General features: G+C 40.3%; 16 protein-coding genes across 21 annotated transcripts; 8 read left to right on the top strand and 8 right to left on the bottom strand.

Annotated features, from left to right (window-relative positions):
* Window positions 1–715: 715 nt before the first annotated feature.
* On the top strand, window positions 716–15,643 carry fbxo9 (F-box protein 9). 2 transcript variants are annotated; one of them, XM_083774627.1, is made up of 13 exons: window positions 716–865; window positions 4,197–4,268; window positions 4,755–4,871; window positions 5,989–6,046; window positions 8,976–9,075; window positions 10,605–10,729; window positions 10,839–10,953; window positions 11,395–11,513; window positions 11,629–11,719; window positions 11,797–11,892; window positions 12,106–12,199; window positions 14,566–14,720; window positions 14,857–15,643. In XM_083774627.1, the coding sequence occupies exons 1-13, from the start codon at window positions 863–865 to the stop codon at window positions 14,963–14,965; spliced, it is 1,254 nt and encodes a 417-aa protein (XP_083630753.1). In that variant the 5' UTR covers window positions 716–862; the 3' UTR covers window positions 14,966–15,643. The 2 variants fall into 2 exon arrangements, with proteins under 2 accessions (XP_083630753.1, XP_083630752.1); XM_083774626.1 differs by having other exon boundaries at window positions 4,755–4,886.
* A 15,697-nt stretch (window positions 15,644–31,340) lies between these two features.
* elovl5 (ELOVL fatty acid elongase 5) lies at window positions 31,341–44,089 on the bottom strand. 2 transcript variants are annotated; one of them, XM_083774463.1, is made up of 8 exons: window positions 43,969–44,089; window positions 41,677–41,741; window positions 40,940–41,127; window positions 37,651–37,728; window positions 35,888–36,059; window positions 34,097–34,221; window positions 32,866–33,003; window positions 31,341–32,737 (listed from the first exon to the last, which is right to left on the bottom strand). In XM_083774463.1, the coding sequence occupies exons 2-8, from the start codon at window positions 41,732–41,734 to the stop codon at window positions 32,612–32,614; spliced, it is 885 nt and encodes a 294-aa protein (XP_083630589.1). In that variant the 5' UTR covers window positions 41,735–41,741; window positions 43,969–44,089; the 3' UTR covers window positions 31,341–32,611. The 2 variants fall into 2 exon arrangements, with proteins under 2 accessions (XP_083630589.1, XP_083630590.1); XM_083774464.1 differs by having other exon boundaries at window positions 40,979–41,127.
* Window positions 44,090–48,554: 4,465 nt separating this feature from the next.
* Window positions 48,555–59,556, bottom strand: gclc (glutamate-cysteine ligase, catalytic subunit). The gene is made up of 16 exons (XM_083774180.1): window positions 58,825–59,556; window positions 57,839–57,951; window positions 55,440–55,622; window positions 55,110–55,223; window positions 54,220–54,278; window positions 53,600–53,736; window positions 53,339–53,413; window positions 52,690–52,806; window positions 51,532–51,670; window positions 51,260–51,372; window positions 51,073–51,165; window positions 50,750–50,854; window positions 50,523–50,604; window positions 50,295–50,407; window positions 49,862–49,982; window positions 48,555–49,753 (listed from the first exon to the last, which is right to left on the bottom strand). The coding sequence occupies exons 1-16, from the start codon at window positions 58,972–58,974 to the stop codon at window positions 49,572–49,574; spliced, it is 1,896 nt and encodes a 631-aa protein (XP_083630306.1). The 5' UTR covers window positions 58,975–59,556; the 3' UTR covers window positions 48,555–49,571.
* A 4,606-nt stretch (window positions 59,557–64,162) lies between these two features.
* klhl31 (kelch-like family member 31) lies at window positions 64,163–68,933 on the bottom strand. The gene is made up of 3 exons (XM_083774161.1): window positions 68,849–68,933; window positions 66,655–67,872; window positions 64,163–66,546 (listed from the first exon to the last, which is right to left on the bottom strand). The coding sequence occupies exons 2-3, from the start codon at window positions 67,839–67,841 to the stop codon at window positions 65,811–65,813; spliced, it is 1,923 nt and encodes a 640-aa protein (XP_083630287.1). The 5' UTR covers window positions 67,842–67,872; window positions 68,849–68,933; the 3' UTR covers window positions 64,163–65,810.
* A 738-nt stretch (window positions 68,934–69,671) lies between these two features.
* On the top strand, window positions 69,672–77,986 carry eloal (elongin A, like). Its single transcript, XM_083774887.1, has 11 exons — window positions 69,672–69,778; window positions 71,595–71,651; window positions 71,794–71,906; window positions 72,020–72,551; window positions 72,981–73,092; window positions 73,196–73,363; window positions 73,450–73,547; window positions 73,659–73,839; window positions 76,651–76,768; window positions 77,408–77,559; window positions 77,903–77,986. The coding sequence occupies exons 1-11, from the start codon at window positions 69,695–69,697 to the stop codon at window positions 77,962–77,964; spliced, it is 1,677 nt and encodes a 558-aa protein (XP_083631013.1). The 5' UTR covers window positions 69,672–69,694; the 3' UTR covers window positions 77,965–77,986.
* A 1,517-nt stretch (window positions 77,987–79,503) lies between these two features.
* On the top strand, window positions 79,504–112,093 carry lrrc1 (leucine rich repeat containing 1). Its single transcript, XM_083775260.1, is given in 15 exon segments — window positions 79,504–80,202; window positions 85,894–86,011; window positions 88,359–88,437; window positions 89,757–89,846; window positions 94,305–94,361; window positions 94,860–94,923; window positions 95,354–95,428; window positions 95,952–96,096; window positions 97,865–97,983; window positions 100,024–100,107; window positions 103,754–103,869; window positions 105,734–105,834; window positions 105,837–105,905; window positions 107,683–107,822; window positions 110,056–112,093. Coding segments are annotated over 15 exon segments (1,575 nt in total). The 5' UTR covers window positions 79,504–80,043; the 3' UTR covers window positions 110,215–112,093.
* A 10,399-nt stretch (window positions 112,094–122,492) lies between these two features.
* mlip (muscular LMNA-interacting protein) lies at window positions 122,493–137,327 on the top strand. 3 transcript variants are annotated; one of them, XM_083774870.1, is made up of 12 exons: window positions 122,493–122,726; window positions 128,212–128,352; window positions 128,962–130,563; window positions 131,805–131,876; window positions 132,044–132,121; window positions 132,212–132,295; window positions 132,523–132,582; window positions 132,687–132,728; window positions 133,040–133,102; window positions 133,262–133,384; window positions 135,163–135,216; window positions 136,413–137,327. In XM_083774870.1, the coding sequence occupies exons 1-12, from the start codon at window positions 122,697–122,699 to the stop codon at window positions 136,563–136,565; spliced, it is 2,502 nt and encodes an 833-aa protein (XP_083630996.1). In that variant the 5' UTR covers window positions 122,493–122,696; the 3' UTR covers window positions 136,566–137,327. The 3 variants fall into 3 exon arrangements, with proteins under 3 accessions (XP_083630996.1, XP_083630995.1, XP_083630997.1); XM_083774869.1 differs by having other exon boundaries at window positions 133,262–133,444; XM_083774871.1 differs by having other exon boundaries at window positions 122,494–122,726; window positions 128,962–129,375; window positions 133,262–133,444.
* A 7,570-nt stretch (window positions 137,328–144,897) lies between these two features.
* On the top strand, window positions 144,898–154,676 carry fam83b (family with sequence similarity 83 member B). Its single transcript, XM_083774722.1, has 5 exons — window positions 144,898–144,987; window positions 146,745–147,204; window positions 149,946–150,110; window positions 152,080–152,204; window positions 152,623–154,676. The coding sequence occupies exons 2-5, from the start codon at window positions 146,752–146,754 to the stop codon at window positions 154,649–154,651; spliced, it is 2,772 nt and encodes a 923-aa protein (XP_083630848.1). The 5' UTR covers window positions 144,898–144,987; window positions 146,745–146,751; the 3' UTR covers window positions 154,652–154,676.
* Window positions 154,677–157,514: 2,838 nt separating this feature from the next.
* ddb2 (damage-specific DNA binding protein 2) lies at window positions 157,515–162,884 on the bottom strand. Its single transcript, XM_083774506.1, has 12 exons — window positions 162,803–162,884; window positions 162,588–162,720; window positions 162,282–162,358; window positions 161,701–161,895; window positions 160,447–160,613; window positions 159,884–159,983; window positions 159,597–159,774; window positions 158,768–158,913; window positions 158,514–158,669; window positions 158,343–158,388; window positions 157,734–158,247; window positions 157,515–157,617 (listed from the first exon to the last, which is right to left on the bottom strand). The coding sequence occupies exons 2-11, from the start codon at window positions 162,712–162,714 to the stop codon at window positions 157,997–157,999; spliced, it is 1,443 nt and encodes a 480-aa protein (XP_083630632.1). The 5' UTR covers window positions 162,715–162,720; window positions 162,803–162,884; the 3' UTR covers window positions 157,515–157,617; window positions 157,734–157,996.
* A 7,653-nt stretch (window positions 162,885–170,537) lies between these two features.
* On the top strand, window positions 170,538–172,172 carry LOC310865129 (phosphatidylserine lipase ABHD16A-like; the record flags this gene model as incomplete). Its single annotated transcript, XM_083774135.1, has 1 exon — window positions 170,538–172,172. The coding sequence occupies one exon, from the start codon at window positions 170,538–170,540 to the stop codon at window positions 172,170–172,172; it is 1,635 nt and encodes a 544-aa protein (XP_083630261.1).
* A 6,461-nt stretch (window positions 172,173–178,633) lies between these two features.
* LOC310865677 (sodium- and chloride-dependent creatine transporter 1-like) lies at window positions 178,634–180,568 on the bottom strand (the record flags this gene model as incomplete). Its single annotated transcript, XM_083774886.1, has 1 exon — window positions 178,634–180,568. One exon carries the CDS (start codon window positions 180,566–180,568, stop codon window positions 178,634–178,636), a length of 1,935 nt encoding a protein of 644 aa, XP_083631012.1.
* Window positions 180,569–186,618: 6,050 nt separating this feature from the next.
* Window positions 186,619–191,400, top strand: pdrg1 (p53 and DNA-damage regulated 1). The gene is made up of 5 exons (XM_083774467.1): window positions 186,619–186,731; window positions 188,578–188,650; window positions 188,736–188,810; window positions 189,762–189,842; window positions 190,454–191,400. Exons 1-5 carry the CDS (start codon window positions 186,648–186,650, stop codon window positions 190,534–190,536), a joined length of 396 nt encoding a protein of 131 aa, XP_083630593.1. The 5' UTR covers window positions 186,619–186,647; the 3' UTR covers window positions 190,537–191,400.
* Window positions 191,401–192,073: 673 nt separating this feature from the next.
* LOC310865143 (uncharacterized protein) lies at window positions 192,074–194,154 on the bottom strand. Its single transcript, XM_083774155.1, has 3 exons — window positions 193,571–194,154; window positions 193,031–193,197; window positions 192,074–192,516 (listed from the first exon to the last, which is right to left on the bottom strand). The coding sequence occupies exons 1-2, from the start codon at window positions 194,057–194,059 to the stop codon at window positions 193,117–193,119; spliced, it is 570 nt and encodes a 189-aa protein (XP_083630281.1). The 5' UTR covers window positions 194,060–194,154; the 3' UTR covers window positions 192,074–192,516; window positions 193,031–193,116.
* Window positions 194,155–196,923: 2,769 nt separating this feature from the next.
* On the top strand, window positions 196,924–203,292 carry gfral (GDNF family receptor alpha like). The gene is made up of 9 exons (XM_083774885.1): window positions 196,924–197,031; window positions 197,591–197,722; window positions 198,141–198,296; window positions 200,940–201,002; window positions 201,110–201,425; window positions 202,136–202,383; window positions 202,566–202,646; window positions 202,765–202,846; window positions 202,944–203,292. Exons 1-9 carry the CDS (start codon window positions 196,995–196,997, stop codon window positions 203,092–203,094), a joined length of 1,266 nt encoding a protein of 421 aa, XP_083631011.1. The 5' UTR covers window positions 196,924–196,994; the 3' UTR covers window positions 203,095–203,292.
* A 3,093-nt stretch (window positions 203,293–206,385) lies between these two features.
* hmgcll1 (3-hydroxymethyl-3-methylglutaryl-CoA lyase like 1) lies at window positions 206,386–221,750 on the bottom strand (the record flags this gene model as incomplete). 2 transcript variants are annotated; one of them, XM_083775182.1, is made up of 9 exons in its annotated part: window positions 206,386–206,490; window positions 208,827–208,952; window positions 217,106–217,294; window positions 218,167–218,230; window positions 219,315–219,463; window positions 219,640–219,735; window positions 220,257–220,364; window positions 220,861–220,941; window positions 221,655–221,750. In XM_083775182.1, the coding sequence occupies 9 exons, from the start codon at window positions 221,748–221,750 to the stop codon at window positions 206,386–206,388; spliced, it is 1,014 nt and encodes a 337-aa protein (XP_083631308.1). The 2 variants fall into 2 exon arrangements, with proteins under 2 accessions (XP_083631308.1, XP_083631309.1); XM_083775183.1 differs by having other exon boundaries at window positions 220,861–220,938.
* Window positions 221,751–237,562: 15,812 nt separating this feature from the next.
* On the bottom strand, window positions 237,563–251,214 carry bmp5 (bone morphogenetic protein 5). Its single transcript, XM_083775181.1, has 7 exons — window positions 250,226–251,214; window positions 246,868–247,060; window positions 242,548–242,696; window positions 241,897–242,088; window positions 241,676–241,752; window positions 240,806–240,916; window positions 237,563–239,691 (listed from the first exon to the last, which is right to left on the bottom strand). Exons 1-7 carry the CDS (start codon window positions 250,719–250,721, stop codon window positions 239,542–239,544), a joined length of 1,368 nt encoding a protein of 455 aa, XP_083631307.1. The 5' UTR covers window positions 250,722–251,214; the 3' UTR covers window positions 237,563–239,541.
* Window positions 251,215–266,900: the final 15,686 nt, after the last annotated feature.

Genomic DNA, 266,900 nt, shown 5'->3' with positions numbered 1-266,900 from the left:
GTGACACGTGAGCTTGTAGATCGGCTATTTTCAAAGAATTTGTATACATTTGAAAACTTGTTAAATGAGAAATGGGATGAGTATAGTATGGGCCTGCTTACTTTTGTACTTTAATTTGTGTGTGTGTGTGTGTGTGTGAGAGAGAGAGAGAGTGAAGTGGTTTTGTAATAATCAAAATATACAAAGTAACTAGTAACTAAATTTATAATAATAATTCTAGTGGAGTAAATAATTCTAGTGGAGTAAAAGTAGGCTACAATATTTGCCTCTGAGATGTAGTGGAGTATTGAAAATTGGAAATACTTGAGTAAAGTAAAGTTCCTCAGAATAGTACTTCAGTACAGTAATTGAGTACTTCCTCATACGAGGTATGAGGAAGAGGCCTCAATGGTACCGGTACTTCACTTTCTATAGCTCCCAACCACCTGACCTTCTGTGGAAAAATGTTTTTGTTTTTTCACAATATCAAAGGTTGTATTTTCATGATTCACCAGGATCCTGGATGGGTGGATTCTAGACTTAAATTTTTTTACATAAATATTTTTTGGAAATATGAATGGCAGATTTTTCAGTGGTGCCAGAAAACCACGCCCACTGCTATGCACACTGCTGAGGCAGGTTGAGGAACAACACTTCAACTGTAGAGGGCGTGTTGTTCACCACTTACTAGTTCTTCTGAATCTACATGACACCGTCTGAACTATACAGTTAGTAGAAGCTCCAGGGCAGTCATCGAAATGGCTGCGTTTATTAGAGCTCGTAAATATGTTCGCTGTGTTATCCGTTTCTCCGACCGTGAACTGTAAGGTCTTTGTTGAACGCGTTTGTAAAGAAAAAGAAGACTTGACACACTCAAGCCGCAATGGTCAGTCGCTGTTTGTTTTATCAGTTGTTGTGAGACAGACTGCTGTCCACAGTACACTTGCTAGCTGGCTCTGCTAGCTTGCTAGGAAGTGCTGTAGCATGCCAAGTGCACGTCTTGTTTATTTATCATCATGACGCGTGTTCTCTGCAGCCTGCATGGTGTTTAATAGTCTTAATTTTGCTCTATGCCGTTGTTGACGCTAACGTGTTGACGACGGGAACGACACCATTTTTACAATTACATTACCTGAGGGGGGGGGGGGGGGGGGGACTCGTCAATGTGACTAATTTCAGTTGAAAATTGAATTTTTAAATGACACAGGTATTCGTAAAAGGGTCCAGTCAAGTGAGGAAACATTAAGGACGTTTAACCTACCTGATATTATCAGTCACTACTGTCAAAGTCATTCCCATTAAAGGAAAATAGACATGCGACAGACGACACGCTGGCACTGTGCACAGAGCCACAGTCTACTAGTCTAGACTCAGTCATTTATAAATTATAATCAATCCATCCAAAAAATAGCCGATCTACAAGCTCTCTCTGCGCGACGCGTTGTGAACTTGTGAGCTTTATTGATCGGCTATTTTTGGCGCGCGACACCGTCGCACGACGACTTGTATCAAGCTTAAGTTAAGCTTTGCCCAATCAGTAACAGCCTTTAGTGGGATGGGTTGATGTATGTAGAGAGAGAGAGACACACAAACACATTTAGTACTGACTGTAACCTAATCAGTCTGGACAGGTCATCTTACTGGCCAGTCCAGGGATTATGCACTGACTACGTTATAAATAACCATGAAAATATTGCACAATGTTTGAGTAGGACAGGTTCTAGCAGAGCTGGAGACTGCACTGCTAGAATCAAATTTCTAGCTATAACCCTGTTAACCTATGCTGCCCTCTCATCATGCTAATCCTAAAGCTGGAAGCTGTGCTGTGGGCTTTTTGTCTCCACCAGGCCGAAGGCATGTGGGGAGAGTATGTTTTGCACTCCGTCCGTCCGCGTGTCCGTCCGTCCGTCCGTCCGTGTGTCCGTGTGTCCGTGTGTCCGTGAACAGCTAATCTCGGCCACCGTTAACCCGGTCGATGCCATATTTTGCACACACACTCCCTGGATGCCAACCATGAACCTCTGCCCCAAACTTTCCAGAACGGCCTGTTATAGCGCCACCAGGAGGCCGCTTTGTGCAAAACAAGTTTTTGCACAGTACACCTACAGATTTTGTCCAAACATCACGCAAATTGGTACACAGTCTCTCTAGAGCCATTCAACGAAACGGGTCTTTCAGATTTATCACACTCCATCCTGATTGGTTAAGATTGGCTTCCAAAGTTCACAGGAGTGCTCAGTTTCAAACAAAATGCTGCAAATCATGAACACATCGCGTGATTTCCGTGAAATTGTGCACCCACATTCCCACTAGGCCGAGGACGAAATGCCACATGAACAATTTCAACTCAGCCTCAAGGTGGCGCTATAACTGGCCAAAAAGTGTTTTTACCTCTAACTGCACGGATCTGTGGATAACCTGGTGGAGACCTGTGCCCGGAAGGGCACTTTTTCTAGTTCAGACTGAAATTCTGGTGTAAAGTGTTACAAATGATTTCTTTAGTGGAAGTAAAGAAGGATTTCCTTATCATTTTAATTGTTTTGAACCATAATGAACCATCTATGCCTGAATATCATCCACTGTGCTTTGTTTATTTTTTACCTGACATTCACATTTATTTAAGATCCTGTTCAGGCTGCGCTGCTGTGGTGGTCAGACTTACCTGCACCTGTCAGACTTATGAAATGTCAGGGCTGAGTTATGGTGTTGGAAAATATTGCCTTGTTTGTACTATGTAGCTCTTGCTTTCTCCTGGAAATATCTCTCTGGCATGATGAGCATTTCCTAGCATTATATATTTAGATGACAGATTGAGATTTATGTCTGTCTGTACGGCTGTAATGCACGTAACTCGACAACTGTTCGCCCCACGACTTCAAATTAGACATTAAATGGAGCTGGCCTGTTCTGACATCACAACACTCCATATTTGGGCATGCCTGACACAGAACTCCATATATAGGAATAAAGGACACAGGGAGACGATACAGAAATGTCCATATATGGGGTTCTCGAGTTACGTTGATTACAGATTACATACATATGCACATATGTGCGGTGCCTGTTGGGCACTGGCCTACTTGGAACGATGCAAGTTGGAAATGCATGTCCCACCCAGTTATTATGTATGTGTCCCTTTTATGCCATATATGGAGTTCTTTGTCAGGCATGCCCAAATATGGAGTCTATGCAGATGTCAAAACATATTTGTGATGTCAGAACTGGCCAGCTCCATATACAGTATGGTGCCTGGGCAGGGGCCCTGTCCAGCTCCATATACAGTATGGTGCCTGGGCAGGGGCCCTGTCCAGATCCATATACAGTATGGAGCCTGGGCAGGGGCCCTGTCCAGATCCATATACAGTATGGAGCCTGGGCAGGGGCCCTGTCCAGATCCATATACAGTATGGAGCCTGGGCAGGGGCCCTGTCCAGATCCATATACAGTATGGAGCCTGGGCAGGGGCCCTGTCCAGATCCATATACAGTATGGAGCCTGGGCAGGGGCCCTGTCCAGATCCCGGGCAGAGACCGACTCCACACTGGGCTTCTCGAGTTACGTGTATTACAGACATATGTAGATGTACAGAGACATGGTGCATTTATAGATAGATAGTTTCTAGCTATTACTTCTGAACTTTATCTATAGTGCTTATGACCTATCGCATAGCACTTTAAACGCCTGCACTTTAATGGTTGTGTGCACTTTTTACTCTGGTATCCGCTATGTGAACTGTTTGTTGTCTGTACTGTTTCATTCATTGTTTAATGTACTGTCTATGCTGCAACCCAATTTGCCCTTCGTGGACACTAAATAAACTTGAACCTTGAACCTATCTATAATCTTATGTTTTGAGTAACTGTAAATTATTGAAATTCTTCTGTGTTGTTGCTTCAGTATAGTGCAATACGTATAACAACCTCACTGAGACAAAATCCTTGTATGAAAAACATTAGCCTGAAATCCAGACTGACTTGGTAGAACATAGCAAGTCAGGGGGTGCCGCAAATGCGAAAAATGTATTAGTGGGAGGGGCAGGGGCCACACTGCAATTTTTCAAAATTGCGACTTTTCTAGTTCTACATACTGTGGGCCTCCATGAGTGATCATCACTCTGACTCTTCACTGTCTTGTGAAGCCCTGATAAAAGACAGCTGCTTGTCTGTTTAGAGCAATCTGTTAATTTCAAACTTGTTAAATATTTATTCTTCTCATAGGATGAAGAAAATACAAATTTGGGTGGTATGGTGGAGGATGAAGACGAAAGTTCAGATGACCCAAACCTACAAGTAAGTCTTATGTTCAGCAGACACATAACTTAATTCATTAATTCAGCTGCTTTTATTGAATTAATTGAATATACTCACAGTAAAGCTGTCTCCAACCTAAATACCTGGTTAGGGTATAAAGGTGAGATTTAGACTTGTAGGAATGGAACCTTTCACAAAGTTTTGTAAGCACCATGATTTGGGAGTTTGGAGAGCCATTTTATATATGCCAGATCTGGTGTATTTGGTTGAACAAACACTAACATTTCAACATTAAAATCGACACATATTATTAACATTGACATGTATCGTTTAGGGGTGAATTCATTTCAAACCTAAACTTAATGATGAAAATCATGTCACTGATGCACTCTGCAGACTGCTCTGCACATCTGAGAGAGAGAGAGAGAGAGAGAGAGAGAGAGAAAGAAAAAACAATTTATTTCAAAGAATTGATGAAGACCATGCATCAATTATAACATGTGCAACTTTCTACTTCAATGACAGTTGGAGCTCAATGTGTTCAGAGCTCAATGGATGTCTGAACTGAAGCCCTACCCTGGGGCCAGTGGGATGCATAAAGGATCAACACATGCCACAGATCTCCGAAGGACACAAGAACTGGTATGGGAAGAAAAGGTGAAGCAGTCAGGTTCATTTCTGTTCAGGGCACTTGGGCAGAAGAAAAACCTGACATAGGAAGAAACTAGATCATGTAAAATATATTATGTGCAGGCAGACTTGTTTTCAATCCCACAATTAATTCGAGCCAGACAGCATGCAGGAAGACGTGTGGCATAGTCGTGACCTAATACATTTTCTCTTTGCTCCAGTATTTTCCTAATTCAAAATGTTATGACATGTCTCTGGCCGTCTATAAGAGGGTCTGTTTGTCTCATAAGCTGTCTTGTGCACACTATCACAACGGCTAATGTAGAATCCTACTCATACATTTTTATGTACTACTTCTACTTTTATCCTATTTTTAATACAGTTTTTATTAGGCATTTTGTATTGTGAAAATTACTTAAGAATATAATTGACAAATAAGCAGTATAAAACAATAACAGTGACAGATAAATTATGTAAATGTTCCAGATGAATACAAATAAGGTATATAAATGTGATAAACAAAAAACAAAACAAATAAATCTGTTAAACTAACAGTGACAAACAACCAAACAAAACAAAGACAACAGGACAGACACTGTTGCTAGCCTCTCAAACTATCCCAGCACAAATTGTGCCCTCTTCTCTTAATTCTTCTGTTTCATTAGACAACCACATTATGGTACAAAAGTAACCGTTTATTTTCTTCTTATTTTGTATCGTATTTAAAATAAATAAAAATGTATATAATACTTTTAATTATTTAACTTCTTTTCATTCATAATGGAAGTCAAAGGGACTTGAACATGGAGGATGTCATCGGCTAGACTCTTTCATAGCCAAGTCGTGGATAAGGGACTAAAGGGAGTGAATGGCGGTGGAATCGAGTTGAAACAATTTGATGTAGTCATAAGTTGTAGATATGTCATAGACGACTGGCCGCATGAAGTCCTAATCCAGTGTATAGCCTGCATGCAATTATTGGACCCAGTCTTATTCTATCAGAACAACTTTTATAACAATCGTCCTTCTGTGTGATACTAAATGTAAACCTTTTTGAAAGTCACTAATCACTAGAGCTGTTCCTGAAGTTCACTTTGGAATGCTGGTGATATTTGCCATTTTCTTTCAGGCCAGAGAGCTATTCCTGAAAGCTGTAGAAGAAGAGCAGAATGGAGCCGTCTATGAAGGTTTGTTTATGGAAGACATGGTGAAATCAAATTATTATTATAAGAAAGGATATTAGTAGTGAGATAAATGATTGGCATCAGTAGTTTGTGATATACCGTACTTCATCATGACAACAATTAGGTCACTGCTGCTGAACAGGAAAAGGTCACTAAAAAGTATACCCATTATATGAAATTATAATATAATAATATATGACTAATATACGAATATATGATTAATATATGACTAATTATACCCCTTTGCTTTGGTAGGTTAACCCCAATGCCAAACTAACAAAATATCCGTCATATATATACAACTGATCTACAAGCTCTTAACAAATTACTACACCCTCCAGAAAAACACGATTACGCGATCGCATAATTCATTGCATAATCAGCCAAATGGCGCAGATTACATGGGGATCCATTTATTTCTAAAAGGGCACATATTTCCCGTGCTAATCGCATATGTCCGCGCTAATATGTTGTCACACCCCTGTCTGAGGCTAGGGTTGTATGAACAAACGGATGGAAAGGCACGCAGTTTGGCAGAAGTTTAACACGATTTATTAACCCAAGTGACGATACACGTGACAACAACAAAAGATACCAAACGTCTCCTCAGAGACAGCTCCTTCCCCGACCAACACCAGCAGAGTGAGCAGACAGACTGACTGCCAGTGACTGGGATATTCAGTCTCTGAGCTTTATACCCCCCATGGCCCCTCCCACTAGACTGGACCAACTAAATAGGGGTCAACATGATCCACAACATGTCAACTCTGCTTGGTTTGGCACAAAACACATTCCTATATATATATATATATATATTCACATTCACAGTTCAGTTGAGCTTGTAGCTCTTCTATTTGAAAGTCTTTAGTTTTCCCAAAAGTCCTTTTCTCCTCCGATGTCCCTCTGTGACAGGCAATCCTCCCCCTCCCTAGAAGGGGAGTTGTTTTGGCCCAAATTGTGTTCAGCTCCTTAAAGTGACAGGAATCTAATGAGCAGTGTGTGTGTGTGTGTGTGATCAGTTTGCTGCTTCTTAGTAGTCTTTGCATAACCTAACAGTGCGCGCTTACTGAAAGTCATGTACACTAGCAGCAAACAGACAGGGTGGGGTCACACTGTCACATATGTGAATGATGCAGGGCTCGCTTGATTTCACAATCCCCGCATATTTTCGCATAAAGTTTGGAGGGAAAAAAAGTTAAATTTGACTGAAGTGGTGATGTGATTCACGTGCGACAGATTCAGATGCAACAGATGCAAAACTACCTAGTCACAAACAGTGTCGTCGTTAAGCAGCAGACAAGGTCCAACTGGCAGCAGCTGTCCGTTTATCATTAGCACAACCACAAAAATTGTGCTAACGTGGTTTAGCGACTAGCACTTTAACAGCTCATCCATCGTAGCTTGTTTGCAAGTGAGACAGACTTCCTGTGCAGAAACTGCCTCATCAAAATAAGAGCTACTTGTAATGATTAGTCAACACTAGTTTTATTTCTAAGTCTACTTACAGGACGTTAACATCTCATTTGAGTTCCTTTTGAATGCCTGTCGGCATTCTCTAAATCTAAATCTCTAAATGTTTAAAATGTTCATGTTTTTCCCCCCCATACATTATGCCTCTATATGTCACACAAGAGTGTCATACACTAGTAGTGAAAATGTACTTATCTACAAGCTCACAAAATGTGACATGCTTGTCTATTTTCACTACTACTTCTGTATGACACTCTTGTGTGACATAGTACTGCCTTAAGTATGGGGGAAAAACACTAAACCCCTTATCCCTAAACTTTTTTTTACTATTTTGCAAAACATTTTCGAATAATTAAAATGGCCAGTCTACAAGTTCACAACGTGTCAATGTAGATTGGCTAGTTCTAGTAACTATTCAAAAATGTTTTTCAAAATAGTAAAAAGAAAATGCAAAGAAGTTTAGGGATAAGGCATAAGTGGTTTAGTGGTGACGGAAATGGAGCCCGGAAGGTTTAAACATGGATATGAGGTTTCTTCCCAAAAGCAATTAAAAGTATGTTTGCCTCATTGAGAGATCTGTTTTTTCAAGAGCTGTTATCCTGTGATTTTTGATGTTTGGATTCTGTGAAGTTGATTTTCAACAGTTACTCAGTTTCAACGGTGTGTCTTTGAAAATATTGTTCTGCCTCACTTTTATTAAGAAGGTTTATTTTAACAATTGACAATTTTTGTGACTCAGGAAAATGACTGCATAGTGTTCGAAAGAATACAACTTGAGCACTTTACTACAACCGAGTTGTAAGAGATTGTACTTTTTTTGTTACAGTATATTGTGACCTAAGATTTAAGTTGAGAAAAAAAAAAGAACTGTGAATCTGATGTAGCTTGCTTTTACTATGCTTTAATATGTCTGCCCGCATATTCTGCAACTTCCCACATATTCCGCAACATTCCGCAACTTTCCGCATAATCGCAACTGTCCGCATATTCCGCAACGCTTTGCAATTTGCATATTCCGCAACTTTCCACAAATGTTGCCAACTTCCCGCAATTTCACCGCATAAAAGCGCAGAAAACCCCCACATATTTAATCACATAATCAAGTGTTGCAGCCCTAGTGTAAAGTGCAAGATCGTTGTTTTCAATGGATGTTTGTGCTCACTGTGGACAGTGGTGCACGTCGCCTTAACTTTACGGTTTAAGTTTTGCAACCTAATTTCAAGTAAACTTACCGTACCACCACTACGCTGACCTCTGCAAGGCATGTCCTTTGAAGACAGGTGGAAATTAAGTAGGCCAAAATCCCCAAACAGGAGAATTTGTGTCATGTCCCCAGAGTAACTGTATAGAGTATATCACTACTTCTGTATACTTTATTCTATGTCGTGTAATGTGCTATACCTCATGCAACCTATGCGCATCTGTTGGGCAAGCCCGGTTTAATGTGTCATTGTTCTTGCAGCAATCAAGTACTATCGCAGGGCAATGCAGCTTGTTCCTGACATTGAGTTTAAAATCACTTACAGCCGCCCTCCTGACTCTGAACGAGTTGGTGGAAACTAGTAAGTTCTTTGATTACTTCATCTCACATAAATGCAGGTTTGGTCTGAATCTTTGCCAATGATTCGGTCATAGAAATGCATATTTTATATTCTTTAGTTAACTCAAATGTCCTCTTTGAGGTCCCCTCTTTCAAAAACACTATAATGGAAAGCTACCAGTGGATTTGCAAATTATGCACAACTGAACGAGATTTACTGTTCATTTCAAAGACCAGTCCACGCCATGATTGGTAACTCCACTTGTTTTAACTTGCAAACACTTCCAAAACCGCGGTGACCTGGCTGCAATGGGTCAATTCATACAGCTGAAACTGGTTGCAAGTTGCAACAAGTTGTGTTGCGAGCAGGGGGGCAGTCAGACAGATATTTTGTGAAGCCACTGAGGAAATCGGGATTTCCTGAAAGTTCATATAATGGCCTGTTGTGGCGCTGTCATTGGACCCAGAAAAACCCATATCCCCATAGAAGTCCATGTATTTGGGCCCAACTTCCTCTAGACTGTATTACCTTAATGAACATGGTCATGAATACGTTCTGCTTCCAGTCACTAGTTTAAAGTCTCATTTCTAATGTCATAATATTCTTTTTGGAAAATTATGGTCCCATTTATAAAAAAAAATGATAAAGTCGCGTATGTTCTGAGGGGCGTGGCTACCGTTACAGTCTATGATCGGGATTCCCCTCCCACTCGAGTCAAAATAAAAACCAACGGAGAAGAAGGGGGGAAGTCCTGCCTCGTTGTCTGGGCCAGCCATTGGCCAGCTGGGCCCAAACGGATCTAGAAAGATGGCGACTTAAAGTGCAAGGACTGACAGGCTTCATTTTACGTTCATGTTAGACCTGGAGAACGCTTTGTCCATATTTTTTACAGTCTATGGTTGCGAGTCCTTGGTGTGGACTGGGCTTTATGTTTTAGAAGCAAGATAGTGTACAGTAGTTTAACAATATTCAGAAATAATGTTGTGCTGTAGGTCCACTCTGCCTGCTTCGGTTCTTCCTTTTACAAGTCAGTCTAGCCGCCTCATATATCCTGTTACTTAAATAGGCCTTCCAGTTTTTAAACTTTTTTGGTATTGAAAGACATGAGCATTGTCGACTGACCAGTCACTTCTCAAGATCCCTAAATCAAAGCTGAAATCTCGGGGGTATAGGTCATTTTCTGTTGTAGCACCCACATTGTGGAATGAACTTCCACCTCATGTCAGAGCTTCTCAATCCTTGTCTGTGTTTAAATCACGTCTGAAAACTCACTTGTACTCCTTGGCATTTGAACATACTGTTTAAGAGTTGCTGCTTCCACTGCATTGTGTCCTTATGTTGCCCTGTTTATGTACTGTTGTTGCTTTTTTAGTATTTCTTTGTGTACAGCACTTTGTTTCAACCTTGTTGTATAAAAATGTGCTTTATAAATAAAGTGGATTGGATTGGATTGTTTGGCAAACTATTAAAATTGAATAGCTCTATACAATAACATACAGGGACAATCTATACTCTTACTCTCTAACTGAATATCATATACTTTGTTGTAGCATTGGAGAGAACAATATCGAAATAGAAGATCTACTTGACTACTTCCACCAACAACTCTCCCTGAAAGACTCTTCTCCAAAGATATGTAGTCCTGAGACTGAGATGACTCAGTTGCATATTTCAGGTAGATTTGTCTTTCTCATTAACTTTACTTTATCTTTTGTTTGAATCTTCACTTTATTGAGTCTGATGTTTTCCTCACTCTATTTGAACTCCTGTGTTTTTAACTGCAGCCTTGCCCCCAGAGGTTCTGATGTACATATTTCGTTGGGTCGTGTCCAGTGATCTGGACATGCGTGCCCTGGAGCAGATCTCCCTAGTCTGCCGTGGTTTTTACATTTGCGCAAGGTTAGTCCTCTGTTCTGGCAAATAAGGTGACTTGTTTGCCAAATGCATTGCATCCCACATGTCTGTCTTTGTATGTCAGATTACGAGCTGAAAACAATTTATGACTAAAATCCTTTTTTGTTAATAAATAATTGTCTGGCGATATGTCGGCCATTATTATTTGACTTATTTAATGCCCCTATTTTGGTAGCCTGAGCCAGCCAGTGTGGCTTCTGCTCTAGAGGGGCGGATTCAAAGATCCTATTGGTTCACCGATCTGATTATTGTGGGTAATACTGGTTCCGGTTTGGTGGTTCTGGCCTGATGACTACAAACCAGTGACTACAACATGACTTAGGTTCTTTCCGCTCCCGACCAGGTCAGAAAATACTGGTTTAAAGTTTAAACGGTGGTCTAGAATTCCAAAATCTACATTTGATTTATTTTCTTTGTGTTCTGAAGGGACCCAGAGCTTTGGCGTTCTGCCTGTATGAGAGTGTGGGGACGGAAATGTACCAAACTGGCAAACTTCAACTCCTGGAGGCACATGTTTCTGGAGAGACCACGTGTACGTTTTGATGGTAATACCGGCGCTTATAATAAATTACATGAGGGATGATTTGAGCTACATTACTTGTTATTCAGGTGTAATGGCGCTGGTGCAATCTTTGATGTCCAGATATGTTTCTTTTGTAGGCATCTATATCAGCACGGTGTCCTACATTCGCCAAGGAGAGGAATCCCTTGATGGATTCTACAGGGCTTGGCACAGTGTTGAATACTACAGGTAGATATTTCACTGCTGACATTATAGTGTTGTGTCAAATGTATACGGATAATCAATTGCTCTCATGTTTGTCACAGGTATCTCCGATTCTTCCCTGATGGCAAAGCCATGATGCTGACAACTCCTGAAGACCCATTGATCATCGTCCCTCGCCTGCGTAGTAAGAATACCAGGTGTGTATTTTCTCCACAAACGATCAATTCGAAAGCCAATAATAAAAAATAAGTACATGATTCGTGATCAGTTGCGACTCTCGATATGTACTTGAACATTGTGGACAGACATGCAGCTCGACAGAGTGACTTATGTATTAGCTTCATAGAATTAGCTAAGAAATGGAGGGGAACATTAGCACATAATGGTTGAATGATAATTTCTACTTACAGATTGGAGTCTGTACTGCTTGGTCATTACCGTCTGTCACAAGAGACAGACAATCAAACCAAAGTCTTTGTCGTCGTCGGCAAGAAAAAGGAGGAGGTGAGTGTTGTTTGTGGCAAAATATTTAATCTTTACTGCTAAGCTCCATTTTGTTCTGAATGTATACTGAATGAGAAGGAGGCCTACTGAGGGGAAGCCACACTGTGGCTACGTTTACATGGACAGTTAAATCCCCTTTTCATTCCGAATAGAAGTTAAATCCTATTAAACGTTGTCATGTAAACACCTACAAAAACTTAAATCCGAATGAAAACGCTCGATGCGATTTAAAAACCATTCCGATGTCACTGGCCGGATTATTCCGATGTTCAATGCGATTGAAAGAAAATTGGACTCATGTGTACACTGCTTCGGATGTAAGTTCATTCTGGTCTTTCTGAGCATGCTCATTTCCAAGGCGCCGCTCATATCCAAGGCGCGCCGAGGAGTTTGCACATAGAGCGCGTTATTTCGTGCATTTTGCAGATCCGAAATCCACACAAAAAAACGTGGAGCAGCAGCAGATGATGGTGATCCCCCTGATCTGTGTGTGCGTGTGTGTGTGTGTGTGTGTGTTCAACAGTCTCTCTCTCTCTCTCTCTCTCAAAAATAACAAGCGACCCGTGATACAATGGTAATCAGTGTGTTGCGTGCCCTGGCCGTGCTGTAGATTAAAGTACAAATAAAAACGAGATGATCGGTGGGTGGGGAAAAAAAGACTGTAAACATATATGCCCGCCCCTATCCAACCAGCAGCCTCAAAGCTACTGTGGAATGAAATGATGGGATTTCAAAGTAGGCTATCGTCTTTCGTCTGTAATGTTTGTATTGTTGAGACAGTCACAATGCATGAACTGCCTATATTGTAACGATCCCAGGAACCGGAGGCAGAGACGTAGTTCACAGGATAGGAATCTCTCTTTATTACTTAAGGATCAGACGGTACAACAACACCATTTGTGTTCCCCGTAAGTCAGTCTTGAACACACAACAACCTTACACACACAGCGCATACACATAGCCCCCGGCCGTCACTCACTCTCCAGTCCCGGAAGTCCCACCTCCAAGTCACTCCTATTGGCTATAGCCATAGCCGGCCGCTGTCAAACAGATGGCGTAGTTTCACGTGAATTAACATCTACCATGTCTTATATCACATCTCCATATAAACACTCTTTCGGAATGACCATTTCCCATGGAAACTCGCTGCAAAAAACATTACTTCCGAAGTATTTATTCAGAATGATCAGCCTGCATATAAACGCGGCCATGTCATATATCTCAATATGTCAGTTTTACACATTCAGTAGATCTTGTGATCCTTTGTGGCCAGATGTAATTTCTTGGGGTCTAGTAGGACTAGTAAATAAATCGCTATAACATTTTGTAAAACAAATACATATATGCTCGAATGGCCCCACCTCCCTGTCAAAAACTGCTAAAATCCCTAAAACGAAAGAAGGCAGCAAATGAAAAAAAAAAGAACACTCATCTTTTACTCTCTCTAATGACAACCTTAGACATGAACCTTGGTTGAAAAAAACTAAAGTTGTCCTTTAACCATTCACTACACATTGTGTGGAAAGTAAATTTATTTTGTTTACATTTAAGTTACATTTGATTAATTACATGTTTTGTTTGTTTTTGTAAGATTATTGTTGTGAACACTTTTGATTGACACAGATTTAAGTGTCAATCAAGGACAACTTTTTTCAACCAAGGTTCATGTTTTAGGTTATTATTAGAGAAAGTAAAAGATGAGTGTTCTTTTTTTTTCATTTGCTGCTTTCTTTCGTTTTAGGGATTTTAGCTGTTTTTGACAGGGGGGCGGGGGCATTCGAGCATGGGGCTAAATATGTATTTTTTTACAAAATATTATGGCGATTTATTTTTTTATTATTTACTATAGTACTACTAGACCCGAAGAAATTACATCTGGCCACAAAAGATCACGGGATCTACTGAACGTGTCAAACTGCATATTGAGTCTATGACACAGTGTGGCTTCCCCCCAGTATAGGCCTCCTTTACATTCAGTAGATCCTGTGATCTTCTGTGGCCAGATGTAATTTCCTGGGGTTTATTAGGACTATAGTAAATAATAAATAAATAAATCGCCATAATATTTTGTAAAAAAATACATATTTAGCCCCATGCTTGAATGCCCCCGCCCCCCTGTCAAAAACAGCTAAAATCCCTAAAACGAAAGAAAGCAGCAAATGAAAAAGAATTAACGCTCATCTTTTACTTTCTCTAATAATAACCTAAAACATGAACCTTGGTTGAAAAAAACTAAAGTTGTCCTTTAAGCCTAATTAGTAATTAATAATAATTTAATAGATGTACTGCAATTATTTCATACACCTTCAGTGCACTTCAGTTTGAGGGTTTTTGATAAAAACAAGAACTTCATTTCATTTGAACAGAAGGGGGCAGAGTTTCAAAAGAACCGGTTCTGCAGGCGGAACCCAGCACCTGAGGTGGAGCACAGTTTTCATGTTGGGCTGCAGTTGTCCCCTGGGGGGCGCCAACGTTTCAATAAGCTGGTTTGGATCCATCACTCCTGCCACATCACCTACAGGTACAGAGCTTTACTCATGACCTTGAGTTGATTACCTTGACTCCATCTATTATATTGACACAGATGTGAAATTATGTCCTTGCATGACACAGAGTTGTACAAGAATGTCAAAACATACACTCATATTTGTTTATAGACCTGCTGGAGAAACTGTTGTCACAGCCTTTGACCTGGACAAGATGTACACACCCTTTGTCTTTGCACGTGTGAAGAGCTACACTGCTTTCTCTGAGCGTCCACTGTAGTCAGCCCAAAGGCATGCATAATGATACTGCAACTCTTGATGTCTGAAGACCATACAGATGGCTACGCAACACCTCTACAAGATGCATATATCGCTCGCCTGTTAGATTTGTGCTGCAGATGTATTCTGGTTTTATTGAATGACTTATAGTGTTTGTAGTGTTTATCACACAAGCATGTTGTGTTTAAGGTTCACTACAGGAAATACTTATTCCATAAGCTGTATACAATATTGTGCAGTTAAGCTAATTAGGGATTGCGCTTGCCTATTCCTAGCAATGAATGTTCAAAAACAATTTTCTGTTCGTGCTAATTCCCTCTTTGACTCCTTCAATAAACAATGGTGGACTCAAATTGTTGAATTTAATTACACCAGCAGTTCTGACTTGACTAACTGAATCACATAATCTCTTCCTCAATGTGATTCAGTGAGAGAAACAGAATTGTGGGGTTTTATGAGTAACGGTATATTTTATCCTCTTAACATGTAGGAAGGGAGATCAACTGGAGATATCCTCCAAGGGTAGCATTTAAATCGTCTGGACCAAGGGAATAACTATTGTATGTTAGCAGTTTAATGCAAATCATTCGTTGGAAGATTTTATTTTTGTCATTCTGCCCGATCATTGCATTTGTATCATAACCTTGGAGCAAAAGTAATAAATCATACTCATGCAAAATGCTTGTTGTGTTCCTGTTACGCAACCAGGGTCAAAATACATCCCAGATATGAAAATCATTTCTGTTTGAAAGGGCATGGCAGTATAATCCATGACATGTATTTAATTTTCCAGGAATTAGGTTCTGAGCAGATCAAACAGGATTTAGATGTGGGAAAGTTGCATGTTACATGTTTTCCTGCAATGTAAATATTCATTATTACATTTTTGATACATTAGATTACAAATATGTAGTGAAAGTGGAAGGTGTGTGGAGTTTGCATGTTCTCCCCGTGTCCCCTAGGGTAGATACCCTCACAAAAACATGCCGTAATCCTGGTCTCTAAAACTACCTCCCCCTGGCCAGCCGAAAAGATGTGCACATGTGGCCACTAGCCAATGAAAACTCAACCAACTCAACCAAGCCACACCCATCACTAGCTCTCAGCCCCCCCCCCCCCCCTCCCTCTTTGGCTGCTGTAATGTGATCTCCCCTATGGATCTCCCTCTCCGCACTCCGCAGAGAAACCTTACCTATAGTCGCCTCACCATTTCTCTTATTCCTTCTAAATCTCTGTATTTAAAATATAGGTCGCTCAGCGAATGTCTTAGTTACATTAACATTGTTCTTAGAAACTACTTGGTTTGTGCCTAACTACTACGATTAGACAGATCACGTTGGTTATTTCGCTACTGCCAGTACTTCTGATTGCACGCACACACACACACACACAACACTGCCGCGCGGATTTAAGCTGTCAAACCTATTTTGTTAAAGTTACATATGCCACAGACGTGTGTGGTTATGATTAATTATGAGTGTTATGATTTATGAATGTTATTTTGGATTATAAATATATATATATGTTTATTGCTAATATTATATATATATTTATATGGTGGTATTGTTATAGTATATATATATATATGTGTATATGGAATTATCTTAGGCCTAGATGTCTTCTAAAATATATATATATATATATCTATACCTGCGCAGCAGTTGTTATGAACCTGTATTAGACTAGCCTCGGTCCCAGGCTTACTTATCTGTGAAAAGAAAAGCCTGGTCACAACCTAAGGCAGAGAAGCTATCGGCGGTTGTATCCTCCGGAACAGCCGTCAAATGTATTTCCCCCGGATACGATATTTTCCCGAACAATCACAACACTTGTTTCATTCGCGGAGAATGTAAACTGATTTGTAAAGCATCAACGATTTCACTTCCGCTAAAATCCCGCAACTTCCGTTGATAGTCTTTTCAGCTTAGGTCTTGCCCAGGGTGGTATTAGACTAACTCTCCTCCCATGCAGAGTATACTAATGGGTCTTCAGACAGACTGATTGTCATCAGCTGTGTGTCTGGGGTACTCCCTTTGGCCATGACCATGGAGGCCTGATCATCCTCCCTGATTGGCTGACGGTCACGTGAGGGAGCTAACGGCCATGGCTCTCACACTACTTTAACTTAGCCCATTCATTTCATCCCCAGACAGGCACTGGGGAAACACTGACTTTCAAGGTCTTTCCCCCATCCGTCGTATCGCTGTCGTTTCCAACTGTTTTGCCCTTATTTTGTGAAGTTGAACCTTTTGCTTAGTTAAGTTACCTCCCTTCGGAAAGGAGTAACTTTAGTTTTGTTTTGAGCTTCCGTTTTGATTGTATTTATTTGAGTTAAGAGCCATTATTTTGTAAACTATTGTTGATTCTTATAATTTATTCATAATACTTTTGAATAAATTCTGGTATTAAGACCTTGGTTTCATTTCTCCTCCATATATATATATATTACCTTTACCCCTAGACATATGGTTTTGTAACAACTTGCCTGAACTGTGCAGCTGATATATATACAGCATTGTCATATTTAAAAGGCGCTTTATAGCTTCTCTCAGCTCAAAGCGTGTATGAATAAGGAGATAAATGAACAGCTGACGTCTGTGGGAGAGGACGTCAGCTGTGTGTGTGTGTGTGTGTGTGTGTGCGCGTGTGAGAGGGAGGTAAACAGTCAGCAACACGTTAGATTTCTACTTCTACTAAAGAAAGAGGAGCCATAAGTCCATCTTAAATTCGGGGACATAAATTGCGCAAAATACTGTTAAACATGACGGCATCAGCCTGCTGCATCCTCCTAGCTGTTGTGTGCTAAGCTAAATCATCATACAGAACAGTCAACACGGCATTGACCAGGGTTGCCACATTGACTGAGAGGGAAACAAGCAACCAGGTCTATGAAAATGTTAAAGGTATATTCAGTGATTTCACTCAAAAAACCTTAGGTTTCGTTTTTGGCTGTGGGACCCAGCCTTTCAAACATTTTCATGTCATGGACCACTAATATTCTATATGTATATATATTTATATATATATATATTATATATATAATATATATATTTTCTATATACACACCGGTATATATACAGTGTACACAAACCGTATATCTAGGTGTGCCCCGAGATTTTTAGGCTATGAAAAGTGTGCCCTGGGACAAAAAAGGTCACGATCTACCAGTAACGTCAGATCAGGGGTTTTGTCGGCCAGCGCCAAAAATGCTCCCCGACAGCATAATCGGAGAAAATACCGGGCAGTGTGTATGAGCCATAACGTGTTGACTACACTACACTACACTAATAAGGACACATAATAATAACTAATAACCCATCCGTTACTACATGTGGAGTCAACTCCCGCAATTTCCTTCTTCCCATAGTGCGCGGCAAAGTAACTCTGGGATGAGCGGCCGCGAAATTCTAGTATATATATATATATATATAATATATATATTTTGGTTTTTTTTACTGTGTGCATGCGTGTGTTGTTTTTTGTGTGTGATACAGCTGCGCCCTCTGGTGGCAGGTGGTGTTACAGCGTGTGACAGACAGACAGACAGACATGTTCTGCTGGGTTACATAGTAAATGGGTCACTGGTGTTCGCAATTAAGAAATAAAAAAAAGCCAGCCTTTTTGCTATTTCTGTTAATTAAACAGCATTATCTTTATAATCAATGGAATAATGCTTATATGCTTGGGGAGACAGTGAGACGGGTCTTAATATTGTGATATGGGTGAGTTTGTGCCCTTTAACTTTTAAGTAATGTTTAAATCTGCTTTCAAAAGAGTGGTGGGTGGTGCTTTAGAGACATCTGTTTCCTAATTGGAAATTAAAGTGGTGCTATCTCTTTAGTCACTCCTACTCTGTTGTGGTCATTGTGTGTAAAAAAACAAAACCTTTTTGTTTGTGTGATAAGGGATCAAGGCTGGAATGGAAGTAGAATCAGCAGTGTTGTCTCCCCAGGTCGAAGGACAATCATTATCCATGGTAACTAATGCAAAGCTGGTGAGTTATTGGAAAATATGGCACATTGTGTATTATTGAGGGCCCCTCCTATATACAGCTTTTGTCCCCACACGTCTCAATATTTGCCATTGACAATGAAAGGAGAAATTAGGTGAAATGTCTGCCAAATATGACGTAAATCTTGTCTCCACACATCTCATATTTGCCATTGACAAAGGAGAAATTAGGTCAAATGTCCGCCAAATATGACGGAAATTTGTGGCAACACAAAGCGCCCCTCACTTCACACGGGTGTGATTTTGTTTTTGTAAATAATACAGCAATTCTATTCTAAAGCTGTAGCTTATAAGGTTCATTATGAATACATTTTAAAGCATTATGAATACATACTTCATTCTGTATTTATTATACAATATTTTAATGTTAAACAGTTTCCAGAAGCTCTGAATCTAGTTGAGGTCATGCGATATCAGTTGCCGCCACCCCCACAAATCCTTAGTTGCATCTGTTGTCATATTTGATCTTGTTTTGTAAAGCACTTTGTGACCTTATTTTGGAAAGCTACGCAAATCAAGTTTATTGTTATTACAAATAATCATTACCAATCTGACCTTAGCCACACTAAGCTTGTACCTACTTCCTAAGCACAACCATTTTTAACCGTATAGTAGCATATACCGTATACTGTATCATAACCTGTTATGGTACCAAAACGTATCCGTAAATATATGTACCGGTATGTATTTTCATGATAGCCTAATGTACATTCTATCCTTTGTGGGAGAAGTGTGTGTGAAGTGTAGCGCAGCCGCAGGTAAAGAGCACAAACAGAACTAAGGCATGTGTTGAGAAGGTGCTATTTGCTAACAAGGCAAATTAGGGCAGGCAGAACTGGTAAAGAAGTAAAGCAGATTTTCATAAATAACTCACTTCACTTGTGATTAAGTGAGGGCCGCTCTTAACATTGCTATGACGATAAATACTGTATTGCTCAGACCTACTAAACAGACATAATTGGGGTACACAGTCACCATAAGTAACCTCCAACCTAAACGTTTGCTCTCCTACAGTCAAAGTTACGAGCCCTTGCATCAAACTAGTCGTGGCACTGCATTCCTTTCAATCCTATCATGCCCTTCAGTATCTAATCTCTCATCATGTACAGTAGTACGTATATGTTTTGTCTCTCGTCTTCATTTGTCCATTGTTCGTTTGGCATATCAGACCTTCTCATCAAGATAGAATACCTGTTAAAATATTTTAGCAGGTAGAACTTGATCTCCTCAACTTACACTGTCCTATAACCATATGACCTATACCTATAGTATGCACTATGCACTGATAAGTGTCCCTTTTGCACATGTAACATGTAATGTGATGGTAGCACAGACTGTACTGATGAGCAGTGGCGTGCCGTGCACGTGCACAGATAGATAGACACCTGCCCTTGCCCTCTGGACAGCAACGTGACCTTTTGAACTTTTGCGGGATATAGGGTATCCCAACTTTTGAGGGGATACCATTAGGATACATTCTAGTTAGTACCTTGCTTGGGCAGTTTGCTCGCCAATGCAAATAGGTCTATAATGTTCTGTGCTAGTTAATTTACCAGTTTTGTTTTTGACCACTGGCACTAATGCCATGCGCATGCATTCATGACAAAGTAGCACCTGAAATTCTATGACTAGCATGTGTAACAGACGTGATCTTGCGTTGTGTTATATGAAGCACCATAGACCAGGATCTCAGCAGTGAGTAGATTTATTCTGTACATCAGATAATGAGGCAATCACTGCTCTGCTCTGACGTATGTTTTACACGTTACAATTGCTGGAAATAAAGCAGATGCAGTACAATGAAACAACAACTTTGGGTACATATATGTAAATAATCTGCAGAACAAAATAAACACAACCTACCGCTTTCAAAGGCAATATGAAATAGGAAGTGCGGTAGGTTACGTCATTTCCTTAAAGGCAACCGCCTGAACTCTTAAAGTCACAGAACACTGGATCACAATACAATATAATGCCTGGGCAAGTGGAAGCACTATTAACCACGTTACACATGCTTCCTATGTTCTGCTGATGTTCACGGACCACCAGTTGAAAACCCCTGGCCTAGAGGGTGGGTGGACGTCGTCCAAACGTAGCATGTGGACCTGCAAGGTGCACCATTGCTCCAATCCACTTCAAACTTGGCACAAACACTGTTCAGTGGCCTTATATGACAATAGTCACACAAGTGGCCACGTTAGAGGCCCCGGGGGGCCCTGGTTGCAATAGGTACATCGTTGCTTCAATTCGCACCAAACTGGGCACAAACACTGTGGTCTGCTATGACAATAGTCACACGCCAGGGGTCCCCTGCACACTGTTGCTCCAATAATATGCACCAGACCTGGCACAAACACTGTTCATGCCTCTGCCGTCACGGCAGAACCTCGGGACCAAGCATGTACCGAACCGAACATGCTTGGGTATCGGTTCCCACAGACGCAGTCACACGCTATGTGGTACTGTATGTATAGACATGGGATAAATTGCATAGAAAGCACTAATCTTAGCTCATATCCCATACCAACACAACAGTGGTCCCCAGGTAGATTCTTAGTGGTGGTCTCTCGTTCACAATCAATGGAAAACTCCTGAAATGAAGTATAAAGCTTTTTGTTAAATAAACGTTTGACCTCTTATTTAAGTTATACCATTTTGGAACCGAAATAGGGAACCGGAATCGATATGAAGAACCGGAATCGGTACCAGACTCACACAAATCCTAACAATACCCATCCCTAGTCACACCGGGAAAAACAAAATTGTGTACTAAATTGCACACATACTATAGCGGCATTACAGCAGTGTCTAACATTTCATATGGCCATAACTCGTTGACCATTAATGCAATATAATATGGAAATCTAACCAAATTTGCACAGGTTGTCAACATAATTCTCCTGACACATATCAGGAATGCCAGTGCCCACACCCGTGGGACAGTTCACAATATGTGGGAATATTGGCACTGAATCCACTGATGGTGATGGGATATTTTGTGTGAAAGCAGGAGCTGTTGCTAGTCTCCTCATAGCAACAGTCTCATATTTTTAGCACTGTCTTCTAATCTAAGCCAACCAAAATGCAGAATTACTATATGAACAATATTTGTACTGATGTGAAGGTGTGGTGTAGTAAAATGTCCCAGAAATGTCCTGTAATATTTCGAAAATAATGGGATCCATATAAAGTAGTAAAAGTACCTTTAGTAACATTTAAATGAACGTAGGATCATCATTACACCACAATACCCAACAAACATATCCGTTTCTAGGTGGGACATAGTGTAACTCTTTCTAGGTCAGCTCTGCATGGATCCAGCTGTCTGTGCAATGCATCATGGGTATGGTCCTGCTGATTCAGAAGCCACTACATATAATTCATTTTATGAAAATCCTGTCAAATCATAAAGTACTTTTCCCAAGGGCAACAGAAATGAAATTGATAGATTATTCTCTCCTACAGTAAGTAAAATAAGTAGAATGGGCCTGATGAATAGCGCTCGTGCAACAGAGGGAATCTTGACAGATTGCAGTGACTACAAGGGTGTGACCACCTGGGGATGACTGCTTGGCATAAACACTCTACAATGTCCTTAGTGACTTACATTTCCTGCAAGTTGAATGAGCTCATCAAGGCATAAGGAGAGAGTAAAACAAAAATCATCTCATAACCGTGTAATGCAATGCACTAAAGCAAATTACTTCGAAGTTCGAACAGTGATTTTCAGCCTTTTTCATTTTAAGGATGCCTTGTTTAATATGCATTATTAGGCCACTGACTCCTTTTTGATACATTTTGATCTCTGTGATGCCAATTTCCACTGTAAAGTCCTCAGTGTTGAGAGTGTACAAAATGTATGAGTTACAGGCCCATAAGGTTCAATTTAGTGCCCATCAATAATTCAGCTGGGAAGTGGGAACCCCCTGAAGGACCTCTGGGGGATCCCCGGATCCAACATTGATAGCCATTGCCATAGCATACGTGCAGCAGTCTAATACAGGGGGTTTCAACTGATTGTGAACGAGGGACCACCACCCTTAGAATCAACCTGTGGACCACTGTTGTGTTGGGTGGGGATATGGGCTAATGACATATAAAGTACAGCAGCCTTGTCTTCGTCTCAACCATTACTCTATAGCCAAATACCCAAAATCTCGGCCACTCGCTCACGGCTCACTCACACTCGCTCACTCCAGCATGGCAAATTATGGTGAAATTGGTGACCTGCCAAAATATGTGACAATCTTGTGAACTTCACACAACTTACATGGAAGTCTTTAAGTTTAAATACATGGCCTAAATACAGTTCTCTGCTAATGAACAAACTGCAACAATTTTTATTAGGACACTAACATTGTGATTGTCTACACGATTGTCACATATTTCAGCAGGTCACCAATTCCACCGTAACACCACCATGCTGGAGTGTGAGTGAGTGAGTGGCCGAGATTTGGGGTATTGGAATTTGGCTTATGGCTCTGGTCTCAGCCACCGCAGTGTATTTTTTGACACTGAAAATGACTACATGGACAGTCATCATAGGTCACCAGGTCATTCAGTTCACTGCTTCTCAACTAGTGGAAATTCCTACATCCTACATTACTAAATGAATGGTCAGGGACCACATGCAATACTTTTTATAGTCACTTTAGAAAGATACCCTGTATACAGTACACTTATATTAAGTATGTTTGTTTGTGTGGAGAAAACAAATTTGCACATTAAGCAAATCATCTGGGGACCCCCCTCCAAAGTCCCTTAATTGTCCCCCTGACCCACAGGTTGAGAATCTCTGGTCTAATAGCAAAAGAAAAAGCGATGATATCAATTCCAATGTTCATTTACTCCATGCCTCTCAAGCCTGATGTATGCTTCCGTGTGCAACATGCCACACAGCCTTCAGTCTACCATTGTTGATGCCCCCGGAAATGCTTTGGTCGTGTCCTGCGACAATCCCCCCCCCCCCCGCTGCAATAACCTTAATAGTAGCAAAAATACATCATAAATAAATACTGAAACCAGATATAATCATTAAGGAACGTTTATGAATGCATGCACATGACCCACAGGTTAAGAACCCCTGCCCTATGGCCCCAGAAAGCCAGTGAGTAACGCCGTGTTTGGATAGCGGCTGGCCAGTAGACACGCCTTTAAAACACAAACAGTTGCTCTGTCCTCCAAAAGCATGCTTTGTGTGACACATTGCATTCCAGTGCATGCAGCACAAGATACTGCAGGCAGAGACACTGCATGCACAGCTTCTATAGTCCATGCTATACTAGGTGGAAAGGCACGTTTATTTGTGTAGCACATTTCAGCAAGGCAATTTAAAGTGCTTTACATTTAGAGCTATATCTTGCGCCACCCCTTAACCCTTATCCCAAAATTATTGCAATTTTTTACTATTTTAAAAAACCTTTAAAAATGTTTCAAATAGCCGATCTACAAGCTCACAACGTCTCGATGTAGATCGGTTAGTTGAACTATTTACTTGCGCAAGCAGAGCGTGCAAGTAATGTTATTAGTCAGGTGCTACGATGCATATGTCCCTTAGCAGCATATGATATGACGTCATATGCTCGCACGGTGCAGATGGTGCAGGTATGTTTTCCGTCATGCTATGAAGCATATGTCCCATGACGTGATGAAGATATGTACCAATGTCCCTTGGCAGCATTTGATATGACGTCATATGCTGGCACGGGGCATACAGAAGCAGACCGGGCAGGTATGTTTTCCGTCATGCTACGAAGCGTATGTCCCATGACATATGCCAGGGTATAATTGGTTTACGATGGTGACGTAATGATGATATGTTTCAGTGTCGGGTGGATTAAAGGGACATATGCATCAAACCACCGAGTAACCACAGTATACCACTAATCAACTCAGAAATTACATATACATATGACGTGATGAAGATATGTACCAATGCCAGGGTATAATTGGTTATCGATGGTGACGTAACGATGACACGTTTCAGTGTCGGGTGGACTAAAGGTAATGCCCTTATGTATACATGTATGTAATCCGACACCACTGCCATAACAGGCATAAGTAATCATTATGTCATATGCTGGCACGGGACATACGGAAGCAGACCGTGCAGGTATGTTTTCCGTCATGCTACGAAGCGTATGTTCCATGACGTGATGAAGATATGTACCAATGCCAGGGTATAATTGGTTTAAGATGGTGACGTAATGATGATATGTGTCGGGTGAATTAAAGGGACATACGCATCAAACCTGAGTAACCACAGTATACCACTAATCAACTCACAAATTACATATACATCACATAGACATATGAGCATATGCGAATAAAAAAACTAGAGAATAGAAAGAAAAAGTAAAACCGTAATAAAAACCGAATAAATGAAACCGATAACGAAAGGAACAGCTTTCAAAAAGACGGAATTCATACGTTGAGTAAAATACCACTTGAAATTTAAGAGAAACAGACGTCTTCTAAATATCCGAACAAAAGAAATGGATGAAAGACGAAAGGAACGGTTGGTTATGCGTAACAAAAATCTCAAGAATATGGGAATACAAAAACTAGAGGAGATCAATGGAAATGAAACTCGAAACTAGAACTGTGTGATCGAAAAATGGATACAAAGAAAAACCAAAACCTTAAGGACAACCAAATAAATGAAACCGATAGACAAGGAAAGCAATGTTATTGAGAGTTTGAAATAAATAATATTATACTGTATATGTAACAACATATTTTTTTTCAATTAATATATATTTTTTTTCATCTGATATCCATGACTTATTTTTCTTTGAGAAACTAGTGGATCCTGGACATTTCTAAAACGATGGGACTGTATTTCCTTTATAGATAGAAGATTTTCCTCCAAAAGCAAGGTACGTAGCAAATAGCTAAACCTAATAATTAAATATTGCAAACGTTCTTTCACAGAGAGGCTGAGATTTGAAAGTTTGTAGCGGTCTACAGTACTTGCATGCTCTGCTTGCGCACTATAGGCCATTATGGCCTACTTGTGTGCAACAAGCAAGTAGGCACTCGACAGAGTGCAGTTCTAGTTTAAACTGTTTTTCAAAATAGTAAAAAAATGGCATATAAGTTTAGGGATAAGGGATAAGGGTGGCACAAGATGGAGCCCAAAACTTGAAGCATTGAGACATTAAGACAGCATTAACATACATATTGTGGTGCATAAAAACTGAATGCAGCTTCTCTTCATTTATAGTTCTGACTCTGTGTTCAATAAACAGACCTGAACCAGTCAACCTGAGAAGTCTGGATGGTTAATTGTCAGACATGTACAGAATACAAATGTACAGACAAGGAACCAGTGTAAAGGTCTATGAACTGGAGTAGGGCATCAAGCATGAGACAAGAACTTTGTCTTTTTAGGAGCAAAGGTGAGGTTCTGTGACAACATCTGTGATGCTTGCTTATCATAATATGATAAAAAAATGCTTTGCCAGATATTATATGGCAAAGCATTTTAGCCAGAGTACACATCATAAAACCAAGCATTTTATTGGGAACCTGCTGTACACTGTACCCAAAGGACAAAATGCACAACACCTACAGTATGTCAGTATCTAACTCAGACTCAGACTCTGTCTGCACTACAGTGAGACTGTAGTGTACAGCACTGCAGGTCTGTGTGACGGGATAGTAGAATACATAATCAACATCGTATAACTGAATATGGATCTATCACAAAATAGATCCACAAATGGTGGTCCGTGGCCTTAAAGCATATCAAACTTGGGTTCCTGAAACTTGAATAGATTGGGATTCACTGACATACAATTTCCTCTACCAGACTCTATAGCTGTGAGTTAAATGATTTTACAGGATTTTACTGTTTATGGCCTTGTTGACGAGTAAGCTCAACAAGAAAGAAGACCAATAACTCCCCCCGCCCGGTGGCATACTTAGGATGACGTAAACTAAAGAATGTACGATCATGATGTCTGCATGGGGAGTCAACCTTTTAAAAATATCCTTGACATTCAACACTGAGTGGATCAGATGATCGTATTATCTGAGTTGAGAGCTGAATTCAGAAGAAAGAAGGAACGAGAAATACTGCATCGCTGTATGCCTCTGCCTACCAGGTGCTGTTGACATCTGCAGCCAGACCGCTTACAGTCTGTCCAGACTGATATCACATAGGAAGATTTTGACTACTTACTGTAAACCCTGTAGACTTGGTCAACTGGACCTGACATGTCTCTGTACTTGGATTGCTTTCTTCTGTCTCAAGCTAATGTTCTGTGAGGTCATAGTGACCGTGACCTTTGAAAAATGACTTTGTATGGGTTCATCCACACGTTATGAAATTCCCTAATTCCCTTAATCACGTTCACACAAGGTTGAAAATGGACTGACAGACAATTAAAAAACATAATGCCTCCGGGCCGGCCATGGCTGTCCCTCGGGGAGGCATAAACAAATCAGTGTATGATTGGCATGGTCAATAGTGAATGGCTGTTTTTGTCAGTGTCATGCAGTCTCTCATGAGACCATGAGACACATTTGGTATAAACACAAAGATGAGCACCAGTAAGGTTTGATAGAGGAGGAAGCCCTGGGTTCCTCTGGCAGGATGTACAGAGGAAAGCCTTGACCTACTGTACATATTGTACAGTATTGACCTGTGCTTTTGTTTTAAATGTAAGAAGTTTAAAACAAGAGGGTTGCGCACATCCAGTCCCTTGCTGGTGCTGGACAAAAGCTTGATACAGTGAAGAAGAAAGGGAAGTCCCCACAGTGTTTTTATTCTTTTAAAACTCAGACAAACAACACAACGTTCCGGCCATGAGTGGCCTTCGATCGGACTCACCTGATGAAGGGTGTTGCCACCCCCCCCCCCCCATTTCCCCTCACTGTATAATGTATCTTTTCCCTTTTTTGCTTTATGATGAATTCCTGTTCTGTTCTTTAGCTACATAGAAATGTCTATTTGTATGTCTCTAAATGTTTTGATGAATTGAACAATGTGGACCCTGTTGTAAACAAGTGTAATGCTTAATTGGGTCGTCCACTCACAGTTAACAGTCTTTGTATTGAGTTTGTGCTTAAAATGTACTGTAAATTCTACAAACTGTTAATAAATATTTCAATCAATCAATCAATCAATTGTCGGTGTTTGTCTGTGTTTTAAAAGATTAAAATCACTGTGGAGCAGAAGCTGTTGTGCAGACTTCCCTTTCTTCTTCGTTTGAAATGTACCCATTCTGAATCGGCATACTGTTAATACAATTTCAATCAATCAATCAAAGCCTGCTGTTTCTATTAGCTTGTATTCCCCTTCGAGGATATGTCACTGGTGGACGGGGTTTCTGAACTGGCACTGCCCACAGCCCGCCCATGAGACACAGGCTGAGTAGATTTTCTTTTAGGCATTTTATCATGAACATTAGTGAGGACCAATTATATGAAGGTAGGTTGAAAAGTTAAATGGTTTTTATGTAGCCATTTTTTTAGCCCCTTCTAAGTTCTCTCCCCAATTTAGTAGTTTTGCAATTTTGGAAATAACTTCCTACTTCCGGGCCTCTTCCAACTTCCTTCACAGGTGTTACTGATGATACTAATTAAGGCTCTGTTCTGGTCAAACAGAGTCAGGCCAGGGTGATGCTTTTGTTGGTGTAACAGAGAAAATGTGATTCCACTTGCAATACCTGTATTATGGATTTATGGTATTCGCAACCTTGAGACCGCCTACCCTTGTGCCCCTGACTTGGGCATCAAACCCCCTTCCTCCTGCATGCCCAGTTTACCTTTGAGAATACACATGGTATGTGGAGAATTTTGAGCACCTGTTAGTTATTTAACGAACGTGATAAAAGTTATTCAATGTGTCTAAATGGCATGCCTTGTAATGTAATTGTACAGTGTTTAACTGTGTGCATGTGAAGGTGTATTTTCTTGTTGGTGTTTAGTTGTTGTTCTGACGTTGTGAAGCTGTGCTGGTAGGCTATGGCTGGTCCTAACAGTGTCCATATTCCTTCATCGCCAGGTACATGTTCATTTTGTTCTTTTTGAGTGGTGCACAGTTGCACACCACTCCAATAACTGGCCGTGCGTGTCTCTATTTAGTTTAGAGTAAAAACAGCTGCAGTACCGCTGGGTGACCTAAAGTATCACTGTTGTGTTGTCATGTTCACATGGGTGTTATTTTTATTTAATTATAATCTCCAGTCTACCTTTGAGAATACATGTTGTTCTGATGTTGTGAAGCTGCGCCAGACCTAACAGTGTCTATATTCCTTTATCGCCAGTGAATAAATGGCTGCTGAACTTGTTGAAGACGTGGGTGAATTCTGTCATACACACAACACAGGCAAAGTTCACACCGGTATATTGGCTCACTGGAAACACTCTTCTACACCAGCTGTGGGTCGCAAAGTGTCCTTGATGAGTGGGTTTCAAATGGCCCCGTACAGGTGAGTAACTCTTACGGGTCCCTTTGGTTCCATTTGTACACTCAGAGTTAAGTTTGAGAACCACATACACTAAATGGAACAGAGCCTTGATTAGTATCACATCATCAGTGAAGGAAGTTGGAAAAGAGTCAAGACCCGGAAGTAGGAAGAGTCTCCGTTATTTCCAAAATGGTGTATATGCATAGAGCCTCACAGCTGTCATATCCTACTACGTATCCTAGCCTTCATTCGTCCTACTCCTCCCACCAACAGTCCCTGCTGACAGGTGCCGCCCAGGGACAAATTAGCCATTGGGGCCGTGGCCCAGGAGCCCTTGTGGGGGTTAATCCGTCCCTGGTGCCGCCCCAGCCCGTATACATACCAATTATCACCTATCAAAGATAGCTGTACGTTATGTGCTGTGAGTGTGAGCTTGTATCTGCCATTTTTGAATAACCAATTTAAGTAAAACGTTTATTGCATAAATAGCTGCTATATGCTTGCTATTTGTTAAGTGGTTAATGCTTTTAACCATGCTCCCGTTGTTAAAAAGGTGAAGATTATTGTAGTCCCTTCAACCAGCTCAATATGTCCACAACATTCCACAAAATCTCATCTGTGCATTGACGAAACTAGACCTGTGCGTGTCGGCCACCGGCTTACTTGGGAACGATGAAGGTTGGGAACCTAGTATGCAATACCCGTTGTCATAGCACCCGATTTAACCGGGTGCTATGACTTTAAACATGATTTATGGAGATCTCTGTATCTGTCTGTGTGCCTGTGTCTGAACTCTGAAGAGTGCCAACTGACTGAAAAGTGGATTGGTTAAGTAATCAAATGGCCATGGCAATCAATTGGCTGAGGCAGAGGCTGGGAATTCTACAGGTGAGCACTGCACTCTGTGTGGTGGTGTGGAACGTGTGTGTCAAATTTGAGCAAAGCATGTCCACAACACACTGATCTGACCAGTAGCCACATGTCTTATTACTTGGCCCTTGCATTTTATTAAGGCATATGGGTTCTAGAGAATGGATAAAATAGCTGCGCTATAGCTGGTGAAAAATAATGTTTATATTTGAAATGAATGAATGAATTTCAATTAATTTTATGGTTACAGTATAACTTTTTAAAAATCGTATCGTAATGTATACAGTCCGACGGCAGCAGGCCTAGCTATTCTCGTTTTCAATCACTTATTGCAGTGGTTTTCAACCAGTGGTCCTTGAGAGGGTTCCAGGTGGTCACCAGCTACATGATGGAGAGTTAGTTGGTAACCTAATGGACTCTTAGATCTTTAACTCTTACGGGTCCATTTGGTTTCATTTTACGCTCTCAAAGAGTTAAAATATCGTTAAACATCGGCATTATTAAATTTACAAGAAGTCTGCATATTTAGAGAATATTAGAAGAATTGTTATTTTGATCAACGTTTTGTTATCTCCTACTTAATCAATGGAATTGTGGAAAAAAAATCATATCCAACGATATCAAAATATTGAAAATATATGAGAGGCTAATTGTCATCAAATGGTGGTATGTGACTCAAATTCAGAATAAATAATGGGCCTTGATATGTAAAAGGTTGAAAACCACTGCCTTATTGGCATGGTCACTGAGATAGTGCTGTATTCATGTAATAATAAATAGGCTGCACAAAAATACATGCAAAACTATAATGGTTGAAGAGTACATTTTCTTTTAGTTTCTATATTATGCACATTTATGCTATATTCCAAATATAATTTCTCAGTTAATTTGAAAAGCTACAGTATACTGTAAATTCTTCATGATGAAGCACAACAGGGGAATGTTTCCTTGACAATGACACCTCTTACACCATGGTGTAAAAGAAATTATGAAGGAAAAGCAACACTTTAGCACAAATGCTTTTATTGTAAAAAATACATTGTATTAAATAGTTTTCCAAATTAATATAATTAATATAGTGAAATAGGGCATAATGCGATTGTGGGGAAAGGTGCATTTCTCAATTAACATGACTCGAACCACTTTATTAATATATATAAATATTGTACAGTATGTGTTGGTAACAACAGGTCTGACATACGTGTCAATAATAATGATAATGTGTCATAAATTCAGTATTCAAGTGCCTGAGTTCGACCATTGCGCTTTTCTGGAAACAAACATATTTCTGATGGAGGGTTAAAACATGAGAACTGGACACCAAGCTATACTAATGTATGTCCAAAAGGCACCCTATTTGCATAATGACTCTAGTATATAAAGAACGAATTGATACCTCGCATTAATATCAGATTCTTGCATCATGCATTTTACTGCACTACATTAATTAGCATTTCTCTAAACTGTATGATATGAATTACTGGATAAAGATGATGTTATCAGTAAATAGTATTGCTGCAGAGCTATGGGCTTAGTCTTATTTCATATATTTTAAATGTAATTATTTTAAATTAGTTTTATGCAATAAATACACTGTCACATGATGAGAAATTGGCTCTTTAACATAGATAATTGATTAATTCATTGAACAGTCCTCACAAAACTCCCATCTTAGTTCTAAACCAGCATTTATTGAGCTAGTGTAGAGACTCACCTCAAGTCTGTGGTCCCTAGCTCTACACGTCACAAGACTGACTGCATGGACCCCAAAACAAAACTAAACATTGCTAGTGTTGAGGATGAGGATTTCACTGTGTAACTACATAGATGTGAGCATAAATAATATTATGAACCAGGTCAGGCAAGATGGACACATCTTGATACAATATGCAGACTAAGTTTGCATATTAAAAAAACATGATTAAGCACTTACCGGTATATGTTATTCTCATCAATTTTTTTGTAGCTCAAAACTTGGTCCCATAGCATGATGGGACCTGTAGTTTTACCAGTTCACTGAAGCTTAGATCTTTGGACTTTCTGTGCAGATTTTGAGTGAATCTTCTACTAGGGCCAAAGGTCATGTAGCATGTGATTAACCATACAACATTATTCCTGCCCCTATATCAAAGCACATTTTGATTAAAATACCATGACTGGTAATGTGTGCAAAATAACGCAGTCTGTAGATATACTGAATGAAGCTATGGCTCTCTTTTTTGGCCCAAGTGAAATATTCTAGAGGCTATTCTAAGTCATGTCTTGTATAAGAAGATACATTTCACTCCTAGCAGCATTACAGTATAGCTATTCTACAATAAGAAGAATTTGGCAAGGTTTTTCATCTGTCAATCCACCCTCAGTTTCCTTTGTTCATTGTTTTCCACTGCTGATTTACCATTTGCATGTCCATTTACTGATGCAAAAGAGCCATTCTGATGCTTCTTAAGAGACGTGCTGTGTTTCTTGTAGGTCTGTGGTGGGAGAGAGGAGAGGGACGTTGATGCTTTTTATGTGGTTTCTTTTCGATACTCGATTATCGAAACGAAAGGAGAAAAGAAGAAACACAAATTGAAATGTTAACAAATGTTTGCCAACTCACCTGAATGTAGAAGTTAGAGAAAAGGATAATGAGTGTGACCATGTAACCTATTTGGAAATACAGCCAGCCCCTGGGGAAACGACACACTGGCCATATCACTGCACACAGTGTCTGTGACATAGTTAGGAAGAACTGAATCTGTGGGAGAGAGAGAGAGCGAGAGAGAGAAAAAATGCATGGTTAAGTACGATTGATCAGTGCCTAAAATATGGAAGGTATAAATATTGCTTTGCTGTGGCTAAAAGGTACTGTATAAAAGGATGGTGCAGGAAAATAGCTAGTCCAAGAGCACTTGAATATTAAAACAGCAAAACCAACACACAGGACAAAGACGTCTTTCATCCGTTACAATACTTTGTTTATCATGTATGGAATCATCCACACTGCACTTGCTCAACAAAGATACAATTTAATAATAGGTAATAATAGGTAATGTTTTGGTCAAGGACCATTACCTTAAGACATACACCTTGACCGAAATGTTGCATATTAAATTGAGCAAATGCAAATTATTGAGCAAATGCAGAGTATGTCATTGGTTCCTTGGATTATACACATTTGTATACTCCCAGAGACAGGTGGATAAATGAACACTCAAGATTGTACGAATTTGTCACAAAGGTGAACAAGAGACTTTTGATGACCCATTTTCATAAGTGTAAGATAATGAACCTAAACAGTCACAAGAGAAGCCACCCATAGTATATAGTGTTTAATAGATAACTATAGAATAGGATCTGGACAGAGACAGCACAAAGAAATTAAGGCACAATATCTAAACTTGGAAAGTTGGTTCATGCTGAACAAAGACAGCACAGAGAAATACAGCAATCTACAGTTAGGAATGCTAGTTTATGTTATCTGTATGAAGAATACCCATAGTGATGCAAAATACCTCAGCTAGAAATAAAATGGCTCAAGCCAACATTACAACTGTGCATAGCTCAGTCAGCCAATGCTATTTGTTGCTGTTAGGTTGAGGGGGAGCTTTGTCACACTGGAGGGAGTTATCCTGTATTTAAGTTGATGTTTGATCGAGGCTCTCGCCTTACTTAGCAACTAGCTATCTCTAGGTATTGCCTTGAGAAGTGTGTCCTGGAGTCTCGTCTCCAAGTAGGGTATCTGAGTTATTCTCTACCGGTCTTATTTGAATTGTGTGGAAGTCATGACACTCTTAACCACCAAATTCTCTAGTTCACACAGGTTGTGCAATGTTGAAGGAGTAACTCACCAGCTGTAGCTGTGTGATGTACCTCTTCCACCAGAGGTAAGGCCTTATGGCTGGGATGGCTGACAGGCCATAGTAGGAATACATGACCACATGTATGAAGCTGTTCAGGCAGGCACCAAAGTATGCTGTTGAAGTGAATAATACCAGTCAATGAAAATTAGCATTTTTTTGTTGAGCAATGGAGAAGATAAAACAAAGTGTGTGTGTGTGTGTGTGTGTGTGTGTGTGTGTGTGTGTGTGTGTGTGTGTGTGTGTGTGTGTGTGTGTGTGTGTGTGTGTGTGTGTGTGTGTGTGTGTGTGTGTGTGCCCCTGATTGGCTAACCGATCACTCGGCTTAAATGATTGGCCGAGCTTTGCATAACATTTGTGCCGCATAGCAGTATAAATTTAATTACCGGTAATTAATTAAATTTGGCGATAATAGTCCACAAGCTCACAATGCATCACAATGTGGAGCTTGTAGATCAGCTATTTTAAGATATATAGTGTAGAGGGAAAAACATTAGGGGGGCATATCCGTGGGGAATCTGGTCAAATTATAGCGTTTAATAGAATTTTATATCAGCTTTCAATGTACGACAGGTCAGAGTAGGCTTGTTAACTAACATTGCCATAGATAGTTAACTAACATTGCCATTGTCTAGATTACCAAACATTGTCGTGAATTCTGCGATGACTTCCTGCATGTCACCAATGTTTAGACAGTACTGACTTTTCAGTCAGAGCGGTCAGGCCATACACCTTGAGCTCAGACAAAGGTTTCTGTTTCTGTCCGACATCAGTGCATGTTGTCCACCGATCGACCATCAGTACTCTGATATCATCAATATGATGTCATAGTCTGGCCTGGGCTCCATATTTGGGCATGGCTAGCAGGGAACTCCATATATGGGCATAAAAGAGACAACGGGCTGTGTTGTTGGCATAGAGTTATAAAGGATCGAGGGCGGACATCCTGATTCCCCGTCCCCTACTATTCATTTCGTTTGGAAGTTGCTCTGTAGTGTTCTGAAGCACCCAGAAGAACGGTCTACTTCCGCATTTTTTCAATCAATATTTGGTGTCCAAAATGCTGAAGTGCTCAATGTTAAACCCCAGCTGCACGGTTTCCTCATGCTAAATCCGCGGGCCCGCCTGCAGCTCCAGCTCTGACCAGTAGGGCAGAGCACTTCAATGTTGGCCAGCCCTTCTGGGGCTTGGTTAAACCCGAGCTGCAAGTCTGCCTGCATTCTTAGCTCTGACCAGTAGGGCTCAGCGCTGCAACGCTGGCCAGCCTTTCTGGGGCCTTGGTTGTTGGACAACGGTTTCTGTTTGTGCCTTACATCAGTGGCTGTTGTCCGCCGACCACCTGTGACATCAGTGCACGTTACGTTTGTGACGTCCACACGGTCCACCAACCGACGCAATGCACTCTCTAGGCATGTGCAAGCCCCATCACATGCGCAAATCTGCGTTGTTGGGCAACAGCTTATGTTTCTATCTGACATCAGTGCATTCGCCCGCCAACCCAGTAGGCAATTTAACAATGACAATTGCATGTATCTACATCCTTAGGTCCTATAAAACCACTTTCAGCACTTTTTTGGGGATGACATTACAGATTGTAAGATGCGTTATTATTTTGGCTTTGTTGTATGACAAATTATATAGGGCTAAAGTGGTTAAGGCCCAATGACTTGTACTGTTAGTGAATCTAAATTATTTAGCTTACCGTGAGGCTAAATGGCACATGTGGATGCGTGGTTGAGTGATTTTAGTTACTGGAGGGTAAAGTAATGTTAAAGCACTCACAATGGCCACAGGGTACCCAGTTCATAACAAACCACCAGATGTTCAGCATGGTAGCATGGTGGTAGATGTGTAGAAACGTGATCTGGTGATTATTCTTTCGTAGTATGAAGAAAAATGTGTCCATGAACTCAATGAGTTTGGAGAAGTAATACCACCATAGAACATTGACAATCTAAAAGGGAAAAGCAGAAAATTACAAATCAACATTTTGGAAAATGAGTCAATGATAAACACTAAAGAACAAAAAGTGTATTGCTTGACACAATACAAAAAATTTGGGGAGAAAATCAGATGTCATAGCAGCAACAGCAGTGAGAATGAAACATGGGAGAGGTACAGTAAGTGTAACAGTCAAGAACCGTGTGAGTGTGTGAGTGTGTATACTGTGGTATACTGTGGTTACTTTGCGCCAAAAACCGTGACAGCTGTTCCGCCATTTGATGTTTATGCAAGAAAACAGCAAATCTGTGCCTGGTTTGCTGGGACCAAATGACCACAAATGACCATATTTCTTACGTCATCATTAAGAGCTAATCATACATATACACACCACGTACTCTGGTCCCAGCAGATCAGGCACAATTTGCTATTTTATTTTTTACTGATTATGTATATAGTATACGTATGACTAGCTCTAAATGATGACGTAAGAAATATATATAGTATATATATAGTATATAGGCATATACTATATACGTATACATATATACTCTATACTCTATACTGTATAAAGTGTGTAGTTGTAAGTTGATTAGCGGTATACTGTGGTTACTTTGCGCCAAAAACTGTGACAGCTGTTCCGCCATTTGATGTTTATGCAAGAAAACAGCAAATCTGTGCCTGGTTTGCTGGGACCAAATGACCACAAATGACCATATTGACAAATGACCATATTTCATCATTAAGAGCTAGTCATACATATACACACCATGTACTCTGGTCCCAGCAGATCAGGCACAATTTGCTATTTTATTTTTACTGATTATGTATATAGTATACGTATGACTAGCTCTAAATGATGACGTAAGAGATATGGTCATTTGTGGTCATTTGGTCCCAGCAAAACAGGCACAGATTTGATGTTTTTCTGCATAAACATCGAATGGCGGAACAGCTGTCACGACGGAGGAGACCGGGCGAAAACATTACTTGCGCGCTCTGCTTGCGCAAGTAATCACTATGAATTCACCGCCAATTAATATATTAATTAAATTAATATAAGTAGAGTCTATCAGCAATGCGAGTCTGCGACTAAGTGGTTAATGAGCCCTTCTGGGAAGCCAGAGGCCCTGGGTATCCCAGGTAGAGGCCCTGGGTATCCCAGGTAGGACTCCAGACCATGACAGCAATGTGACGATGTGTGTCCCTGAGTGTTTCCCTGAGCAACTCTTAACCCTTAATTGCTCCCCGGGCGCCATAGAATGGCTGATCACTGCTCCTAGTAGTTATAGGATGGGTACATGCAGAGGACACACACTGATCCAACTTGTTTTGTTTATCACTGCAAAGCTGTGCACAATTCTACTAGATTTTCATTGTGATGACAATGCAGCACTTCTACAAGGATTTCAAGGTGCAGCAGACTCGCATAAATGAGACACAGATTTGAAAAAGGCTGATGAGAAAGAAGCTGTAGGCCTACTAGTACAAAAAATAACAACCACGCAGGTCATTTACAGAAGGAAATGTTGTAATATGACATTAAGAAAGTAAAAGGAATATAAAAATGTTTTTTTTTAAAGATAAAACATGTCTTGTCTTGCCCTGTTATCTGCTTCTGGGTCACTGTGTGTATCCTGACAGTAGAAGTTGTAATCACCGTACCAAACTGCAGCTACAAGCTGGAGAAAGGATCACAAAGATAAATGGCTATCATAATAAATAACCTCACATGACACATCCACAACTATGCACACATCAATTCAATTGCATGACAATGTGGCTATTTACATGAATTCAATAAAGTAAACGAATATGCAGACAAATAATAACCATGAGGAACTAGAAAGGGGCAAACTTTTTCAATTGTGGTCTCTATGGGCAGATGTGAAAGCGTTTTTGGAGGTGCACTCTATAGAGGCTCGTCAACGTAATCACATCAATGTAATTTTCATCAATGTAAATTCCAATTTGGCATTGTTTGGATGTTGTGTTAATAAATTTGGTATCAATCAGATAGTTCATGTGTTTTGGACATTCTTTGTGAAATAGGCACAGAACAGAAAATATTGGATGCCAATTATAGCCATTCAAAATTGAATATAAACAATTGCTATGATACATGTTTATCACATAACACCAAAGACATCACATAACTCTTTGTAGAGATATGTGTACATCTTTCCAGCCTGGTAGAGATCAAATAAAAGATACAAATAAAATATAGTAGATGGTTAGATTGATTTGACACTATAGACATCTGCACTCTATCAATACTATCAATAAATAGTATAATGTATAGTATATTAACAGTGAATATACATGATTATATCTATCTATCATCATCATCATCATCATACTATAATTCTAACAATGTCTGAGTGTGTGTCTGTGTGTGTGTCTGTCAGAAACACTGCCGTAGCTCCTTACTGCCTGCACCAATCGCTCCCACTTTTCACACAGGCATTGACCATATGAATATGGAGGGCGTAAAGAAAGCCCTTTTTTCGATTTGACACATTAATGATTATTAATTTATTTATTAGTCAATTACAAATGCACCCGGGCGCAGTACCCCCCACGGCCACAAGGGGGGAAATATCTCACAACGGGTAAGGACTAGTCCAAATAATATATCAATGGATATGTCAACACGCTATTAACAGGGAGTATCTGGATCATTGGATGAATACACAGTACTCGTACACTGTGTAGAGAGTATGTACAGCCTATCAACGATTAATATAGGACAGTTATCCTTAACAGGCATCTGTCAAAGTTCTGTAGTGTACATCCTAGTGGTCCATGTGCAAGTGTGCCAGAGTCAAAGCAGTAATCAAAGTAATCCGAAAAGACAGTGCCGGTCTAAGCTCTCATATGGGGATCATTATTATTTAGTGCTGGGGAGTGATGACCAGTCACATTCATTATAACTGGTATGGCTTGTTTCTGTAAACGGAAATCAAATTGTAAGTGAAAAGCCTATAACCTTGATACCTGGACACCTGGATACCTTGACAATCCAAGGTTTTAAAATACTTTTTTTTATTATTACAAAAACAGATGTTCTACAAGCTTACAATGCGTTGCTGCGACGTGTTGTTTTTCTTGATATTCATATGATGAAGTATAAATATCGCCTAGGGCTTAAGTGGTTAAAGAGCCAGAATACTTTCATCATCAATATTAACATAGAATACACTGACTTTGTGACCATGCATTATACATTGGCAAGTCTGCACACACTGCAGCAAAAGAACAGCATGCGTTATCCTGTCGTAATGTAATTATTATCACAGCATTAGAAGATTAAAAAAGCACTGTGATCTGGAAAGTTGACAAGAAAATAATTCTTTGATTGAACTCAGATGGCATTGGTTATAGAGTGCCAAAAGTTCAGCCGTCGATGGCTGAGTACAAGGTTTAATGAATCACGCTGCATGAGCCAAGCTAGGCGTTTGAGGGCTTACGCAATGCAGAAAGAAAGACAGGGAGCTGGATGGAGAGGATTGCACAGAGGAGATCGTTTATATTTACAGGTGCATGAAAAACCTGCAACCTCATCTAACCTTATAACCACTTTCAGTCTGGCATCCCTATTTTGGGTCATGTCATTATGTCATTATGTCACTTGAGCATGTTGATCAGTTATTTTAGCTACTCATCGCACAATGAAGTATACACTATAGGGCTTTAAGGGGTTAATTGGCAAATAGAACATACGGTATATTGTTCTAAAGGGTCACTACGGGTGGAGCCAATGGACTACAATAAATAAACATCATTCCATTCAAACAATTTCACTGAAACAATGATCAATTACTCTAAGAGTAGAGTTTCATCACTGGATAGAGAACAATAAACAAGGTATTTTCATTTTTTTTACTTCCTAAAGCGGCGTTTTTTGAGAAAACAAAAGAGGGCTGTGCTGATGTCTGTGAGAAAGTATGAGGGATCTGATTGTTGAAACAATGATCCCATCACAGTCCAGCTGTGTCCCTCTCTAGCTCCCAAATAGCATTGTGTCTTATGCGTCTTTCAGTGCATGACGCCAGTAGCCACTGATAAGAATTAAATGTGTCACTCAATACAGAACAAAACCACATGCAGCAATAACTGCAACTTCCCTTGTATATTTCCAGTGAATATGCAGCCATACAGGGACCTTTCTAATTATGTACTTCTGCAGTGTAGCATTGCAGTGCTTCCTTTGGACTGCCTCAGTATACCAGTGCAAAAGTGGCCAACCTACCCAAGGTGGCCATCATTTCAAACCCCTAAACCAGAAGGACCCTTCACATGAACTGTAGCGTCCCTGGTCCCTGCTCTGGACACATCATAATAGGTGAATATACAGCCAAAACAGCAGAGCTTGTAGATCTTCTATTTTTGTTGAAGAGAGTTGGTGTAGACTAGAGTGAAAGTTAAGGGAGTCAAGTACAGACCCAATCAACAACGCTTGGTGTTTTCATTAGGATGGCAGACAATTTTAAAGCAGCACACATAGTGACCGCACGGTCCGCACCTTTGTACACCACGAATGATGGTACATCTATTAGGACAATTTGGTAGTGAATGTTGAAAACAAGGACATTTTAAGGCCTATTCATAGTCTGGATTTTCGGTTGTGAGCTGACCACCTGAACAGCTGAAATAACGTTGCGCGGTGGTGAGTAAAAACTGGAGGGTTGGAGCGGTGGCGGTGGTTTGCTCTTCACCGCGGCTCGTGACGTCATGTTGTAGTTCGGTGGTCACCCCACCACCGAAAATCCAGACTATGTATGAGCCTTTAGTGTTTTATTGATATTTGTCAGTTGTCAGGAGATAACGCTTTAAACATGGACAATCCCAGACAAGCCGGGACATAATATGGTCACCATATACTGTGCCTACCTCATAGAACATGTAGAAGGACAAGAGTGTGAGGCCCACGTTGTAGACCACCATGAGACCTCTGCAGGAGACTGGTTGTCTGTTTCTCATATACTTGGGCCCCATCCATACGATCAGAAGGTACATTACTGTCAGTGCAAAGGTTGGGGGATAGTTGTCTAGAAGCAGCCATCCCTTCACCCGTGTATCTGAAACAAGTGGAAACGAAAAGTACATTGGCCCACTTGTGATTCTGAGACCTCGCTATATATTTACTGCTCTCTTGTGAAATAGCACAAAGTACAACATACTGATGAATGCAGACATAATTGGAAGTGAATAGTGAAACATATCAGTAAGTACCAGACCATGTTTGTTTAACATCTAGAAAGGTTACGTTAGCAATGGAAAAAAATGAATCATAGCAGCTTTCCTGTGCCAGACCATTCTCCATGTGAAGATGGACATCGCACACAATAATTGATATAACGCAACATAATTTATGCTTTGTGAGGCTGAATATCCAAAGAGGGGCTGAATCAAAGATCGGAAGGCTAACAATCTTTCTAAACCACCTCCAAAGTTCTATCTTTTTTTCGTTAAACTAGTAAATCGTTGCAAATAACTGAAATGTTTCTATACTGTTGTTATTAAGTATAATGCACCTGAGATAAATTCCTCATAGGCCTATGTGCACACAGACATGGCAATAGTTATAATTCTTATTCTGAATTATATGAGACTTGCAAAGGCCTTACCTCTTGGACCCATCCATGATTCAATATAGGTGTTTAATTTGTAGTTAAAAGTCTCCATTTATCACCTAAAAGACAACAAATAAGGAATGGTGATGTGTGTCTATTCCAAAATGTGGATTATGTGACATAGATCATAAATAGTGAGTATAATAATAATAAGATTATGATTTCTTAAAGCGTATTGATCCCTAATCAAGCCCCTCCATAGGGCAGTCAAAAGGAAAAGGACAAATAAGTCATAGCAGAGTTTCAAATTGCTTGAACTACCATCGCAAACAACACAACAACCTTACGTCAACACAATCCTGAGTCACTGGCACTATTCCACTGTACAGCCTCAGGTATTACAAGTATTTATTTGCATGTCAGATCTTTATTTCTCACAACGTACTTCAGGCTGAATTAATTATATTCTATAAAATTACCCAAAGGCACAGTGGACCAATACACCACTTGGGGCCATATACTCAAATCCATTATGAAATGTAAACACATTATTTGACTTGTATATGCCGATATCTATGGTCGGCTATTCATCATGTTTATTGCATCACCTCCTTCGGTGTGTATGCACGCTGCACAGTCAAATTTCTGATCTCTCTTTTAAAACTGCTTTTATTAACTACTTTTGCCTTTTGCTCTACTTTATATCTCTCTCTGCTCTTATTTCAGTTTTTCTTTCTTCTTGTTTTTACCCTGTGCTAATATCCACACATATTAAGACACATTTTGAACATTAGCAGACAGTCAATGATCTTGATTCTGACTTTGATACTGTATCTTGTTTAGACTGTAGACTAGAGAGTACTTTGTTTTTGTCCAAGACAGGTTCAATGCATGTTTCTCTTAATGCATATCTTGATACAGGTCTATGACACTGAGGTTATGACCCTGGAAGTCAGAAATGTGATAGATAATGTTTCACATTTTGCTTAAACAGCAAGAAAACATAAAAATATGATTGACACAATAATTGGATTGGCACATCAGAGACTATGTATATGGAATATATATATGTACCTAATTCGTCTTATTCTGATCAATAAAATAGATTATAGATAACTAATCTAAATACTATGCTAAGAGTAACATCTTCAGAGTAGCACTTGAACATACAGTGCTGACAAATTTGTGACAGTAAGGTTGATGTGATTAATGCTTTATACGCTATGGTGGAAACAATCGTGTAGGCCTAAGCATGGATTTAACCATTATGGTTTATGCTTCAAATTGCCTTTTTACTAATAGCTGTGTCAGCCATTGGCCATTAGTCTACACAGGAGGAAGTGAAGTGAGGCTTATTCTGATCATGTCACACGAACATCAATGGCTCGGTTATAACTGAAGCATGATGCTCAAACATCATAATCTGGGAAGCTGGGAGCCCTCATTAGTAGCAAGCCTATACAATGAGCCACAATCCAATAGCATGATAACAGTGTCATTTCTGTTTAGCTGCACAGTGCATGTCCTGGAGCCAAAATGTGCTTAGCGAGAAATAGAAGCCTGCATCTCTCCAAAAGTGCAATGCATCAACTGTAGTTTGCGCTCTGCACAGAATGCAAGGGAAATAACAGGACTGCAATCTGCAATGGAGATAGATAAGTCATGTGACTTTATATCCTGATAAATTAGGTACAATATATATCTGTGCTGCCTGTGCATTGTATTTAATAAAATAAAATAAATAAATCACTGGCTAGGTACTCTGTAGTTTCTCATGAGTATCACTATCACATAAAATAGACTAACAATAACTTTATTGGCATTTGAATATGTTTTAATGTGTAATCAGTAAACCTGGTAGCAATAGGTAGGTCCCTATCCATATACCTATACTGTAGCCTGCAAGATTCATCAGCCAGAAGACATTCAATAATTAATTCTGGAGAAACTTCGACCACAATCTCGAACTGCACCCAGTGAGAATACCATTAATAAAGTTATGGGGTAAGAAGAAAAAACTAGTTTGGGTGCAAAAGAGTCAAGACCGATCAGTAGAATATTATAAAGCAAATAAATAATAGGTTACTGCAATGGTACTGAAGATGGACGAGAGAAGATAACGTTGTATTGTCGCTTGACGTTCGCATCTACTATGGTACCTATGTTACGGTAGAGGTCAACGATTCAGACAGCATCACTCCAACTATTTGCTTTGACGACGCTGCACAAAAAGCATAAACCCTTACGTCTATTTAGTATAAAGGCGATCATTCATCCACAAAAAAAATTCAATTCAATTCAATTAAAATCTTGGAAATCCAACGCAGACTGAAAACGGTAACCTACCTTTGTGAGAATGACTGTGTAACCTTGGCTGGCCGGTCTCTCTCTGCACAATGTGCAGCCTTGTCGCTCAGTGGAAAATGTAGTACAGTAGTGGGAGGAACACGTCCACTGGCCAGTTGCCTCTGGAAGAGCGTTAAACTCCGAAGTGACACACTGTGTTGCAACTGCAGATGAGACCAGCCCAGAATAGATGAGGACGATGCTTCCACCCAGCAAATATAAACCTAGTTGTGAAATTTGAAGTATCTGTGATTGTGAGGACTGTCTGACATAGCCTACATTGTGTGTGTGTGTGTGTGTGTGTGTGTGTGTGTGTGTGTGTGTGTGTGTGTGTGTGTGTGTGTGTGTGTGTGTGTGTGTGCGCGCGTGCGTGCGTGTGCGTGCGCGTGTGCCACTGTGTGAAACGACTTTATGATCATGTCAAGTAGGATACTTAAGCTTTTATGACATCAACACGTTTAGCCCCTGGCATGAGATAATTGATCCCCATGCATGCGATTTCTCCGTGCAAAATATTTGGCGGCCGCCCAACGCAAAATATAACTAGCGGCGGCCGCCCGTAACCGCAACAACGTAGGCCTATGTGTCAGAGTTTTTAAATAATTAATTTCAAACTTTTTTCCCTTACAAATGACAACTACCCCTTAATCTGATCCGTTTAATTATCCTGTATTTCTGGACATTATGCAAATCGGGGATCATATACATTTTATTTTATTATTATGAGGTAAGGGCATTGCAACTGATAATGACTCTCTTCACGAGTGACAAACTGACAAGTGAGGTGGTAGGCCTAAACCGCCTAATGCTTTGAACGATTGAACTAGAGTAGGCTACTAGACAGTAGACAGTCAGCATGCAGTTCAGTAAAAATGTAGTTGTACTACCATCTAGTGGTGGCTTACGAAATAGCTATTTCAGATAAGCAGTGCTCCAAATCCAAGTAAAAGTAGTCTACTTCAAAATGTATATACAATTTACAATTTAGGCATTTAGCAGACGCTCTTAATCCAGAGCGATTTACATTAAGCAAGAACAAAAAGCATGGGAATACATCACAAAAAAGCATTTATCATGAAACATGCGTAAGCTAAGAAAGTAACAGTGGAATATCTATATTATGAGACTATACATATAAACTATATATATATACTACTATGCTATACATATGTACTATGGCGTGCTAAGACTATATACAATGCAATCATAGTGCTGTCTACATAACATGCTATAAGTCTGTATCAAATGCTATCTAAGTCTACAGAAATGCTATCTAAGGGGGTAGCGTAAGTGCTATGGGCCATGATGGAGTCTGAAAAGGTGGGTTTTCAGACTACGGCGGAAGATTGGGAGTGATTCTGCAGTTCTGACTGCAATGGGAAGTGCATTCCACAGTTTTGGAGCCAGAAGGGAGAAGAGTTTGGGACGTGTGGAGCGTTGTCCTGGCGTTTTTAGTGAGGGTACTTCCAGCTTCCCTGCGTTGGCTGATCTGAGTGCGCGGGAGGGTTTGTAGGGTTCAATCATACTTGCAAGATATGGGGGAGCCATACCTTTGGTTGCTTTGAATGCCAGCATCAGAGTTTTGTATTCTGTGCGGGCAGCGACCGGGAGCCAGTGGAGGGAGCGGAGCAGCTAGGGGGAGACATGTGAGAATTTTGGCTGGTTGAAGACCAAGCGAGCTGCGGCATTTTGGATCAGCTGGAGAGGCTTAAGTGCACATGCTGGTAGGCCAGTAAGGAGGGAGTTACAATAGTCGAGTTTTGACAAGACTGTTGTCTGGATTAGGAGCTGGGCTGATTCCTGGGTGAGGAACGGTCTAATTCGTCGTATGTTATAGAGTGTGAACCTACAGGATCGAGTGACAGCTGTGATGTGAGCTTTGAACGAGAGCTGACTGTCCAGGACAACACCGAGACTCCTGGCTGTTGGGACAGACGTTACCAGGGCGTTTTCTACGGAGATAGTTAGCTCCCGCATAGGGCAGGACTTAGCTGGGAAGAAGAGAAGCTCAGTCTTGTCTGGGTTCAGCTTGAGGTGATTGGAGGACATCCACTGTGAGATGTCAGCCAGGCATGCAGTGATGCGCTCTTCCACCTGAGTGGCAGAGGGGGGGAAGGATAGAAACAGTTGTGTGTCATCGGCGTAGCAGTGATAGGATATATTGTGAGCAGAGATGATAGTGCCAAGGGATTTAGTGTACAGTGAGAAAAGGAGGGGACCAAGTACAGATCCCTGTGGGACCCCAGTTTGGAGGGTTCGGGGGGATGATAACAGACCTTTCCAGGAAACCTGGTAGGTCCGGTCGGTGAGGTAGGAGGAGAACCACTTTAGTGCCGTTCCACCGATGCCTAGATCCGCTAGGGTATCTAGGAGCAGCTGGTGGTTCACTGTGTCAAATGCTGCCGATAGGTCTAGGAGAATCAGTACTGCAGAGTGGGAAGCAGCTTGGGCAGCATGTAGTGCTTCTGTGACTGCCAGCAGCGCAGTTTCTGTGGAGTGGGCCTTCTTGAATCCGGACTGGTTGGGATCCAGCAGATTGTTCTGCGAGAGATGGAGAGAGAGCTGGTTGGAGACAACACGTTCAATGGTTTTAGAAATAAATGAAAGAAGTGATACCGGTCTGTAGTTCTTGACATCTGAGGGGTCAAGGGTTGGTTTCTTGAGGAGTGGTGTTACTCTGGCTGACTTGAGACAATTACAATTTACAATTTAGGCATTTAGCAGACGCTCTTAATCCAGAGCGACTTACAATAATCAAGAACAAAAGCATGGGAATACATCACAAAAGCATTTATCATAAAACATGCGTAAGCTAAGAAAGTAACAGTGGAATATCTATATTATGAGACTATACATATAAACTATATATATACTACTATGCTATACATACGTACTATGGCGTGCTATGACCTGCGTTGGCTGATCTGAGTGCGCGGGAGGGTTTGTAGACACAGCAGTTGATCTTGAATGCATTTTAACCACTTAAACCCCATATTGTTTGAGTCCATTGGGCTCTATGCTAGTGTATTTATTTTGTTAAATTAAATATTGGATCATGCTGGGAAGTGGGTAAATTCTCACAGTAGTGTGAAAGTGAAGTCACTATACTATACGGCTGACAGTATTGGATCACTTCTCTCATTCCACACCCATTCAAATAATGAAAGTCTGACTATGTGTAATATGTATTGTATGTATAATTAATTGTTTAGTGTATATTATAGACAATTCATTGGTGTTGCAATTAGGCATATGTCAATATAATTTGGAAATTCCTCCCAATTCAACCAAAAATGTGTCTTGGAATAATAAGAATATATCTATTTTACTGATAAGATGATGGGTTAGTTCACCCATTCTGGAATTTAAACCCTTTCAATTTGGGGTCCCATTTTGGTCATGTCATAAAACTAAATGTATACCACTTGAACCAGGTTGTTTTTGCTACTTGATTTACAAGAAGTAATCTTGTAAATCAAGTAGCAAAAACAACCGATGTGAGATTGTAATCTACCTATATAGATAAGATAGATAAGATCTTTATTGTCACTGTATCAGACATACAACGAAATTCTGTTTAGTGCAGCACAACATATAACAGTATCAAGAGAGGACGCAAAGACAACGAAAAAAAACACTGAGGGGGCTAAAACTTCATGGCATAAAACTGTTAGTCCGTCATCATAGTCCAGTCCAGTCAAGTCATCTCAATCCATTAATAAATATTAAATATTCTAATGCACTGTTAAAATGATAAGATAAAATAAGGGGACCACACAATCATAAAATTCATATGCAAATTCATCAACAGTAGGAGGGGACCATGGGGGAATATATTATATACTATTGCACTTGCCCATATGCTATTGCATATATACTATATCATATTGCGTTTGCCCAGTCTATATTGCACTTGCCAGATAGGACAGTCATATGCAAGTGTGTGTGCGTGTATGCGAACCAAGCAGTGTTTTCACTGTGCACGTGTGTGCGTGCGTATATGTGAACTGAGCAGTGTTTTCACAGCCTTTGGGAAAAAGCTGTTGGACAGCCGGTTGGTTCTGGCCTTAATGACCTTCAGCCTTCCGGATGGAAGGGTCTCGAACAGGTGATGTCCGGGGTGTGAGGGGTCCTTGGATATCTTTAGGGCTCGCTTGTGGAGCCGGCTTGAGTAGATGTCACTCAGGTGTGGTAATGGGGAGCCAATGATCCACTGCGCTGTCTTGACCACTCGCTGTAAGTCCTTCCTCTCTACGTCGGTGCAGCTGGAGTACCAGGCTGTGCAGGCGTAGGTCAGGATACTCTCAATGGTAGAGCGATAGAAGTTGATGAGCAGGTTCTGCGGGAGTCCATTCCGTTTCAGCTTCCTCAGGAAGAAGAGCCGTTGCTGGGCCTTCTTGACCAGACATGAGGTGTTAAGGCTCCAGCTCAGGTCTTCTGAGATGTTCACTCCAAGAAATTTAAAACTAGAAACCCTCTCGACCTCCTCCCCTCTATGCCCAGAGTTGTCTAGCCAGGAGGATTCATGTGGTTCTAACCATTATAATTTCATGACAATATTGTTACAGAAAATAGAGCTAGCCTGATTCAATGCTGTACATATTTATTTGAAGTAGTAGAACAGTTCAAAACAAGTGATCACCACCATCTCCACTTCAATGAGATACTACTTTAATCTTCCTATTAGTGTCAGCACAGCAAAGCAAACAATTATTTTTAACCACTAGAACCCTAGTGTCCCTATTCTGAGGCAATGTCCAGTAGCCAATAGTAGATCTACAAGCTTGCAGATCAGCTATTTTCTGCAAAGATATTTAATGTAGAGGATAAACAGGTGGGGCCTGGCATAGCCCCATGGGCCTTTCCAGTCAACTATCCTGCATATAGGGTTTAAGTGGTTAATTTGCAAAGGAATTTCTACCAAGTGCTGGGAAAGCACATAACCAGCAACAGAAATTCTCGTTAATGTTTAATGAGTGGAAGCACATTATTTACAGAACACAAGATTAAAAGCAAACTATTGTACAACCCTGCTACATCAAAGCCCAATGTATACTTCATCATGCGTTGCGTTTTTCTTTCTTTTTACTTTAAAATTAAGATATTTATGGTGATTTATTCATACGACGCAGTCGTATGAATGATACAGTTCAGGGGCGGCTGTGACTCAGGAGGTAGAGTGGCCATTTGGAAACCGGAAGATTTCTGGTTCATCCCCGGCCTTGAGCAAGACACTGAATCCCTAACTGCTCCCAATGCTGGTGGCACCTTGCATGGTTGCCACTGATGTGTGAATGTACTGCACGTTGAAATGCAGAGCATTTACGTATAAATTAGGCTGCATTCTCACACAGATAAGGCTTAAGTTTACCATAAACAGAAGAGAAATATGTACACATCTGAACGCTATGACACATCTTTCACCCTATTAAAATATTTTTGTTACCATAAAAATCTGATACAATATATACAACTTTGATTCAAGATGCACACCTAGCGTCCTGTAATATCTTAAACTGACACCTGTTTGGACCACTTTTACATCCCGCCACATCATTTGGTCATTCTTAGCATGCTTGTGTTTATGTGCGACGACACAATTCTCATTTGAATCGGTTGACAGGGTCTCCAATCAGTTCAGGGCATCTCTCTTCTCCCTTTGCAATCCTGTCACACCTCCTCAGAAAGTCATAGTTGATCTTGTCAGTTATAACACTGTCCTGCTTATACTGGGGATGCTCTGCAACAAATGCTCTCATCCACTTAGCCATGGTCATCAGTTGCCCTATTTGAAACGAGGAGAGAAAGAAGGTAAATGTAATGGACAATGGTACAGAAATATTAAAATGGAACACAGAGTTTTGTTCATGGCTTCTTGTGTCGGTCAACATACCGGAGGCACGTTTCTTGATGAGTTTCAGGTAATTCAGAATGGTGCACCTGGTATCAACATCCACTTCCATGTTTTCCAGGTAGCAGTTGAGGATTGGGATAAGCCCTTGAAATACTCCCTCCTAGTGGTAGAAAGTATGATTTGTTTGTTTATTAACCACTTAAACTGTCTATACTTAGTTTACTGGGGTCCCCCAGTGGGCCATACTTGGTCCCCTCTAAACCATAATTCTTCTTAGAAATAGCCGATCTACAAGCTCACAATGAGTTGCCTTGTGAACTTGTAAATTGTCTGTTTTCACAGAATGTTTGCATATTTTGGCTGAACAGTTGCCTCGAAATGCCCAAAATAGGGACGCTCGATTGCATGTGGTAAAGAAATACCAAAAATATTATAAATTATAACAAAAAGAACAATTAAGAGCCATAATCACCTTTCCGTTGATGATTGTATCTATACTCATCAGTGTGTACTCCTCATTATCACCATCATTCTCCAGGCCGTTCTGAGCCGATGACGCGCCATCAAGGCCTGGGTTGCAGCAGCCTGTACGTTATCAAGGAAAATTAATCAGCTGATCACACCATGATATGGTATTTGAAGTTGTATTTAGGCCTATATATATATATACGTCACACACACACACACACACATCACCCACCTTTGAAGATGTCTTTCCTGAAGTAGAACATGCCCTCCTGCACAGCGTTTCTTTTCTGGGCAACCTTCATGTTTTCGTCAACCTAATGTAACAATGTATCTGCATATCAGACTATTGTTGGAAAAGTTGCTACAAAGACAATACTGCATAATCAATGCAATGCTTGTTTACAACTTAATATAGGATAACTGTATAGATATGTGCTAGAAAGGTGGGGATGCTTTCACCTTTGACAAGGGGATCAGGAAGTCCAGTTTGTAGGACAAGATCACTCTGGTTAGCAGGACGACAAACACCACATATGCAGCATTTTCAAAATCAGTTAGTTGAACCTGGGGGAAAAAAAAAAAAGAATGAAAAATGGCCCGGACAGGCATATATATATATATATATATATATATCCCACACACGATGGCTGATTCTTCGCTTGCGAAGATCATATACGGTATACAGTATATATACACATTGCTTGACAATAAGGGATTACATCTAAATATACACCCAAAGCCAATTTAAAGTTGTTGAGTAATCTTTTGCAGTTTTTGATTACCTCCATAGGGCGGAACTCAACTCTCCAGCCAATATCTGAATTTGGAGGTGGCGGTTTGAACCTCATCGTCTGCCAGTTGGTCGACTGTAGATTCTACAAGAAATTATAAGAGGCTGAGTCAATGTACACAAGGACAAAAGCCAGGCAAAAGCCTTCATAACTAGTGTAAGGAATTATTGAGTCTTACCTCAAAGTGATCAGACTCTTTTTCATCATCCAGGTCGATTTTCTCCTCAAAGAGCGAGAGGGGATCTCGGATGAAGAGGTGAGCTATGTGTTGGGCCAGTAGCTTGTCAATCCCTGTTAATGAACAGCTGAGTTGAGTATTTTATGGTTGATAATAAAGTTTAGATGAAACCTTTCACATACTTTGGTGATCATGCATGCCCATTCATGGTGTACTGTTTGTCCTTTTCGGCAGTCCATTTTGACTTTGAAATGTCGATCCAAATGTCGTACCTGCTCCTAGAAGTTGTTTGTTGATCTCCTCGTCTATTGTGAGATCAATGTCGTTGTACTTTTCACCACAGCTGGACAGGTAGCTGTCGATTGAATCATATCTTGACTTGAAGATTCGGTACTTGTTGTTTTGTAAAGGCTGCAAAATGAGAAGGGCATTATTATTAAACCGTAGCAATCCCATTCTGGGCATATCACAATAGGCGAACATTTAATGATAGCAGATCTGCTATTTTTGGTGAAAAAAACCACACCAGGTTTGTTTTGTGGCAAGGAGTTGCGAGTAGTTGCAAGGAGTTACAGCTGGTGTGGTTTGGGCCTTAGGGACACCGTTGAACAAAGTATTATTAACCCATTAAAACCTGGAAAGTATCCATATGTTTTTCAGAAAACTCTTAGGATTTAGAACAGTGGTTCTCAAAAATATCTGAGTACACTTCAATTGGTCCCGAGACTACCTCCATGTGGTCCTGGGAACGGTTTGGTGATCCGCTCCTGGGAACGGTACGCAGCATTCACACTATCACATCTGCCAAGTGGTGCGCACCCAGGACCATAGTGTGAATCTGCCCTGAGAATTACTGATTTGGAAGGCACTTGTAGAAGCGACCTCAGGTCTTAATGGGATAAGCGGTTATGATAGCAGGGGGAAGTGTAGGTGCACTGTTTGTCTATAGTTAGAGGCCAGATCCATAGATATATATAAGAAAGCATAGATGGCTCATCCACGCTGCTGGCCAATGGAGAACGACGTCGCTATGTGGTGGCCATCTTACTTCGGGGCAGCATAACATTGTGTCTATGGGGCATGTACTTTTTAAATAACCATAACATACTACATTTTCAACCGATTTTCAAATGGTTTGGTTTGTTATAAACGTCTGCATACTTATATGCTTTTATATGACGTTCATATAAAAGAATAACATTAAGCAGATAAGCATCCTGAATCATAGCCACATTGATAACGTTTGTAACAAACCAACCCGTTTGTAAATCAGTTAAGATTTGAGCGAGTAGTATTTTTGTTTGAGCTGCCATAGAACATACTGTACTGTACTGTAGCCCCGAGGCAAGATGGCCGCTGGGTGAACTACGTCGGAAACTTTGACTTGAGCCATCTAGCCTTTATGTACGTATATGGCCAGTTAACCTCACCTTCAGCCCCCTCTCTTCCTGTGTCCTGTCATCCACTGAGGCAGAAATAACTCCCCAGCGACAATCAATGTCTGACACATAACCTCTGTAGAAGGGAGAGGCAGCACTCAAAGCCATCTGTTAAAAACAGAATAGAGTATATTGTTTCAAAAGGAAAAGTCAAAGTTTCAAAACCAAGTTATTCTGAGCACATTTCATTTCAAGTGCGATGTGTCAATTTCATTACTGGTACCACAGCATGGTACTGCGTTCTACGAGCATGACACCACTGGTAGTGATATTTGAATTACCGGTAAGTGAAATCACTGAATATACCTTTAAACACTTGGCTTAAAAACAACATTTTTGGTGAACTATACCTTTAAGATCATTATTTCACAATACATTGTTGCATTTTTACACAGCAGGTTCCAGTGAAGTCCACCTTTCACCCAAATTCTTGTCGTGTTTTACTGCTTTTAAAGGTGTGTGTTTAGGTTGTCTATTGTTTCTATAATTCTTATGTTTTTTATGAAGTGGAGCATACCAGCATAACATTTTCCACATGCATGTACCTGAACAGTGCAAGTGACAAATATATATATCTGATTCAAAAAGTGTTAAACATAACATAAAATTCATAAAGATGACACATTTAACTACTACTTACCACTATGGGGCAGAATGTTGCTAGTTGGTCATAAAGGTACCTTGCTTCTTCAATGCTGCAAGCTTGGAATGTCACCTGAAAACGGATGAAATTCAGGATGTTTGCAAATAGGACTAGCATTCTTGCCTATAGAACTGGTTCTCAAAGTGGAGTCTATGTAATACATTTGCGGGTCCTTGACATGAAACTGTTGGAGAACCGATGATCCTAACCCGTCAGGCCGTCACAAAATGTATAGTGATGGTGTTTGGCTTTTAATACCTGAAGGCAGCAGTTGCCCATTCCAAAGCCCATAGCATCCATGTAGATGTGGTCTGGGAGCGCTGCCCTGGCTGCCTCCCCGTCATCTTCAGGAAACTTCTCAACAAATGGTGATGGGGTGTTCCTGTCCTTAAATACTGAAACATTGCAAAAATAATATCAATATAGAATTACGTTCATTCATCAAACCTAATGCATTTAGCTGTTAACACTGTCTACATCAACAGTGATGAGAGCTAACAGGGCATTATGTAAAATCATGCAACTAATGTTACAATACCATGTGCATGACACTGGCCATTTTGGGACAATAATATTGAATCAAGAGGCGTAGAGGCCACACTCTAGCTACATGGAAAATAACCACCTTATTTGCAAAAACTTGACAACATTTCAACCTTCTAGGGATCTTCAGGTCAATTTTGACCTCAATGTTAAGGTCCCTGCACACTGGACACGTTTTCGGATTTCTAGCTGCGTTTTTCCGTCGGTTTTCCGAAAAACCTGCCCAGTGTGCAACCACCTTTAGCCTTATTGGCCCAGCACCCATTTGATGTGCGTATATTCATTTATTTAAAGTGAAAATGGTTTGGAATTGTCTTGGTTCTCATGTAACTTACTTGGCACGTTGATCACCACTTTCTCACCTCTTCTGTGACGTATATTTCTGGTAAGGTTACTGGAGAAAACAAATCATGTCAGTGCACGATACACATACGACATACATACCTACACCTATTAATATAAAAATCAGAAGTGTTAGCTAAGAAATGTACAGGTGTATAATGTCACTCAAAACTAGTGAAATCCTCCAGATTCAAATTATTTCATCAGTCACTGTATAATAACATTTACTATGTCGCAAACAGTATAACTTTTGTCTCAAATGGAATTGTTAGTTTTTAATTTGGTGCAATTATTGAACAACCAAGTAGGTTAACAAAGTAGGTTAACTAGACACTAGGCATTCTATAAGCTCTGTAAATGAGGGCAAAGTTCTCTGAAAAGGCCTGCATGACGGACTACTGTAGACATGCAAAAACAACAGATTGTTCATGAATGGCTCATGATGATGACACAGACGTTTAAATTAACACATTTTTCACACAGTTCTTGCAACATTCTTGCAGCGTTCTTGTAGCAACTTAACCCATTAAGACCTGAGGCAGATTCTTACAGTCTATGGGCAGATTCTACAAATGTAGTAGTTCTCACACTTTCAAGATTTTTCAAAAATGTAAAAAATATATATATATATATTTTTTTAATAGCCAACGGAAAAATCTAAAATGATACTGATGCTTTACCGATTTTAATGGCTTAATAAAGCTTTATTCATTCAACTTTATTAAGACAAGATTACATTTTCCAGTTTAGCCCGATGAGTTTAAGCTTTCCATGGCTGCATCCTGTTATGAACTCTTTTTCCATTGAGTTGTACTGTTGCTAGGGCCAATGGGATTTTGACAGATGACAATGAGGTTACCTAGAACAGCAAGTAAAAGCCTACCTGAATCTTGGGTGGTTGTTTATGGCTTCATCCGGGAAAAACAACGATTTGGACACACCCCTTTCAACTGGAGTTGGCCGGCATTCTGGCTTTGTGAAACCTGGGCAGCCCAGCCTGTTTTGAAAGAAATAATGTGCCATTTTGAATTTTCACTTTTGATATATGTGGGATATCAGGAAGCTCACGCTGTGATACAAGAGTCACAATGTGATACACCAAATTCTAATATACAGTATGTTCGTGATACGGTGCTCGTGACGCCACAAGATCAAGTAAAATAAATCTTCCAAATATGGGCTATGAGAGTGGTAGGGAGTGCTGTGCATCTACCTTGGAAATGAGGTGATGGTGCAAAGTGTTTCATTGTCACTCAGTTCCGACGAAGCCTCTTGTCGTCTCTTTCCCATGTTATCTTCTACAGTGTTGAACTCCGACATGGTCCCTCCATACGGCTGTCCAGGGGTCCCTTCGATCATGTAGCTGCCATATTCCGGCCTCCAGAGGGTAGGATGGCTGCACACACACACACACACACACACACACACACACACACACACACACACACACACACACACACACACACACACAGTTTAGAGGTTGATAAAAGATCAGGCTATGAAGAAAAGGCCCAAGTACAAATCCTCAGTGTTCATTTATCCGTTTGAAACTCTGAGAGTGTAAACACTTGTACATTTGTACACCCTCACAGTTAAATTAAGACTCTGGATTTACAGTGTATCAGGGCGTGGTATCACTTTGACCATTCAGATTAAGTAAACACACAGCCTCAATGTTTTGTATGCCTTTATCTTATGCCATTATAGCCACAGGCCAAAAATGAGTGGAAGGCATTTGTGCACTGGGGCATGCTCTTCAGTATGTGCGACAGAGAGGCAGTAATGTGGAATGCATGGGCTCTTCTATTCCCACTGACACTGGTATTTCCCCCGGGTTAAGTTGGCTCCACAGATTTGGTCCAACGTCATTTGCAGCTAGTAAGCATAACACTCATGGGTTTGTACAAACACATTCAGACAGTGGAAGAAAATCCTGTTAGATTAGAATTAGACACTTTTGTGCAAAAAAGAGTCTTTATAGCTTCTGCACAGGTTATATATTTGGTATTTATTTTCTCTAACTTCTTATTTATTATTTGTATATCACCATCTCCACAAGTATTCTATGTAATTCTGATCCATACATTTACTAACAAATTGTCCTCAAGTATTCTAAAACAAAACAAGTATTTTCTCCTCTCATATTAGTACTACTCACAAACAAATGTTCTGTATTACAATGTATTTTATTATATGCATTATACTACTATTGATTTACTAAAACAATGTTGTTTTTTGTTTTGGTTGGGTTTTTTAAAGTTGTATTCAGCATTTCCCAGAGGGAGCTGGATGCACAGGGAACAGAGCTACACTGCTGGGATGTTTGCGTTCAGGCAGGTAGACATGTGACAATGTGTTTACCGCTTTTGCGTTTATGCACTGAGTGGGTTGTGCTTTACTCCACTTATAGCATACATATTATTTTTCCAGCATCTAGCATCTCACATATGTGGCGTACTTAAATTCATATTTAATATTACATTTAATTATTTACTGATCATTTGCACTGTCAATATCTACTTTAGTGATAATTCACAGTCGATCTTTATGCAATCCACCTGAAAGGTCACCGAGTGTACAAACTTAAAAACGGATAGCTAAAATCTATTTTTGACAGGGGTTGCTAGACAACGCCTTGTGCAGCGCTCAGCATCATGCTTCGCACATGCACACAGCCGTTCACTTCCTTGTTTACGGCAAGGAAGCTTTGAGAAAGAAAGGAAATGGTCACGTGACTGAGCATGACATTTTCATGGACACTTTCATAGGAGCCAAACTCACACCGGAAGTTAAATGAATACATGGCAGTGAATGGAGCCGGCTGGACCAGCTCCAGCTCATAACAAATATTATATCTAAACAATTGAGACTTTTGTCATATAATCGGTTCAGGAATATAAATGAAGACATATCACAGGTTGTTTTCTAATCACTTGCTTTTCGATGTGCATAGTATATAATTTTATCTGAGGCTATAAACAGCAGCAGGTATAGTTTCTGGCTCCGAGGTATTGCGTGATTTGGCTGCCAGACAGGAAACGGTGGGAAGTCTCGCGATACTCTCTTTAGATACCATACCTCTATAAAAGATGACAGTGTACACATCGAAAAGCAACACAGCAGACAATAATGTCTTCTGTTGTTTTCCAGAAGCGATTACTTTACAAAAGGTCTCAGTCATTCAGAAATAGTGTTTGTTCATGAGCTGGTCACTGAGCTCTCATCACTCCAGTGCATCCTGCCGACTTCCGGGTGTCCTTTCCTTCTCAAAACTTCCTTGGTTTACGGCAAAACTGTCTTTTCTCTCTAAATCTACGTCGCTGTCCATTGTTTTGATCAGAACGGCAATGTTCTGTCCTCATTTCTGACTTAACCATCTCGTTTGGAATATAAACGCTTCTAGAGAGAGAGAGATCAGATGTGACAGCGCAAGATAGTAATGGAAAATTATACCTCCCGGTTTTGGGGGGGGAGGGAAGGCGGGGCTTTTCAGAGTAAAATCTGCCTCATCTGCTGGGCGCTCTAGTGACTTTATTTTGAAAAATTCTGGCACACTAGAAGTGTTAATATATGAATCAGTGAACTTAGATTTGTTGTATGAAAGTATCTTACTTGGGGTTTGCATTTTCCCCTTTATCTTGAAGCGTGTCCAAAACCTCTCCTCCATTCAGAACGAGATGAACTTTTTCATTCTTTTCGTCCATTTCAATCAGCATGTACTCCACCTTGAATAAAATACACCATAAAGCGTTACCATATCATTCACCAAAACTACTGTACAGACCTATTCCTATTAACACGCTGTAACATTTTAAGTATGACAATATTCCACAAAGAGAAACGACATAATTTGTAGAACCAATATGCTGCCAATAAATATTATATGACCATATTGTCAAGATGAAAATGTGATGCCAGCACATCAATTCCAATTCAATTAGTTTTCCTTGACTTTGACTCTTGGTAGCCTGTAATCCCCGGTCTGAAAGGGGGATTAATTCTATAACAACAACATTCCACGTTGTTTGAAATCAAAGCACTGTGTTGAGGCTGAAGCACACAAAGGCCTATATTTTACTCTAGCCTCTGTGGAAATGTACCGCCAAATATTTATAAAGACACCAGCATTATTATTATTATCATCATATGTGTTTACTATTAACTATTCAAACATTTAAAATACAAACTTCAATCTACCTATTTAAAAGTTTAACTGTCCAAATACTCCAGAAAGAAATATCTATAAGACCTACCTGTTTTTAATAATTTTGAAAAGGGTTATTAACTTATTATTGCAACTTGGTGACTGGTGTACGCTCAGAATAACCAGAGGCTGTGTTTATTAATATTATACAGAGCGAACAGGACCTTTATTTATACAGACTAGAACACAGACAAGCTATGCAAATGGACGTTTTTTTAAATGTAATGTAAATACATTCACCAACACATCCCCACACGATGGGTGAGTGTGAGCGACAGATCGTGTTGCATGATGAGTTACAAAAGGCAGCAACACGTACAGTAAGCACTAAGCAAGCAGCTGCAGGCAGCATTCACAAAACTTCAACTATCATACAGTTTAAGCTTCTCCTTACCTCATCGCCCCATTTTAAAACGTCTTTCTGGCGTTCCTTGACTTTGTTGTAGATGTTGAGAAACTGAATGATGCCATGCTTCCTCACATGGTCAGCATACTTCTTGGTTTCTTCCCAGTTCAGCGGTGAGCCTTGAGACAGCAAGCCCATTGCACAAACGTGCCGTCAACTGACGCGTGGTGGTGGTGTGTCTGTCTGTTACTGGCAGGCTACAGCAGCACCTGGTTGTGTGTACTGTAGCTAGGTAGCAAGGTATAGTTTATCGTCCTCAAAACACAGCTAGCGTTCAATCTCGACCCAATAAGGGAAGAACGGATCCGATGTGATTGTGTTGAGCGCCTGTTTGCTGTCTTTAGATGACCGTCCAGGTTCCGAGCGAAGGCCCCTTGCTCATCACTTGCTAATATCTAGTTAGCTAACGTGATATAATACAACTAAATGAGTCCAGGGGAGGTGTTTGCAGTCCCCCAACAACTAAGGCTTTCTCGTTTAAAAAACTAAAACTAAAAATTAAACAAACGCGGCAACCATGAACTGATATTCCAGATAATGGAATGGCGGAGAGAGAATGAAGAAGTGAGTTGATGTTTAGGTTCTGGTCCAGTTCAGTTCAGTCCCGTGTTGTAGTTGACCTGTGTGTGAAACCAGCAGCGAGTGAGTGACTGAACTCTCCACAGCTCCTACCTACCTAGTACTGCCAATAAACAGGCAGGCTTTCCGCAGTACCCGTGGAAAGCCTGGTTCCTATTCCTAATCAAACGGCGTAATCCGCTCTAGAGCCAGCCCTACTATATCCGGCCGTTTTCCCGCACACATAACCGGACCGGATCAGCAAAGCCACTGATCCGAATGGATCTCTGGGTTGACTGCTGCCGAACGCACGCGACGTCACGTCGTCAGGCGGAGTCACGTCATTGCTATGACTCAGCATTCTTTGTGACCCGTGCTCCTCCTTGAAAGCTGTCAAGTGTGGAAGACTGGAAGTTATACACACAAGCAAAATCCTGTCTATCTGAGATAGTGCACACAATGGAGCCAAATGGATCATTTGTGCACTCGGAGAGTTAAAACACGTTGAATTTGTACTGTGTACAGACTAGAGATACAGATTGTCGTCATGACTCATGTGATCGTGATGTCAATCAATATGATTTTGACAAAAGGAATTTCAGAGTAAGGATGACACTGCAAAACTCTACCGGCGGGTGGCTGGGCACTGGGTGGCTGGGTACTGGGCACAGTTGGCTACCAACTGTTCTCAAAGTGGGGTCCGGCGTCCGGGAACTCCCAGGGGTCCTTGGGGGGCTTCCAGGGGTCCCCAGAAAAAATAGGCTATATATTTAGGCTATAGGCCTATAGAGATGATCAATAGATTATCAAGATTTCACCTGGCTGATATACATTTTGGGGTCCTTGACATCAACGGAGTCAACTCCGGGAGTGCTTGAGGGCTTAAGCACCCACTGACACAATAGTAAGCCAAATAGCAGTGCACCCACTGACTGAAGGCTGAAGCTCCCCTCCCCCTGGTCATTTTGCACACACTTTTACGGTGTTTACAGAACAGGTAGGCTATAGTTTTTTTAGTCGGATCTATGTGGGTGCGGTGGCTGCGTCTGAGTACAAAAACAGCATGGTTGTTTGTTTTTCACCACCATGTGCGCTGTAAAATACTTATGTGTGTAATCACAGAGATCAACGAGCATATGAGACTTCACAATACATTACATGCGCAACCTAACTAACACACACAAACACACACGCACATATTATTAACTATGGTGATTTCGGGTGTGCCAGTACAGTACAGTACAGTACAGTACAGTACAGTACAGTACAGTACAGTACAGTACAGTACAGTACAGTACAGTACAGTACAGTACAGTACAGTAGAGGGACCCCCACACGGTAAACTGTCATTTCTCAACCGTTTCGGGGGGGGGGGGGGGGGCGGAATCCGGCCGGCACCCTGGATGCGTTCCTGTGGGTCTGGTCCTTCCGAACTTGGAATAATGACAATAATAATAATAAGAACATGATGTTTATTATAATAATAATAATAATTATTATTATTATTATTATTACTTGCGCAAGCAGAGTGTGCAAGTAATGTTTTTTGTCCGGTGTGTATGTCCCGTGGCAGCATATGATGTAATGAATTTGTGCTTGATATGGCATTGGTGTCAGATTACATACATATAGGGGCATTACCTTTAATCCACCCGACACTGAAACATATCATTATTACGTCACCATTGAGAGCCAGTTATACCCTGGCATTGGTAGGCCTACATACTTTTCATCACGTCATATGCTGCTACGGGACTATACGCATCAAACGACCCAAGTAACCACAGTAGCCTATACCGCTAATCAACTTAGAAATTACATATAAGGCATTTCCTTTAATCCACCCGTCACTGAAACATATCTTGATTACGTCATCATGTAGCATTAATATTTAATATTGAGGTTAAAAGCAAGGAGCAGAGGCTGAAGGAAGCCTTTGAGCATCCAAGGCCAGAGCCCGGAGCGAAGATGGCCACCAGCCTACTCCATCAAGCACGAACTACCATCCTGCCGCCATGGCCAGTCCCACGGACGCGATGGGGGGAGAGGACCACAGTCCTTGTCTAGCATCTAGCATCAACCACCTTGCCCCGAAGAAGGCCAAGCCCCCCAAGCAGTCCCAGACCGCGGCAAATAGCACAAGGCCAGCGCCTGATAAGAAAGATAAATTCTATTCTATTTATTTCACAGAGAGGCTGAGATTTAAAAGTTTGTAGCAGTCGACAGTGCTTGCTCGCTCTGCTTGCGCACTAGTAGGCCATTTATGGCCTACTTGTGTGCAACACGCAAGTAGGCACTCGACAGAATGGAGTTCTAGTTACTTGCGCAAGCAGAGCGCAAGTAATAGTTTTCGTAAGGCAAGCAAGGCACTCGACAGAGTGCAGTTCTAGTTATTATTATTTTGACAGTCAGTCAGTGAACCCAATGGTTGAAAATGTCTTAATGTATTTAAATGCAATTGACATTGAAGGGAAAACTTACGTGATTATGTAAAACGAGCAAATCGGCTAACCAATCACATGTTGGTGGGAGCTCTTGGCCAATAGGACCACCATATGTACCTTATAGGCAGCAATGTCAAATGTCCGCTAAGATAAATTGATGTACGACGACAAGGTGTGATTTGAAGAAGATAAGAATAGGACAACTTTATTAGAAAAACAAGTAAAATAAGAATATAACCAATAAAAACATTATAAAGTTAAGTTAAAAACACATCAGCTATAGGGAATGCTATTCTGAACAGGTGGGTTTTCTGTGTGCGGTTTTGAGGTGGGGAGTGAGGGGGCATCTCGGATGTGATAGCATTTTAAGACATAGCACTATAGTGTTTTTCTACTGTTAGACAGATTGTGAAGCCTGTACAACTAGGCTAAACAGCAGGGCAACTGGGTTTTACTGAGTTTGACGCGTGCAGTGATTACCGTAATTTCCGGACTATAAGCCGCGGCTTTTTACCCATGATTTGAACCCTGCGGCTTATACAACGGTGCGGCTAATCTATGGATTTTTACAGCTAACGCAGAGCCATCTCAGGTTCTGAGCTAACGTAGCTGCGGCTTATAGTCCGGTGCGGCTTGTATATGGGATTTTCCCTAAATTTGGCTGGTGCGGTTTATATTCAGGTGCGGCTTATAGTCCGGAAATTACGGTAATTCAATGTCCAGAGAGTTGTGTTACTTTCGGATATGTCAATCCATTTATTGATATCCACTTTCTTTCAGCAGTAGTATTCAAACGTAAATAAACTGTAATAAACAAACAAACAAACTGAACCTATCGACCACGCACGGTCAAACTGTGTCGTCTCCCCCTGTCGCACCTGATCGTGCCATCACACTGACAGGTAATGATCGTTTCTATGACAACCACCCACCATTCTGACTGACTATTCCCATGACGTCATCGTAAAGAAGGACATCATTAATTAGGTTAAAATAAACAAAACAAAATAAACAAAAAGCATTTTGGCTCCAACACAGATGCTAGATTCTTAGCTTCCTTATGATACTTGATGACTATTTGATGTATTGCCATGCATGTGTTGTTCTTGCTTACTGTAAATCGCTCTGGATTAAGAGTGTCTGCTAAATTGTAAACTGTATTCCTTTCTTTAACTGGAGAATTGTTTTCCTTTTTCACTAACAATCGGCTTACTGACGTTTTCTTTGTTAGGGGAGAGGTTAGGGTTATGAATGATGTCACAAAAATTGTGTATTTTTCAATGGGCCCTTTCACTCAAAGGCTTTCAGATTTCATATGCTTGCTAGAGGAAAGGCCATGGAAATCAGTAGGGTTCATGATTCATTCTACAGTACATCATGTATATCGTTACTTAGCCTGAGGGTGGCGCTACAGGCAAGGACAAAGTCTTCTTACCTAAGTGTTCCTCATCATTTGTTGGACCATTTGGCTTCCTACTGGTACAGCCAGATCAACCTGGAGCTCAATGCTCTAACGATGTTAGTGTAGGCCTACTTTAGGCCGTAGATCCATCCAGCCTTGCAGTGGCCAGAACAGTGAACAGTGTGATTTGTGTGTATGTTTACAAAAATGCTGTAGGTCTACTCCCCTCCAACTGTATATATCCTATTTTCAACAGTTTTTATTGTATTTTGACACTTGCTCTGGCAATGTAAACGTATGTTTTCTCATGCCAATAAAGCTCAATTGAATTGAATTGAATTGAATTGAATTGAGTCTGGCCAATAAACCAGGCTAAGCCCCCATACCACAGACCCATCCAATAAAAGATTAGATACCACAATGACCAAAACCAAGTGCCACTTCAATGTTTTGTTCAGTGTGTTGCAGTGGGGCTCACACTGCTCCTCACTGACTATACCACTACACTACCATTATTTACAGAAGGAAAAATAACAATTTGGATGAAATTGAAAGTAACAAATTGATTGGTAGCTGATTGGTTGCACACAGGTTGAAGGAAGCTCTTAGCGCCTCTGGGCACCTTCGGCTTCATCATCATCCATACAGAACATATAAATACACACATCTGCTACTATAGGCCCATAGCACTTGCCCTAGCCCCTTAGATAGCACTTTATGTAGACTTAGATAGCATTTTAAACAGACTTATAGCATGTTACGTAGGCAGCACTAGAATTGCATTTTATGTAGTCATATCACTTTATAGTACACACATAATATAGTATAGTATGTATAATTTACATAATAGTTTCATAATATAGATACTCCACTGTTATGTTCTTTCTTAGCTTACGCATGTTTCAGTATAACTACTTTTTGATGTATATATGCCATGCTTTTTGTTATTGCTTAATGTAAATCGCTCTGGATTAAGAGTCTGCTAAATGCCTAAATTGTAAATTGTATAGTCCTACTGGTACCTGTTTTTGCCACCAACAAGTGCAATATGGAATGTATATACCTTCTGTTGGCATAATATACCACAAGTGCAATCATTCATATTTATTTGCCCATGTCCATATATATTTATTTACCCTTCTGTACGCCTATTGTCGGCCTATAGGTTTATAGGTTTATATCTTTACAGTTCCAATGCACCAACCCCACCAAGACAAATTACTTGTGCCTGCAAACATACCCAGTGAACTGAAATCGGATTAATTCATGCAAAACGATTCCGCTTTACGTAGCCTACATTAGAACCAAAAACAGCTGACTACTCATTCAAGGCCAGTGAGTAGGCAGAGTAACTCATATCTGAAACTGTTGTCCAAAGAAACCACTAGAGGTGGCGATGAAGCTATTGTTTTTCTACAACATGGTTTGACAGAATGGGCACTGACTTTAAGCTGATAAAGGGAACTTGAGTGTGTGAGTTAGGATATGTATTCCAAGGTGCTTTTTAAAATGGGTTTGGATAAATAATTATAGATTTATGGCATACACAAGTTTTTATTTTAAAAACAGACAAATACATTTAAAACACATGAGCTATCTACCCAATCTGGGGAAAGCTCAGGCTGATTGCTTTTATCCCAAATTCACATTCTCTTTTCTTTCTTAATTTATTTATTTTTTATTTTTTACAAAACAATGCCTGCCTTAACAGAAAACAAAGTCACATTTAAATGAATCCAGTCCTCAATGTTACAACATTTCCCCCAATTTTTTTTTAAACTGATGTTATGACAATCACGCAACACCTTCTGAATTCAAGCTTATTATACATGAGATGGCTGTAGGAATTGTAGCTCTACTATGTGTGTTAAAAAGAAGAACCTGCTCCTGGTAGGTGAGGTAATTTCAGTCTGACATTCTTTATTCCACCTCCATTGCCATTCCTTTTTTATTGTATTGTTAATGTTTCTATCTGAAACATGTGAATACTGTAGTCCTTTCAAGTACTTGGAAAAACCATACCTACTGCATCCACTATGACAACCACTTTAACAAATTATTCTGTAGTTGTCACCACCTTCACAGACCTGGATAATCAACATCTTAAGTCTTCATTTGCATGGATTTTGAATGTTTATCTTACAATAGTGGAGTATCTTACAAATATTGTGTATACTAAACATGGAGCTTGTAAAAATATCAAAACTGAATTGGCCCCAAAGGAGATGACAAAGGGTTGACACTATGCAGGGCCTATGGTCTCAGCAATAGACTGACATTCAAGACATATTCAACACAATACCGCTGTTCCCTTCATTATACTGTATCCACTGATATGAAACATCAAAGTGTCTGCATTTATGCCACTATTACAAATATTTACTTGTGTTAAGAAATGCATATCAATTTGATTAAACAATTTGACAGTTTTGGTGCATTTAATAAATAAATTGGTGCACTTTTCTGTTCATCTGAGAACATGGGCCTAAATGGTGAACAAGACATTCAGCCCTCAAAAGGAGACTAATGTAGTTTTTATAACCCATATTTACTGCAGCAGTACACAATGCTTATATGCTAACTGGTGCAGAGGAAACTGAACTGGCTCTAGACTCTCTAGCTATTTTCCGTGTCGGCATTGTAACAATACAGCATGAAATGCCGACAGTAGCTTCAGGCAATTCGTCATCCTCAGTCCATTCATTGAGATCGGGGTTGTAAACCTGAATGCATTTTTTGTACTTCTTCTCAATCTCATTCCAGCCTCCAAGGAGATAGATCTTGCTGTCCAAAAGGGCGACACCTGCAGTGCTTACTCCAGTGAGAAGTGGAGCACTGTAGCTCCACTGGCCGTTGTGAGGATTGAAACATTCAACTGCTAAGACGTCTACCCTCTCCCCACGACCTCCCAGCTGGCTCCCACCAAACACATAGGCACGGTCTCCCACAGTGGCAGCGCAGTGCCAGCCTCTTGGGGTGCTCAAGCTATTCTTATCCTGCCAGGTATCAGTGGAGGGATCATAGCTGCACACAGCCCTGGTGTAAGCGTTGTTGATGTAGCCACCTGTTACAAGAATCTTGCCATCGATGACAGTGCTGCCGTGACAGCAGCGTGCCACCTCCATGGGAGCCTTCATCTGCCACTGGTTGGAAGAGGGTACGTAGCACTCCACTGAGGCTTGACATCCATCACCGTTACGACCTCCCACAGCAAACAAGAGGCCATTGAAGATGTTGAGACTGAAGTGGGTGCGTTTTTGGATCATGTTGTTCAGATGAATCCAAGCGTTGAACCGGGGATCATACCTAAATAACAAAGCATGTCATGTTATTTACAGTAATTATTTAATAATAATAATAATAATAATAATAAACTATCTTGTGTGGAATTGAATGTAAATAATTGATCCTTACCTGCAGAAGTTGCTAACAGCATGTTTAGCCTGATTCCTTGCGTCATTCTGGTCTTCGCCTCCTGCCACATACAGGAATCCATCCAACACTGCTACACACTGGTTGAAAGTCTTCGCTGGCATTTCAGTTAGCTTATTCCATACATTATCAGCATCTCTGTATAGAACTTCTTTGCTAAGAGACTTCTCTGTCAAGGCAGGACGTCCACCTACGGTGAGCATGACACGTTGCCCTCCACGTACCTTTGTTCTGCGTGACTGCAGGATATTCTGCTGGTATGGCAACAGATGGTAATTCATCGCATCAACTAAGAGGCGGTGGCACTCGGGGTCTTGCATCATTCTAGGCACATTCTGGACATGATTCACCAGGTCTTGAGCAGAGATGGTGCCGAAGCGGATGTGGGTCAGGAGATCTGCTGCATACTTCAACCGCTTCTCTTCAAAGTCCAACCACCTCATGGCGATCTGGAAGGCTGTGACCTCAGAGGGCAGGTGCAAGGAATCATCTGAAAGGAAATCACTGATCTGCTCATAGGTGAGCTTCAGGAACTGCTCCATCTCAGAAAACTCAATGAAGTTCTCTCGCATGAACTTCTGAGCAGCCCGCTTGGTTTCTTTGAGGTCATAGGTGTCAGCAATGTTGCCCACATACATGCAGTTTTCCACACTGAGTTCCTGCATGAGGAAGTCGCTGCACATCTTCACCAGGGTGTTTATCTGCAGCAACATGGCCGCTGCAATCGTGCTGCCGATGCTATACAGTGACAGGGTTAGCTTCCCAGAATATGCATATGTAATTGCTGTGGCAAGGCCTACAGGTGAGAGGTCATTAAGCTCAATCTTCTGAAGGGTAGACTCCTTCTTCAGGATATTCTGAATGTACTCACTGCAGGAGGCCATCACAACTTTGTGGACATCAAAAGACTTTGACTTGGTAGAAACTATTAGATCACACAAGAAGCTGTCATGCCTCATGTTGCTCAAACCCTCTAGGAGATTAGGTGCATATGCAGCATCTGTAACTTCTGTTGAGATGCAACTGAAGCCATTTCCTCCTTCCAGCAGGGTGTTCAGCCCATTGATCTTATTGACTGGGCTGTCCTCAACCATGATGGTCATTTCATTTATATCTCCCTTATTCTTTTTGGTCGTTTTGTTCTTTTTGGGAGCCATTTTGGGAGCCATGGCGGATGCGGTAGAACACGGCCCAGACCTTCTGAAAATGAAAAGAAGTTGGAAAACACAATTATAAATGATATTAATGAATCTGTAAAAAGAAAAGCACATTTAATTTAAAGACAACCATGTACCTTACTATATATACAGAAGAGTGTATAGCATAAATTACATCATGATTCATTCATTCATTCATTAGGACAACCCAGAATTGTGCAACCTATATTGTAGGTGGGGAGATAGCAGTGGAGAGAGTGAAACAATTATTTCTCAAACATTCTCCCACTCCCATTAGATTGACATTTAGCCGGCAAAATAATAGTGAAATGAAACTGTTCCTCATTTTGCTGGGGACCCCCTGGAACCCTCGATTACCCTTAGGATCCCTGAACCCTACTAAATCTTGTGGTATTCGTTTTTTGATAAATAGTCTGACTACAATTGGCAGACATTTCAAATTGTGTCTATGCCATGTTAAAACCAGGGACTGTGTCAACATTCCTCTCTCCTTGCATCTGTCACTATTTATCAGTAGCATGTCCAGGAATAGCAGCACTGGATGGCTCTCCTATGACGTTCCTTTTATAGACTTTCAGAAATGAACTGAGGCCATCATGTCCTATGATTGTTTATAGTTTAGCAGGGTGGTTGTTCTATTCAAGTGAAACATCAGCATAATTAAAGTTAAAAACGTTTTCAATCAATAAATCAATTAAACAAACAAACATTAAACACACAATTAACAACTGAGGTAATGAGTGTGATAGGCTATTCTATACCCAAAACTTTTGCACTATAGAGACTCTAACCTAGGCCTAGCCCTAGGTCCTTATAGCTTATATAAAAAAGACAAAAGAAAAGGATAAGCTACACATGTATGTCGTCTGATATTAAAGCAATGAACAGGTTTGACCTATTGCTCAAATAAAGTCGAAATTTCTATACTATAAAACTGAGCACCAACAAGAAAATTATGAAAAACCTTGGCATATCCATGGGGTTATAGGGCAACTTACCTAAAATGTCAAGTTAAGGCCGGTAGAGAAAGCACTTGTGCCTCCAGGTAGTGAGCAGGAGAGAAAGACCAGCAGACACAGTGGGCAAAAGAGACGCGCTTTTAACTCCTCCTCTCAACGAGTGCGTGTTAAAGTTCTTGCGCAATACGTGCAACAAAGGACGGACCCCATGTGCCCCCCTCACCCCTAGCTACAATAATAAGGTGTTGCCAAGTCGTATTGATGCCAACATATGTTATGTCAGTAATGTCACCTGAGGCTATGAGGCCTTAGATGCATGACGTGTGTCATTACAAAATGCCATGTAGGCATACCGGTAGCTACATTTCATGTCAGCAATGGCATTAAGCTGTTTTGCTTTGCAGTAGTAGCCTAGCTAAAATGAGAAGAGATAATAATAATAATAATAATAATAAACATAAACAATGACTACTCTGGTCCAGTCTGGATCTCTTTTTTTTTGTCAATGAATGAACTAAGTAGGGCCTACAACCCGCACGGTGCGCTCCCACTACCCCCGCTCGCGCGCGCGCGCGCACACACACACACACACACACACACACACACACACACACACACACACACACACACACACACACACATACACACACACACACACACACACACACACACACACACACACACACGACACCCATAGGGTTCGCACTTCGCAGCTACGCTGCAGCCTGGGGTCTGACGTAGCTCTATAGCCTACTACATGACATGACAGCTGTCTATCATGTTGTTTCAGGCCATGGCCGGCTGTTGCTGTTGGTTCCTCCTCCCATTATTATAATGATCATCATCAATGTCTGTGGGTTTCCGGGTGTGGGTGGTTGCACGTGAATGATCGTGATGGCCACTTCTGATGTGGTGAAGAGAGTGATGCGGTTGAAATTTCAACTCAGAGACTCGGCAGAATCAAAGACGGTACCCACTTTTAATTTTCACGTTTTGCACGCTGTGCACAACACACGTGGAAGTTGCACCGGCTAATTAAACATTCTCTTCGCTGTTAATCCAACCGCAAAATGACCAAATCTCACAGATCTCTCTCCTTTGCAGAGAATCGTACTGTTACCCATTGTAGCATAGCCTACATTGCATTTACTAACTCACCTGCACTGCATTTCATTTATTATGACAACTCTTTGTATTTCTTCAAAGCAGTACACCCCTATGTCTTAGACCTACATATTATTTATGCGTATTAAAAATGTTATCAAATTGTGGAATTATGCCTAATTTGCTTTCACATTGCCTTTGAATTAATTAATTAAAGGTGCTATAGGTGCTGCCTGTGATGTTACATAACATAACATTATCAGACCTAAATGTAGGCCTACCCTTCAAACCTTATCCCAAAAATGAATGGCTATCACAGGCTTTGTAGCAATTTGTAGAAATATGGGGCCTTAAATCGTGTGTGTGTGTGTGTGTGTGTGTGTGTGTGTGAATGCCCTTTACCCGCTTTAGAAAATGGAAAATTCATTTAAAAATGTGTTGTATTTTTTTCTTCTTTACATTTCATCAGTTTAAATTTCAGTTGTTTATCCTGAAGAGTACTAGGGAGACCCCAGTTACTGGACAAACATTATAGCAATGATTACACTCGGAATTTCACATTTATTTGAACAAAATACATCACTTGGAGCATCTTTTAACAGGAACATTAGTTTAGTGAAATATATTATAGAGATGAAAATATATAAATTAGTTAATTTCCCACAAATATAAGGAATTTTAGTTTTTCTTTGCTGAGTTGAGTTATGCCTTCATAGTTGCCTCACACCTATAATAATTAGAAAATGACTGTAGGCTGGTAAGAGTGTGATTTGACACAACACTTGGTTGTCATGGGGGGGCAGGGTTTATGGGTGGGTGGTGCTTTCTGCTAAAATTGGCAACACTTCCAGTTGTTCATCTGATGGCTGCTGTCCATCAACAGGATGTGCCATGCTGCAAGCTTACTACAGGGTATTTTGTGGGGGAAATTGATGCATTGACAAATAGTGCCTGCATGGGGTTTTGGATTATATTTCTTTAAGGCCAGTGGACATAACCTGCTCATCCAGTTAACATTGATAATAACGGGCCAACATTAGTATGTATAACCGTGGCTATTTATAGTTCATAGTAAAAGAGGAGCCTCAGTGGGTGCGGTTATGTTTCCATACATAGCACGTACTCTGAATGCACAGTCAGCAACTGTGACTCTAGTTTAGTGATCCAAAACAAGGACTGCCATATTTGGCATTTAACTACTTAAACCTCATATTTCGTTGACTGGGATCCCCAGGGTTATATGCTGGGTTTCCTACATCAGATCTCTTATAAAAATAGCACATCTACAAGCTCACAATGCGCTGCATTTGGACGTGTTGTGTGCTTGTAGATCGTCTATTTTCAACGAATGTTTGTCCCAGAATAGGCACACATGGGTTCATGTGGTTAAGGAGTAGCCAGTTCCAGTTATTTTGTAGCATGTTTCCTCTCTCTTTCTCTCTGTGTGTGCTCGCCCTTGAAGGTTCCCCTCTGATAACCTTGCTCGGGGACTGTTACTATTACACGTTCAAGCAATGTCATGATTCACATACAGTAGCTGTGTGCTTGTAGGTTTTAAAATAGCAAGTGTGAAATGCGTAGAAGGAAGGCACTGGAGCAAACTTGGTCAATTAAAGCCTTTTTTTATTTACAGGGTGCAGTACAAATAAAGCGATTAAAACATTTACTTCTGTCCTCCCAGATTCAAAAAACTTTGCAAAAACTGAAGGACCTGGATATGACATTAGAAGTCCTCATTGTAAGACTTTTAGACTTTTTAAAGAACACATTTACCAAATACCAATGTATACATATGGATTTGTTCTTTAATGCCCACAGTCCAAAGTGTTATTTGATTGTGTTGATGGTAGACTAATCATGTGTCAACACATTTTCTTTAGGAAACTGGAATTGGAAAAACTGTTAACTCTTTTCGCAAACATAAGCAAGCTGGTGAACTGGCCAAGTCACTAGTTGCTTATTGGAAGAAATTGGTCCCGAAGGATTCCACAAGGTGCAGTACTTTACATGTTTTATTTTGTTTTCAATATTTAATATTAACGTTTTATGAGTTTTTTGGGGAAGGTCGTAATTTATTTTTCATCTTTTAATCTTACATTGGTGTAGCCATACAGCAGAAGGGGAAAGCACACCGAGTTCAGATTTGAAAGCCAAAACACGTGATCAAAATTGTCAGGAGAATGGAAAACTCCCAAACGATGGCGTCTCCAACTGCAATGTAAACAGCCGAGATGGATCAAACAAGGTCATGATGATAACAGATGGTATTACAGACAGAGATACACCCTTAGAAAGAGAAGAGGAAGATGTGCTGGATGAAGATTTGAACAAGAAAACACAAGACGAGAAACGGAACGATGCAGTTAAATCACAGAAAATAAATCACTGGAATAAGAATGTTGGCAATGGTCAAATTGTGCCCAGAAACAAAAATGATGACAGGATTAAATCACGGGAAAATTCTAAAGGAAATTCTGATGCTGGAAAAATTGGAGCCAAAAGAGATTCAAAGCATAATTTGCAACATAGTAAATGTTCTACGTTAAAAGTGGAGGCTGAAGAATCCTCATCGAAGACTTGGTCTAAATGTATCAGTTCTGAAGATGATGGAGCTTCAGAAATGCCAAATGGTTCACAAGTATGTCATGGAAAAAACAGACATCCAGCGGAGGAAAATCAGGTCTTTCTTAAAAACAAATGCAAGTCTAAAAATGAAGAGAATCCAAACACCAAAGCCAAAAAGCCTAAAATAAGGCATAAAGCCAAAATGAATGAAAATGACTTGGATGTGCCATCCAAGGAACTATCCGTGTCTTTTGAGTCTTTCTTGAGTTATGACTTGAATCCACGTAAAAAGGATCAGCATAGAAGTAGAAATCCACAAAAAAAATTCAAGCCTGTGAAAAAAGATGAATCGTCAAAAGAACTTGACGATTCATCAGTCAAGTTACCCACAATGTCTGAAAATGACTTCACCTCTAAAAAGGTATTTTGACTACTGTATGAAAAATTAAGAAGTCTTGTACAAAATTGTATTTGATATAATTATAATGTGGTATGTCTTCAGCTCCATTTCAATAAGACCAAGGGATTTGAAATGGACTTGCTTCCATTGCCTGCACATCTGCCTGAATTATTTGATAAGCCCTCTACTGTTGTTGACTACGTTCAGAGGAAACGTGAGTATTTCAAAATGCACCTGTATAATGTATACTAATGCAAGTATCATACTTGACATTGGATGACTTTGTTCTTGATATACAGTAGTTTGTCTATCTACAGAGAAGATCCAAGAGGAGGCAGAGGAGACCACTGAGGACGCCTCAACCTCAATTGGTCAAAGGCTGAACAAGAGGATGCAGGTCTATTCTGGTGCTAAATCTAACTTTCTCCCAACCATGATGAGCTTGTACAAACAGTGTGTCCGCTCACTGCAGAACAACATCGAGAGTGAGTTAAAACCAAGGTACCATCTAAAATTCCTTGATATGCATTTTGTTGTCAAGTCTACTTTAAGACCAGTGTTTTTTTCACAGTGCTTTATGAAACTGGTGGGGTTCCATTTGAAATCATGGAGCCTGTGTTGGAGAGATGTACACCAAATCAGCTGCTACGTATTGAAGAATGCAACCCAGTAAGAATCAGATTTTTATTTGGAAGCTACAGTACACTGTAGTGTACGGGCCAACAGTCTTCCAAGAAACCTTTGGACATTGCCTTTGTGTTCAACATTGTTTGTTTTAAGGTCTACATTGGAGAGACTGATCATTTATGGGAGAAACACTGTCAAAGAGAATTCCGTGACTCAAACCTTCTGGAGTATGAGTCATGGAAGGAGATGTACATCAGGCTATCGGATGAGAGGGAGAGGAAATTCAAGAGGTTGACAAAAAGCATCGCCTCATCACATTCTACCAAACCAAAAGGTGTGTATTAATGGAATGGTTCCTCCTGCTGCCTTTTACTTGTTGTATCAACAATGCTCTCAACCAAGTATTGATTGAATATACTTTATTAGTCAAATGTAAATAGCATGGAACTACTGTAAAGCACTTGGGCTGAAAGGACAACAAAAAAGGTCCTGGGGATTTATTTCCATTGTGGTCCTATGTATTCAATTAATCAACAAATCGCATCGATTAGTATCAATGGCATCTATAATGACTTTGCCAAAGTTGTTACATAGACGGCGAGCGACGCATACATTTAATTGGCTGTCGCCAAGTCGCCCAAAAGATAAATTATTTTCGGGCGACGTTCCTCCGCCCACTTTTCGACCATCCGCCTGCTATCGCCAGTAGTTACCGGGTCCCATTGACAAATAATGCAAATTCGTCTGGCTGTCGCCAGCTGTTAAAGCGTTAGGGAAGCCTCGTCTGGTGGGGAACTCTGGATTGCCCTGTGAAACTTAACAGATTGGTGACAATCGCTTGCCACTTAGCTGTATCGTGTTAATGGAATAGTTTGACACACAGTTGTTGGAGTGAAACTAGCATTAGGACCCGGGTGTGCTTGTTTGAATAAACTCATGAAGTTGTGATAGATGTGACCTACCATATGGCCTTTGAAAATGGTGAAGATGGTTTGTTCTATTAATGCTGTCTAGCATTAAGTGAAGGTCAGTTAAAAAGTAAATACACATTTATTTGAGGGAGTTAAAGGTTAAGACCACTTTTGTAGAGGTTTGGGTTGTGTAGTTACCTTGCCATGATGTACAGTAACTCAAAATGTGGACAAGAAATCCCAAATAATTGCTCCAGTTATTAGAAATTGATAATTCAAAATATGCTCCTCATTGACTTGCATTGTACGATGAAACAGCTCTCAAAGTCACTCTTTTAGTACGTAAACAAACAAAGTCGATTCAGACAATAACTAGAAAAAGTGCCCTTCTGGGCACAGGTCTCCACCAGGATAGGAATGTAGGACATCTGTTTGAAACTGAGCACTCCTGTGAACTTTGGAAGCCAATCTTAACCAATCAGGATGGAGTCTGAGAAATCTGAAAGACCGGTTTCGTTGAATGGCTCTAGAGAGACTGTGTACCAATTTGCGTGATGTTTGGACAAAATCTGTAGGTGTACTGTACAAAAACTTGTTTTGCACAAAGCGGCCTCCTGGTGGCGCTATAACAGGCCGTTCTGGAAAGTCTGGGGCAGAGGTTCATCGTTGGCATCCAGGGAGTGTGTGTGCAAAATTTGGCATTGACCGGGTTAACGGTGGCCGAGATTAGCTGCTCACGGACACACACACACACACACACACACACACACACACATGGATGGATGGACGGACGGACACACACGGACGGACGGAGTGCAAAACATACTCTCCCCCCATGCCTTCGGCCTGGTGGAGACAAATATAGACTAGATGATAATGTTCCTGTGGGGCTGGAACTTCCGGGGACGTCACCCCATACGGAGTTGCACCACTTACTTCACACGGGTGTGATTTTTGATTTCTTGTCCACATCATGGCAAGGTAACTACACAACCCAAACATATACAAAGGTGGTCTTACCCTTTAAGCTTAAGCTTTTTTCCAAAAGCCTAAAATTACAGAAAACCCATTATGAAAGACTTGAGTGGTTCATGGTGGGGGAAAAAATGAATAGTTCAACCATTCAGTGTTTTTAGAATTTTCACATTTTAATGGGATGAATGGCATGAATATCCATTGTTGCCTACCTTTGACCTAAAGATCCAGAAACTAAAGGAACTAAAACGGAACTACAGTAGCAGTATTGGTTTTTGTTTACTTTAGACCATTTGGCTCCCCGCCCACCTCCAGGAATGTCTTGAGATGCTATGAATTGATGCCAACTGTTGAATATGATAAGATAATTGTATCAGTGATCGGTTCTGACCAAAATCTATGCATCAATTCAGCAAGCTGATAATCTGTATTGCATTCTAGGGGTGTCCGAGTTGGGTGGCACAGGCTGGGGGTAAAGTTCCTGCACACACTGCAGACACTGGGGAAAAAGCTAAAATATTCATGAATTTGAAACTAATGCAATGATTTTTTTCCCAGTAATTTATTGAAGAAATCAAACAAATTAAATTCCATAAATTAGAAAGCAAATGCTTAAGAAGTAGTGAAAATAGCCGATTTACAAGCTCGCAACGTGGCGTGAAGCAACGCGTTGTGAGCTTGCAGATCGGCTATTTTCACTAGTTTGGGTCCCTGGCAAATGTCTAACTTGGGAACCACTGATCTATATGGTAGCCTGGTATGGGTCTTGAGAAAGGTGCTTGTGACCAAAATGAACCTTGTGTTTTTAGTGTGGATGAAGCCCTTTTATTGGTCTTAACGGTTTCAGTAGTTTGTATTAGATTAAATGAGATGAGACATAAATACTGGTCATCCCTCGGCTGACATTAGATCTGACCATCTGGTACAAGGCCACTTTAACTTTATTCATAGACACAACTGGCCAGGAAACAAAGTATGAATATGAGACTTTAGGTGTTTTAGCAATGAAAATAACACAAACATAATATGCCGCCCAACCAATCCCTGTTATGTTTTAAACAAGTTTCGGGTCATGATGGTAGAAAAATAAACGTGAGAAACCCAGATTGACTTAAGTGACTGCGATCGTGTGAGCTAAATCTTTGTATGGCCGGAAGTATGGTTGCAGATCTAGAACAGTTAGTTCTTGTTTGATATTCTATTCTTTAGTCCTTGTGAAAGTCCACATACATTGACAATTTCCTGGATTTTGTTTCTAGGACGACAGGTGAAGATGGCATTTATTCACACTGTTGCCAAGCCACCAAGAGATGTGCGACTTCAGCAGGAGATTCATAGATCTAAGAGTGAATCTCTAAATCCTAAAGTCAAGTCCAGGTGGCATTTTCTGTCTGTGTTGATGATACATAATTTTGTTAATTTTAAATGCAATAATGTATATGATACTTTTATAATACAAATTAATAATAATAATTTGTTTACATTATTTGGTGATCTCTTGATAAAGAACTAATGCTAAAGTTATAGCAGCCATGGTGTAACATTGTTAATGTACATCTCCTGAGCTGTTGTTTTTCTTCTAAAGGGAGTTGTTTGAGAGTAGCTTAGCAAGACATAACCTGTCAGAGATTGATGTGATAGTGCTGGGTGAAATGCCTAGTGTGAGAGCTTAGCTGAGCACTGGGACCAGAGCAAAGTGCTAGATAAACTAGTTTCATTCCAGTTATCTACTCTGTCCTATGTTGATTGTTGTCCCGTGAAGTACTATTTGTAGCCATGCATAGATGGATTACACACACATCACCGGCGTATAGTGTCAAACTGTCAATACAACAAACCTTTTGAAAAGAGCAATCTGTATTTTCTCACAGGGTTAGACTTTGGAAAAATAATACTCAAGTAGACGTATTACCCTTAACCTTTTTATAGTATGGCATGATTAATGCTAGTATGTGCTTTAATGTGTGGTCATTTTGATTTGTTTATGCTTATGCCTCACTGTTTTGTTTTTTCAAGAATTTCTAGTGACGGTGTTCCAAAGAATGTTATGAACACTACAAAAGCGACAATTGAAAGAAGTTATGATGAACAATACAAGAATGAACAATACAAGAGTGGCACCTCCAGTTCAGGAACCAGCAATGCACAAGACCCTCGCAAAAAAACAAGTGAGTTGAAAAATGTTATTTTACTCTTTCTAAATACATTTTTACTTGTATGGCCTTATGATTCACATGGGCTAATGGCAAACAGTTAGTTGCACAACAACTTCAACTCTACTTGCTAAACTCTTTGAATTCAACATATAGGCCTACATTATTCCAAATTGGACTGTTTTCATCAAGCTTATTATTTTTGTTCATTACAAATAGAATTTGAGGCTTAAAGCACAATGCTGAAAGTTAAAAGCAAATTGTTTTTAAGAAATAAAAGCTATAATTCTCAATATTGCAATTTAACTCTGTTGGGTCACTCGGATTGCTTAATGTTGTATTTTTCTTCTTCATAAAGGAGTTGCACCAATGATGGCAAAGTCCTTAAAGGCCTTCAAGAAGCACCTGGGACGTAGATAAATCCACCCTTCCAATGACGACAAACCATTTAATAGAGCATTTGTGTTTATCTTTTGTTTTCTTTCAATTGATTACAATAGTTATTAAATGAGCAGCAGCCTATAAAAGTAATTTTGTGTTTGGTTCTTCATGTTTCAGCTTATCAACATGAGTGAGTGTTGTTGGCCATTCAATAGGGTTTGGCTCTCTCTAGTGGACAAAGAAACAAAAGATAACATGAGTACATTATATATAGTACAAATTATTACATTTTAGTTTTATGTAAATGTCTTGTCAATTATAGTATTTGAAGAATGACTGATATAATTTCAATTAATATTTTTAGAAGTGATTTAACTTCTTCCACTGTGACATCCTATATTTTGACTTTTTACTGTGTGTGTGGGTGTGTGAACAGCCTTCATAATGTAATTATCTGTGTGCTTTCGAAACTCACTGCATGGCATTCCTGTCATATCTGTTGACACTCTTGTCCCAAAATATGCTTGTGGCATATCTTCTCATCTATAATTATCTTGTATAATTATATGACAAATAGGAAGTGACTTAAGGCCCCAGGTTTGTAGTTGCCTACAGGTTCACCTGTGTGGTAAAACCATAGTTTTTGCCCCACTGCTGGCTTTGTTTAATTCAATTGTTTTAATTCAATTGTTTGGAGTGTTTCAGTTGCAAACTTACTGAGCTTGTGGCAGGAGAGCTGAAATTCCTAGTGATGCTTTGACTGTTGGCTACTGCAGTACTGCTATTTGAAAGCTGCAGAAGCAGCCTTCACATTCACAAAAGCTGCTCAAGAGATTTATTTATCATGTATTTATAGCCAAATTGTACACAATATATCAACTTAAGCTGATAATGCATTTTAACATTTCACATTGCAACCAAACCATAGTAAATCGAATGTGGGAACATATTAAGACCCGGGTTTAACGATTATTTGATTTTAGTGCAGATATTATAGCATACATAAGGAGTTATCAGACAACCAAACTTAACAAAACATAAACAAAAAATTGATGCACAGAAACAAAAGGTCCGGAACAAATTAAAGTTGCAGACTTACTGTTTTTTGTGAATAACACAACCCACCTGAAAATTTATTTTGTGTTCATTCAAGAACTGGAGGGACAAACAGCTCCCAGAATATTTACATTGTAAAAATAACTGATTTATGTTGTTTTTGGCAATGGTGGAAACTAGCAAGTAACTACATTGTATTTTAGTGTTACCTTTACCTGAGTATTTATATTTTGGGATATTTTATATTTTTCTGGTAAAATTGTTTTAATTTTAATTCAACAAAGGGGTGAAAGTGTTGTGGTACCAGCAAAAGAAAAAGAAATAAACTTCCACCACTAATAGATAGATGAATGTAATAGAGATGTAAAAGGCTTTATAATGTATGAACGACACCGACGTACGCCAGAGTGTACATTCGTTGGTTTTTCCATCATGGGCGGGGCCAAGGAAAGGAGGGAGGAGCCACGTGGAATGATGACGTACGATTGGAATGAGGGAGTGAATGTTCCGGGTCACAAACTGGAGTGGAGAGGAAATTAACTCTGGAGGAGGAAAAAAACACACCGAAATGCTACCCTCTTCCAAAGCGACATGTAGCTGAGCGTTTTCGACCAAGAAAAGGACTCAACAGGTGTTTCCACAAGAAAGGAAGAAAAGCGGTCCAGTTTTGACGACGTGGCAAACAAAACAGGTGCCTGTTTGTTAGGGGAGAAAAAGAAAAAAAACGAACCAAAGTGAAGAGAAGAACACGGCGAGGTTATTATCCCATGTTCGACCTGCTCCTGGCTGCTTTACGGAGCTTTATTTACGCTCAGTGGAGGAGAGGAAGGGAGACGAGGCTGTGTTTTCAATGCTAACTTGTTTTTGAGTTTATGATCGAGTCCTGCTTGACACGGTTTTTTATTGTAGTTTAGTAGTTATCCCCTCAGGTACTGTCTGATAGCAATCTGTTGCATGATCTCTCCCACCCACACACGGACATTAAGGTTGCGTCCCAGACACTGACAGTCAGACGGAGCTGGGTGTTTTTTTTCTGCACATCACCACCATCACCATCCCGGGATGTTTCAGTGTATCCCCCTGTGGCGCTGCAGCCGTCACGTTGAGGTGATCGATAAACGCCACTGCTCTCTGCTCTATGTCCCCGATGAGATCTATCGATACTACCGCAGTTTGGAGGAGCTGCTACTGGACGCGAACCAGCTCCGCGACCTGCCCAAGGTAAGAGGAGAGAACTGAACAGCAGTAGCACCCAAGGGCTTTCACTTCCTATTGACATATCAACAAGTCTTGTTGTTGTTGACGTTTGTGAAACGTTTTGTTGTGTGCCACAGTTAAGTACTTCAGCAGTACAGCAGTGCTGATCTGCATCCCGTGAGAAGTGAGAACCTGGTGGTGGGAACTGTGGTGGGGACAATAATTACGCAAGATCAGCAAACCACTCACCCCTGTCAGTGTGTGGCACAAACAGTTATGGCTGGGAATTGTTCCTTTTTTGACACCTGCCATTCCTGATTATTTGGGCTAATTCAATTACATTAAAGTTTCACAATTTGTGTTTTAATACAAAAAGAAAAGGAAAGTAAGCACTTCAGGTTAGGTTAGTTGGCATTCATTGTCATTCATTTCAAAGCCTTTGTTTTGAAATGTTGAAAGTCCACTCTACAAACCCCCAGCAGCCCAACCTGTTTTACCAGGTGACTCTGTTTACCTCTGAAAATTCCACGGATCTCATAGCCCTGATATTTAGCCTACTATTGGTGAAGTTACATTCCTCGGGACACAAGTCAAATTGAACAAGAAAATAACCTCTGATTTACCACTAAGATTTGACCTAATTTCCATAATTTCCATGATGTCAAGTAAAGTTTGTAGGAGGATTAAGATGATATTGGGGTAAACAGCCATCTTAATTTGACCCAAGCCCCCCATATACAGTTAAATAGAATATTGCTTACAGACTTGGCATGCTGTTCATTAAAGGTATATTCAGTGATTTCACTTAATTCAAATATCACTTATTTTTTTGTTTTGTTGTGATAATCCTCCCTACGATAGAGTGTGCTGGCCATATAAGGAGTTCCTCCCTGTCCCCAGTTAACCCCTGGGGGTCAAAAAACCTTAGGTTTCGTTTTTGACTCTCTATCCTGATTGGACGAAAGGCTGGGTCCCACAGCCAAAAACGAAACCTAAGGTTTTTTGAGTGAAATCACTGAATATACCTTTAAGACAAGGAGAGCCCAATCAATAATACTATGGAGATGCAAAACTGAGTCATACTGGTGTGGAATGTGAAACCGCTCCACTGACAGTGAATTACTCACTTTTTGTCCTCTGCAATATATTTTGCAACCATTATTTATTAGTGCAGCGGCTATAGCTGCAGTCACTTATTAATGAAATCATCTCCTTGGGCGGAGAATCATCAAGGGTCCCTTAACCACAGTCAATGGCAAAAAATAATAAAAATAGCAGGTGTACAAGCTCACAATGCACCGTAGAAGATTGTCAATTTCGTAATACAACGTATCAACTGTGCTGGGTTTAAGTGGTTCACTGTTAACGCCACCAATTCAGAAGTCAACATGGCATCAGGCGTTAGAAGTTAGTATTATTTTTGGATTCTGTCAATGGGATACAGTAGTGACTTTCCCAATTCCCTGATAATGACAGGATCACATGACATGAATAACTTTTTGTAGAGTGGTGGCTTGTCATATGTTCTGAGCAAATGGAATCAGTCAGAGAACATGAGAAACTATCAACGTCATGATCCAAGTCATCGGTTCAAAGAAGCACGAACCAATTGGATTAGGGTTGGAACTTGGCAGGATAGCCTATTTTGTACATTTGCTAGGCTTTTAGTCTACTTGCCCATAGAGCCCAATGTGAACCCGGGTATTTTGAGTACCCTAAGGTTTTATGTTAGAAATAAAGTATGGGTCCAGACTCCCCAGCATGTCAAAACTGTCAGACTCTTGGATAAAAACGGCCATAGCCACATAAAGCTCAAATGTGCTGACCTCATCACATTTGTGATGACGGCTATGGCCGTTTTTACTAGACCAACAAATGTTTTTTGATCAAAACTAATGCTTGGAATGGATTCATAATCAAGAATACCCCCTAGTTTGACATGTCACATGCTACTTTTTTTTGCCTTATATAGGTTGTTAATGAGTAGTTAATTGAAAATTGCTCAACAAGTCAACATATGCAAGTTAGCATCCGGCAGTTTATAAATGCTGGGGACCCATACTTAACATTTTAACATAAAACCTTATGGTACTCAAAATGGCAAGTAGCCTTATACCTGTGTAATACCTTTCTTTTCTTGTCATTCTTATTGAAATGAATGAACCCTTAGTATTTAAGAACTTGTCCTACAGCTTTTACAGAAATTACACATGTCACAAAACAATCCAATCACAAAACAATGTACCCTTGGAGATATGAGAATATTTGATTGCTAGATATGACTAGAAACTTCATTTTTATTGGAATTATCACACAAATTGCACTGCAATATAGCAAATTCCTACACCCATTACAGAAATATTCTTAGTATGAAGACTAGAGAGCGGGGACTCTTGCATTGCCAACAACAGACATCACTGTCTATTGTGTGCCTTGGCATGTGACTAATGCCATCTCTGCGTACTGAGTGAACCCAAGAAACGTTCAGTTGGATAAACCTTCGGAGCACGCCAGCCCAGCGCTCATTGTGTAGGCCTCATCACATTTGCCTCCAAGGTGGCTAGATGTGCAAACATGTTTGTCCCTGCCTGAAGTCATTATTATATTGACAGTGAGTGTAACGGGGTTGACGCCCAGCAACATCACACAAATTCGTCCGCTTAATTGCTTCATGTACTTCATGTACTTCATATCTTTTTAAGTCAGAAGAATACAACTACCGGTATTTGAGAGTTGAACAATTAGGTTAGCAGAGTAAATACCTTTAAAAGTGTATTTGAGGAAACTTGTACCACAAGTTTGGCTCTGTGGGAATGTGTACTGGCCAGTGCTAGTTTCTCTTGACACAGTTATTTTTTGTATGGGGAGGCTCATCAAATTAGCAAACAATAACCCATTTGTCTATCAAAAGATTCTCTTTATCAATCTGTCCTTGGTTTACAAGCGCTGCCATGCATATAACGTTGTTTTCAAAGAATAGGTGCTTGCTAGTTTTCTTTGTTATGTTGATATATGGACATATATCTGAAGAGGCATAAAAGACTAAGGCCCTCATTTATCAACTCGGCGTACGCCAAAATATGGGTGCACGCCGGAATTACCGCAATTTCCGGCATTTACCATTTCCGCAAAACCTTGAAATTGAACGTGTGCCAGGACAAAAATCACGTCTGGTCGGGAGCTGTCGTAGGCTTTGTCCTCAGCTGTTTTTCTGTCGTACACAAGCGGAGCAGCATTGTCTGAACTGCTGACATGCTGTCACAGGCATCTAAACATATGTATTCACTCCTAAAATACTAAAATAAACTAATAATACATATGAAAAATATATATTTTGTAATGGCATGTCATATGAAATTGGTTGGATATTTCCAAGTGTGCAAGCAATTAAAATTGCAATGTTGCAAGTTAAGATGCTTAAGCCATTTAAACAGTGTTTTGCATGAGCGCATACATGCGAGGATTTGGGCTGCCCGAGGCGGGCAGCCAGGCAAGCGGGGAAACTGTTTTATTCGCTTTTTTTCGTCATGTAACTATGGTTTCCAAGGTCGTACTGCAGTTGTTCATGCCGCAAAAACGAGGGCGAGGCTTGATTTCATAGGGCGTGCCAGATAGATTTCAGCCGTCACATTAACGTCGGAACAAAATTAAGGAAGGATCAGCTGTTTGCGATCACTTTATAAATGCCGTGGCGACGTGGGTGTACTACAAAACTTACACTCGAATTTGGGGCAGATTTTACACTCGATTGATAAATGAGGGCCTATCTTTATATTGCAATGTGTACCGTCTTAAACCATTAAGCTTCCATCCAATCAAGAGTAAACAGTAAAGACCTAAGTTTGTAGACAGACTTAGTAGTAGTATTTGAGAGGGTTTTCCTTAAGTCAGCCACTTTCAATGTGTGCCAGTCAGACGTGGACGATAGCTTGGGGTGTGGCAGTGAATGACAGAAACAGGAAGAACAGGTTTGCTGCAACATTGGGATGGGAAATAGACAGACACACAGTGTAGGAAGGAACCCTTAGTTAGATTGCTTCACCTCTGTGATTTTATTGTCTCCACCAGGCCGAAGGCATGGGGAGAGAGTATGTTTTGCACTCCGTCCATCCGTGTGTGTGTGTGTGTCCCCGTCCGTCTGTGGACAGCTAATCTCTGGCACCGTTGGCTTGATAGCAGCCATACCTTACTCTGCACACACACTCCTTGAATGCCACAGTTGAACCTCTGCCCCACGGTTTTCACATTGGCCTCTTATAGAACCACCAGGAGGCCGCTTTGTGCAAAAAAAAAATTTGGACAGTACACCTACAGATTTTGTTCAAACATCACACAAATTGGTACACAGTCTCTCTAGAGCCATTCAACGAAACAGGTCTTTCAGATTTTTCAGACTCCATCCTGATTGGCTAAGATTGGCTTCCAAAGTTAGCAGGAGTTCTCAGTTTCAAACAAAATGCCGCAAATCATGAACACATCGTGTGATTTCCATGAAATTGTGTACGCACATTTCCACTAGGCCGAGGAAGAAATGCCATTTTTCAAATCAGCCTCATGGTGGTGCTATAACTGGTCGATTAGTGTTTTTACCTCTAACTGCACGGATCTGTGTACAACTTTGTATGCACACTCTCTAGAGACCATGGACAAATCTTTGCCTTGAATTTTTCACATCTGCTCTTTATAGCGCCACCAGGAGGCTGACATATATAAAACACATTTTCTAATATTACTCCTTCAGATTTGATCCAATTTCTTGTATCAGTGGACCCACAACACGACTTGTCATTGAAAGCAATGTTCCCTTGGCTGTTTTTTGCAAAATAGTAAATGTAATTAGATTCAGATTCAGAATGCCTTTATCTGCATCCTGTCACTGGGCTCTCTGTGTACCAAAGAAGTGGCAAACTAGTATCTGAGCGACAACCATTCTGAGACATTTAAACTGAAGTGGACAGAATTTTCAGACGACTCACATTTGATCCTTTCTATTATTATCTTTCATGCTTCTGTTTTGACTCTTGAAATTAACATATTTCACAGCTGGAATGAATTTAAATCCTGCATCTGTTTATGATGTAATCCAGAAAGAAATGAATCCTGGAGCTGTTCCCTTACTATGGATGAGATTCGTGCTTACATTGGCTGTCACTTGGGTGAATTAGCAGGAATATAGTACTGGGTTTGGTTCCATAATTGTTAGTGCCACAGCGAAATTGAGCTCATTGGATGTAAAGTTTAAAAGAAACAAGAATGTCCTATTTATTGTTAGTGGGATAGGTTTTCTCTCTGGTTGATGATTAGAGCTTTAGTAATTTAACCGCACCTAAGCCCTAGTTTGTAAATCTGTTGGCTATTTGCAATTTGTGAAACCTTTTTATTCTAAATACTGACTGGACTAAAGTTCACATAAATAATGTGGGGATACATTCTACAGGTGTTCAATGGTACATTATATAATATTGAACTAAGGTCCCCATATTTGTGTATAGTGCCTTAATTTAGATTAAAGTGGTCATTTAAAGAAAGAAAATACGTAATTTCTGGTCAAATACAAATTCCTTGACATGCTATTTTACCAAAAAGTTGGCTAAGACAGCAGCTTTAGCAGTTAATTTGCACTGGTAATAAACATTTACAGTCTCACTGCAGTAGCAATAGTGCTTCCATTTTGAATGTTTTACTCAATACTATTCACACCATTTTATCTTTCAGCCATTCTTCCAGCTGATAAAACTAAGAAAACTGGGCCTGAGTGACAATGAGATCCAGAGGCTCCCACCAGAAATAGCCAACTTCATGCAGCTGGTAGAACTGGATTGCTCTCGAAATGGTAAGAAGAACCATAGCACAAAACATTAATTATCTTATTTAGTATCAGTTATAAAGTTTTTTTATGTTGCAAAATTGTAGACCACATTTTTGTTATGAAGTAATTATATTTGTTATACACTATGTGTATTTATACCATATATTAATTAATGTTAGAGTAAACATCCCAGTGGGGGTGGAAATCTATACTTTCCTGGCTTATGTATATTTACCACCAGCGCAGTAAATTGTAGGTAAATGGTCAATTCTAGATCTCCCGGTAAATGTGGATAGAAACATCAATGTCTTCTAAATAAATGTTGGTTAAGCTTTGCTATTAAGTATGTTTGGGTTCATGTGAAGGTAGTTATAAAGATATAGTTCACCCGCAAAATGGCTTTTTTTCTATCGATCGTTATTCTTCCTGGCATTCCTAAGCCAATAATTTGATGACCAGCAGGTGGTCATCAAAGTGTTGGTTTAGGAATGCGACAAAAACAAAAAAATATTGAAAATATTGAATTCAAGTCTCCATGGGGTGAGTAATCGATAGGGGAAAAAAAGTATTTTTGGGTTAGGCACTATTAAAGTTCACCGTAGAACTGTGCAGACCGATTTCAACATTTAAAATAAATGATAATTCAGTCAATTCTGTTTGGCTTGGCCATATTAACAATTTATTAGCCTTTGACAAAGTATTCCATCAATTAAAATACAACCATTTTCTGCCTTTGTCGGAATTCTCCGTCATGTAATGTACTTTATTGATATTAAACTGTTTTGCTGAAACAACTTTTAACACTGGCCCGGTTGCTAGGCAACACCTTGCACACCCCAGCACCAGGAAACGTGCACGCGCATCCCATAGGGTCCCATTAAAAGTATGATCTTCTTCGGCTCGTTTCTCTGAAACTACGAGCGCCGATGTTCAGATCTGATTTGTGATTTTTTTCCATCGCCGCACGCACGACATAGAGCGTGAGAAACCGGATGTCTGCGAGCAAGGAAACCGGATGTGAAAACGTTGTAATCTGCCCAATTCTGGCTGGCGCAGCTAACTACCCTCTATGGCCACACGGTGGCAGTTAACTTCTTAATTATGCAGTTCATTTATTTTTTGTAGAAATTATGTTCAATTATATCTAATTCAATTACAAACATCCGTTGAATGTTATAATCCAAGTAGAACAACTAGACAGTCTATGGTCACATTCTCACCAGAGAGCTTTGCTGCGATTAAAACGAATCCTGCTGCGCATTTTCAGAAAGTGCACTTCGTTTGGCAGGTGTGAAGGCTCATTCGAATCCTAATGCGCAGCAAAGAACCGCATTTTACTCCGCCCAAAAACGGGGGTTTCGCTTCGCTTCCAATCGCACTTGACTACGATTCGGTGCAGGTGTGAATGCAATCCGCAGTAAATAAAGTAAATGAAGCAAACAATGTGGTGGGTGAGGAGCTGAACACAGTTGGAGACGGAGAAGGCATATTTTACGCAGCGCAAAGATGTCCCGTTACTGTGGATAGACGTGGTCGAATGAGGAGACTGAAGCCCTGATCGAAATGAGGACGTGTACATAATCAATTGCTTAAGAAAACACATAAAAACACTGCAGTGTAGCCTATTATAGCCTACAGAAAATTCTGTCTGTCTGTCTGTGCCGTAAACATGGAGTGCTGTCACTGTGTGGGGACTGGGGAGTTATATCAGTGCGCTCATGCAGCGCTGTGCCTCCATGCCCAAACAGTGTGTGGCGGCTGCGTGCGTAGAGAGAGAGAGAAAGAGAGAGAGAGAGAGAGGGGGGGGGGGGGGGGGGGGTGTCCCAGACGGCACGACACATGCACGTTATGAGTGTAATTTTATCACCATAGATTTCACTGTGTAGGCTAGTTTATGAATGGAACATATTGATAAAGGTCCCCCCTGCTGCGTTTCCAATTGCTGCGAATGACAGTGTGAAGGCAAACCGCAGCCAATTAAATATGCAAGAATCCCAATTTCCCCGCCCATACGCATTCGAGTCTACCGAAGTATTAGGTGAGAATGTGACCTAAAACGCCTCCTTGAATTATAGCCCACAGGCCCAAATGCAATATATCGTTGCTTTCCGGTGGATGTCCAAAACCGTCCAAAAACATTTTAAAATATTGAAAATGTAGCATGGCTATACTTTATGAGAAAAACATACATATGCTTCTGTGTTTTATTATTATGTATCTTCCTTCAAATATTTGGTAAAACTATTGTAAGAAGTAATCAAAAGGTATTGGACCAATTAAGGCTCTGTCTTAAAATGCATATACCGTAATTATGCATTTTAAGACGGAGCCTGAAATATTAGAATATAATCTATTTCATTTATCCTTTCAGATATAATGGAAATTCCAGAGAGTATCTCATACTGCAAAGCCCTCCAAGTAGCAGACTTCAGTGGTAACCCATTAACAAGGTACCGTAGTTGATATAATCGTTTAAATAAGTTTACATGTTTATCTTGTTTGTCCTCTTGAGTATCAGTCCAGTCATCTTCCTTGTCCTCTTCAGTAAAGTAGAACACACTACAGTACTACACAGTGGTGTGTTCTTCCGTAATATGCTATATAGTGTGTGTGTTTTGTTAAACTAGTTCCTACTATGCAGTATGCAGTATGCAAAGAGTTCAACTAAGTATTAATTCCCTCTACTGTACTATTTTGTGGCAAAACAAGTTTGGACTAAACCTGCTGTAGCTTCCCCCAAAAGCATGAGTGATTGGGCGGACAGGAACAAACTTTACAAGTGTGCTGATGAAACTGACTCTTGTAACTTCATTCACAGACAGCATAGTAGCAGCTTCCTTTCATAGAACTGGATGCTACTGCCCAAACATCAGAGAATAATTTCACAATAAGCAGAAAAATAGAAAGCTTTACTTTAATGCTTCTAAAAAGTCTATGGCCGCATCTTCTAAAAATACTGTGTGTGTGTGTGTGTGTGTGGGTGGGGGGGGGGGGGGTAAATCAATCATGGATGGCGAAAAACTAGAATTACCTTTGTCTCAGTTTGGGTCTCTACAGCACGCTCTTGATACTATACACTATTGTGTGATACAATACACACATACTGTTCTATTTTCTTACTGTGATGGGGTAATTTTCAACTGTAGAGGGGTAATCTTCCACTGTTTTATTGGGCCTTTAAACCACTGTAGTACCTTTTCCTTATTGTTGAGTAAAGGGAAATGCCAGTAGGCATTGTTTCTTAGTCATGAATGAATTTGACAACCTCAGTTTGATTGTCATTTAACTTAAGGAAAAGTTGACAATTAAGTATAGTAGGTCAAAGTAGCTTATTGTCGGTATTGGCTGAGAACGAGGGTGCACTAGACGGTAGACCTTCTGGGATTGCTGAGGTGGTGGCTCCTGGTACTTAGCGCATGATTTATCGTCACGTCAAGCCATGCGTTGAGTAAGTGATGCCTGAACCGTGCAGTCCAAAGGACTGAGCTACCCAGACATCTATCTGACAAATATGATTCAAAATATATTTTTTATAACTGATGAAAATCTTATTACCAGTTTCAGTTAACTGTCATACACCCCAGATATAGCATCATTATTTACAGCTGCTATCTTATCCACTGAGGGAGGCCACTAGGATTCAAATATCTATCCTTCTAGAAAACAAACACAAAAACGGTTATATAATACAATATATTAGATTTTACATAAATGCTACTATATACATTATACCATTCTGATGTAATTTGTTGGTCTGTATCTTCTCTAGGTTACCTGAGAGCTTTCCAGAGCTGCGGAACTTAACATGCCTTTCCATCAATGATATTTCATTGCAAGTCCTTCCAGAGAACATTGGAAAGTAAGTCTGTTCAGTCGCTGTTTCATCATATCATGTGATTGGGCGGTCAGGAACTACTTTCTTATTGGTTCAAGTTTTGAATTGACTACGGTACTTTACAGATATAAAAAGATACAGAGCCTGAAAATCCTGAATACAAGATATTTCAACTGTATCTGTTATCTTGTAAATCATGGCGTGGGGACGGTTGCACATTAATAATCTTATGCTACAAATGCCTTATGCTACAGAAACACCCAGACGTTTTTTATTTTCAGGGAGAGAAAAAAAAGTCTGGGACCGAGTCCACTTCAATTCGGCATAGAGTAGCGCAAACGTCGATCACTCTCTGCTGATTTCTTATTGTCTGCACCTTTGTTAATTGACTCACACACGCACCACCCTGGGCAAGACGCAAGACGCTGTAAAGACTATCATTTGTTTGGGCGGAAGTTGCGGGATTTTAGCGGAAGTATTGCCCAAGAAAATGACGTTGATGCTTTACAAATCAGTTTACATTCTCCGCGAATAAAGTGTCGTAATAAAATATCGTTCCGGAGGATACATCCGCCGATAGCTTCTCTGCCTTACGTTGTGACCAGGCTTTTCTTTTCGCAGATAAGTAAGCCTGGAACCGAGGCTACACACTCCCGTACACACACTCTCTCTCTCTCTCTGTTGCTCTAATTAATTAGTCTGATGTCGCGCAGCTGCGTCTAGATTCTCCCAGCGGACCCCAGGCTACAGAAACATTAGCTAGGGTCCTTCCTGACCTAATGGGCCACATGGCTTGGGAAGGCTACCTACTTACATGTTGCATAACCCTAATTCCATAATAGGTGGTGATTTTGTATCATTGTTGTGATTTTCTTTGTTGCATAGGCCTGTCATGTTCAATAGCAACTACAATGGGTGGCAACAATTTTAGAATATGATTTAATTTGAAAATGGCAGACTGTAGGAAGATTGATACAAGTCTGCCGTTGTTGCCGTAACATTAGTATGCCTTTCTTTGAGTGTTTAGGCTTATTTTGTAATAATCCTACTATTGTTTTGTATCATGTTATGTATTGAAAATGGGAAACAGGAATGGACATCATAGGTCAAACCTGGTGTACCATCAGTCTGCTTGCGTCTTTATTGTCTTTATATTAATTTCCTCTGTAATTTCCTCCAGCTTATCATATGGGTACACTTCATGTGTAGAAGACTGTCCCTCTTCCCCTTCCCTTGAACAGAAAACATACCTACTATATTATTCTATATAATGTATTGTCTTCATTCATCCAGGAATATGCAATACATTTGTCATAAATTTACGGCAGTGATCCACTGTAGTGCTCTGTTTATATTTATCTCCATTAGTTTTATGTTTTTGATACTTTCTGTAGGTTTTGCGTAGATTGGTCCAAGTGGAAAATAGCATATTAGCCAGTCTAGACAGCACAAATATGCTGCAATAAAGTTATGTACGCATATAGCAACACATTTAGTGGCAAAGCTCTGAATGCTTGTAGTTGAAACTTGAAAGTCGGATTTTAAGGGGAATTTTCCATTTCAAGGGAAACACATAATGCCATTGGAAAGGGCTAATATTTGATTTACTCACAACTCCTGAGTACGCACGCAAGCTCAACAGGTTGAATTGTTCATGAGCCATTTTGGCTCAACTCACTAATAGATAAGCCTTTTTAAGTGTCTGGCTTGTTAGAAATTCCACCAGTGCATTTTAATAGATCATTGAAGTAGCCTGGATGGCATGTTTTGACCAGTGGATCACATGCAACAGCTTCAACCAGAGTGAAGCTGAGCAGAGCTTGGTCTGGACTTGCCATGTTGCCATAAATTAGGGATTATTGCTTAACATCACATGTGTTAATGCACAGATGCTTAGTGGGTATCTGTCTGGTGGAATGAGTCAAGATGGAATGTTTCTTGTCTTTTTTTCTCTCCCTCGGCCATAATTAAGTCAGGATAATAGACTTTTTTTTTGAGTTCCTTAACAGTTTCCGTGCCGCGAATGGATTACTCCAGGTTAATGTCGCTGCCGTATCGGACATACCCGCCTTTTGTTTTATGTGTTTAATCCGCCGTAATGTAATGAATCAAAAGAAAATCCGTCTTCGTCGCGTAGTATGAGACTGGATGGCTTCGCTGTGATGACGAAACCGGAAATCGTCACATGCTGTGGGCTGCTAGGGCTTCTGGGAAATTGAGGCCAATGGAAATGCATTGGTTGCAACGCCTCATTGAAACCAATCTTGTGTGCGTCTTCCGGGTGCACCAAGATGGTGGATGCTACACACAGATCATAACAAACCACGGGAGCTTTTTTTGATGGATTTTCGCGGATTAAAAGCCCAAATAATTCAGCGTATGCTCTAAAGGTAATACAACAATCTCGGCAGTGAAGGGGGGTTGATTAAAATGCGGGTTAATCGTAAAAAACAGTCAAACTGTTAATGTCATGAATTCACATTGTTACTCTGGAATACATAGTTTATTTATGCCTTATATACAGTAGACTTGTGTTTTCTTTAATTTTGTCAAAAAGAACACGACTAACAAACCCTAGGTTCCTTGTTCTAGGGACAACAACTTTGGGTGTAAATAGCAGCTCAACAAGCTTGCAACTTGTAGACTACACAAAACCCTGTAGATCATCTATTTTTGGCTAAGAGATTTGGTGTTGTGGGGAAAAGGGACAGGACCTACTATAGAGCCCTAAGTGGTTAGCAAACCCTGTGCTCCTTATGGCATTTGAACCATGTGCTCCCTATGGCATTTGAGTAATTTACCTCCCTTTTACATTACGTCTTCACTCTTCATGGGGTTTCCTCTGAAATGCCCTGTATTCTCTGCCGCATAGTACATAGTACACACTCCTTCTTTGTCTTGGTACTGTGTGTTATCTGTTACGTAACGCAATGAGTTAAGACCTGCTGTCTGCCAAGGAGCGACCGTAATGAAAACCATAACACAGTAGATGGTGTGAGATTTCAACTGTGAATAGGACTCATGCTTATTACCTCCATGAAGGTTGAAAAAGCATGGGTTTTTGTATGGTAGACCTGAAACATTTGGTTTCTGTTAAATTCAACTAGTGTGTGACAGAACCAGGGAGATTCTGTCTGTCTTTTTAATCTCTGGCACAGTGACCCAGGATTGTGCTAAAAACGACAACAAAGGGGGAAAAAAATAATATGAACTAAAAATATTCCAGTGTTGTTGTGATGTAACCATTAAGGGTTAGTCTGTCATTCAGTACAAACTGTATTTACTGTAGGTTGCGTTAAAGAATAGTTGAGTTATTTTAGGTTTTTGACAAATAGCTGTAGTGTGTAAGTGTAGTGCTAATTTAAAATCATTGACTGCCAAGGACCTATTTATTGTCTCCACCAGGCCAAAGGCATGGGGAGAGAGTATGTTTTGCACTCCGTCCGTGTGTCCGTCCGTCCGTCTGTGAACAGCTAATCTCCGGCACCGTTAACATTAAATTCTCTTTATTGTCAATGGCATTTAATGTTTGCGTTGGGTACAAGATGACGTACATTTACCCTTCATTGTCAATGGCTTTTTTAAAACAAACATTGAACTAAAAACAAACATTAAACCTGTATATAGGAGGGTCCCTCAAAAAAAAAAAAAAAAGAATTGAGCCCCTAGGCTCATGGCAAAGGAATAAAGGAAAAGGAAAGTGTGAGGGCTACATGTGAATCCCACAGTCATTAAACCACTCCCTTAAGACACTCCCTTAATGACTTATTGAATGCTGATAGACTTAATGAATTTCAATAAAGAACACAGAGTTCTTTATGAAGTCAATAAACCTTTTCCCATGTGAGCACAGTGGGCCATTTCATTGTAAAATCCCCCATTAATCGACTAGGTGTTGTTGACACACATACATGACCCTGCACTTTGAACTAAACAGCCTGTGCAGCTGATTGCTGTGAAGACATGGTTGTTCTGAGTGGGCAGGAGCTGTGCAGCCAGATTGTGTGAGAGAAATAAGCAGCCAGGTCTATGAAACCATACCCAAAAGAAGGGACTAGGCTACATGAGCACGTTAAACCACATCGGCCATTTGAAAATAGCCAATCTACAAGCTCATGTGTTGTGACTCTGAGCAACCCAAAACTACCAATATCTACAAGCAACTTCACAGAAAAACAAGCTTTAAGCAAAGCGATATGGCAACACTGGTTCTGTTCTGGATAGCTCCTTAGTTGTTTATGCTACATTGGATTTTACTACCATGATAAGACTGACACACCTCAAAACCACTTCCTGTTCCCTGATGTCTGGTCCTTGGGGAACAAAAGATGTTTATTTTTCTTCTTTATAGCCTTGTTCGACTGTCATGTACAATGAAATAAGTGATATGTATCTGTGTCTAGACGGAATGAAATTCTTTGGTGTTTCAGATAGACATTGAAATAAACATGTAATCATCTTTTTTCTTGCCTTTCATTACAGCCTCTCCAATTTGGTATCACTAGAACTCAGAGAGAATTTGCTGACGTACTTACCAGAGTGAGTATTCTACCCAGTATGCTTAAAGCCTATTCATACTTTTTTACAGTTTTAGGTGATACGGTGACCACCGAAAACTACAACATGACGTCACGCCGCGATAAGCGACTCACCGCTCATACCTGAACACATCTCTGTTTTTACTAACCACTGTTTCGGTGGTCACTTTATCACCTAAAACTGGTGTATGAATAGGCCTTCACTGTACAGTACAGTAGTACTGGATCGCCTACTGTACCTAGAGATCCATTATGGCCACCCTCCAGAGCAGTGTGAGAGCGATCTCAGCTTCTAAAGCTGAGATATTTTCCTGTGCTTTTACATGGCATTTTGACTTGTAAGCATATCGTTGTCACGTTATATCTTAAATCTGTATTTATTATGTTGTCTTGCTTGTTTAAAATAGTTAACAAGTTATTATGCTGTCAAATGTGTATATAACAATTATCTATCATTTTAAACTGTTTGTTTAATTTGTTCACCCTCTGCTATCCACAGGTCACTATCGCAACTACAAAGACTTGAAGAACTTGATCTAGGCAATAATGAACTGTATAATTTGGTAAGATAGTTTTGGATTTTCTTCGTGATACATAAATATAAAGAGCACCACTCAGGTTTTTCTTGATCTTGTGCAATTAAACTGGCATTCCATTTGCTTGTAATCATTCTAATGGCACAGTGCAGCAGTAGTTGTATCAGGCTGGTCGTCGTAACTCTCTGACACGGGAGGGTTGAGTAACTTGATGACAGAAATTCAAGTCAGACTGCTAAGGAATGCCCAAATGTGTTAAATTCTTATGCACACGCACACATAAACAGAGATAAACTAGCTCTGACGAAATCGGTGCAATACAAATGGATAGTATTGCTGAATACTGTACGTAGCACTAGTTGGTTATCTGTCATTTGTTTTTGTTTTTTGTGACACTTTCTCTGGCTTGTTTTTGTGTTTTCTTTTTTACAATTCCTGTGTTTTTCCACCCACACAGCCAGAAACAATAGGCCATCTTGTCAGCTTAAAGGACTTGTGGTTGGATGGAAACCAGTTGGCTGAAATACCTGCAGTAAGATAACAATGGAATTTATTCTTTTATTGCTTACATGCTTTGTATTCAAGATAATCACTGTTACATTTAGCGCCTCTTAAGTGCACCAGTGCATATAGGTAGCTAAATATTTTCTTTTATAAAAATGTGTCATATTTTAACTAAGGTTATTCAGTTTTTTTTGTAAACGGCTTATTGAGTAGTAAAGACTAGTCACAATATGAGTGATTACTGTTCTCTTAGAAACAGATTTTTATGTTTTAAAAAAGAAGAAAGTGAAGATAAAATTTACAAATAAAACAAGTAAATTGCATGTTTATAATATAGATTTGATAGTGAACTGATTGATTTGACTATATACCATAGTAGTGGTTCCCAAATGACTGCATGAGGCCAGATATCTCATTGTGATCAATTAGTTGGATCATCAGGATGAACTTTGCTTAATCATTATCATCTTTTGGTTGTTGATCAATAAAGATACTAGGTTAGTAAAGATAAAAGGTTATTGCTTACTACAATCTTCTCTCCCTCCCCCCAGGCGATGGGCACTATGAAAAGCCTTTTGTGTCTAGATGTTTCTGAAAACAAACTGGAGCATCTACCTGAGGATTTAGGAGGCCTTATTTCACTCACGGACCTGCTGGTATCCCAGAACCTCATTGAAGTTCTACCAGAAAGCATTGGTCAGCATGTTTTCCTGTGTTACTGACGTAGTGTGCCATTTTAAGAAGTCATGTGTTTGATATTTAATTTAAAGCCAAATACTTGTCTTCAACCTGACCCAAAAATGAACATTTTTGTTATAATCTACTCTCCATCATGCCAGTTGAAACACAGATTAATTTCCTTTGTCCACATAACATAAGTGACATTTCCTGTACTACATAACCTACGCTCTAAATGTAAATAATGTAACAGTGTTTAAGTTCCAAAAAGGGCAAAAATGAAACTAATATTACTCAATACTTTGAGTTGAAACTAGCCCTACAAGCAGAACCCAATGGTACTGAAGTTTCTGACATTTTTGAGACCCAGTAGCCATGGGGTCCTATTCCACCTCCACCCTGCCACCGGGTACGCGAACATAAATAAACATAAATACCGTCGGTTACGTCATTTCTGCACCGTTTGAGGGCTTCTATTCGTTTGAGTTATTCTGAATGTGTGAACTATAAGTACCTATAAATACTGCTGCGAATTCTCCTGTGCCGCGGAAGCCGTTAAGTATTTTTAATCTTTGTTTGACCGATTTGGTCGCTTTGATTCTTCTCTTCCTACCTTGTTTATTGACACCTCATTGTACCGCCTATCTGGCTAGCTAGTGGCTATAGCTATGACAGAGCAGATCAGAGGCAGGAACGTAGGGACGCATAAGCCAACCCCGCAACGGGAGGCGGTACAATAAACGGTAAATAAACAAGGAAGGAAGAGAGGAATCAAAGCTTCCAAATCGGTCAAACACAGATTAAAAATACTTAACGGCTTCCACAGCACAGGAAAATTCTCAGCGGTGTCCGGTGTAAACTAGAGTTCACATAAACAGAATAACTCAAACGAACAGAAGCCCTCAAACGGCGCAGACACGACGTATCCGACGGCATTTATGTCTGCGTTCTGACATTTACATACGAAAACACAGTTACGCACAGGGACCCCACGGGTAGCCCGGTTCGGCACGAATCGATTGGGCTGACCCACGGGGTTCCGAGAGGGGCTACTGGAAAGGGCCTGGTCACCTTTGACTTGAGTTGTTTAGACTTAGTCTGTTTTGAAGTTGTGCTGACAAACTATGCTGTAAAAAGTGATAATTTAACCATTAACATTCTAGTTGTACAGTCTTATTTGACTGCCCCTAACCCTACGTTTTATATGAACAAACCAAAAAAAAACTTTCAGCTGCCATGAGGATGAGTAGATAATGACAGAACATTAATTATTGGGTGAATTATTCCTTTAGGGTGCGGTCACACCAAACTTAAATTCTGCCTATATGGCGAATTCTGCCATTGGTTTTCAATGGGAACAGAGCATTTTTGTGCGGAAATCCTCATAGCAACAAACCGCTCCGTTCCCAACATCCCATTTAACCCATTCTGGGCGGGAACCCATATTGGTATCTTACCCCCTCAGGCCGGGAACCCATATTTGGGTTCTGTACAGTATGTACAGTATTCAAAAATGTAATTTTTTTGATGCTGCTATATAAATATTTGAAGTTTTTCAGAAATCTTAGGTCAGGATTTAGAGGCGTTTTTAGAATCGGCCTTAAAGCATAGGCAGAATTAAAGTTAACATCCTTAATGTTTGTTTTATATTTTTAATATGGAGAAACCTACTTGCTGAATTGGAGCAACAGATTGTTAGATTTATACAGATGTGTGAATGTTTTGGTGTCGTGTCATGCCATTACCTAATTCTAAATTAAGTTTGGATGTTGTTAATTCTGTGCAGGAAAACTTGTCCAACTTTCAATATTGAAAGCAGATCAGAATAGACTCACCCAGCTCCCAGAGAGCATTGGTAACTGCCAGAGTCTCACTGAACTGGTGCTCACAGAGAATCAGCTCCAGGTATGTTGGTTTCAATGCTGCTATTTGTCTTTTTAAAATGTGAAAGTAATGCTTCTCTCTGTGCAAGGCTGACTTTGTTTGTTACAATACCAAGGGAACACTCCCCTGTGTCCATTATATTAAACCCATTCCAAAAAAAATCTACACATCCCAGCAGCAAGTTGACAATTAGTAACATAATAGGCTGCTTTTCCATGGGTGTTTCAGTCACTCGCTAAAGTCTAATAAAAGAAAACCCTCCTGGGTTCTACTAACAATCAGCAACTCAAACAGAGCAGATTGAACATCTTACTATAAATGTGCCACGTCTCTGTCTGCGTGTGTGTGTGTGTGTGTGTGTGTGTGTGTGTGTGTGGACAGTTGTAATGCACATAACTCTAGAACCGTTTGCCCCACCGACTTCAAATTCAATTCAAATGGACTTCGCGGTCCACACCCCCGTAGGGAGTGCAGGGCCCGGTATCGGTACCGGTAACTCAGAGACTCTAGACGTCTATACTGCACTTCCTTGGTTCCTCTGATGGGCACTCGGTTGGTGTAGGCCGGGTTAAGGTACCTGCCCACCACCGTGTAGTCTAGGGTTTCGAATCCAATTGTCTATAAACACAATTGGCCAGTCTCGAGATAGGCAAAGCACAGATACACACACACACACACACAGATACTCAGAGATTTGTATAATTCCTAGATGGATTACTATATAACCAATCTGAGAACCCATCGTCAAAAAATAAAGGAAAAACAGTGTCATCTTTTCCTTTGAATTTGACTCAGTCAACAGTCTGTCTCGAGAGACTACTGTATAACTGACCTAGAGCATGCTATAGACACTAAAACACAGTCGGTTCTACCTGTGCAGTGAATGTCAATAGAAACTGATTAGGTGTCCGTTTCGCGAACAGGCATTTCCTCCCCCGATCTCAGTAACAGACCCCCCCCCCCCCCCCTTTCTTCTGTGACGCATGCGGAACTTCCATAACCCCGGGTAAACGAAATGGCACAGTGGCATCCCGGTGAATCTGTATGCTGGAATATTGAGGGTGAGCGACAAAATAGCAGCCAGGAGAATGAGACTTGCAGGACACTGCCAAAGACACCAGGCGCTGCCAGTCAGCAAACTGGTGCTGTGGGAACCAACACTGGGCACCGGTCACGAGGACGTCCCATACTAACATAATGTGGATGTACTCAAGAAAGATGCAGGAGCGCAAAGCACCATCGAGCTGGCCGGATATATGGAGAACCGGGATGATTGGAAGTGACGATGAAAGGCTCGTCTGAGGACGACCTAGAGAGAGATCCCCGTTAAGCATTTGCCTTTCAATCTCAGTGCCTCGGGATCCTATCCTTCTCATCGCAGTATTCATTTATCTTCTAATACGCGCAGCATATTATTTTAATTGGATTAAGATTAGGTTTAGGCATAATTTTAAGACTTAAAAAAAAAAAGAATTATCCCAATCAGCCCAAATGGTGAGAAAATACTACAGCAGTAGTTAGGAAAATGCTACAATGATGGAGGTGTGTGTGGGAGTCTCTGGTGGGATTGAGCAGCTAGAGGACCTGCTGACTGAGCCGTGCCGAACGTTGCGAAGGCCGCTAGAGCCGAAACGGTGCCATTCAATTTATGTACTGATGGGGACAGAATCGTAAATTACCCTCCAGGCAATGCCAGTGCCGAGCAATATTTCCCACCATGGAGGAAAGCCAGGCAATGCAGTGTCCTCCTGGAATGTGACGCATGACTAGGGGCGAAGCAGTTCCGCGTGCGTCACAGAAGGGGGTGTAACACATTGGTTATTGAGATCAGGGAGGAAAAGCCTGGTCGCGTCAGTTTCAGTCCCAAACCTTCCACCCCCACCTTCCAATTTAAAATGTTTGCTCTGTAAACATTGTGAGTGCCTGTGCTGTATTACAATAACAATGTACTTTAATTGTCTACACAGACTGTTGACAGTGTTTTAGTTGTACTGTTTAGTGAATTTTTTACCTTGTGATGTTTATTGAATTATTTTTGATTTACTTGTTTGTTTGTTACAGAGTTTGCCTAGAAGTGTTGGAAAATTGAAGCGGCTCTCCAACTTTAACTGTGATAGAAATCAACTATCATCGTTACCTAAAGAGGTAGGATTTGCATATCATAACTTATAATTGCATATATCACTAAAGAGCTAGTGACAATGGGTACAAGTATTCGCACAGACACTTCTTTCGGGTGCAGGTGCTTTGGACGTTGAATACTGAAGCAAATATGAACAAAATATTTTCATGAACAAAGATCCTGTACATTGCTCTTGCTCAGCAGCCTCTGCTTTTTATTTAAATTGACAGACGTTTTGGTCCCAGTGGACCTTCATCAAGAGTGTCTTGATGCTTTTAGCATAACCTTTGACTGTACTACCTGTACTGTTAACAATCTTGTTAATAAAGTATCCAATCAATTTATCAAGCACAAGACACAAAAATAAGTGCTTTATCTCTTCATATGTCCCAACACTGCTGTGCCAATAACCTCCATAAAGCAAGCAACCTCAAGTGTTTTATTGCATTTATGCAACAGCATTGAACTTGAACTTCAATCTTTATTTTTGATATAGGTTAGTAGTGTTCCATTGTACTAAATATTGTTGCTTTCAGCCCTCTGCAATCTAGGAGAAAGGAGGGACACCCGCACACCGCTACTTGCCAGGTTCAAGAGCATTTATTTTAAAGAGCAGAGAGAGCAACGTTTTGGTCTTGCGACCTTCCTCAGGCTTCGCAAGACCAAAACGTTGCTCTCTCTGCTCTTTAAAAGAAATGCTCTTGAACCTGGAAATTGGCGGTGTGCGGATGTCCCTCCTTTCTCCTACGTTGTATGCCTCGTCACCATCGCACCTGCTCCAAATTCTCTACCGCGTCTGCAATCTGAAATAGTTCCCCTTTGTGCAACCTTGCTATAGGCAAATTAACCCCAACTAGACTGTTACACATGGTATCACGAAGTGACACTTTTACCGGGTGTGTGGAAGTCTTCTCTCCATAAGCCCTCTGCAATCTGAAATAGTTCCCCTTTGTGCATCGTTGCTATAGGCAACTTAACCCCAGCTGGAATGTTACACATGGTATCACGAAGTGACACTTTTACCAGTGATTTACCCGTTGGTGTACGGTATTATCGTTATTTGCATGGCTCCGAGTGCCTCTTGGCCAATCACAATGTGCCATTTGAAGTCGCTGTTTTATAAATATCAGTGAATGTTCTGAAGCCTTCAAACATGGTCATCTAGTACAAGTTAAATGGATATTTCACTTTCAAACATGATTGGGGTCATTCTAACGTCTATTCCGGCTTTTGTGAACACCCCAGACAGTTTTTAAGTTGATTGATTCAGTATTTAGATATTTAATAATCCGTGTTTTTGGGGGGGGGGAAATAATGATAATGAAAAAAAGAAAAAATAATGAAAATAGTCAAAATCACATTAGAAGGACAATATCAGTCACCACTCACCAGAACCAATTAATATAACATCTTTAAAATGGAGTTGAAATTACAATGGGTTTGTATAAGAAGGGTTGTGTCTGTTAAAATTAATATCAAATATCTAAATTCTGAATCAAACAACTTAAAAACTGTCTGAGGTGTTCACAAAAGCCCAAGTAGACGTTAAAATGACCCCAAACATGTTTGAAAGTGAAATATCCCTTTAAGTTAGAAATTATTTACACAATTCTCCTCTACTTGATGAAACTATGAGACTATGAAACTTTCTTTTGCCTTGTTGAACAAACTTGCCATGCCTTAACTGTAGATTAATCATATATAGTTTTAACTTTCACCCTGATGGGATGCTTTCATGCTTTATTAAGCTGTTTGCTAAATGAATATTGAAATGGAGTGAATTTCATGTACCGGTACATGTTTGAGGCATAATAGAAAGTCTTGTTTGTTTTTCTCTCTCGTTCTATTTGCATTATCGTCTCGAGTTCTCTGGCCTGTTCAGCTCTGGCTGATTGTTCCTATTTAATTTGTATGGGACATTCTTCTATGACCTCTTGTCTGTTAAAGTGAAGGCGAGCCTGGGTTAAAGCTTAATCTGAAAGGCCTTTTTAGAGGTTATACAATGCCCCTGTGTCTCAATGATGCAAAGACTGCAGTGTAATAACAGTCCAACGCACTTGGCCTAGATAATGAATTGGTGGTGGTGTCACTGTCTCTCCAACCATGAAAATCGCATGACATTTCTAACAGTGATAGCCTGACCCAAGTATTGAACATGTTTGCTGTGTACTGTTTAGCAACTTGACCCACTGGCTTTATTTTTATGGATTCTATTGATTAGCTACTACTAACAATGAAGTCCTGCTCTTGTCCTAGGCTGTGTAATATCTGTGCAGATATCACATAATAACATGCAATCAGATACAAGAGAGATAATCCTGGATTATGTATAAAGTGATTTTTATTTTATTTTGAGGTGGCAGTCAAGCTCTTTGTCTACTAGTGTCTACTGTACATGATTCATTCTGTTGTTTTGGTTGCTGTTTGGCTACAGTACCCCTCACAGGGTCGGGTAACTCAGGTTGAACGTACTGTAGCTTAATTATTTCTGTAAATACACAAGCTTAGCCAGCTCTGTTTAGCATGATGAAACCACAACGGTATGGATACTCTGCTCAGGTCAGACGTCAGAGCCCAGCAGATGAATAGATTGGTCTGCTGCACGTCATTCTGTCTATGCTAACTACTGGGCCTAATTGTACCTAATTTTAGTTTGATGTCCCGTTTCCTATTGACATTCAGTTGGTCAGCCATTAAGGTCAGTAATGGTAGGGTAAAGTGCCTACATGCTCAGAATAGACTGTGATGCTGCGTTCACACTAGCCGCGACAAAATCTACAAAACGACAAAGCCTGCTCAGCTAGACTGTTGAGCAAAACTTCACAGTGACTCTGAGACAATCGCTGATATCATTAAGCCTGGGTCTCGTGTGTGGGAGCTATGAGTGAGAAAAATATAATGGAAACGGGATCGCAAGCGTATAGCCTAGACGTCCACATTCTGTGCAGGGAATTATTATGGTATACCCTCTGAAAAATCCTAGGCTACAGCACTGATTTACACTTCACTGCATCCTGGGAGCACTGTAGGAAGTTTAAACCAACTCAAATTATTTTGTAGCTCATCAAGCAGGTGTTGGGCTTTAGTTTGTATCTTCCAAGATAAATGGCTTGTCTCCTGTCACTTTGTAGGCTGCTGCTAGTGTGATAAGAATTATTTTGGGCTTCTTATGTCCCAGTATTTTTGAAGCCTCTTTAGTTTAGAAAAAAGCTTTTGTGATGTTTTCTGTCTAACTTTTGTTAGGTTACGGGCACACATAACTTTGTGTCTGCCTATGTGGCTGTCTTTTTGCAAAAGACAGCTGTGCAATGGCAACAAAGCTTTTCGTTCTCGTTGAAAACCATTGCAAAAAGACGGCCACATAGGCAAAGTTAGGGGTGTGTCCGTACCCTCAAACTGAATGACCCAAAATATATTGATGGATCTGTTGCACAGCCAAAGCCTCTCTACAACAAGCTGTATTAATCAACCAAAATGGGACATTGTATTCCCCAGTTGTGATAAAGAATAAATAATTTGTTATATTATTTTATCCAAAACACCACACAAAACTAGCAAACCTTTTGAGTCATGACAAAAATACACTTTAACGGATACACTTGTGTTCTCATTGACTTTATGAAATAATTATGAATGTGTTCCTCCTTGTTTACTGTGTATGTTCCCTAGATTGGAGGTTGCAGTAGTCTTAATGTCTTCTGTGTACGAGAAAATAGGCTGACAAAGATTCCTTCAGAGCTGTCAGGAGCCACAGAGCTGCATGTCTTTGATGTTTCTGGAAACAGGTAAATTGATCTCTGTTGTTTGATAGGTAAATTTGCAATAGCATGTAGAATTCTACTGCACTGGTGTAGAAAAACAATGTGCAAAATGAATGTAGAATGATGGTATTGTTTGAATGAACTCCACAAGCAGAGTATTACAATTACTGTTGATAACGATTACTGGAGAAATATATGATACATATTGGGGATGGCTGCAATTCAGCATTTGTTTGTAAATGTGTACACATGCAATGCTCCATGGTTAAATGGTGAAACATAGTGTGAATTCATATTTATTTAGAGGTGCTGCCACCGATCGGTGATCAGCCGATATTCACTCCAAAGGACTTGATCGTTGATCTGCAAATGACCCGATCTGTAGAAACCAATCTTTTATACTATCGGTAATCGCCTAATCGGTATCGGCCAATCGTGAGGAAGAACTATCTGTGATCTCGCAAAAAACCTGATCGGAGCGCCTCTAATATTCATACAAATTAATTGCTTAATTGACAGAAGAGCATTACAAGACTGCAGTACTATTGACAAAGATTACAGGATAAATGCTGTCTGTTTTTTTATTGATTGATTGAAATATTTATTAACAGTTTGTAGAATTACAGTACATTTCAAGCACAAACTCAATACAAAGACTGTTAACTGTGAGTGGACGACCCAATTAAGCATTACACTTGTTTACAACAGGGTCCACATTGTTCAATTCATCAAAACATTTAGAGACATACAAATAGACATTTCTATGTAGTTAAAGAACAGAACAGGAATTCATCATATAGGAAGCAAAAAGGATACATATACTATACAGTGAGGGGAAAGGGGGGGGGGGGGGCGGTGGGGGGGGGGGGTATATGATGCATTTGGGCATTTTTTTAATAGAATGGTCCACGGTTAAATGCGGTGAAACGTAGTGTGATATTTATATGAATTTATGAAATATTTACCACCCAACATGAGCAGAGGCTTTCACTTTTCACATTATATTACACTTTTCAAAGTTATATTTGGTGTCTGAAGCAAACTGTGAGAAAATAGTATTTGATCAGCACATAAATACTTTTTAAAGTTTTTTTTTTGTGGCTTTTGCCTTTTATTTTATATTTTTTGATGGAGGGACAGATAGTAGGCTGACAGGAAATGGGGAGAGAGATGGGGGGAAGACATGCAGTAAAAGCCATCGGGATCGGGAGTCGAACACTGCCAGACTGGATCACCAGCCAAGGTGCCTGGACCACTGAGCCATGGCCCAGGCACATAAATACTTTATATATATATATATATATATATATATATATATATATATATATATATATATATATATATGGGCCTTTATTTGATGGTGTACAGTAAGCTGACAGGAAATGGGGGGTTAGAGATGGGAGTGACACGCAGCAAAGGTCGTGCTGCGTGCCTGGACCGCTAGGCCGGCCGGGGCCTTAATACAAACTTTTAATATTATTCTCAGTGAGGTAGTCCTGTAATTTCCTGACAGTGTAGGGAGGCTTGCTTTGTCGTTACGTAGTCACCCTGTCCTGTTTTCTTCCCCGTGTTTTGGTTCATTGCACATTTGTCATTGCCCTTGGTTGGATAATGTCTGGCTACAACAAATGCCAGAGTGTTAATCATGTTGATGATGCTGAGAATGTATTCATAATTCAAATTATATCATGCAACATCAGATCTTAATTAATGGATATGTTAACACTAGTATTTTCTGCCTGCCTGTCGCTAAATAAAGTTTGGATCATCTTAAAATGAGTTGCGAGCCCCTGCTTCATTTTATGTTAACACTATAAACATAACACAAATGTCACATCATTTCTTTAAGAAAAACTTGGTTCATACAATATTTGCTCTTTGTATCCAGGCTTGTCAACTTACCGATGTCCCTGACCACATTACGTCTTAAGGCCCTGTGGTTGTCAGAGAATCAGTCGCAGCCTCTCCTCACCTTCCAGACAGATGTGGATCTGAGTCCGGAGAGAAGGTGCTCACTTGTGTACTGCTGCCCCAGCAGCCCTGCGAATCTGACCACAAAGGTATGGATATTATCATATATACAGTATGTATAAATATATACCTGTCCTACCTAAATTGCACAGCTGTCATGGTTAAATATCATACTATGAGGTTATTTATAGCCATAAATGAGAGCTGTTGTGGACCAAGCTGTCCACAACAGGGTTCAAGATTCAAGATTTGATCTGTTACATCTCATAATATAAAGAGATTCTTTGGTTTTGATTCCACAATATTGTAGCAACAATATTATTTTTAAATATATAATAACAAGAAAAGTAGATAGGGTAAATCTGTCCAGTAATTATGGCACACTCTGATGTGCTTTTGAAGGTGCTGTGTGCCTACTTCTAAATATTACAGATATAATACATATAGCTGTCTTCTATACGGCTCGCCTTTTTAGTGTGGCAATGTACAACACTATTGGCTTCACTGCCTCCCTGATATTCCCACTAGGCTGAGGAAGCAATGCCACTTGACCTTTTTCAAATCAGCCTCATGGTGGCGCTATAACATGCCAAGTCACATCTTTACATGCACCGATCTGCATAAAACTTTGTGTGCAAAACATCTGGCCTGCATTTTTCAATTCTGCCTTTTTGAGCGCCACCAGGAGGCCCATTTATGTGCAACTTTATTTTATTTTATATTAATCCTTCAGATTTTATCCAAATATCAATCCTGGTGGAGACCTGGGCACTTCTTCTAGTTACTTATGAATACGTGATCATTGTATTGCTTTTACTACATAATGTTCATTCCGGAGTGAAAATACTTAATCCCAAAGCTTTTGACATTCATTCATCGTAATATTGTGCATGGGCCCTGGCACGTTCCATGAGCATTACATTCAAAGTGCCCTGTGGTTCTGATCACATTATCACATGATGTGCTCGGAGAAGCACAGCTTGTGCTGTGCCCTCTGATCCTTCCCTCAATTCCATGTCGATTACAAGATCCTGCACGGTGCCTTTAACAGGCTAGTACCTCCCCTGTGCCTTGAGACCCTGGTCCTTGCCTATGTTTTTTTTCCAGAAACACAATTATTTGACAACAAAAGGGGATTAGCAGGCTGCTGCCATTAAAAGCTCGCCCAGTGGGTGAAGAGATGCTGGCTGAGCTGAGTGCAATCTCTGCCAGTGCCTCATTTGCTTGTTCTATTGTCTTTTTTGTCATTATCCTCAACCTGAACTCTGTTGATGGGTTTGATTCGTTGCTAAACGATTACACATCTCCCTCTTATGATGCTCGACGATGCAATTGAGTTTCCCTCAAAAAGAAATACCATAATACAGTTGGATTATTTATATATACAGTAATGTGATTATTTCTTTTTAAGATATGAATTTTTATGACCTGTACTTAAATTAAATGAGGATCTAAGACGAAGCTGGGGAGCGTGTGTGTGTGTGTGTGTGTGTGTGTGTGTGTGTGTGTGTGTGGGGGGGGGGGGGGGGGGGGGGGGGGCGGCAGCTTATGTGAGTAAGAGAGAGTGGGGCTGGGGGGTTGTCTTGCTGTAAGCCAGTGACTAAGCTGGGATTTGAAACTGTGATCTGGCAGTTTCAAGCTCCTTTATGAGCACTGTCATGGGACCGCCTTCATATCTGGATTTGGCAGATTGCAGAGAACCACTCATAACTAAATATGTTGAATTTACCCACGACAAAATATGCGCTATCGTGCCCCTAAAACATTCTACATTATGGAGTGTATTTATGTATGCATTATTCAAATAAGAACTGACCTCATAGCCTCAGACATTTATTCACATGACATATTTAAATGCTGTTCCAGGTTCTGCTAATCTTGCCCGCTCTGGAGCCCTGGAGAGCCTGGTTAACGACATGATGGACGACACATGGGACAATCACGCCGTGAACAGGATCAGTGCCATTCACTTCCTGGAGGAAGACGATGAGGATGATGACGAAAAGGTTAGACCAGGGGTAGTGTCACGAGGCCAGACTGCCTCACATAATTTTCAAATTCTTCCACCCATACAGTCTGGAGCACGGAAGCTCTTGAGTCTGATCATGAGTAAAATATAAAGCAGATGTGAAGCCTGCTCCCCACTTCCGTTTCGTCTTTTCAGTCACGTAGATCTATCTTAATATAAATTAAAATCATCGAAGCATACAAATGTTCGGAAACTTAACTTTGGTCCATTATTTCTCTCTAATGAAGCAAGGGTCAATACCAACCGCTTACCATTTTGGCAAATTTCTTGGAGGCGCTACCCACACGTTTAGCTTTATTGCTCATTCCACGCCCAATCCTTACAAGCTATACCTTGTTGTAAAGGTGACTAATCAACCATTAAAATAATAAATTATATAAAATACAATACCAATTGGAATTATTAAAGTGGAGAAATAATGGACCAAAGTTACGTTTCCGTACTTGTGTTGCTGAGTTTAGCTTGCTGCTTAGTAGAAATTAAGATTAAATATAAGGATATTTATAAAAATAATAAATATATATATTTTCGTGAACGGAAGGTGTAGGTCCACATTATATAGCTTTCAGAGATTGTGGAATAGTTGTCTGGCTCCGCAAGACTAGACCAGGGGTGTTTGATGGGTTAATGTGTCCTTTGAAACTACAAGCCAATATTCACATGGAAGGCTGCAGGCTGTCAGCAGCACCTTGTGAAAAACAAGGTGTGGAGAGAAGAGACTGTTTTGCATTTTGCAGTCCTAAAACCCGGAAGTGACTTAGCATTCAATGAGCCCTGTGTTCCACATTTTGTTATGACATAAATTACAAGTGTTAACATTTTAAATGTTTATGAAGTGCTTCTTCAGAAACGGAAGTCTCCCTATCTCCACAGTGAACAGAAAATAAATTTTCAAATGGATGCCAATTATTTTCAGTCAGGAGAGAGAACCCCACAAAGCTCAGCTTACATTTTATAGTGTTCCTGTTCCAGTTCCAATTGTGTCTGCTAATTTGGTTTTCATTACCTCCAATGTCACTTACCTACATATCCTATACTATCTTGTATGAGTTCTCTCTCCTGATTGTATAAAATTTGTAAAACAAATCCCGACCTGAATTTTTTTATTTTATGAGTTGGGGTGACCCCTCTCCTCCTGAACAAACGTGTCTGGACTGATTATTATCAGAATGTAGTGTTATTTAACACATATTTTGATGTATAAATATCACTTACAGCGCCTTTAATATCATAAGCCTTTGTTTGCTACAGAGATTATTTTCTTCCTTTATCCAACCCATATGTTGTGGGAACTCATGGCAGGGGAAAAAACAGAAGAAAGAATCCAATGCAATAGTGCCGCTGAGTATGTGTGACAGTAGTGCTGTGATCTGGACATGTGTAATAGGAGATGTAGTCATTAGGTCATTTTTAAGCCTGGGAATTGTAGTCAATGTATAGGCGGCCCTTTATTATTTTCTAACTTTTTTTTTATAAATTAGTAACTTTTCACCATCAGTTGATGCTTCATATCCAGATGAGTAAAATTGCCTACCTCATGTTTTTATGTTAAAAATGGGATTTAGAATGTGGAAAATAACTCTTGACACAAGGGGGTAACGGAAGTGACGTCAGACTTTGGTGGGAGCTTAAGTGGTTAATCAATTTATTTATTTAATTTAACGTTTTCACATTGATATATAAACATAAAAAAAGAAATGATCGCCATAAAAAGATGGTTGCAGCCCTACTGTATAATCTACTACTAAAATTAAAATCACATCAGTATTGATTTTGACAGCAATTTAGGTTTAGTCATAGTCTTTTGAATACAATTTCATTTAGTTTTAGTCATATACTAGTCATCTGGAATGTTTAAGTCTAGTTTTCATTGACTAAATTAAAGTTTTTAGTCAACTAAATCTACAGTTGATTTGGTTGACAAATGTATTTTGGCGGGCCTTGATGTAGTAATGCCTGATTGTACATGTTGCATGATGAAAATAGCCGATCTACAAGTTGTGAGCTTGTAGATCTGCTATTTTCAGAGTGCAACACCCTAGCGCAACCTAACATAAAATGCTTTGTCTTGGTTCTACTGGATCTCTTCTACACACTCTCACGAAAATTTAGTCTAGTTTTTATTTGTTACATTTAGTCTTAGTTTTTATTAATCATAGATTTGTTTTAATTTAGTTTTCGTTAAACCACATTTATAAATGTCACCACAGGGAACGCTGATGCGACGGGCCACACCTCACCACGCCGAGCTGAAGAACATGAAGAAGGCGGTGGAGAACCTCCGCAATGACCTGAACGCCGCCAAAGCCCTGGACTCCAACAAAAACGAGGTCAATAATGCTACAAACCCAGTGACCACGTCTGTGTGAACCGTGTGACGTCGTCTGACCTTCGAAATGTTCTTACCTCCTGTCTCTCACCATGTTCCTCCTGCACAGCCCCTTCAGTCCTTTATTTGACCTCCATCCCCCCCCCCCCCCCCCCAGTGTGGCCTTCCCTCCTCTGCACCCATGGGACACCAGCACCTTTTCTCCAGGCCTTCATCGTCAGTCATCATCAGTCCCATGATCGCTCTACCAGGGCCATGTGTGCCTTCCTCTTTTTTAATCGGTGGTTCGCAAACTTTGACTATTAAAGCACTCCAGTTGGGTATGTATAGGGCCACGGACCCCCATAACTCTGAGTGTGTACAAATGGAACCAAATGGATCCGTCAATGTGGTTCCATTTGTACACGCCTACAGAGTTACAGACCTGTAATGGTCCAATTGGTTACTATCAATAATTTTAGTGGGGGAATCCCCCTGGAACCTCCTCAAGGACTCCTGGGGATCCCCAGACCCCACTTTAACAACCACGGTTTTAAATGATTTTTCAAAAGCAATAATCTGCACAGATTCTTTCCGTTTTTAATATGATATTTTAAAGATTTTAAGAGGCCTCTTTCTTAAAAACATAAATTAGGTAGTTGCACTATAAGTCTTTATAATGTTAAAAAGTGTATTATATATATTTGTTCTATATCTATTTTTTAAAACACTGGGCAACTGTTTCTTTTTACATTTTGGGGATACACAAAACCAGGACTTCTTGGACCTACTGATTAAGCATTATTGTAAAGTCATGTGTGAATATTGATACTTTTATACTTTTTGGCAGCTGAGATGTAAATAAAATGTATAGCAAATTTCTTAATCGGTTGCAGATTTTTAAAAGTGTTCTTTGAACTTGGTACGTTATGTTTTTCCCTTTTACAGTTTTAAGAGTAAATCAATGAACAAAGTGGAGTTTCTAACGTCTTATTATGACCACATAATTGTCATTGGGCAAGTACTAGTAGACAGTCTAAATCTTCATTCAGTCCATATTCAACACCTCTGGTTTAACATTAGTGTTAACATGTGTGATATGCACTGGGTTTATCAACAAATTATGGATTCAGTGACTAATGCATAACACCTGCTGTACCTTTTATGGCATTGAGTGGAAGTGACGAGGCTGCCTTACTTTTATCTGCTGTGCTTTACTGCTTTTCAATGTTTATGCAATAGATGCCAAAACAGCCCAAAAAAAGGTTTATTTTTAACCACTTAAAACCCACATACTTCGTTGGCCGCGGTCCCCCATGGGACTCCTTTTTTCCCCTCCACCAAATCTCTTCAGTGAAAATTGGCGATCCACAAGCTCACAACGTGCCATGTTGCGACGCTTTGTGAGCTTGTAGATTGTACCTATTTAAGACATGCCCAGAATAGGGACGTCATGTTCCACTTTCAACCGGGCGTTGCTATTTTGGTCACGTCATATTTTACAATTTTTTTTTGTTCTGAAATTGTCTCATTTAAAAAAATTGATCTACAAGCTTGTCTTGGGAGCTTGTCTGTTTTTGCTATTCATACAATACAGTATATATTTAGGGCTTATTAAAACACTACTGTAAAGAATCACCAATGGATTAATTGGCTCGTTTCTAGTGAGCTCCATATCTAGTAGGGGGGGATGCATTTAGAATATTAAAAAGTGAAGTGTCTTAATTAAAAGCTTATCCTTTAATTGGTACGTCAACTAAATTGTTATTTGGTTAATGGTTTTTAATTTGATTGCAATAAGTTAACCAGAAAGTGGTTCTTTTTTTATTTCTTATTTACTTTTCATGATTAAGCTGCACAAAATACAGATCTCATATAGGCATGGACAATGAGCCTAGAGATTTGGTTGACTTAACCACTGATCCAATAAAATGGGTGAAAAACTAAATGATGTTTGATTATTCGTTCAACTTTGTTAGTCAGACTTTTCCAATTCTTAACCACCTAAACCAAATTCATTTACAGGAGTTCCTTAGGCTATACTAGGCTCACTTCTTTTCTATCTCTCTATCTCTTATCTGAACCTAGCAAATCTACAAGCACACAATCGGACACATGTGACTTGTTCATTGTTGATCTTGTAGATCTGCTATTTTCCCTGAAGGTTCTCCTTCAGAATAGGAACACTAGGTGTTGAGTGAGCTTTCATTATGAATGCTGAGGTTAAAGATGTCCTAGTTCCTTACTTTGAGTAGCATGTCAGTGTTTAGTTGAATTTCATTGAGAGAAGTCTTAGAATGTATTAATTTAAATGTGTAATATCTAGTATCTAACTTTATTTTATCTGTTCTACATTTTATTTATGATCTACATTCCAAATATAATTATAATTAATCAAAGCAACTTTAGCCTGAACCTGGCTTTCCATGAATACATTTATGAGAATCATGCCAATCCATTTCCTCACCCCATCATCTCTTGTTTTGTCTGTCCAACTATGCTGATGTGTATACAGTATTATGTACTATATGTCCAACTGAACCATGGTACCATGAAAACACAGTGTTTTTTGGTTTTGCAAACATTTCAATTAGATTTTATCTCTTTGAATGGTCGCTAAAGGAGCCATGCAGTTCAGTTTATAGCTACATAATATATTTATGAATACATATTTGTCAAGTGAGAATAATTTATATGAATAGAATACTCTTGCCGTAAATCAATACAATATAGTCTATTGAAACACAGGTTCAATTATTGTATTTTGTGCATATGTGTATAGGTTTTTAGTGTTCAAGGCTGTTTAATACATTTCAGGTAATGAATTTACTTATCTGCAGACTGATGTTTCCGGAGCAGTATAGGACTTTATCCACCTCTACCTATTTGAACAGGAAGCTATCCGACACTTAAGATGCCTTCCCTCTCCCTGCTGTTTCCTTCCAATATATTGGAAGGTAAACTGATAAGATTAGCGATCCAGAGATGTTACTAGACCCCTAAACTGTTGTGATTAGCCTTATGTCTTGTTTCCCTTATCTCTATCCAAATCCTGAAAAGGCAGAATTGCTAACCCACTTCCTGCCATCAGTGTTTAAACAGGGATTTTGTCCAAGGTTACCAGCTCATTGGCCTTCTGGTTAAAGTATCCACCCTGAGACTGGAGGGTCAGGGTTCGATCCCCAGCTGAGTCATGCCAAAGGCTACAGTATAAATAAAGGTAACCGTTGCCTCCCTGCTTAGAGTGATCAGCATCCAAGGTTGGATTGGGGTAAGTCCCTGTGACATAGCATCATGTCCAGAGGATGTATTTGTTCATCAAGCTGCCTCACACAATAGAAACAGGAGATCGGCTCCTGATCTATAGGCCACATGGTTCAGGAACCATTCGTTACCAAGGCAACTATAGATATTTTTTTCTTAGCACTTATTTTATCGATCTCCTTGATAAATTGCATTGTTTTGAGAGGCCTCCAATGTCTGTCTTTTGGAATTACTAGACCAGTGCCTGGCTGTAGAGCACCGAGTCGATGGAAGTTGAAGATCCATTTTGTGGCGGTTCTGGACAACTGTGGGTCCGACGGACTCGACACCAGGCACTGCACTCCCTGTGGGGGTGTGGAACGCGTGAAGTCGGTGGGGCGAACGGTTCTCGAGTTACGTGCATCCAAGTCTATGGACTTTGTTTGTTTGTTTATGTTTACACCAGTAAACTTCACATGACGTCATGTGAATCAATAAATATATAAATACATCTTGCGCCTCACTTCACCCAAGTGTGATTTTTATTTTATTTATAATTTATTATTATTATTATTATTATTATTATTATTATTATTATTTGTTATATACTTAATAATACTTAATAATTTACTATTTTATACTTAACAATACGATATTCAAATTAACTTATAAGGAACATAATATTATGAAGGCATAGACCTACAGTAGCACTGAAATGTGATGCTACTGGATGTCATTGGAACAAGTTTTATATCCGAGTATTGATTATTGCTAAACCTTCAGCAATGAGTGATCTGTTCTGACTGTCTCCAGGAGTGTAGGAAAGCTATTGCAGCGTCCCGCAGCTGGCCCACCTCTGGACCACGCTGGGTGGCCAACAAACTGCACTTGCATGCAGGGGGGAGACCTCAGGAACGGTCCAGGGACAGCGGAGGAACACACAGTCACTGCTCCACTCCAGAGAAGGACGCAAAACAAATTGAGCAACCTGAGGAGGTGAGTGTCTGATTCAGTCTATGCATGCTTTAGTTTATACAGTACTATAGGGCTGCAACAGTTTATTGAACTAATCAATTATACATTTTATATAAAATAATCAATTCAGGGGGAAAGATTACATTATTATTGGTATAGTAGTAGCAGATCTTATAGCTGTTGTGATCTTGTAGATTATTTTAGCTTTTTTGCATGACACTGTATATTAAGGTTTAAGACTTAGATGATTTAGTTGATTTTTCAAATAAATGTGTAAACAGTGTTTTCTACTTACTTTTTGTCAATATAGAGATAGACTTTTTTAGTATTTTTTTTGTTAGGTGCTCTTTCCCCAGATACAGTACTGTACATTAGGGGAAGTCCTTAAGGCTATGGACCAAAGCTAACTGTACATTAACTATTCGAACCCCATAGCATTCATATTTTGGGAGAAAAATAACAGATCAACAAGCTCAAAATGTGACCTGTTGTGAGCTTGTAGATCGGCTATTTTTGGCGAAGAGATTTGGTACAGAGCTAAATCAGGTCCAGTTTACTAAGTCTAGAAGGTTTAAGTGGTTAATTTACATCAGATTGCTTTGTGTTCAGCCTCTTCTAAAAAAAATACCTGGTCTCAGATCTACTGTCAGAGCTACTGACAGCTGTGAAATGAAATAAAAGCTAGGTATTTAACTAAAACTAGAAGAAGAGAACACTATTACACTCCCATTTTAACCTTCCTTCACTAGTTCACTCGCTGTTTTAGGGTTGATTTTAAGATTTTGCTGATTACTTTTAAGGCATGTCATCGTGGCCTGGCCCTTAATTAAAGTGTTTGAATGATTGGTCCCTTATGAGCCTGTGCACAAACAGGAACCTGCTGCTTGTCCCTGAGTGGAGGATGAAGACAAAGGGTGACTGTGTGTCCTTGTTGCTGTCGGGCTCCTCCACTCTGGAACTCCTTTATAAATCAATGTCTCCTTTTAACCCTAGCCTGTAGTCCCCAAGCGGTATGGAGGACCCCTCTTTTTTCTCTTTTTGTGTTTTAGACTAGACCCGCTCTGACAAGCATTGGAATTTCAGGCATTAGTTAGACTCGATTCCACAGATAAACTTTTATGAGCGTAATATTTCACAATGTCTCTTTCTTATGTAATATTTGACAATTTGGCCACACACACACACACACACACACACACACACACACACACACACACTAGGCATTATATCAATTGTGAAATAAATGTGTCTGATCTTCTTCTCTCCAGGACAGCGTGGGACAGTTTTCAGAGACTGATGTGATGCATTGCCGATTTCGATTTCGTCCTCAGAGGGACATCCGACGAGACAAAACGCTGCTGCAACACAATGCCCTCAATGCAGGCTCCAGTAGTACTAGTCACCATGGAGACTCTGTTCAAAACAGCAAGATCTCCTCCGCCATGGGGGAACTGAGCGCGTCTGGGGCAGCAGCAGGGAAGTTCCCTCCTAAAGAATCATTGAGCTGCTCCCAACTGCCATTAAGAGTAACTTTATGTTATTATTGTATTATATTGATTGTGGGCATTTCAAATTGCTGACCTTTTTTAAAGGTGCTATTTGTTAAACATTTTCTTTTCAGTTACAGATCAAAGTGTCTGGCCAAAGGGGGGGCTTGGGAATCAGCATTGCAGGGGGGAAAGGTTCTTTACCTTACAAAGAACATGATGAGGTAAGTGCTAATTATATTTGCTAGGGTTTTATTTTCTGTGTTTTACATAGGCTACAGAAAAAAGGGTGTTAAACACATTTGTGTCACACATATTGATGTGTCCATGTCCTTCCAGGGTGTCTTCATCTCCCGAGTGACAAAAGGAGGCCCCTCAGAAAAGGCAGGGGTCCATGTTGGAGACAGAGTGCTGGAGGTTGGTCAGGAATCATTTTAATCTCCCTTACTGCGACAATTAAATTATATTTATGAATAATATGAATCACATTCACAATCACATACTGATAACCTTGAACAGATGGAATGTGTGAATGAATGTATCTGGGCTTTACTGGGCACTGCAGTTCCTCTTCTGACCATAGGAGGGCACTGTAAGACAAGGATAATGCAGTACTTGTCTTCAGTCTGAACCAAATTATTTTAATGAGAGTCAGAAAAAGAATAGAAGGCAATAAAATCTATCTTTGGTTGGTGGTGGCTAGGAATGAAACATAATTTAAGCAAAGATATCTCTGGCACCTTGATAAATCTATTCGAGTGAGTGAGTGACCAGACTGTAAATAGACATGGCTATACTCAGAGAATCCGTGGTGGTGTGTGTGTCACTTGCTTCGGTTACCCACCCCTTGACCTCTGCTACTTCCTCAGTCCTAAAAGTGTCGTTTAACCATGAAACCATCCGTCCAGGTCGATGGCCTCAACATGCAGGGGGCGACGCACCAGGAGGCAGTCGGTGCCCTCAGGAATGCTCGGAGTTGCATTAAGATGAAAGTGCTTCGAGAGAGGAGGCTGCTCCGCGACAGTCCTGTTGCAGAGGTGGACAAAGTAGGTCTACTCAACCCTAGCAGAACTTGAGTTCAAGTATAGATAGGCTACAATACTGAGTAATATTACTCCATCTCCACTGCAAGTGAAAGTTGCTCAGTCAAATTGGGACCTCACCTAAGTTAAAGGAGAATTCCATGCTAGAATGCTTTCTTATCTTTCTTACTTTTCTTTGTAGTCGTTACGTCCCCACCAAAGAGGTCCAGGTGTTTTTTTGCGCAAAAGCTCCTTATTGGCTATTTCCCCTACCATAAGCCCTCAATGAATTGCATTGCATTGAATTGGGAATTGAATGGGGCTATGGGGTGTTGTGCTAATTCACTTATTTCCATCGAAAGAAGTAGTAAAGTGTGCCGCTTGGGATATTATTTACATTATGAAGAGAGGATATATACAAAGAAATTATAATTTTGAGCGATGGAAATAAGCGAATTAGCATAACACCCCATTCAATTCCCATTCAATTCAATGCAATTCATGTAGGGCTTATGGTAGGGGAAATAGCCAATAAGGAGCTTTTGCACAAAATAACACCTTGACCTCTTTGGTGGGGACGTAACAACTACAAAGAAAGGTAAGAAAGCCTTTTAGTATGGAATTCTCCTTTAATGCACGTTTTCAAAAGTATGTGCTTTTAAAAGGACTTAGGCTAAGTGCATTAGCCTACTGCATTGACATTTTCCCCCAAAAAGCCAAAAGATTGTGGAAATAGCCAAATCTACAATCTACATTTTTAATAGGGCTTAAAGGTCAAAAGTACAATATTTGAACTGTAGAAGTGGAGCGAAAGTCATAGATTAACATAACAAATACTCAAGTAAAATTCAGATACTCAAAAATGTGTATGTAAGTATACACAATAGTACTCAAGTAAAATGTACTTACTGTATTATGTTACTGCCCTGTTGTACAGGAGATGGAGGTCCCACAGCAGGGTAGACAGCCATGCAACCAGGAGGCTGGAAGCCTGAGATCCAAGCTGTCTGCAGCGGAGAGCGCTGTGGACTATTTGCACAAGAAGATAGAGGCCGTTGTCTGCAACAAGAAGATAGAGGCCGTTGTCTGCAACAAGAAGATAGAGGCAGTCGTCTGCAATGGCAACGGAATTGTGAGTGGCACAGAGAAATATGACAGGCCTAACATGGGTTTTAGTGATGCACTGATGTCATACAATTTCTTGTGTGAAATTAAATTAACCCGAGGCCGTCATCTAAATCAGTTTTTTGGGGGAAAAACATTTTTAAAATAAACGTATGTTTCTATTTCTATGTCAGTCTTTTTCCATGTCATGGACCCCCAGAATTTTATGTGTTTACCACCCCATCTCAATTTCTTTTTCTCCAGGGACCCCCAGAAGCAAAGATTTTAGTTAAATATGTTATATAAAATATAATATAATACTGTATAATATATATACAGTACTGTAGCCCCGCTATGAGCTTGTAGATCTGCTATTTTTGAATAGCCAAAGTGACTAAAATGACTTTGACACAGATGCTTTCCCCCCTGTCTTAGGCTATTCAGTGTGTTTGTGTGTGCAATCACTGTTTATAGTCTACCCACTTGTTTATGTCTTTCAGTCTGATTTGGAGGGTGGCCCTAATTGGACCTTACTTGAACGAGGGCCACGAGACTCAATGAAAATCCGTTCACATCAAGTGGGGAAACACACCATGGCGGTGAGCAGGGCTCTCAACTGGCACGACTTATTTTCGTCAAATTATAGGCCGCTATACTTGAAGCAATTAATTTATTCGCTATTTTGAAGTATTTTATCTCTGGCATGAATCTCACTCCTTAAAACCATAATCCACAATCACACATGCTTATCAAAGCAATCAATCTGCAGAGATTGCTTGTTTTCACAAGCATGTGTGATGTGGATTAAATGAGAAATACACTTATGTGTGTGTGTGTCCCTGAACTTCTTTGAGGCCATTGAGGCGATGGCTATAATCATTTTCTTATTGTGAACCTCGGTGAGCCGTGCACCCGGCAAACTGCATTGTTTGGTTTTTGTTTTCTGCAAATCATGTCGCAACCTGCCTGACTTTTTGATTTCCTTCCAAATGTTGCTCCATTCCCTGGCAATCACATGACAGATTCCACGGATCATCCTCACTCATCCGTCAATCTCAGATGACGAGGCGGAGACCGAAGCTCAGTGTCCTGTGGCCGAGGGAGACGCACTGGAGGGCTTTGACATACAAGACAACCGTATGGTGTCTGATTGTTTCAATACTGCTTTCTACCCACTTTGACCTCAGGACTGACTGACAGACAGGTTCAAGGTTAAACCTTGAATAACTGAAACAATTCAACCAGTGAACCTTGAACCTCTGACCAGCTCTCCATTATTCCTACACATTCAAATCTTCAGTGTTAAAGGACAACTTTGTTACAACAAGGGTTCATTTATTAGTTTGTAATAATAATAATTAAAAGATGAAGTCGTGAAAAATGTCATGTATTGATTTCTATCGTTATAGCGATTTTTAACTGAGGGCCGCGGACATTTGACACAATAATGGAATTTGGGGCATGGAGATCAGGGAAGAACTTCTGCCCCAAATGTTTCACATCGGCCTGTTATAGTGTTGTAGAGGCAGATTTTTGCTAAACACATTTTTTATATATTACTCCTACAGATTTTGTCCAAACATCACACAAACCAAAGTTGTCCTTCAATTTTACTCTGAGTGGTACAAATGGCCATAAGGGTCCATTTGGTTCCATTTGTACATAAATTGATACGTTAACACTGAGAATTTTTATTGTGTACTGAAACATTTTGAATTGAAATAGCTATTAATGATTAATAAGATTTTGCACAAATTTCTGGAATATATGTTTTTTATTTTATTATTACTGTCGCCATGACAGCTATTCCTTTTAAGAGCTCATTTGTTGTTTTATCTATTTATTTACTTGTTTATTTAGCCAGGCTAATTGAATTGCTGCTAACTGTACACGCACAGTGAAGTCCTGAGTGTTATTTTAACCCTTCAGGTTGAATACTGGACTACTCGCCCCGGTGCTTGCCCGTTTTTCCTCCCGGAATTTTCCCCAGTGAGGGGGATAACTTTGTAATATGCTATTGGCTGTTTGTATTCTTTTTGGAAAAATATAAAAAGATACTCCTGTGGAAAGGCTATATTATTTGACTTATATTGAACCTATAAACAATTTAGTATTATTTAGTATATGTAAGGTTTTGCCCCCTCAAATGGTACCTCGTCAGATAATCCCCACATATCCTACAACAACTTCTGTGAACAGACTTCACTGTAGTAGCTTTTCATAAATTATATTTGTACTTAGGCTGTTCTGCTGTCATGAAAGTTTATAGTTAGAGAAATTCAAAGTCCAGCCGTCTGCTGTCCAGCCTCTCCCACCCCTCACTGGGGAAAATTCTGGGAGGAAAACAGAAACGGGGCGAGTAGTCTTGTTACCTTCAGGTTTAATTAACATTCAGGATTTTTGGCTGTGTTCTATAATAATGTGTTAGATGATGGATGAAAGAATGAACCACGTGCTTACCAGAAGCTTTATTTATTTTTTTAGCTTTATTTTTTTAGACAAAGACAAACAAGCAAACATCGAAAAACATGGACACACAGCAAAGTCCAATAAAACCAAAAGACCATTCGACCACATCTCCACGTTTTATATGTTTATAATATAAATGCTGTATGACTGATGCTAGCTACCTCTCCTATGAACCACTGTGCCACTGTAAGTACTGTAAGTAATGGTTGTGGAACGTGTGGTTGATAATGTCTCTGCCCATGACGTTAAGCCCTCATACTTGTTTTATAGCGTGTGCTAAGATAAAATGCCACATGCCTGAAGTTACTGCATGTCAGCAGTGAGAGTGCTTCAGAGCGGTATGACAGAGTGAGAGTGCTTCAGAGTGGGATGACAGAATGAGAGTGCTATGAAGTGTGGTGACAGAGTGAACTCTGCTTCCCATCCAACAGCACATGCAAAATGGATGCAATATCTTATACTAATCCTGCTGCAGAGCAAAACAATGTCCTTTCAGCTTTAACTACCTGCCTTGTATAATTTTGTGGCACTATTACACATTCTGACAGTATTCGTTTCTTACATTAATAGAGATTTCTCAATAAATTTGAGTAAATACACCTTTTTATATTCTCTCTTTTGTACTTGAGATATAAGCAATGTTCTGCATAGGAGGGGTCCCCGGAAGTTCCAGACCCACAGTGTGCCGGCCCGGTTCCGGCGAGCCGTCACGTGTCCTATAAACGGTCGAGAAATGACAGAGTTATCGTGTGAGGGTCCCCAGGGGGTCCCTCTACTGTACTGTACTGTCACTGTACTGTCACACCTGTGTACTGTGTGTGTGTGTGTGTGTGTGTGTGTGTGTGTGTGTGTGTGTGTGTGTGTGTGTGTGTGTGTGTGTGTTAGACTGTGCAACAGAGACACTAGGTGGTGAAAACCAACCAAACGCTATTTTCGTGCTCGAACACAGCCAGGGACACACATAGCTGTCTATAGGGGTGGTTGCACCACTCAAAAACCATCCAGCTCGGGCTTCGGCTGAGGTTTCGGCTGAAGCACTTTTTAATACTTGTTTCAGTATTTTTTTAACCAACAAACTGATGTAAAGAGTGTTCAATAGCACTAATGTAGGAAAAAAAAGAAAAAGAAGAATGGAGTTAGCTGGTGGGGCGCTAGACCCTCCTATATACTGTACAGGTTTAATGTATGCTGTATGCTTTACTTCATTATTTTAATATGTATATCTGTACAGTGGTGGTCTGTGTACATCGTATTCGTATGTGTATACCATACATATATGCTGATAAGTGACGACTCTTTATCAAGGTTTATTACGTTTTAGTATAGTATCTTGCATTTTTTTTGCATGAGATGACTGCTGCTGTCATGGATTGACAGGGGGAGGGCAAAAGCTTGATGAAAATAGACAAGAACAGCTGTGACAGGAATGAAGAATGTGGTATACTTAAAGGATTACCACCAACTCCAGAGGTCTGCTTTCTCTTGTCGATAGGAATGGAGGTTATATACCGGGCTAACAGCAAATTAACTTTGGAACCCTCTGATGATATTTCAATGTATGCTGAAGCCTGATGAATACTTTGGCTGTATGATACAGCACATTATGTACTGTACAGTAGATGTAGAGACCTACCTTTAGTGAAATGTTGGTTATTTCATGGCTACGCAGTAGTTCTCTTATTATATTGTTCAGAGATTGGCAAGTTTAAAACTTGATATGGTCCAAACTGCATTATAGTCAACCATCATAAGATTTATCTTCTACCTGCTCCTTTTCTTTTCTGATGTGGAATATGTAAAAAAAGAAGTAAAATTAATATAATCATGTAAAACCATGACTGAAATGAAATAAATAAATATGAAATGAAATGAAATCATACAATGTCATGATGCCTGACTGTTCATGCATATGACACTAGTTGGACACTGACATCCATCAGACAAAATGTTCAAATGAGGGGGGAAAAAAGAAAAGGAAACTATGCACTGAATCCTTTCCCAGGGGAATGAAGCCCTGTTGTTATCAGTGCCCAGAAGCCTGGCTGCTGTGTGTAAGCTATTTGTGGCCATTATGCGTCTATAAAAGGAAGTCGGCTACGGCTATAGCTATGCACACAACAACAGCAATGCATGTTGAACTTCACTGGAGGGATTGAAAAGCAGAGTGTTTTCAGCACCTGGCCTGATTGATAACATCAAAGGATTTTGGATATAGGGCTACACAGTACTTGAACAAAACGGTCATGGAGGGCTTCAATGCAGGGCTGGGCAAGGTAAGAGCCTTTTAAAACACAAATGCTTTTTGCTCTTGTAAATAAGAAAAACATGAAGGTGTTGGTAGGTGCTGGGACAAGGGTGACATGAAATCCCTGAATGTATGTCCCATATTTGTGTCTAAAATGCACCTTCTGCTTTAAGTTCTGCATGAAACAGCTATTTAATCTCAAACCCGTTGTTTATTTACATTTCATAGGTCTTAAATGTTAATGGTAATCTTCACACTAGCATTGCACATCTTCATCAATCATTTACCCGTCCCCACCACCCCTTCCATGATAAATAATGGATAGCTCAGAGGTTTGAGATTAGAAGAAACATTATCATACACTTTCATGCTACAATGAATGTCTTAAGTTTCTACCAAGAACTGTCTATAACCAATAACCATGCAAACACCCAACTCACCCACTAACCAAATACCTAACCATATTCCACCCTGTCATAAACAACACTTTTGTTTTATTTAAATATTTGAAATTCACTCTAAAACATAATAAGTAACCACATGATGCAAATCGTATGTATCATCATGATGTATTTGAAATCTAGCCTATACACATGCACGCACACTCACATGTGCAATTTGTGCATGCACACACATACATACACATGCACAACTGCACATACAGTACATATATACATATTCACACATACACATACACAACACATACACGTACACGTACACTTTTTAATCGCTCACTACAAATGTTGTGATCAAGACTATAACTGGACTGACATGACACCACATGAGAATGCCTTCTCCAAAACGTTTCACGAGATACAGTGAAATACGACTATACTTCCAACTCAGTTTTGTGGTCCTTTTATTCCCCCAGCTTTATGAGACTCGTGACTGCATTTCACCCACTACTCAACTAGAAGAAACACAGTAGGCCTACACTCAATAACCACGCTCCTATAAGGGCAGCTGGCAATAGGCTCTATTTATGCATCCACTGAGGGGAAATGATTGTCTGTAATTAAACTCTTTCCTTGGCGACACACCCAACTGTTTATGTTCTATCCTCAGCAGCACACTCTGATCTGAGATCTTCTGAAACACAGCATTTCTGATATCTGATTTACTGCAACACATTCAATTGTGGTCTGTTTTCATAGAAATGTATATGGTAGGCCTATACTGTGATATGGAAAGGAATAAATATGTAAAAACCGAATAACCTGTCCTTGAAATTTGGTTATAGGCCCACATCACAAGTTGGTGACAGTATAGTACAGGCATAAGAAGTTGTGGTTGATGACATGAAATCTAGAGCTGCTGGAGAGATATATTATTATTTATTTTGTAATATAAGATTATGTCATTAAAACCTCTGTGCAAAACATGAGAAAACTAACCTTACATTTCTTAAAGTTCATACAGTTTCCTCAAATAAGTCATGCCTAATATACCATACCATCTCTTTAAAAATCATCAGGGAGGGTGGTCTGCTTCAGGAAATGGATACTGGTGTTTGTACACTGGTGACTGGCATGCCACAATAAATAACTGAGTAAGATCACGCACTGTGATATACAACATGCGGGAAAACACAGAAGCTCTCAGCAGTTTGAAATCTGATCTGAGTACGGCATGACCTCCACAACTCTCACAGCAATTAAACAGTCACAGGAGCTGTCATGCAAGCGGGAAGTATCTGCTTCGACCTTTCGCATTATTTACTTTCTCTGTTGTGACTACAGAGGAAATGCATACAGAGATTATATAAGAACACATAGGAAAGGTGACATGACATGACACCTGATTTGTGTGCTCTCAGATATTTCTTTATTTTGTACTTTGAGTGTCAGGTAGGCTATTTCTTTTATATAGGGTCTGTATGTCAAGTCTTCTTCAATACAAGACGATGCCATCATATACCTGCTAAACAGAGCCTATAGGGGTGGATGCATTGTGTGCAACACCATAAGTCAAGTTTATTTTACTTCTCCTCACCAGCATACTGCAGTACATCAAACTGCAGGTGTGCTGGTTAGCAGCACAGGTTCCCCCTCTGTGGACCCCACTTTGAGAACTGTGGCCCTAAGGTACCACTCTGTCACCCTTCCTGTTCATCATCTGTACCTCCGTGGCTCCGCCTTCCATTTCAACTTGGAAACATGTCGCCTTCAGAAGTTATCAGATGACACTGCCATTGTCAAATGCATCACGAATGACAGCATGGATAAACACAATGCCCTTCGTGAAGTAGAGTGACAAACAACAATCACTATTGGCTCAACATATAGGCAAGAATCGCAAGACGAAGGAGCTAGTACTGCCCCAAGAAACAAGAAACCTTCAGCTCCCATCACCATCCACGGGGAGTCAGGAAAGATTGTGGATACCTACAGCTTCCTAGGTGTACGCATAAAGAACAATGTGAACATAGGGCCGACAACACAGAAGCCCTCTACAGGAAGGGAAGGGAAAGCATTTTTCTTTTTCTGAGGAGGCTTGCAGGTCCTCCAACGTCTGAAGTGGCCATTGCCCTCTTCTCGGGGGACAATGAGAGTGTGGCTCATGCAGTGGCATAGGCCTAAGAAAGTTTGTCTAGATTTTTCCAACTCTACTACCTCAGTACAAACTACAATCTGGCGATGAGTGGATGGGAAGCAGGATTTAATGGCGATGATGAGTTGATGAACCGCAGGTGTGTATAGTAGACAGATGTAAGCCAGGAGGCACCAAACATGTCAATCATGTGATCAGTATAAATGCCACTTTCTAGACTTCCACTCTATCCTGTGCTTGATGCTGTGTTTGGTGAAACTCCTACTCCTGTGTTCTACTCCTACGCAGCAGTGAGATAAAGAGTCATATATGGTTATAGGTTTATTGTCAATGGTTTGGTTGGTTATGTGTAAATGTTTTGAAATGCATCTGCTAACATATGCTCTGCTGTATGCTATAGTGGAGCTAACCGAAAAGGGCAGACCTACAACAAGCTTTGAGTTAGTACAGATTTTCCTGTGATTCGGATCCTCTGTTTACGGTTCTGGATTGATGGCGAGCTGACCTGGATTCTGACCCCCTCCTCATATAGTGTGGTATGAAATCCTCATTGTCTTCCAGAAAGACACAAACAAACTCAACCTGTGGTTGACAGTTGTCCTGTGGAACTCACTTTAAAGTGGCCCCCATTTTGTATTTTCTTTAAATGTCATATAGTCCTATTCACTTACACATTGAGACGCACACACAGTCACACACACACACACACACACACACACACACACACACACACACACACACACACACACACACACACACACACACACACACACACACACACACACACACACACACACACACACACACACACACACACACACACTTTTTCAAGGTGTGGCCTTGACACACACATATACTGACACACACACGGTAATGAACTAATGCATGTACGTACCTTGTATAATTAATAGTGTGCATTGCAATTAACACAATAGCTGAATTGCTTCCATGTCGTACTGAATGTTATTTCCTGTTTTGCCAGTACTTTGTGTATGATAGATCGTCATGTTAATTCCAGTTGTGTTGGTTGGCTACTATAGTGGTTCTCAACCTTTTCAGGCCATGATCCCCCAACATAATCATATTTGAACTGGGGACTCCCCACCCTGATAAGGAGTTGAGGCATTCAATTTTGTTGCCTCGATTCCACAGATAAAATAAAAGGTAACAAGACTACTCGCCCGTTTCTGTTTTCCTCCCAGAATTTTCCCCAGTGAGGGGTGGGAGAGGCTGGACAGCAGACGGCTGGACTTTGAATTTCTCCAACTATAAACTTTCATGACAGCAGAACAGCCTAAGTACAAATATAATTTATGAAAAGCTACTACAGTGAAGTCTGTTCACAGAAGTTGTTGTAGGATATGTGGGGATTATCTTACGAGGTACCATTTGAGGGAGCAAAACCTTACATATACTAAATAATACTAAATTGTTTATAGGTTCAATATAAGTCAAATAATATAGCCTTTCCACAGGAGTATCTTTTTATATTTTTCCAAAAAGAATACAAACAGCCTGTAGAGACCTTTTGTTCTTTGTGGTGGTTGACTGAGAGTACCTTTTTCCAACTGACTGGCTTTGTGCAGCAAACTTGACCAAAAAAGGGAAATGAGGAATGTCCAGGCGAAGAATTAAAGTTGAACTCAAAAGGTTTATTTGATCCAAGTTGAAAACAAAAATAAAGATACTTTTAGCATATAACTGTAACTGAGAATAGAAGGAGGTGTAGAACAAAAACCAGACGTAAAAAACTGTGAACCTCCAATCAACAACACCTGGCCCTCTGATGGCCAGGTCATTTATGTCCTCTCTGCCCTGTCTGTAGGGGGTGACAAAGCACACTAACAGGAATGTTAGACATGGCATGATGGCACGTACATGATGTGATGGCCTATAGTAGATCGGCTCCTACACAGCCAATAGCATATTACAAAGTTATCCCCCTCACTGGGGAAAATTCCGGGAGGAAAAACGGGCAAGCACCAGGGCGAGTAGTCCAGTATTCAAATAAAATGGACGATCTACAAGTTCTTTACCTCTTATATTATTTGACAATATGGCCAATGTTTGACCAGTTGTTATAGAATGGTTTGATCCAGTAGGCTCTTTCTTTCTTTCTTTCTTTCTTATTAGGTATTTCAAAAGGTCTTAAAAATGCTTACATTGTCACTTATCTGGGGGTCCCCCCAAAATTATATGGGGACCCCCTGGGGGTCCTGACCCACAAGTTGAGAACCACTGCAATAAGTGAGCTGTGAGTCACTGATATTTCACAGATATTTAAACCAGGTATTTCTGGTGAATGAAAAAAAATATTCAGTCCTGTAAATTAATTATAGAATTTTAAATTTAAGATGATTTATTTGCATGTGTAAAGTAATAAATATAGATATACTGTCATCCACAGCTATAATTAGCCATAGTTGTATACTCTTGTTATAAGAGCAGTGGGAGGGAACATAACATGCTCACTCACAGGAACATAGCTCAGATAACTTACTGAAAATCCTAGGTTGATTACCTTTAGCACACTACCGCTTTCTTCAGAATTAAATCAGAACATTGGCAAGCAGGGAGTAGGTTTCCTCACAAGTATGTAGGCCTACATTATAATTGATTACAGTTTTGAGTTATTGGCCACAAGGAACATCATCTCTTCTATGTATCTCTGTTATAGTGGACCTTTCCTGGCTTGCATGCCAACTAGAATGCTTGATGGGGCTGCTGATAAAATGTCAGCGGGGCATGTGTTTGTACATGTGAACCATATGTGTACTGCTGCTGCTGCTGCTGCATGTGCTCTGGTGACACGAAGCACACCCCCAAGAGAGTCATCATGATCCATGCCTGCTGCTGCTGCTTGGCATTACGTTCAGAGGGTGGCTGAGGGTTACCTCGGGTTTTCTCTGGTTACTCAGTTCAGTTGTTACTTAACATTTTGCTTTGCGTTCTCCTTGCGTCAGAACGTACCAGCTCCCAAGGAGACAGCAGCTAAGGACACCATGTCAGACGGTGGGATTTTCAAGGCAAAGATGGTCTATATCAATTCAGAACAAGACGGACCAAGGAATGGTGTAAACGTGCTCCAAGGGAAGACTTTTCACGTGAGTGAAAGAGCATGAGCTGTTATTGGCATGCCTTGTATAATGTTGTTCATAAAACATGGACAAGAGCTCAGACCTAAATCTAAAACACAACTGTGGCACAGCTGTCAAGGATGAAACCCTGACTGCCTTTCAAGAGGTGTTAATTTAATTACCGTAGATGGGTAGTATAATAATTCAATCAGTTAATCAAATTACGTGATGATGAATATCTACAGAGTGTGTAGGCTATGGATGATGAAGATTAATTTTTGTCATTACAAATGAAAAAGAATAGACAATAGATTTTTAATGACAAAGTTTCAGGTTTTAGACCTGATGAAGAGCCTAGGCTCGAAACATTGTCATCCAAATGTATCTTAACACTGGACCTGTGATTCTTTTCGCCCCATGGGGAAAATAAATAATCTATTTCCATTCTGGATTTCAGTGATTTAAATTTCTTATCGATATATCTACTTTAAAGAACCCTATTGAACTATCCATTTTTATTAGCATATGAATTTCTTTTTAAGGTTTGTTGAACGTTGACTCTCCGGAGTGTCATCATCTTTTATCATGTGCTGAAAAGATTTTTTTTATGTAACTTTCATCTTTGTTTTCTCATAGCTGAAGCATCCCATGGATCACGTGCGTCTCCCTCAAATCACTCCCTCATTCAGTGTTCAGGCTGAAAATACACGCAACCGTTTAGCTGATGGGACGGCTTCCATGGAAACAGCTGTTGATAAACACAGGGGCATTTCCCCACAGCCGTGTCACCACATATCTCTGGGTACTGAGGTTAGCTCCGATTGCTTTGTAAATAGAGCATCGGCATCAGAGGACAGGGCGAGCCCCACAGACTCCACAGACCTGTTTCCCACCCCGGCCTCTTCCAGAGAGTCCATCCTGTCTGAGGGCTGGGACAAGGAGAAAAGCTGGTCCGCCATGCAGCTGTCCAACGGGGACGACTCCTTCAGCCGCACCGTGTCGCCCTGCTCCTCCATCCGCTCGGGTATATTCTCCCCCGCCGTCGTCAGGGTGAGGAGACACGCTTTGGCTCCAGGCTCTAGTCTGCTTCACATGGCCCAGTCTGAGTTCTCATCCTGTGAAAGCCTATCCATGTGCCCGCAGTCGCCACCCTCCCGGCACCGGCTTCCACTCACCCGCCTCTCCCTTCTCACAGCCATTCTGAGGAAAGGTCGCCTGCCTGTCCTGTCGTCTGCTCTGCAGAGGCCTTACTTTCCCTGCTGGCCTATTAACCCTGTGACCCTGTCCTCCTGCAACGCCTGCTCGGCAGCCTCCAGCGTGTCCTCCATTCCCTTTGAAGTGTCTTCCACACCCCAGTCATCAGCCTCTATAGGTAGACCTGTTCACAACCATTACCACGGGGAACCCTATAGATGTCAGACAGCCCCACCCTCTGTCCAGCCAAAGGACCACTACAGTGGCAATCCTCCTTCTCCACCGATAAGGTGCTCAGAAAGAGTGAATTTAAATAATAGAGCCAAATGGGACTTAGCTTCATCTCCTCCCATGATTACACAAAACCTGACTCAATCATTGAACAAGAATGATGCACGGCCCCAAGTTCTTCCCTTCGCACCCCAACGATCTCCGACTACAGAACTCAAATCTCGTTCTCCTGGTCCTGTAAAACATAAAGAAATCTCTGAATCTAAAGCTTACAAGCAACTTCCACAATCATCGGCCCTAACGTCTAAATCAGATTCTCCTGAGCTTGAGTTCAGCAATAATGTCATTAATCTCCGGGGCCATGCAGCCTACAATAACCAACACTTCTCCCGTTCAAAACCCAACTCGCCGGCACCTAAACATTACAAGCAAGAAAGTAGTGAGCAGAGTTCCCAGCCATACGCATCTCTCCCTGAACTTGGTTACCTTTCTCTACAGCAAAGCCCTCTGCCCTCTGGTACATCTGAAAGCAAGGCTTCTACGTTGTACAGCTCAAGTGACAGGCTATCACAATTTCCTAAAGCTCACTGCCTCTCACCTTCCCGCTACACGCCCATTGTTTTTCACGGATGGCCATCACCTGTCAACTCTCGTTGTTCTACCCCAGACTGCTTCACCCTGTCCCCCTCGCCTGCTCCCTCAGCACGTGACCTCCTCACTCCATCTCCCTCTCTCTCCGTTCGCTCCACACCTTCTCCAAGGCCATGGGGTGGAATATCAGACTGCACTGACAGGGAGGGTAAAAAAAGAAAGGTAGACACTCTGCTTGAGATCTGCATGACATCTGCTTATTTAAAGTGAGGCATGAGTTATTGTGCAATATTCTGTATGGTGTGCTTTGGCCAACACTAAAAGTATGATTCCTCTAAACTTTAACCACTAAAGATTAATAAAGAAATTGCAGATCTACAAGATCACGTGTCATACTGTCATACTGTTGAGCCTGCTATCACTGAAACAGCTTTATTTTTTGTATCTGCTCTTATTAGACTTGTATGCTGATGAATCTTATACATTTAACCAATGGCAATGAAAAACATCTTGATGAGATGAGATGAGTTTCTCAGATGAGAAACCCATCACACTACTACTATAGTGCTATGTCCTGTATAGTGCGTGTCCGTCTGTTGCATAACATACAACCCCTCCGTTTAAAATCTAGAAAACGTCCATAATAACGGCTGCATGTGTGAAAGACGCTACCGATGCCACACATTGCATGAGTACCACAGACGAAAAACAGTCTAAGTCCAAATTTCATTCTGACCCCTCCACGAAAAGGCCTCGTTGTCCTGAACCCGTATCTATCATTTATACATTATGGATCAATAGTGTGGACTTAGACTGTTTTTCGTCTGTGGCATTAAGCAATCAGCTTGCTGAAATCTGCTATATTAGATAGCATGATTATGTGGTTGCCATCAGCTTAAAGGGAGACAGTAGATAGGAGCAGACAGGGTCTGTCTGTCTGTCTGTCTGTCTCGCCTGTCTGTTGATAATCTCCCAAACCGCTGCAATGTGGATTTATACGTTATAGCTATGTCATACATAGACAGATGTCGTAGACGTAGATGACAGGCTGGCGGGGCTGGCCACATGAAGTCTGAGATCCACATTGGAGAAATGCAGATTTTTGAGGGGCGCTAGTACCTCCTATCTTCCGGTTTTGTGTAAACACAAACATTGTCTTGTGATTGGCTGATCACCCCATAGCGATGATTTGATTGGCTGAGCAAAGTACATATTGAAGATAAAAGTGAGGGCAGAAAAGTGAAGACAGAAAAGTGAGGACGCAAATTGTGATTGGTCAGAATGAGATGATGTATGATGATAAGATCGCCCCTCACTTCACACGGGTGTGATTTGTTTTTATTTTAAGTTTCATTCTGAGATAGTTCTAATGGTAGAAGAGTATGCCTATGTGCAAGCAACTAAGCACACTTTGAAAAAAAGCTGTTCAATTATTGTATCTTCTTATTTATTTTTTACTCTAGCCACACAAGATTAAGTCAAGCTACAAATCTCTTGCTGCAATTCCCACAAATACAATTCTGTTGGACCAGCAGGTGAGTGAAGCTTTTTTCCCCCTTTTCCCTCCACCCTCCCACATTATAATCCCACACTTAAATTATTGCTATTGCTTATAGATCAATATGTGAGCCCTTCTTACCTTCTTACTCCTGAGCAAAGACTTCTATCTGTCATCTAAAAATCATCATCTCACCTCTCTCAGGCAATTGACGACCAGGTGGATAGAAATGAACATCCAACAGAGACGCTAAACAGTTGTGTCACAGACACCCATTTTGAGGTAACTGTTGACACAGAACAAGACTTCACAGAACACTTCTCACCTGTTACCAATAAAGTGGCCATATATAACTGTTATCTCTTTCTATAGATGTGCTCACCTGCCCAGCTCCGACAGCAGTCAGAGGAGCTTTATGCGGCCATCGATGAGATATTAGAAGATTCCATTCCAATAGTGAGTTCAGTCATCCATAGCAACGTTGTAACATTAGGCTACAACATAGTTGCACTCTATATTATGAAACCGTTTTAGATTAGATTAGATTAGATTCAATTTATTGTCACTGCACATAGTATACAAATACTTTTGACAATGAAATGAAGAGTGGCGTCTAGCCAGTAATGTATACAGAGTAATTTTAAAATTTAAAATATTGTTTTAATTTTTAACAATCACTTAAGTGCCATACTTCCCGAGAGCCTCAACGCCTCAAGGAATCGGTTCACAAAGGGTCTCTACAGGTATGTAGGTAGTAAGTAGGTTTACAGCCTGAAGCAGGCAGCTTGCAGTTTAATAAGCATGATGCAAGGGGTATTATAATAATACCCCTTTTCTTTTTTTGCAGCAAAATACGTCGATGCCAAGATTGGGACGTGAAACTAAATATGTGAGTGAAAATTCTAATGTTATTTATTTAATTTGAGGGCTCCTTGACATGAAAAGGTGCAAAAGTGTATACAGTATAAACAGCACTAAATATTCTTTCATAGAGTAAGTGTTTTGAATGTGTTTTTAAAAATCACATTATAAGGAGTCTGCATGTTTTTCCAGTCTTGAGATATTTGCCATTGTTCATTGATTTTAGCGTCTTAATATATATTTGATAATACAAATGGCATTTCCATGTAACATCTAGTGGGTGTGTGATACTCAAATACAATAGCAAATAAATTGTTCATATTGTGTCCGACCCCTTAGGCATCATTATGCAGCTTTAACTCATCGACTTCAGCTGAGGGAAAATTGCTGGATACTAATAAGGTAAACATCTAATTTAATTAATAGTTTTATGAACAGCATGCTTTACTAAAGCCATACTTTGTACGGCATTGTTTTCACTTTGACGCTTTCTCCAGAAATAACTGTTAGTAAGACAATAAAAACCTCAATGAATACTGTAATCATTGCATTTCTCTCCAGACAAAACCTGGGGTTATTCGTCCCTTGAACGCGATTCCCAAACTAACAGTAGAAGATGAAGAATGTCATCCCAACCCCTTCAGACAATATGTTGCAGAGTCAACTGTAACTGACCAGAAAATGGTAGGTCTGCCACAGAGTTGGATATTGGATGGATCCCAAAGAAACACATCTGTGTTTAGGGTCAGTATGCTTTTGCATGTTAGTGGTAATACACCATATAGTGTCATAATTGCCACATATGTTGTTGATGTTTTATGCTTACAAATAATCAGTGGATGTTGTCTGCATATCAGTTACCTAATCAAACCACATTAGCCATAGCATCCCTATTGTGGGCATGTCATAATATGTGAACATTCCACAAGAACATTAAAAATAGCAGATCTATAAGCTCACAATGCCACTGGCACACATTGTGAGCTTGTAGAGCAGGCCCTGAAATTGTATTAGTGCTTCCGATTCCATTTCAGAGTAAGCAGATCGAGGCAGACCAGTCTGTCAAGGAAAAATAACAGATTGCAGAATTTTGTGATTGAGTGGAGTATTCAACAAAGCTGTATAATAATATTAGGGTAGGATTCGCTCTTTCTGAAATGCTTTCTAAAATCCTGAAATGGAATGTCAAATGTTTATAAAATAAGGGGCATAATTAGAGACCCATTTAATTAAAATCCATTTGGTATTGTTGACATGTAATGCCGTTAAATAATCTTGTAAGCAGATGTCTGTGTCTGTGTACTTCATTCACAAGTTCACAACCACAATTTGGTTGCCAGGTTGTCGGTTGATGTGATTGTAGGGTGGGTGTGGGTAATATTATACGCTTGTACGTGATATTATCACCCTACAACACCCACCCTACAATCCATTCCATTCACTACCGTTCAATGGGAGAGAAGTAGATTAGCTTTCCATCGCACACATACTGTAGCATATCCATCCAAACATATGTACATGGTATTTCAAATAAGGTGCATGAGTGTAGCAGCTGGTATCGGTTCCTAGACATTAGTACAAGAAGAGTATCAGTGCAATATGGTTGACCCCACTTGGCAAGCTTTTGGCATTTGGTAGTTTTCTTTCAGTGAGCCAAGTCACGGACTTACTCTTTCAGTGAGTAATTCAAATGACAATCTGCCAAGACAACATAGTGATGCTTTGGATGCCGCTGCATCCGTTGGCCCTTAAGCAGTCACACCTGGCATGAGTCCAATTAATTAGACCAATGTAGGTGTGACTACACACACCCAAGATAAATCTTATCAACCATCCTTGTGCACGCACGCACGCACACACACACCTGCACCAGAGAGAAAGCGCCTCTGTCATGACTCATGAGTCATGACAGGTAGGTTACCTTATCTTAGTTCTAACATCTTATTCCCAGTGCTTCCAAGTGGCATACATTACAGTGCTTGCCACGGCTTTAACCGTAATGCATAAAGCCACATGGAAACAAGATGAACTAGAAAAAGTGCCCTTCTGGGCACACACACGGACACACGGACGGACACACGGACGGACGGAGTGCAAAACATACTCTCCCCCCATGCCTTCGGCCTGGTGGAGACAAAAAACAACCTGTCGTGACAAAGGCTCTCCCTGAGTGTGTGCTCGCACGTGTGTAGGGCGGGGAGCCGATCTATCCTGTGTGCCTCGGTGCACAACAGGTGTGTCGTCACACCCAGCTTATTTTGACTATACATGACTGCTTAAATCAGCCACCATGACTTAATCCTCTCAAAGAAGAATGTGCGTGATACGATCCCACTGTATGGTGATGGTATCCAATTTGGTGAAATGTCTGAGCTATCTACAGTAGGCCTACTAAAATAACCTGATGTTCATTTGTCCTCCATGCCTTTTTGTCTTCTGTTCTGTTCTTGGACTTCATGCAGCCATCCCACCCTATTGTGACAATCCATGAGAATGAAGCACTGATTTCCAATAAGGTAATATAATGCATATTATGCATGTACATTATATCTACATATTCTTCTGTGCTGTTTATAGTATTTTATGTTCATTCTGAAAAGAAAGTGTAGCTCACTTAAAAGGCATACATTTCCCACAAGCTGCAGAGAACTGAAAACTCAGGTAGGCTACCTGAGAAGGCTATTGTTTCCCAGTCATTTACAGTTGAGTTATGATATTGTCAGTGCAGAGTTCTTATTTTTTTCACTTAATTTGTATTGATGAAAAGACAGACAACAACAAAAAAAGACAATACGAAAAAAGAAAAGGGAGAAAAACTAAAAACAAGGCTGCATTATTCATATTACAAGATGCATTCATTGAAATCCTCATTATCGCTATAGGCTGAAAGAAGAGATCCCACTTTTCCCACTTTTTATAGAACTTATCCTCTTGTAGTCCAAGTATGAATATTAGTTTTTCCATAACGTACAGTTCCTCAGTAATGTCCATCCAATGTTCTTTCGTTGGTGGGTCCTGTTGGTACCAGCGTCGTGTGATCGCTTTCGATTCTGAAGGTTTGTTTAACATACATACAGGATGTACTGTACATTATCACCTGTATGTTTGCACACTGATGACAGGATTGTGACTTAATACTGACCTACATTCTCATGAGACATTAAGGATCAGGATTATACTTAATGTCTGAATTATAGGCTTTGAGTTTTGCATCTAATTTGAAAACCAACTACAGTTTATGAGTGATGTAGCCTAACATACTGTAGGCAGTTATAGCAGCTTTAGGCATTCACTGCTGATTGCTGAACGAAAACAGGTTAATTCAAGGCCAGGGTGGATACAACAGATATAGGGATCTGTGGCTGGTAGCTACTAAAGATGGTGGATGTTAATGCTATGCAGGGATGTGCAGAGAATGTTAGAGAGGCAGGGGCTGAAATTCCCTGAAAGGGCCCTTTTGGCAAAGAATCGCAAAAATAGCAGATCTACATGCTCACTCTTGTAGATCAGCTATTTTCAGGGTGAAACTTGGGGTTAAACTCACCTTAAGAAGAATAACAAAGCTGCTGTCCAATTCAACCAACACACTGTTGTGTGAGAAACAATGAGGCAATTCCATATAAGTATTCAAAATAAATCAATTTCTCTCATCACAAGTTGAGATTCTCTGTTAGTGTTAGTTGGGTATTCCATTTATAACTTGTTCTTTCAGCTGGAAAGCGTGCTTCCTGATGAGACAGATGAAGATTCAAATGAAAATCATGAAGGCCACACTTCAAGCATAGAGAAGAAGCAGGAAAAAGAAAACACTTTCTCAATGTCTGCCTTGCTCATTACCGAGTCTGAAGACCATGGCACACTATGAAACATGTATCCATCCTGGCAAGGTACTTGCAACCTGTTTGAACCACTAGATGTAAGTTGTTGAGGGACTCTTTTGACATGTAGAATTGTGAAAATGAAAATTGTCATTGTGTAAACACTGAGGACTTTTTTTTTTCCTTTTGTGTATTTAAGTATCTTATATTACAGGACATTTCATTTCATAGTTATAATCTTAAGGTTATGACAAGTAACTCGTGATTGGACTCGGAGTCAAACTAATGTATAGTATAGAGACATTCTTGAATGTGGCCATGCAATGTGCATGATTTCTATCAGCAATAATGGAGTGTCATGTAATGATAAAGATGGATGATGTATGTATAAACATGCTGTCATACATTATAACATTTCTCTGGTGTCTTAGAATGGCTTGAAAAGTCGGTGCTCTAGTTAAATAATAGCCAAATCAAGTATTTTATGGATATACTGCCATATTCGATCATACTAAATTAACAGCAGTCAGTGTTTAATTACTGAAAGGGACAAATGATACTTTGACCATGTTGCTTCATTGTAATTTCCTCTAAATATGACAATTATTTTTTTAATTGATGCAAAAGAAAGCGAAAAACATTTTAGCCAAAAGTATTATTTACTTACTGCTAAACTCGCATAATGAGCATACCTTTATTGGTTGGTAATTTTACATTATTTTTATACAAAAAGAATACACTGTATCTATAGGGTGTTTTTTTATGGTTCATAACTATTTGATTAAATGCTGTGGCATATAACATTACAATACTGACTTATTGACTATAAGTTCATATGTCTCAACTCCTGTTTGGAAATCTTGTAACAATTTATAAGAAACTCATGTGTATTGCATAAATATGTATTTATTATTATTCTGTTTCCAATGTATTACCTTCATTTAAAGTCATGTTGCTGAGGGTCATGTTGCTGGGATCCCCCAGGGGTCTATTATTGGTTTGATCCTTTTTTCCCTCTACCCAAATCTCTTTACCAAAAGAGCTCATTTTCAAGCTCACAACGTATTGCGTTGTGACACATTGTAAGCTTGTAGATCGGCTTTTTTTTGTGACAAATAATCATCCCATGCAGAATAGTACTGAGATGCTACAGTTCATGTGGTTAAATAACACTACTGTATGCCAAACAGTTTTTACATAGTGGAGATACTGTTACATCCTGGTGAGTCCACATGAACTGGGGTATAGTTAGTGCACCAGTTCCTTTCCTACCAATAAATGTCCAAAATAAAACATTCTGTTTCTCTTTTCTTCTCTTTGTTCCTCTTGGTCTATATGATGTTAATAATAGATACCTGGAAACGGGTTGCATATTCTGATTGGTTGCCATGCCACTGTCAAGGACCCCCAAATGAATATGTGCAGGCATATGTGAGGCATTCTGAGCTTGTAGATCAGCTATTTTCAAATAGCTGATGTACAGTATAGTACTAGTAGTGCTGCACAATTAATCGAAAAAAGATCAAGATCGAGATTCTCATTTCTAAATTTGAGCCGGAATCGTGCAGCACTAGTTGGCTGTCAATTCTGTTTAGTTACTCTTATGTTTTTGCCAGGTTTAAGTCAAGCACTTTGTCTATTTAAACTTTAAATGGCTTTAAAATTTAAAGCCACAGTAGTTGGCTCCAGGTGCCACATTTTGAATGTAGAAATGTTCAGCAACTATACGTACAGACTAAAGACAATGCATATTTTCATGGAAGAAATGAGAATCATGTCAATTCTTGTGGAGGAAAATCAAATCACATTTGAGCAACAATCGTGCAGCACTAATATATGGTTAAAGTGGTAAATTTGATTTTGATGCCATATCAACTAAGTTTGCTGGGGACCCCCTGGGTACCCCTGAGGGCTGGGTGACGTATTGTTTTCCGCTCTGTTAATAAATTGTTTTATGGGGGACTGCATGTAATTCAGACATTAGTCCGACATGCTGCTCCCGTGCTTGCGGTTATGGTTAGGTTAGAAGATGAGGTGGGTTGTTGCACCTCTTGACCATTGCAGGTGCACAGATATGCCCACATTATGGACTGGACATGCCCAACGTCAATGCAAATTGCTGGTGTTAAGCAACAATTTGCTGTCCAAAGATTTGTCTCACTCTCCATACAGCCTGTTAGTCTGCACTTCAATGTGTAAATACAATCCTTTATTATGTTATATCCCTTCCACCCATTGCCCTGTTCCTTTAATATTTGCTCACAACATACATACATAAATACATACATATACAGGTAATACCAATATATTTGGTCTATGTTTTGTGTGAGTATAGATTTCTACTGTCATAACAGATCCCTCCCCTTTGCATAACCACGCCTGTATTCATTCAATGATTAATCCTTATGCATCACATAATTTCCCCCATCTATGACAGATCTGGAATGATGGAATATCACTTAATTTCCTTTTGTGACACTGCCACGTGTGAATAAATGTATTTCCGGTCCTTGTATGAGTATTGAAAGAAATTAAAACATGGGTGATAACAAGGGAATATATATATATATATTATATTGATTAAAATATGGTTGAATATTTAACCCTGAAATGTAGTGTACGTATGTTTTGTTTTGTGTAGTTAAACCATAAACCATGGTCATTCATTTTCTGTTGACAAGGTTCATCATAGGGGGAGCTGTGGGGGAAAGCATGTTAGCAATAGTTCCAGGAAGTGAGGTAACAGGAACATAAAAAGTGAGGCAGTCAGTGGTAAGGGGTTACATTTTAGGTATCAAAATGTGTGTTTGGTGGTGGTTGTTTGTCAAAGATACTCTTTTAAGGCCAATACTAAACCAGAACCAGAACTTGTTAAACCACTGAGAAGTTTGACTAAAGAACTTTGTGAAGGGGAAGAAAGGACATTTGGTCAAACATTTCTGATAGTTTAAGCTCTGAACCAATTCAGAGCTTTTGGGACAATGGAACCTGCTGTATGCCTCCTGACTTGAAGGTTAGGTGAGGAATATATATTATCATCCTTTTTGAGCAATCCGTTGTCTTTTTATTTGTTGACCCGTTGACCGTGGATTATTAGATTTTTGAAGAATAATAGATCTAAAACATTTGGTTCGATTACTTTTGGGATTACTTTTTTTTACTTGACTCATTGGAGACATTTAAATAACTTTGCATTACGGGACTAAAATCAGAGTTCGTAGGTCGTAAAATCAAAAAGATATTTTCCCCTGGATTCCTTGGGTCATAGCGCGAATCGCTCGGCCGTAATTTGCTTCCGAAGTTAGTGGGAGGGGACTATTTTACAAAAAATGCCACAAATCCATTTTCATCCATAGGGGGCATCGCAAATGTGAAAAATGTAAGCATTTGTTGCAAAAACATGATTTTGGGGGGATAAATCCGAATAACTTATGACTTAATTGACAATGTAATTGGCAAGCTAAATTAGTGGGAGGGCCCTACGCGATTGCGGCAACCACACTTTTCTATTTTTGTTGGTTCCAGTTTAAGTCAGATAAAGATATTGCAATATAATTTCAAAAGCAACAGCTTATGCAGGTATAGGACCTTTATTTCTTTCTTTAATATAATTCTAGAATGATGAATCCTGTACTCTTTACATGCTCTCAATTAAATAGCAGAGAAGATCTACAGAAGTAATGAGACGCAGAGCAAGTTCAGTCAGGAAACTAAGTGCAGGTCTGAGCTCCACACTATTCTCAATGTCAACCAATCTCACTTCATTGATGGAGCACACTATTTAAAGGGGGACTGGGGAACATGCTATACCTGCTACCTTCAACTAACCTGTATTGTCTTGTCAACCAATGTCTGTCAGCGTCTTTGACAAGAGGTCCCGCCTTCATAAATGAAGAATGTGTGTTACGATGTTTGCACGTTTGTGTGATTGTCTGCCCCAGACAGAGAGAAATATGGAGAGAAGTAGGGCATGCCTCTTGGTGATTTACGCCCTACAAAGCACCCTGTTGTAGTTTGAACTTATTTTGCAGGGAATTTGTAATGTATTATTGTGTGCAGAGAAAGCTGAAGCTGAAATCTTGCCATGTACTTGGCACAGTCGTCCACTCACATTGGTCAGCCATGATTCAAGCCTGTGTAACTAATCATGATGACATCATAGCACGGGGCTTGGATTTCACTCAATGTGACTTGTCACTGCAGCTCCAGGGTAAGAAACTCCCCGTGATTGTCAGAGTACATACCTAGTTGGCCTACATGGTCACATTCATAGTACGACTGAACAATGCTGCAGATATCTGGTCCCCTTTTGCTCTATTGAATTAGAACATTATGGAATGACCTGAGGCTAATTGTCTCAGAGGAACTGGATGCCTATGTATACATGTTACATGCAACCAAGCTGTAGGGTGGTTGGTTTATGACTTAAGCAGTCACCCCTGGCCTGAGCTAGGTGTGACTGCACACACGTTGAGCATTGAGCAGATCGAGGCACACAATCTGCCATCGCCAGTCAACAGAGAGGGAGAGAGAGCCTCTGTCTGGACAGCTTTTCTCTGCTCTTGTTTTGTTCTTTCTTTAACTCCTTTTGGCCGAGTGGTGATAACTACTTTGACATTATAGCCTACCTATAGTTGGTAGTACCTACGCGGCCTACCAAGCAGCTCAATTTATCCTGTTGATGTTGTGCTGGAAATGGACTGGAACTTTGAATGGAATCCCTGTTCGTCAGCTGTCGCCAAGCTACTACTGAACCAGACACGCGATAGTCAAGATCAAGAATAACGTTTGTCATAATGCTAGGATGAAAATGTCTTCCTATGAAGTTGTTGACATGACATGTTGTCAACTCGTAGATCTGCTATTTTTGCTATTTCTAATGCTATTTCTAATTTTATTTTGAAAGCTTTTGCAAATCTTAGTTTATACAATTTGGTTATATCAGCCTATCAGTTCCCTGTTCTCCAACATATCAGAATTGGTAATGACCTTGAGGATATTGGACCACCTCTACTGTAATGCTCCTATGTATTCTTTCGTTTTTCTTTCAGTATCACTCCCACATGTTCATTGTAACAACCAAAATGTTAACCAAGTTACCTACAGTAGATGCAATTGTAGGCTACTTGGTTTCATGTCTTTTTGTATACTTTTAGTCCATTGAGATTGAAGTTACTTATGATGTTACTGTATGGACTATAATCAGCTGAGCCACACGAGGAAGTGAAGGCAAAGATTAGGGGGTGATACATTATGCAACAGTTCTCTGAGCCAAAATGAAACTGCTGTCTTGTATTACGATCCAGTGTCCTATTGGCTACCGAGTTGTCACGACACTGGCATTGACCAACAATTTACAGAATCTCATAGGTCACAAAATAACATGTAACACTGCACTGAGATATTTACGTATCTAAACGGAAAATAATGAAGTGCTATTTGTGCTGTACAATGAGCAAGGGGACACTGAATAACTCCAGCGAGACAAGGAAGATGGATGCATGGAGGCAAAGATGAATCCACAAGGTAAAGAAGAGTGCCAAGTTACTCTCTGTTTAAAAGTGTTTTTGTAAGAGAGACAGAGCATGCATGTTGGGGAGGGCACATTCACAGAGCCTTTTCAGGGGACCAGACATTTCTTTGGGCAGCTGAAAATATTCTATCCTTTGAAGCCGCTAAATTTGGGGTTGCTTTCTATGCACTTTATTTGTTATGAAAGTTGTGGCAACAATCTTGGACTTTATTAGTTGTGTGTGAAAGAGGCTGTGTGCACAATTGCGCATTACAGAGAGAGGATTTGTTTTCAGAGGCGGAAATGGGCTTCCAGAGGTATATTACTTCTTTGCTGCAATAACATTCACTACTAGTCCATCACTCATGCTGTGCATAACCCGTCCCTACCAATTAGTATTGATTAGTGTGCAATGACTCATATAGGCCTATGCATCACATAATTAATTTCCTCTATCTGTGACAGATCTGGAATGATGGAGTCCCATCATCTTTCCATGTTCTCATCTTTGAAGAAAGACTTGAAGACAGGATTATATTCACCCCCATTATAAGGAGTCGTATTGCTCGGCAATTTCACCTGGTGAGTGATGGCAGAATTTCACAATTAGACAAGCCTCCATTATCCTGCAGGTACTGGTTATGAGTTAAGATGGCAACATAATGAATGTTAGTTACTGGTGCTGTTAACCTCCCTTCCTCAATTCCTGTAGTGTTCTTGATGAAAGGTTCAAATGCCCTCCTAGAGCAAGGCAATGCATTTTACAATGTATTTTATCAAATGTTTTTTCTATCAATGGTTTCACAAATGATTGTCCATACAGATTGTTATCAATCATTTGTAGACTCTCGAACTTCACTGAGATTTAAATCATGATGTGTAGGCTACTATGTATGCTATTGATGAGTGAATCAGATGAGCCACATAAAGTGAGGGCAAAGATTAGGGGGTGATACATTATGCATTATGGGGCTTTTATGCCTTTATTGATAGGACAGTAGACTGATAGGAATGGGGAGAGATATTGGGAGTGACACGCAGCAAAGGTCGTCAGGATCGGGATTCAAACCTGCGACAAGCTGTGATGCTGGCATTGCAGCCTAGAGTGCCCGGACCAGACGACCACACCGGCAGCCCGGGCCCAGGGGGCCATTTCTGTGGGCAGAAACATTATTTGATATACAAGTTGTGTACTGTATCAGCCTCTGTAAGAGAGGCTGCATGCACAATTAAGTCTTAAAGGACCACTTCACCCCTTTTGCAACCATAACTTATTTTAATGATGTTTGGGAGACAAACACTTTCCTGGGGTTTTTACATGGGTAATATTTTTTTTGTTGATATTTTAGTATTTCAAAGTGTCCATGGGCTCATTGGGCTCCATTATGTCATGGACACTGGGCTCACTTCCTTCCTGGACTACAATTCCCATAATGCTTTGGTCCACTGCTCCTCCTTGTGGATAGGGGGTGGGCTGTCTTATCAAAGATGGTCTATTTATGAAGATGGGTCAACTTCATTGTAGCCACTAGAGGCAAAATGGTACACAAAGCCTACAAATGGTCTCCTAAATATAGTAGGCGTGGTTTGCTTCTCCCCGACCTCCCCATCCCCCCTCCCCCTCTCCCAGGCTGACAAAAACACTGACACATCATGTGGATGAGCATTGAGAGCGTTATATGGCAAATGTCAAAAATCAACCAAGAGTCTAAGACAATTATGGAAAATTATATTATTAAGCATTGGAACACACATTTTATTTCACTTTTAATATGTCCATTCATTTCATGTTATAATATTCACATATTGTCATCTTAAATATGAGGCCAGAGCCCCCCTATGTGTTGTCCGTCAAATTGCAGATGGACAGAGAGAGGCTTCCGGACTCATCTCAAATCTCGCGAGAGTTTGTTGGGATAAAGAAACGTCATTAACAAAGTAGATTTTCTCCTGATTTGTCTTGCTAAAAGAAGCCATTTTAATATGAATATCTTGTAAATATTGTGTGCCTTGTGATGATTTGGTCCAGTATTTAGTTCAGTGACCATGGAGTTAAGGAATGGTTCGGAAGCTGTGTTCACGTTCACTCTCCCATTGGAAATGAATAGACTCCAACATTCTTCCCGTCTCCTAATAAAGTTACTGCCCACCTCACAGAGATACGGGAAGTAAAGCAAAGTTGGCCTATCTATTCCTCTTGGGTCTTACTGAGACAACATGTAGTCCAGGAAATAAGTGAGCCCAGTGTCCATGGCATCATGGAGCCCATGGACACTTTGAAATACTGAAATATACTAAAAACACATGTAACCCACGTTAAAAAAACCCCAGGAAAGTGTCTCTTGTCTCCCAAACATCATTCAAATAAGATCTGGTTGCAAAAGGGCTGAAGTGGCCCTTTAACCCTGTTGATGAATAAACTGATGCTGAAATGTAGGCATATGCCTTTTGTGAACGTACCACAGTGATGAGCACTAGGGATTCAAATAATCATAGGGGGATTATAGTGAGCTTTTTTATTGTGACTCAGTTGAGGAGATAAATGTGATTATATTGTGACATTATTGTTATTTATTATTATTATTATTATTATTATTATTATTATTTGAAGTGTGCATAGCACTACTAGATGGCAAAGGTTTACTTCCATGTGAACTTTGAATCCCTGGAAAAGTAAGGGGTGTGGCTACATATCTCAAACAGGTTTATGACTGCTTCTGCCTGGGAGCAGGTTCTGAAGCTGAGCTGCATTTGCATGTCAAAACTAGAACCCACACCCTCTATCCACAGACTGTTTATCATGTTGAAACGCCTCCCGTCTTTTGTCTCCTTCAGCCAGCAGACATTAGCCATAGACTTACACCAGTCAGATACCGGCAGCATGTTGACAGTGTCAGACTGGGATATATTGGGAGCATTCAAGTGGATTTTCATGTAGCCTAACTCAAAATCTTAACGTAAGTTACTGCTGTACAGTAGACTATTACGCAATGGTAGTGGGGAAATAATTATATTAATAATGCTTTCAGTGGATTTAATTAACTGACAGAACCCTGGGGACTGGTGAGTTATTTTAGCCCTTTTGGCTAAAAGGCATATTAACCTGCACGGCTCCAATTTACATTAATTATTTATTTACTGAAATATTTGGCATAATCTGCATGAATGGTCCGGTACATTTTAAATCTAGACAATTCTACAGTACAATGTATTTGTTTAAAATGATGGCAAGTCTTTCATACATTATTGTGATGTACATGTATTCACAAAGCATAGTATAAGGCAACTTTGTCTTTGAACATCATCACTGAACATCTATGAACTTTAGAATAGTATCAAGAAAATGATGAGTGAGAACTTTTAAATGGTATCATACATGTCCATGTTTACGTAGAAAAACAGATTGTGTGTGTGATGTTCTACATATAAAACTATATACTGGGAGAAATGGAAAAGGTGACGACACCCAGGAAGATTTTATGGGGAAAACATTGTGTGATGTACAATATCAATAATGTAAAGGTAAACACATAGCATGAATCCACAAAGTCCATTTTCTATCTGTGAAATGGCTTCAAACTGGTGTGACAGTGTTATGACATCACAGACTGAACTGGTTTTATCTAGACTTTATCTTTTGTAGACTGCCATTCATGATGATTAAGTTCCTAGCTTAACGAGTGTGCATGTCAATTCTTGAACCGAATGGCTTTACCCTCTGAATTCCTGAAATAAGCTTGGAACTTGGAACTTACTATTCTGAGTTCTACTATAACTTACTACTGAAAACATCCCTCAATATACAGTCAATAGCACAAGTATTTGGAGAATCATATTCTATATATTATGTTAGACATACACAAGGACAAAAAAGAGGTTTTTCCTCATTTTGAGGTATTTATTATCCTGCGTTTACTCTTGATTAACCGCAAAAACTTTACTTGTAGAGATAGGCCATAAAAAATAAAATTGTTTCAAGTTCCTAATTTGAGGTCTTAAATGGCAAACTTGTATAACAAAATTAACATGGGTGTTCCTGTCAAAGTAAATAGTGATCGATTTGAGGGCTATAGCTGTCTTCAAATTCTAACATGGCAAGTCTGTGCATGTTTGGTTGCAGCAGAGGTAGCTAAGAACACCATCTGTTTCTAAGTATTAAACACCAGCTTGATGGCAGCCAGAAATCAATATGAGAGTACACATTGTCCCATAGATTTGTTCCATTGCAACAGGAAATATAAATGTCACTCAGACAATGTGTATGTTTTGTGACATGATGTTCAAGGCTTTATTGTTGCATCTTCTGTCTGGTAACTCAGTCATTATGGCAGCATTCATATTAATACTAATAATAATGATCACTAACAAGGTAAATATCAAGAATTGAAGCAGTATTAATATGTTGATGGTAAAGTGTAATTTATTTAAATAAGCTACACTGTGGTCACACATGGAGCATCATTATGGGCACATTTTCACAGTTCGGTTTTTTTCTCCTCCAATATAAGACAGACAATTTATAAGATGATGTATAGTATTGTGAGAAAACCCTCCTAATTCAGAGATTTAGGTATATCATACTATTAATCACATATCAAACACGTCTCTTATCCATCACTCATGCTGTGCATAACCCGGCCTGTCTGAGTTCAATCAATGATAAATAAAATCCTTATGCATCCAATAATTGATTAATTTCCCCCATCTATGACAGATCTGGAATGATGGATCACCTTTCCATGCTCTCGTCTCTGAAGGGAGACTCGAGGACAGAGGATTATATCCAGCCCCATTATAAGGAGTCCTATCGCCTGGCCATTGATCGACTAGTGACTGACGGCAGGGAGAGTTATCAGAAGTTCCTAAAGGGAGAACGTATAGGGGGCTTCCTGTCTGAGGAAGAGCTCCTCTTCATCACTGCCAACGCGGAGCAGCCCACGCCTGGAAATCACACAGAGGAAAGTAATGGCCCTCCAGACACCACCAAGTCCTCCACAGGGACATACTGGCCCATGCACTCAGACGTGGCCACCCCAGAGCTGATCCTAGGGTGGCCCGTAATCTCGCCGCACGAGAGACAACAGACACACGTAGAGCTACTTTTTCATCCGCCGAGACAAAACCACCCCACCATCAAAGAGGTCATTCGTAAAAATATTCAGGATGCAAGACAGGTAAGCTATGCAATGTACACCCATAGAGTTATATAAACTAGATAAGTGTACACCAGGCGATTAGGCGAATAACATGTAGAACACTGGTTCCCAAAGTGGGGTCCTTCAGGGCACTGTTTCCCAAGCAGTGGGTCGGGACCCATATGTGCATGGGTCATGGACCAATTGTTGTGGGTCACGACAGTGTTGTGAGCTTGTAGATCTGCTATTTTCACTATCTTGAGTCCTGGGGAAACGTCTTAATCTCTCTTTTGGGTCCCGTCCTGAAAAGTTTGGGAACCACTGCTTCAAGAGGTTCCAGGGGGACCCCGACAAAATGAGTAACAGTTTATACACCATTTCATTTTCCAGCTATTTGAAAATAGACGATCTACAAGCTTGTAGATATGACAAAGATTTTTTTTTAATGTTTTTTTTGTGGCTTTCGCCTTTATTTTATATATAAAGGCCGTCAATTTGGGAGTGTTTGACATGAAAATGTTTGAGAAACATTGATGTAGAAAACACAAAACAAAGGATAATTTGAGATTCAAACATGGAGGACCGGCCTAGTTCTGTGATATAATCACAAATTGAGCCAGACAAGTCTAGGTTCCTCCTGTCTGTCAAAGCATGTTGCAAGTCCTTCCTTTCCTTCAAAGCAAATCTACACGCCTTTCTCATCTTTCAACTCAAAGGAGTGCCAAGCAGGGATGTCTGGGTGGAGTAGGCTAAATCTGGTTTTGCAGCTTACCTCCACGAGACACAAGTGTGGGAACCTCTTCATTGTCAATAGAATAGAGTTTACATAATCATATATTTTAGTACGGTAATGAATAATGACGATGATACACACACACACACACACACACACACACACACACACACACACACACACACTCACACACACACACACAGTCACACACACACAGTCACACACACACACACACACACACACACACACACACACACAAAATTCTAACTATACGTATGCAATAAGAAGAGAACAAGAACCTTAAGAAATTTGACCACTGTCATTTTATTTTTAATGTATGTCAAAATAGCCAATAAAAGAACAACAAAGTATAAATAGGACTTTTGTGATAGGTGGCTACTGAAATTAAATCCAGACAGTAAACAATTATACCCATTGGGAACTTGGATTTGGTGATTCATCAAGTAGAGGAAGACAAGCATAGGAGTTATGGTTGACAATTCATTAGAATTTCAAACACACAAAACTCCATGTTGGTGATAATTAGTAGAACTTAAAAATAAAGTACATAAATAATGATTTATACCGTTATACAAATCCTTGGTGAGGGTAGTACATTGTGAATTTCGCAATTTGGGTATATTGTGTTGAGTCCGTTATAGTCATACTGTATTCTATGACAGAAAAACTTCAATACATTTCAATAAATTAAAATAAGTCCGTTTTTGGTCAGCATATAATGTGTCATTTTGATTAACATGGTCTTTGGAGTTTATTCTGGAACAACTTTATGAAGTGACAGTGATGGCTTTTTTCACTTAATTCAAATATATTTTTTTATTTTTTTGATAATCCTCCCTACTATAGAAGTGTGCTGACCATAAGGAGGTCCTCCCTGTCCCCAGTTAACCCCAGGGGTCAAAAAAACCTTGGGTTTCTTTTTGGGCTAGGGTTAGCCAGAGCCATCTAATAGAAGAGTTACGATATTGAGGTGGCAGAAACCGAGTGCTCGAGCGCTGTTCATGCAGCCTGAACTGAGACAAGCTGGAGTTGGAAATACATTGTTTTCAACAAGGGCAGTGCATAATAAATAAATAATACATTTTAAACTGTTTTAAAAGTATTGTACAGTGACAACTAAAGTCTCTGTAATGTTTATGTTGTACTATTACTACAAAGCAATCTAAAATAAAGAGATTTAAGATCATTAAAGCTGGGCTGTTGCCTGAGTCCAATGCATTTCTGCCTACTTCCGGTCCAGGACTGGCCCGGGCCCCATGAAGTGAACGCAGTTTGCGTAACTCTGTCTATATCTAAGGCTCTGGGGTTAGTCAGCCTTCATCCAATCAGGATGAGAGGGGCCTTCCTCCAATCATGATCGAGTGGGAGCGGGCTGTTGGCCTGTTGTGTCTTCCCCCCCCCCCCCCACTGTAGAGCATGTGCATGTGCACATCTTGTTACCAGGGCAGACCTGGGGGTTTTCCAAATCACCCAAATCACTGAATGCTCCTTTAAACGTGGTCATTGAACACAGTACCTTCTTTACCCAAGTCTCCCTGAAACCGAGATGGTAATAACCATCGCTGTCACTTCATGATGTTGTTCCCAAAGTTAATATAAATCTGTTATTGTTCCAGCCGGAATAGGTATAATGTCCGGCCCTGTGTTCATCAAGGTCGACCTAAAAATGAAGAATGATTGGGTCGATTTTCATGGGAATGATCAGTAGGCTGCAACCAGAGAGATGGTCAATTTATGGGTCATAAAGTCAAGGTCACAATCAAAATTATATAATGTCATATCTCGGGTAGAAATGGTATACATCGTATCTTTACATTTGCATTCAATTGGTGATGTTATGCACTGTAATAAGTGCAATCTTTCCGGTTTCAACCATCTTTTTGGTGTGGCTCTCTTCAAATAGGGAACATGTTTGAGAACCACTGCTTTAAACTTAAACTTAAAGCCAGGCTCATTAGCACTCACCACCAATTCCTGTTGTTAGGTCATTTGTCTAAGCTTTCATTTTTTTGTATTTTCTGCATAGGTCATTGCCATTGTAATGGACATGTTTACTGACATAGACATATTCAAGGAGACTGTCGATGCCTCTCTCAGGGGAGTTTCAGTCTATGTGCTGCTGGATGAGTCACATCTGAAAAGTTTCCTCACACTGGCTGAAAATCAAGATATCAAACTTCAACAACTCAGGGTGAGTATATTATATGAACACATCACTTCCATTCATCTTTTGTGCATCACCAATACCATGGCCAATCTCGTGGGGTTGATGGGTTGACAGCCATGATCTCAATTAAGGTGGACATTGAATTGCCACTAATTGAAAGAGATGAAACTTTATCCATAACGTTTAGACTATAGACCACCCAGAACGGTCCTTAGCACCTTTAACCACTTGAACCCTATATACTTCACTGACCGGAGTCCCCCAGGGGTCCATGGGTCCATACCTGGGAAACTCAGTTTTTCCCTGTATACCAAATCTTTTCGCCAAGAATAGCCGATATAGAAGTTGAAATGGCACCGCAATGTGAGCTTGTAGATTATTTTGCTCAGAGCACTTTCAGTCTTATATACACAGGACAAAAACAAACATGTATAGTGAAAAGAAAAGACAAAAACACAAAGTGCAAGTGAAGTGACAATACAGTGCAATACAGTTGTTCAGCAGCCTGACTGCCTGGGGGAAGAAACTGTTACTGAGACGAGTGGTGCGAGATTTGATGCTCTGGTAGCGTTTTTTGGAACGGAGTGGTTGGAACAAGGTATTTGCGGGATGGCTGGTGTCTTTAATGATGTTTAGCTGCTGTTTTAACGGTCCTCTGCAACCTGTTGCAGTCCTGAGCGGTCGTGTTACCGTACCACACTGTGATACAGCCAGTTAAGACGCTTTCAATTATACAGTGATAAAAGTTCACTAGTCCCTTTGTACTTAAGCCACATTTTTTAAGGCGCCTCAGAAAGTACAGTCGCTGCTGCGCCTTCTTGAGGATGTTTTCGGTGTTGAGTGACAATGTGAATGTGTCTGTGATGTGTATGACCAGGAATTTAAAGTTATCAATTATGTTGACAGATAGATTGGCTATTTTCGCTATATCTTTCTACCCAGAATAGAGATGCTATAGGGTACATAAATAATACATTGGATAAATATTTGGTTAATAGATGGTTAATAACTTGGTTTACCTCAATTGGATGCTAGAAGAGCCAGCAAAAGGATCAAACGTCCAGGACAGGCCTCAGACACCACCTCAGGGGACTTGGCTCAGATCTGAACCCATTTGATTTTGTATTAGAAACCTGTTGCGACCGCATGCCCTTGTTTACGTCAACCAGCAGGACAGGGTTCAAACTCACAACCTTCCGCATGAAAGGCATATGCTCTAACCACTACACACTATAGTCCTCAAAATAGAATCCATGAGCACCAGCATATCTGGGATATTCCCAATTTGATAGTGATTGCTCATAGACTATAGTATAAAAATACAATACAGAAGAATGAGATCATTAGTAATATTAACTGCATGCTCTAGTTTAGCCTTTAAGTATATGAAGTTAAATATATAAAAATGTTTAAAATCTAAATTGGGAAGACAAATTAGAGGAGGTACTTCATAACTTCATTGTCCTATGGCGGTGTGCACAGGGAATGTGCTGTGGTTTCCCCAGTGGTGTGTGAGATTAGCTGTGGATACACAGACACACAGGCAGACTAAATACATGCCATGCCATAAAAAGGCAATGACAATAATAACATGCTTCACAATGACAATGCTTCACTGCTCAATAAAAGCCTGAAGCCTTCTTTCAAACCTTGGTTTCTCCCGTTTTAACTGGGTGGGGTGATAATTACTAACAACTTTTAGGTGATGCTGAACACACCCTTTAAACATCTATTATGCACATACTTAACAGACCATGAAGCCAGCTATCAACTACGCTACCACATAGTGTAGAAATAAAGCACCATATTTCAATGTTAATATAGTTAATCATAATCCTAAAAAAAAGAATACTTGGGTTAACCCTAACCCTAACCAAAGGGCATTTAACCTCTTTGAATAGTTTTATTTGTTTTAAAGTGTCTATTATGCTACTATTACATGCTATTCTGTACAATATCATCTGACATGGTCTTTTCTTCTCCTTGAACACAGAACATGAGAGTGCGCACCGTCAAAGGACATGATTACCTCTGTCGATCAGGAGCTAAATTTCATGGAGCAATGCAACAGAGGTTCCTGTTAGTTGACTGCCAAACTGTGATCTATGGTACATACAGGTAAAAAGCCATATGTGAAAGAGAATAAATATTAAATTAACTCACAAGGCATTGAACTCTACTCTGCTCATTATGGTCAATATTGTTTCCCTTGTCAATTGACTGTTTCATAATTATGTTAAGACTTGTTTATGAACAAGAAAACCTGATTAAAACATACTGACAACAATTTGTGGAGAAATGTCAACATGTACTGTGATGTTCATTGATCAAGTGGTATCTTTTTCATTGTAAAATACAGTAGGCCTACAAAGTAGCCTACTGACCCTTTCTGATCAGTTGGAAACAAAAACCTTGAAAATTGGTGATTTATGCATGGTCTAATCTAAGGTATAAATCATAATCTGGTATTCATAAGTAACATTTTCTCCCCCATACTGAGTTAATACTTAATGTTTGTTTTCATGTTTCTTCCCAGCTTCATGTGGTCATATGAGAAGATTCATCTGAGCATGGTTCAGGTCATAAGAGGCCATCTGGTGGAGTCCTACGATGAGGAGTTTAGAACACTCTATGCCAGGTCCACTGTGCCAGCTGAGCTGTGCCCTCCAGAGGGTTTCGTACATGATATCAGGCCAAATGGAAGGCAGATTATGAGCAAATATGTCTCTAACTCCGGCCAAGGTTTTGAGAGAAAGGACCAGTTGAGACATACCCTTGACACAGTATATCGTAAGACTTGTGAGAGGCAAATGGGCATGAGAGATATTGAGGAGAGGCTTTATGAAGATAAGCCAACTGAACCCATGCCAGTAATTCATCAAGGGGTGATAGCTCAAAACCGGATGAATCAACTCCAGCCTCCATCAGAGACTATGGACTATCTGAAAAGGCACAGTTATGCAGGGGAGAGACAAGATGCCTCATGTCTTCTGCAGAATGCAAGGCATAGGTCAAGTAACTGGAACATTGCTGCAGATGTGGGGGTTCCTAATGGTAGAACCAGCTACAACACTAACTTAGACAACTGTTCCCAAGGCCCACAGATGTTCAGAAGTCCAAATATGCGTCAGTCCCTTCACGGCATTGACCAGCAGGTCCTCTCCATGCAGCAGAACATGCCAACACCGGACAATACGTCCAAGTCCTTCATGCGCACATGGAGGATTGAGTCTTACCTCAAAAATGCAGATTCTCCATTTGGAGGCTCTTGTGACCACTTAGATCAGTATGAAGCACCAGACAACAAAGCTAGCTCCTTCAAGAACTCTAGGAGGAGGTCTTCACTTCTGTCCGCTCTTCAGTCCACTATTCCAGAGCAATTAGAAATAAGCACTTCATCTTCTGCTTATCAGGTCGACCCCTCAGTCACACCAAACAGCACTTTGCACTACTCGTCAATGCAATGGAACCCGACAGTGGAAAATAGAATGAAAAATGAAGAATTCCTCTTAAAGAGGCAAAGTCTCCAGATTCTGGATGATGAGAGGAATAACATCAGCTCTGGTCCAGGAAGAAAGTCCCACCAGCCTAATTATGCCAGTCTCGGCAGAACCAAAGGGGGCGCAATGTCAAGAAACCCCAACAGCCTGACAGACAACTGGCTCAAAAGGCATAGTCTGGCAGACCCGAGAACAAACACAGATGATTGTGAATCCCCGGGGACTATGTACGGAGGAGCGTTTGCAAGGAGACAGATGGATAGAAGTACAGCAAGGGCCAATGCACAGAATGGAGGACTTGGATTGAATCTGAATGAGGATCAGAGATCGGTGTCTCATCATGATGTCAAAAGCATTACACGCACAAAGAGCCCACCTGAATCCAACTGGCAAGAGCCCCCCTCTAGAACAATGTCTGCAGCAATACTTGATGTGAATGATAAGGAGCCAGCATGTAAACCCAGTGACATGAGTTCACCACGTTTCCTAAAGAAGAGCTCCAAAACAATCAGATCACTACTCCACATACCAGAGAAAAAAGAGTCTTCCTCTCAACCCATAGAAAGTTCAGGTAGCAGTGCAGACACCATAACGGCTGAAGATGAGGAGCAAAATGTACATATAAGCACAAACAGGTATTCATCAGATCACCAGAGGAGGACCCACTTTGCAGATGACTCCAGAAAAGCATCATCTCCTCGATTTAGAACTGAAGACCTCCATCCAATCTCTCCGACAAACATGCCATTGCGATCACATTCACAACAGATGCATAGACAAGGTGATAAGACTGTGCGGCCTAGCCATGAATTGGGAGACTGGCGTAAAGGTGCAGACAGCCGTTTGCAAAGTAGATATGAGCCATTTTGTGCATTTGAAAAGAAGCAGCCCTCACATTCTGCAACAGGCTTTAGTAACGCAGACAAAACGAAAAGCATCCCGTCTTCTAAGGGTAGCACAGCTAGTGAACATAACCTCAGCCGGGCTACACACGGACACCATGAGAATAAACTTGAAAGATTCATACACAGAGTAGGGAATTTAATACATAAAAATAAGCAATAACTAGAATGTCTAGTTTATGATTACGCTTTTGTGTGGTTGCTTCAATAGTTGTTTACCTGGTTAAAAGGTTAAAGATTCCAATATTGCCACTAATACATCAAATTGACCCCTGTTTTTGTTTACATTCCCAAACATCCACAAAATATATTGCCTATCCCATAGACTAATATCTATAAATTAAAAACAAAAAGTAGATCACATGGACTCACATTATGAAACGGTGTGGCCAGCTTGTGACGTCTGTCATCAATGACATCAGTCGTCTATGATGTACTATGACAACAGATTTGTTAAATATTTCAAAATGTATAAATCATGATATGAAGATTGTGGAGCCTACTTCAGTGGCCAACGGTTTGCAAGATTAGCTCCAAACACGTGGACACACTCACACAAACCAACTCTCGGTCAGTGTGTCGGACAGCAAGACTCGGGCAAAGCCACACCGTAAAAAATAAGAAAGTCTTACCCAAAATATCAGCAGTAGAAAAGAAAATTAACCAAAAGCACCTGAATGAAATAAGTCAAAATACTGTACAGATAAGCAAAAGGTAAAGATGATTGATTTTGATTTACTGTATATCATGCCCCATAGAACCCAAGATGCAAAGCTTTAAAGTTGTAAGAATTTGTAATTTCAGACTGAGAACAAAATGTGTTTTGTTGTAGCAAGCACTCTACCTTCCTGTGGCATGACATTGAAAAAGGTGTGTGTAATGTGTTTTATAGTGTTAACTTTGCTTACTTACAGTATGCATTTGGCAAAGGATGTTTACAATCAGATCCACTTTGAGTACAGAGTCCAATCTTATGGGTCATTTTGGGTATATTTTACCCTTAACTGAGGTACAGGTGTTTCGTATATTTAATCACTTGGTCAATTTCCTTACCAAAATTCCTTTGGAAATATATTGTTTATTTCATGATATGAGTATATTTTGCCAATTTGTAGTGCCATACTGCATCTGTAGCCTATGTCTCTTTCATGCACTAATGCTCGCTGCAGGTGTCAAAAACAAGATGCCATTTTAAAATCCAATGTTTGTTTATGAACTTCATAAATATGCTACTGTGTATATATGATTGACAATAGTTTAAAATCCCTAACTCCACGCCCATGAACCCATCAATAAATGTGTGCAATATTTTTCAAATTCTACTGGAACCAGAGCACTTATTTATAAATTGAGATAAATCAATAGCAATAGTTGTGCACCCAACAGGTCTTATGGGACTTAGTGGGCCCACTTTTAAGAAGTATGTCCTGTGAGAGCAAGGAATTGTGCTATTTTCAAATTTATTTAATTTTTCTACTTTTTATCAAATTTATTTAGGAGCCATTATGGTGGGTATATCCATCTGTTGTAAATGTTGTACACTGAATGCTAACAATGCACCTAATTATTCACGAGTGATTAGGGGGCAGCTGTGGCTCAGGAGGTAGAGCAGGTCATCCAATGATCCATGGGTCAGCGGTTCGAATCCCGGCTCCTCCTGTCTACATGTCGAGGTGTCCATGAGCTCGCCACCATTGCAGAGCTGCCAACCTGCACACATTTTGTGTACCAACAACGCAATTCTAGGCGTATAGACACCTAGAATTGCGTGGTTGGTACACAAAATGTGTGCAGGTTGGCAGCTCTGCCATTGGTGTTTGAATGTGGGAAGTGAGGACGCTGGCGTCGACTGTTTGCTGCTTCACCTCCCAATGTATGAATGAATGAATCATTGTAAGTGCGTTGTGTAGGAAAAGCACTATAAAAATGCAATTCATTATTATTAGCAGGGCCTCTGGGGCTGATTCTGCAGTGAGTTTAAATATTTCAAATATGAAGAGGGCAGTGAGTTTAAATATTTCAAATATGAAGAGGGCAGTGAATTTGAATATTTCAAATATGAAGGAGACTACTGCCAGTGCCACGAGTTAGGCTATTTAGGCCTTGTATCAAGGCGAGTGTTAGTTAGTTAGTTAATGTTAGTGTTATTTGTTTGAGTGGTGCAACCACTCTCTTACGGAGTTATGTGGGTGGGAGGCTGTGGGTGCCTGCCTGGCTGGCTGGGTATGAGCACGAAAACAGCATGGTTGTTTTTCACCACCTGTGTGCAAACTAACACAAACACACATGCACATATATTAACTGTATATATGATTTTGGGTGTGCCAGTACAGTACAGTAGAGGGTACAGTAGAGGGACCGGCACACGGTAACTGTCATTTCTCTACCGTTTTGGACGCGGGGCGGCTCGCCGGAACCGGGCCAGCACCCTGGGTGCGTTCCTGTGGGTCTGGAACCCCCCCCCCCCCCGGAGTTGCACCACTCACTTCACACGGGTGTGATTTATGATGTTGTACTGCGAAGACTCTTATCCAAAGGCATTGAGTAGGCTATTCAGTTCACTCATGTTCCCAGCCCAGTCCTTGCTATATGCTGCCCTCATGTGGTGGACTTGTACTACTACAGTTGCCATAAACGTTGATATTCACATTAACAATTTAAAATGTAGGCTATATTAAAATTAAAACAATTCAGCACCATTACTTGTAAGTGTTCAGGTTTCGTTCCAATATTGACATTCAGTGTCTTATTCCCGGCTGGACATTGTGGTACCGATGTCCTCGGGTCCTGTAGCTAAAGTGTGCATCTGCAGATGACACAAAATGCGTAGCTCTGCCTGAGCTTACTAAAGTAGTATTTGTCAAAGGGTTTTATAATCTAGTGAAAATAATTGGCCAATAGATCTTTAAAGGTGTGTATATAATTTAAAAGGCATTTTAACGGTATACTGCCCCTATAAAGGCATACAATTTTGAATGTCAATGTTTGTCATGCAGGAGTATCATCAAGCACTATATATGAAATCATTCCATTTATTAAAGTTTTGTTTATTGTAAATGGAAAAGAAATGAAGAAAACAAAGCTCACCCGGTCTGAGGTGTAGACAAGGTGCTGGAGCTTACAGCAGAGCTGCCAACCTGCACACATTTTGTGTACCAACCACGCAATTCTAGGCGTATAGACACCTAGAATTGCGTGGTTGGTACACAAAATGTGTGCAGGTTGGTAGCTCTGTTACAAAACACTAGTTAACTGCCATTTTAATGCAGATTTAGGTTTGAGACCTTATTTATGGTATATATTTCAATTGTAGTAGCAGAGATAACATCTCTATAAAACAGTATCTCTATTCTAACAATATTTATACATTTTCCTCAGAGAAAACAGAGATGTCTTCACAGTCGAATTAATGCCGAAACCGACGTGAACAAATGTTCCTTTTTTAAACAGACTTGTACACATACAGTACAGTATACACAATATTAATATTCTGGTTAATTTACTACTCTCATTTCCTTTTGCTTGCTCGTGCTTTAACATTTTCAGTGCCCCTGGACTTTGTCTTGGTTTTACTGTCTGACTCCAGAGAAGCAAGCTTTTTCTTGAGCTTTGCGTCCCCAGCTGGTCTCCTCTGGTCTCTGCTGGATCTCGGCCGACTCCCCTGCTGGCCTCTTGAGCTTCCCACCATGGAACCAGTTTCCTCCTTGTTCTGCTCACTGACCAAGGCGTCCTCTGGGTTCCATACTAGTATGTTGAACCCTGGCGTTTGACGATTACACAGCTTTAGCATGATAACATCTCAACTTTTGGTCAGTTGGCAAATTCAAGTCTTAATTATAGTTTGGGAAACTCACCCATTCCAGATCCTAGTACATCCCCCAGTGGGCTGAATTTGTTGACCTAAAGGTGACCAGGTTTTAATAACGTTTAAATCTCTTTATTAAAGGATCATTAAATCCTAGAGCGGTTAAAATGTTCAAAGTGCCCGTTTTTAAGCCTGCATTCCGTGTGCAGATTGTACTTACAGATATGATTCCGGGAGCGTTTGGATCTCGCAGCTGACATGCAAGCTCTCCGGTGTTGGAGTCAAAGATGTCAATGGTCCTGAGTTCACCTGGACAGACTTTGTCATCAGGATACCGCCCAGCCACTATGAGGTCATACATGGGATGCCACGTAGCCTGTGGTCAAAAACATAATGTACAACATGGTACTTTTGAGTCATAGTCCTGTACAATACATTTCTTTACAAGCAGCACAACAGAAGGAGACGGCCAACCTTAATGGGCGTGAGGTGCTGAAACTGCCTGTGGGGATGCTGGATGATGTGTTGTGGTTTGGACCAATCAGTGGAGGAGTAGATTCGGATCTGGTCATACTGGTCTGTGGTGAGCAGCTTGGTGGAGTCCAGAGGATTGAAGTATGCTGTGGGGAGAAGCCAACAGAAATCATTGTAATTAAGGTATAGTTATATTAATTAAAGAGGAAAACGGATGAATGTGGTTCAAAAGCACATGTGCACTGTTTAAAAAATATCATCTAGGGCAGGGTTTCTCACAGTGGGTGCCACAGAATACTTTGATATTTGGAATTGATCAATATCCCTTGTTTAATCCGCTATACTTAGTAAAACAAACTTCAGTTGCACTGTACTTGGTCAATTCTTTTTCGATCTACATAAATCGCTTTGCCGATCTACAAGCTCACAACACGTGAGTTTGTAGATCTGCTATGTTTTCTGAACGTTACCCCCAGAATAGATATGCTGGGTTTCAAGTCATTCAAACTTAAATGTCCAAGTATAAAGTTATTTTCAATCTGTCCTAATGGAAATGGATATTCTCTCAAGTTTCCTTCGTGACAACTGTATCCTAGGGTGAAAAGTCTTACGTACCGTGATGTGATATAAATGTAGGGTGCTATAAAGTAACTGTAATTAAGGAGTGCCATTGATGAAAACGTTATTTACAGACCTGAGCCAAAAATGTTTGAGAACCACAGAGATATTATCTGTAATTCATAAATTCCTCTTCACTCGGAAATTTGCAAACCGCACTAAAATGATTTTTTCAGCCCTTCGTGACGTGTTTTCCAAAAGAGAGTGACACCTGAGTTGACAGCTTTGTCATGAGGCATGTCATGGAGGAAGCTGCTCTTGTCTTTAATGTTCCTCAGATCCCACAGCTTGACTGTGTGATCAACAGAGGCTGTTGCCAACAGCCAGTCACAGCGGGAGTTGAACTCAGCATGGGTCACTTTAGCTTTGTGCAACTTATCGTTGAAGATCTGCAGCATTAGAAGAAAAACAAAAGCTATATAGACTTTACAGTCTTATGGCATTAAATAATACTGTATACTGTAAGAGCATGCAGTGATTCATTCAGTGAATCAGTACCTTTTGACCATCCATACTGACTAGTAGGAGGTTCCCCACATTGTCTCCTGTGACTAGCATCTGTCGGCTCACAGAAACATCTACACAGCAGTACCAGTAACTGGACGCAAAACAAACAAAAGGACAGGTGACTATTGTTGATTATGCATTCTGTCTGCAGCTGATAATGTACACACAATACAAGACAACACTAATTAATGCAAGACTATTATCACCATTTATTTTTGGTACTCATCTGGGTCGAATTATGAATCTGGCATGAATACTACACTTGAGGGACTACTTTCTATGTTTATGAAGTCCTATAGAGGGTATGCATGTGACATCATCATCAAACCAGGAAGTTATGCAGTAATGCCTGCTAAAATCTACTTTCTGGCCTTGACAGCCCATGCATCCAAACAGAAAGGTCATATCTAATTGCATTAAACGACATTAAACAATGTTGCCATTCACTTTATGCATGCGCATACCCTCTATAGTGTATACACAATATCGTACACCTAAAACAACGCACACATTGTTTTGTTCAATTTCCTCCAAGACTGTCCCTGCATTCTCACCAAAGATTATGGTGATCATGGCCACAGTCTGTGGCTCTGGACAAAACGGTGGATGTAAGACCCTCAAAGCTCTGCAAGGTCAATGTGCCATCACCGGAAGCCACGTAGACTTTGGATAGGTCCGTCGGACAAAACTTCATCCCTCCAGTAAAGTCTCCAGCCCCTTTCTGTGCACAAAGACAAATGCAGGCCTATCACAGGGAGCACTACACTAATAGTAATTCAGGATTAGATCCAGACTGATATTCTGACCAATAGATAAGCCATTATCTTTTTTTACATTGGTACTATCTGCAATTATCCTTATTTTTATCCACTTTCAACATGCCATCTCCATTTTGGGCATGTCATGTTTTTTAATTTAATTTGTAATTATCTTTGAGTTTTCTATGTTTGTATATCTTTAATGACAGCACGATCATACGTGTATCGTGCTGTCAATACTTTGTAAACTTGACCTTTCACTTGACCTTTTTTCCCTCTAGTCTACTTCATCATACATCTCATCAGAATTTGTATCCTCACCTTCGTCTTGTGTTAAATGTTTGTGTTTGCACAAACACTTAAAATTGTCCATTCATTGTCAATAGCATTGGGGTGCATACTTAGTTTAGACTAGTCATTGGTTAGACATAAGGTTGGTGAGGGGTGCGTTAAGACGACCGGATTAAGGTTGGTGAGGGGTGCGTTAAGGGTTGGGAGAGGGTTAAGGCCTATTCATAGTCTGGATTTTCGGTGATGAGGTGACCACCGCTCCGGTGGTGAGCTGATCACCGGAGCTGAAATAACATTGAGCGGTGGTGAGTAAAAACAGAGAGATGGGCTGGAGCGGTGGTTTGCTCTTCACCGCGGCTCGTGACGTCATGTTGTAGTTCGGTGGTCACCTAACCACCGTAAATCCAGACTATGTATGAGCCTTTAAGGTTAGGTGTAGGTGTGCTGCCCCGTGGGAGGTTAGGGTGAGGGTTTGAGATAGGTTGTAGGACTAATGACTGTTCTAACTAATGACTAAAAGCTGGACATAGGAGGGGCTATCGCCCCTCAAAAAGATATCCTGTATCAAACATTTGGCAGCTCCCTGTAGTAAGTCTGAGGACCCCTTATAGTATAAGGCTTATACTATAAGGGGTCCTTCAACCGGTGGTCTGGCCCTATAAGTCTTATAGGGTCCTGAACCCTGCCTGCTCTATACAAATCACGTAAAACTATGCATGATCTTGTTTTCAGCAAAAGTCAAAATATGCCCATTCTCACCCCTTGAATAAAACTTCTCATTTTAAGAAGATTGTCAAAGTTCCAGAGCATTATGTCCCCACCCTTGGACCCAACAGCCATTGTAGTGGGATGTGTGGGGTGCCATTCCAGACAGGTGACTCTGCGATCAAATGGGCTGGCAGTGCGGTGTAACTTGTAGGAGCTTAAGGAACGAAGAAAGGGCTGCTGAAGACACTGGAATAACAGAAAATAAACATGAAGGGGGGCTATTTAAATACAAAATATTTATATATTATATAATATATAAATATGTAAAGTAATATAAAGTAGACTATACGTTATTTGAACATGCACGGTACATCAGACTTAAATGTGTCCTTCAAACTTCTTGTTTATGCCTCAAAATGACTGTAGCCTACAGGTTTTGTAGCAATATGTACTATGTGCAATAGCAATATTAGACTTATTGTCAAATGTTTAAGAATGTTTAATCATACATACTTTACTTAAAAACATTTTCCAATACGCCTATATATATTTAATATCGATCGATAAGGTTATCAAAACTTATCAATTATCAATTAATTTGTATTGATAATTCCCATCCCATCCCTGCTTACCTGTCTCAATTGTGAATGGAGACATTGCCCCAGCGTGTTCTTGTAAATGTAGTGCAGGATGTTTCCATGGCCACTACCTGGAGAATTGACGTAGGCTATTTGAGAAAATGCCCTCAAAGACAAAGTTAGCCATGATTCACATCATGACAGTAGGCTATTTGAGAAAATGCCCTCAAAGACAAAGTTAGCCATGTTTCAGGGCTGAGACAAAGTCTAACTAAGCCTAGATATTTCGATTAAAACTGCGCGCTTTTGATGCCTAAATTAGAGTGGTATGCAAAGTGGATTTATTGGCACCATGCAAACCTGCTTTTATCGTTTCCCCGTCTATCCTTTCTCGTAGCTTTTTGGAGATAGTTAGCACTTTATCTCCCGTTCTTTTCCACACTTTCCCCCTTGCAGGAGTTGGATCTGACTGCGTGTTTGTTTTCATCTCTTCCTGGGGGAAAAAAATAATGGTTTTAAATAAAGCGGGATAGTAAATTGGTAAACGATTTCTCAAATAATTGTCAATTGCTTACCTGTATACGGTATGACTCGATATTTCACAAAGCAATGCAAAAGAATGTTGTATAAGCTAAGAAAATCTATGAGCAACCACACACGTGGTACTGTTTTGTAACTTCTGTGTGTGTTGTTCCAGCTAACTGACAGTAGGTGTCAGTGTCAACACTTTCATGACGGAAGCCCTAAAACGCCAAAATAAATAATAAATAACTCCAGAGTACAGATATGGTACAGATCTATTTAAACGGGTGTACTGTAAATGTTATAACCTGAGGCTACCTATAATTATGTTGTGATGATGATTATTATATTGTTACTTGCTGTCAGTATTTAGTTTTTGTTTGTTATATAACAAATAAAAATAAAACTGGTTTTATTACACGCTTAAATTTCGGTCATATAGATAGATATAGCCGGACTTCATTAGCCTATTCCCATTGACTGGTATTAACTCTATTGTCGCCTCCAACGGTCTTCATCTGTTTCATTTGAATGAACAGCCTTGGTCCCAAACTGGCTGAAATCAGACAATTGTTTCAAAACGGTAAGGCAAACATCCTGTGTTTCTCTGAAACTAAACTTGATGAGTCTACAAAGGACCCAGAAATTTCATTAGAAATGACAGAAACAAACACGGTGGTGGTGTGTGCATGTATATTCACCAAGATACTGAATACATTACTCGTACTGACTGACGGCATAATGAAATTGAAACTGTGTGGGTTGAATTAATTTAAAAAAATGCTAAATCAGTATTTGGCACAGTCTATAGACCACCTGACCAGCATGGGTTCTATGATATTCTTGAGGGGTGCTTAGCTGGGGAGGAATGTGTAGAGAAAATCCTGATTGGCGACTACAATAAGCATCGTAATCAATATAATATTAATATAATGCATCGTAAGGAAGCACCTGTGTTTAAGTCATTCAGTTGGTTCTGTGATCTGCATAGTGTCAGTCAGCTAATTACCCAACCCATAAGAGTGTGTGATTCTACTCAAACTGTCATTGATCTCATTCTGACCTCGGACAAATCCAGAATTGCCAAGAAAGGGGTTATTGTATGTGGGCTTATAGTGATCATTTTATGATTTTAAAAGTCTGGCTGTCACAAAACAGTCATATCTAGGGACCTCAAAACCTACTCTAGCGAGGCCTTTAACCTTAAACTGAAGAATCTGGATTGGTCTGATGAGCTCAGGAGCTCACTAGTCGAAGAAGCATGGCTTGGCTTCAAAACCAAATTTACATCAGTAGCCTACTAAACATGGCTCCTTTGAGAACCATCACGGTCAAAACCCACTCGGAGCCATGGATTAATTCAGACATACTGACTGCAATGAAAGCCAGAGACAAAAAATGCTCTGAAAATTCTTAAATGCAATGAAAGCCAGAGACAAAAAATGCTCTGAAAATTCTTAAATGCAAGTCCAAGCTAGCCAAGCGCTTCGATAGTGATCTCCAAACCCAACTGGGCATCCTAAAAACACAACGAAACAAGATAATAGGCACATGAACGAGGCACTGCGGAGATGGGAGCGCAAAACCAGAGTCCCATTGATGATCATCCGATTGTAGTGTTGTAGATTCACATATATGTATTGAAACACACCGGACACAGAGCTGCCTTGTAGTCTTTACTCGTTCGGTATACTGAATCAACTCCCAGTCACATTGCATGTAATCACCACCTGTGTATAACATCCTGGTACCCTCTATGCAATACAAGTGGCTGGACACTACATCCCTCTCCTTCTTGGACGATAACCATCACCATACAGAAATGTACAATATTCAAATATACTTAGCACAATAACTCAAAATGACATTTTCTTAGAAATATAACTGTTTTTCAAACATTTGTTTTTCTTCCACACACAAAAATATATAACTGTTCAAACATAACACAGTAGAATGGCTAGGGGTAGACTACCCTGCCATTCAGACAATAGACAATGCCTGGGGATTATTCTGCTCCCTAATGGCACTGCCTGACTAAGTCACATAGTCTTTCAGGTTAGCAGGCTGCTGTCTGTTTCTTTGTGGACGAAGAGCCCTGGTTGTCTCCACCAGGCCGAAGGCATGTGGGGAGAGTATGTTTTGCACTCCGTCCGTCCGTGTGTCCGTCCGTGTGTCCGTCCGTCCGTGTGTCCGTGAGCAGCTAATCTCGGCCACCGTTAACCCGGTCGATGCCAAATTTTGCACACACACTCCCTGGATGCCAACGATGAACCTCTGCCCCAAACTTTCCAGAACGGCCTGTTATAGCGCCACCAGGAGGCCGCTTTGTGCAAAACAAGTTTTTGCACAGTACACCTACAGATTTTGTCCAAACATCACGCAAATTGGTACACAGTCTCTCTAGAGCCATTCAACGAAACGGGTCTTTCAGATTTATCAGACTCCATCCTGATTGGTTAAGATTGGCTTCCAAAGTTCACAGGAGTGCTCAGTTTCAAACCAAATGCTGCAAATCATGAACACATCGCGTGATTTCTGTGAAATTGTGCACCCACATTCCCACTAGGCCGAGGACGAAATGCCACATGAACAATTTCAACTCAGCCTCAAGGTGGCGCTATAACTGGCCGAAAAGTGTTTTTACCTCTAACTGCACGGATCTGTGGATAACTTTGTATGCCAACTCCCTAGAGGCCAAGGAAAAACCTTTGTCTGGAATTTTTCACATCTGCTCTTTATAGCGCCACCAGGAGCCCGACATATGTAAAACACTTTCTATTATTACTCCTTCAGATTTTATCCAAATTTCACGCAAATCGGTACACATGATCTCCATAGTCATGTGATCAAGACAGGATTTTTTGATTTCTCATATTCCATCCTGATTGGCCACGATTGGCTCCTACACTTTTCAGGAGTAGCAAATGGCCACAACTCCTCAACGCAGCGATGAAACTGTGCATGCATATTCCCACTAGGCTGAGGAAGAATCCTGGTGGAGACCTGTGCCGATTGGCACTTTATCTAGTTGGAACTGCAACTGAAGTCGCTTGGATGTGTGACCCATTAGTCCCAAGTCCAGACTGTGGCTGTATCCACAACTTGACAAACGACACATGTCGCATGATCTGCCTGCCATTTCTGTGTAGAAACACAGAATCTCCTTTCCTATCCACAACAGTGTAAGGATCCCCCTCATATCATGTAGACAGTTTGTTCTGTTTTGATTGTCGCAGCAGGACCATGTCCCCCTGCTGGACTGTGCTCTCACGTGCCCTTCTGTGTCTGTTAGCGTCCACTCTACCTTTCTCCTTCCTTGCAGCATCAGTAGAGCGTATGTCAGAGTCATCCGCTTGCTGGTTAACAGAGAACTCAGGCAACTTGGTTCTGATCTGGCGTCCGAACAGCATCTCCGCTGGACTACGTCCTGTAGTACAATGAGGGGTACTCCTGTAGGCCATAAGAAATGTCTGCAGTTCAGTGCGCCAGTTATTTCCTTCAGCATGAGCCGTGCGTATGGCCTTGCAGAGTGTTTTGTTCTGTCTTTCAACCTCCCCGTTTGCTTGAGGCCAATACGGAGTAATGCGTCGGTGTGCAATACCATGCTCTGCTAGGTATGCTTCAAACTCAGTCGCCACTAGAGGAGCGCCATTATCACTGACAATGGATTCTGGAAGGCCATGAACAGAAAATATGCGAAAATTCTATCTGTCTCTCTTAGGGAATATTCTTCTGCGGTGTGAAGTGTGCATCCAGCTTGTCCACGGCCAGATCATAATTACTGTCGTCTCCCGTACCATCCAACGTGAAGAAAATGTCATGTACCTCTGAGCCAGCTAAATGCAACAGCAATGCTCTCTTTCTTGTCGCAGCAGTTATTCCCGCTGCCGTGACATAAAGCTTGAATCCTTTCATCCATTTCTCCCACCGAACTCCAACGTTGGCTGGGTCAGTGAGGACATCAAAGGGTGGAACCGCAGGCAAACTCAGAGACATTGTTTCTCTCGAGTTTTAAAGGTATATTCAGTGATTTCACTCAAAAAACCTTAGGTTTCCTTATTTGGCTGGGACCTAAGCCTTTCGTCCAATCAGGATAGAGAGTCAAAAACGAAACCTAAGGTTTTTTGACCCCCAGGGGTTAACTGGGGACAGGGAGGAACTCCTTATATGGTCAGCACACTCTATAGTAGGGAGGATTATCACAACAAAACAAAAAAATAAGTGATATTTGAATTAAGTGAAATCACTGAATATACCTTTAACTTCCTTGCTTTTCACAAAACTCTCGTAGACTCCACTTTCTTGTTCAAAAGTCCACAACGAGCAGCATATTTTCCTCGTCGCCAAATGTAGTGTTGTAGATTCACATATATGTATTGAAACACACCGGACACAGAGCTGCCTTGTAGTCTTTACTCGTTCGGTATACTGAATCAACTCCCAGTCACATTGCATGTAATCACCACCACTTAATCACATATGACCCACCTGTGTATAACATCCTGGTACCCTATGCAATACAAGTGGCTGGACACTACACCGATCATTATTGCGAACGCAGTGATTGCGAACGCACTGAGCACTAACTATGAGACCCTGCAGATCATGTCTGTCTGTCTGTGTGTGTGTCTGTCCCGCTGTGACACCACCCGCCCGCCACCAGAGGGCACAGCTGTATCACACAAAACACACACACACACACACACACACACACACACACACACACACACACACACACACACACAACTTAACTTAAAAAAACTTAACTTAAAAAAAAAACTTAACTTAAAATGAAAAAGAAAAACTTTACTTAAAAAAAAAAAACTTTAAAAACACTTAACTTCAAAATTAAATCTTAAAAACTTAAAAAAAAACACAAAAAACTTAACTTAAAAAAAACCTTTAAAAACACTTAACTTAAAAAAACTTAACTTAAAAATAAAATCTTAAAAAAACAAAAAAGAGAACTTTAAAAAGAAAACCTTAAAAAAGTATGTAATTTATTCTAATTGTTGTTATTGCCATTTACGAGCTGCGTTCGCTTCCCGCGTTTGCGCGTCTTACTTGTATCCTACAATTATTATGCATATGCCATGTTAGCTATGCCTAGAGTTTATAAATCATGCTGAGATAAACATGTGTTTTAATTTTGAAGTATCTATATTTAAACAAGATGAAGAAACTCTCCACTCGGATCCCCACACATGACAGCCCTCCATGTTTACTCACGACAGACAGGCAGAATATTCTGTACACTGCAGTGTTTTTTATGTGTTTCCTTAAGCAATAGATTAATGTGCGGTTCTTTGATGCACATTAGGTGTGAACTGTGAAGGTCACTGTCTATAGCCTAACTAAAGTTCTCAAATAATTGAGTGGAGTAAAAGTAGCGTATAATATTTGCCTCTGAGATGTGGTGGAGTAGAAGTTAAAGTATTGTAAATTGTAAATGGGCCTACTCAAGTAAAGTACAAATACTAGTTACCCACCACGGTTCGCCAACTTGGAAAGGTCATCAATCCTAATGCTGATGACCTTTCTTCCAAGTGTTTTATGTTTGCTGTGGCTCTGCAAGAGGATAACTTCTTTGTGTGACAGTGTGTGTGTTTGTACTTGCTACATAGTGAGGACTGGACAGTGTTTTTAAACAACAGCGTAAGGACATTTTGCTGGTCCTCACTTTATTTTCACTGAAATTGGCTCCTAAGACTATATAGATGCCTCACTTTTGGTCCAAAATGAGTTTAGTACCTGGTTTAGACACACACATTTGCTCGCTGACCCTACAGCGTGTCCCCCATACTGCACCCAAAAGATCCCAAAACTGCTAAGCATATTATGTGGAGCTATGTTGTGCCAGGATGCATAACGAGAAATGGAATTAACAGTTTTGTACTACATATTTACAATTCCTAATGGCTTTTGTAAAACTAGGCCATTCGACTGATAGAATTGTAAAACTAGGCCATTCGACTGATAGAATTGTAAAACTAGGCCATTCGACTGATAGAATTGTAAAACTAGGCCATTCGACTGATAGAATTGTAAAACGCAGCCGTTCGATTGATATAATTGTAAAACGTGGCCGTTCCACTGATAGAATTGTGAAACGCGACGTGCTGACTGATATAATTGTAAAACGCGGCCGTTCGACTGATAGAATTGTAAAACGCAGCCATTCGATCGATAGAATTATAAAATGCAGCCGTTCGACTGATAGAATTATAAAACGCAGCCATTCGATCGATAGAATTATAAAACGCAGCCGTTCAACTGATAGAATTATAAAATGCAGCCGTTCAACTGATAGAATTATAAAACGCAGCCTTTCCACTGATAGAATTGTCAAAAATGGCCGTTCGACTGATAGAATTGTAAAACTAGGCCGTTCGACTGATAGAATTGTAAAACGCAACCGTTCGATTGATATAATTGTAAAACGCAGCCGTTCAATTCATATAATTGTAAAACGCAGCCGTTCCACTGATAGAATTGTAAAACGCGGCCGTTCGACTGATAGAATTGTAAAACGCAGCCATTCGATCGATAGAATTATAAAACGCAGCCGTTCCACTGATAGAATTGTAAAACGTGGCTGTCTGACTGATAGAATTGTAAAACGCAGCCGTTCGACTGATAGAATTGTGAAACGCTGCCGTTCGACTGACAGTATTGTAATATTTAAGTGTTCAATATTGTTGCAATATTAAAATGGTTATATTCCAAGTATGTGCACTTGGAATATAATGTAATCAAACGTTTAGAAAAAAAAAGAAACATTAATTTATGCCAAATGTATATCCTCAATTAATCCAAATTAAACTAACCCTCTACAATTCAAATTACAAGTGAAAACCTGCCAGTCAATAAAAACACAAAGTGTCAAAAAAGAAGTTTCCAACCAGCTGAGTGAGGACCAGCCAGTGGTCCTCTCTCAACTGGTTAGAAACTTATTTTTCCTCAAATATGTTGTTTCAGGTAATCTTTTCTTTTTACGGCTTTCGCCTTTATTTTATATTTTGTATAGAGGGACAGACAGTAGGCTGACCGGAAATGGGGAGAGAGATGGGGGGGGGGGGGGGGGGGGTGACATGAAGTGAAGACCGTCGGGATCGGGAGTTGAACCTGCAGCACACTACCAGACTCGAACTACCAGCCGAGGTGCCTGGACCGCTGAGCCACAGCCCATGCCGTGTTTCAGCTAATCTAAGGCAGTGGGCCAAGGGTGCCTGCTAGTGTCTAGAATTACTATTACTATGTTATTACATGTATGTGAGCGGAGTTAATCTCCTTTTTTCACATTATGTTTTTTTAATTTAATAACATTACATTTTATAATGGAAGTTATGTTAGTGGGACTCTGATCGGGCAGAAATCTTCACCAAATTTGGAGTCATACATCATAGATATGTATGTCATCAACGACTGACGTCATAGACTACTGCCTAAATTATGTTTTGTTATTTTTTCAAACATTACATATAGCAACAAGAACCCCAAAATGGTTTCCCGTCTTGAAGGATAAAAACACCAAAGGGGTTCCCGTTCTATGGGTTAGAATGGAACCCTTTTTGGTGTTTTTATCCTTCAAGACGGGAACTGTTACCATGTGGATATCCGGAGATTAACATAATTTCATCGTTTCCTTCAGAATTGCATGACACTGACATGACAACCAAATGAGAGGTTAGTTTAGTTATATTCCTTGCAGTGACGTAACTGTGACATCCACTACAAATTGGTCTATTTCAAGAGAAACCCTCAAGCGTGGAATCGTTCAACTTGCGAATGGCCAGCAGAATGTTTCTGCGTTGTCTTTTTGGGCCTCATTTGCAGCGGATTCATCGTTCACCAGAACAATCTAGACCCAAGGGAAGAACAGGGAGCACGGGATGGAACTACCAACCCAAGAGTCTGGAAAAACACACTGACCGCGTTATTGGTTTGGTTTCTTCACTGTGGTCTCTTTGCTGCTACAGTTCTCCTCTCCTCCTCTGCTATTTCTACCGGGAAGGTTACATCTGCAGCAGTAAGTTAATTCCAGTGAGTCAGTATGGGGGAACGATGCTTGTAAGTCTGCTTGGAATGGCCTGTCTCAGAGGCTTGGGGAGATTGAATAACCCAGAGTATCTTCAGTTTATCTCTATTCTGGAGGAAACGAGGAATAGTAATACGCCTAGAAACAAGAAAACACTGAGATGCTATGATTTTGACTTCCTCCACTGGCCTGCTGACTTCAGCTGGACAGAAGTCAGCAATCAGAGGTTGTCCAAGGCAGGCGTCTCACTGGTGAAACCAGAGCCCAGAATGAGACAAACAGCAGATACTGTTCTCACGCCTGTCTGCATGCTGCTGTACAACATCATTGGTTTTCTCATTGCCCACTCATTGGGGCGAAGGATGATGTACCCAGGATCTTTAAGCTTATTGCAAAAAGCCATGAAACATAAACTTCAGCAAGGCCGAGCTCGACTCATAGAAGAGTTTGACGGCCAAAGGAACAAACTTCTCACCTGCGATGGAAATGAGATTGACACCATGTTTGTGGATCAGAGGAGAGACGGAGGAAAAGGCGGACAAACTCTGGTAATCTGCTGTGAAGGGAATACAGGCTTCTATGAGATTGGCTGCATGAGCACTCCATTGGAAGGTGGCTACTCCGTGCTGGGCTGGAACCACCTTGGTTTTGGAGGCAGTACAGGAGTTCCGTTTCCCCAGAGTGAGGCCAATGCGATGGACATAGTGGTCCAGTTTGCGGTACACAAACTGGGATTCCAACTCAGTGATATCATAGTGTATGCCTGGTCTATAGGAGGCTTCACAGCCACCTGGGCAGGGATGTCCTACCCAGAGATCCGCTCCCTAGTTTTGGACGCCTCCTTCGACGATGTGCTCCCTATTGCTCTCAGAGTCATACCTGCCAGCAGCTTGAGGCCGTTGGTGCAGCAAATGGTCAGGCAGTATATGAACCTCAACAATGCTGAGCAGCTTTGCAAGTACCAGGGACCAGTGCTGCTAATCAGGAGAACCAAAGATGAGATGATCACAACCAATGGTCCAGAGGACATCATGTCCAACAGAGGGAACAACCTCCTACTTAAACTGCTCCAGTTCAGGTATCCCAAGGTGATGACGGATGAAGGAATACGAGTAGTCCGACAGTGGCTAGAGGCCTCCAACCACATGGCAGAAGCGTATGTCTATAGTAGCTATAAGGTGGATGACGACTGGTGTGTGTCTGTTTTGCAGTCCTACCAGATGGGTGGAGATGTCTTCTACCCATGGAGCATTGGTGAGGATATGCCATTAGAGGGAAGGCAACAGTTGGCTCTTTTCTTGGCACGGAAGTTCATGAGGAACATTGAGACGACGCACTGCACTCCTCTCCCTTTCTCCGAGTTCCACACCCCATGGAGGCTGTGAGATAGATATCTGTGTTACACATCAGCATTCTGAAGCCCGATATTTTCCGACACATCACCATCCCGACTCGCCACATTACTAACCCTATAACCTAACTGCACGCGGAAGCCACATAGCTGAAATGGCGGTGCGTCAGACTCAGAATGCAACTCTGTCCCCCTACGGAAGCGGATGTAGAGGTTGTGTGGCTATATGTGCATTCCCATTTCCCGGGCAAGGCGTGATCTATTATTGTGATGTTTGGCAAATGTTAAGATGTCCAAGATGTGTTGTTGCCATGCTGTCTTACTGCATGTACTACTCTGTCAGAAAGTGTGCATGTATTGAAACAATATTGAAACTATCTCTTGCCCTTACTAAACCACTAAACCAAGGAATAGTAATTATCTTTACTAGCCCTTACCCGTAGTGAAATACTTGCCGCACCCTGAGTGCATTTTCACATTTTTAATTCACTAATATATTAATTATTAATTTATAATGTGTTAAATTGGAAAAAGCTTCGTTAAGACCTCCATATTATTATGGTCAATGCCTGTGTGAAAAGTGGGAGTGATTGGTGCAGGCAGTGAGGAGCTACGGCAGTCACAGTGACACACAGACACACATTCAGACATTTCAGAATTATAGTATGATAACAAGGGGTGTCACAATATTTTGAGTCATATCACAACATATTGGTGACATTAAAACATATTTTCGTTGAGACAAAAGACTATTGTAAATGTATTTATTTTTGTTGGTGAAAGTAATATGGGCTTACATGTTATGACATTGCTGTAAACACAGTAGGATAATATTGTGTATTATCATCAGTCAATCATCAATCATCAGAGTAAAGTCCAGAAAGAGGAAATTATAGTACTGATTGCCCCTTATGGATTTACAAGCAACCCTGTCTGGTAAAGGTGCCTTACAAATAAAGTTAATTAAATGTATTATTAACTCCCACCACAGCAAACTGAAGATGATGGGCAATGTTGATAATAAATAAAAAAGAAACAGAAAAAAAACACTTTACATTTTGTATTCATGAGCCCAATAATAATAATAATAAATAAATAAAATGACGAAATAAATAAACTAAGATAAACAATTGCAATCCATGGAGCAGCACACCACTTCGGGCCACATACATGGTCCAGTCGGGAGTGAATTTATCCTCTGCATGAATGGAATAAATGGATCCCATATTTTCCCTCATTCATTGGAGGAGCATTTCCATACTGTCTATAAATAAATAAATACACGGATCTGTGTATCTGTGTCATAGAGTAAGTCCATAACTAACTGCACTCACGTGTAAAAAATGCCCCATCAAACTTTCAGATGCTGTTTTTATCCCAGTGTGGAGGAAGAATGATTGGGATTTGTATTGTGATCTCTCGCCCTTGAAATATATAATCCATTGGTTTCTGTTGTGTTTGAACAATAATAGCAATTCAAATCAGTTGTCCTCAAAACCACACCTCAGTCGCTGTCATAAGAACGGGAGGTGCGCATGATAACGGCAGCAGAGCGTGGTTGTCCGCATGGCTGCACGCGCACCTGCAGCCAATCAAGTAGGCCTATAATCTATATGCTTCGTCCCGCGATGGTGTCGCGCACGCAGACTTCTACGCATAGACGCTCACAACAGTCACATGATCGCGATGCGATGTGAGCTTGTATATCAGCTGTTCTATGTGCGCAATGCTGTTGCGCTTTGAAGTATAAAAATGTCTCCTATAGGGTGCATCTCACTTGCCAACACACAAGAGAGATTGAATGGACTGTTTGGAGATCTGTTGGGAATTGATTACATGAAACAGTCACCTGTGCGCCCAGTCCCAATGTTTGTAAATAATTAATAATAATTGGTCTATACGCTGCAGTGACATCACGTAACCGTGATGTAACCGTGACGTAGGCTACACTCCAAATTGGTCTACTTCTAGAGAAAGCAAGCAAATGGAGGAAAGATTGCATGCGAGTAGTGAGCTCATGCGGAGAGGGTCAAAATGCTCCAGAAACTTTTAAACAAAGCATTTGGTCCAAAATATATTTCCATTCTAAGGACCTGGACACCAAATATGATTGGCTGGGGAACTATGGGCGGAATGACACTGATCCATTTTACAGACTGGAGGCTCATTCTGAACTATGTGCCCTACATTAATGGGAAGTTCAAGGACAATGAGTAAAGTCTCATAAGAACCTGAATTTGAGGGTGAGAGCTTACTCAATAAAGGCTGACGTAATGCCCTGGCACACCAATCTGTCAATGAAAGTTTTTTTTGTAGCTAGGGGTAAAGGATGACACAGGCTGTGTATGTTTCAGGGACGCCTGCTTCAGAAGAACAATGCCTAATTCATGCACCATTTCACAATGACGAAAACGACGTTTCTATGCCAGCTGCTCCGGAGACCCCAGCCAACCTGTTGAGCTCAGAACAGATCAAACAACCAAAACATGGCTGTGACCCTTGGACTGGCCCTTTAAAGGCTTGAATCAGCAGCACAGATGCTCAGTGTAAATTCCATCAATTCCTCATGTGACACCTGCAACACAGCACTGGGCCCCTGGGAGATGTTGTACATCACTATGTGGACTGGAGGACTGTATTACACCATTATGTGACTTTCCATGGGCAGGGAGGGCCTGGCTGTGCTGTTGGGTATCCGAAGAACTCACCAGTTTTCCCACTCGCCGCGGTTTAGTGCATTTTAGTTTTACTTCACCTTCATTTAAATTGCATTGAATTGAGATAGAGAGAGAGGATAGTTGTTTAGAGTTGACACTAGATGAAGTACTGTAGGAATGCTAAAGTTAAACACCAAAATACAGAAACAATGTAATTAATTAGTAAACAATATCCTGAATTTGTAGGCCTACTATCATTTTGGTATTCACATGCTCAACTTTTTATCATCATACAGCTGAGCATTTAATTGCACAAAAATAATTGTATCACTTTGGAAATGAACTATAACATCTGTGGGATTGACATACTACACTGACCTACACTGATGAAGACAGCATGTTAGCCCAACGATGAAGACATTGATGAAGAATTTTCGCTATGGCGAGTTGTTAAACTGGCGAGTTCTCCGGTATCCTGCTGTTGGACCTGCAGTCCCCTTCTCTCCTGCACGGTGGTGGTGGTGGAGGTTGTGGGCAGCATGAACTGGACACTGCAGCTGGTGGGGGTGCCTGGTAGACTGGCCACGTTGGCAGACTGTTTCCAATCATCATTAGTGCCCCACAGGCTCTGACACTTGGAAGGTGAGGTCCCTCTTCTCCTCGAAGCCCATGGCAGCCGCTCAGATCCACCATGGCAGCCGCTCAGATCCATGGGCACATGGATGAGGTCCCTCTTCTCCTGCTCATGGCAGCCGCTCAGATCCATGGGCACATGGATGAGGTCCCTCTTCTCCTGCCCATGGCAGCCGCTCAGATCCATGGGCTCAGCCGCTCAGATCCATGGGCACATGAAGCCCATGGCAGCCGCTCAGATCCATGGGCACATGGAGCCCATGGCAGCCGCTCAGATCCATGGGCACATGGATGTTTCAGATCCATGGGCACATGGATGTTTCAGATCCATGGGCACATGGATGTTTCAGATCCATGGGCACATGGATGTTTCAGATCCATGGGCACATGGATGTTGTGGACTGGAGTGATTGTGGGGAGTCCAGTGAGCATGGGCTTATTTGTAGAAAATTCTTAGACGTAGGTTATTTAGACAGACTCACATCTTCGGGCCGCCACAGGGCCCTCACGCCTACATTGCACCACAGATCCGACTGATATGTGCATATAGATCTCTAAATCTGTCAGTCCTTGTCCCTTTATTCCCATTATGGAGATAGATCCCTGATGTCACCAGTATATGCCCATATGGGCTTGGTGATCATATGCCCATATATTTCAGTACTTCTTTGTATTTCCCGAATCAAAAAAAAAGTATAAAGGCCTCTGAAAGGGGCTATTGCTAATCCCAGTCGGTGTCTGTATAACCTTGCATCGATGCAAGGTCACCCAGGCTGGTCCAGCATATGTTTACCGTTTTGTTTAGATCCCGCCTACTGTATCCGATCATTTCCACACACATACATCAACCACACACGGCTATTTCGGCTCGAGACCAGATATGCAAAGTGAAAAGGACTAGGACAGTATGGCGAAAGTTAATGGGCAAAAGCCCTCACCACAGTAAAAGGGCTGGGAGGAGCTCAGTTTTGGATTGCGATGATGAGAACTCTCCTCACTCTCCTCACAAAAAGCACAGGTGCATACTCTATCTATACTTTACTTTTTTTTTTACTGCCATTATGTTTAATTGTTATGACGCTGCTGTGATGAGTGATCTTAGACATTTGGAAATCAATATTAGGTATCCAGTGTGCATCGGCTATTTTGCTTTATAAAACAACCTGTTGCTAATTTAGTTATTTTTCATCTTAAGCACTGACACCATGGGTAAGGTCCTGAGTTCTACCGTTGGACTGGCCTTGATGCACGGTTTCTACATCATTTTACATCCTGTTGATTGGATGAGCACTTTGGTATTTGCACGGCATAATTTTCACAATGTATAGTTTGTGCAGTAAAGAAATGCAATAATTATTTTATTGTTGATTACATTTAACTGAACCTATTGAGTTGTTTCCTGTCCAGCTGAGCTGTTAGTAAAGAAATGCAGTAATTATTTTATTGTTGATTACATGTAACTGAATATTTTTAGTTGTTTCCTGTCCAGCTGAGCTGGTCACTCACTAGTTCCACCTGTGGAGACAATATTTGGTGATAATCTGGCAAGTGCAAATGAGTGCAGTAGAGAGAAGTGGGTAATGCTAAGTGATGATTGAAATGTAGGCCTACCAAGTTGGGCTGTTTTGGGTATGAGCACACCTAGGATTCCATGCGCGGCCAAAAGCCGCTGTCTGCCGGCGTCTCTTCCGGGTTTTTAGACAGCTGGTGGATGGAAATTAAGTTCCACCCACACGGCAGATTGCAGCGTCGGCCAGATTCCCGGAAAAGCTTGCCCCCGCGGCATTCTGCCGCGTGGGTGGAGCTTCATTTCCACTGTCTAAAAACCAGGAAGAGAGAAGTTTGCCACTGTAATTAATTGGGCTGGACCAAGTCAGAAGCAGGGTGGGGCTGTAATGTGTGTTTAGAGTTGCTAAGAATAGTAGTAGTGTATTGTAGTAGAATCATATCAATGAGTCCAAAGTTGAAACTAATTGCTCTAGCTGAGTATAAAAGAAAGGCTGCCGGCAACAGAGTCGGGCAACATAGATATATATATATTAAAAAAAAAATGAGGTGGTTCCTATTTGTACACTTCTAGAGTTATGGGGGTCCTTATAGGTGGAAATTAAAATGTTTGAGAACTACCGCTCGACACTTGAAACCCACCAGGCAGGCAAGCATAAGCGCATGGAGCACTGATTTCTGCCGCTCCATGTTAATGAATGCAGCCGTTCTCACTGGCTGTGCATGGATGGCACACTCACTCGCACATGTGAAGATTTATTTTCTGCTCCGGATGGGGGGAAAAGGGTTTTTCCCACATGCATTCTCATTGAAATACATTGACCATACGTCCTGCTGTGGTCAGGTTTGGCGAGAACAGTGGCACACAAACTTGTTCACAATAAAGAGCGTGAGCAACACCTTTTTTAGTGGGTTGCCTGCGCTATGCACTGCTATATCAACATTTTGGGTTGTGGATCAGTTTTTATGGCTCACAAAGAAACCCCTTTTTTAACATTTGTTCAAAATGATTAAGGACTGAGGCCGAATATTGCTATATACTGTAGATAGCAACAAGACCCCCAAAAGAGGTTCCCGTCCTGAATGGGTTGAAATATTCTTTCTCGTCTGGCCTACACTACGCTCTGTTGTCATTTGTGGCATTTTGTTATTTGTAATTTTTTTGTCCCTTATTTTCGTACGGATTATGCAGTTTTGGCAGTGCTATGCTGTCGTTTTCCACGAAATTCGGCAATATGGTAGAGGGTTGTGAGAATCGCTCAAGAACTGAAGCTCACAGTAATTCGTCAAATGACCTCTGACCTTTAGATCTCCCAATGAGTCAATTATATGATTTACTCAATCCAATTTTGACGACGTCAAAAAAGCTACATCCAATAATTTCGTAGCCTGGTTAACCACTCCACCATGGGTTGGAAGTGGGAAAGCCCATTCAAGTCCAACATGGTCTACATATGAGCTAACTGGGCATGGGTTGGAAGTGGGCAAGCCCACGTAGGTCCACCCACCATGGTCTACATGTGGGCTAACTGACATGGGTTGGAAATGGGCAACCCATTAGAAGACAGGCATTACGTATAGCTTTTTCCTTTATTGCTTTATTTTATTGCTGCTTGCAGCTATATTTTTGTTTATTTTCATAGATTTGTGCCATTCCCTATGAAGGGAATGGTACTCTTCCATGTATTTATGTATTTATTTATTTCCATGTATCTATCCAAGACAATATTCTCTTGTCCTCTGTCCCCGGGGACAGAGATGGCAGAGACTTCATGTCTGTGTCCGGAGACATGTTCTCCAAATGATGAGGACCCCAAGCAGGAGTCGTCAGAAGGTCCCAACGCTCCTTGAATGTGCCTTTGGCATGGTATAGCTTGTAGAGCAGGACAACAGGTACACACAGCATTGAGGACAGAGAAATACACCAGCCAATCAATGTGGCCCACCACGGATACACGTATGTGTTGTAGGTCAACGGCTCATACTTAATACAGCTAAACAAGAAGACACCCACACAGACACAGGGGCTAAAGATGGACCAGCACAACTTGATCCACCAAGTCAAGCGCGGTTTGTAGCCCATCATATTAGCAACATCAACCATGAAGCGATCAGATCCATAAACCCAGGCCACCACCACACATTGCCAAAATGCTTGCCATAGTAGAGTGATTCCACTGACAGCATAGTAGTCAAATAGCTGCAACACATACATACCCCCCTGTGTTATCATGGAGAGGCCCATGAGGAAGCATAGGAAACTGTATAATGCCACGGCAATCTCCCGTTGGTAGCGATGTTCGAATCTCTTAGGAAGCAGATCCAGCAGCCCTGTGATGACCCCTTCAACCAATACAAACTGACTGTCCACTCCCAGCAACAGCAGCATGAAGAAAAACAGCGCAGCCCAGACAGGTGCTCCCGGCATCATAGACACGGCTTTAGGGTACACTATGAACGCCAGCCCCGGACCTGCCGTGGTCACCTCAGAGATGGCCACTCCCTGTTCAGCAGCCATATATCCAAGTATGGCGAAAACGACAAATCCGGCCATGAAACTGGTTCCGCTGTTTATCAGAGACAGAATGTAGGAATCTCTGAAGCAGTCATAGTTGTATCTGTTGTAGCTTCCCAGAGCAGGCAGGGCTCCCATTCCGATGGAATAGGAGAAGAAGATCTGAGTCACTGCGTCAACCCACATTTGCGCCTCGCCTAGTTTAGACCAATCAGGTTTGAGGTAGTAGACAATGCCATTGTAAGCTCCAGGAAGTGTGAGTGCTTTGACCAGTAAGATGACGAGTAGCACATAGGGGGAGGTGGCTGTAAAGTATGCAACCTTGCCAGTAGACTTAACCCCTTTCCACACACAGAAGTACACCATGACCCAAACAGCCACCAGACACAACATCATCTCCCAGTTCAGCACACCGGGGTGCTCCAAACCAGCAGATATGTTCAACACCTTGTTCTCCCAGAACTCGACAACGGATGATCGTGAGTGCTGAGCGAGGTCCTCACAAGTCGTCATGTTGGGAGGGAAGCTGACGTCCCCTAGAGTTCCTTTCAGACACTTGGCAAGGCTAAAGTCCTTCATGCACATTGGCGTGTTCCATTCATTGCCACAGGTGGCCCAGGGAAGGGCAGACCAGGTGAAGGTGGAGGCCAAGGACATGGCTATGTAGTACAATGACCAAGCCATGATAATGATGTAGTAGGTGGTTAGGAAAAACACAATGATCATGGGTGCAAAACCTACACCTTGAAACAGAGGAGCCATGCCCCAGGCCTTGGTGCTTCCTGCTTTCATAAACTGACCCACAGCTATCTCCAGGAAGAAGAGCGGAATCCCGGCCAAGACCATGACAAGCAGGTATGGGATCAAAAACACTCCTCCACCGTTCTTGTAGCACAGGTACGGGAAACGCCACACGTTGCCCAGGCCCACTGCTAAACCCAAGCAGGACATGATGAAGTCCAACTGTCTGGTCCATGTCTCCCTTTGTGGCGGGGTGCCGTCGGATGGGTCTTCACCTTTGGGAGGGTCTTCACCTTTCGGGGGGTCTTCTCCGATGGGGATTAGGTGTTCCCTCTTATTTGCCACCGGAACCTCCTCCAAACCACCCTCTGTCTTCATTCTGTTGTTATTCACTGAATGAACTCTTCTCGGACTATTAATACAATTAAAATGATTGCTTTCTACCTGTAGATATACCTGCTCACATACTGATCCAGTCAAGAGAATCCATCTTCCGGCAGAACGCACAGTCTTAAATAACAACGTGAGGAGTCATGAAATGAGTCACATGACTTCACTGGAATCGGTGATGTCACTCTCTTCAGGCCACAGCCACTTTCCAACCCATGAAAAAGTACATGAACCAGAGGCGTTGTTACATTCCCCTTTGAATGTCTAGGGGTATATCAAGAAGAGGATGCAACACGGCTGACATAAGAGTTGTTATTTATTGCCCGGCAAGATGATAAGGTGTACACAACAGGACAGAAGGTGGTTCACACACAGTTCACATAGTATATACGTCTATATCTCTATATGTAAGCAGTGGAATATATCTATCTCCTTCTATCCTGGCAACCTGTAAGCTACTAATAACGATAGTTAAGGGTTTCCAACCAAATCAAAACAAGGGAAGAGCCCTTTACACAATGTGTATACGAGGAAACGTACAAGGGGAACCGGCTGTATGGGGCAACTTAGCAAAACAATTAAAACTATCTAGCCCTATTCTGGATCAACTGAGCCCTCTACCTACAGTAAACCTAATCTATAAAAGTAAAAGAGGGGTTACACAAGATTAGAACTGCCTAAACTCCCTACTCTACCTACTTCCTAACAAAAGGTTACAATAAACATGCTCCCATACTCCGGGCACATTACATATATATAATCACTGGTACCCTCAGGTAATGAGACAGGTAAAGGCTCTGGGTGCTCCCCACAGGTGCACTGAAGACCCAGGCCTATGCCTTACACAGAATACACACAGTAGTGACTATTGAGCGTTAACTAGCTCCGACATGGACAGAGTACTACACAGTATGGGTGACTGAGAGACAATGCCAACGATCAAGCGGCACAGCTGCTGCTAAGTAGTGTTCCCAGGCTGGTCCTCTGAGAGCGGATTGGTTCCTGGTGACGAGGGGGTGGGCAGACAGGTTGATTGGTCTCCGCCTCCACGCACCACAGCAGATCAGACCTGTGACTGAAAGAACTGATCAGCACTCTGTATAATGTAACCTATTCATGATATATTATAATTATATATATATATATATATATATATATAAGCATAACCACGTTATCATATAATATATATATATAAATACAATCATCAGGTTATCATCTCATAACTATATATAATCCCCGATTATGTAACAGGCGTATCTACAATAAGGTGAGGACAGGGCCTGGCCAAAATCCATGTACACTGAGGACAAAAACAAGACCTGAGAACTGTTAGTGGACAGTGGATTAGCCGTTGCACGTAAGTGCGACCCTCAATCACCCATTCGAATGCAAATGCATGCCTTTCAGCCTTTGTATCCTACTGTCTGGCAGGTATATCTCTTTGAAAACCTTTAGTGCTACTGATTGCGCGCGTGGGAACGACAATTAACACATCTTGCCTGCCCAAAATGAAATTCCTGGAAACGCCACTGACATGAACCCGTGGACTTAAGGCTTAAGTCCACGGGTTCATGTCAGTGGCGTTTCCAGGAAGTCTTCGGTAGATCGGTAGAGGGCTTAAGTCTTAAGCCCTCTACCGATCTTGACGTCAGACTTATGTAGAGAAGAACTGACGATATGCACACTGCTGCCATCTTGCCAGCAAGGTGCTAAAGGTGCAACTTCCCATTGACACATTCATCCAAACAGAAAGGTCCTTTCTGATGGTATTAAACAACGTCAAACTCACCAACATTGCAGCTGTACGAGTACGAAAAGCTTGAATTATCCTCTTACTATCTGCAAAGTGTTTGTTTCATAAAAAAATTACGGGGGCCAGTTTCGAATTGCAGCCGTCTGTAGGTGCCCTTTGAGAGCGGTTTTGAAGGAGTCTGAATTGGTACTCTAAACATCGGGACCCAGGGACATGGGGACAAAGCTGTGGTTGCACCACTCAAAAAATCACCTGCAAGGAATTTCTTGACAGAAAGGAGCTCATAACATGTCTACAGTGGATTTTTATTAAACAAACACATTGCAGATAGAAAGAGGATAATTCAAGCTTTCCATACAGCTGCAATGTTTGTGAGTTTGACATTATTTAATACAATTAGATAGGACTTTTCTATTTATATGAATGGGCTGTAACCATAACCACGAGCACGGGGCAGCACACCTAAACCTAACCCCCAACCCTATCCTGTGTCGGACCAATGCTCCTTCGAAACAATGATATGTCGGACCAAAGTATGCTCCCCGCGACACTAGCGTTGACTCCCAGGCCCAATCCCAATCCACTCCCTTGCTGACTCAATGAGCCCTCACTGACTTAGCTGCGCGTTCATGTGAAGTCTGAAGTCAGCATTGATGCTGACTTTGGCAAATAAATTACCCACAGTTCATAGCGTTACCAGGGGAATGAGGGGGATCCTCCGAACGTCAATCATTTAAAGGTATATTCAGTGATTTCACTTAATTCAAATATCACTTATTTTTTTGTTTTGTTGTGATAATCCTCCCTACTATAGAGTGTGCTGGCAAGGAGTTCCTCCCTGTCCCCAGTTAACCCCTGGGGGTCAAAAAACCTTAGGTTTCGTTTTTGACTCTCTATCCTGATTGGACGATAGGCTGGGTCCCACAGCCAAAAACGAAACCTAAGGTTTTTTGAGTAAAATCACTGAATATACCTTTAAGTATGCAAATTAGTTATGTATTGTGGTTAGAATGTCAACAAACACAATAGTGCTTTCTCACTGTTCTCAAAAGGAGACGGAATGGAAGGATAGGCTATATATTTAATAACAATAATAATAATAAGGGAAACATGATGAGAAATGACTAATGAGCAAAGTAAAATAATATAGAAATGCAATTTATAATGAATATTATTATATATGAATATTACAACCCCTATCACACAGGAAAGTGTATTTATGAAACTAATAATAAAATGATCAGCTTAAATACTAAGACGTGATAATGAAGTGATGCAAAGTGTCATGATTCCACGTCAGGCGTCAGGAAACAATGGGACAGAACTTTTTTATCTGGACTTCACTAAACTGATCTGTGGTCAGTAACATGAAGAGGACTTCACTAAACTGATGTGTGGTCAGTAACATGAAGAGGACTTCACTAAACTGATCTGTGGTCAGTAACATGAAAAGGACTTCACTAAACTGATCTGTGGTCAGTAACATGAAAAGGACTTCACTAAACTGATCTGTGGTAGTGTGGTCAGTAACATGAAAAGGACTTTACTAAAACCAATGGTTCCCAAACTTAGCCCTGCGGACCCCCCCCCATTTGAAAAGACATGCCAGGGACCCCCATAAGAGAAGATTTTTACGGCTCTAGCAGTGATTCTCAACATGCATTAGTCTATAAGGACCCCCCGTTTAATGGCATTTATTTTCTACCTCTGGGACCCCCAATTTATATTGTGAAATCAGTGTTAATTTAACTCTGAGAGTGTACACATGTTTTTGCGAGACATGGCCAAAGCATTTCCGGGGGTCCCCCCAGCCAAAAAGGTTGAGAACCCCTGGTCTACCTGATGGCCTCTTATATCTCACAGGTCCACAGGGATTTCCCTGTGGCTTAGTGGTTAAGATGTTGGCTTACCACATGGGAGACTCGGGTTCAAATCCTGGTTTAATTCCCCGCCGTGCATTCCCTGTGTGAGGTCAAAAGGGAGGTGAGTGTGTCGGAGTGGCTCATGACCGTCTGCCTGATGGCCTGAAAGTCTAATGTCTCCCCCGAGTCACAGGGAATTCCCTTTAAAATGTTGTTTTAGTGTAGCAGAGTGCGCTAGAGGGTGTTGGGTGAAATCACCCCTGAGCTATATCTTGGAGAAATATGGGGTGGAGGGCGAGGCGGGGGTCGCGATACATGGCCAAAGCATTTCCGGGGGTCCCCCCAGCCAAAAAGGTTGAGAACCCCCTGGTCTACCTGATGGCCTCTAATATCTCGCAGGTCCACAGGGAATTCCCTGTGGCTTAGTGGTTAAGATGTTGGCTTTCCACATGGGAGACTGCATAAACTTTCCTTAACGATTATATCTGGTTTCAGTATTAATTTATGACATATTTTCTCTATTATTACTTGCGCAAGCAGAGCGCGCAAGTAATAATTTCGCCCAGTCTCTTTCGCCGTGACAGCCAACCCGCCATTTGATGTTTATGCAAAAAAACATCAAATCTGTGCCTGTTTTGCTGGGACCAGATTACACAAATGACCATATTTATTACGTCATCATTGAGAGCTAGTCATACGTATACTATATACATAATCAGTAAAAAATAAAATAGCAAATTGTGCCTGATCTGCTGGGACCAGAGGAATACCGGACTACTCGCCTCGGCGAGTGGACTTCATCTTTGGCGAGTGGCCTTCCCCTTTGATCGAGAAGACTTCACTTTCCGGGGCGGGTTGTCCGAGAGAACTCGCCCCGGAAAGTGAAGTCTTCTCGCCAAAAGGGGAAGTCCACTCGACCCGAAAGTGAAGCCCCAAGATGGTCCGTTGCTGCCCTCTAAAGGCCCGAAATAATTATATATATTATATATCAATCCTGTATCTAAAACAAGTACATATCGCGCTATATATATCGATGTGATCTGCGTTATTATGACCTCATGGCAGGTACATTCCAAAGCAACTAATAATAACCACGTTATGGTGACAATGTTACAATGTTTACATTAAATTAATCCAAGCTGTCTTCTTCTGCTATTGTAAACAGAAAGCATTTCATTTCGTTCATTTCGGTCCTGTACTATAGGATCTCCCGTACGGACCATACTCTATGGCACGGACCCACCAGTCACTCGAACGAGTCGTTCAATCATTGGCCGAGCCAGGCCGATCGTCCTTCCAGGCTATGGATTTTCCAGCGTCGGATGTCCAACACCAGTGGCGGCCAATGACACGGTCACTTCTTCTTTGACATTCTCCATATCAACTCGGTGTTCAATCGCTTTTAGAGTATTGACTATTTGCCCATCAGCATCTATATCTTGCAAGAGCGCTGAGCGCATACTCCACAGCATTTCCAAGAGATCTTCAATGCGCATTAAAATAGCATCTGCAGATAAACTGGCATTCTCTATCTGATCTGCTAAAGTAAACATCGCATCCCTTAACTCATTCATATCTGCCATAACTTTACTTCATTAAACGATTATAATACTTTACCTACAAAAAAATTCTAGTGACATATTTACTGGGATTTAAAAAAGGCGGAGCTGCAGGTTTGCTCTACAGACAGACCAAAGTAATCCAGAGCAAGGGATTACCCAACCAGAAAATAGGTCCCGCCCTATGGTCCCGCCCCGTTCCTCTTGATTGACAGACAGCGATGTCAAGACATGATTCGGTAAATGGAAGCCATTCTTATGAAAAGACAGCATTAAATAAATAAAAACATTAAATAAATACTAAAAATAAATAAATAAAAAGCACAATTAAATTAAAAACTAAATAAATAAATGTATTTATTATTAAATTGCATTTTGTATTTATTTCATTGCGTTTTTTATATATTTCATTGCAGTATTTGCAGTATTTAATGCATAACATTTTTGGACCAATATACCTTATGACATAGCTAAAAGTGGCATCATGTAATATATATAAGTGGACATTAAAAGTCACAATGAAATAAATAAGAAACACAAAGAAATAAATAGAAACCCCAATGATATAAAAAACATTACACAATAAATAAATACATTTATTTATTTCATTGTATTTTTTTATTTTTTTCATTGTATTTTTTATTAATATAGTTATGTTTTTTATTTATTCATGAATAAAAATAAAAATAAAAATAATTAATATTTGGACCAATAAACTTCCATATCCATTGTAACAATGGCATGCGGAAATGCTCATTTTATCTCAACGGGATGTGTCGCTACTCTCCTCTCTCTACACACTGGGCCCCATGAAGTGAACGGTTGTCAGAGTTGCAAGTTGTCAGACGTTGTTTCCGATCGGACGTATTTTTATAGCAACACACGGTTTGGATATGGACGCTGAATCTACGCGTGTTCTGCAGTATTTGGCAGAGATTGAAGATGCTGCAGAAGATGTTCTCTCCAGCAAACAACAAGTAACTATCTGACCGTAACGTTATAATGAATACAGCTTGCTTTTGGTGTGTTGGTGTTATGTTATCGCAGTAAGGTAGCGATAGCCATGTTACCGGTGCTAACTGCTAAGCTAGCTTCTGTTGGCTCCTGTGCCTTATTTTGACTGATTGATTGTCGGTATTTATTAACAGTTTGCAGAATTACAGTACATTGCAAGCACAACTCAACACAAAAACTGTTAACTGTGAGTGGACGACCCAATAAAGCATATACACTTGTTTACAAGTACTCCTTGTTCAATTAATCAAAATATTTAGAGACGTACAAATATTATACACTTCTATATAGCCAAAGAACAGAACAGGAATTCATCATAAAGAGGTAAAAAGGGAAAAGAAACATATACTGTGAGAGGGGTGGGGGGGTTCAGATTTTACGGGGGCCAGTTTCGAATTGCAGCCGTTCGTCGTAGGTGCCCGTTGAGAGCGGTTTTACATACTATTACATACTATACTTTCACTATAATTGCCCAGGCCTAGCCCTCCAAGCAGAACCCAAATGCTACTGAAGTTTCTGACATTTGTTCGACCCAGTGCATTGGGTCCTGTTCCACGTCGTCCATGCCACCTGATTAAAACATTTACTGGCTCATGTTTACATGTTTACCGCCTCCGCGCGCTCTTTGACGATATTCTTCAGTATGAGGCTTTCTGAATATGTAAAGTATAAGTACCCATACATGCCGCTGCGAATATCTCCTGTGGCGCGGAAGCCGTTAAGTATTTTTAATATATGTTTGCCCGATTTGGAAGCTTGGATTCTTCTTTTCCTTCCTTGTTTATTGACACCTCATTGTACCGCCTATCTGGCTAGCTAGTGGCGCTATAGCTATGACACAGCAGATCAGAGGCAGGGACGTAGCCTCACAAGCCAACCGCACACCGGGAGGCGGTACAATAAACGGTAAACAAACAAGAAGAAATAAAGCGACCAAATCGGTCAAACAAAGATTAAAAATACTTAACGGCTTCCGCGCCACAGGAGATATTCGCAGCTGGATGTATAGCTACTTAAAGTTACCGAATTCAGAATAACTCAAGGAAAATAATGGCGTCACATGCCGCGGGTCCTATTTTAGAGAGAATCTCCATTTCCGCATATAGGAATTTCCATACGAAAATACAGTAGTGAGCAGGGACCCAACGTAAAACTCAACAAAATATCATAAAAGTTTTACGTAGGGTCCCGAAAGGGGCTAGCCCAGGCCGTGATTTACGTGCTTGGTGAACAGGCCCCTGATTCTCCTGTGTTAAGAGTGTTTACATAGTCCCCATCAGGTGGAATGACAAGGAAACTGGTGAACATTACCGGTATTTTATTTATTTTAAGGTAGAAATTAGAATAGAACACAAACGTAATCGTATATGTACAAGTTCTACGGATGATTGGTTAGAAAATCATCAGTACTAGAGGACGGTTCTGGTAGGATATAAAACCAGCAGTCCTAGACGTCCTGGTAGTATAGAAAACCAGCAGTACTAGAGGTCCTGGTAGGATATGAAACCAGCAGTCCTAGAGGTCCTGGGATAGGAAACCAGCAGTCCAAGAGGTCCTGGTAGGATAGAAAACCAGCAGTGCTAGAGGTCCTGGTAGGATAGGAAACCAACAGTACTAGTATGATGAAGTGGGTAAAAGCAGGGAAATACAACAGATGTGTCATGTCACAATATTATGCTATCCAAAATGGCAAAATCCCAGACAATATATATAATAGTCTCATATCACATACCAATTCAATATAAATTATTATACAATATTGCCCAGGCCTATTCATAACCATGACCAACTTGCCTGTGTAACTTTCAGATTGTGGATCTAGATCTAAAACGGAACAGGAACAGGGAGGCATTGAATGCATTGCAGAAAGACACAGATTCAGGTGGGTGACCCAAGTTAATTTGCTTTGTCAGCTTGTCCTATGCTAAACTATAACTGATGTGTTGTTTCTTTCTTTCTTTTTTCAGGGAAAGTAAAGGTTTGCTTTGGAAACATGTTTATACAATTTCCTAAACCGAAGGCAAAAGTGATGATTCAGAAAGGTATGAGCTGTCCCAAGTTATACTGTATACCCAGCTTAGGATTTAGAACAGTGGTTCTCAAAAATAGCAGATATAGAAGCTACTATTTTTGAAAATATATGAAAAATATCGAAAATGAAGAAAGAAAATGGGTCGGGATACCAATTTAATTATCCAATCAGGATAGAGAACCCATATCAGTCAGGAATCAGGATACAGATTAAATGAGTGAAATAGAAGTGATGACACAAATGGGCAGACAAAATTGGAACCCTATAAAAATGAAACCAATAAATGGGTACTTATCGGCTATTATTTTGATAACCAGCAGTTATCCACCAGCAGTTGCGGAGACACAAATAGTCTCCTTTGTGTTTCCATAGGTAACCAACCACTGCTGGTCATCAAAATATTGGCTTAGGAAAGTGACAAAAAACAAATCCATGAATTGAAAGTCTCCATGGGGTGAGTAATCAATAGACAAAAATACATGTTTTGGGTGCCTTTTACCCATGAAGACCGGCCTCAGGTCTAAATGAGTTAAATAATGATGTCATTAATAATGTTACGGTCCTTAAAACAAGTTTTAGAAGTTGTTAGCTGTAATTCAAGCAGGCTGTTTTCTTGTTTGTATCAGAAACTGCTAATTGCGTTTGTCTGCCCACCCATCTCGGCAGGCAGGGAGGCATACTTTGGTTAGACATAGCATTGGTCCGACTGGATTAAGGTTGGTGAGGGGTGCGTTAAAACGACCGGATTAAGGTTGGTGAGGGGTGCGTTAAGGGTTGGGAGAGGGTCAAGGTTAGGTTTAGGTGTGCTAGGGTGAGGAAAAGGTTTGCGTTAATTATGTTGCTTACAATTACAACAATCTTACAATTGACCAATGAGACCTATTGTTGTGCCTTCAGTGCTAAACTATTATAATTAGAGTATAACTGTAAACCCTGTTGATCTTTGCTTCTTCATTCATAGACCAAGAACAACTAGACAAGGAAATAAATGATCTTCGCAAAGGCCTAAAGGCAAAAGTCAATCATCTCCATGAGATTCAAGGTAAGATATATATATACAGTATTAAATCTGTATTAAAAGTGTCTGGCTACAAGTACATATTACATAATGTCATAGGAAATTTCAAATATTATTCGAAAATGCTGAGATTCAGTAATGCCTTGCGAAAAGACACTATCTGTTGCTTGTATGCACCCCATAAAAGGGTCACATTTTAGAATCTATGCCATTCGGAAAATGCATTGCTCATTTTGTAAACCTAGGTTACATCTGTGTTGGAGTATCTGTGCCAAAATACTAAGTTTCAGAAGTTTCCTCTTAAAAATATGATTTCACACCATCTACTCAGAATGTCAAGCGGAAACCGGAAGGTCCCTTGTTCAACTAACAAGACAGGGTTTAACAGCGTGGCATGTCATGTCATTGTGATGTCATATTGACTTCTAATGGAGTTTGCCTACCTTTTAAAAAGTCTTATTGATGCCACCTCTTCATGGCTCCAATAATAAACTAGAAAAAGTGCTCCTCAGACCACAGGTCCCCGGCAGGTCAGGTAGCTTATTGTGGCGATATAACAGGTGTTCTAGAAAACTAGATATATATATATAAATCTGGGCATTGGGTATACCGTTTGGATTTATGTATGTTTGCAGGTAAACCAGAGCTGCGAGGCTGCAACCTTTCCCCCCTCTCTGGTGATGAGATCAAAGCTATTAACAGCCTACTGAAGAGATGACATTGTGGCTATGCTCAGACTGGCAGCTAATATCACACTTGGACTATAAAGATTGGAGTCTGAACAGCAACAAAACAGATTTTTGTGAATTGCATTTGAACCAGATTCGTAAGTGGTGTTTGAAATGTGACTCAAGTCTGAACTGTTGTACAGCAGAGTTGAGTTTCAGTTAATCATTACCTACACCTACACCTATGTCCTTACGTTGTTACCACAGCAACCAATGCAGATATATTTGGTCACTTGCAATGCAAATAACAGTCGGCCCTATAGATCAGATTTACCTGAACAAAGCCTAACTGACAGATGTGATACCTACTTATTGGGTTTTTGGACTCAGAAAGTGCCAAAGAATCTCTTCAGGAAGTTTTAAAGCATCTTCTGTGCACAGTACTGTTGCATTGACCAGTTATTGATGGTGGATACTCCCACACAACAGGCATGGATGGCTATGGACAAGTCTAGCTTCTATTTCAGTTTCCCAGTTTGACATATATATATATATATATATATATATATATAGTCTGTTTTCAAATGCCAAGACCATTAATAAATGCACACCAACATCTCTCTCCCTTCCTGAGATATGACCAATGTAATATTGACTGTGACCTTGAGACATTTTTCTAGGGCAGCCCAGAGATAATTTCTACCAAGTTCCCTGAAAATCTGCCAAACTGTTCTGGAGTTACTGTACCTGACATTTGCAGTATGAATGCTGAAAGAACTAACCAAAAGTGCTGCCCAAATGACTTCTGAAATGGGAAGAAGGCGATTACCGTATACTATACAGTATATCAGCCACAAGATGGCTGATAGGTCAGATATGTCTTTGTTCAGTAAATGTATTTAAGCCATATGAAACTACTTTTGTCATTGTATCTATCAATTTCTGTTAAGTTATACACATGTAAAGTACTATTTTATGTGTTATTCTCTTTTACATAATTAGAAACAATTGTAGAGTATTAAACGCTGACTCAAGTCTTGCTCAGTCTTGCTCACGAAGAGTCAAATACCAGTAGTCAAATGACAGTGATAAACTGTAGGACGTTATTACTATATAAGCAACATAATAAATATGAATACATGTTTATCCAAGTTATGTAGGAGCAAGTGAATTAATGTCCACTGAGTGGATCCTGATCAGATCTGATTTGGGAGAACTGCAGTATATTCGTAGTAAACACTACCATTTAACATACTGTGAGAGAGAGTGTGGTCTGACTAACCAACACCAACTCAGGACATTTCAAATTAAAATGGTGTATAAAGTTGACTAACAGAACCTTAACATTTTTAACCTTCACAATTATGGCAAAATGTATAAATAATGAAGAAAAAAAATAAACTTTTATGTCCATACTTTGTGGCATGTCCCATAACGTGTACCAGCTGAGCTTAATCAACCAGGCAATGGATGTGGATCCATTTCAAAATGTGACATTTTCAAAGAAGTCTCGAACTAATCTGAACAAGAATCAAGAGGGATTTGTCAATTACTCAATATAGGTACAACAAGCAGTGAAATGGTGGGACCTGTTTATACCTGTTTTTAAAGTAACAATACTGATGTAATGAAGTTGAAATAAAATAATAGATGACAGAAATATAATTAAAGTACAGATAGAACAGCAGGTATGATAAACCTCTTAAGACACGTATGTTGATCTGTAGCAGCAGTGCCAAATGTGCAAAAACAGAAGGCATACAGATATATCAAAATCACTTGTCTATGCACAATGTGCAAGTAATGTCAATTAGTCACCTGGTACGACCAGGTGTCACTTTGCTGACTGGGACTGTGCCCCATCTTCCAGTCTTTTTGTTCCTTTTTTCAAGTGCTCTCCGAGCCCTCTTTCCGTGCTCTCTGAGCTCTCATTCCGCCTCTATCACGAGCTCCTGTGAACCATTTGGAGAGAGCCAGCTCTGCATCCTTCAGGTTAATTCCTTGATTGACTCCATTGTACTTCAGTGCCCCTAAAAAGAGAGGCCAACTTAGTAATTCTAGCTAGATTTAGCATTATGAAACCTCCAAAAGTTCAAATGTTTTGAATCACTGAGGAATGTGTATGCTTGTGAAAGGAACTCCAATGGATTCACCATGACAATCTAAATCCTACCGAGCAATTGCTATCGGGTGAAAATTCACATGAATAGAGTAGGATGCTCAAGGTCTGTAAAAAATATCATTCATGCACACAGAACCAGAAAATTTAGATTTAAGATCACTAATGCCTTGGCCGTTCTTTCAACGTAATACAACTTGGAGATTTATTTTTACAATACATTTCTCAGTGATTACAAACCTTTCAATGGTATATTAAACAAGCTAGTGCACATTGGCAAATTTTAAAACGGTGATTTGCCCCCCTAGGCACATGCCAGCTGTATTCTGTAGCATGCACTATACAGTAGTATGCATGTAGCATGCAGCTACATACATGTACTTCATTACATAAAATGTTTTGAACAATTAAAAACTCTAAATTACCATATATGACATCAAAAAGTCGCAGGTCTCGGAATTTGTTCTTGCCATGACGTCCAAAAAGGTTGTACTGGATTGCCATTTGCCAATTAATTTGACTTGAGGAACGCCATCATTCTTCTGGTTGCATCATCCAGTGTAGTACCCCCTATGTCTCCAAGCATGGCAACCTGAAAGTATAATATAAGTAACAGCAGTGAAACGCCACACCAAGTTTTCATTCCATCTTTACCCCACTTAACTCTATTGGTCCCATTCCACAATTTATTATTGATTAAGCTACCCTGTTATTCTTTCACAAGTCCACTCATCTTCCTCCAGCCCTCTGCCATCCTCACCCTTTAATACCTCCCAAGAGGTCCCGCCTTAGCACTGCCCTGCCCACTACCGGCTCCATTCTCCACCCTCTCGGATCTCAAGCAAAGTAACTCTTGTGGGGTATCCTTCTCTACATGCACACACAAAGGGGAAGATCCTAACAGACAAGTTACGTTAAGTAAGTACAAAAACGTAAAGTGAATAAGTTATTTGAAGTGAACATACAACTCCAGACATGAACTTTGAGTCACACAGCTTCTCATTCATGGATTGGACATCTTGGATTGTGGTCAGTGGGAACTCTGCTCCTTTGGGTGGCTCCAGCGACGGCGCCACAACCTCTCTTTGCTTCATCAGGGCATTTAACATTTGACTATGTACCTTCTGGGTGTCCTTCACTTCCTCCAGGAGAGTTATCAATTTGATCAACAAATTCTCTCCCATGCCATGTGGGTCTGCACTGGGGATGTACCTCACACCCAGGGTACCGTGGTGGCTCATTGTTGGGGACGTACTAGGGCTGTCCATTATATTGTATACTGCAGACTCCAACTCTTCTTTTGGAGTCCCAAGAATCTGTTTGTCTGTTTCAAATGCAACCAAGTCCTGCAAGTGCTCTGCAACACTGGCATTAATGCGTCTTCGTTTGGACCGAGAGCTATCAGCATAGTCTTCCATTTTAACCAACAATCTGCAACAAAGATTTTGACACATGAGACATGTTTTACTTGATTACATACTACCTATAGATTATAGAAGCCAAATGGCTTCTATATGCTGTTATTTGACATTATTACTTTTTTTTACTTCATTTTTATCGTTTGTAACCCATTTTTCACCCCTGTGTCAATTATCTAATGTGATCCTGGGCTCTACACACCCTCCGCCAACCTAGCCCCCATATATGGGGGACATGGGACATTGGGGAGAGCAACGGACTTGAACTTCATGCCTGAGTGTCCAAGACAAGTTGCTCCTTTACACCTGACGGGGGAGTTTCCCTGGTTGGACGTAGCGCGTGGAAGGAACACGTTATTCCAACCAGTTCCTTTCCCCTCCATCAGGCGCCTGCCTGGCCAGGGGGAGGCAGTTTAGAGACCAGGATTACTGCATGTTTTTTGTGAGGGTACCTACCCTAGGCTAGGGGACAGAACATGCAAACTCCAGATTATTGCTTAATTAGATGAGTGGGAAGTGGGCACGCCTCTTCAGGCCTGATTGACAGAGCATAGGCCTGGGTGATTGGGAAAGGGTAGTCACCTTGGTGGACACTGGACAGACTGTTTTTACCAGGTGTAGTTGATGAGTTTGTAGTTTTTGCCGCCTACTTTTAGTTACATATTTAGATACTTTTAGATTATGTATCTTTAATGTAATACATAAATATTAACTTTATTGCTCACTATTTGTTGCTCAAAGCTAAATCAGTAGCCTATATTTCACAAGAGTCTCAACCAACCACTATCAAGAAGCTGCCTTTTTTGGAGTACATGAAGGGAGAAAAAGAACAAAGGCTCCAGGTATTAAAGACAAGACAATGTCATGCTATTGCTACCCAATGAACTTTGCTAAATATCGACATGTGCAATACAATGTGTTCAAGTTTTAAATGCCGTAGGCATTTAGCTCATGTGTTTTCTGTTAGTGTTGGGCTACTGTGTTTCTGTTTACCATAAGCATAACCTATAGGAGAGCAGACTCGATCCTGTTCTATCAGAAATTCATCCAGCCACACATTCCATCAAAATAGCAAAGATCGCGAGGCCTTGTGAATGAGCTTGCAAAGATCGGCTATTTTTGGCGAAAATATAAGGTGTAGACTGAGGTAAGATCAGAGTGGTCCTTCCTAGTGGTCCATATCAGAACCAACTGGTAAATTCCAACAAACGTGTTTGAAACAAAAACACCACTTGTCTTGCAGCACATTTAATGTAGACGAGACTTTTTCTTTTGATCTCAGAGCAGGTTATAAAATGCTTATTTAGCTGCTCAGCCTCTCGCCACGGACACAGACCCGTTTACAAATAAATAGCCTAGCCTAATACACATAGAATGTCACAATAACTTACCTTGTGTTTTTCAAAGTTCCCAGAATGAAGCAATGGGTGTTAATTTCCCAGTAGACAAAGACTGAGTGAGTGAGTCTTAAGTGTAGCCTATTTTTCTTTATATGGTTATAATAATAATATCGGGTCGGTTTGTGGTCGGTTTTGTTAATATGGCGGTTGGCTTGGCACAGTTGGCAGGCATCCATAGTCAATGCATTACTGCCATCTACTGGATTGTGATATATCATCTTCACAATGCAAACTATATACTGTACATCTTTATCCTTTCAGATTCCCCTGCATTTACACAGCACAAGTAGCGATGTATTACCGCTATGTACTGGATTGATTGATCATTCACAATTCAAACTTGGCTTTCCATTGCCAATGTGATCCCGCAGTCACACAGTATATTCTCTAATTTAACCCAGATAGTTGTCTGACTAATGGTGTCAGTAATGTTCAAGAATCACCTGGCTGCATCCGATACCATCTTTATCCTTTCTGATCCTCCCTGTATTTAGACGGCACAGTTTATAACAAATGAATTCCAGAAATTGCCTAGGCTCTTGTCCATGCATATATTTTAATCAGCTCCATTTCCTTTTGTACGGCAACCCTTATATTGCCCCCTTCCAGTCTCTCCACAGCTTCAGCATAAATTAGTCTGAAAAATGTATTAACAGTTTGCAGAATTACAGTACATTTCAAGCCCAACTCAATGCAAAAACTGTTAACTGTGAGTGGATGACACCATAAAGCATTACACTAGTTTACATAAGGGTCCACCGTTTTCAATTCATCATAATTTAGAGACGTACAAATATACACTTCTATACTCCTGTGCTGATCCTGCATAATGATTTCTTGTTGTAGTAACCCACTCACCTGTAACCCACATTTAAGCTGTAAATGACAAGCTGGCTGGTGCCTAGCCCCTTTCGGGACCCTTACTGTTTCTGAAGTTTGGCCCATGGTAGGGTCCCTGAGTAGTTATTCCACTCTCCATGGGAGACAGATGTACATAGCCTGCCCTACGTTCACGCCGTGCTGCGCTCTGCTTGAGTGTCGGCGAGATGTTTCAAAGATTCATAAAATGGCTATAGGAGACCGCTGCAACGTGTATGAAATGGCATTAAGTGCCGTGCTATACGCCTACATTTTAAAAGAATAAAGGCCTGATATTCTACTACTATTACATTATAAATTTACTATAATTGGAACTATATGCACCCCTTAATCTCCCCATCAACATGCAGATTTGTATTTAGCGGTAAAACCAGATTCACTTTTTTGTTGTAGACTAACATTGAACATTGAATTGAAAACAAACAACCAAATAAGCTACAATTGTTTTGTGAACATGGCAACCTCAAAATAGCCCAAATCCTAGTTAAAATACGACTTGTCTTTTCCATGACCAGCAGTGGAAGTAATTTACACTTGCTAAATTGTATTACGTTCTGAGCTACATTTGCACCTTGATTTCAAATTGACTGGAGGTGGTTTCTACTACACATGACGTCATGAAGGGTGTTTAGCTGAACAGCAGATGTGGAACTGTCCACTTGACCTGCCCAACCAACACGAACGTAGCTGTCATGCAACCGATATATTTGGCAATAGCAGTAACAATAGGTGAGTGAGTCTGACTTAAATTAATTGCATGGTCTGATATTCTACTGTTGGTTATGAATACAACATTAAAATGTATTAACAAATTTCTCATGTTTAGTGAGCTTGATGAATTTAGCAGAAAAAAACATACCGTCTAAACTGTAAAACGTTTGGATCTCATCATGACTGAATTGCCTATAGTGGTTTTCATGAAACCTGCAGATTTTAGTTACATTACACTTTGAAACAGTCAATCGACTGTTTCAAGAGAGGACTAAAGACCTACCTTTTTAATAAGGCCTTCCTCCAAACCCACTGACTTTATTCCCTGACCAATAACACAGTTTTTTTTAAATTCATGCTAAACTGTGCTTTTAATCGTGTAATGTTATTTTTTTCTGTATTTTACCTATTGCCTCACATTTTTGCCTAGTAGCACTTTGAGATTCCAAGGAATGTAAAGTGCATTATAAATAAAATCCATTATTATTATTATTATTATAACTTAACTAATTTTGTTTTGTAACCCAAAAGGTCTCTAGAAAATATTTTGAGTCATAGTTTCATTATCCTATTTCAGGAACTATTCATCAGATAATGAGCATCAAGATTTCATCTCATCCTTCAGACTGCTTGGCTCTGACGGATACCTGTATATCAGACTTCTGCAGCAGTGAACATGTATTTTCCAGTGGTACATGTGATGTCAAAGGTAAAAGTCACATTTATCATTTTTAAACAGTGCTGTAGAGAATTTTCTATTGTCTTGTGACGGCAATGATGTCTTGGGACACAAAGCTAACAAGGCATTTCAATTCAATTGCACTTCTTGGAATATGGTTGAAATCTAATACTGAGGCAACCGCCTGGAGCATGGTCTGTGGCAACCAAATCAATAATGATGAAGGGCCTTCACCTGTCTTCGGTTGCTGAGGGCAGTAAAAAATGAAGCTTATTGTATTTTAAATTTAAATTTCCCTCATTTTTCACTCAACATATTGTTGATAAACCATAGAACCGAGCCTTTAACTGCATGTAGAAAACACCTGCTGCATAGAAAAGACCTTGCTTGCTTATGTAAAAAAATAAATCCTGTTTTTCTGCCTCCCTCTTTGTATATTTTACACAAGTTGAAGCGTGCCAAATAAAAGGCTCAAAGGCGTGTAATGTGAGCGTACAGTCCATATTGGAAAGATTTCCGTCACTGCAAGGCTGTATGTGTGCCTGGGAGGAGCGGCTTTGTGCCTTTCTGCAACTGCTTAACACACAATGCCACCAAACACCAGGTGCAGTATTCTCACTATACTCAATGATAAGCATTAATGACTAAAATTACATATTTGTTCACTAAACAAACTCTGAATGCTCTGATACATTTTTGGTATCCGGCACAATAGATGGGCTGTAATAGATATTTTGTAGATAAGTCCCACAATCATGTGAATATCTCAATTTTTCCATATTGCCATTTTGCCTGAAAACCCACCTTTTCAGACTCCATCATGGCCCATAGCACTTACCCTACCCCCTTAGATAGCATTTCTGTTGACTTAGATAGCATTTGACACAGACTTATAGCATGTTATGTAGACAGCACTATAATTGCATTGTATATAGTCATAGCACGCCATAGTACACGTATAGCATAGTAGTAAATATGTATAGTTTATATTGTGGAGTCTCGCCACAATACCACCAGAATAATGGGCGAGTTACTATGACAACCAGACAAACGCCGGCCTCGCCGACGCGCTCCGCCCACGGACGCGTCATAGACGCCATCTACTATCCCAGTGCGATCCTACACCAGCTGCGGCTAATGCGGCCGCCGCCCGATTGTCAATCAGCGACAGCCGCAACCTGTCAGCCGCGCCCTTTATAAACGCCAGTGGAACTTAGCCCTGACACTGGCTGGTTCACCCAAGAACGCTCGGACAATGTATGTCGGCAGCTTGGCGCTGGATGGCTTGTAGGAGTGGGGCTGAAAGCGCACACAGGAGTGTGTGCCCCCCATAAACAAGTCTCGCTTGGAAAACCGTGCATACCTGGAGAGCCTCCTGACTCGGTTCGCGGACGAGTAGCAGAAGACGGGACCCTCGTATCCACCGGCAGACCACCGCATGTTAAGGTCGCAGTAAGACAAACGTTCTTTCACTATCACACGTTGGCTAAGAAGAGGCACTTACAGACGCTTGAGAAGCTAAGGATAATAAGAAGAATTGTGAATGAAGAGTACCTTGTTGATGTTAACTGAAGAGAAGACGTATACTTACCTGTGTCACGCTAACCCTGAAGAATGTGAACGAAGAGGATATTGATGATGTTTATCACAGAAAGTACATTCTAGTTAAAGTGTCACATTAGCCCTGTGAACGAAGACAGGCCCGTTTCTGTTCAGTTAAACCTGTAAAAGACTTTAAGTTGGCGAGAGCCCTACCTTACCCTGGTGAAAGAAGACCAAGGCTGTGATTAGAATGAAAGACGCTGTTTTCTGTTAACACATTGGCTGCTGTAACATACTGCTACGGCGGGCCCACTGCATAGAGAGAAATCAGAATATAAGTACTTGTGTACCTACCTGTTGGCCGAGCCTAAGGGGCCCTAGGTTACCTACTCACCCGGACCCGAAGTACTTTTACTCTGATTACTCACCTTTATGTATCCGAGTACTTCTACCCAAAAGTACTCTTCTGTACCCTGTGGATAATAATAATAATAATAATGGATTTTATTTATAACGCACTTTATATTCGCAAGAATCTCAAAGTGCTACAGAGTGAATAAAAGCAAAAGAAACAACATACCATTAAAAACATCTAAAAGAACAGTAACATTAAAACATAAGGGCAAGGCTATAAAAATGCTTTGGTAAAAAGGAAAGTTTTGAGTCCTCTCTTAAAAGTGTCTACCGACTGTGGGGCTCTCAGGTGGGCGGGGAGAGCGTTCCACAGTTCGGGGGCGACCGAGCAGAAAGCCCGGTCACCCATGGTGCGTAGGTTGGTCTTTGTGGGTTTGAGGAGGTTGGTGTTTGAGGAGCGGAGGGAGCGGGTTGAGGATTGAAGAGTGACAAGTTCCTTGAGGTAGGGGGGGGCGTTGCCGTGGATGCACTGGTGGGTTAGCAGGGAAATCTTGTATTCAGTCCGGAATGAGATGGGGAGCCAGTGGAGTGAGCGGAGGATGGGTGTGATGTGCTCGTGTTTACGCACTCTCATCAGGACCCTAGCAGCGCTGTTCTGAATGTATTGGAGCCTTTGAAGGCTCTTGCTAGGGATCCTGATGAGAAGTGCGTTGCAGTAGTCCAACCTGGAGGAGACAAAGGCTAGAGAAAGGATAGAGAAAGTCACTTACCTTTATACCTACCTCCGGGGGGGGGGGGGGGGGGGCTCGGCTCCTGGCGCCTCTGGAACCTGGAAAAGAAGAAGAAGGAAAGTTATGGAAAAATCTAGTTGGTAGATTGCCTAGACCGGAGTCTCAGGCCCCAACCCTGTACTTACCTTGTGCTCTGACCGTTGCTAACCACCCCTCTCATCCTCTGCAGTGTCGTAACCCTCCTAGGAGACCGGACTTCAAGAAAGAATGTTGTCTGATGAATTCTGATATAAAATTGACTATTGTTTGACCTGAACTGAAATAAATCCAGGGGCGCCACCGTGCGTCTAACCCCTGATACTGCACTCTGAGTCCTGTTTCCCACCCGACCTCCCACAATATGTATATGTATAGTGTATGTATAGTTTCATTATATAGATATTCCACTGTTACTTTCTTAGCTTACGCATGTTTCATGATAAATGCTTTTATGTGATGTATTCCCATGCTTTTTGTTCTTGCTTAATGTAAATCGCTCTGGATTAAGAGCGTCTGCTAAATGCCTAAATTGTAAATTGTCCAAACATTTGTTTTAATCATCTTTGCTATTATGTGTACAGTTCCTCAACAAAACAAAGGTGCCCCACTGATGGACTGGCAAACTAGCGATCTAATAGAATATGGTAATTATTTTGTCAATGATTGAAATTAACTACTATCGAAAGGTTTTTTGTGTGTGCTCTAAAGCTGACCTCATAATTATTATTCTTATTGTTCATTTATTTTTCAGTATATGACAACACTGGATCCTGCTCAAAACGAGTGACAGTCTGCATCAGTGACCACATTTGCAACAAGTATCTGGTACCTCTCGTAGATGCATGTGCACCAGAGCAGTGCGACAACACCCGCTGTCAGCAGGTATCTCGACACTTCTATGGAGGCATGCCCAGCAATGTGGCAGAGATGCTCGTCATGTGTGATTGTGAGCCGTGGGATCAAGCCTGTGTGCATTTCAAGAGCATTCTGCACAGTGGCATGTGTGGTGGTGAGGCCTGGACCTGTCTGGATGCGCTCAACCACTGCCTGGGGAATTGGAACTGCAGGTATCAAGCTATAGTCTCCATCGTCATATTTGATTCTGCGTGATGTACCCGTAATCTGACTACAACATCTTCTAATACAGTTTCACTTTTAGTTTATCCCCAGTAATGTCCCTAATGGGAAACAAGTGTTCTGTGTTATGACTCTGTGGTCTAACTTGAACATCCTATAATTAAACATCACAGCCGATCATTGTCATGCTCCATAAGCTAATGAGATTTTATATCAATCTCATTTTGATTGATTGATTGAATACTTAGCCAAAAGTGTAAAGAGAACGTGGTACAGTCAGACATTAATTAATTAAGAAGTGTTTATTAATTTATATTCAGGAATGAATGAAGCAAAACTAGTGATCAACAGACTATTACTAAAGGTTCTACTATGTGTCACAGTGGACATAAAGATTAATTAATTTGTGGAGGAGCAATTATGGAAAGTACAATTAAAGTACAAAAACCCATGTTCTCGCCAGAGCCCTCCCAAACCAAGTTAATGGACAATCCCTACATAGGCTATATGTAGCATACATGCCAACAAAAGTGTATAGAAATGTTCCTACTGTCTGCCATCACCACTGCCAGCTGAATGTTTGCCTATTTTCACTGAATGATCGCCTATCATAACATGCCCATAATAGGGTCGCTAGGGTTTAAGAGGTTAAATTATTTATTTTGATTTTACCCATAAGATGTTTTCTTCAACTTCACAGGGAGCTGTTAAAAACATACCAGGCCAAATGCTGGCATGATGACTATCCACAGTGCAATGACATTGATGAATGTGTCAGTCAAATGGATCCAGCTCTTATCCATGGTACAGATGTTGAATGTAGAAAGGCCTTTGTGGCCACCATGGGCACAGAGCTTCAGTATCCTTGTACATGCATTGGACTGTACAATAATGATGAACAGAGGTGCAAAATACTTCATGACGTACTCCATAATCGGTCACACTTCAGTGAGTACAATTTTTGTTTGACTCTGCTAGCCTTATATATTTATTTATTTAATTCTGATAAATGGCCAGGTCAGTTTGTCTCAGTGTCTCTCCATGTTCAACCTCAGTTCTTTCTGATGAAGCGACAGCCGTTTTCATGATGTTGGGAACTTCCTGTTAGCTCTTTTTCCTGTTCCTTTCAGTGATACTTTGGAGACGGATGAACACTCCTTATGAGCTGTTGGAAATGAATGAATCAGAGGAAGGTCACAGGTGGATAACCAGTAAGTGTCCATTTGGACTACAGAATTATAAACTTTATCATATGTCGCAGTCAGTATACACTATACAGTATATACACACATACTGTGGCGTTCTGTATTTCACTGCTTGTTCTTTCAGATCAGTTACTATATGTGTTTTCATACGTGATACTTGTTGGAGTTGTTCTTCTAGTGACCATCATCGTTTTATATAAAGTTGGGTAAGTACATAAAGACACTAATAAATTAGAATTTATAATAATTCTGTAATATGTATTATAATTCAGTGATACACATACATTTTTTTTCCACCCATAGGATGAGAGCAAGGGATAACACAAATTTTCAGTCTCCTGAAAAACCATCTATCCATCCATCCATCCATCTTCATCCACTTATCCGGAGTCGAGTCGCAGAAGTAGCAGTTCCACTCGAGAATCCAAGGCTTCCCTTTCCCTGGCCACATTAGCATGTAGCTCTGACTGGGGGAACCCAAGGCATTTTGAGGCCAGCGTGGAGAGATGATCCCCCACCTGGTCCTCGGGCTGCCCCGTGGCCTCTTTCCAGCTGGGTGCGTCTGGAAAACTTCCCTGGGACTCATCCTTAATCCTTACTTACTACCCCATATCACCTCAATTGTTTCCTTTTTGCGCAAAGGCAGTGGCTCTACTCTGAGTCCCTTCCAGATGGCCGAGCTTCTCATCCAAACCACTCTTATCATCATACATCATCATAGATCATCTCATACTGGCCAATCAGAATGCCTGTTGCCTGTGACTGGTTAGCTGATTTGCTCGTTTACATATGACGTACATTTTCCCTTCAATGTCAATGGCGTGTTTGATGTTTAATTTGCGTCATATTTAGCGTAATTTTGACCTAATTTCTCCGTTCATTGTCAATGACAAATCTTGAGACGTGTGGGGACAGGATTTAGCGGACATTTGACCTGAATTCCCCTTTCATTGTCAATGGCAATTGACAATTGGCAGACGAGCCGATTTGCTCATCATAGATCATCTCATACTGGCCAATCAGAATGCCTGTTGCCTGTGATTGGTTAGCTGATTTGCTCGTTTACATATGACGTAAATGTTCCCTTCATTGTCAATGGCATTTAATGTTTGTTGCCACAAATTTACGTCATATTTTGACCTAATTTCTCCTTTCATTGTCAATGGCAAATAGCTGTATATAGGAGGGGCTAGTGCCCCTCAAAAAACAACTGTGATGTAATTCTCTATAGCCTAATGTGTAGTTTATAATGAAGAATGTGTGTTGTTTCACAACTTCTCCACACTCATTCATAACCTCGCCCCCCCATACCTGTCTGACCTTGTCCGTGTCAACATCCCCACCCGGTCTCTCAGGTCTGCCTCCTCCCTCACCCTGAAAGTCCTCCATGAGTTACATTTTAAGTAAAGACAATAGCAATGAGTTTGATTAGTTGAATTTTCAATGTTATTGGCAACACACCAGGTCTGAGCCAAATACTCCCTTTAGTCAAGAATATGTTTCTGTGATTTGTTTCATTTTTGTGAAACAATGTTCTGTTTGTATATTTTTCACTCTAATATATCATTAAACTAGTATTTAATTATACTCTTTCCCCCTACACAGAACTTTCTTACCTTTATTTCATGCTTTCACTGCCTGTCTTGGCATACTGTAACAGAAAAACTATTATTACTAATATATATATATATACCTCCAAAAGGATAATTATATTTTACCACAATTACTTTGGACTTAAAACATTCAGATTTATTGTCAAAACAGATTAAGAGCTTAGCCCCTTTCAACTTGCCATACCCTATTTTTGCTATAGGCAAAAATAAAGATGTTCAAAATGGCAGATGTACTAGCTTGCATGTCCAACAAAAGCAAAGGATATGCAGGGGAACAACTCAAAACGCGTCATTAATTCTCATATGGAGGCCAGACACGCATGATCACATTGTGATGTGATGTGATGGGTTGTGAGCCTGAAATAGGGCTTGTTTAAAGGTTCTTTAAGTTATATATTATTTTACTCAAATACATGTTAAACGGCTATATTTCTATATAGTGTCTGTTGTCTGTTTACTAAAGAGCTGGAGACAGGGAGAACCCTGTTACTAAAACACTATAGGCCTATATAGGGTTGTCCCGATCACATAATTTCCAAAAGATCTGAATCTGGGGAGAAAATATCTGATTTTTAATTGTCTAATGTAAATCTCAAAGAAAGATGTATAACTATAAGCAATGATATTTTGAAAAACTGACTTATGGTAGTTGATTTTCTTCTGGTCCCAGTCAGAGATCATCAAACAAAGACTAGTCACACTCAGAGGCGTGAAAGACACACAAAAACAAACAAGGAAATGCAACCCCCACTATGCATGATGGCATAGGTGTCTAGTACTCTCTGAATTTAAGTTGACTTCAGTTCTATAAGATGTAGAACTTTATTCACTCTAATTAACCAATACATAATTATTTTGCTATGATTCCATGCTTTCATAGAAAGAAAAAAAAGACAGTCATTCTAATAAAAGTATAGTCACATTTTGCCTTTCAATAATTGAAAGGCAAAATGTGATACGTATGGTATCGCTGTTAAAATGTATCATTACATCCCGAATGCCAATGGTTACTACAAAAATTCAGAGCTTTTGTTGTGAAAAAGAAACAAAATCATATATCACCTATAAGTGACCAGAGCCAGGATAATAATGATAATAAAAAACAACCTTGTTAGCAGTCTCCTTGTACAAATACAGACTTAAGTGCATTGCTCAAAGGCTTTTTAATGGCAGTTGATTAGGAGGAAGTGTTTACTCATCCTTTTCCAGCTGATACAGTCCCTGTACAGTTTGCTTTCTACAGTAACTAACTATAACTACTAGTACTAACAGACACTGGTCATTCACCTTCTTTTTCATTATCTCATAACATGTACACTATGATTATACTGTAGTTAAAAGGATAATGTACTCCATTTTGTAGACATGGATTTGGGTTTGTCTATGTGAGGTGTAATGAGGGATACATGCAATATTAGGTAAAATAACTACCACATTGACTGTTACTGCCCCCTAAAGGTTGGCTTTGAGATTACCATCTATTAGTAGGCTACTTCAATTGTATTATGGTGTTGACTGATGCATCAACATAATTGAACATTAAGTACACATTATGTTTATTAACAGTATATTACTATATGTAAACATAGGATAAAGAGGAGAGGACAGCAACGTTTAGCATTCTACTGTATATGCCATGCTATTATATTAGAGTCTGAACCTTTGAGTCTGAAGTCTTTTTTTATTGCCTGGTATGTTTGCATTACACTAAATGGTGAAAGTGTTAAATACTTACATATACGTTCTCAAAAATATAAATATATGAACTATGTACAATATGCAGTATTAGTAAATAATGTAATATATAGAATATGATAATATATCCAATATAGGTACATAAATAAACACATTTCACATTTGTATTGTGTGTACAGAGAGTTTAGTAGCATACTACATGTACATTTTGTTTGGCACTTATTTATGTGTGTGTGTGTGTGTGTGTGTGTGTGTGTGTGTGTGTGTGTGTGTGTGTGACGTGTGTGTGGGTGTGGGTGTACGCGCGCAGTGGCGGGAAGCGGGCGCAGGGTCTCCCCACTGGAGACTGACAAAGGCAATGCATATATAGCATAGGCATCAAATCTATATGCAGCAACAATAGCAAAATAAAGTAGTCAGGTATTTCTTCTTTTGAGTTACAATGATCTGCTTCTTGCTTGAGCAACCTTGGAGTTGGTCTTGCGGTTTAAAGCTTTGCAGATGAAGTCGCCAGCCTCAATCACTTTAGAAAGGTCCACTCCCTGTAATGAATCGGTAATGACTTTCAGCAAGTAAACCTTTGCTACTTAAAGGACCACTTCACCACTTTTCAACCTGTCTTCATATAATAGGTCCTCACTAATAATCATGATAAAATGGCACAATGTTTGAGGGGCGCTAGTCAAATGCCATTGACTATATACAGGTTTAATTTGTTTTTAGTTCAATGTTTGTTTTAAAAACGCCATTGATAATGAAGGGGAACTTTACGTCATCTTGTCCCCAACACAAACATTAAATGCCATTAAGTCCTATAATCAACATGAGTTAGACTTTAATATATTAGCGCCCCTCACTTCACACAGGTGTGATTTTTTTCCTACTCAGTCTGTCTCATAGGAGGGCTGTGTGCAGTTCGGAAACCCGTCCACCAGTGACATCATCGATGGGGAATCCAAGCTAATAGAAACTGCAGGAGTTCTAGTCCTGAAAAGTTGCAAAAATGGAAGCCATCATTCTCACGATAATACAAATCTGAACATTCTTGTTTAAAAAGAATCTTCCTAACGATGATGTCACTGGTGGACAGGGTTCTGAACTGCTTGCCCACATCCCTCCTATGAGACACAGACTGAGTAGAATTTTTTTTGCCATTTTATCATGATTATTAGTGAGGACCTATATGAAGATAGGTTGAAAAGTGGTGAAGTCGTCCATTAAAGATGTAATTCTTTGTCTCTGTATTAGCCCCAATATGTTCCCTGAGGGAACATATTGGGGCTACCTCTGTATTTGCGATTTCCAGAAAGTAATTTTGCTTGTTTGTACTTAGTGATGAGACCTGTGGAAAACAATTTGGAAGTTGCAACTTGACCAATGGCAGAAAAAAATTAGGCTTTCAGTCAAAAAATAATATGGCTTTGTGGGCTTGTAGATTGGCTTTTTTCGCTGTTGGTCATACGAGATAGTTGACATGTCTCAATGTGAGACATCTATCAGTGGTTCTTAACCTTTTCAGTTCAGGACCCCCCAACATAATCATATTTCAACTGGGGACCCCCCAAAATAATATTTGAATTGGGGACCCCCAAAATAATCATATTTGAACTAGTAGGGAGGGAGGCGGCGGACCCTGACAAGCATTTGAAATCGTAGGAGTTGAGGCATTTAGTGCGTTGGCTGCAATTCGAAACTGGCCCCTGTAAATTAAGTCCCCCCCCCCCTTTCCTTTTTTACTTTCTCTATATGATGATTTCCTTTTTTTATATAGATGTATATATTTGTACGTCTTTAAATGTTCTGATGAATTGAATTGAAAAAGGGGGACCCTGTTGTAAACAAGTGTTAGTGCTTAATCATGGTTCGTCCACAAACTTTTTGTATTTACTTTAGTTTGAAATGTGCCCATTCTGCATAATGTGAAATACAAAAATCAATCAATCAAAACTTGGTTCAACAGATACATTTTGTGAGCTCTGAAATCTGGGCTTTTGTTGCATCTGCTATTTTCAAAAAATGTTGCCCCTTTCTTATACTGTTTGACTATTTGGCCAATGTTTGACCAGATTTTATAGTATCCGTATTTATTGTCATTTCACGGTCAACTGGGGACACCCCTTAAAATCAGACCCACTATCTAGAGAATGTGAGAAGGCGCTCCAAGTAAAGGTTAACCACCAGCAGGGGGCACAATTGTAAAGCAAATTGTCAAGAAGACAGTAGGACACAAGCTTACAGCAGCAAACCACTGATATTAAAAATAATTATTTAAATTTACATTATATTGGATGCCAATGTACACAAGTAGGCCGTCAGGTGAATGTGACTTCCGTCACATGTCACTATTTTTTTGTGTCCAGTATCACTAAGCCAGCAGTAGCACAAAACCACAGTTCCATGTGACAGAGTGGTCAAAGGTGAATGAAAGTTGCGTTGAAATTGGTCATCAATACAAATTATTCTAATTTTGTGGATTACTTTATTTTTAATTCGTGGCCCCCAGTGCCACCCACCAAATGTTCGGAACTACTTCAAATTCACCAAAACCAGACCAGAAAACTCCCACCACAGGACTCAGGCAATCAATTTAAACCTTTGCAACCACTATATTAATGGCAAGTATTTCCTACAGCAAGTATTTTTTACAGCTTTAAATCTGAACTAACCCTCTAAGGACCTCACGAATAACGGAAAAAATAGCCGATTTAAAGTTCAGAATGTATCACATTACGATGTGTAGATCATAGATCTTGTAGATCTGTTATTTCTGCTATTTTTGAAAGGTGTTTTTCTTTTTTCTGCGCTTTTGCCTGTAATGACGTGCCCAAATTTGGGACCCCATCAAGTTTTAACATGCTAATTTATTGTGACTACTTACAGTTTCAATGTCCATGCCGTGGAGCATGTAGAGAACATCCTCTGTTGAAACATTGCCAGATGAACCCTGAGCATACGGGCATCCACCCAGACCCGCTACCGAGGAATCTACCACACAAACCCCCATCTGCACAGAAACACAAGAGAGACATTCAGCACCTCCACGCAGCCTTAACCCCAGGTAAAATCCCAGAACAATGACCCTTTTTCTATTTGATTGTTCTGTTTGGCACACTGAACCTTTGCCAGGGCTGGAGACCATGTTTTACAGCTGTTTAGGAGAACTGTTGGCTTGTGTCTTGAATATATGAGTGTGCACATAATGTCCCGCAATGAATATGGCTTACTCATCCTCTTTGTCATTTTAAACCACCAGTACCCCCATAATTATGGCCTTGTTCAGAAGAGAGGAACATAATAAATGTTGAACAGGACAAGTCATATGTTTCTGATTCTTGGATGCTCATGTTTTTACCATCTACATTTCCCTTAATGATGTGGATTCACTTTCATGGCACTTAATGCAGGGACTTTTCATGTGTTATACACAGTCTTATCATACAATTATTGTACATGATGGTTCAGAGCCTTTTCTTTGAACCTTTTAGATACATTTACATAAGTAACTCGTTATTTCACTGTGTCCACTGCCACAACTGGACCACCTCAGGTCTATGTCTTGCATCATGTTCCGATTCTCTACCAGTCGTCATGTGTAAATATAACACCCATGAAGATTTAGTTTGGATTTTTATTTTTGTTGACAAGATTTTAGTTTTGGTTTATGGCTTGCCGGCAGTCAAAGTAAGTAATTGTCATATTTCTCAGTTTAGTGGGAAAATGGATTTTCCCTGACTACAATACCAAGTGTCTGGCTTCCATATGAGAATTAATGATGCGTTGTGAGTTGTTCCCCTGCATATCCTTTGCTTTTGTTGGACAGTTTTACCAAAACTGAAAAACTCCCAAAATGTTTCTTAGAAAATGCTTAAACCTACGTTTCTTTTTCTTTGTGGACATGAAATATATAAGTAGCCTATGAAAAATATACTGTATGATCAATAAGAAGTTAGTTATCTACATTTCACCTGTTATAATAATAGAAAACTATTGCTGTACAATACCATGTATTGTCATACCATATTTCATGGCAAATAAATGAAGGATACAGTATTTTAATATTCTAAAGAATCATTATTTAGATTAAACCTTTATTATTCTCCAAGAGAATATAGGTTTCAGCATCAGAGATAAAAGTAAAGTTACTACTATTTGTGCATCCTGTGGATCGTGGGTCTCGCTTATATAATTCAACAGCTACAAGCATAACCTTTGTCTTCACAGCAACACAGGTCAAGATATCAGGATGTTTTCCATATGTCCCTGGGACTGTCGAGAGAATATTAGAGATGTTTTCCAGCTTTCATGGCACAGCCAAATGTCAGGGGATCCCACAGTGAGACTAAATGAACACAGCGATCCTGACCTCCAAGTGGCATCAGGTCAGGTCACCTCAATGTGGAGTCATGCAGGGTTTTTTCCCCCTCGGGGACCAAACCAGGCAAACAAAATTATTAAAACTCTGTAGCGCTTTTTGAACAATGCTCCTAATTGGTGCCTTCTCTTCCAGACAAGGCTGTACTTCTTTAAGGGGCTGTCTGAGCCAGCTATAATTACTGTTTGTGTTGGCAGGGGTAGAAGAGGAGGAGGTAGGGGAGAGGGGGGGGGGGGGGGGTGCTAGAAGGAGGGAGGGGGATCCACTCCGGTGTGTGCTGTGCACGAGATTTCCAGACCTTGGTTAAAGCCAGAGCAGGATATTGTACTGGGCAGACTTTTTTGTTGTATAAACACAGAGTTGTAATCTACCATGCCAATGCTTTCACTTTCAGCTGTTAGTCGTGTAAAGCCAGGGTTCTTCGGGGTTCTACTGTTTCTGAAGGGAACAGAAGACAAGGGAACAACGATCCCCTTCAACGGGGCATGCCCTGTTCCTCTGGACGCTAATCACGCAGAGTTTGGTGGTCAGAAAACCCCAACTTGCCAGTGTTCAATTAGCTTCACACTGCCCAGAAACCAGATGTGGATTTGCTGTTAAATAGCCACATTCAGTCAGCCATGGCTATATAAAAACAATACATTCCTGGGAAAAGGACACCCTATGTTGAACCGTTTTCAAGCTCACTTGATTTTGGATAAGCTTGTTGACATTCTACATTGTAAGTGGACCAGTTTGGAGATGTACAAGCTCCTATTATGGTTTCATAAGTGCGTCAGAGAGAGGGAGAGCGAGAGAGAATGTTCATTGAATGGAATGAAGCAATGACGTTTTTACTTTCACACGATCCATGAATGTGAAAGGAACTATTTTCATGTAAAATATCCATAACATTGGACAGATTTAATAAATAAACATGCCATTGCATGAATATGAGTAACAAAGAATTAAATGAATAGAAAAGATTCAGCATACCGTAGTGTAAATTGTAAACTGTAAAGTAGGCATTTCATATCATTATTTGAGTGAACTGGAATACAGAGTTATATTGGAAATGATCAATGATGACATGTATGCATTTAGGCTTAGCCTATGACTGAATATGGCAGAAAATGTAATCTTGTAGTTGAGTTTTATCCCTTTATGATTATGTTCAGTTATGTACTTTTCCCTCGCATGCCTATGTTGGGTGCAATTAAAAATAAATGCATTCACAGTTAAAACAGCCAATCTACAAGGTGACAACATGACGGATGCATCACAACTTGTTGACAGCATTGTAGATCTGCTATTTTCACTATTTGTTGTACATCAAAGTATACCGCATAGGGATTCAGTGGTCAGACTAATTGTGTTGAGCATGTGGTAATCAGTAGGAAATGAGTCCTAATCTTTGAGGAAGGTAAACATCTGCAGTACCTTGTTGGCTACACCTCCTGTGTTCATTGGCTCACTCGTATAGATGCCTACATCACACTTCTACACTACACAGTGGCGGAAAGTAACTAAGTACATTTATTCAAGTAATGCACTCAAGTACACTTTTGAGGATGTTTTACTTTACTGGAGTGTATGTTTTACTCCACTACAATTATTTAAGAACTTTAGTTACCGGTTACTTTGTCGATTTTGATTATTATTACAAAACATGCATTAACCACTTCAGCCCTATGCATTGCATACTTAAGCTATTAGAAAATAGCCGATCTACAAGCTCACAGTTGTGACACTTTTTTAGATCTATTTTTTGTGAGCTTGTGAAATGCTGCAAAATGGGTATTTTTGCTTTCAGTACTTAAGTATATTTTAATGCAAATACTTTTGTTGTGCTTTTACTCAAGTAAATTTTTAATACCGGACTTATTTGTAGCAAAGTATTTCTACTACTATTGTGGTATTGGTACTTTTACTTTTACTCATCAATGCTTCCATCATGTTATACACATTGTTTATCTCACTATGCCACTATTTAATTGTGAATTTTAACCATTGTAGTACTTTAGAAAAAAAAATACATACTAGATGCTTAACTTGAAACAGATACAATAATTGACCTCTTATGTAACTTCACCACATAATTATGAAATTGTAATATTCAATTTATTTTAAATTACCTGAGGTTCTTTCTGTGTGACTGTATAATGCATCTACATGATCTACATGATCAATGTCACATTATTTCCAAGCTGTGTCATTGGATATACCAACCATCTGGAAAATAATTGATCAAATATTTAAATACAAATATTTGTGAATACAGTAGGATTATAAGAGTTTTGTCATGAAACCAGTCTCACATGAAGGGATCAACATTACGTTCAGAAACCTCACAAACAAACCTACAGTATGTTGGTTCTCAGTTTGTTTGGAGAACAAACAAATTTACCCACTTTTGGCAATTATCTTGAATTCCCCCACTGTTTAAATACTACCTGGTGAATAAACATGGGACGATACTGAAAGACAAACTTCTTGTTTAAGGAGTTTTACGAGTGCTAAAATACCCAACCCATGTTCATTCACCTACCTACTTAACTACCTAAATTATAGGATACAGTAGGTTATGGTGAAATGCTGGACTACATGAAATATATTTCCCTGTCTCGATGGTGAAATCTAAGTACACACTTTCTCATTGTGGGACCTGCCAGGAGTAGGTTTGTAACAAAGACCCCCAGAACTCCTGAAAAAAAAAAAGAAAAAAAAAAAAGGTACAAAGAGCATGGAATGTCTTTATCAGGAACAAAAGAGGTGACTCAGGGTTGACAAGGTTGGGGGTATTCATTTCTCTCCCAGTTGGTGTCGTGGCCTACTGGCACCCAGTAATGAAAGCTATGATAAAAATCTTTCATTTCCATTTTGTTGTGAGTGAACTAATGTTAAATATCCATGGCTATGATTATTTCTGTGGTCAACAGGCAGGGGGGGGATTTCACTGTTTGGCAAACAGAATCAGAATCAGCAGCACAAAGTGTATACAACATAGTACATAATGATCTGTATAAAGCATGAATGAATACTTTAAAAGTTGAATCAAACTGTAATTTTGTTCTTTCTTCGGTTCTGAATGAATGTCTGTATTCCTCTTGGACTAATGTTCTCACTTGACCGTGACTCGAGCCCCTTGGTTTATCCTGAGAGCTTTGCAGATCAATCCCAGCTCCAGAGTTGCAGTGCCATTTGTCATATTATGCGCTCCGTAGCGGCCAGTGAGTGGATCATCTTCCACTGGCCTTTAAGCACAGCATTGTCAGATAGCTCAACAGCCAAGCGACAGATGAGTTCGGAGCCCCTCGGGGAACCGTCTCTCCACCTAGCTCTCGCACTGGCTTTGTCAGACAGACACTGAATAGGTGAGCCATTGTGTCGACCCCCTCACATCTGCTGACCCACCCAGCCCCGATGAGCAGCTATCCTCTGCTAAGACAATGAGCCTCAGAGAACTGATACAGCCATATCTGTATTACCTCTGTTTTATATCCTCTTTCCCTCACAAGTTTTAGGTTCGCTATGGGGAAGTGATGAGAGGGCTTTTCCCTAAAGGTTTTTGTCCACCTAATTAGATGTTTGTGATCTTAGGCGTCGTAGAGCGTTATTAATGTTCCATGAAAGCTCCTTTTCTTCACAACAATGCATGAGTCCTCTGATGGGAGGGCCCATTGGAAATATCTTATGTTCATTAAGATTCTGGGATTTTTTTCCTTCTTCCAGTGGGCAGTTCCTGAATCATTTTCCTTTGTGACAAGGGTTAGATCGTGTTTCTTAATGCCCCCCCTTCAGTGTTGACTGATGGGTCCTGCTCTCATGTGTCTCATTGTAATCTACACATTTTGTTTTGAAGAAAACAGGACCTTTTTAATATCCACCAAACAGTGGATACATTCATAATGATAATGAAGTGACACATTACAGCTGAAATCAAATGCATGGCATCATACATGGACCAGGACACACTTTTTGGCTCCATGCTATTACTTATATGAAATAGTAAAATGTTGTTGTTCTTAATTTGAAGGTATAATTTCCACACATTTAGAATGAACGGTTAAATATTACTCTTTTTCTGTGTCTTTTTGAGTGCTAGATATCCATCTTATGCGTGGCTTCGGTGCAAAAATAGTTTGGACAAATTAAAATTCGATTAGATTGTATTCAAAGGCAAGGTATTATTTTAACATCCTACTCATTGTGTCATTTAAATGCATAATAGCATTGAGAATATTAAACAATTTGTAACTAATATCTCTTTTTACGAGAGCTCAAAGTGGATGCCTAAATAAAATGTGAAATGCTACATTTAGTATGTAGCGCCTTTCTCCAAAGCACGTATAATTCACTAATTCAGACACAGGCGGTGGAAGGCACTCGACTGCACCCGCCCGCCTATCCATATGGGCTGGATAATTGAATTACCTTGTGCCACTTTATATTCCACAATTATCTTTGAAAGTTATCAAAACTAAAATGTGGTAGGCCTACTGGTTTATTTTCCAGCTAAAGGTTTTCTGTGCAAATCTATGTTTTACGCATTGGCGTAATAGGTGCTAAATGTTCACCTATTATGGCATGGTTTAACAGGGCAAATGAGCTTCTAATATAAAACACCAATACTATGCACTTAAAATAACTACATTGAATCTATGAGAATCACTCTATTCTCATTTAAAATGACTCTCTTACTCTGCTCATTCTCTTGGGTAACATCTGATATTATGCAAATGATCTACCCTGATCCCCTCAATGTTTGCATTCGGCCCAGGCCGGCCTAGCGGTCCTGGCACCCAGACTCCTAATGCAGCCTGACAGTGAATCGCGGGTTTGAGTCCCATTGCTGACAAACTTTGTTGTATGTCACTCCCCGTTTCTCACCCCTCGTTTCCAGTCTGTCTCCACTTTCCACTATCAATAAAGGCAAAAAGTCCCAAAATTATATAAAAAAGGACTGTTTGCATTCATCATCCTTGTCAGGGCACCAAGCCAGAATTTAAAAGTACTTGCAGGCCTCCAAACACCTTTTAAAAATGAGGAAGGTTGGGGTGCTGACCACATAACTTCTGGTTTGACTCTCTTTTCCGTCTCTCGCCAAGAAATAAAAATCTTTTTGGCATAGCTGCCATCTTCTTACAAAGAGGATAGAGCTTCTCTATGTCAAACTCCAAAGAAGAATGTATCCTCTTCCTTTAAAAGATGCCAGGATTTGTGAGCCAGAATTGCTCTACAGATCTCTGCAAGAGAAATCAATGGAATATTTTACATCCCTCATAAAGCGATCAGCTTTTTCTTTTTTCTTACACTTTACAAGAAATCCCCAGGTTTTCCTCCTCTCTCCTTGTAGATATGTCAGGCCTCCCCTCCTCTTATTCAGGAGATGGGAGTCCTCCAACTCCCCTCATTCTGAGTCCCCAGGACTTTGTTGTTTTATCCCTTTATCCGGGTTATATAATAAATTACAACAAAGGTTAAATGTTACTACAGGTAATATCACTGTATGGAACATAGATCTAAAGGACTACAATATCTGCATAAATTGGCAGAACGTATGGAATAACATTCCACTAACATCTTATAATTATAACAATCAACTAACCCATTACAAATTGATTCAACGATTTTATTCAACACCCAGGAAACTCTGCCAAATTAAAATACTACAAAGCCCTCTATGCTCACTATGTCCGCAAAAACCCATTGGAACATTCGTACACATGTGGGAATTCCCAGGAGTACTAGCCTTTTGGGCAAAGGTAGCATTATTCCTGTCTGACATACTCGAGACAAACATACCGTGCTTACCACACATTCTGTTACTAAATGACGATTCATCTCTAAGCCATCTCTAACGCCAGGGCTCCACTGGGCGCGTCTGCGGCGCGTCTGCGGCGCGTCTCCGTGCGTGACGCACGCGTGACGCAACGCGCCCAGTGGAGCCCTGGCGTAACACTTCACAAAAAGTTGGTCACAAAAAAAAGGAGACTGGAGTCCTCCAACTCCCCTCATTCTGAGTCCCCAGGACTTTGTTGTGTTATCCCTTTAGCCTTATAATGTCTGACTGTACCACGTGCTGTTTACATTTCTAACTAGTATTAAATCAATCAACCAATCAATCATTATCAATCAAACTCATATACTCCATAGATGCCAGGTCCATCCATGTATCCAACATTGTGAGATTTCACAATTTTCAAGATCCTCACAGCTCACACAACCTTTTCTTTCTACAGTAGATGTAGCCTACACCCTACAGTACCCTGTCCCACCACCCAACATCCAAAAATCTAGTAAAAATAAAAATGTCCTCTGCTCAACTTTTGGCCCAATCTGGATTCGATTCCCTTTCCTATCCTCTGCCCTCAGATGTTGAGCGACTTGGTGTGATGCCAACCTAGAGACAACCATCACACCAGCGATGGCAGATGCTGTTATACTATATTATGTTCTCGATGGTCTCGTGTCTGTCATTTCATTAAGTATAAATATTTTTGCCTTATTCAAAAGGCTCTTCCTCATAGTTCAGAGAGCAACATTTTAGGGTACTAGAGCTAAAGGAAAAGGTCATTCACTAGCCTACTGTAAGCTAGTATTTGAATTATGTAGCTAAATGTGTTATTTTAAAATGAGTGAAAACTAAGTGTGTTAATGAACTTGAACTTGGTACCTGTTTCAATTGCACCAGTTGCATGGTCAAAGTGTTTATGGGTCCATTATGGTTTTAGTCGCCGATATGGATTAATGGGCCTATTTAGCATCCTCATTATTATTTGGGATATATTATTGTGTATTTTTACCTGGAGTGCGGTGAGGATGTTGGCCAGTGCTTGCCCGTAGGTGTCATGGCAGTGAACTGCTAAAGCACTGATGGGCACCTCCCTCATTACTCTCTGCACCATCTTCACCATGGAGCCTGGAGTGCCAACACCAATGGTATCTCCCAGGGACACCTCATAGCAGCCCATGTCATATAACCTTTTTGCCACCTATAACAGAGAAGAGAGGGGGCTTGTGCTCATGTAGGACTGTTAGTGTTCAAGCGATTTCAAGAATAATTTCAAGGACGTAATCTAAAACATTTTATCAGATATTCTAGGGTTCATGGAATTCCCGTTTTCCCCCTATATTGAAATTATTTTCTTGCCCTTCAGACAGTCCTAGTGTGCCGGTTAGAGCCCTCTAGTGGTGAGTGAAATACGTACATATGTTTACTACAGTTAAGTATGGCCACTTGCTAGCTCTGGTCCATAGCTCTAATGCGTGAAACACATTAGAGCTATGGACCAGAGCTAGGCCACTTGCATGGTTTAGCTGGCATAATGATAAACTAGACTACACTCACTACAGTAAAGAGTTCATACTAGAATCGATCATTTAAAGGTGAGATTTGTACACATTTTCACATTTTACATTGTGTCTGTTTTATAATTGGCTGCCTGAACAACATGAACATCTATAGTCTCTCTTCTGAAGTTTGAAACGAGAGCACCAGTCTGATAATCACTGATGCACTACATAGCATGCCTGGGGCTGCGCCATTGACATGACAATGAAAAGAAGAATGACGTTTTTTCAGAACTTTTACAATGTCGAAATAAGGATTTTTATTAGAGCACTATTCAAGTTTGATTTATTTTCACCACATTCTTAGCAGGTGTTACACATGTTACTGTATGTTACAGTACATGCAGGGTGTGACTGATATAGCCTTTATGGTATTTAATTTTTCTTCTATAGGCTTAGCAGGCTAAACTAAATATAAAATGCATACAGCCTGTACTAAACTGCCAACTCATTGTACTATCTGAGATTCAGTGAAATTTCCTCTAAGCATTTCAACTAGGTTCATCTATCCTACCTCTGCAACTTTAGCTGGGTCAATGTATCCCTCACGTGGACACCCTAATGCACAAGAAACATATCTGAAACAGAACGAGATGAATTAGTAACAATATTATCCTATGAATCAATTGAATTAGAATAATAATGTTTTTTCAAAAGAGAAGTGAGCTAAACTAACAGTTGACATTTCTCGTCATATTATTGTTTCTTCTCATGCTAGTGAGTTGGGGTCACTAACAGGCCTTTGCTCTTTCCATAGTGGTGATGCACAGACTGTGGGACTTAATTGGGACCAGTGGTGGACAACGTATGTATAAGTAAGTATAGGCCTATTCAACAATACAAATTACAATGTGATTTTGTTTATATATCAATAGTACATTGAAGTTTAGAACACATTGCAAAATAATATAAAAATAATAATTGACTGAAAGTCTCGTGCTTGCAAAAAATATAAATTAAAATCAAGTACAGTACTCAGCTTAGTAATACTTAGTTACTATCCACCACTGCTTGGGACCCAAACTTGGGTTGCAGGAGGTCGGCTATGTATTGAATTGTGTATAATATGGAATGGTAATGCAATTGATTATTGCCATTGTAGTTAGTGTTTTAACTGTGACAAACATGGAGAATCAATATTGTTGATCATTGCTGAAAAAGTTTGGTACCCTGCTGATCTGTAGAAAATCTCCACTGACTAACATACCGGTATGTGTTAACATTTGACAATAGTTTATTGTTCCTGTACAACTTCTAGGAGACTTACTGTTAACTATTCTTGATGATGAACTATAGACAATCCCTAATTTTGCTATTCAAGTAGATCTCATATCAACCGGGAATCCTTTTTGTCAAACATTAAATAAATACATCACCATCACTGGATTATTTTCCAACATGCAGCATAACAACAGCTACTGGAGAAATCCCCACACTCTGGGCTTGTGGTTTATTAATGCATAGAATAACTTATTACACATCTGGAATTTCGCTATGAAGCTATTAATTCTGGATAGTGTGCAAATGCATGCTTCCTTGCATATAGAAAAAGAAAAAATATATTTAAATTTAGTATGAAGAGTAAATGGCTTAGTTAGTTTTATAGCATAAAGTGCATAAAACTGATTTTAAAAGGGACGTTATAATTTAAAGAATACGAACCCACGGACTGGAATTTGTCGTTCTTTGGCGGTGTTAATGACCTCCTCAAACCTAAGCATACTTTCATCGATGGAACAGTTGATATTTTGTCTACTGAAGGTCTCAGATGCTGACCCAAACACAGCCACCTCAGTAGCACCAGCTGCAACCTTAAACCAGAGAGAAAATGGACAGTATAACACACATTCAAGCCTAATTGATGCTTTGTCACACCTTGACCCTTTTTCACAGAGAGGAATCAGTTGAGCTTTTGACAACTCCACAAATTATATTGCTCTAAGCATCAACCTCACAAAAAGATAATGAATTATGAATGAACGCTTACAGCATCCTGGAAGCCATGCATGTTAGGTGTCAAAACTGGATACCGAACATTAGGTGACCTCTGGATTCCCTGAAGAACGTCTGTGTGATCTGCCATCTTAATGAGAGGTAAAGCAAAGACATATGCAGATTATTAACCACTTAGATCGTATATACTTTGTTGATAAATTTGCAGATCTACAATCTCACACGCTGTTGTAGATATGACATTCTGGCCAAATGTTCATAACTTTCCACCAAATGTTTAATGTGGTTTATGTGGTTAACCCTCCAGATTTATCTAATCTGAATTGTCATACACTTTAGAGCAACGGTTTCATGTTCAGGCCTTGCAGGGCAGCATTGTACAAATCCATCAAGAACAAATACTCACTCAGTATAAAAAAAGAAAACCGACATAGCTGTTTGTCTGTTGTCATGACATTGGTATAGTAGCACAGTTTATTGTCCTGAATGAAAAAACACGCTATGAAACTAGACATAAAAAATAGCCCAACATTTTCCTCCCTAACATCTGTGGGTCCAACACATCATTTTCCTTCGCCATCCCACAGAGAAGAATGAGAACCTAATAAATCACTCAGCACTTCTTTGCCGTGCATGAAGAAGAGTTATTACCTGCGGTACCCACTTTGAAGAGACAAAGCTGGTGGCCTCGATCACTGGCAGGCCTGTTGCTGAGAGCATGTCGATCAGCTGGATTTTGACCTCTGTCGGAACGATCTCCTGGAGAACAATGGAGTTGAAATAGGTCTTATTGGATATGATTTCAGTCGAGGTTTGAAAACAAATTACATTTGACCAATTCTACTGCCATGTCTTCTCACTCTTCTGCAATCAGAATGATTTACTGCACTCACTCGCAGCCTAGTTTACATTCTTTGCAAACTGTCTTATTTACAAGTATGTAAATCTGTAAATCTCCTCTTCTGCAATAAGGAACCGATTGTGGTCACGACTCATGTAGAATATAGTGAATATAAGCTACCCTTGGGAACTCAAGACATCCTACTTGTGGAATTTGTGGTTGCTTATGTCCATTTGATTTATACATTTTTTGAGAGAAATTGTAAAATGTGTCAGACAATAGTGGAAAAATAAGTTTTCGTGCTTAAGAAAACGGCAGTAATGTAACACTGAAGACTGAGGAGAAGAAATACCAATATATACCTTATTACCTTTTCATTTTGAAGAGAAGAAATACCAATATATACCTTATTACCTTTTCATTTTGAAGTCCATCTCGTGGCCCAACTTCAACAATTTTAACAAAGTCTGGATACTCATGTGTTGTTGAAATGCTCTGGAACAATATCAAAGGTGAATAACCTTCAGTATAAGTATTCACATAGAGTAAACCAATCCTTCGGGTTAGGGCTGGGCAATATATTTATATTATAGATATGAGACTAGATATTGTGATGGGGCATAAGTGTTGTGTTTTGTTGTATTTTATATTTTTGAAAAAAAAGATCCACACCCATCAAAGTCATGTCATATGACTTTGATGGGTGTGGCTCATACAATATTTGATGTGACTAATTTCAACAGTCGACAGAAAGCCATCTCTTGCTTCAATGCTGTTGAACTGTTGTGGAGATCAGTCCACAATGAAAACATGACATTTCATGTGTATGAAGGGATATTTGTCACACTATCCAGCTGTTAATTGTATTTCTTATTTCTAATGTGACATAAATCTTAGAATAGATGAGAAGGGGAGAGAGTTAAGCCTCTGTAATAAACAATGTTTCATGGTTAATTTAATGGAAAATTATGTTGATTGTCAAGTGGCAAATGAAAATAAACACTAAAATATTGGGTGGAAATAGAATTGACCCTAACAGTATAAACCACAAGTAGCATTACATAAGCACAGTATAGCATCTCATGCCATCTGCCCCTTTCCACATGGTTACTGTGCAGCCCCCCCCCCCCCCCCCCCTTGTTATGAGAGCATCATGTGCGGGAGCATGTGCAGTGCAGTGCAGTAAAAGCCAAGATAACCACCCCTACCTTGCGCTCTAGAAGCCAGTTCGTCAGCCATGGGTAGTCTCGAACGAGTTGCTCATATCTCAGGCAGTGTTTCACTGTGGTGGGGACGTTACCCATCCGAATGTCTGCCCCTCAGTGCCTCTTGCGCCGGAATATCCTTCCAGTATTTACACTCGGAGACAGGTCTTCACGCTCTGCTGCGAACGAGCATGTGGCGTGCACGGACGGATCAATACGCTAATGTATAGGATGGATGATGGAGGGCCCTGGCTGCACAGGGAAATGGAATTAGATGTCGGCCAACAGTGGAGAATGACTCAGCAGTTACCATAGCAACAACATCCCAAGTTGTGAGATGATCACATCAAAGAGGAGAGGGTGGGGGGTAGAGAAAGAGAGCGAGAGAGAGAGAGAGAGAAAGGCAGCATGTAATATTAGGAATGAGCAGTGCATTGTGGGCTGGGTTTTATAGTGAAAACAAGTATTTTGTATCCACTATTCTGATGGTTTTACAACTTGCGCATTGAGCTGCGCATTGAGCTACACTCGCACACACAGGAGGAAGATGCTTGATTCCAGCCTGCTTCCAGATTCCAGACTAAGGATCTGATGGGTCATTCTGTGTCCCACTCTGCTTCAGCAGAAACTCAGAGCTTCAAGGGAATAAGTTGCTGTGATTGATCTCCTGTGACTAGAACAGCTGAAGGGTTTCCATTGCTAGACGTGCCACTGCTGCCAATGTCAACTGCACGCGGTAATAAAATCCTTGTTAAGCCAGGGCAAAATTGACCAGAGAAAGCCCCATTCTTCAGAACCCAGATGTTAACAATAGAGGGTCTTAATGAAGTCCTAGCACTCAACCATCCTGCCACGATAAACGGGCCTGTGATGAGAGACCGCTACCCTTCTCTGTGGCGGCTTGCGAAAGGCTAACAGACTTCAAAGTTGATGTCTATCAGTTGCCATCAGTTGAAGTTGAAAATCTACCTCTTGGTGTATTATTTCCAATTACTTACTCTTGATCCTAATTGGTATCATGAAACCCGCAGAGGTTAAATTCAACGACAATTTTATTTGTAAAACAAAAATCAACAATGTTAAATGTAAAACCTATTTCTCTTTGTCACGGAGCTGATTCCATTTTGGAAGTAAAAAGTGTGTGTGTGTGTGTGTGTGTGTGTGTGTGTGTGTGTGTGTGTGTGTGTGTGTGTGTGTGTGTGTGTGTGTGTGTGTGTGTGTGTGTGTGTGTGTGTGTGTGTGTGTGTGTCTCTCTCTCTCTCTCTCTCTCTCACTGACTGACTGACTGACTGGACAGTGTTTGTGCTTTCATTCAGGAAAGTTTGGAAGCCTAGATGTGTGAAATGCTTTCAATTCCTTTCAGGCATAGGCTACTGCTAAATGATTCATTAACCACTTAAGCCCTATTTCATACTTTGTCGTGTAATAGTGTCATGCAGCGAAAATAGCCACAACGCATCACATTGCAAATGCATTGTGAGCTTGTACATCAGCTGTTTTAGCTATTTTAAGTGTGGTGATAACCTTTGAGAATTTAATTTCACCTAAATGGCCAAAGTTTTCTTGCCAAGTTCCGTTGTCTTCTGGTCTGGAGACACTATTCCGTGCTGTTGTGACAACCCCATTTTCTCACAAAAAAAATTCTTATCAAAAGCAGGAAAGGAAAATATTACAAAATCTAAAAGTTCACAGAGACCAGAATGTTGAATATTCTATTATATGGCTCACAGCGTTTAGTACTATTTACATGTGGTATTTCAAAGCATTAGCAGTCATTCAAATACTAATATAAGTGGTTGGCTGCATGATTGTGTTACTGTTTGTTAACCACTTAAACCCCAGTTGTGAGATTGTTGATCGGCTATTTTCTGCAAAAGCTTTCCCCACAATAACAAAAAGCACACTAGTATAGAGCCGTGAGGGACTCCACTCAACCACACAGCAATGGTGGAAAACATATAGAAATACTCTGTTACAAGTAAAGGTCCAGAATTCAAAATGTACTTGAGTAAAAGTAAAAAGGTATTGCCTTCAAAATGTACTTAAAGTACTAAAAGTTTCACGAGTGAGGGGAGGTCGGTAAAGGAGATCAGCCGGAAAATCGTAGCAGCAGGGGCGGTATTGCAGTCGCTGTACCGCACTGTTGTGACGAAAAGAGAACTGAGCCAGAAGGCAAAGCTCTCTGTCTACCGAGCAGTCTTCGTTCCTACTCTCACCTATGGTCATGAAGTGTGGGTCATGACCGAAAGAATAAGGTCGCAAATACAAGCGGCCGAAATGAGTTTTCTTCAACGGGTGGCTGGCATCTCCCTTAGAGATGGGGTGAGAAGTTCAGTTACGCGAGAGAGACTCGGAGTAGAGTCGCTGCTTCTTTGCCTGGAAAGGACCCAGTTTAGGTGGTTTGGGCATCTGGTTAGAATGCCTCTCGGGCGTCTCCCTAGGGAGGTCCTCAAGGCACGTCCCACTGGGAGGAGACACCGGGGCAGACCAAGGCGCAGTTGGAGGAATCACATCGACTCACTGGCCTTGGAATGTCTCGGGATCCCCCAGGAGAAAAAAATAGCAGTTCTACAAGCTCATATGTCGCATCACAACACACTGTGAGCCTGTAGATCAACTATTTTCAAATGGCCGAAATGTATAGTGGTTAATGTATGTATATACATTGTATATATATATATATATATATACATTGTGTGTATATATATATATATATATATATATATATATATATATATATATATATATATATATATATATATATATATATATATATAAATAAATCGAAATCTACAAAGTAACTAGTAACTAAAGTTTTCAAATAAATGTAGTGGAGTAAAAGTACAATATTTGCATCTGAGATATTGCATGTTGAAAATACTAGTATGAATACCTCAAAATTGTACTTAAATGAACTTAGTTACTTTACACCACTGCCAAACAGGGATTTAAGTGGTAAAGAAAATCTCAATAATGTTTCCATTAATGTCACGTCACTGTCAGGAAAACAGGCTGGTGGTGTTGTTTTTTCAATAACTCTTTTCTGAACTCATGGCATCTGAATTAAAGTAAAACTGTCGCATGTCATTAAATGTTCCTCTTTTTAAGATATCTCTGTAGCCATAGTTAATCTTGACACATAACAGCTGTAGAGGGTTATTACAAGAACTCCCCCCCCCCCCCCCCCCAGGTGCTTCCGAGCTTTTTAGGAAGCAATGTCATTGCAGACGAGTGAGGAATTTTAACATTTAAAATGGTATTATCGGTGCTTACAGGGGACTTTTATTTTATTTGCCATTATTGCATTCTGCCTTGTTAAGTGAGAAAGTGTCCGTGTGAAGACAGGATGTAGATACATAAGGTTAAGTGTAGCGTGACACTTATGACCTGCTAGTATCATAGGCTCAATGCAGACATGTGCATTGAATATTCATACCATTTGGTTTCATTTAAAGTTATTTATGTTCAAGTTCACATATGCAAAATTTAATAAAGTAAAAATGTTCTCTTCTCGATGCAAGTCTCGAGGATCATCCAAAAAAAGGACAATATGGCTCTTAGTGGCAAAGAGACATATTTGATCTACTGTATTACTTGCTGTAAATTGGGTTCACATGCCTCCATAGGCAAAAGGACGCTTCAGCCTTATTTTGTTATCGGTCTCAAAAGTACAATATTTGACACTGGAAGATCACAGAAAGCAACCATGACAAATTCCTTGAGTGTTTTAAATAAAAGTCTGTCAGCGAATAGCACAACAGTTTTCTGAAGTGGAAAAGTTGCATATTAATGCTAACCCTGACAGACCTGTAGTCTATTCAGAATATCTTTGTTTTCGCACTCAGAAAGAAACAGATGTGCAAGACACAGTTTATAGGGTACAGGTTTCAGCATGGCATCAAAGACATTTGAAGCTTTCAGATATATACTGAAAACAAAGTGGACCAAAAGAAAACAGGAACCAGATTAAATCAATTTTCACCCTGCATCCGTCTTCAATTTCTAAATCATGGATTTAAGTGAACTGTAACAACAAGAGAGCCTTGTTACTGAGAAAATGGCACATTATCCTGAACATGAAAGCAGTGTTGTGATATAGTCAGTTATAGTCAATGCCACGGTAAAGGAATGGAAATATTAAGTTGACTAAAAATAAATCCAGCATAGATTCGGGTATTATTGTAGCTTTGCATGAGTAACAGTCCGATAGATGTACGATTCAAGATGATTGATGAGTCAGATTTGTTGCACAGAAACGGCAAAGGTCTCAGAGAACAAACACACATAAATCACAAATTTGAATAATGTGCGGGGTTAGGTACAACAAATGTAAAATCATTTCAGATCCTAACCTTCCATGAAATTCAACTGTGTGCAAAGACAGGGGAAAAAAAGAATTACCTCAGGGATCTTTTTTCCTTTTTTTTTGTATAAATGTAAAGCCTTTATAAAAACAGCAGCCTACCTTACAGTTCTTTCAGGAAGGTTGGCTGGACGGAGCCAACTTTCCACTGCTCTCCCCTCAGAGACAGCATGTGGGTTAAAGATTACCTCGCAGCAGTCACACTGCATAGTAGCCCCTTGGCTTTTGGTCACAAAAGTCACTGACCTGTGCGTCAGGATTCTGTCCACAGATGATCATTCATCATGGTGGCAGCGTAGGGCAGTCAACTTTGTTTAACCACTTATGGCATGTTTTATACTGTTACGCTGTCGTGAACCAGCCGTCGCTGGTTCATGATGCAAATCGTGGTGAGCTTGGAGATCTACTATCGCCCCCCCCTCATTTTGCCTAGATACGTCATGCCTAAAATAGGAATGCCAGATTTAAAGTGGTTAATCAAGAGTTTAAATCTAATGTTTATTTCATCATGAGAACACATGGTTTGTACCAGTCTCGGCTAATTACTATTTTCTTCTTGGCATTGTGAAATAATCAATCTGCTTTATTTACTATAAAGCACATCTGTGTGTTGTTCCAAGGTCAATGAATGCTGCTGAAGGTGTAAGCAGGATACAGTGGACTGGCTGTAACATGGTCATGTCAAGTTTGAACTCATATGAGAGGGCTATTGGCTGGTTTTCAAAAAGGTTAACTACATGTTTGGCATTGATATATGAAGGCAGTTGTTTAAAAGCAGCCAGAGATATATTGTGCGGATTGTTTAATTGCACTATGGAGGAATCCATGACTGGATTACTGCTCCCATTGGATCGCAAGGTTGAAGGGATTCTTAAATGCATCCATTTCTTCCGTGGAAGAAGCTGAATTTCACAGCAGAATTTACAGCTGCTCAAACTCACACAAACTGAGATGTGAAGCCATTGTTGACATCTCTATTTTTTTAACCACTTAAGCCCCCCCCCCCCTCTCTCTCTCTCTCTCTCTCTCTCTCTCTCTCTCTGTGTGTGTGTGTGTGTGTGTGTGTGTGTGTGTGTGTGGACTGTGTGTGTTTAATTTCATTAAATACATGTGTAACTGAGGAAGATCAGCATTTGATTTAAGTTGTCACAACAAATCTAAAAACAGATCTCTGAGATTCATAAATCTCAGAAACCTACTTAAAATTACAAAAGTATACCATCGCAAAACAATAAAGTAACTGTTGCTATTAATGATGATAATACTGGCCCAGGCCGTAGCGTAACGGTCTGGGCACCGGACTGGTAATCCAGTCGCAGTGTGCCGCGGGTTCGACTCCCGGACCCGACACGGCCTTTACTGCATGTCATCCCCCCATCTCTCTCCCGTTTCCTGTCAGCCTACTGTCTGTCCCTTCAAAAATCAATAAAAGGCGTAAGCCGCAAAAAATATCTTAAAAAAAAAAAGAAAAATGATGATAATACTGTATAACTGGAGTCTACTTCAGGCTGTAAAGGGAACAACACAAAGAGTTATTCTTTGGGATCCCTGAGTGGGTTGGAACACATCATGTGTTTCCAATGTCATGGATTCAAGTCTAATTTGACCTCAAACAACTGCATAATGTCTTGGAACGCACGATGTCCTGAAAAAGATTGAAAATAGTGCTTATTGACCCTTCATCGTGAGCTTCATGCACCACTTAAGCCCAACTTACATGTATGAAAATAGCCCCAAAAAGCTGATACAGGTTCACAATGCGATGCATCATGGCACGTTGCGAGCTTGTAGATCTGGCATTTTCAGCGTGCACCACCATTGTATGGCGAGTATGAATCCGTTATTGCGGTGCTTTTTCACAGTGATGTTAAAGGTTCAAACACAGAACCACTTGGGGCTACAGTATACTGGACCTGTAACGAGACTCTTCAAATAGCATATGTGAAGAAATGCTTCAAGTACTGCTTCTGTTAATTGGCACTTATCATGCATGTGAAACCATCTGAAGAACTTTTACTTCATTATTATTGTTTTGTTGAAGATACAGTAGAAGAAAAGCTACTGTATGGATCAGAGTTATATACTTGATAACATTCTCAATTTCAAGCTCAAAGGAGCTTTATTGGCATGAGAAAACGTACGTTTACATTGCCAAAGCAGAACAAGAACAAGACAATCAAAATACAACATTGTATTTACAAATAAATATTGGATATAAATAGGAATTCAATTAAGGTGTAAACAGAGCTGTGTTACATTAACACTTTAGACCATCTTCTGAAACTATAAATAGATGCATTTTCCTTAAGAGATAGTTATACATTATACATCCATATAGGAGACGTTAGCTTTATACTTTTGATTAACAGTGTACACACAATGATTTGAATTCTTTAAGGTGCTTGTATTCCATTTGACATCCTTCTCCTGTCACACTCACAGCAGCTCACAAATCTCGCTGCTGTTTTTGCACATTGTTGTACTTCACCCAACAGATATGGGAGTTTTTTGTCATTAGTTTTCAAACTCTCCTTGGGTGATTGTAATCCGTGGAAAGTTTATGTCTCTGATGTCTTGGTACACGTGGGCAGACGGTTAGGATGTGTAACTCAGTCTCTACCTCGTTTTGTGTGCAGTGGGTGCACAGGCTGTCTTCTCTCGGGAGCCAGGTCTGCCTATGGCGGCCTTTCTCAATCACAAGACTGCTCACTGAGTCTATATCGAGTTAATGTTTTCCTTAGTTTTAGGTCAGTTACTGTGCTCAAGTATTATGCTACTGTGTATTCTCTGTTTAGAGCTAAATAGCATTCCATTTTGCCCTGGTTTTGAGTAGATCTTTTCCAGTGTGTGAGATAGCTTTCTTTTAGTTTTCTTATGATTTGGGGTAGTCCCGTTTGTTTTCTGTCTGGTGGTTGTGCTTGTGTTAGTCCCAGAACTAGCTGGCTGAGGGGACATTTTTCCAGGGATTCACTGTGTGTGAGGGCCTTTTTGTGGAGCGTGTCCGGTTCACTTTCCTTTAGGTGTTTCAATTTCAATGCTCTCTTTTGGGTTTTGATAATTAGTGGGTATCGTCATAATTCTGCTCTGCATGCATTATTAGGTGTTTTCCGTTGGATGCGGAGAATGGATTTGCAGAATTCTGCATGAAGAGTTTCAATTTTGTGTTTATCTCATTTTTCCGGTTCTTGATCGGCAAGTGGGCCCCAGACATCGCAACCAGAGGGAAATGGGTTCTATAACAGAGTCTAGTATCTTTAGCCAGATTTGTATTGTATTAGAGAGAGATTGGGAATGGGATGTTTAACTTAATGTTTCTTTTGATGGCATAGAAAGCTCTTCTTGCCTTGTCCCTCAGGTCATTTACAGCTTGTTTGAAGTTACCTGTGCTGCTGATGTTTAGGCCGAGATAGGTATAGTTCTTTGCATGTTCTAGTGTGGTTGTATTTAGTACAGATTGTTTGTGTTGGGGACTAGATCATTTTTTTGGAATATCATAATTTTAGTTTTCTTTAGGTTAATGGTCAAGGCCCATGTCTGGGAGAAAGTGTGCAGGAGATCAAGTTGCTGTTGTAGTCCTTCTTTGGTTGGAGATAGCAACACCAGATCATTATGCGAATAGTAGGCATTTGACTTCTGTGACTACTAGGGGGATGCCCGGTGCTGTGGATTGTTCTAGTGTTTTTGCCAGTTTATTGATGTATGTTAAAGAGGGTTGGACTCAGGCTACAGCCCTGTCTAATCCCCCGGCCTTGGGAGAAGAAGTCAGTGCGTTTTCCATCAATTTTTACAGCACATTTGTTGTTGGTGTACATTGATTTTATGATGTCATAGGGTTTTCCTCCAATGCCGCATTCTAGCAGTCTCTCTCTCTCTCTCTCTCTCTCTCTCTCTCTCTCTCTCTCTCTCTCTCTCTCTCTAGAAGGATCTTGGGCTCCCCAGAGTTGGTGTCGAAGTGTCCTTGAGCAGGACGATGAACCCCTAATTATTAAATTGCTCCAGAAGTAGCCTGGCCCAGCCAGTGTGATTTCAGTGTGAGAGGGGCGGGTGCCACTGGGATCACAGCGGTGGATCCTATTGGTTCACCTGGATCTGAGCGACCACGCCCACCCCCCCTCCTCTCCTCCCCGGTACAAAACAGCAGAGAACACTGACATCACCAAATTTGGAGTGACACCCCTCTGCACTGTAGTTCACTCTCACTCCTAGACCAGGAAATGTGACTCGTATGCCCAGGCTTTTCTTTTTCTTGTGAAAATGAAACGCCAACGAAACACCATTCTCTCACACACACACACACACACACACACACACACACACACACACACACACACACACACACACACACACACACACACACACACACACTTGACTTGCTGAGGTGTGCATTTGATTGGTAGCTGGCTGTTAAGATCACATGAAGAATTAATCATACTGAGTTTACTTTTGCACCAACAACCTTGGATTTCCATCTACACTTATAAAATATTAACTACCAATTTAATCTATGAAACAATTCAGAAAGGGCTGCACAACACTGAGGCCTGGTGAAAACACGCACGCATGCACGCGATATTAACCAACCACACACACACACACACACACACAAACACACACACACACGATATTAACCCCACACGCGCGCGCACACACACACACACACACACACACGAGGCGCACACACACGATACTAACCACACATACACACACACGCGTGCTACTAACCACACGCACTACACACTGCACGCACTACACACACAAACACATTCAAATGCTTGGGCACTTTGACAAACACGTTGGATATACGAGGCTAATTCTAGCCTTCCATAACAAAAGCATAGTATTTTTTTCCCCTGGATATTATTAGTATAATATTACATTCTGTTTGCAGCAACTGAATTGTATTTTTAACAACCGCTCATGCCTGGTATGAGATGTGATGTAGAAAGCAGGTGATTTAGTTTTTTCGATGGCTTCCATTCTGGCAGCAATTGAACCATATGATATGGGAGGATTTATATCTCGTCATAAGATGGTGTGCTGCATCAAACATAGCACGCAATGCGTCACAGAAGCTTGTACAGTAGGCCTTCTATACGTTGCTTAAGTTGAGCATGAATGATAAATCATTAAGATGAACACAGGATGCAGATGTCACTGGACTTGTTTTCTCAGTCTGAGAATGAAGTTGATATAATAGCTTATTTGGTTTGTATTTCCTCTCTCAACGTCTTGCTTTGCGGTTGCTCTTTTGATATATATAATATATAGGAGTGAGAACAGGAGGACATTAATTATGTGCTTAACTAGAGCCGTGGCAGGGGGCCTGGCACGGAAACAAACGACGCAGACATTCTCTAAGTGTCAGGCTTTTATTTCCACTGAGATATATATGTAAAACAAGTTTGAGAGGCTGATTCTCATGGAAATCTGGTTTCAATAATAGCAGATATATCAAATCATAAAATAACTGCCAAGACCTTTCTTTTTTAAGTCAGTGTATTTGTTTTTAAGGCAAAGTATTTGTTTATTTTAAAAGCATAGTTTGTGTAGCTGCTTAAACTGCCTTCCTGTTTTAAACAATGATTGATGATTTATGTTGCACGTTCCGCAAACTGAATAAAATCAGCTGTGTACTCGGGGCTCGTCCAAAATGTGCAGCAGAATAAAACAAGATGCAAGAAGAAAACAAAAATATAAGGTGTACAGTGCATCTTCTAACTGTGATTGGATATGACATTTTGATTACAGATCAGTCTTTTAAGAAGTGGTAGTTAATAGAACACAGCATGCTTTCTCTGGTTCAGGAAGCTAATGTTCGTATGTGAATAACAAACAAACAGAGCGCCATTAAAGCATGGCCCTCTCTGAGGACACATTCCTGCCTCAGACTTGTCATACCAAACAACATGTAAAAATGTGACCCATATGGTCTCCCTTTCAAGAGGCACTGATTGAGCTGTATGGAACTCGTAGCCCACCCACAGAATACAAATAAGGAAAACCATATGTGGAAAGATGAATTAGGTAAACTGCAAAACATTTTCATTAGATACAATTTCACTAGCTTTGTTGACAGACCAGCAAGGTGACACTTTGAAAATAAACTCTGCCACAGAAAAGCAAAAAGCCTTGTAGTTTACAGAGTGTTAATAGAAATATCAGTGGAAATTGACAAAAGGAATGAACAATAGATGGATAATTCCAGAGGACAATTTTGTCACACTTTTTAAAAAATGTACCCTTTATTGTATAGTTTTCTGTTATGTATTTAAGAGAAATCTAAACCATGAGATAATGTTATTCATCCAACAAATCAGCATCAGAGGTACACATTTTAGGACCTATTTTATTTGTTGTTTGCTACGCTTGACTCAACCGTATAAGATTTGACTTGTGTTAATTTAAGCAACTTTTCAAATATATCTTGCTCAATTGTTTCATAGATACACGTTACACCATTGTGAGCTGAGAAATGATTTTCCTTATTGGTGTTTCTAATTCTGTGAATATTCTTTACATGAATGTCTAAGCCCTTTGATTACAGTAGGCTATGTGACAAGAAATGCAAAGTTAATAACAGTGACTTCACACTGTGGCTCTGACATTGTCCTTTAGTTTTGCCCTCCGCCCATCTCGATCTAAAGTAGGGGTGCGAGATTTAATTGATTACAAAACATGAACACTACAATACAACAATCGATTAAAAAAAATGACAACATTGTACAATTATGTATAAATTGTGTCTGAAGTGGTTAATCAGACCAGTTGATTTAGTTGAAATTAGTTACAATGAAAAAAATATGAATATCAGTAATCAAACACAATATTAAATCGTACCAGTATTTCGCAATATAATCCAAAACCTGCATGTTCATGTCACATAAAAGCTGGGTTTATGTCAAGTTCAAACACTACATAAAATGTACATTTTGATGGTATGAAGAAGAAGAAAAAACAACTGTCATTGTAGTGCAACCCTGTTAGCCAACTTTTATTTCCAGTAACAGGTCCATGCAAATCAATGCTAATGTTTTAGCTTTTCTCGGGAAAAAGAAGCTAGCTGTGGAATGTAATGCTACTGTCAAAGGTCGAGGAAAAACTACAAAAAGAAAGAAAAATCTTGAGATAAATGTATCTTATTCTGATAATATGAGAGCAGGGTTGTGTTGGTGAGAGTGAGATTACCAAAATGCACGCCCCAAAACAGTCACCCCGGGGCGCAAATCCGGCGACCTCGGAATGGTCTCTAGACGTATTCCTCGGGGCGGCTGTGGCTCAGGAGGTAGAGCAGGTCGTCCAATGATCCCTGGGTCGGCGGTTCGAATTCCGGCTCCTCCTGTCCACATGTCGAAGTGTCCTTGGGCAAGACATTGAACCCTACATTGCTTCCAATGAGTCGGTCGGTGTAAGGGCCGATTCATACTCCTATTTTAGAGCCGAATAAAAGTCGGTTCGGCGCTGTAGAGCCTACAATTTGACGTCATTTGCAGTTCGGGGGGGGGGGGGGGGCAGGTACCGTCCTAAAGTCGGCTCTTCGGTGCTACTGAAGATTTCTGACGAGTCTACATCATTTCGGCACTACAGCGCCGAAACAGCGGTAAAATAGGAGTATGAATCGGCCCTAAGCTTGCCACCATTTGTGTGTGAATGTGGGAAGTGAGGACGCTGGCGTCGACTGTTCGCCCCTTCACCTCCCAATGTATGAATGAATGAACCATTTTAAAGCGTTTTGAGCACTTGGAAAAGCGCTATAAAAATGCAATTCATTATTATTATTAAATTCATAGAAACTATATGCCTAAACCTAACCTTAATTACCTTAACCTTAACCTAACCCTATACCTAAACTTAACCTTAACAAAACAACAAAACTAACCCTGAATTTATTTCAATTTTTATCCTCGGTAAAACAAATACAAGAATACAAGAACCGCCCAAGCATGCGGTCGGTGTAAAAAAATGGGGGCGAGAGTGTTTGGGGTGTAGTGAGCCTTCTGAGAGTGACACAATCAAGGCTGAAAAGGCTGGAGAAATCTGAAAAACAGAAGACATATTCCTTTTGTCTACCAATGGTGTTAGCAGGTGACTTGATCAGGTTCCTCTGTGTCACATCACGTGACCAGTGTTGCCAGATATTGCGAGAGACATAAGCAACCAGGTCTATGAAAACAAGCCCAAAAGACGTGACTAACACATGAACACTTTAAAGCTATACATGGTTAAAGATATTGTCTTGACCAAAACAATGCTTTATCATATGCACCAGTTGGCATATACTGTAGGGACTTAAACTGCATGGGCAAGACCTTTGCCTGCCAGCATAATAGTTGGTCATTTCTCCAAATGACCCGGCCAATACAAAACAAATCATTCTTTAGAAAGCACACAGTCAAAATAAATAACATAATATATTCTTGTGTTTATTTAACTCGCTTGCCTTTTGAATTATGATGCTGGCGATGCTTTCGGAAGACTTCATTATTTAAAACAGCCGTTCGTCAGGGTCCACTTGGACGGTGGCAGCTGAATCTGTCTATTCGTGGGCGTGTATCATTATATGACCTCCAGGGGTTACACCCTGGTGCTTATGGTCTGACAATATGCAATAATGTGGTTGCTTGTGGAGAGACACTGCATTCTTTCTGTCTTTTCCAAACATTTGTCAATAGACTATTTCCTACATGTGAAGGATATACTCATTGTGAAACTCCAGAAGTGTCCGATGGTCTGCTAGGAGCTGCGGATAATCCCTGCAGAATGTGATGGATGAGCCATCTCACATTTTCTCTCTCAATATATCAGATTGTCCGAACAAAAGGAAAACACGTTCTGAAGAACGGCTCACATGGGTATGTCTGTTTTCTCAATCAGATTAACAGAATAACCATGCTGTGAGGTCTTAAAAACCCCACAACATAAAGGTACCAGAGTATTTTCCGCAGAATCAAAGGTTAGCCGTCCACCAGTAGGCTATGATGGGACAGATTCGGTACCTATGTTCCCCAGGTTATATGTTCCCCACCATGCAAAAAAAAACTTAGAATAAACCTAAACCAGAAACCTAACCTAGTAATTTGAGTAATTCTAGTAAGACTAAAGGTATTTTAGCAACTTAGTCTTATTTTTACTTTTAGTAGCAAATTCTGATTTAAGCTCTTCTTTGAACAATCCATTGAACTTTAGGCCTGCCTAGGCTACTTAAACTATCTAGTATTGGCCAACAAAAAATTAACACTGGCATAAAATAAACTAAAACATAATTGCTCAGACTCTTCAACAAAGATGGCAAAAACAAACATTCTTTGTTCTGTACTTATACATACAATTGTATAGTACAAAACACTGAAGTCCTTAAACCAGAAACCTGACGCTAACCCTAGTGGGGAACATATAGAACATGGGGAACATAGAACCTGGGGAACATAGAACCTGGGGAACATAGGGAAGACCCCAAATGATGCATAAACAATGCTGAAACGTTCCGTTGTTAGATGAGATCAACCCATTAATACATCCTAACAGTTTTCTGAAATACTTCTGTTGCTACATCAGTGGTTCTCAAACGTTTTCATTAGGGTTGTCCCGATCGGATCGGGTGATCGGAAATCGGGGCCGATCGCGTAATTTTCAAATGATCGGAATCGGATCGGGAGCCAAAAAACTTTATCGGAACATCCCTAGTAACAATATTATATCCATATCATGATATTAGACTGGGAATTGTCTGTGATTTGGGATATTGTACTATTGTGATATGGCATAAACGTGTTCTCCCAGCCAAACCCAGACATCTGGTCACCGTAATGTAATGCCAGCAGGCTGTACAATCTTAGCCTGGTAAACCCCTCCCCCTTGCTTAAAATTTCCTCATTTTGGCAAAATGCTTTTATTTTCAAGCAAGGGGGAGGGTTTACCAGGCTAGTGCAATCTAGGATCTCTTAAAGGGGGGAGGGGAATATGCAGCAGTGTTTCCCAAACATTGGGTCCGGACCCATTTGTGGGTCGTGGACATTTTATAGGTCACAAGTAAATATCCCTTCATTTTTGGTTTCCTACATTTTTTTCAAGTATTATTATTTCAAAACATTTAGTTTTTCATTCAATGATTTTTCTAAAAAATGTCATGAATAAATAAATAAAATTTAAAAAAATCAAATAATTTTCATGAATTAAAAATATAAAAAATTATAGCCGATCTACAAGCTCACAATACGGCGTGAAGCGATGTGTTGTGAACTTGTTGTTCTTCTATTTTCAATGGTTTGGTTTCCGGACAAATGTCTAATTTCTCTTTTAGTTCTCGAGCTAAAAGGTTTGGGAACCACTGGTATACAGTAATCTGTCCTTAGTATTGTTACCTTTTGCTCTCTTGTGGTCAGAAGGGGTTTTCTGCTAAGAGGGATATACCTGTATACCGTAGTTTTGGAGAATTCCTACAAATAGGAGCTCATTCATAGTAGCCCATAAATTACAGAAAGGAAGAAAAGTAGCTGAATTGGAAAGAATCCATGATATTAAACAGTAGATGGGTTTGTGAAGTGCTAGAAGTAATCATGCCAGGCAACAGGCCACAGGAATGCAAATCATCCCCCAAGCCAGGAGTTAAGTTAGCAGGTGGCCGCTTCTATTCACTGAATGTCAACACTCCTTTTAGTCGGAGCCCACATAACATCTGGGCAGGCCGGTCGCTGCTTTTAATTAAGTGAAATACAGTTACTCAATGTTCTGGCGTGTCAGAAAAAAGATGTTATAAAAGTGAGGGGGTGAGAGGAGAGAAAGTGTAACACTACGTATCCTGTGTTCACTGAAGGTCAACACAGTTGTGTAAATAAATATTAATCCTTAACCTAATCCCTACATTTCCATGTCCATTGAAAGAAAAGAAAAAAAAAGATCAGCCAAGTTTCTGGAAATGGCACGTTCACGCACACTTTTCAGGAAACGCTCCATGCACTGAGATGTGGAACAGCAACATTTGCTAGTTTATAGTATCCACACTTCAAATCCAGTGTGTTAACCACGTTCAACATGGTGTCCCTAGTTCGGGCATTTCATTATAGGCACAAAATGTCAATAGCAAATCTAAATAATATGGGGAAAGAAATCTGATCTACATACTGTGCGATTGAAGATCAGCTATTTTCTCTATTTATCATATGCCGAGGTAAGGATTAAGTGGTTATAGTTTAACATAACACTCAGGGGTTGAGTAGTATAGGTTTGGAACTATGAGGATCCACTTCACCTAAATTGGAGGTGATATCATCATGTCGATACTTGGCTTGAAACATGAACTGCATGCAGTAATGAATTGTAGTGTTTGATATTGAGAGATAGCTATTTGATGAGGAATGAATTACCAGCGGGTGACAAATTGAACGAACAATTTGTCTAGATTCATAATTCAGTATCTCAGTCAGTATCCTTTCATCAGGAATTCCCTTCCCTTTGTCTCCTTTCTGGGAAGAAATGTGCATAACATAATTTGTAGTGAAGACAACAGTTGAGCTGGTTAGACAAAGTTTATTATTTGTGATACAACATTTAGGCTCATAGTTGGTGTTGAATCAGTACCACGCTGAAAGTACAGACCCCTAATTTACATTGCACACTATGTAAATTACGGGATTTAGTATTGCTCAATCTAAAATTGTACCCCTGCAACTGTGCAAATATCTGTAGAATTGCAAACACATGGACAACTTATAATCGAAAGACTTGAAATGGATCAAAAAAAAAAAAAAATCTGCAATTTTGTAGGTAAAGCTAGTTGTAGCCTAGTACAATATACTGCATCATGAACTCAAGGTAACACAAGCACAAGGCAGAGTTTTCAAAATAGTACTAGTATTTATTGAAATCAACAGCATTCTACTTTTAAGATATACTTTTACAAACCTTTGGAACAGAATATAACTATCGTAAGGGTGTGGTCACACCAAACTTACGTTCTGTCAATGCCTTTCAATGGGAAACTTCTTTTTTTGTTTTGCAGAAATTCGCAAATGGCAACAAACCGCTCGGTTCCCATTAAAAGCATTGGCAGAATCCGCCCTGGAAATTCCAGTTAGGTGTGACCGCACCCTTAGGTCATACAACACAGAGTTAGATAATGTTTGGAACAGCTTTACCAAATAATTAATAAAATTTGCATCTTACATTTAGAAAGTGAGTTTTGATACAAAAATGCATTGCCATTTTGGACATTAATAGATAATTAAGCTTTTGTGAATATTGATTGTTTATGAATGAGTGTGTCATGTTATGTCATGTTTGCAGTTATGTAAACCCTATACAAAAACAGTATTCTCCAAAAATAGATAGATGATAACTAGTGATGCAGAAGGTTTAAAAGTGAATGACCTTTGACTCTGGTCTGACAAATTGTACAGGAAAGGGGGAGAAGTCCTTAATATCTTAATAAAAGAAAAGCATGGTAATTTTACTGTAAGATTTCTTAACAGACGCTTAAGCCATACAAATACATATAGAAATTCACCCTAATAATGTCGAGCTTTCCTTATTTTGGTCATTATAGGTTAAATCATTGGGAATAATTTGAAAGCCTTTTGAATAGGGATTTAGTAAACTAACAACTAGTGTGCAGAAGACCCTTCCTCATTTTGTTCAAAAACAAAAGCCAGTTCAAACATGGACCTGAAGAGGTCAAGAAATACCATGTGAACACAAACAGAATGACCAGGCCTTTTCCAATCCAGACACATATTTAATCCCTGAAATTAGCACAAAGGGATATTGATCATTCTAATTGTGAGAAAAGGCTTTGGTATTCCATGTCCTCTCCTCTTCGTGTTGTTATAGAAGAAGAATTAATAAATTCATAAACAAAATGCTGTTGCAAACAGATGAAATGTATAGGATAGTACTACCTACAGTATGTGAAAGATATGACAATTGTCCCCAATTCTGCTGCATCTGCTGTACTTAATCTCAGTTTATGTAACTATATGTAAAACGGATGTGCATATTTGTAAACTGTGTTTGCTGCAAAGTTCATACTTTCATAAATCCCTTGCTAAAGAGCATAGGTTTAATGCATAATTTATGCTCCGTCGTACAATGGCGCCTAAAAGCGGATGTACAAGCTCAATGCGTTGTGTATGCACCGTGTCATGAGCTTGTAGATCGGATCTTTTCTACACACAATGCTGATGTAAGGCAAAGTATGACACGAGCTTAGTTCGTAAAATCATAGCTTTCATTTGACTTTCATGAAGTTTGAGAGGCTTCATGCCAAATGATCATTTACTGCCGTACAAGTTGAAATATAGTTCTAAATGAGAGAATATATGCCAGTGGACAAAGGTTAAGTGATATGAAATCAACAATTTTGTATCAGGTTGTTTAAATATCACAATATTCAGTGTTATTCTTTTTTATAAAGAGTGGAAAATAAATTAGATAATAAAACTTATATATATACATAATACTGTACATCACACCTGTGGTAGCTACTGTATGTTTTCCAGCAATATTTATTATTATAAATACAGGCCAGCATGGCTACTAATGGCAGCCACACGACCTAACTACCATGTTTCTATATTTCTTAAGGATAACATTTGAGCTATCATCAAAGTAAAGTACAGATATTGCATTCAACTTGGTTGGGGCACAGCAGGGCTTTGGCACATTATCAGGAAACATTAGATGAACCTGAATAAAAACAGAATGAGATACCGGTAACTAACTTAAAATTAAGTACAAGTCATTTAAGTACAAGTCATTTCAAACAAGATTTTCAACTTTAAAACAATATGCAAGCTTTCCAGGAAGAGAAAGGCTGTAGTTTCGCTTAGAATCTCCACCAATGATGTCATTGTTTGTCCATAGCCCACCTCTGAGACGCAGAATGAGTAGATTGAAATGGTGCCATCTTATAATAAAGTAATGGCGTATTATTGCCATCTCGGTGAAAAAAAGAATGCCGGTGGGGGCGGGGCAAATTTCTGACTTTATAATCTCACAGATTTGCGAAATTAATCTCAGAGATTTCTGAGAAAAATCTTGAAAGTTTATGACTTTATAATCTCACAGATTTCTCACATTAAACTCGGAGATTTCCGAGATTTTTCTCCGAAATCTCTGAGAATAATGTCGTAATTCTGTGAGTTTTTAAAGTCAGAAATTTGCAACATTTTTCTCCGAAATTTCTGAGATTAATGTCTGAAAATTGCCCCGCACCCACCGGCGTTTTTTTCTCTTCACCGAGATGGCAGTAATAAGCCTTCGTATATTAGTGAGGACCAGTGAAGTAGGTGAAGTGTTACTTTAATTCAGTGGTTCTCAAACTTTTTCATGTCAAGGACCTTTTGCTGGGTGAGGACCCTACTGGAACCCCCTCAAGGAGACCCCACTTTGAGAACCCCTGCTTTAATTTATACTCCATAGTATGAATGACTCAGTCATGTACAGAAAACAGTCAATATAGATGAATCCACCAGGAGTGCCCTGGGCGCAGCCATAACTGAGGTGTCACCTTAAGCGCAGCTACACCTCAGCATTGATTGCCTACACCTAGCCTATGGGGCCCCGCTCCACAGATTCGTCTATACACGCTGCACACGACACATTGTGAACTTGTCATATGTTAAGTTAAGATGATCGTGTAGCATGTAGCATCATAATCTTGCAACACAATAATGCTGTAAGATAAAACCAGACCGAATATTGTGGCTGATGAATATGTAGCATGTAGCATCATAATCTTGCAACACAATAATGCTGTAAGATAAAACCAGACCGAATATTGTGGCTGATGAATACATACCAGGGTTTGCACGATTGCATGATTTGTTGCATTCATATGTGCATTGAGTGGAAAAGAGCATTCCCCATCACAGTAAAAAGCTGCATAGCCCTCAGGTGCAATAATCCAGTCCTTCAAAAACAAGCCAGATGAAAGACAATTATATAGGGTTTCAGTTTTTTCTTGTATAGACAGTCTGGAGGATGATATGATCATTGTTCAAATGCATTTGTCACCTGTTTATAATACAGTCAGTAATAGTCATTAAGTGAAAATGTATAAAGAGAAATATAAGATGATAACATTAAAATTGGTCGATGCAATGTAAAAGGCATTTCTTTTTTCATCTTATCTGTAAACTTTTATCACCTTTCTGTCATTACTATTGGGTACATTGTCTGTACTACTAGGCATTGGTCACTTTGGCATTGGCAGTTTACGAGGCACCTAAATCAGTTCAATGTGTTCTGTATGTATTTGGCATTGTTGTAAAGATAAATGTTTCACTATCCAGCTCATGTTGGATACATGCCTGTCTGATAAACCCAGGAGAAAATGGTGTTCTTGAAAGTGACCCCTCTCCCATTCCATTTGTTATTTTCAACCTTTTCCCCCCAAAACCACACAGCTTAATCTAATCTCAGGAATGTCACAGCCCACAAATTCCAGCTGTATGATGATTCCCAGACCCCAAGGTATCAATAATTAAGGTATAGCACAACTATACGTATACACAGGGGAGTTGTTTTGGCAGCTTACAGTCCTTCAAGATAATTTTACCATTATTATTGTAACAGTAACTACATTCAGACCACATTGCACCAAATATACCAGTCCCAGACATTAGGAAGTGGATTCCATAGGGTTTAAAGGAAGTACAGTGTTTCTTACCTGCCAACCCAAATCTCGAAAGCTGACATAAAGTTCATGCTTCTTGCAGGCTTGCTTCTGTTCACTTGTGTTATGATCTTTAAAAAATGAAAGACTGAATTGTAAAGATAATTTGACAAGAATATATCTTGAAAGAGGCCTGAAAAGTCTGAATGCAAAAAAGAAGCACACGTGAACGTAAGCTTGCCATGACTTTGCACTGCATAAGAATAATTACCCACCTCCACCTTTGGGTGCACGAGGTGATTCCTGTTGACCACCGGATTTGTTGCGATTCTTTTTTTTCCCGCCAGCAGCTCTGACGGAGCGAAGCAGCACCTCACTGGCCTTGAAGAATGCAACTAGGAACGGCTGCTTGGACTGGGGTCCATTTCGTCCAACTATCCCAGCAGACTTCATATTGATACTCCGGCCTTTAAAAAGCAAGGGTAAATATGACTGATTAATACATTTTGTCTAGCTATTATTAAGGTATGATTAATTTACACTTTCTTTTACAAAACATCACAAACCGTAATCTTGATTCATATGTGGTTAGTTTGATTCCCTTGATATATCAGATTTTCAGCATCTTTTTAAGTTGATAAAAGACATGCCTTTGTGTAATCCTCATAGTAAATGACCAGTACCAAGTACCAATCTCAGAGTTTGCTTATACATTAGGAATGAATAGATGTCTCAGTGTGACAAAAAAAACCCAAACGGCACATAATGAAACATTTCTACATTGAGGGGCTAATGTTTTATTAGGGAACTCCCCATGGATGAATTTACCAACTATTTCTAGACTCAAAGATTATAAAAAGCTCCTGGTATGGTTATACTTAATGATGTTAAAATTGTCAGAGTGAAAAAAGGCAGGCATAACTTGCCATCTAGAGTCTCCACACAGAGCTGCAGGCCCATGTTCTGCTGTGGGTTCATTACCCAGTGGTTACTTGTGGCTGTGATATCAAAAGCCAACCAACCACCATCAGCTGCACGAACCTTTTTGGAATCAAGCAGGAAAGTCTCTGCATCTCTGTTGGTGAAATACAAAGTAACTTCATTGATTAAACATTAAGTAAACGCTTTACATATTTTCAACCATACAGGCTTGACGGATGATCAAGAATGCTACTGTAGGATGACAGACTCTTACATGCAATGCCAATTAAATTGGTATGTGGAGTTTGACTCTGGAACAAATAAAAAAGGTCTTAATTTCGCAAGAACTTTCAAAGGGTACAAAGAGAGAGAGAACATGTGCTTCGTTTGGGTCTTGTAGACTTGGACCAGGCAGAAATTCCAGAGGCCCTGACCATGCCATAATGGAAAATGTAAACAAAGAATCATTTGACTGATCATTGATGGATGCTTCAGCCCCTTACCCTATAATCTAATCCCAAGACATGCTTTGACAAAAGGAGAAGATTGTTTCACTCCTATTTTCTGTCCCATGAGTCTTTTATTTTGAAACTAACATTCCAACATTCCCATATTCCTCCCTATGACTAAAGACGTTTTGGTTAGATTGATTACAGTCTGTTTTCACAACAGCCGACACAAGATAAAACTAACGTTAGATCCTATTTCTGCGCGCTATGTAGGCAAGTATTTACATAGGACGGGACAAAGTTATGTTTTCTTTAACATGCATTTGAAATCATGTAAGTAGCTGAGGTGTTGAGTAGTTTAACACCCGCTATATTAATGCTCCTCTGAGGGAAGGCTACAGAATAGGGTGTTGAATTGTGAAGAACATACTGTATGAACATTATTTATTTAAACCTTTATTTGCACAGTGTGCCACTCTATATATGCACTGAACCGATGTACATGCGCAAGTTTGCCCTGTGTACAAGAACAAATTTATATATTGATATTGAAATGACATTGAAATTAGTTACAATATACGGTAAAATACCATTTTACAGCTATACTCTTCAAACGTAGCTCTATTGGAGCTCACCTTTGTCATAGAAGTGCACGTCTAGCTCTTAACCTAACTATTACTGCATGTCTCTGTCAGTGAAGCCAAAGTGACGCGCTGGGAGCTTGTACATCTGCTATTTTTAATGTGTTAAAGATAACCGAAGCAGCAGCAGTGAGAGCAAGAGAGATGTTGTAATCATGTTGGGATTGTTGCATCTGTATTCAACAATGTCTTCAATCTTTAACCACGTGCAGTAAGCTCTATACACTTTGTTATGCTTGTGTTTTGTTTTGAGCTTGTGGATCGGCCTTTTCCGCTATTTCTGAAAATCTTCTGAAAAAAAAAAAATTTTGTACTATTTGGAAATTATTTAAAGATTTGCCCGAAATATGTGATTAAGCAGGGTCTTATCAATGGCGTTATCCTGTTTGTTCTCAATGTTCTGGCACATGAAGCACAGGCTGGGCTGGCAGAATACATCATACATGTCGGAATGGCTTAACTCTAAATGCTTCACAGTATGTGTGAGGTAATCTCTCTTAAGGCACCACTGCCTTGAACATGTAGTGGTGTTGTTAGTAGGAATAAATACAGAAGCACCCGCAAGGAAGTGGACTAAGAAAGGGGATTGTGTTTGAGGTGACTCATTTTGACTATAGTGAGACAGTCAGTCCAACAGATTTACTGTGCACAGCCACACACCTCAAATTACAGTACCTAGATTTAGATATCAGTTAATACCACCTACTGTAGGTTCACAACCTTTTCAGGGAGTCACCCCCCAAAAATAATAATATTTGAACTGGGGATCCCCAAAATATTCATATTTGAACTGGGGACACCTCACCCTGACCAGCACTTGTAATGTATGAGTTGAGGCATTATACATTTTGATTAGTCAGACAGAAGAAAATCTACGTGGATCAGCAGATCAGCTATTTTCAAATGTTTTGCCTCTTTCTTATATTAATTGACAATTTGGCCAATGTTTGGTCAGTTTTGTAGAATAGTTTGTTGATTACTTTTGATGCTCTAGTGGCATTTACATTTTTTCATATTAAAAAGGTCTTACACGTCCTTAATTGTCACTTCGCTGTCATTTGGGGACCACCTAAAATCATGTGGGGGCCCACAGGTTGAGAACCTTTGCTGTAGAGGCCCAACACCCAGAGTGTAGAGTAGGAGAGTAGCGACATGCTTTGATCTCGTCGCAAAGTGGTGCCTTTGGGCTATAGTTCCAAACATTGCTCCTATGGCTGGAACTATCCCATTGAGATAGAATGAGCACTTCCGCATTCCATTGTTACAATGGGAGTCAACGCTAGTGTCGCCACTCTCTTACTATATTACTCTGCCAACACCATGCCTCTGTGCAAACAAGCCACAGTTGACATTCTAGTCTAGAATATTTTTGTGCGCCTCATTTACCCTCATGAACACTTGTCTATAGCGTCCCTATTCTGACGCAAACATTCAGTGAGAATAGCGGATCTACAACCTCACTTTCTGGGAAATTACAACCTCACACCTAATGTTTTGACACACTGTGACCCGGCTGAAGATGGGCTATTTTCGGCCAAGAGATTTGGTGCAACTACTGTAAATATATTGGAAGATTATACAGTGCATAGGCCTATACTGTACAGTACAGAGCAACGCTTTACAGGCTGGAACACAGCACACAAGGTTCATGCATTCAACATAGTAAAATAAACATATAGAATAGTATGTATTGAAGTATTTATGCATGAATGATGATGTGATCGTATTAATTTTGTATGTCTGCTCTATTGCCTATGATGCGTTTTGTTTTTGTCATGTCCGGGCCTGGGTTCATAACTAATGGAGAGCGAAGGTAATCAATAATCATGAACCCTTTTTTCTTTTGTAGATAAAAAGAATCACACCCGTTTGAAGTGAGGGGCGCTCTTATCATCTTACAACATCGAGGACAAAACAAACGTGGACAAAACAAACATTAAACCTTTTTTTAAAGAGGAGGAGGAAATGTCCTCTGGAATCACCAAAACAATATGTACTGTGTCAGGATAACACTGTCTTATTGATAAATACCTTAGATACAGGTTTTAAAGAGCTGTTCATCAGTAACATTGTTCACTCAAGGCACTGATGGCTAAAGCAATATAGTTGATCTGTGTGTAATAACCCCTAAACTAATTTGTTAGTTAACCTGCTTCCAAATGAAATTAGTCACCTTCATAAATGATGACTAAGTGACAAACAAGATATCAAAATGTATTCTTTAATCTGTGATGTTTTATGACATACAGGTAGAACATATAATTTAAAAAAGATAAGATAGTATAAGTTAATTGAACAATGGTCACTATTTGAACATAAATGACAGTTAGGGCTTTAAATGTTCATAAACATTGACTGGACTATCATATGCCCTAAGAATAATGTGTAAATTCTTCTATTTGAACGGTGTTCTCTTTAAGATGGGAGAGTTCATTGACTAGGAGCTCTTCAAAGCCCAGGAGGACCATATCTCCCCTTCAATCACCCACACACATATTTGGCAAGCAAATGTGGGCCCTGTTTTAAGTAGCCCCCAGTGTATTCAACTATGTCATGGCTCAAACTTCCGGAATATTGTTAACAGAGGCAGGTGGTGGACATAAGAGTTTGCCCTCAGAGCGCCCTGGGAGGCCCCTAATGGGCCCTCATGGCGTCTTCTGGGACACAGCCAGCCTGGCAGGCAGCACATGAAGAGTGATAGCTGATGGACCTTGGAAAACTTCATAAGTGGTCAACTTGCTAATGGAGTTCTCTTTATCCGAGAACTATATTTGTAAGGAGGGCATGGTGCGAATGAGGCAGAACAGAGTTGGTCAGTTTACAGAGCAAGACAATAGCTGCTAAATGATTATGCTTTTATTTTTATTAGTAATGTTTTAATTAAATCATTTATAAAATAAATAATAATACCACAGAGATTTGAGCATATCCAACGATTTGCAAGTGTGAAGGGGATATTCCTTTATGTTCTGCCTGAGTGACTGTGTTAATTGTTTCGCAGAGCCATGCTGTTTTTAGAAGTCCACTTTCAAAGCCTCCCTTTGTGTGTGACTGAAAAGGTGCTGATCTTCAAACCATGATTTCTATAACATATCCCAATAAGACATTTCAGCCTGCTTTAGAATCCTCCAACTGTGACCGATTAATAGAATTTGGATCAGCATGTCTGTTGGATAGAATTGACAATGCTTAAGAGTTGACATTTAATTCTGCTCAATAGAGTAGTGCATCTTACTTGTGTTGATATTCCTTGATGACTTGGTATATGGTAACCTTCAGCGTAATATTGTCATAGCGCACGTGACTGCGGTCCTTATAGATACGAAACTCGGCTGCAGTCACAGCCTCTCCATCTGGGATCTGAGTCAGATCAAAGCGGAATTCCTTGTAGTGTCTTCGGTGGTGAGAAAAGTCCTTGTCTTTCTCCACTGAAAAATGTCAAAACATGTGATCAATATAATTTTATGGGCAACAAAAGCATATTGACCAAACGTATACGTTCACTTCCTGCACTGCTCTGTTTGAGCATGTGCACGTGCATGCGTGTTTGTGTGGGTTGTGTGTGTATCAACTGTGTCAGTGCCTGTTGTTTAAACCAGAAAAGGTGTGCCAGTGTTGAGAAAGGATAATTTATCACATCTTCTTTTACATTCCAGGTCCAATCTAAACATTCTGACTCCCAACAAAAGCACTTTCCAGTCTATTAAATCATTGAACTGAATACAGGTAGCCACTTCCAGACAGACCCTCCACTGTGTGCCTCACTGCATTCTGTAGCCATGATGAATGGGCTGTCAGTTTAGAAAAACAGGCTGATTTCAATTAAAAACACTTTGGTCTGCTCCTCAAGTGAGAGAGAAGACCAGACAGGGTTCTTCAACGTCATTTTGAGTGACGACTCTGACCCAATTTCTGGACCTATATTGACCTCCTGTAGGTTTTATACAAAGCAGCAATGATGTCCAATAACCCATTAATTTACTAACATAAACTTTTCAAATATTTTCCAACGTAGAACAAAAAAGAAGGGTTTTCTCCCATAAGTTTCCTTACACAAAAGTAAAACGTTGTCTTACATTATCATTCAGTATCACAAAAGCATGGGGGTTGAGATGAGTTGACTTTCTGACACGTCTACTGATATCATACGATGCATTTTGCTGATAGTTTATCAAGAGTGAAAGTCTGTGGTTACTTAACACATGCAAGTCAGAGGTCATTGAGCGCGCTCCATTATATTAGCCATGGTCAGTAATCTGAAGCAGAGGTACAACTTTAAACATTAGCCTTGAGACTTCACTCATTCAGCTGCCTTCGCACTTGACGAGTTGCAGATTTGGTTGGAATTGCACAGTAAAATCCTCCATTCTTAATTTAATTCAGAGTGTACACATGTAACCTTTGTTCACATTCGTACACTCTGGATTACAGATGGATTAATGAAATGGTACGTGATAGATATCTATATATCTATATCTACATATATATCTATCTATATCTATCTATATATATATCTCTCTCTATATCTATATATATATATTATATAATATATAAAATTATTTTATTTTTGTTAAAATAAGTGTTAAATAGCTCTATATTCTAGTAATCACTGCTGTAAACTGTAGAGCCTTTGTTCAGTAATGGATCTCTCTCCATCTCTCCAGGTCTTCACTATAGTCTACTGAAGAAAAGAAAAATACACTTTCAGTTTGGGATACCAATTTTAACCCAATCAGGAGAGAACTCATACAGGAAGTGATCATGAAACAAGTAAATCAGAACACTATAACATTGAAGCTTATAAATGGGTTCTTTCCTGGATTGAATGCAATTAGTAGTGACCCCCCCACCTGAAAATGTATTTTCTGTTTATTAAAGAGCTGGAGTGTCAAGGAGAACCCTGTTATTGAACAAACACTGAGTCTACAGCAATGATTAGTATATCGAATATATAGAGCTCTAACTTTTTAACAACATGCTTTTTGTTTTAACCAGATAACACTTACAGTACTTTTAACACTGAGTATAAAGTGTTAATAACACTAAGGATAAATTGTTAATAAATTATTACTCTGCATGCTGTGATCACGGCTGGTTTTTCAATGGGTTGCCCAGTTCACATTAATATGGAAAACATTCATATGGAAACCTCTCTTGGTTGATTGTAGCCTACTGACTGCTTCAAGGTACAGAAGTGAGTTTCTGTGAACACCGTGTCATGGAGAAGTTTATAAAACAGTTGAGGTCAGTAGTAATATTTGCCTGTACTGTAATAAAGACAGAGCTCCATTGAACACTTCACTGACAGTCCCCAAAATGAGAGCAGAGCTTTCAAGGCTGACAGTGTACATGCCCTGGTATAGCGCTAAGTGGAAACACATGGGCCCGGGCCAAGGTGAGGGATTATACCTCCAAGCACCTCCACACGAATTCACTTTTACATGCATTGCTATATAAGCCAGCACCAGCAGTTGTTTTTAGATCCTTTAGGTCTAATACCCATAAACAAAATGTATAGGTTTTACATTTATATTTTGAAGGTTTATATTTTGTGTCACGTGAGGTACATGATGTTAAATTAAATTGCATGCGTTTCCATTTTTGTACTCTCTCTCTGCCCATGAAGAACAAGAACTGCAATAATGCAATACAAATGATACCACATTACACTTAGTGCCAAAGCCTATAGCCGTCAGGAACACGGCAAGAGAGAAAACACAGGCATCGTCCAATATCGTTCCTCTTTTAACAACAGGAAATAATTAAGACCAATTTTCCCAAGGTCAGACAGTCATCTGATAAGTTGCTATGAGCAGCTGGGTCAGGGGTCATAGCTACTGCATGAAGAAACAATCATTCTACAATTCAGCAGTATTTTATAACAAGTGGCTGGAAAATAGTGGGGGTCAAAATGTGTTAGACCTTTCTGTGGGCCTAAAACATCACATTTCATGACCATCATGATTGCTATAGTAAACATATACCACATCAAAAATCTCATGATGCCCCATAGGCCTATACACGGCAGTGTCCATGTAACTCTGAAAGTGTAGTTACAAATGGATAAATTAACACTGAGGACTTTACTGTGCAAATAATGCACATCATTGCAGCTATGTATACCCTGTTGAAAACTCGTCATTGTAGGTTACACTAATGTTGGCTGTCCGCTGTTAACATAATAGCTCTGATAAAAATGTGAACATAGACTATAGGACCTAATGTGGATCCTTTTTATTGTCCTTTTTAATTTTATATTTGATAATCAAACTTTTGGCCCATTGACATTGGCCTAAAGAGCTATATCACCATGGCCTCTCAAACATGTGCAATTGTAGAACTATTACAATATCATTATTACCTCACCTGTAATCATGGGATTATGCTGATTCCATGATTAAAAAATAATCATAAAATGGGCTAATCATCATGTGTTGTATATAGCATATTATCAAACGTTTTGATATAATACAATTAAAAACTATATATATATATATATATATATATATATATATATATATATATATATATATATATATAATTAAGGCTCAGGGCACCAAAAATCAGATGGGACTCAACTTGATCTCACTTACCTAAATTGACAAAACTCATAACCATATCGGCGTCATTCAGAAAGTTTGTGTCGTGCGACGTGGTGAGCGGAGGGCTTTGGCTGGTGAGAGGGGCCGCGCGGTAAGGTTGCGCCGCACGGGAGTATCCATGCGGAGCTTGGCTGTAGTAGGAGCCTTTACGAGGCTGCTTGGAGCCACCGCTGTATCTCACTGACGTGCTCTGCTGCTGGAGAGCCTCGTCCTCCTCTATGGTCATGGCGTTGTACAGGTCGAGCATGAAGAGCGGTGCTGAGGATGCCTGCTTCCCGGGAGAGAAGGGCCTGGGACGGTGCGGCAAGCCCAGAATGGAGAGGATCTCTCTCTGGATCTCCCTCCGCTCGTGATTACGCAATCTCCTGTAAATAAAACTGGAGTGCACATGGTTGTCACTTAACCCACAATGAGCGCAGTGTAGAAAACTCATCGCGAAGCTGCAGAGAAGTCCAAATACAGCACGGCTTGAATGTGTAAATGTCATTTTTAGGGGAGGGGGGCGTTGTAATAGAGCTCACTTTAGGGCGAAGACTCGGGTGTATTGATCTACATGGCAAAGTTATGCAAAGAAAAAAAAATACAAATTATTTTGTCAGAACAGAATCATATATTTCCCATATTGGCCATAACTTGGCCATAACTTTTTGGTGTCATTCACTGGAATCAGGACCTTTGTTTGCCAACAAACGAGGCATCAACGTGCAGTGAAGTTATAAAGCCCTCTGTCCTCTGCGAATGGTCCTCTCCATATGTGAAGTGCTCCTGTGCTTCAGCAGGCTACATCCAAACCTCTGTCACATTTTGTATTTAATGGAACAAGGACTCCATCATCATCACCTTTAGTCCGCTTGAAAAAAACACCTAGGTACGCCCATAACGTCGAACATTCCCAAATTCTTCAGTGAATAAAAGAAGAAAAAAAGTTGAATAAACGCGTCAAAAATCAATAGAAACTGGCACTGTTAACATGCTTCGACTCGCAGGTTTTATGGAGAATGTGTTGGGGCTACATGCCCAATGAGTCCATCCCACACTGAACGGAGTTTCTTTTTTTTCTTTTCTGCATCCACCTCTAGCGGCCGCAATAAAACTTAACTGACTCGAAGATGAATGTGGCAGCTCACATGTGTAAAAGGAGACACTTGAAATCGGAAACCGGTCTTAACGAGTGAGAGAATAATGACAGAGCCCTTTAATCACCTCAACTTATTGAACTTTAAGAAAGGTCGATCTGGTCAGTATAGGCTATAGGCAATCCGACCAACTAGGATCTGATCTGACCTTTATTGACTATTGAAGTCCATGATTAATTGTGGACGTAATGTATTGAAATAATTAACAACAAAAAGGGCTGGGAAAAGAATAGAGTCTACTTATCTTTATTATCATCCATCTTCTTGTAGTGATGATGCCACTATAGGCCTATTCATCTAACACCTGCCCTGTTGATCCCAAGCTGTCATAGTGGACCAAAATGTTTTCAAAAGTGGCTTCTCGGCTTTGTGGGTAACACACAGGGGAGTGGTAACCTGATCCTGGAGTCGGTGTCATTAGTAAAACTACTGTATGCAATGTACAGTAGTGGCATAGTTTCAGGACTATGCCTATGTATGCTCCCTCCAGCTCCATGCTTTAGATGAGCAGAACAGATAAAGCCATTTCAAGTAAAAAGTAGCCTACCCTGCATTGTGCTACCATTTGGTCTGATTAATATATGTTGCCTGCAGACAAAAATAAAATACAGTATCGAAATATGTTATGGCATACTAGTAGTTATAGTATATAACGTTTCAACAATTTCAAATTGAATGGTAGAATGCTTAATAATGAGGTAAATCATTCACAGGATTAGGTGTGACCTTAGCTCCATCTAGTGGATTTTCTAAACATTTTCTCTTTATCTCTAACATTTTTGAGTGGTGTCTGACTCTGTCCCTGGGTCTGTCTGTCCAAGCACGAAAATAGCGTTTTCAGTACAGTACAGTACAGTACAGTACAGTACAGTAGGCTACAGTACAGTACCCCTCACTTCAGGCGGGTCTGATTTTACTCTGCTTTCAGTGAAAGCGTATCTGGGTGAAAACAGATGTTAATTTTAGCCTGTAGTGTACAGTAATTAAATTTGATTCTCTTGTCATATCCTAGTTTCATATTATGAAAACTATATTTCTTTCTCATTTTTTTCTTTGTCACTTTGGATGTTACATAGATTAGAACATGCATGGTGGCTATATCGTTTTCATCTAGTTTCTCAACAGTATTATGACACTGTACAGCTCCTCTTTGATTAGCTCAATTAAGTTTGAGAAAATGCCACTGTGGTACTGTGGTATAATAAATAATAATAATAATAAAACTTTATTTGTATAGCACCTTTCATGACATGAAATGCAGCTCAAAGTGCTTTACAGAACAATGGAGAATAAAAGAAAAGCAAGGCAACGACATTAAAAAACAAGCAGTAATGCAATACAGTGAGGACATGAATAACAAAAAAATAAAAGATCAATTAAAAGCAATGTTGTAGAAGTGGGTCTTGAGCTGAGCTTTAAAAATGTCTACAGAGGCTGCCTGACGAAGGTACAGTGGGAGCTTGTTCCATGCCGACGGCCCGTAGAAGCAGAAAGCTGCTTCCCGTATTTTTTAGTTTTAGTTTTTTAGTTCATAAGCGAGCAGGCCAGCAGTGGAAGACCTTAGGGGGCGGTTTGGGACATATTTAGGCAGGCAGTCATGTAGGTAGGAAGGTGCGAGACCATTGAGAGCTTTATAGACAAGTAAAATAATTTTAAAATCAATCCTAAAAACAACCGGAAGCCAGTGCAGTGATGCCAAAACTGGAGTAATATGTTCTCTCATCTTAGTTCTAGTTAAAACTCTGGCTGCTGCATTTTGGACAAGTTGTAATCTGTCAGTTGTTTTCTTAGGCAGTCCTGAAAAAAGTTCATTGCAGTAATCAAGACGAGAAAAAACAAAGGCGTGGATTAGCGTTTTTGCATCGTCCAAGGACAAATAGGCTCTGATTCGTGCAATATTTCTAAAGCCCCATTCACATTGCAGAAGCTAGCTTCTGCTTTAGCTTCGTGGTCCCATGTTATCTCTATGCAGAGCAGCTTTTGCGTTTTGAAGCTTGGAATGAACAGCTTTTTTTTTTTTGCTTTCTTTTTTTCTCCCCAAAACTTAACTTTAAAGCAGCTTTGAAAATCTGGAGCTTTTAAAAGCTGCGTGTAGCCAATCAGAGCACAGTGTGGTTTGAGGAGGCGGAGTTGAGATAATTTCACAAAAGCATTTGCCTCTCCGAAAGCTGTGCGGCCCGAATCTCTGAATTAAAAAATAAACTTTTTAAATATGGGCTTTATATGAAATATGCATGGATATTTGGCAAGACCATAGCAGATTTTATCGATAGAAATGAAAGTTTATATGAGAAACAAGTTGTCGAAGCGGTGAAAACAGGTTGTGTTCCGTGTTCCCACTGGATTGTCACTTTTTCTGGGGAGAATTGATCCTGCATTCACCCCCCCCCCCCCCGGTTCTCATCGAAGCCATTGATGCGGACTACTGCCCAGTCCAGAACGCTATCCGTCGCTGAATGTGGACTAAACAGTGCACACACACACGGTTGATGAATTAGCAGATATAGATAGATAGATAGACAGACAAACAATTAAACAATATAGTTCCAACCGGTGTCGGAGTTTCCCCCCAAACTTTCCCCGAGAAGAGGGGAGGAGAAGCCCGCTCTCAGCCGGTCGTCGTGTGTGTGTGTGTGTGTGTGTGTGTGTGATATTGAGCGCCCGACACGGGGACACGTGTGTGTGTGTGTGCGCACGAGAGAGATCAATAATTGATATTATATCAGTTGTATGATATGCATGCGGACATCCCTGATCCGACCTGTCCTGAACTGAGGACTGTAAATGATAATGTGCAGTGTGGAAGAGCGGTCTCCTACTGCCACATATATAGCCAGCCAGGAGGGTCAGTGACAGACAGACAGTGCCGCGGGGGAGACTTGGGACTGAATGTCCGGAAATCACACGTAAACATAAGCTGTTTTAATTGCTTTTACGACGTGCTGTATATATACAATTGTATTTCTACGGTATGCTCTTGCTAAATCAACATTAACATTACATACAACGCTATATTAAAAAATGCCCGGAGGGTTTCGCTCGAGAGGGGGAGAGGAGAGCGGAGTTCTTTCTCTCGTCTCAAAGCAAGTCCAGGCAGCTTGAGTGACAGGTACCTTGTACACGCCCACTTTCTCCAAAAAAAAGCTGCTTCGAAATGAGTTTTGCTTTTTTTTTTTTTAGCTTTTTTTGATCTGAACGGGGATTTATGTGAAAAAAGGCAATCTTGGTAACATGATTAATGTGTGAATTAAAATTCAATTCAGAATCAATAATAACCCCCAGGTTCTTTACTGTACTGTTACTTTCTACAGTCAGGTTGCCAAGTCTGCTTATTATTGATTCTTTCTGCTCACTAGAACCGATTATGAGAACTTCTGTCTTATCCTCATTTAGCTTGAGAAAGTTCTCACTCATCCAACATTTGATGCTAGACAGACAGGTCAACAGCGGGTCTAAAGCACAGGGATCATCTGGAGCCACAGAAAGATATAGTTGGGTATCATCAGCATAGAAATGAAAATTGACTCCGTGATTGGTAATGAGTTCACTGGGGGAGTATCGGGCAGGGGGGGCAGATGACGAGAGAACTCGTCGGCTGCAGAAGAGCTAAAAAAAACGCTTTTTTATGGTATATTCAGTGATGTTTTTCTCTAGATCAGAGACAGTCATATTAAAACACAGCAAATAGTGGTCTGATAGCTCAGGCCTTTCAATAGTCCTTTCCACAGTGATGTTCAGCCCTCTAGAAATCACCAGGTCCAGAGTGTGCCCATGTTTATGTGTAGGCCCAACAACATGTTGGATAAACTCAAAGGAGTGCAATAACTCTAAGAAACCCATAGCCACAGCATCTGTAGCATCATCCAGGTGAAGATTAAGACCACCTGAGATAAGAGTTCTGTCATAGTTAGTGGAGCAGATAGATAAAAGTTCAGATATTTCTGTTAGAAATATTGCTTTACTGCATTTTGGCGGGCAATAAATGCTAATCATTGGCATAGAGGATTGACCATGTAGTATAGTGGCCTGGTATTCAAAGGATGTAAAGCTGCCAAGGGTCAGAGCCTTGAATTTTGTCTGAAACAATTATTGCCAGTCCACCTCCTTTCTAAGCCTCGTGAACAGAGTGAATGAAACTGTAGTTTGCGGGACAGGCTGGCGCTAGGAGAACAGCTCCATCCGAGCCAAGCCATGTCTCTGTTAGAAAGATTATATCTAGCTTCTCTTTACAGATTATATAGGTATGGCATGCAAAATAATCTAATCAAACTGTCTACCTGTGTTATATCTTTTTGCATTTGTTGTAGCTCATCTGATAGACTATACATGCATGACATATTTAGTGACTTAGGTCCTGATTCTTCAAAAACGAAATGCGCCAGAGTGTAACGGTGGCGGAAACAGATATCGTATTTATCCGTCCGATCAAGCTACGTTGAGATGACGTGTTATTCAGAGAGTGGTGTGTACCACAGGTGCGCAGGTGTATCGCAGGTGTATGTCATACTGAATGCAGCGGGTGCAAAGTGATCGGAAAAGCACCCGACAACCTCATCTGCATTGATCCACGCCCAATTTCATACCATAAAAGGCTTCAAGCATGACTCAGCAGACAGCAGTTTGTCTGAGATCACAGCCGCGGTCACTGCTATCGAAGCTTGCAACGGTGCGTGCTCCGCTGAAGCAATATAATTATAATTTATTTAATTAAGTTCGGGACCAAGGCGGGTGCTTTCTCACACCTATGCAGAGGTAAAACATATCCGATAGATATGTCAATGCAAAAGTCGTCTTTTCAGAGAGAGCGAGAGAGAGAGAGAGACGAGAGAGGGAGGGGGGCTGCATGGGCCCTCGACACTGTTGCGCGATAAAGAACAGTAGCCCATAGCCCCATACATTCATAAGTAAATATATTATAGACCTACCTCGTATAGGCCTGGGATCCTCTTGTCTGAAGAAATTATAATCCAGTGAGTTTATCCAGTGAGTTAAACTATTCTGTGTGTGGCATCCATGTGATAAATATCAATATACATTATTATAAATTCTGTCTGTCTGTCCGTCATGTTCACGAGTGGAGGTGAGCTGGTTTAAAACTGATATGACTGGCCGACTTTCAAACACGCTGCATTCATTAGGCTATAAATGTGGTCTTCTATTTTTTATATAGGGCTAATTAGCCCTATTCATTTTCCAATGTGAATCGGATCGGCAGCACGCTGCTGTCTGCCCCCCCCCCCCCCCCCCCCCCCCCACACACACACACACACACACACACACCGAAACAACGTTAGATTCGTACAGTGCAAAATGCAGATAAGTGTAGGCCTATGTTCTTATTATAATTGTGAGTTTGTTTTTTAACATGCAGTCCGCGAGAGCCGATCTACAAGCTCACAACGCGTTGCACTGCGAGTAGCCTAGAGAAGGCTGTCCAGTGAGCAGCGCAATCGCGCATGGCATGCTATAGAAATATCCTAATAAATAAATAAAAAAGGTGTCGGGGCTTGCAGGGGCAGTTTCCTTATGGGACTCTATAGGCTAACTTGCCTCTAGAATGCATGCATTTAGGCATACAAGTGCACTCGGCTTTTATATATATATATATATATATATATATATATATATATATATATATATATATATATCGTTTTTTTATGTGCTGATCGACCAATATGTTGGGGGCACATGCCTACATATTTTATCTGAGATTTGGGGACTATTTATTGATTCAGCATGAAGACTAAAGCCTTCTGAATAAATCTATATGCAAGTGTATCCTTCCGAAAATTTCTCCGCCACCTAAAGAGGTGGCGGAGGATTTAGCGGAATTTCCGACGAAGCAAAGCCAGCGTCAAGTTCACGGCCATTTTCATGAATTCCAAATTAATGTGGGAAATCCACGTAAATGCCTTTCCGCTAGCGTCACGTCAATATATAAGCGGAAGCGCGTTGAAGAATCAGGCCCTTAGTGTTTATTGCAGGATTTTCATCTTTTGACTGGCCACCTGAAATATGACTTAATTGATCATTTGAGTTCATCCAATTAGAGAAGGACTGCTGAGTAGATCCATGGTGTGTTTGACTTCGTTTTTCAGTTTGGTATGCTGGCAGCATTCAATGAGGGAAGGTAGATCTGTCTGTTTTTTTCTTCTCCTATCACCAAAAATAGCAGTTCTGGCTGGACCGTACAGTCGGTTTTTGTGAAACGTGGTAATATGGTACAGGGCTATGCCAAATGGTGAGGATACTAAGCTCACAACCATTGGCCAAAGGGTGGCGCTATAGCACTCAATTGAAAAAGCAAACTTTGATCGCGCATAGCTCATGAACCGTTTGACCGTCAGCAATATAACTTCGATACACATATGCGTCTCTTCATGCCGGACAAGTATCATGCTCTTACTTTTGACCTCTGACCTCTAGATCAACCGCCATCTTGAATTATATGAAAATCAGTTAAAATGTATCTCCTCCCAGGACCTTTGATCAAAATAAAACATTAAAACAAGGGAATCTATAGTACTATTTTTAAGTGAAAGAAAATAAGTTTTATGAGCCAATGAAAATCGCTGTTTTGTGAAAATTCTTCTTTTGCCCATAATACATATGCAGCATCATATGCTTATGAAACTTTACAGTATGGTAGAGGGTGATGCCAAATAGCACTGAAACCAGCCTTACTCCAATTGGACAAAGGGGGGCGCTATAGCAATATTTTTTTAAATGAAACCTTTTAAGAGGCATAACTCATGTACTTTTTATACTACTATTTTTTGTCAGGTGAAACCTGACAAAAAGCCCTTGGGCCTGATTCTTCAAAAACGAAATGCGCCAGAGTGTAACGGTGGCGGAAACGGATATCGTATTTATCCGTCCGATCATCCTACGTTGAGAGGACGTGTTATTCAGGGAAGCTGGTGTAATCACTTAATTTGTGCGGATCGCCGAGTGTATCCTTTCCGCATTTTTCCCAAGCGATTCGCCTGGTGTCGCCTGGTTAGTTGGAACATCCACGCCCATTCTACACCATATAAGGGCAACAGGAAATCTCGAAATACGTCATCATAGCCTGCACAGAGGATTTCAATTCTATACAACAGCGCGATGAGCTTGTAGAGTAGTTAATTTTGACAGGATGAATGCACTGCAGGGTTATAAAAAAAGAAAGGCGCCCTGCAAAAGTAAAGAGATATCCGATACTTTTTTTTAATCAGAGCTGCATTGATTCATTCGGGGAATAGATTAATATCATCTCACTGTCAGCTGTCTGAATGCATATAGTGGAGAATGGATTTGTTCTGAGCATGGACATGTAGGCATAGCTATTTAGAATTTCAACCATATACAGCGGGTAGCCTATATCCTCTTTGTCAGATGTAAGTGCATGGTTCATTTCATGATGTCCTCATATTAAAATGATTCGCGGGAGTCGGGACACTTGGCAAACTTGATTGATCTCATAATGAGATCAATGTAGTAGCCTACAGCCTACACAGCTACAACGTTGCCCATATTATAATGAATTACGGTGAGCTGGCTTAAAACTGACTGGCCAAATTGCACGCGCTGATGCCATAATGTGGATTTATAGGGCTAATTAGCCCTCGTGACTGCTGTCTGTCTGTCAGACCGGCATGTCTGTGAACCAGAATGTCAGTCGGGCCGGGCCGTGTTCTGTCCTGGCCGGGCTCACCGCGCCGTTATATTAATTTTCCAATGTAAATTTCACCCAGATTGGACTCGGTTCAGCGGCAGCATGCTGCTGTCCGCCCCACACACACACACACACACACACACACACACACACACACACACACACACACACCGACAGTCAAGAGAACTGACTCACTAAACAATACAGTCACTAACACACACTAAACAACGTTAGATTCGTACAGTGCAAAATGCAGATAAGTGTAGGCCTATGTTCTTATTATAATTGTGAGTTTGTTTTTTAACATGCGCGAGAGCCGATCTACAAGCTCACAACGCTTGCACTGCGAGTAGCCTAGAGAAGGCTGTCAAGTGAGCAGCGCAATCGCGCATGGCATGCTATATAAATATCCTAATAAATAAATAAAAAGGTGTCGGGGCTTGCAGGGGCAGTTTCCTTATGGGACTCTATAGGCTAACTTGCCTCTAGAATGCATATGCATTTAGGCATACAAGTGCACTCGGCTTTTATATATATATATATATATATATATATATATTATATATATCTATATATATATCGTTTTTTTATGTGCTGATCGACCAATATGTTGGGGACACATGCCTACATATTTTATCTGAGATTTGGGGACTATTTATTGATTCAGCATGAAGACTAAAGCCTTCTGAATAAATCTATATATGCAAGTGTATGCTTCCGCAAATTTCTCCGCCACCTAAAGAGGTGGCGGAGGATTTAGCGGAGTTGCCGATCAACCAAAGTCAGCGTCAAGTTCACGGCCATTTCCATGAATTCCAAATTAATGTGGGAAATCCACGTAAATGCCTTTCCGCTAGCGTCACGTCAATATATAAGCGGAAGCGCGTTGAAGAATCAGGCCCCTTGTGTGTACACATCGTCAGTACACACAAGGGTGTACACATCGTCATCAGCTAGTCATACTGATGTGGTGAAGTGATTGGCTGCTTCTAGCCAATGGGACGGCAAAGCGGCCTCTGGGCAATGGGGTCTTCAATTTGGCTCGGCTGTGTCTGGCCATGCATGCATGCAAGCGGCTGTGGTGACGTCACGGGAGTGTAGGCTAGTAGCGAAAACGGCAGCATGTCGAACAAACACAAAAGTCCTTAAAAGTGTGATTGGATTTTACCAGTGCACGTTGACTTTAACGAAACGTCTCCACAGAAACACAAGGTTTATGTTATCTAATCAATTGTATATATATAGGCAGGGCTTAAAGTTCTCAGTCCTGGGGACTGATTTCTGGATGATTTCATAGGTCATTTAATGAGATCAGTGCAGATTTACAAAAAATATTTTTCAGTATTGGGATTTTTGGGGCTTTAAGCTATGTATCTTGATTCGTGTCGAGTCTCCATGTACCACCGCTGCACTGCGGTCAACTGCGATACCAGCGTCACACACTATCTTTTTGCTCGCTCAAAAATAATCCACTGTGTTGTTTGCACCTGTGGTGGAAGGGGCAGCACTGGAGGAGGCACTGGAGGCACAGGGTAGGCACTGGGCAGACACTGGGTAGGCACTAGGGAGGCATTGGGCAGAAACTGGGGAGGCACTGGGGGAGGCACTTGGAAGGCACTGGGGAGGCACTGCATGGGGACACTGGGGAGGCACTGGGCAGTCACTGGGGGGACACTGGGGAGGCACTGGGGAGGCACTGGGGGGACACTGGGGAGGCACTTGGGAGGCACTGGGGAGGCACTGCATGGGGACACTGGGGAGGCACTGGGCAGGCACTGGGGGGACAATGGGGAGGCACTGGGGAGGCACTAGAGGGACACTTGGGAGGCATTGGGGAGACACTGCAGGCACTGGGGGGACACTGGGGAGGCACTGGGGGGGGGCACTCAGCAGGCACTGGGGAGGGACTGGCGGGACACTGGGGAGGCACTGGGGAGACACTGGAGGGACACTGGGGAGGCACTGGGGGGACACTGGACAGGCACTGGGCAGGCACTGGACAGACACTGGACAGACACTAGGGGGGACACTGGGCAGACAATGGGGAGGCACTGGGGGGGGACACTGGGCAGACACTGGGGAGGCACTGGGGGAGACACTGGGCAGACAATGGGGAAGCACTAGGATAATACTTGGAACTGAGAGAGTGCACTTGAAATAATCCTCTACAAATTGCCATAATACTCTACGAATCGCCGTAATCCTCACGAATCACCATAATGCTCTACAAATCGCCGAGTGCAATGTTGCGATAATTGTTTTATTTTTTTAAATAATGACGTATTGGCGAACATTGACGTATTGGCGAACATTGACGTATTGGCGAACATTGACGTATTGGCGAACATTGACGTATTGGCGAACATTGACGTATTTGCGAACATTGCCTTTCTCCAAAATCCTAGCGAATCACCTTTCTCCAAAATCCGAGTTTATGTCTATTTTTTTTTTTTGCGAGTTTGTAGGGTAGGTCTTGGCCGTGGGAGGTCGCCAAGAGTAAGTTTAATAAATACTTCACAAATTTGAGAATGTTGTCTGTCTGAAATTATTATTGAAATGTAAATGATGTAAAATTGTAAGTGATTGCTTTTGGACCTGTAAATGACAACAAAACAAACTAAGGCACTGGTTGTGGTACTCCTGGTTTACCGGAACAGGGTTCAACTCCCTGCAGTGCCCTTTGTTGTATTTATGGTTTATTTATTTTCTGCTCAGTGTGTTGCCTTCTTATAGATGAAAACCCCCAGGTTCTTTACTGTGTTTGTAGTTTGTACTCCCTACATTTAAGTTTTTTTCAAATCCTTCGAAGTCGTGAAAAACGACATACTATATAGCAGGGTTCCCCAAAAGGCGGCCCGCGGGCCATTTACGGCCCGCGGAGCGCCCCCTTGTGGCCCCTAGAAGAATTTAAAAACAACCCCATTCCAGCCTACTTAGGTTCATCTTACAGTGGACATGTTTGCCTGAAAAGGAATCTTTGAAAGGTGTCATAGTTTTAGAAATATAGTGCTTTCAAATTTGAGACTTTTAACATGGGGCTCAATGGCAGATTTTGGCACGTCAAAAAATCACTTTCACCTAGAAACTCCATTCACACTTTTTATTATTCAGCTTACTGTGGAGACACATGCTGGAACGTTTTACTTTGAAAAGTTTTGTAGTTTCTGAGTTATTTAAATTAAACGCCCAATGCATTCTCTATGGCAATAGCACAAATTTTGGCATGCTACTAGTCCTACATACTTAAACCTACCAACCCCATTCTAGCCTACTTAGGTTCATCTTATGGTGGACATGTTTGCCTGAAAAGGAATCTTTGAAAGGTGTCATAGTTTTAGAAATATAGTGCTTTCAAATTTGAGACTTTTAACATGGGGCTCAATGGCAGATTTTGGCACGTCAAAAAATCACTTTCACCTAGAAACTCCATTCACACTTATTATTATTCAGCTTATGTGGAGACACATGCTGGAGCGTTTTACTTTGAAATGTTTTGTAGTTTCTGAGTTATTTAACTTAACCGCCCAATGCATTCTCTATGGCAATAGCACAAACTTTGGCATGCTACTAGTCCTACATACTTAAACCTACCAACCCCATTCTAGCCTACTTAGGTTCATCTTACGGTGGACATGTTTGCCTGAAAAGGAATCTTTGAAAGGTGTCACAGTTTTAGAAATATAGTGCTTTCAAATTTGAGACTTTTAACATGGGGCTCAATGGCAGATTTTGGCACGTCAAAAAATCACTTTCACCTAGAAACTCCATTCACACTTTTTATTATTCTGCTTACTGTGGAGACACATGCTGGAACTTTTTTTTATTTTTATGTTTTGTAGTTTATGAGTTATTTAACTTAAACGCCCAATGCATTCTCTATGGCAATAGCACAAACTTTGGCATGCTGCTAGTCCTACATACTTACACCTAGCAACCCCATTCTAGCCTACTTAGGTTCATCTTACGGTGGACATGTTTGCCTGAAAAGGAATCTTTGAAATGTTTCATAGTTTTAGAAATATAGTGCTTTCAAATTTGAGACATTTAACATGGGGCTCAATGGCAGCTTTATAGGCACGTCAAAAGTCACTTTCACCTAGAAACTCCATTCACACTTTTTACTATTCAGCTTACTGTGGAGACACATGCTGGAACTTTTTTTTATTTTTATGTTTTGTAGTTTATGAGTTATTTAACTTAAACGCCCAATGCATTCTCTATGGCAATAGCACAAACTTTGGCATGCTACTAGTCCTACATACTTACACCTAGCAACCCCATTCTAGCCTACTTAGGTTCATCTTACGGTGGACATGTTTGCCTGAAAAGGAATCTTTGAAATCTTCCATAGTTTTAGAAATATAGTGCTTTCAAATTTGAGACATTTAACATGGGGCTCAATGGCAGCTCTATATAGGCACGTCAAAAGTCACTTTCACCTAGAAACTCCATTCACACTTTTTATTATTCAGCTTACTGTGGAGACACATGCTGGAACTTTTTTTTATTTTTATGTTTTGTAGTTTATGAGTTATTTAACTTAAACGCCCAATGCATTCTCTATGGCAATAGCACAAACTTTGGCATGCTACTAGTCCTACATACTTACACCTAGCAACCCCATTCTAGCCTACTTAGGTTCATCTTACGGTGGACATGTTTGCCTGAAAAGGAATCTTTGAAATCTTCCATAGTTTTAGAAATATAGTGCTTTCAAATTTGAGACATTTAACATGGGGCTCAATGGCAGCTTTATAGGCACGTCAAAAGTCACTTTCACCTAGAAACTCCATTCACACTTTTTACTATTCAGCTTACTGTGGAGACACATGCTGGAACTTTTTTTTATTTTTATGTTTTGTAGTTTATGAGTTATTTAACTTAAACGCCCAATGCATTCTCTATGGCAATAGCACAAACTTTGGCATGCTACTAGTCCTACATACTTACACCTAGCAACCCCATTCTAGCCTACTTAGGTTCATCTTACGGTGGACATGTTTGCCTGAAAAGGAATCTTTGAAATCTTCCATAGTTTTAGAAATATAGTGCTTTCAAATTTGAGACATTTAACATGGGGCTCAATGGCAGCTCTATATAGGCACGTCAAAAGTCACTTTCACCTAGAAACTCCATTCACACTTTTTATTATTCAGCTTACTGTGGAGACACATGCTGGAACTTTTTTTTATTTTTATGTTTTGTAGTTTATGAGTTATTTAACTTAAACGCCCAATGCATTCTCTATGGCAATAGCACAAACTTTGGCATGCTACTAGTCCTACATACTTACACCTAGCAACCCCATTCTAGCCTACTTAGGTTCATCTTACGGTGGACATGTTTGCCTGAAAAGGAATCTTTGAAATCTTCCATAGTTTTAGAAATATAGTGCTTTCAAATTTGAGACATTTAACATGGGGCTCAATGGCAGCTTTATAGGCACGTCAAAAGTCACTTTCACCTAGAAACTCCATTCACACTTTTTACTATTCAGCTTACTGTGGAGACACATGCTGGAACTTTTTTTTATTTTTATGTTTTGTAGTTTATGAGTTATTTAACTTAAACGCCCAATGCATTCTCTATGGCAATAGCACAAACTTTGGCATGCTACTAGTCCTACATACTTACACCTAGCAACCCCATTCTAGCCTACTTAGGTTCATCTTACGGTGGACATGTTTGCCTGAAAAGGAATCTTTGAAATCTTCCATAGTTTTAGAAATATAGTGCTTTCAAATTTGAGACATTTAACATGGGGCTCAATGGCAGCTCTATATAGGCACGTCAAAAGTCACTTTCACCTAGAAACTCCATTCACACTTTTTATTATTCAGCTTACTGTGGAGACACATGCTGGAACTTTTTTTTATTTTTATGTTTTGTAGTTTATGAGTTATTTAACTTAAACGCCCAATGCATTCTCTATGGCAATAGCACAAACTTTGGCATGCTACTAGTCCTACATACTTACACCTAGCAACCCCATTCTAGCCTACTTAGGTTCATCTTACGGTGGACATGTTTGCCTGAAAAGGAATCTTTGAAATCTTCCATAATTTTAGAAATATAGTGCTTTCAAATTTGAGACATTTAACATGGGGCTCAATGGCAGCTTTATAGGCACGTCAAAAGTCACTTTCACCTAGAAACTCCATTCACACTTTTTACTATTCAGCTTACTGTGGAGACACATGCTGGAACTTTTTTTTATTTTTATGTTTTGTAGTTTATGAGTTATTTAACTTAAACGCCCAATGCATTCTCTATGGCAATAGCACAAACTTTGGCATGCTACTAGTCCTACATACTTACACCTAGCAACCCCATTCTAGCCTACTTAGGTTCATCTTACGGTGGACATGTTTGCCTGAAAAGGAATCTTTGAAATCTTCCATAGTTTTAGAAATATAGTGCTTTCAAATTTGAGACATTTAACATGGGGCTCAATGGCAGCTCTATAGGCACGTCAAAAGTCACTTTCACCTAGAAACTCCATTCACACTTTTTATTATTCTGCTTACTGTGGAGACACATGCTGGAACTTTTTTTTATTTTTATGTTTTGTAGTTTATGAGTTATTTAACTTAAACGCCCAATGCATTCTCTATGGCAATAGCACAAACTTTGGCATGCTACTAGTCCTACATACTTACACCTAGCAACCCCATTCTAGCCTACTTAGGTTCATCTTACGGTGGACATGTTTGCCTGAAAAGGAATCTTTGAAATCTTCCATAGTTTTAGAAATATAGTGCTTTCAAATTTGAGACATTTAACATGGGGCTCAATGGCAGCTTTATAGGCACGTCAAAAGTCACTTTCACCTAGAAACTCCATTCACACTTTTTATTATTCAGCTTACTGTGGAGACACATGCTGGAACTTCTTTTTTTTTTTATGTTTTGTAGTTTATGAGTTATTTAACTTAAACGCCCAATGCATTCTCTATGGCAATAGCACAAACTTTGGCATGCTACTAGTCCTACATACTTACACCTAGCAACCCCATTCTAGCCTACTTAGGTTCATCTTACGGTGGACATGTTTGCCTGAAAAGGAATCTTTGAAATCTTCCATAGTTTTAGAAATATAGTGCTTTCAAATTTGAGACATTTAACATGGGGCTCAATGGCAGCTCTATATAGGCACGTCAAAAGTCACTTTCACCTAGAAACTCCATTCATACTTTTTATTATTCAGCTTACTGTGGAGACACATGCTGGAACTTTTTTTTATTTTTATGTTTTGTAGTTTATGAGTTATTTAACTTAAACGCCCAATGCATTCTCTATGGCAATAGCACAAACTTTGGCATGCTACTAGTCCTACATACTTACACCTAGCAACCCCATTCTAGCCTACTTAGGTTCATCTTACGGTGGACATGTTTGCCTGAAAAGGAATCTTTGAAATCTTCCATAGTTTTAGAAATATAGTGCTTTCAAATTTGAGACATTTAACATGGGGCTCAATGGCAGCTCTATAGGCACGTCAAAAGTCACTTTCACCTAGAAACTCCATTCACACTTTTTATTATTCTGCTTACTGTGGAGACACATGCTGGAACTTTTTTTTATTTTTATGTTTTGTAGTTTATGAGTTATTTAACTTAAACGCCCAATGCATTCTCTATGGCAATAGCACAAACTTTGGCATGCTACTAGTCCTACATACTTACACCTAGCAACCCCATTCTAGCCTACTTAGGTTCATCTTACGGTGGACATGTTTGCCTGAAAAGGAATCTTTGAAATCTTCCATAGTTTTAGAAATATAGTGCTTTCAAATTTGAGACATTTAACATGGGGCTCAATGGCAGCTTTATAGGCACGTCAAAAGTCACTTTCACCTAGAAACTCCATTCACA

This window comes from Protomyctophum parallelum, assembly GCF_964188405.1.
Source record: "Protomyctophum parallelum genome assembly, chromosome: 10".
NCBI lineage: Eukaryota > Metazoa > Chordata > Actinopteri > Myctophiformes > Myctophidae > Protomyctophum > Protomyctophum parallelum.
Note: the sequence above shows the minus strand (reverse complement) of the source record. Positions and strands in the feature narration are given on the sequence as shown.

Coding starts and splice junctions, on each gene's coding strand:
- bmp5 (XM_083775181.1), bottom strand. CDS start 250,721: ATGACATTTACACATTCAAGCCGTGCTGTATTTGGACTTCTCTGCAGC. Junction 247,061..250,225: donor TATGAGTTTTGTCAATTTAG/GTAAGTGAGATC, acceptor GACATTTTTCAG/TGGAGAAAGACAAGGACTTT. Junction 240,917..241,675: donor TTCGAGATTTGGGTTGGCAG/GTAAGAAACACT, acceptor TTGTTTTTGAAG/GACTGGATTATTGCACCTGA.
- fbxo9 (XM_083774626.1), top strand. Junction 4,269..4,754: donor CAGATGACCCAAACCTACAA/GTAAGTCTTATG, acceptor CTTCAATGACAG/TTGGAGCTCAATGTGTTCAG. Junction 4,887..5,988: donor AACTGGTATGGGAAGAAAAG/GTGAAGCAGTCA, acceptor ATTTTCTTTCAG/GCCAGAGAGCTATTCCTGAA.
- LOC310865143 (XM_083774155.1), bottom strand. CDS start 194,059: ATGTGTCAAAATCTTTGTTGCAGATTGTTGGTTAAAATGGAAGACTAT. Junction 193,198..193,570: donor CAAAGTTCATGTCTGGAGTT/GTATGTTCACTT, acceptor TTATACTTTCAG/GTTGCCATGCTTGGAGACAT.
- elovl5 (XM_083774463.1), bottom strand. CDS start 41,734: ATGGAGACTTTTAACTACAAATTAAACACCTATATTGAATCATGGATG. Junction 36,060..37,650: donor ACCCAGAAGCAGATAACAGG/GCAAGACAAGAC, acceptor TTTCCCTTTTAG/ATTGTCAATGTTCTATGGTG. Junction 34,222..35,887: donor CTGGGTACCCTGTGGCCATT/GTGAGTGCTTTA, acceptor TCACTTCAACAG/CATACTTTGGTGCCTGCCTG.
- gfral (XM_083774885.1), top strand. CDS start 196,995: ATGCAACCGATATATTTGGCAATAGCAGTAACAATAG. Junction 197,032..197,590: donor GGCAATAGCAGTAACAATAG/GTGAGTGAGTCT, acceptor ATCCTATTTCAG/GAACTATTCATCAGATAATG. Junction 198,297..200,939: donor ACAATGCCACCAAACACCAG/GTGCAGTATTCT, acceptor TTATGTGTACAG/TTCCTCAACAAAACAAAGGT.
- pdrg1 (XM_083774467.1), top strand. CDS start 186,648: ATGGACGCTGAATCTACGCGTGTTCTGCAGTATTTGGCAGAGATTGAA. Junction 186,732..188,577: donor TTCTCTCCAGCAAACAACAA/GTAACTATCTGA, acceptor TGTAACTTTCAG/ATTGTGGATCTAGATCTAAA. Junction 188,651..188,735: donor GCAGAAAGACACAGATTCAG/GTGGGTGACCCA, acceptor TTCTTTTTTCAG/GGAAAGTAAAGGTTTGCTTT.
- ddb2 (XM_083774506.1), bottom strand. CDS start 162,714: ATGAAAACAAACACGCAGTCAGATCCAACTCCTGCAAGGGGGAAAGTG. Junction 162,359..162,587: donor CGGGGAAACGATAAAAGCAG/GTTTGCATGGTG, acceptor TCAATTCTCCAG/GTAGTGGCCATGGAAACATC. Junction 160,614..161,700: donor TGAGAAGTTTTATTCAAGGG/GTGAGAATGGGC, acceptor CTTTGTGCACAG/AAAGGGGCTGGAGACTTTAC.
- mlip (XM_083774869.1), top strand. CDS start 122,697: ATGGAGGGCTTCAATGCAGGGCTGGGCAAG. Junction 122,727..128,211: donor TCAATGCAGGGCTGGGCAAG/GTAAGAGCCTTT, acceptor TCCTTGCGTCAG/AACGTACCAGCTCCCAAGGA. Junction 131,877..132,043: donor CAATTCTGTTGGACCAGCAG/GTGAGTGAAGCT, acceptor CACCTCTCTCAG/GCAATTGACGACCAGGTGGA.
- klhl31 (XM_083774161.1), bottom strand. CDS start 67,841: ATGGCTCCCAAAATGGCTCCCAAAAAGAACAAAACGACCAAAAAGAAT. Junction 66,547..66,654: donor GCTGTTAGCAACTTCTGCAG/GTAAGGATCAAT, acceptor TTTGTTATTTAG/GTATGATCCCCGGTTCAACG.
- fam83b (XM_083774722.1), top strand. CDS start 146,752: ATGATGGATCACCTTTCCATGCTCTCGTCTCTGAAGGGAGACTCGAGG. Junction 150,111..152,079: donor TCAAACTTCAACAACTCAGG/GTGAGTATATTA, acceptor CCTTGAACACAG/AACATGAGAGTGCGCACCGT. Junction 152,205..152,622: donor GTGATCTATGGTACATACAG/GTAAAAAGCCAT, acceptor GTTTCTTCCCAG/CTTCATGTGGTCATATGAGA.
- gclc (XM_083774180.1), bottom strand. CDS start 58,974: ATGGGCTTGCTGTCTCAAGGCTCACCGCTGAACTGGGAAGAAACCAAG. Junction 57,952..58,824: donor TTTTAAAATGGGGCGATGAG/GTAAGGAGAAGC, acceptor ATTTTATTCAAG/GTGGAGTACATGCTGATTGA. Junction 53,414..53,599: donor TGGGCAACTGCTGCCTTCAG/GTATTAAAAGCC, acceptor ATCCGTTTTCAG/GTGACATTCCAAGCTTGCAG.
- eloal (XM_083774887.1), top strand. CDS start 69,695: ATGATCGTGATGGCCACTTCTGATGTGGTGAAGAGAGTGATGCGGTTG. Junction 73,364..73,449: donor ACTGCAGAACAACATCGAGA/GTGAGTTAAAAC, acceptor TTTTTTTCACAG/TGCTTTATGAAACTGGTGGG. Junction 76,769..77,407: donor AATCCTAAAGTCAAGTCCAG/GTGGCATTTTCT, acceptor TGTTTTTTCAAG/AATTTCTAGTGACGGTGTTC.